The sequence below is a fragment of the Mya arenaria genome, chromosome 8, assembly GCF_026914265.1.
Source record: "Mya arenaria isolate MELC-2E11 chromosome 8, ASM2691426v1".
NCBI classification, from domain to species: domain Eukaryota; kingdom Metazoa; phylum Mollusca; class Bivalvia; order Myida; family Myidae; genus Mya; species Mya arenaria.
The window spans coordinates 48,801,643-49,090,000 of NC_069129.1; the positions used below are offsets into that span (position 1 = coordinate 48,801,643).

The window sequence follows — 288,358 nt, forward strand, 5'->3', positions numbered from 1 at the left end:
CTTAACTTATATTCACCGCCCGATAATACACCCGATGATACTTAACTTATAATCACCGCCCGATGATGCTTAACTTATAATCACCGCCCGATGATGCTTAACTTATAATCACCCTCCGATGATGCTTAACTTATATTCACCGCCCGATGATACACCCGATGATGCTTAAGTTATAATCGCCGCCCGATGATGCTTAACTTATATTCATCGCCCGATGATACACCCGATGATGCTTAACTTATAATCACCGCCCGGTGATGCTTAACTTATAATCACCGCCCGATGATACACTCGATAATGCTTAACTTATTATCGCCACCCGATGATGCTTAGCTTATATTCACCGCCCGATGATACATCTGATGATGCTTAACTAATAATCGCCGCCCGATGATGCTTAACTTACAATCACAGCCCGATCATGCTTAACTTATATTCACTGCCCGATGATACACCCGATGATGCTCAACTTATAATCGCCGCCCGCTGATGCTTAACTTATAATCACCGCCTGATAATGCTTAACTTACATTCACCACCCGATGATGCTTAACTAATAATCGCCGGCCGATGATGCTTCACTAATATTCACTGCCCGATGATACACCTGATGATGCTTAACTAATAATCACCGCCCGATGATGCTTAACTAATAATCGCCGGCCGATGATGCTTAACTAATAATCACCGCCCGATGATGTTTAACTAATATTCACCGTCCGATGATGCTTAACTAATAATCACCGCCCGATGATACACCCAATGATGCTTAACTTATAATCGCCGTCCGATGATGCTTAACTTATATTCACCGCCCGATGATGCTTAACTAATAATCACCGCCCGATGATACACTCGATGATTCTTAACTTTTAATCGCCGCCCGATGATGCTTAACTTATAATCACCGCCCGATGATACATCTGGTGATGCTTAACGTATAATCACCGTCCGAACTTATTATGACCGCCCGATAATGCTGAACTTATAATCAATTGCTCAAGGTCTGAAATGATTAATACAAGGCTGAATATTTATCAAGGGGTGGAAGTGAAAATTTTGTTTCTTTTTAACCTGTTTTTTGTTTAAATGTTAGACAACTGGACTTGTTGTTGTAGCTTTTCATATAAAAAATTATCTTTATTGCTCTTGAATTTTTACAGATATGTTTATGGTCTGCGGTATTTTTAATAAGATTTGAGTCAACATTTTCAGCTTGTTTCAAATAAAATAAAAGAAGCCATTTATACATACGTCATGTTAAAAAGTTAACATCGATGAACTTTAAATGTTGTTTTAAGAATTGAACATTATTTTTCTGCGTTTCATTGATGTAAAAATGGTGTTTATTTATGAATTAGGTTTATTTTTTTCCGACACTTCATACATCAAAGAAACGCAGAAAAATAATGAGTAATACTTATAATTACAACTATAAAAAAAATAAAAGATCATTTTTACTTGCTATTATCCAAGAACCGCAATTCATCACTATGTAATTCCAAATAGTTTGTAGCCTTCCCACGCGTGTGAATTCATCATCGTCTTGGAGACACGTGGAGCTAAATTTAGTAACAATGAGACCAGAAATTGGCTGCGGACTCCTCATTTTTTCACATTTGGAAGCGGATTAACAGCACTTTTCAGGTAAGATATTGTTACGACCTAGCCCCGTGGTCCGTCGACGCTATCAACTGTCCCTTTTAGGGTGACCAAGTATTTGAAGTGTTCCCCTCGTGACTGCCCCTCAGGTACTGGTAGCGAAACCTCTCAATGGCAGTTAAATTTATGTAGTCTAACCATTGCGTGTCAAAAACTAGTTCACCGGGAAGACAACTCAAATCGATGTTTACAAGTTTAATAAACGTTGGAAAACAGTACACCAGCGGAATAAATCATCATTTAAACATCAAAAGAAGAAAAGGTACAGAATGCAATCGCTGGGTAGACACAGGAAAACGCTATATCATCGTGTTGAATTTTATAAGTCCTTTAACCATTAATTTTCCGCGAATTTCCTATATAATTCTTTTTGGATTTTATCAAGGAGACAAATAATAAAAATCGTTTCATTTGTTATCGTTTTCTATTTCCAGTTAAATGTCAAAACCAAATGCCAAAATGGACGAAACGCCCGAGGGCGAATCGTACGGGATGTGCTTCAAGCTATGTCCAAGTTGCGTCTCCTCTCGATTCTGGAAAACCCCGCCTTATATACACACATGGTCAAATGACCGAAAATCATGGTCATATGACCCGACCAAAAATGACCCGACCGAAAACGACCCATATATTTGGGTCAAATGACCCAAAAATATTGGCTGACAGCCAATCCAAGATGGCGTCGTCATAGATCGTGAACTATTGAAAAAGTAAATAAACAATCTTCTCTACATGAACACGAGGATATTCACGTCTGATATTCTGTGTCTTTACCCAAGTTTATCAGGTTTGTGAGCAATGAAATCTAAATAAAATAAATGTATATAACTTTGTGTAGCATTTGTAATAACTTTTATCCCTGTGGAATGATTGCTCACTCGGCGGTGGCAAAATTCAAACAAGGCTGGCGCGCCTGGAATGTCGGGGCGTTGCTAGTTTCTTGTGTGATTTGCCATTGACCGATAACAACAATAATACATATTATACAAAGAATAAGGTACGTGCATATTTTTCTAACACAACCGTACATATGCTGGGGCATATCAATATTTACGTAAAGGCGACTTGTTTAAACCATGAACTGTATCTTCCATTAAACCTACTGCCCTGTTGTTTATATTCATGAAATGTTGGCATGTCATTATGTTTATTCAGCTGTAGACCTAAATCTTAATTTTAATTTTCACATTATTTTTATTTGTAACTTCAGGCAAATTATCAAATGAAATGCTCATCAGTCCTTCAATTTCTGGAGAAATATCAGTAGCAGCAGCAGTTTCCTCACTCAATTCCGGCACAGACAACTAAAAGCTAGCAAAAAGATCTTTAAACAAGTCGACATTTGACAGATCATCCGCCATGTTTACCCTGTGCTGCAGACGAACTTTCAACTTCCAGTTCTCCGCAATCAATTTATTGTCATTTATAATAAAAAATTTGAATGGGGGCCCTTCAGGGCCACGTTCATGGTAGGCACATCAGATCGTTACTACAAATGATTACACGGTGATTCGGTCGAAATAATGCGCTCATTGAATGCTTGAATACACATGACATCTTTAATCTTCAACAAATCTGAATTGATGTATAGTAATGTACACTTGAACTCGTACATTTTGCATTTCCCTGAAAATGCAGCTGAAAAAAAATCACAAAATGAAGACAACATATTTATACGCAACCGCTCGAAAACGGCGAAAAACTAAATGAATTGTTACAGGTGTGAGTCGGTATACGAAGTAGTTACCATAATTGATTAATCGATTCCAAACAATTCTAAAATTTCCTTAAAAATGAAATGATATGTAAACACTATTTAACTGATCCATAAACAAAGAAACGAAGTGAATGCTTTTTGGAAACCGTATATCGATAAAGTATATTATACAGATTACTCCGCCTATATTTAGCATGATCATTTCACTTTTCGATCGTCGCCATTTTGTAAGCGCCTTGCCTAAGAGTGTCTCATGGACTTGCTTCATTATTTGCACTGTATACATATTGTTCTTTGTGCAAAATCTGTGTTTTACCTGCGTTGTTTATGTGCGTAACCTACATTAATTGAGAGGCCTAAATCATGAACCTGCGTGTTTATTCTAGTATTTAATTCGTTTAGATTACGATGTGAATTTGTGTAGTTCATCTTGCTAATTTTGATGACGTATATTATGCTTTTCGTTTATTAATGCATTCGTGCCGTTCGTGGCTCACACAGCTTCGTGACCTTTGGTGACCTACTACTTAGTAACATACCATGAATGTACTCAGTAGCGATGCCAAGTAGATTGTAGTAATCTTCCCTTATGACTCTCATGAATATAAATTTTTCACGGAAGGCGACTCAATGTTTTAAGGCAAGTACAAAGGATTATTTGGTTTGTATTTAAGTATGGGAGAGGTCTCTCATAGTTTTTATCACTTTTGATACGAAAACAACTGGACTGTGAACGTTCTTAGACCATTTATAGACTTCGCCAAAATGTAAACAAAACTCCAAAATGGCTGCCGCGAAGTGAAACTACAGATTTCACTTAGTCAGATGTTTGATGATTAATACATGAAGCAGTTGCTGACAGCTTCAAAATGCAAGTACACCTTGTGTAAATAGGTGTAAACATTAAGAATGAATACATTTTATGTCTGTTCTTTAAATATTTGTTAAAAAACATGTTTTTTTTCACAAAGTTTGTGTTCGTCCCCAGTTTCGTACGGTTTCGTTCTCAAATATGTTTACAGTATGTAATAAAGACGTGTTTATTTAAAATAAAGCCCGAGAAAAATGACAGATTTAGGTTACATCAGTAGTTTTCTAACTGAAATGTGATATTGGGTTAATCTTCAAGTGTTGGCTTCATAGCACCTGTCATGAGCAGCTTTTGGTCGTGGTGGAACACTTAAAAGTTGAACCCATCAATTTAAACTGGTATGCCAGAGATGTGTTAATTGAGTATGTTGTGTAGGCTATAAGAGCGTCAATGATTGTATGTTGGGGTGTTGTTGATTTATTTATTTTCCTTTCTTATTATTTTAAACAGACCCGGGGGGAACTGTAAAGAACCAGCCAGACAGCCCGCCCGCCGAGCTGCCCCCCCCCCCCCCCCCCCGGCCGAGCTGTACTTTGTGTATGCCAACATGCCGACATGCTGTAATTTGTTAGTACTTCAAGATCATATAATGGAACATTGTATCCAAACTGAAGTATAAAGTTAGTAAGTTTGGGTCATATAAGCCCATTGATACTGTTTGTTCCATTCCTAAATGAATTCCTTTCATGTTGTTTGTCGATCATTTCTGGTGCGGCTTTGATAATAATTTTCTAATGAAACTGCTGAGTGGTATTAATATTTGGTCTATATTGTGCATCTATTCGCACATTTTGTTTGCTCTTTTAAGCAAACATTACATTAATTTAAAATTCTATAAGCAATTAAACAAAACTTACTGCACATAGGATGCAGAATGATGTTTTATTTAGTGTACATATGATTTTCAGCTTATGGACAAAACAACATCTACTTCAACAATCACAGCAACACAATGAGATCCCTATTTTAAAGAAATAATGCCACCTTTCATTAATTAATTCCATCAATCATTCATATATATTCATTTATTTATGCAGTTTATACATTGAAAAACTTGACATTTCTTAAGGCAAAAAAATAAAAAGTGAACCACTTCCATACAGATTAGAGCCTTTTCCCTTCATGCATTAAAAAACAACCTTAATACATTATAAATGTCTTAAAACCCTAATGTATTGTTTATTTCAATAGCCAGCCTGGTTGCTGTAGCCACAGGGGAATTAACATTTCTCAAGGCAAAAGAAATAAAATCTAAGCCACTTTCATAAATATTAAAGCCTTTCCCTTCATGCATTAAACAAACCAACCTAAATACATTATAAATGTATTAAAACCCTAATGTATTGTTTATTTCAATAGCTAGCCTGGTTGCTGTAGCCACAGGGGAATTTTCAAGGACAAGAACCAGTGCTGGTAAAACATGTAATCTCATGTGGTTTTCCATACCGGCATTCAGCAAGGATTTCAGAGAAAGGAATACTGTCTCCAAGTAAGAAGAAATTCTAAGCATGTCTGGTTTTAATGCTTTCAAAATGCATCTGGGTACTCAATAAGATGAGATAAACCTTTGAATTGTTAAAAACTGATAGCAAAATGTCCAAATGACTATATATTTCATAAAATTTGTCCTGAAAATCTTTCAATTCATGAGCTTTTCTGCATATTTATCACATTTATGACCACATAACAGGTTGTGTATGCCTCAATAAGTTTTTACATGCCTTATTCAAACTTTAACACTAAACAGTATTGGCAGATAGTTTTATAAGTGTAAAACATTGCTTTTGTGTCTTGCTTGCAGATCATGATGTGCCAATAAGCTCCAGTTAGCTGCGCATTTTCCCCCCACCGGAAGCCCTGCAATCTGAATCCAGGAGATGCAGCTCTGAATCCAATATTTCAGAAGAATGAATATGTAAGTCAACTCTGTAGTACTTGTTTGTGTGTAAATGATCAAAAGAGTGAGATTTATAGCAAATCAGGTGTAAATAAGCAACTTATAGACATTGGTGAAGTGCTGTACTCTGATTTTAATGCCAAATCTAGCCTTCAAAACAGATACTTAAAGTAACAAAAATATTAAAAATGGGCATATTAATGCTATCTCTGCATTTTCTACATCATGTAGCCACCTCATACATGAAAACACTAGCAGTTTTCATGAATCTTTCAGTATTGGTGTTTATTTTAACATTTCTTTTGTTGCGCCATTTGTCTCTTAAGCAAACAGTTTGGCATATAGTGGTGTTTAGAATGTCTATAAACACATCACCACTAAATTTCTTTTGTTAAACTGAACAGTTCTTTTACCTTTGTATATAAGTAGATAAGAAAAGCAAAATTTTGACAAGTTGAAGCATTTCAGTTTGGCTCTATGTATTTTTATTATGCGATAGTAATTTGTACGTAGTATGTGCGTCCGTGCGTCTGTAAACAATTCATGTTTACACGATACAGCCTTCAGTTTTGATTGTATCTTGATGAAACCTGTACAGTATTTACATATCCATTAGAGCTCGGTTTCTTTTGAAAACCAGCCAGAGGCGACCTTGCTTGCCTAGATTATGAGCATTGAAAGTATAAAAATCCTGGTAAACAATTGCTCGTTAACACGATACAGCCTTCAGTTTTGATTGTTTGTCGATGAAACTTGTACAGTATCTACATATCCTTAAGAGCTTGGTTCCTTTCGAAAACCAGCCAGATCCGCCCAGGCATGCCTAGATTATGGGCCTTGATATAATTAAATAGTCAGTTTGTCAGTAAACAATTGCTCGTTAACACGATACAGCCTTCAGTTTTGATTGTATGTCGATGAAACTTGTACAGTATCTACATATCCATAAGTGCTCAGTTCCTTTTGAAAACCAGTCAGATCCACTCAGCCAGTAGAGCATACGCCCTTTCGGGCCTCTTGTTTATATTAAACTCTTAAGCGCAAAAGAAGTGCAAAAACCTTATTATGCTTAGAAAAAAACTTATAAGAGTAGGCAGGTCATTTTTGTGGTGCTGTTCTGTAGACACTATTTAAAGCTACAAGGAAAACTTTACTTGGTCAAATTATTCCAATGCATAAGGAAATAATGGCTCTTCAAAGGTTTGCAGCTTACCATTTGAGGGAAATGGCTGTTTCTGCTTTTTATGAAAATACCACAGGTGCTAATATTTGTCTCAATTATTTATTGTTTAATATATCATTTCCAAATTAAATTTCATTGCATGATAGAGGGGGGAACAGGCTTCAAAACTCATATAGTTCATCTGCAGGCTATATGCAACACATACTGAAAGTTTGGAGCCATTATTTCCTTATGCATTGGAATAATTTGACCAAGTAAAGATTTCCTTGTAGCTTTAAATAGTGTCTACAGAACAGCACCACAAAAATGACCTGCCTACTCTTATAAGATTTTTTCTAAGCATAATAAGGTTTTTGCACTATTTAGGGTTGTCATTATGAACCGATTGCCGATCAAATCCATCGTTTAAAATCGTGAAAAAATCGGTTGCTTTTTCAGGAATTTTAAAATTGAGATCGGAAAAAAGGCCGAAAAAGTCGAAGAAAATCGCCGTACTAATTGCCGATGAACACTGTATAGCGACACCGTTCCTTGTAGTATAAACGCTTGAAAAAAATAACACCGCGTTTGATTGATTACTCCAGTTTTGAGCGACCAATGATGTGCCGCGATACAAATAACAAACAACACATGCACAATGGCGCAGCCGAAATCAAAAAAGTTTAAAAGTCTATTTGATTTTGGGTTCCAACAAAGAACCGGTGAGAACGAAAATGCAAATTGGAAACACATTGTTTGTTGTTCTTTTTAAGTTACGATCGATGCATGGCGCCTGCTTGAAATGTCCATTTTGTTGAATAAAATGTGTTTGTTTTCTGTTACGGAACAAATCTAGTCTAGGGGATCGCGATAAAATCAATGTGTCATTTCTGATATGTCTGGTGCTGATACCTTCAAACCCCCGCTAAGATTACTCGTTATGAAAAGCTAGCGAACTTTCTGAAACAAAATGTAAGATATTATGGTCGGCGATTTCAGCGGTCCGCTAAGCTAGATTCTTCCCACTTTTTATTTTTCTCGGCGATCTCCGGGTAGGAGGTGATTTCATTGCTTCAAGTTTATTCTGTTGTTAGCTGTTATCAAGGTAAGACAAACGATTTATTATTCAATCTATGTAGAATCTAAGTGTTAATGTAAATTAGTTCCATTCCATTAATGATTGAGTCTGGGCCCATAGTGTCGCCAAACTAAAATAGACCGACATCATCAGTCATCTAGCTCTGATTACTATTTAGAACAATTTGATTTGCAGGAGATAACAAGAGATTCTAGAGCCAGATGTGTAGCCAAATAATCCAAAATTGGATATTTCGGCCCATTTATATTGTTTTCAAAGTAGAATAGTCTGAATAAATGTTTTCTAAACAGTCAATTTTGCTTTCAGGGAAACAGGTTTTAGACCCTCAGCTAGGAATGTCTAAAGTTCGTTTTCGTCTCGGGGGGCTTCGCCCCCCTGAACCCCCGACCAGGGCGTTGCCCTGGACCTAACAAGGGGGCCTAGGCGGCCCCCTTGACCCCTGGCCAGATCTGTTAGATTTATAAAAAATCGGTTTGTGAAAAACATAATGACAACCCTATGAATATTAATGACTATGTATGTGGTACATGTACTTTCAGAAAACTGAAGCCTTCAGGAAGTCAATGCCACCATGGTATTGATTTACTCAGCTCTGATGTACTCAGCTGTGATGTAACATGCCTTAAAGCCACTATCCGAGGAACATTCAGACGTTCTAAATGGACCATTGCCCTGTTGCCATGGCAATCATTATGAGGAGGAGCACACAGACTGTCACTTGTTTTGAAAATGAGATGTACCACGAACTGACCATAAACTTTTCGGATGCTCTGTTTATTTCATCAGTCAATTTCGATGTAAATTTTACTGAATAATGACAAACAGCCTTACTCATAAGCATCTCTTACTCATTCGTATTCCACAACTAAATATTCTTGCAATTACACTGTGCCATCTATCATAATATAGCAATGCTGCAATGACCACATTTTCTTGTACCAGTTGTTGCTTTATACTGAAACTTTTATTGAAAATGGTGCATTAACAATGACAACACATAAATGTTTCATTCATAAATTTGTACATATTCTTTCAATGTATATGTTGATAACGTTAAGACATATTTCATGTGCATTTACACATGTGTTTATTGCCAACCTCATCAAAACATGCATAGTTTGCTCACATACATATTTCCAACACAGGCATTTACTGAATGATTGTATTACTACTTTACGTTGATTTTGATATGTAAATAAAACATTGTACTACTCGTTTGTACAAAACACTTTTCATTTGCTATGTTGTTTGTTTCCATGTTCTGTCTGCATACAGATGGTATTTTCATATCAAATTTTAGCTCGACTATTCGTAGAATATGGAGAGCTATACTACACACCCAAGTGTCGGCGTTGGCGTCACACCTTGGTTAAGGATTTGCGTGAAAGCACACTTTGATGTGCACAGGTTAATATCTCAGTTACTTCTTGAGGTATCGCATTGAGACTTGATACAATGGTACTCAACCATCCAACCTACTTAATTAACCAAGTTAGGTAACTCTACTTTGCATTTAATGCAAATTATAGGCTTTTATTATTTGAATTAAAAAGTCTGGTTAAGGTTTTGCGTGCAAGCACACATAGGTAAATATCTCATTAAGTACTTGAGGTATTACATTGAGACTTGATACAATGGTACTCAACCATCCAACCTACTTAATTAACAAAGTTAGATAACTGTAATATGCATTTAATCCAAATAATAGTACTTGATTATTCGACTTAGAGATTATGGTTAAGGTTTTGCGTGCAAGCACACATAGGTTAATATCTCAGCAGCTATTTGAGGTATTGCATTGAGACATGTTACAAGGTACTCAACCATCCAACCTAATTAATTAACTAAGTAAGATAACTTGACTTTGTATTTAATGCAAATGATAGGCCTTTATTATTTGACTTAGATATTCTGATTAAGGTTTTGTGTGCAAGCACACATTATATAAATATCAAAGCAACTACTTGATGTATTGCATTGAGACTTACAATTGTACTCAACCATCAAACTTCCCCATGTAAGATAGCTCTTGTTTGATTTAATGCAAATAGTTGCCCTTGATTATTCGACATAGAAAATCTGGTTAAGGTTTTGCGTGTAAGCACACATAAGTAAATTTCTCAGCAACTACTCGATGTATTGCATTGAGACTTTATAGAATGGTATTCAACCACTCAATGTCATTGAATAACCAAGATATATAACTGTATTTTGCAAATAATTGCCCTTTATTATTAGACTTAAACATTCTGGTTGAAATTTTCCATGTAACCGTTTCGCCAAAACTGTTCAATCCTTACACTGAACAGCGGCGGAAAAGTCGACCCCGCTATCTCTGTGACAGCTCTTGTTCCTTCCACCCCTTTCTCTTCAACACTCAATTCTTGATCAAAACTGTATGACACATCTTTACATATATTTCTATCAACTTCATCTAATCAAACAATTTATCATTAAACTCAACTCTTTCAACATCAGTTTCACCTCGTTTTACCACCAAATCACTACTATGCCCAGCAGATCTCCGTGCCTGTTTCCTTTTCAAATCTCCCTGATGTTCAAGCTTCTTTCCCTCTGTCTCCTCCAGCTCCAATTCTGTATCTGGAGGCCCCGTGTGAAGGTTGTGAAGTATATATTTGCATCTGGCGAGCTACGCTGATATCCCTCATGAACACGACCGGAGGCACACGTCCACACACCTCTTTAAATAAGCACTCTTACTCCCAAATAAGATTAACCAAATTGTTTATTCTTTTTTTAATATACCAAAAACGATATATACATGTCAAAAACAATGTTTCTTGTGAAAGATAACGAGTTTAATATGAAAGAAATGTTCAGTAAACACGGAATTCCTACCTAATGAGACGAAAGTAGATCACATTAAATCTAAGCACTGAACCAATGATATTTTTCGCGGTTTAAGTTATTAAATTCACAGTTACAATCAGTTATTTATATTTTTCATTAAAGGTTTATCAATCGAAATTTATGTCCGTTATTTGTGATACATGTGTATATATTGTTTTAAGACTTTAATGCTGTTTCTGTCAATAAATGTAGTGATGGGAATTGGCTTTAATTACATTAAAATTTATCGGCTGGAAGCATTTAATCTGTTATTGACTAATAAACAGTGATTTTCGGTCACTGTCATTAATGGATAATGTACAATAATCTTCCCAATCTTATATACTTTTACTGTTAATGATTATTTTAAACTTCCAAACTTTCAACAAGTTTTCTTCAAAATCTAGGAAGTTTTTGTACTTCCAAGGAGTCAATTTTGGAAGTTTTAGCCCGTTTCTAGGGAGTAATATACTTCCAAACTTCCTTTAATGGAAGCCCCCTATATTAGGCTAAGTTTTTCACAAGATGGTCTCAATATGTATGTATGAGGGGTGATTAAGATCACCATAAGATGTTTGTTTAATAGAGTCCTAGGCTAACTGTAGTGGGCAATGATCACCTGAGTTTGCCAGCCTGTGTTTCAAGGAGCTGTTAAGTTTGTCTTTTTCTTGCACTCCGCTCGCCTCCCACCAAACCTTCAGTGCAGAGTAGCTTGGAACAACTTCAACCTGCAAAATTGAACCAGGGTTGCCTTAATGAGAAGGGAGTGCAGTAATCGGACAACATAGAAGCCAATTAGGGCTAGTAGTCTCATCTCTAGTTCAAGCGCTAATGTAATATAATAGTGCAAAACAAACTAAACTTTTATATTAAGTTACATCCCTCTTGAGCTGAGCACTCTACTTTGTTTACCCTTAGTTTTCAGCTACATGTATCATGCCATCACATATTTAATCTCTTCACATTCTTGTTCACCAGAGTGAGGATGATTTATCATAATCAAACCTCTGGCACCAATTTCTCGAAACTTCTTTAGTCCCTTATAACAGGATTAAGCTAATCTCACTATTTTTGTTGTTCTATAAAAGTGTTATATTTACGTCTTCAAGATTTTTTTTAAATTATGTAGGAATAATCTGTATGATTATCAGAATAAATCATTTTTTCATTTATCAAAATCCATTTATAGAATGTATTTTGGCTAATTGAAATAAACGACTTATGCCTGTTAAGCTTAAGAAGATTCGAGAAATTGGGGCCAGATGAATGAGAATGTCTCTTCATAACATAGCTTAAATGATATGTACAATAAACATAATATCGGAACATTTTGTTCATATTCTTAATGCTGTAACCTTGGTTTAGTGAAGCCTATAATTGTTTTGACATGTACATTTCTCACAAGTAAATTGGTGAGTATAAACAGGATTTGAAGAAGTGAGTATTAAGTTGGGCATAACTTAAATGTGGTTGTTATACTTGATAAATGTAGGGTCTGTGGAAATCATATTGGGTCCTAATGGATTGCTTCCAATCACTGGAAGTTTTATTAAATAAATTTTGGGGGGTCCTAGCCATGCATGGTTAGTTTAAAATGGTCATCCCTAGCTTGCACATTGAGTCCAAAACATGTGCATACTGCAAAATGCGATGAAACTATACATGTGTAATAATAATCATGTGTCAATAACCATTTCACCTTGATTATGTTTACAAATACATCCATCTCCCCGTTGGCGAATATCTGCAGGATGGTATCTTCAAGCACATTGCCCACCCAGTTGGTTCGACGTATCACCCCGTCTGAGTATCGTACCTTGCTCTTAGCACCGGATTTGACAGTTGTTCCCTGGGCCTAAAAATAGAAACAAAAGATCAATACAAGATATACTATAGAAGCATATAAGCATTCATGTTTAACATGCAAAATCTTCACACATATATCAAACCGGCCAAAGAAAAGAAATCGCCCAAGACTACAGTATAGTAAAATTATTCTTAAATTCAAATCTCTCTTAAATGGAATACTAGTATTTGTTTTTGTCATCAAGCATAAACATTTTTTATAAGGGTGTTGAACTTGTACCATCCACACAACATCAAAACCTTCATAGCTATGCTCCTATACACTTTAATAAAGAGTTTTAAGAAATATATATAAAAAAAAATACCAGGGTAGTCGGTAATAAAACCTCTGTGAGCTTATATGTTTTAGGCCCTAATGTCAAATTTAATGAATCTTGTCTTACCTCAGGATTGAAAGGCACTGACCAGGCTACAGTCTTTTTCCTGGACTGTACAACAGCCATATATCAGTGTGTTTTAATACATTTTTAATGGTCGGCATCTAAGAACTATTTATTATTATGTATCACCCTATTTTGTACTTAAGAGGGCCATTTTCTCAGTAGCATGAAGTTCTGCCAGATAAGCAATTGTATTACTGGTTATGACCACTTGGTATGAAATACATTTATAAAGAAAATGGTTTCAAAAGTACTTTTTTATTTGCATAGTAAAACTGAGCAAAAAGGACAATTATATGAAAATAAAATAAAACATCAGACTGTCATAAATAGAGCAAAACAGAAGACTAACAATCAAATGTCTGTTGGTTTCTCAGAAATATATATATATATACATGTTAAAAACATTGTAATAATTCTATACATTAATTAATACACACCATGGTAATTTAGAACAGACTGTTTACCATTTTCTGTCAAGAAATTTTACACTACCAACCACGCATTTTTAGCTACAAACGTTTAGACACAGTGGGAGAGTTAGCATCATTGCGAAGAATCACAGAAAAATATTCCGCGGTAGCCAATGCCGTGGTGCGCGTCATCACAGCGTTCATCTGCTGCTACAGCATACGTCTTCCGAAAAACATGCATGTGGCGTGTCGCCTCGATGCTGCTTACCACTATGTAGGTATTTTAACAGATAAAGGTGGTACAAATAGAAATTTGTACATGTTAATTGAACCACGAATGCAGAATGAATCTCACTCAATTGCGTGGGTAACCTTACCCTGAAGCTACCTTAATTACTGTAAATTAACACTATGCAATGCAGCGTATCGCAGTGACTCAATGCGGTAGAACGTGGGGAAAATTATAGAAAAGAACGCGGTGGGCATTATACAGTAGAAACTCACTAAACTGGAACTCCACAAAACCAGAATCTTCGGGATACCGGACTTTTTTCAGAGTCCCGGTTTTCCCCTTCTATTTTCAATGTAAAAAAATCCCTACATAACCGGAACCCCGGAATTCCGGATACAGGACAAAAAATCGAGAAATTTTTTTAGTTGTCAACGTTATTTTACCTCACAAAACCAGACATATATTTGTTCCAACATGTCAAAATGATTTTGTGTATTAGGAATTCGCGAATCGCGTGTCCCTTTGTTTTGACAGCCAGTGCGTCGTTAATAAAGAACTAGAAACGGTTATTAAGTGATCATTTTGGAGGGTTGTTTTATCTAAAGACTTCTATGACTGAATCAAATTAAAGCAGTGCGTTAATTAAACTATCAAACATATTTAACAAGCATTAAATTACAGATAATTGCATAATTTGTTTGTTTGTTACGCAATTTAAGAACTTTGATTGGTGATGAAGTGGTCATTTTCACGAGGTGTTTTATTTTAAGACTTGGAAAAAATGTTGATTATAAAAACGCAGAAATGTTAAATTATGTTGATCACTTTTGCATGTGCTTTATTCATGTCTCAACCTCCGTCTAAACGTCGAAGAATTGAACTGTCCCTAGAAGACAAAATGAATCTCAACAAATCCTCACTAAACCGGAATCCTCCCTAAACCGGAAATTTTGCCCAGTCTGGACCTTGTCCGGTTTAGTGAGTTTCTACTGTACTTAGATTTAAAAGATAAAATTTGCAGTAGAAAAAATCAAGGGAGAAATGTGAAAAAACTGCATGGTTGGTAGTGCAGATAAACTGATCTTATATAGCTAAAGAGGGCTTTTTTTCAATGAAAGAAAAGTTAATTATTTGAACAAACCATTTTTGCAAATCTGAATTATTTATACAGGGGAGTAGAAAGTATGCAGTTGTTTTGTATCTTGCTACAGTTTGTATGCTCTCTTTTTAAATTAAAAAAAACAAATTTATATTGAAAACACATATTGCGATGATAATTATTAATTTAATTCAAATACAGATTCTCTGAAGTGTAAACTGCCGAAAACACATCAATAAGCTGCTACTAACTATTATTTGGCACTCACTAATAATTCAAGATAATGCAAGTGTCCTGGGAGTGTGATCATAGCTGACCTATTCCTCGCTCATGTTCACATAAGGAAATACAAGTGCCCCGGGGAAATTAATCTAAAAGCAATACAATTTTTAAGAGACACTAGTCCATATAAACAGCCACTTCAGAGTCTTTGACAATTTTTGTTTTGGCAACTCTCAGTTTCCATATTCCACTTGTTGTTTTCCAAGTCAAGAATGACAGATCCAAGGGCTAAGTATATTGAGCGGCAAGATAACACGCACCTACTGGATAGTTAAAAAATGGCAATGCTTTGTAGATAGAAGCCGATCTGAATAAGTGTTTCATAAAACACAAGTGTAATAAGATAATAGTATTGGCGAAAAATAATTCATGTATAACCTTTGTATTTTGATTTAACAATTAAGTAATAAATATTGTGGAGTTACAGTCGAAGAATATATTATACATTGGTATGAATCAGTCTACTTGTGACGTTGTGAGAGTAAAATAAACATCCAAATGTTTTATAAAAGTTCCCTTAACGCGCATTATTGTGGCTACAGTGATAGATTTTAAAAAACACACGCCCCAGTTAATGGGCGCGTATATGGCCTAGGAAAGGACCTTCAAGATTGAGAGTTTACGAAACAGACAGTTTAGGAAAAGACCATAATTCTTCTCAACTACACATGTATTCGGACAAAAAAACATTAGGATTGTAATTCCTCGTCATTTACCTATTTCCTTTGTTCATTATTTTCTTCATCATAGGAGACACTTCAATGCTCTTGTTTCTAATGAAGAATACCCCCTGACCACGATTAAGCAGTAAATAAACACTATTTTTAAAAGTGTTTCCAGTTTGTCGCAAGGGCGCCGCCATCTTGAATTGCAAAAATTATAGATGAAATATTATGCACGAAAAAGGTCAAACTACACTAATTGTTATGCCGAGTTAAACAACCAACTTCTTCATGTATACCGCTTTAATACAGTCTCGGACACTCGAATTCTTTCTTGTCTCAAAAGCAATGTAATGGTTGCTGGACAAAATGCGAAAGATTTGGCAAGGATGGAAGGATTAGTTGCCTTATTTATTTCCAAGCAATGCAATTGTTGCTGGGCAAATGCGAGGGATAGAGCCAGGACGGAGAGAATGGTCGCCTTGTGCGTTATCAATGTAATGTAATGCTTGCTGGGCAAATGCGAGGGATAGAGCCTGGGCGGAGGGGTGAACCGCCTTGTTTGTTTTCAAAGCAATGTACTGGTTGCTGGGGAAATGCGAGGGATATATGACAAGGACGGAGATGAGTCGCATTGCCTGCCAGTTTCCAAAGCAATGCACATAATGGTTGTTGGGCAAATCAGACGGATAGAGCCAGGACGGAAAGAATGGTCGCCTTGTGTGTTTCCAATGTAAGGTCATGTTTGCCAGGCAAATTAGAGGGATAGAGCCAGGGCGGAGAGATGCCGTGTTGCCACTTCTACAACAACAGCTACTACTATTCCTTCTACTAACTATCATATAACTACTACTGATGCTGCTAATCTCGCGTTAATCAACTATATGTTGCTGTGAATGAAGGAACTAAGCTTTTTGAATCAATGCGAAGACCCTTCATTTATCTATTTATAATGAGCGCAAAGTACAATGAACCCTTAAAGGGACTGTACACCAGATTCGCACCAAAAAATGTTTTGTTCTGTAATGAATCTCAGGACAATTATCTAATGGAATGTGTTACGCTATGATATCATAATTGTAAAAAAAAGTACCAAAATGTAAAAAAAAGATTGTGTCGGAGACCGGGTTCAAACCCGTGTCGCCAAAATTTCAGTCCAGCGTCGTATCCACTGAGCTACGACGGCTTACTCTGTTCATTACATAATTAAGCTATACACGTACCTCGGTAATATCACGTGATAACACCGACTAGCCAATCACGCATAAGAAATGAATTCTACCTGGTAGACATACCCAGTAATCTTTTTAAATGAAAAATACGAAATAACTGCTCAACTTAAATAAATTGTAAACTATTTGGTACTTCAGTTAGTAAGTTTCAATGCATTGTACACATCGATGCCAAGTTTATGTCAGTTTTCGACAGTTTTCTCTTTTTTTTCGATATTTTATCATACGGAGTACAGCCCCTTTAAGGAGATTTTCGACATCCACAGTTAAACGACTCCCCGGTATCACTTTATTAAATATACATGAGTCATAACATTTTGAGCCGGTAGTCGATAAGTTTGACTGGGGTTCGTGATTCTATTTGGGTCAAAATACATCCTCACACCGGCCAAATCCTAATAGCCTCTTATAGAACAATATCATAATCAAGTTGTTAAATTAAACGACTTGATTACAGTATTGTTCTACAAGAGGCTATTAGGATTTGGCCGGCGTGAGGAAAATAATTAGCTGTTGGGGAACTAAGAAATATACTTAGTACATTTGTGCTTGATGTTTTCAATCTTTAAACACAATTCAAGAGTGTGGTTTAGATAGTTAAATATTGTTATCAAGGAGATTGTTCATAAACAATATTAAAGATGTAATGCTTAGCTTAGTTAATTAATAATTATATTTTTTATAGTAAAGAAAATCATGTCAATACTTAATAATAAACTATTATTGAATTTTTTGTTTTATTTTTGACAAGTGTCGTAATAAACAAAATGAGATGAAGCGTTAAACCTAAGAAACATGCACTATAGAAAGATTTTTCCGAAAAATGACCAAAATCATTGCTCCCCTGAATTTCATGCTGGTCGTAATGGCCATTAAATGAAATGAATTAGCTGTTGATAAAAATTACATGAAAAACCAAGTCAGCCCTTTAAACCTTAGCACAAAACCACTGAATGGAACATAATGCATAATTATGCTGTTAAAATCCAGGTATATGCTGGCATACAGGGGTTTCCTTCTTAATCGAAAATTGGATAGGATTTCTTGGCATGAGTTGCTTTGTTTGTTACTAATGTAATGCAATGGATAGAGCCAGGACGGAGGGATGAGTCGCCTTGTTTGTTTCCAAAGCAATCAAATGGGTGCCAGGCAAATTAGATGGATAGAGCCAGGACGGATTGATTAGTCGCCTTGTTTCTTTTCAAAGCAATGTTATGATTGCCAGGCAAATCAGAGAGAAAGAGCAATTGATTTGACAATATTAAGTAATATTCAATACACAGTAATTAAATTTATGATTCACAGTTCCTCAATTTATGGTTCACAGTAACTCAATTTATGATTCATAAAAACTCATGGAAACTCATTTTTACAGAAAAAAAACAGCGACGTTTATGTTGGTAATAGTTATTTATTACCCGGTGTTTCAGTTTCCCCAAACGAGAGCAAAGCAGACGACCAGAACCACTTTGCAGATAATGCCCCAAACTTACTGATCCTTGTTTGTTAGATTATCAAGATATTCCCGCGCCTATCGGCTGAATTCTGGCTCAACCCCGTCGTGACGCCATCACGACTGGAAATGTTTCCCAAATCTCATAAGTGACATGAGATGGAAGTGACAGCAGTTCGCAGTCAATCCAGACATAAGAAGACTTGAAGAAACAATTTGAGGTACATGAGTTTCTTGTTTGAGCCTTAGCCAGTTGCGCAGAGACCCCTTCGAAACACGGGGTCATCTTCCCAGGGTTGAACCAGTACCCGTTTCCCAATTTCTCAATGCCGAGCGCTTGGCAAGGGGGTTTCTGATAACATGTTTTAACGTCTTCCTGTTTGACGCCGTACGGTGTGTGAACCCCCGAATTTCCGCACCCGAAGAGAATACTCCACCACTGAGCTATCGGGGCGGTGAAAATAATGTATGTATATGAGTCATTCTGCGACCCTTCTAGCTATTCTCGGAATATCCCATTGACACCTGACATAATGAAGCTCTTATGAAATTAACCACTGTGGATTTTTTACCACTTATCTGATAGATTTAAATGATGGCCCTAACATAAATGAATTCATATTTGCGACAGGCCATTGCCTTTCTTTATTGATTATTGCTTAATATAAATAATATACGTTTATTAAGATCAAATTATCGAAACATTAAGAACACAGAGTGATTCTTTAACAAAAATACAGAGCCCAATCAGCTAACATTTATTTACAGGATTTCTCAACCGACACTTCAAGATTTGTTTATAATTTTTTTTTATTTAAAATGTTTAAGTGAAATCTTTGGTTATTTTCAGGACATGATTAAATGAAGAAATATTACATACAATTTTAATAAAAAGGCAATACCACTTTTGCGTCTCAAGATACGTAAATACTCAAAATATGTAAATACATTTTATCAGATACCTTAAATTTGAAGGTATAAAATCTTTTTATCACTTTTACATTTCAAATGGAAGCTGGATTTACACTTGGAAATTTCCATTGAAAACATCCTTTATAGTTACTTGAAAAAATGTTATGATACTACTACAATATTTACACTAATTTGTTTTTCTCCTTCTTGCTAAACATAACTGCAAAATACACTTAATATTTATTCGATATATTGTACATGTCATTTAATATAAATGGTTATTCAGTTTGATAACACAAGGTTACAAAAAACAAACTAAAACCGCAAGCTGAAATTGTAAAATAAATGTTTTTACATTTACTTTTCAGTTGTTTAAAGGTTATTTAATGCATGGTAATTTCTTCCTAAAAATAACGATCACGACTAAGGAAGAAACACTGTCAGTTTGCATTAAATACCTTCAATGAGTCATTATCGCGCATCCCGACAACTACTGTGCGTGTGTGGGGACAAAAGGACACAGAGAAGGGACTGGCCAGTCCGTCATTAAATCCCATTATTTCCGTCATCTTGCCGTCCCTCTCCGTCAGCAGCATCACGTTGTGACTGTTCCACCCACACACGAGCAGCTGACCCGGACCTACCGCCACCACGGACGCGGGATATTCGAGCTTCTTGTCACTGTACTCTCGTAGGGCCTTCCCGTCTAGAGACAGCTGGAGGACGGTTTGTGTATCGCGGTCAGACACATACAGGGTCGGTGGTGAGGAAGCTGACACAGTCAGGTAGAATGGGCATTTGAAAGTTTGTCTTCCATCTACTGTTTGAAATTTACTGGTAATAAGCCCATCCAATGTCATCACTTCAATACGCGGGTTATATACGTAAGAAACGTATAGTCTATTGTTGTAGTATGCAATACCACAACACCCAGATGATACTTTAATTTCCTTTCCACGCGACAACTGCCCTTCTTTCGTAGACATCAGTTGTATCATGGACTTATCCGGGAGAGTGACAACGGCCTGGTAACCAGGAAGCGCACACACGTCACAGGGCTTGACTGGCAGTTCGAGTCGGGACGTGACGGCGCGGGTGGTGGCGTCCACCAGTTTGGCACAGCTGTTACCGTGGTCAGTCAGAAGGAAGAGACCGGGAGACAGCAGTGCGAGGCCGGAAATAAAGCAGGTTCCCTGGTCTTGTGGCGTTTTGACGTTGATGTCTGCTTCATTCTTCCATGTCACAGTAGAGAGGGCAGGAACTGGAACTGAACACAATAATGGACTAGATTTTTTTTTTTCACTTTCGTCTTATAAACTTAAATGCGACAATGGTTTAAACCTTTTTTAAAAAGGTGCAGCTTCAATTTTAAGTGTTTTTTTCGATGAGAAAATTTAGATTAAACAAACAAGACACGGCCACCCTGTAATAAATATAAATTATAAAGAGGTGTTTTTGGTTTTAGTGTAATATACAATAAAATTCACCGAGTGAGCACCAAAAGCTATATTTGACAAGTTGAGTTATAATCATTTTTTATGTTCCCGTCTTAAGTACGCCTGCAAACAAATTCACTGTACGATTTTCCCCGTATATCTTACGAACACATTATTAGCACGTCTTTTCTGTCAGTTTGATATTTTAGCCCAATTATTGTGACAAGATTTACCCCAGGGATAAATAAGCGCAAACATGCATTTGTTTTCTTTCGGAGGCAAATTTGCCTTATGTCCCAGCGTGTGTTTCTATTTTGGGGGTCTTAATTCGAATATTCGACATAAAACAATAAAAGTAACGCATTGATATATAAAAAAAAATCTGTTGAAATGTTTTGGCAAATTATTTTTTTCTCAATTGTCATATAAACTCGTCAAAAACATACCCCAAGGCCAAATGTGCATCCCGTTGATATGTTTTCCCGGGGTGCAAATGTTGGGCATATAAGACACAGCACTAAAAATGGGCATTACCATTACTTTGAGTCAGCTGATCACCTTTATAAAACCGTAAAAATAGTCATAAAGATAGTATTTCGAACAGAAAAATACATATAAATCAAAGTTCTTTTTGTTTTAGATGGAAAAGGTCGGAGTGTTGTGAAAACCTTGAAATATATTTAAATGACACTGTAAAAATGTTGCTACAAATACGCTTATGTACATAGTCCGGGTTCCAAGTCCTCGATGTAACCGATGTAACCAGTTGTAACCTATGTAACCGCCTAACCCGCTATTTCAGATAGAAAAAAACACTTTTTCAAACTTTTCAGAAACTTTGCTGTAACTCATTGTAACTAATGTAACTGCATAACTCTGATCATATGTCGACCTGAAAACTCGATTTTTGATGAAAATTTTCGATGTAACCGATGTAACCGGTTGTAACCAATGTAACCGCGTAACCCGCTATTTCAGATAGAAAAAAAACACTTTTTCAAACTTTTCAAAAACTTTGCTGTAACTCATTGTAACTAATGTAACTGCATAACTCTGATCATATGTCGACCTGAAAACTCGATTTTTGATGAAAATTTTCGATGTAACCGATGTAACCAGTTGTAAACAATGTAACCGCGTAACCCGCTATTTCAGATAGAAAAAAACACTTTTTCAAACTTTTCAGAAACTTTGCTGTAACTCATTGTAACTAATGTAACTGCATAACTCTGATCATATGTCCACCTGAAAACTCGATTTTTGATGTTGAACTTTGAAAATTTTCGATGTAACCGATGTAACCGGTTGTAACCAATGTAACGCGTAACCTGCTATTTCAGATAGAAAAAAACACTTTTTCAAACTTTTCAAAAACTTTGCTGTAACTCATTGTAACTAATGTAACTGCATAACTCTGATCATATGTCGACCTGAAAACTCGATTTTTGATGAAAATTTTCGATGTAACCGATGTAACCGGTTGTAACCAATGTAACCGCGTAACCCGCTATTTCAGATAGAAAAAAACACTTTTTCAAACTTTTCAGAAACTGTGCTGTAACTCATTGTTACTAATGTAACTGCATAACTCTGATCATATGTCGAACTGAAAACTCGATATTTTGTGGTTGAACTTTGACTTTGTTTTTATTGTATGTAATATGTTCTATTTATTTGGCTGTAACCCATGTTACCATCTTACTATAGCGTGAGAAGGGTTACAAAATTCGAAGCTCTCATTTTATGGGCCGATTTTGGGCGCTAATTGTTTTTGACAGCCGGTGCGTCGTTAAATATTGCACCTGTGACGGTCCCTAGACTTACCGAAATACGATTATTTAACGAAAGACGGATAAAACTACCGAAATACGCATGCAAGTTACCGAAAGACGCCTTCTAATGCATTTATTTTATTGTTTTTATATTAATATTATATAAATACATTACCAAACCAAATTTTAGAGAAAAATATTGAAATATAATAATGTAATACGCAGTTGAAATTTCAGTGTTCGAGATCGAATTCCGCGTGCCGACTCGCCAATCGAAAGATAGATAAAAGCTTCTAAAATAATCAATTATTCCAATTAATGATGATCTCATAATATTCATATAACTAAAACACACTCATAAAAATGAAAAAGTTCATGAAAATATTTACTTATTGTTCAATTGAATAAAGACAATATGTCAGTGAAATAGTTGTGATAATCGATAATGATGATTGCGCTGTGGATTGAAAGACTTCTATGACTGAATCAAATTAAAGCGGTGCGTTAATTAAACCATCAAACATATTTTACAAGCATTAAATTACAATTTTACAAGCATTCAATTACAAATAATCGCATAATTTGTTTGTTTGTTACGCAAATTAAGAATTTTGATTGGTGATGAAGTGGAAATTTTCACGAGGTGTTTTATTTTAAGACTTGCAGAAATGTTTAATTATGTTTATCACTTTTGCATGTGCTTTATTCATGTCTCAACCTCCGTCTAAACGTCGAAGAATTGAACTGTCCCTAGAGAACAAAATGAATCTCAACAAATCACAAATCCTCACTAAACCGGAAATTTTGCCCAGTCTGGACCTTGTCCGGTTTATTGAGTTTCTACTGTACTTAGATTTAAAAGATAAAATTTGCAGTAAGGAAAAATCACGGGAGAAATGTGAAAAAACTGCATGGTTGGTAGTGCAGATAAACTGATCTTATATAGCTAAAGAGGGCTATTTTTCAATGAAATAAAAGTAAAATATTTGAACAAACCATTTTTGCAAATCTGAAATATTTATACAGGGGAGTAGGAAGAATGCAGTTGTTTTGTATCTTGCTACAGTTTGTATGCTCTCTTTTTAAATTAAAAAAAGCAAATTTATATTGAAAACACATATTGTGATGATAATTATTAATTTAATTGAAATACAGATTCTCTGAAGTGTAAAATGCCCAAAACACATCAATAAGCTGTTACGTAATACTGTGAAATCATTAATGTTCGTGGTTTTCGTGGGTTGGGTGATCCACGAATTCAAGATCCCACGAAATATAAACCCTTTATTCACTTTTTTCAATTGCATTGTTACGTACATACTCTAGTATATTATTTACAGGGGTCGCAGTATACAGTGTTAAAACCTGTCTCACTGTATAACTTACGATCATTATTCTGTTAATATATTATAACTGCCTTTAACAAATAATGAACCAAATCAATTAAATGTGTTTTATGCAGCAAATGACAGTTGTAAGCACGTGTTTAAACGTGTGCTGTTAATGAATATCTCCAAGTTTACAAGATGTGCGTGATGAGTGTCTGTACTCATTTTTTTTTATTTAATGAAATAATTAATCGATTACTAGTACATTGAAGGTTACTAAGCACCGAACATGATGCACCTTTTCGGTGTTTTCACAGTTTGCAAAATTCTTAATTGGCATTCAATGGCTTCCCCTATCTGTATTTATGATCAGGGTACATCTTTTATTATCTTTATTCCCAATTAAATCGATAAGTGACATGGGTATATGCACTAATTGGCATGTCGTTCCACATTAGCGAGTGTCATAAACAGAGTGACGTAGAAGACAGAAATCACGGGCCAGCGCGTGGATATTATACAGACGATCTAGGACGATCGCATCTTCGATTTTTTTTTCAAAAATGAAAATCCACGAATTCAAGTACCCACGAAATTGTTTTTTTTTCTGCAAACCACGAAATTTCATGCCCACGAACATTAATGATTTCACAGTACCATTATTTGGCACTCACTAATAATTCAAGATAATGCAAGTGTCCTGGGAGTGTGATCATAGCTGACCTATTCCTCGCTCATGTTCACATAGGGAAATACAAGAGGCCCGGGGAGATCAATCTAAAAGCAATACAAGTTTTAAGAGACACTAGTCCATATAAACAGCCGCTTCAGAGTCTTTGACGATTCCACTTGTTGTTTTCCAAGTCAAGAATGACAGGTCCAAGGGCTAAGTATATTGAGCGGCAAGATAACACCCACCTACTTGAAAGTTAAAAAATGGCAATGCTTTGTAGATAGAAGCCGATCTGAATAAGTGTTTCATAAAACACAAGTGTAATAAGATAAAAGTATTGGCGAAAAATAATTCATGTATAACCTTTGTGTTTTGATTTAACAATAAAGTGATAAATATTGTGGAGTTACAGTCGAAGAATATATTATACATTGGTATGAATCAGTCGACTTGTGACGTTACGAGAGTAAAATAAACATCCAAATGTTTTATAAAAGTTCCCTTAACGCGCATTATTGTGGCTACAGTTATATAGATTTTAAAAAACACACGCCCCAATAAATGGGCGCTTATATGGCCTAGGGAAGGACCTTTCAAGATTGAGAGTTTACGAAACAGACAGTTTAGGAAAAACATAATTCTACTCAACTACACATGCATTCGGACAAAAAACGTTAGGATTGTAATTCCTCGTCAATAACCTATTTCCTTTGTTCATTATTTTCTTCATCATAGGAGACACTTCTATGCTCTTGTTTCTAATGAAGAATACCCCCTGACCACGATTAAGCAGTAAAAAAACACTATTTTTAAAAGTGTTTCCAGTTTGTCGCAAGGGCGCCGCCATCTTGAATTGCAAGAATTATAGATGAAATTTTATGCACGAAAAAGGTCAAACTACACTAATTGTTATGCCGAGTTAAACAACCAACTTCTTCATGTATACCGCTTTAATACAGTCTCGGACACTCGAATTCTTTGCTTGTGTCAAAAGCAATGCAATGGTTGCTGGACAAAATGCGAGAGATTTGGCAATGATGGAAGGATTAGTTGCCTTATTTATTTCCAAGCAATGCAATTGTTGCTGGGCAAATGTGAGGGATAGAGCCAGGACGGAGAGAATGGTCGCCTTGTGCGTTACCAATGTAATGTAATGCTTGCTGGGCAAATGCGAGGGATAGAGCCTGGGCGGAGGGGTGAGCCGCCTTGTTTGTTTTCAAAGCAATATACTGGTTGCTGGGGAAATGCGAGGGATATATGACAAGGGCGGAGATGAGTCGCATTGCCTGCCTGTTTCCAAAGCAATGCACATAATGGTTGTTGGGCAAATCAGACGGATAGAGCCAGGACGGAAAGAATGGTCGCCTTGTGCGTTTCCAATGTAAGGTCATGGTTGCCCGGCAAATTAGAGGGATAGTGCCAGGGCGGAGAGATTCCGTGTTGCCACTTCTACAACAACAGCTACTACGTATATTCCTTCTACTAACTATCATATAACTACTACTGATGCTGCTAATCTCGCGTTAATCAACTATATATTGCTGTGAATGAAGTAACCAAGCTTTTTGAATCAATGCGAAGACCCTTCATTTATCATTATAATGAGCGCAAAGTACAATGAACTCTTAAAGGGACTGTTCACCAGATTCGCACCAAAAAAAGTTTTTTTCTGTAACGAATCTCAGGACAATTATCTAATGGAATGTGTTACGCTGTGATATCATAATTGTAAAAAAAGTACCAAAATGTAAAAAAAAAATGTGTCGGAGACCGGGTTCAAACCCGTGTCGCCAAAATGTCAGTCCAGCGTCGTATCCACTGAGCTACAACGGCCTACTCTGTTAATTACATGATTAAGCTATACACGTACCTCGGTAATATCACGTGATAACACCGACTAGCCAATCACGCATAAGAAATGAATTCTACCTGGTAGACATACCCAGTAATATTTTTAATGGAAAAATACGAAATAACTGCTCAACTTAAATAAATTGTAAACTATGTGGTACTTCAGTTAGTAAGTTTCAATACATTGTACACATCGATGCCAAGTTTATGTCAGTTTTCGACAGTTTTCTCTTCTTTTTTTCGATATTTTATCATACAGAGTACAGCCCCTTTAAGCAGATTTTCGACATCCACAGTTAAACGACTCCCCGGTATCATTTTATTAAATATACATGAGTCATAACATTTTGAGCCGGTAGTCGATAAGTTTGACTGGGGTTCGTGGTTTTATTTGGGTCAAAATACATTCTCACGCCGGCCAAATCCTAATAGCCTCTTATAGAACAATACCATAATCAAGTTGTTAAATTTAACGACTTGATTACAGTATTGTTCTACAAGAGGCTATTAGGATTTGGCCGGCGTGAGGAAAATATTTAGCTGTTGGGGAACTAATAAATATAGTTAGTACATTTGTGCTTGATGTTTTCAATCCTTAAACATAATTCAAGAGTGTGGTTTAGATAGTTAAATATTGTTATCAAGGAGATTGTTCATAAACAATAATAAAGATGTAATGCTTAGCTTAGTTAATTAATAATTATACTTTTATAGTAAAGAAAATCATGTCAATACTTAATAATAAACTATTATTGAATTTTTTGTTTTATTTTTGACAAGTGTCGTAATAAACAAAATGAGATGAAGCGTTAAACCTAAGAAACATGCACTATAGAAAGATTTTTCCGAAAAATGACCAAAATCATTGCTCCCCTGAAGTTCATGCTGGTCGTAATGGCCATTAAATGAAATGAAGTAGCTGTTACAGAAGATAACTGATAAAAAAATACATGAAGAACCAAGTCAGCCCTTTAACCCTTAGCACAAAACCACTGAATGGAACATAATGCATATGCTGCTAAAATCCAGGTATATGCTGGCATACAGGGGTTTCCTTCTTAATCGAAAATTGGATAGGATTTCTTAGCATGAGCTGCTTTGTTTGTTACTAATGTAATGCAACGGTTACCAGGCAAATTAGAGGGATAGAGCCAGGGCGGAGGGATGGATCGTCTGGTGGGTTACCAATGTAATGAAATGGTTGCCAGGCAAATTAGAGGGATAGAGCCAGGGCGGAGGGATGGATCGCCTTGTGTGTTACCAATGTAATGGAATGGTTGCCACGCAAATTAGAGGGATAGAGCCAGGGTGGAGGGATGAGTCGCCTTGTTTGTTACCAATGTAAGGTCATGGCTGCCAGGCAAATTAGAGGGATAGAGCCAGGACAGAGGGATGAGTCGTCTTGTTTGTTTCCAAAGCAATCAAATGGTTGCCATGCAAATCAGTGGAATAGAGCCAGGGCGGAGGGATGAGCCACCTTGTTTGTTACCAAAGCAATCAAATGGTTGCCAGGCAAATTAGATGGATAGAGCCAGGACGGATTGATGAGTCGCCTTGTTTCTTTTCAAAGCAATGTTATGATTGCCAGACAAATCAGAGAGAAAGAGCCAGAACGAAGGGATGAGTAGCCTTGTTTGTTTCCAAAGCAATGTAATTGCTGCTGGAAAAATGAGAGGGATATAGTCAGGTCGGAGAGGTACGTTTAAGAGCCTGCACAACTCAAAATCCGCAATACAATCGATTCCGTTGGCTCGAAATCTAAGGGACCGGCGAAAATACTTCGAGCCTCAGAAAATTCGAGCCAAGCGGGAATCTTTTCCTGAGTATAAAGAAATGGGTCCTTAGCATCCAGATCGAGCAAACGAGTTATTCGAGCTAAACGAGTTCGAGCTAACGGGGTGCGACTGTAATTAAAAATATAATGGATTTGAAGATTTCACCTAGTGTTTTTTTTCATTGCACCATGCATTGTCGTTGGTATGCATTCCGTGTTTTTACAATTGATTTGACAATATTAAGTAATATTCAATACACAGTAATTAAATTTATGATTCACTGTTCCTCAATATATGGTTCACAGTAACTCAATTTATGATACATAAAAACTCATGGAAACTCATGTTTATAGAATAAAAAACAACGACGACGTTTATGTTGGTAATAGTTATTTATTACCCGGTGTTTCAGTTTCCCCAAACGAGAGCAAACAGACGATCAGAACCACTTTGCAGATAATGCCTCAAACTTACTGATCCTTGTTTGCTAGATTATCAAGATCTTCCCGCGCCTATTAGCTGAATTCTGGCTCAACCCCGTCGTGACGCCATCACGACTTGAAATGTTTCTCAAATGCCATAAGTGACATGAGATGGAAGTGACTGCAGTTTGCAGTCAATCCAGACATAAGAAGACTTGAAGAAACAATTTGAGGTACATGAGTTTCTTGTTTGAGCCTTAGCCAGTTGCGCAGAGACCCCTTCGAAACACGGGGTCATCTTCCCAGGGTTGAACCAGTACCCGTTTCCCAATACGTACTTACCGCTCAATGCCTAGCGCTTGGCAAGGGAGTTTCTAATAACATGTTTTAACGTCTTCCTGTTTGACGCCGTGCGGTGTGTGAACCCCCGAAATTCCGCACCCGAAGAGAATACTCCACCACTGAGCTATCGGGGCGGTGAAAATAATGTAAGCATATGAGTCATTCTGCGACCCTTCTAGCTATTCTCGGAATATCCCATTGACACATGCCATAATGAAGCTATTATGAAATTAACCACTGTGGAATTTTTACCACTAATCTGATAGATTTAAATGATGGCCCTAACATAAATGAATTAATATTTGCAACAGGCCATTGCCTTTCTTTATTGATTATTGCTTGATATGAATAATAGACGTTTATTAAGACCAAATCATCGAAACATTAAGAACACAGTGTGATTCTTTAACATAGATACAGAGCCCAATCAGCTATCATATATTTACAGGATTTCTTAACCCACACTTCAAGATTTGTTTATAATTTTTTTTATTTAAAATGTTTAAGTGAAATATTTGGTTATTTTCAGGACATGATTAAATGAAGAAACATTACATACAATTTTAATAAAAAGGCAATACCAATTTTGCGTCTCAAGATACGTAAATACTCAAAATATGTAAATACATTTTATTAGATACCTTAAATTTGAAGGTATAAAATCTTTTTATCACTTTTACATTTCAAATGGAAGCTGGATTTACACTTGGAAATTTCCATTGAAAACATCGTTTATAGTTACTTGAAAAAAGGTTATGATACTACTACAATATTTACACTAATTTGTTTTTCTCTTTCTTGCTAAACATAACTGCAAATTACACTTAATATTTATTCGATATATTGTACATGCCATTTAATATAAATGGTTATTCAGTTTGATAACACAAGGTTACAAAAAAACAAATCAAAACCGCAAGCTGAAATTGTAAAATAAATGTTTTTGCATTTACTTTTCATTGGTTTAAAGGTTATTTAATGCATGGTAATTTCTTCCTAAAAATAACGATCACGACTAAGGAAGAAACACTGTCAGTTTAAACATCCCAACAACTATGGCACGTTTGTCAGGACAGAATAACACAGAGTAAGGTTTGGTCAGTCCGTCCTTCTGTCCGAGTATTTCCGCCATCTTTCCGTCCCTCTCCGTTAGCAGCATCACGTTCTGACTGCGATTCCCACACACGAGCAGCTGACCAGGACCTACCTCCACGATGGAGAAGGGATATTTGAGCTTCTTGTCCCTGTGCTCTCGTAGCAACTTCCCGTCTAGAGACAGCTGGAGGACGGTGTGGGCAGTGCTGTCAGACACGTACATGGTCGGTGGTGTGGAAGCTGACACAGTCAGGTATATTGGGCATTGGAAAATTTGTCTTCCATCAACTGTTTGAAATGTACTGATAATATGACCATCCAATGTCATGACTTCAATACGTGGGTTAGATACGTAAGACACGTATAGTCTATTGTTGTTGTATGCAATACCATGACACCCAGGTGATATTTTAATTTCCTTTCCACGCGACAACTGCCCTTCTTTCGTAGACATCAGTTGTATCATGGACTCATACGGGAGAATGACAGCGGCCTGGTCACCAGGAAGCGCACACACGTCCCAGGGCTTGCCTGGTAGTTCGAGTCGGGACGTGACGGCGCGGGTGGTGGCGTCCACCAGTTTGGCACAGCTGTTACCGTGGTCAGTCAGAAGGAAGAGACCCGGAGACAGCAGGGTGAGGCCGGTAATAATGCAGGTTTCCTGGTCTTGTGGCGCTCTGACGTTGATGTCTGCTTCATTCTTCCATGTCACAGTAGAGAGGTCAGGAACTGGAACTAAACACAATAATAGACTAGATTAATTTTTTTCACTTTCGTCTGATAAACTTAAATGAGACAATGGTTTAAACATTTTTTAAAAAGGTGCAGCTTCAATTTTAAGTGTTTTTTCTTCAATGAGAAAATTTAGATTAAACAAACAAGACACGGACACCCGGTAATAAATATAAATGATAAAGAGGTGTTTTTGGTTTTAGTGTAATATACAATAAAATTCACCGAGTGAGCACCAAAAGCTATATTTGACAAGTTGAGTTATAATCATTTTTATGTTCCCGTCTTAAGTACGCCTGCAAACAAATTCACTGTACGATTTTCCCCGTATATCTTACGAACATATTATTAACACGTCTGTTCTGTCAGTTCGATATTTTAGCCCAATTATTGTGATAAGATTTACCCCAGGGATAAATAAGTGCACATAAGCGCAAACATGCATTTGTTTTCTTTCGGAGACAAATTTGCCTTATGTCCCAGCGTGTGTTTCTATTTTGGGGGTCTTTATTCGAATATTCGACATAAAACAATAACAGTAACGCATTGATATATAAAAAGAAATCTGTCGAAATGTTTTGGCAAATTATTTATAACTTTTGTTTTTTATTGATTTTTTTTTTTACTTTTCTCAATTATCATATAAACTCGTCAAAAACTTACACCAAGGCCAAATGTGCATCCCGTTGATATGTTTGCCCCGGGTGCAAATGTTGGGCATATAAGACACAGCACTAAAAATGGGCATTGCCATTACTTAGAATCACCTTTTTAAAAATAAAGATAGTATTTCGAACAGAAAAATACATATAAATCAAAGTTCTGTTTGTTTTAGATGGAAAAGGTCGGAGTGTTGTGAAAACCTTGAAATATATTTAAATGACACTGTAACAAAATATTGCTTCAAATACGCTTATGTACAGTAAGCCCAATAACTATGGATTTTATGATAAACTCCAAGTTATACCGAATGGGAAAAACAGGCTGCGTTAGCATTCGCTTCGAGGCCCATTTATATGTATTTACAGTGTACTTGCAGTGTACTTGCAACCAGGCGGGTTTACCAAATTGATTGCAGCAAAAACTTATTGATGATCAGTAATTTCGTATTAAAACGTTTTCATTAACTTAAAGTTAAACTTTTGTGTCATAATTTAAGTAATAGCTTTGGCCATTTTGAACAAGAACTCAATATAAGGACAAATTATTGAGATATTACTTAGAATTTTACTCAAATAATTACAACGCTATCCTTTTTAGGGTCAAGTGATACTTAAATAATTATGTAAAGTGATTTTTAAACGTACTATTCTTTCGAAACTCTCCCGCAACGTCAAGCGTGCCAAGGCCCATTTTCGATCCCATTAGCCGCTCCGTGTCCGCGTCCTTAGTAAACTGGTACTTCCGGGCCTTCATCCTATCAGCCATCTTCTCCATATTATTATAAATGCCCCCTAGCCTTTTCCAGACTCGCTTTGCCGCCACGTACCGCTGGTTCACCGAAACGTCACCGGAAGTCACTTCCGTCCTCATGGCCTCAAGTCCGGTTTTCATCAACTCACAATCGGTCTTAAGTGCCGTCAGCGCGTTCTCATCCTCCGTTTTGACCTTCGCGATGTTGTCGAGCAACTCCTTCTCGCGCCGGTCAAGGTATGTTTTTATTTCTGCACGGAACCTCCTCAGTTTATCTACCTCAACTGTAGACTGGTTTTTAACATCACCAAAAAGCTCCTTGACGTTACTAATGAGCCCGGATAAAAGATCTTCAGCTCGTTTAATTGATGGTTCAAGCTCTCTAAATTCATTTCCAATGACAAATTCTTTAGCCACATCAGCGATGTATTCAACTTTACAGCTGCGATGGTCGAGTACGACACAATCACCACAGCCAAGGTCTCCGTGGGTCGGGCAGTAAAATTTGATCATCTCCTTCGGATGGTTGTTACAATAATCCGTGTCGGCGATAGCTGATTTCTTCGTTGACGGGTAGAAGGAGGGCATCTTATCTTTGGACAGCAAAATATGGTTCCTGGACATCTTCAATCTCTTATGGTACTCGACACAGGGAGCGCACATGTACTCCTCGCAGGTCTGACAGAAGCCCTGGGCCACAGCGCGTTTACCGCCTTCTCCACACGGCTGGCAGTAGACAGTGGCGTCAGCGGAACCCTTGTCAAGGTCAGGGTCACGCCTCTTTCCGGGTACCTCCATCTATGTAAACAACCAAATAAATCTCTTTTATAAGCTAACTGTTTTATTCAACTGAAAACGTTAAGATTTAGTACGATCAAGTAAAAACAAACTGACCTTAGACAAACATAAAATGTTTTGTCCACAGGCATCTGAATCATTGTTTGTCACTAAAATATTGTTTAAAACCATTTTGGGTACATACAATGAGATAAACAACACATCTGAAGATATTTAGTGTCTTTGATATACAAAAAAGAAACAAGGTATGTAACTCAAACTTACCCGATTTCACGGTAGAGTCCAGTTTTATGGAAATTTCTCAACCAACATATAAACAATCCATTTTTAAATAAGTGACATGGAAAGAAGAGTCAATTACTTTTTAAATGGTGTGCGATATGTTGGTATAACTATATTGTCTTTAGACAAACAAGCATAATTCAATGTCAAATTCTCATGTTTTTCTTTGGTCGGAAAGAGTACAGCAAATTAAAATCTTCAATTTTCCCCGTGTAAACAGTACTAAACACAGACCTATTAAAGTTATTTTATGCTTCAGTGTACAGATAAATTAATTCCATAATATCACGAAAAGACTAACATCACAATGTTAGAAACAACTGTATCAGTCTTTAAACTAAATCCTCTTTAAATTTCTTAGGCACCCGGCCATTTTACCGACAAGCGCCCAGATGATGTCATTGACATGTACATTTAACATCTTTGTACCGGCTTGAATGTGAGCCACACAAGCTTGGATGAGTCAAATACTCTTCTTTGGAGGTTGATCAGAAACATCTGAGCGCTGTCAGGAAAATGTCCGCCTCAAACAAAATTTTAAGTGGATTTAATTTGAAGACTGATACAGTTGTTTCTTAAACTGTGGTCTTAGTCTTATTGTGATATTAAGGATTGGAATTAATTTATCTGTACACTGAAGCATAAAATAACTTTAATAGGTCTGTGTTTAGTACTGTTTACACGGGGAAAATTGAAGATTTTAATTTGCTGTACTCTTTCCGACTAAAGAAAAACATGAGAATTTGACATTGAATTATGCTTGTTTGTCTAAAGACAATATAGTTATACCAACATATCGCACACCATTTAAAAGGTAATTGACTCTTCTTTCCATGTCACTTATTTAAAAATGGATTGTTTATATGTTGGTTGAGAAATTTGCATACAACTGGACTCTACCGTGAAATCGGGTAAGTTTGAGTTACATACCTTGTTTCTTTTTTGTATATCAAAGACACTAAATATCTTCAGATGTGTTGTTTATCTCATTGCATGTACCCAAAATGGTTTTAAACAACGTTTTAGTGACAAACAATGATTCAAATGCCTGTGGTTTTGTCTATACGAATAATTTTCAAAACGAAAGTAGTGAACGATGTTCTAATTTAGAAAGGCATTAGAGATCGTTCCAATGTGCTATTTTAGTATTTTCCCACACAATCTTGCTTTTAATGTCGGTTATATCAAACAATTCTCAATAATAAATTCATTAAGTAATTTTTACCTTTATTTTGTTGACCTTCAAATCCAACAAGGAAGCAAATTCATTTCATCTACTGCGCATGTCCAAAGATATATATTCACGATATTTAAACGTTTGTAAACATGCGATTTAAAGTGACACTCTTATTCAAAATCAATACATACGCATGTATAACAAACATTAATTTTGACTGATAGACTTTTAACTACTACTTAATATTGCATGGACAATATTATCTGCTGATAACAAGCTTGTTATCTTGAATTAAATAGCGGAAAGCGCTAACATATTAAAACATTGGTGAATGCTAAAATATTTAAGGTAGAAATACCGTGTTTTATGCTCATTTCTTTCAAATTAAACTCGGTATCTTTCCTAATAACAATCTCCGACCTTTATTGACCGATCATTATGTTAATAGGCAGAACCAAACAATAATAATAATAATAATAATAAAAATAATAATAATAATAATAATAATAATAATAATAATAATAATAATAATCCCTTCCCCATCTTTCTCTCTTTCAAAAATCCATTCCTTTTCCCCATTTCCCCCCTTTCCCCCTCCAACTTCCTGTTTGCCCATCCCTCACCATTTACTCTTCTATCTCTTTGTCCCATCCCTCTTCCTTTTTGCAGCCATCTCCCTTTCCCTATCACTCTGTCTTTTCCAGTCCCTTTCCCTAACCATCCATATCCTTTTCCCCATTCCTCACCTTTTCACCATTCCTCTCAATTTCCACATCCATCGACCTTTCCCAATCCCTTTCATTTTTCTACCCCTCTCTTTTACCCCATAACTCGCTTAATCCATTTCTGTCCCTTTCCCCATTCCTCCCCTTTTTCCGATCACCTTCATTTCCCCCATTCCGCTTCTTTTCCGAATTCCACACCCTTTTCAAATCCCTCTCCATTTCCCAATACTCCCCATTTCCCCATCCTTTCCCCACCCTTACCCTTTTTCCATCCCTCTCCCTTTAACATCCCTCTCTCTTTCCTGATCCCTGTCTCTTTCCCCACGCAACCCTCCTTTACCATCCCTCTCCCTTTCGCAATCCAACCCCTTTCCCTGTCACTCACCCCTTCCCAATCCCTTGTCCTTTTACCCATCCTTCTCCCTATAATTCTCATCATCCCTTTTCCCATAAATCCTCTTTTCTCATCCCTTTCCCTTTCCCCATCCCTGTCACCATCTCCCTGTTTTCCCCAATTCCTCTCCCTTTCCCCATTCCCCCCTTAACCAATCAACTCCACATTAACCCACCCGTAACCTTTTCCCCTTCTCTCACCCTTTTTCCATCCTTCTCACCACTTCCCCTTTCCCCAGCCCTCTCCTTTCCCCTTCCCTCACCATTCCCCCATCTATTCTTTTTTACCGATCCATTTCCCTATCCATCCCCTTTTCCTATCCATCCCTTAGTCCATCCCACTCTATTTTCCTTCCCTCCTCTTTTCCTTATCCCTCTCCCTTTCCGCATCCCACTCTCTTTCCCCATCCCTCTCCCTTTCCCAAATCCCTCCCCTATGTCGATCCTTCTCCCTTTCCCAATCCATCCTCCCTTCCCCCATCCCTTCCCTTTCCCCCAGATAACCTTTCATATCTTTCTACTTCTTGCTAAACCAAAATCCCTGTCTAAATAGGATGCATTGAAATAGTATATTCTAACACATTTAAAACTTGTTGATACATTTTTTATCATCTAAAGTGTTCATTCTGCAGCTTATTTTTGTACGTATAACTATCCGGAGAGAAAAATTTTAAGCCGTGATTTCCTTTTAATCCGCTTTATTATATCATGTTTATAGTCGTATGACATTTAATATTTCAATGTCTGATATTAGTGTTGAATAAATTATACTTAAACTAACATCGGTAAAACGTCTACAGTTTCTGAGTTATTTTACTTCATTTTAATATAAAAAAACTGCCAGATATTCAATTGTAAAATGAATAGAATTCTGTAAATCAGAGGCTAAAATAATTCAATAGTCAATACCGCTTCTTACCGTAATTGACGTTAGAGCATAATATGTGACATTTTTCATATTGTGCTTTTAGCAAGTTTCAAAAATTATTGGCAATCGACACAATTTACCTTTGACCATTGACAATACTATTATCAAGGGAGTATGTAATATCAAGCGAGACATCAAAAACGTCTATAGACACACACACACGCAGCACACAAGCAGCGAATGCACTCACGCCACCAACGCCAAACACACGCACACACGCACGCACGCCACACATACACACGCCACACACACACACGCACACACACGCACACGCACACACACACGCATACGCGTTTATATATACTTGTGAGTTATATAGAGCTACACCGACGTACCGAGGTCTGCCCTTTCTGTTGAAGATAGAGCAACCATCTTTCAAATTAATATCGTAAATGGGGCATATATTGTAAATTGCTGTCGAGAATTGAAATAACATCAATAGTTTGTTCTTCAACTTTTCAACATCATTTAGAGGCATCTCCATATATGGTATGACATGTGTCTGTCATCTCCTCGTTTGCATATTACACACAACTGCCTCATAATGTTGATGATTAGTAAATACTTGTTTTAACTCATAACGTTGATGATCAGTGAATACGTGTTTACTCACCGAGGTAAAATATCGTTGTATTAAATCATACATTAATTCTCGAGTTTACTAGCACTCATCATGAAGTTTTAACCCCTAGGAGGATTTTACCTCAAGTGTTCTTCCTCCAGAGCAAACCCCAATCTATCCCACTTGGGCCTTTTGTTTCCTTCTTCTTCTTCTTATTATTATTATTTATTTAGCATTCGTAAGCTCCGCCCATTCCTTATCATACAGATTTTACTTCATGTCATCTAACCATAACATTTTGCGTTCGTGTACTTTGTGTGTGGCATTAACGACTTTGAACAAGTATTATGCTGCATTTGACACATTATTGTACACGGTTTTTTTCTTCCCGCTTCATTATTTTCAGAATTGTTTGATGACTCTAAAAATATTTGCACCTATCCGTGTTTTGCCCCGGAGGGTGGGTAGAGCGCACACCATGACATTTAAACAGACTGCGTTGTTTTGTTTCCTGTCACGGAAACTTGTCAAAATTCAATCATGGTGTATGATTTGTTCCAGTTACTGTCGTATGAGGCGGTGTAACCGCGCCAGTCAGAATCCGCTTTCTTTAGCTCTTAAAGGCCTAGTTTAAGGAATCTTTGGCATGATAATCCCATGCTGTGCATCTCCTGCTTATCACACTGGTTCCACAGTAGGGGCCAATATCATGTGCATTGGTTTATTGGCTCAGGGCCATTTAGGGTCAATTTTTTATAATAAAACAATGAAAACTGCGCAACAGGATACTCAGATTGGAGATCTGATAAGCCAATTAGGCATTACGATTAAGATCAATTAACAGAAGTTGGGTACTTGGGGGGGGGGGGGGGGCACTTATAGAAGGCTTAAACTAGGCCTTTAAGGTTGTTCGGTTAACGCACTCCCGGGTTTGGTTCCCAGCCTGGGCGCATGTTGGTTTAGTTTGTGGTCACCAAGCTGGACTAGTGGTATTTCTCTTGGCACTCAGGTTTCCCGCACAACACAACACCACACTATCGCGTAACAACTTGAGTGATTAATCGTAACAACTTTGTTTCACAATCGTTGCAAAAAAAATAAGTAAATAAACTAAACTAATACTTCAAACCTGGGAACAATGCCGTGATATCGTTGATTATTGCTCTTATATCAAACGCATTTTGAGACTTAAAAGGTGCATAGCAAACATTTCTACATTAATGTATCTTAATACTGACTTGAAAGTACAGATACAAGTTCAGTAGTCGAAAGTTAAAACATAATGACATAGGGTTAAAGCCAGAAACACAGAAAAACAACACAAACATGCACAAACGACACACAACATATATAATGTATAATACTAGGGAACTGTTTATCAAGGATTGTTGGGTTAAAACTTTGGAACGTCAGCAAAATGTAATTTTACTGGGGTTTAATTAGTTTGCGTACGCACAACCTCGTAACCAAATTGTAAAAACAAGCGGCACCATTAATGTCATTTGGAATGGTACATGATAGACGCCAGGAGTCTAAAATCGTTTTCTCTTTTGTATCGGCGGACTATCAGACTACTTTGACATCGATACTTCGATTTAACCAACTGTTCACCTGTCCGGAGACCGGATAGACATGTAACACGTGTTCCAGTGGTGTTTCTTTCATCAACTTAATCACAATTAACAAAAAAGACGAGCTTTGTACTTAACCCTTGATCGGCTTTTGCCTTATTCTAACCAAACCCAGCCGACGGAAATAAAATTAAAACTAAAAATGATACCTGCATAGTTTTGCCCAAGTTTATGTTTCTTCCTTTATTTATACCTATGTGTAACCATGGAGCTGATTTTCATCTTATTATTCACATTGCGTATAATTTGTTGGCTGTCAAATCTAAAAGCGATGATGCAAAAGAAATATGATATAATTGTCAAGGGAAATAACTGAGTAAGAGAATTTGACATATTTGTCATTCGGAAACTCGGACTTGTAGGTTGGCTGCTAATAAGCGGTGCTAGAGTAAAAATATACTTCATAAAAACGTCTAAATTTATTTTGGTTTTGAAATGTGTCCTCTTGTTAATGTAAATCTTCATTATTTCACACGTAACGTTTCAAACTGACCACAATATTAAACGGTTACCCGAACTGTGTTGGCCACTGGCTTATAGTATAACTTTTTGGCTACCATTTAGAGCACAAAGAGCCAATTCCCAGCAGCGGGTTCCCTGTCCCCCTTAAAGCCACTTCAGGGTTTCATCAAGATAATGACGTAGTATTTTGTTCCTCAAGTCCATTATATAGATCGCTCAATACATTGTATACATTCCATTCTGTAGGTGGAACTCCGTGAAGGAACTTTTTGTTCACCATCAGTGTAAAACAAAGCATCCTTTTAAGGCAAATTTATTTCACGTTTAAGTACATGTATTTTATACATTTCATTAAAAAATATAAGCAAAAGAATTGGGGGTCATAATTTTGCTTCAGAGCAAAAATAATCTAAAAACAAACAAACAAGAAGCGCCGTGGAGCGAGCCCTCACCCTTTTTCGAAGATTAAAACGAGTAAAATTAAATATTTTAATAATTAATAATGCCAGGGGATTGCCCCTTGATCTACACTTGAATATTGCAGAGACTGAGTCGAGTTGCCATGATTATGGAATTTGAAATAAATCATGGACATTTTATATACAAGTCATTTTTGGTTACATGCAGAGGGAAATAAAATTGTGAACGAGGTTAACAAGCACATATGTGAATACATTGTGCAATGAACAATGTTAATCTCTCACATTCATCACATACATTTGCCATCTTTACATGTTAAGAATATGTCACAAAATACAAGTGAGAAACTACAAAGTAACATGAACTGCAAACCAATGACTGACACCATGAAATTACACATTAACTGTGAATGTGTATAATTAAAATACACTTCTCCATAAAATTCAAATGAGAAATTACTGTTTGAATAAAACAATCGGCAACTCTAAAAATCTATTTGTGACAAAAATTATTATGACATAATGTCACCACTACTGAGAACATTGTATCAGTGTTGTACATGACATACCCATTTTGTTAAATTGTTGTTCGAGCGTATGTCAACACATATCTTCTATTTTTCATTTACAATGCAGTAGACCTTGGTACCAGTTTTAGTTGTGACAAAATATAAATTCATTGTGGTCATTGTGTCAAAACTGTTTGAAAATAAAGTTGATTTATTGAAATTATTATTGTATAGAAACAATCGACACATTCTTATCCTGGTAAACTTTCTGCAAATCAACTGAAATTACATTTATTAACCTAGATGATAAACAGTGCAAGCGAAAATAAAGTGCTTGGACAAGCCTTTTCAGCCATTTTGAAGTTTCCAAGGCCTTTTACTCTGACACGCAAAAATGAACTCTGAGCAACATTTGATAAAAAGGCTGGGTCATGTAACACTCGAAATGTGCTTATGATCCCATTGGCTGTTAAAAATATGCTCTTCAAAACCTCCGGAAATCTAAAAATGATTGAATCTAATTTTTTACAATGTAGAATAGTAACGATGACTTCATCATGATGCAATAATAGATACATACTAAGAATAAAGCCTTAAGCCAGAGAAAAAATATTTTAGATTCTCATCCCAGCCCGCGCGTCAAATAAAAAAATAAACATGCCATTCAGCCCCATTTTTCTTCTTCAAAATACGGATGAGTATCAAAACATATTTTCCTCTGGCCTTTTGCTGCAATCCACTGTAAGATATAAATTAACCTCATATGCAGTGAACCATTGGCTTACAGAGACATGCTTGGACACCTTGACACTATGTACAAGATGTACTAGCACTTTGAACACTTATTATTGTTTCAGTGTGCAATCTGTCGTTATCCAACTGTGTAATGTGTTTTTTATTTAATTCCACTTCAGAGAATTCAAACACTTGTGGCTTTTGATTGAATTAATACAGTCTATCATCTTCAGTTCCCGTCTCATAGTAATGTTGAACACTTCGACATTTTCTTAGGAGTTGGCCTTGCTCCTCTGTTAAACGCTGAAAGTTCCTGGCTGAAATGCAAGAGAGGATTTAAGCTGGACAAAAGATAAAGGTTAAATAACATGAATAAATCACCAAGCCAGGAATATCGTTACACTTTAAATCATATATATAACTACCAATGTTATGAGCAACAGAAGAGTTCGAAGATATGTGCAAACTGGTTTGAGGAAATTGGAACTAGAGCTTGAAACTCTAAATGATCATGTGAATGTTGGTCTCACCATTCCACAAGTGGATTAAAAAATCACAAAATCGGCAAAAATGTATAACATTTCATGATTGCAACATCATTTGTGAGATATAAAATATTTGCCTCATGTACACAACTTTAAGTTGTATACAAGCATTCAGAGGTAGAATTTTAACAAACAGCAACACACCAATTTTAGAAAGCTTTTTGCATACTTTAGGAGGTAAAAAAACTCATAGAGACTTGTCTTTAGAAAGCCTTTAAAACAAATATGATTGCATTTGAGCTGTGTTGTCTAAACATTGGTCAATCTCAGGATTAATACAATTATGGAAAACAAGTATCAAATTTGTCCAAGATTTTGTCAAGGAAAACATTATGACCAGATTTATCAAGACAGTGCCAAAATGGTCTCTTGAGTATAACAGGGCTTTTTTAAGTGACCTAACAAGTTAGTTTTTCGACAAAAGATGACACAGTGCACACTGAGGTGCTTCATTTCAACACCCACATTTCATCAGTAACTGGAAGCATACTTTGTCTATATAACAGACAGCAACATTGCTGCAAATCTATTGGATCATAAATAAAACTCTTATTTTTAAGCGAACACTTTTAATGAGAAACAAGATAAGTCTGCATCTGCAAGCAACATACAAACATGAATTTACCTTCAGGCAGCCCTTCAGCATGTTCAGAGATGACAGTGGATGGGGCAACTGTGCCATTGTTCCCTGTAGCATCTGAAACACACAGTTAAGTTGAATGTTAACTGCTACAATATTATGAAAGCTTACTGGTATTCAGGTACAAAATTAACACATGCAATTTTTAACTTACTGGATACATAAATTATAAATGTTACAAAAATTATTAGATCTAAATGTATTAATCAAGAAGTGTTGTCATTTTGGGCAACAATAAATCAAGGTGAACAAACATCTGCGGTTAAACTTCAACACACACAATTCATTACACACTTTTAGCATACATCATGAGGTACTAAAGTCAATGCATGTCTAGGTGCAACAGGAAAAAGTATGTACCTATTTACAGATAAAATGCTCAATTAAGCCTGCAGTTTACCAAGATAAGCATGGTCCACTTCTGATCTTCTGTTGATGCACCAAGAGCATCTTGAGATGGTTCTGAGATCTCTGTTGTTTCTGCAACTGTATAATCGTCTTAACAGTATCTGAAATACATTGAAAGTGTTTCAAACTGCAACATTCTCGGTTCAGTCTATATTATATACCTGTGTTATAGAGGGTTGGGTTGAAGTCATGGGCAAACAGAACTGTAATAGCATTAAATAGTCATTCTAAAAAACTGGCGCCAGTTTTCTAGTAATTTTGGAAATCTCTCTCTATATATAAATATTGTTGAATAATGAAAACCATATTTCCAAACAACATTATGATGCAGAATACCATAAAAAGTTAAATTACAAGTGCAGAGCTCCTGATAATTCTGTAGGGTTAATGGTACTGTTTGCTGACCATTTTGGACCAAGCATATTGTTCACTTGTGGTTGAAATTAGCACAAGCCTACAAGCGCCGCACTCGTAAAATACGTTCCGGGCTGGCTTAGATCCTGGGTTTTATACAGCAGGGCTTGTTTAAAATTGTATTGCCAAGCAGAAGTATAAGAATTCTGGTTTCCTCATTCAAAAGATAAGGTTTTAATGCAAAAAGTTATTTTACTCTACTGGTGTTTGGGTGTAAAAGATATTAAAATACAAGGAATAATAATGTGCATACTTTTTGTGTTGTTTGTTCTTTATTTTAACTTGTATTTAGGAGGGAAAATTCAAGAATGTATTTATGTCATTATACAATTAAAAAAAATCAGCTTTGTCAACTCCTGGTTGTGAAAGAAATGGGAAATATGAATTTTGTTGCTCCCGCTCCTTGCTTCAACTTTTCTTGGTCACAAGCGAACAAATAAACAAATATTTGGTGTGGCCTAAAGTTCATACATTACCCATAAAAGTACAGTTCATTTATTCCTGAAATTGTTTGAGCTCATAAATGCCTTACTTTTGCTTCTTCCTTCCTGCTTGAATGCAATATGTCTCTCGCAGAGAATATATCCTCCAAATATTTTCCGCAGATGCCTCTCACTCTGATCAACCATAATACTGTAGCTGCTCCTGGGTCAAATCTTGAACATTGCTGCAAAAAAACATGTACAAAAATAGAAAAACATGTCCTGCAAACAATTGCTTAAGATTACTAAGTATGCTTACGGTACATAACATTGTTTTATATACCGGATAGGTAAAGTTTAGCACAAGTCACCTATAGCTGATGTAGAAGTGTTTCACAACTCCATGGAAAGGTGTCTGTTGTAGCCCTTTCCATTGGCGAAGCAGTCACCAATGTTTTTATTGTTTATAGTAGTACATGAAAGAAACTAACATTATTCATAATATGTGCACTGAACACATCCTTAATCAATAAAATGAAATGACAAAACAAGATTCCTTGAGAGCAAGGTTAATTATCTAGTCTATGTGCAGGTATTTCACTCAAACAGTTGTGGGTTCATTCTGTATCAGGGATACATGTAATGATGTATGTCTTTCTGACAAGCTTTTAAAACAGACACATTCAGGTTTGATCGGTGAAGGAAACAAGACCTTTCCGGTTACCTTATACATTTAATCTCGATCTTGAATTCCATTATTTTTTCTCCATGGTCATTTCACTTTTACAGAATCAACTTCATCATTCTCTTCAGATATTGCCTGGTTTTCATTCCCTTTGTTCATTATGAAATGATTATCAATGTTTCAACCAAGAAAATATGCTAATATTTTAACAAGAGGGCCATGATTGCCCAAAGAGTGGTGACTTTATTTGAAGATTTTTCACTCCCCCGCTGACCAGGCACCATGGTGATATTTTCTTTGAAAAACAGACATGCTAAAACTGATAGGATTGTATGTACACCAACATATGTCAGATGTCCTAAAATCAATTTTAAGTTACATACAAACATTTTGAGGTACAAGTTGAACACACAACAAGTGAGCTATACAAAAATCTTGAGAAGCTTTTAGCATACTTTGTGAGGTAATCAAACCGCAGTATAACTGATGATATTTTAAAATTTATAACATTTTGTAAGGAACACACACACACACAAACAAACACACACATTCCGAGGTATATCTTAATAAGCATTGTGTCTACTTTATGAGGTACCTTTTGACAGAAAAAGTCTTTAAGTTATGAACATCAACAGACTGTGATCACCAGCGACAAATAATTACTCAAAGAAAGTTGGTTTCGTATTCAATTTACCTTGAGGCGGCCCTTCAGCATGTTCAGAGACAACTGTGGATGGTAAACTATCCCTCTGATTTCTACAGCATCTGAAACACAAATTTAAGTTGAATGTTAACTGTTACAAACTCATTAAAGCTTAAAACTTCACAAAAATATACTGGTATTCAGGTATAAACAAGAGCTGTCACAGTATGTGACGAATGCCCCCGAATGTGACATTGACCTACGAACAAGGTCAGTACATGAAAAGTTGATCTTGCCTTTAAGTGTCAAATACATATGGCAAGTTATTTTAAATTGCCTCTGAACATAAAAAATACCACCCATACTTGACAACCTACACTGTTATGTCCTTATATTCAGAATTCCCTTGTGAATAAACACTTGTGTATCTTTCACCTTAGAGGTAGGGACACGGGTCTTGCACACGACACGTCGTCTTCGTATGTGGAACACATGTAGCAAGTGATTTTAAAATCTGTCCATACAAGGGAAAGTAACAGCCCTGGCACGACAACCTATACTCTATGTCCTTATATGCAGCACTCCATTGTGAATAAACACTAAGTGTGACCTTGACCTTTGAGGTAGGGACACGGGTCTTGCACGCGACACGTCGTCTTGGTATGTGGAACACATGTGGCAAGTTATTTTAAAATCTGTCCATACAAGAGAAAGTTACAGCCCGAACACGACAACCTATACTCTATGTCCTTATATGCAGCACTCCATCGTGAATAAACACTAAGTGTGACCTTGACCTTTGAGGTAGGGACACGAGTCTTGCACGCCACACGTCGTCTTGGTATGTGGAACACATGTGGCAAGTTATTTTAAAATCTGTCCATACAAGGGAAAGTTACGGAGACGGACGGACGGACAGACAGACTGACGGTGCAATTTAATATGCCTGGGGGGGGATGAAAATAACACATGCTGTGGGGGGGGGGATGAAAATAACACATGCAATTATAAACTAACTAGATGCTTACATCAGTGTATGATCACTAAATAACAAACATACAATATTTGGATGTATAAATCAACAATTGTTTGTTGTTCTGAGAAATAATGTCCCTGAGGTGACACCAAATAAGTGAAAAAATAACCCAGACTCTATGAATCTAATAATTTAAGAACAAGAATAAGTTTTACTAAATAAAGCTTAAAAACATTCTGAGGTTTAACTTCAACACACACATTTCATTACAAACTTTTAGTATACATCATGAGGTACTTTAAAGACTGTGCTGGTCTAGGTGCAACAGAAAAAAGAATGTACCTGTTTCAGTCATAAGCTCAATTAATGTCAGGATGGCTCAGAGGTAGAGTGTCCTCCTCACAACCAAGAGGTGAGCACTAGGTTTGATTCCCGCTCAGAAAATGTTCTAGTTTCCACTCATATGTACACTGTCTTAGTACTGAATTTGACTAAGGAAACTGACTGGAGTGTGTTTAAAATAAGCTGTTAGCTTTACACAATCAGGCTTAAATAAAGTAGTATAAACTAATGAGCACTCAAGTTTACCATGATAAGCATGTTCCAAGACTTCTGCTGATTCACCGAGGGCATCTTCAGATGTTTCTGTGACCTCTGTAGTACCTGCAGCTGTATGACCATCTTTAACAGCATCTGAAATGTATCAAAATTCTATACCACGCGCACATCTGCCATGTCACAATGCTGTGAGATAGTAAAGTATTTGTCTTATGTTCACAAACATAGGTTTCAGGAGATGTAAGTTTAGTTTTAAGTTACCATACAAGCACTCAGAGCTACAATTTTGACAAACAGTAACACACCATTAGTTTAAAGCTGTTGGCATATTCTGTGAGGTAATAAAACATAGAAATATGTCTTTTGAAAACTTTCAAATGAAGTATGATTGAATTACATCTGTATGGTTTAAACATCTGCCAATCTGATGATCAATTCAATTATGTTAAACAAGTATAAGAGTTGTCCAAGAATTTGTACAGGGAAGCAATCTCACCATGTTTAAGAAAGGTAAAAAAAAATGGTTAAGACGGTATAAATAGGCTATTTCTTATGTGACCTAACAATTAAGTTTTCCGACACAAGATGACCCAATTCACACAGAGGTTCTTCATTTCAACACACACATTTCACCAATATTTTTACGCATACTTTGTCCAAATACATGTTAAAGAGTATAATAAGCCTGATTTTAATAGATGACAAGATATCTAACATTTGTAAACAACACACACACACACACACAAACACACACACACACACACACAAACACATATTCCATGTTCATCTTTACAAGCATTATGTCTACTTTATGAGGTACCTCATCACAGAAAAATAGTCTTAAGTAATTAACATCAACAGATTGTGGTCACCAGTGAGAAATAACTATGTAAAGAAACTTGGTTTTTGTATTCAATTTACCTTGAGGCGGCCCTTCAGCATGTTCAGAGACAACTGTGGATGGGGCAACTGTGGATGGGGCAACTGTCCCACTGTTCCCTACAGCATCTGAAACACACAGTTGAGTTGATTGTATTCTGTTACAAACTCATTAAAGCTAAAAGCTTCACACATATATACTGGTATTCAGGTACAAAAATAACACAAGCAATTATTAACTAACTAGATGCTTACATCGCCAAATTACGAACATACAAGATCTAGATGTATAAATCAACATGTGTTTGTCATTCCGAGAAACAATGTCCCCCAAGGTGACACCCAATGAGTGATTAAATAACCCAGACTGAATAAATCTGTTGATTGAGAACAAGCATAAGTTTTACTGAATTAAGCTTAACAAACTTTCTGAGGTTTGACTCCAACACACACACAATTCATTACAAACTTTTAGCATACATCATGAGGTACTTTAAAGTCGATGCTTGTCTAGATGCAACAGAAACATGTATGTACCTGTTTCAGATCATAAACACAATTAATGTAAGGATGGCTCAGAGTTATAGTGTCCGCCTCGCAGCCAAGAGGTGCTAGGTTTGATCCCCAGTGAGGAAAATGTTCTCGTTTCCTCTCATATTTACACTCAGTACTGGTGAGTTTGACCAAGAAAACCGACTGGAGTGTGTTTAAAATAAGCTGTTAGCTTTTACACAAACAGGCTTAAATCAATTAGTATGAACTAAATAGCACTCAAGTTTACCATGATAAGCATGTTCCAAGACTTCTGCTGATTCAACGAGGGCATCTTCAGATGTTTCTGTGACCTCTGTAGTATCTGCAGCTGTATGACCATCTTTAACAGCATCTGAAATGTATCAAAATTCTATACCATGCGCACATCTGCCATGTCACAATGCCATGAGAAGTATTTGTCTTATGTTCAAAGACAGGGTTTCAGGAGTTGCAAGGTCATTTTAAAATTTTAAAAAGTTATATACAGTCATTTATCACACAGCAACACACCATTATTTCAAAACTTTTGGCATACTTTGTGAGGTAATAAAACATAGACAAGTGTGACCTGGATCTTTTACAAAGGGAAACAGGTCTTAAAGGCTGTCTTTATGTGGTTTACAGATGTGCAAAGTTATTTTAAAATCTGTCCAAACATCAAAAGGTTACAGCCTGGATATGACCACCTATACTCAATGTACGGTATGTTATATTGAACAATCTATAATGATCAAACACAAAGTGTGACTTTGACCCTGGAGGTAAGAACACAAACCTTGCACGTAACACATGCCTAAAGTATACTAAACATGTGTGCCAAATAATTTCAAAATTTCCATACATGTGAAAGATACAGTTCGGACATGAACAGATATACTCTATGTCATTAAACGCAGCATTCCATAGAAATCAAACCATAAGTGTGACCTTTGAGGTAGGGACACGGGTCCTGCAAGTGGAATGTCATCTTTGTATGCAAAACAGCAAATTACTTTGAGAACTGTCTATACATGAAGAGGATACAGTCCGGGTTATATAGTGTAATTTTGACCTTGGAGGTAAGGACATTGGCCTTGCACATAACATGACGTCTTTGTATGCATAACACATTTGCAAAAGTATTTTAAAATCAGTCCATAGATGACTTCATAACAGTCCAGACACAACTGGGAGGGACAAAGGACACACGGATGATTTTAATTAGCCCAATTGGGATTCATAATCATTTATGAGATATCATAAAAGTATCTGTCTTCAGCACACAACCATGTATATCAAGCGCCATAAAATCATTTTACAATTTTAAATTATGACAAACCTTCTGAGGTACAATTCTAACACACTTAGGATAAATGAGCTGGAGGTAATTTTACATAATGATGAACTGCAGTATAGATGATTGTGTGGTCTTGACAAAGGCCAATCACATAATGAATTAATTATGGAAAAAACTAGGGATGCAAACGAATATTCGAATATTCGATCAAAAGAATGGTATTCGAATATTAAAATCGGTATTCGAATATTCGTTTATTTTTTACTTTTTTTCTAAATTTTGTTCCATCTTGAACATTTATTTAACATTTATATTTAAAGATTAAAACGCTCTAATTTACCCTCGTTTCGTCAATACACCCACGCATGTCACCAATTATCGAGGCGCGAGCATCTAGACAATACACAGTGGCGCGTCAAGTGTCAATTAAGGCCCATCATCATGGCGAAATAAACAAATAATTTTACGTGTGGCGTCCCCTGCCAATTAGCGGCAATGAAATAAACAAAGTTGAAAGGGGATTGGAACCTATTTTAAACGATGCCAATTAAGGGTTCGTCATGTCAGCAATAACACAAAATATTTCTTTTGTATGTCAATTAAACTGAGCAATGTAGCTAAAATCGCACTGAATATAATGCGCATAAAATTTGATGTCCATCATTCCTTGTGAATAAGCTCTCTCGAACTGTTCGGAAATAAATATAACAAATACATGTAAACAAAATAATCGACAAAATGCCTGCTTCATCTGAAGTTTGGAATTATTTCACACGGTCTGTAGACAAGAAAACAGTGTCGTGCAAGTTGTGCAGTGTTAGTCTTACGTACTTGGGAACTACCACAAATCTATGGAATCATGTGAAAGGAAAACATCCTAGTGCAAAAACAAGTAACAAACGAAAGACGGGTACAAAATAATAACAAGTTGACGGAAACCAGACCGTTTGCAACGGTGAAGATGCCATGACCTTGACTTTTGATATATCGACGTAGTTTTTGTAATGAAACAATATGACATACTAGTATAATTCTAGATAACATATGCAAAGTTATTTTGAAATTGCACAATAAAGCCACTACACGTATTACAGACGTCATACAATCCGACATCAATAAAATTATTCGGCAAATGTCATACCGGAGGTCATTATTTGGAACACAAATGATCGATGCAATATAGAAGTTTTTAGACAATCTTGCCTGTGATCGAATATTCGATCAAAAGAATTACCGAATATTCGAATATCAATTTTGCCATTCGTTTGCATCCCTAGAAAAAACTATTCATTTCAACAGTTTTAAGATTCCCACAAACGTTCTGATGAACAACTTTTAAACACAAAATTCTAACAAACAAAAAAACAAGACACAGACTGAAAAAGTAAAAAAACTATTGAGATTTTTTTGATTACTTTGTGGATTTTTACGGCAATAGTAGGACAGGGCTTTCCGTAATCTTGTTCAAATGGAGAACAAAATTATGAATATTCAAATGGTGGGGCGGAAAATTAAGTCATATAACTTTTAGATGAAGTTGGAAAATAAAATAATGTAAGGCAAATACAGTGTACATGAAATGAGTCAGAGAACATGACATTGCCAGGCTTTTATATATCATATGTCATGTGTAAATTCGAACTACGACAGAAAAAAATTGTCTCTCTGTATTTAATAATACAAAAAGAATTGTTTGCTTTAAATTTTTTAAGGCAATATGATTTTTTTTTTATTAAACATTAAATCCCATGTACACGCTTCTTAGAAACAGTAAGTACCAATTGTTTTAATAATCAATATTTTTGAACGCTAAAAGACTTTTCATGTACACTGAATATGTAGTTCTCACTTTTGCATATTCAAAAAAACCATGCAAATAACAAAAACAATTAACAAGGAACATCTCGATATTACTGAATTGTTCAAAAATCACAGGCTTGACATCATTTTTCTGCAAAATATGGTATACAAGTTTGTAAATGCAGAGACATTGATGTCAACATTATGATTCAACTTACTATCATAAAGTTGCCGATAGTTGTCCGGATTCAAGTTAAGTCCATTTGAATGAAATAGCTTTGATTGTGTGCACCTTGCTAATAAAACAATCTCATTTATAAGGAATTCAATTATTGATTAAGTCATGTCTGTATCTACACCATAGGCTATGTAATAAATTATAACATACATTTCAATCAAGACAAAATAGTAGTATATCCGTAAGTTTTTATAGGTTTTAAAGGGAATAATTCATAAAAACAAGCAATGAAAGAAATAATTCAACACTTAACGAAACTAGAGGTTGAGGTTGTATGATGGTCTATTATTAAAATTTGTGACGTCATAAAGCTCACACCAAATTGGGGTATCAATAGGGGAAATCAATAATAGTTATACAAATTTTACCCAAGGGAGAAGCAATACCCGTCAGACTTTATTTAACATCCAACAGTGTTTGAGTACAATGCATTCAGTATTTTGACTTCAATTAAAAAGAAGAGAAAATTAAAACATTTTATTTACCTTTCGCTTTCTCCAAGGTACATCAGCAACACCATAATCGTACCTCAATTCAGTGTCTTTGCTGATCATTTCAGTTGCATACAGACAGAGTCTTGGTTGATGTCTGTCATCAACAACTTTAACCATTTTGCAATTAGGCTTTGTGTATCGGTCCAAGTCGTTGACCATGCATGCCAGACACGTGTCTTTTGAGGCATCGATGCTATTAAAACAATTGAAACATAACATTACTACAAAGAAAGGAAATGTATTATGACAAATGTCCCTATGTGTTTAATGTTCCTATGTGTTTTTTTCACCACTTTGGGTGTCATTAGATTTTTTTTTATTTTGTGAACAACAATGCTTCAGATTAAAATATTGAAACCAAGAAAACAATTGACTTTGATAATGTTTTTTTGTTTGGAGAATGCACCCGACATTGCTTAATATTGTTTCTTAATATAAACCACACATATTTTCCAGTCATGGGGAAAATGTATGTTTTTTGCACTGGGAATAGCGCTGAATTTTAACCCAAAATTACCGCCCAGACACGACAAGATATTATGTCAATGCATAGTTTTACAAAACAAAACTTAACTGTAACCATGTAATCTGAGAGAGAGTTTTGGTACGACCACAAGGCCATCACACTATCCAGACTTTATCAATGGACAAAAAGACAAGCTAAAAAAGTAGTGTATAAAAGAAAATAAATAGCAATTTATTACTACAAAAATTATAGCTTACACAAAAACTATATATACATACCAGTATTCCTTGTTGTTATGTCTGAAATGGTATTTGAATATTTCATCACCATCAGACTGCTGTTTACATACTTCTCCTCTGTACTCGAGAATAAACTGCCCCTTCAAGAGCTCTTGCCTAGCAAACACTCCATTACCTGGAACCAGTAAATAGTGTTTTAGCCAGGAATTAAAAAGGGCAGGGTGGGCCCAAAACATGGTGCTTTCTTAAATGGGAAAACAATGCATTGTATTGATATCAAAGTACATGCATGTTCATGCACACATTGTAGTAATATCCCGACCGATTGCTCTTAATTCTTCTTTCTTGTTCATTTTCACTTCAGACACTTTCTTTACCATCTCGGGTTGTTATCACCAGGGCTCTCACAAGGCTGAATTTTTGGGGAGAAGTCACTTCTCCCACCAGTCAAATTAGGGAGAAGTGGGGGGACTTTAAGGAGAAGAGATACTTATCGTAAAACCTGAGATAAATATTGTGCCATGCCACCAAATTTTAAATTCACATTTACTTTGATTGCTTTTTCTAGATGGAATGTTAAAAAAGTGTTCTTTTTTGGCCTATCAAAAGTGTACTTGTCTAGAGTCTCCTTTTTGCAATGTATAGTTTACCTCCAAAAAAAGTTTTTAAGTTATACTCCAGACAAGGTTAATTGCAAAGGACCGACCGACAAACCGACCACAGGGTGACTCCAATATACCCCCTTCAAACTTCGTTTGTCGGGGGTATAAAAATGCGAGTGAAAACTCGTGAAAAAGAACAACTTTCAATTTGTTTACTTTCCATTTCTTGTAAACACACAAAATGATGACGTATACACAACTCACACGTTGTAGACTGTTATTTCGTGCTCAGATTCTAGACGGCAGTATTTGACTTATATCAATTTTGAGGCACAGTCCATCATCATGACAAGCAATAATATTTTTAAAGTTTTTTATGCATGGATATTTAATATCTACGAACGCCGATGGTGATGATCAAACTAATCCGACATAGCAGCCAAAATTAACAAACTGTCCAAAGAAACTGTTACTCAATGGGAGACGAAACTCCACCTAGAATTAGACTTCAATACAGAAAATGATGAGAACATCGGCAAGATATTTTGTGCAGACTGCATATCAGACCTACTCAAAACATTTTTTGTTTTTACAAACCTTATGCTTTGATTATGACACAGAAAGCATTGTTGTTGTTTTTAAGTACATACATTTTTCTAACAAACACAAAGGGGTGAGCAGTATTTTTTTCTAAATTCAATTCCCTGACTAAGTCCACAAATATGCTGCTAATGTATCACGACAAAATCATACCTATGTATTGATCGATATACTGCATATTGCACAAATTCAGCTCAATTTCAGCCGTGTTTGTCTGAAGGTAGTTTTGGTTGGCTTTTTTTCTGCAAGGGCGTTGATTCTGGCCAAAAACATCTGCAATTGCAATAAAATGAGGCTGGAACAATGACAACATATCAACAACAGTCTGATGTAAACAGCCACTATTCAATCCACTTACTTCTCGCGCCAGTTAATGACATGACCATCTGGGTTTACACAAATGACATGCTTAATCAATGCTGTGTATCAAAGTGTTTCATCTAGGCTTTTTAGCATAGCTCCCAATACTGCCCTGTGTGATTGGTGCTTTATGAGCAGACAATGTGTTTGCATAATTAGACCCAAGCTTATCTCATTATCAAATAAGTAAGTCATAATGAATCAATGTAGTCTAAATAATTTCGTGAATCTACTTTCCCCATAAACATATTAACTAGATGTTGTCAAAACAGCATGCATTTAAAAAAAAAACGGGCAAAAGTTACTAATGAAGGTTTTCTGAAATCAGTCTGTGAAATAGCATTTTTAACCAAAGGCCACTTGGACAAAATCCATATATCATAAGGCCTGAAAGTTCCAAAAGAAATGAGGAGTACATGGATGTGTACTGAGTCCTATTTCGATCTGCTATTACTGTGGCAGTCATTGAAATTAGACTTTCGGATGAACAAGCCCGAATTCTTATACTATTGCATGGAATCATGTTTCTGAACAAGCCCTGCTATATAAAATTCAGAATTTGAGCAAGCCTGGAAGACATTTTACCAGTGCAGGGCTTGCGGGCTTGTGCTAATTTCGACCACTGCTGTGGAAAATATGAAAAAGAAACACACTCTCATTCTTCCGATATTTCGACATCTTCTGAAATGGATGGGTCTTTTTACAATCAATAATAGGATCGTTTTTTTTGAAAATAAACAATTGTGTTACAGCCATTTGAATTTCAAAGATTAACAGAAAGACAAATTTGAAAACATGGTTTGGCAGCCTTTTAACATCTTACTTTTTCTTTCACATTACGATAAAGATCGGTGAAAGCTTATAGTTTCCATTTAACTGTACTAGTATTATGCAATAATATAATAATATACTTATATTCTATATTTCACACCTGAATTCATCCTTTTTAAAAGGAAAGGCAATAAATTTAATCAGATCAGTTATGCAATAGAACTTTAATAAATCGTACTCCAACAATGACTGTAAAAATGACTTCTGACTTAAACAACATGCACATGTTGCCGCACATTTAAGACCATGATTTAGGAAATAAATTGATATTAATTTTTGTTTTACTCAAATCTGGGGCATTTATTCTGTTGATGTTCGTGTTGTCAATGTATATATATACAAATCATACTGCATCGATTGTGGCTGCACATGCAGATTCTTGCCTAGTCTAAAATAATAGACATGTTATATGGGATTCTTCCGATCCATAACTTGTATACGGGTTTGTGCAAAAACAGGGGGGTTTTGAAAAATATTGAAATTGTATTTAGAGAAGCATTTTAGGTTTGAAATAGATAATAAAGGTTTATATTCATATTTTACTGTGCAAGTGCAAAGATATTTTGCACAAAACAAGCATTAGATGCATTAAAACAAAGGATTTACCTTTCCAACAAAACGAAACTTGACCGACACAGACAACAATTGTACCAAGCTTAAAACTTGACCATCTTCGGCAAGCTTCGAGAAAGACCTCTTATATACAATCGTTACAACTCGGCCATGGCTGAAGTGTTCCAATTGTTGTTAAACTGTGAACCGCAGCCTTGCAGGTGTCATTCATGTATTGTATATTGTTATGTTTTGACAGTATGAAATGAAGAAACATGCATCAAACTCATAATAATTTGTTGGATATTTGGTTTTTTTGTGTACGGAACTATTATTTAAGTAACATTATCTGGTAATATTTCTTGTTTTTAAGATATTTTATAGATGCAATCGGAATAACTACCCACATTCGATACAAAATAACTTGTGCGTGAATGATTTGCCATATCAAAAATCGTAAAATATATCTGTCAATGTATAATTATAGTGGTCAATATAAGCACAAGCCCTGAAGCCCTGCACTGGTAAAATGTCTTTCGGGCTTGCTCAAATTCTGAATTTTAAATAGCAGTGCTTGTTAAAAATTTTGATGCCAAGCAAAACTATAAAAATTCAAAAGTATAATTTTCAAGACTGCTAATTCTTGCATACTGGTAAACCACAAAATGTCAGTTCTTGAGTTCTAACTGCATGATCAGGCACCTCGCATCTGTTGCATGTTTTCGATATTGAGAGAGCCAGTTTTCACACACTAATTTCTCCTTTAACCACCACATAAGCACGTACTAAACACCGTTAAAAACCTTACTATAAAGTGTATATACTGGGCGAGTACCTAAATCGGAACAGTACCTAAATATGGAACACCCATTATAAAAGTGTTTTTCCGATCGGGATCAGGTTATTTACGATTTTAATCAATAAAGATGCTTGCTTCAGATACATGTTCCAAAGGACACATTTATCCGGTCAGTATTTCAAAAACTGCGATCATTTAAAGTTTTTCATGTTCAAATGTCAATACATGGCACGCGGGGGAAAGACTTCATGCTTGCCATAATCACAGCATACTGGTACAGCCTGTATTTTACTGAAATCATCAAATTTTACTGACAAAAATGACAAAAAAAGACAAGTAAATTATTAATTTACTTAAACAAAATAATGAGCAATAATTTTAAAAGAATAAATGAAAATGAATAACAAATTAAAACTGTTCCATATTTAGGTACTCCGAGGACGAAAATGGCAGTCCTTGATTGTGCGGTTAATAAAGTACTTTTCATGCAGATTGGTAGTATCTTGAAAAATGCCATTTATATCAACCAATTCAATTGGTCTTGAATCCTAGTATGCTGATGAAAGTTTTTATACTTGTACACGAACTTGTAGTGCAAGTCTAACTAAAAATATTTCACAAATATTGCCGAAAGTGTTCCGATTTAGGTACTCACCCAGTATATGATATATCATTATACAGTACAGGTATGTGCCATGTGTAGTCATTCTAAAATGACTAATGCCATGTGCTGTGGTACGAAACAGTCTTAAAAACAATGGTACAGAACGATGTTGAAGTGTTCTCCGACATCCATTACTTTCCATAAAAAGGTATTACAATAGAATTGATACGTACACACTTCAAAATCCAACCAATTTGCAAAAATCCTACAGCAGAAAAACTATCCGCCATCATTAGAATCGATAATACACAACTTGCCTCGGCAAGCCGCCATGTTGTTCCCACACCACGTGAGGTGTCGATGGTAGTGCGCATGCCCAATGCGCGAATTTAACAGGTGCCCGCGGGGGCGGACTAGGCATGCGCAGCGAAACGGAGAGCCAATGCGCATGCCCGACTTTAAACTTTGTCCACGCCCTGTTTTCGTATGTCAATGTGTGCAAGCACACTCAAACACACGACACACTATACAACGTTATTTAGAGGTAATCTTCATATTTAACCAGGAGAGTCTGGTGAACATTATAACGCTGTTCAGAGGTTTAAACTTCCGAGGTAACGGGACAATTAACCTCGGAAGTAAATTGTGCCTCGGAAGGTTGCTGTGTACTCATATGATTAACCTCCAAAGGATATAAGCGCAAACGCACACACACACACACACACACACACACACACACACACACACACACACACACATGGTCATGTCCAATATAAATATCCCTGAGTATTTGTTTGCCAGTATACTGAATCAAAGAATACAATATATATTGAAATCAATAGAATATCACTTCTAAAAATATTAACAACAGCACACTTACCTGGACTTTTGGTGATGCTTTTAAATCATCATTAAAACAAGTATTAATATCGTTTCACACGAATTGTTTTTCATACCCTTTTTATGAATGATATGGTTGCTATGCATTAAAATGTTACAAACAATCACGAAGATCATATTTAGAATCATTTCCAAACAGCAAATGAAAACATACTGAAAATAGTATGCAGTCGAAACCCGTTGGCTCCAAATACCAGGCGAATATCGAGCTAAGCGGTAATGCTAACACAATAATAATCAAAATCGGTCCTTTACATCAAGTTCGAGCCAACGAGAAAATCGAGCCAACCGATATCGAGCCAACGGATTTTGACTGCAATTATATACCAAACTAATGGACTGAACAAATTGTTAATCATTATGCATTTATAATCATGATATATTGTTTTAAAGTGCTTCAAATATAGTGTGAACAAAAAGTTTATGATATTTACATTGTAACACTATGTCGGTTAAAGTAAATATTTGAAAAATTGGTTGAACGTTATTAATATACATTACTATAAAAGAAACCTATATATCGATCAACTGATTAAAATAGACCAACAAGTCAGTGGGTTAAGTTAAAGTGACAGTCTTATTCAAAATAGAAACATGCACATGTATAACAAACATCAATTTTGGCTGATAAACCTTTAACTACTTACTAAATAATACATTTATGGAAAACAAATTACTGATAACAAGATTACAACGGTGTTTTTTAACAGCTGAAACCGCAAAAAATTATATTATAGGTGAATGCTAAAACATTTACTTTGGTCTTCTATAGTTTCATAATGTAGAAATATCATGTTTTCTGTCTTTTTCTTTTAAAATAAACTCGGTTTCCTTCATTGTTTTCGACATTTATTCATCATTTTTGGTATATCAAATCAAATGTATAAATTGTGGTAAATCTTAGTTGGGAGTAAGAGTGCATCTTTAAGTACATGTATGCTTTAAACAAATAATGGACATCAAAATACTTTTTGAGGATTCTGATGGCGTTCGTTTAAATATATTTTTACCGTTTCAAAATAGACGATTGGTCGCCTGTTCGATATATTTGTCGTTTGGTGTAGGAATATTGGTGGGAACACAAGGTGTTCGCGCAAGGATAATTAAGGTAGTCGGCGGCGTGATTTCGTCATTAGAGGCTTTTTTAGGTAGCGTGAAAACATTAGTGAAATATGTTTGGTTTCAGATGAATCATGCGACCCCGATTTTGTGTGGTGTGCTTCGTTTATGACTTAATCTGTCGTTTGAAAATAGTGTTTTGGGGAAACAGTGTTCTGAAGTTTTCACATTCGACAAAGCGGCACCCATGTGATTTGACTTCCATCTGTCACAGTTCAACTAGAGTACAACTTTTTCAATTGATCTGTATATATGCTGCCAATATAAATAACAAGCCATGTACCTAATACGTGTTGTTCTTTTGTAACGAGAAGTAGCATGTGATGTTTAGTCGTGTTTGTGGTGTCAAGTATTATTGTTGAAATTCAAAATTGTGAGGAAGTCTAGCTTATGTTGTCTTGGATATATTGTCTATTTTGATAGGGAAAACAAATGGGCAATATTTAAGATATCATGTTCGAAATAATAGCCGTTAAGCATAAACATATATACATGTATACTTATAATTCTATAATTGTACGATATATATAGATGTTCCTGCCAACAGAAAATACCATAAACAAATATATACAGAACGACATTCCCTCTGTTCGCAAAATAGTTTTTTATGTCGCGAGTTAAATGCGGAATGATAATGCCTTCTGCTTTGTCACGAGCTGTATGCGGAATTATCAGTCCTTCTTTCAGCATTAAAGCTTACCTTGTTATGAGCTGTATGCGGAATTACCATGCTTTCTGCTAGTATACTAGCTACCTTGTCACGAGCTATATGCGGAATTATCATGCCTTCTTTCAGCATTATAGCTTACCTTGTCACGAGCTATATGCGGAATTACCATGCCTTCTGTCAGTATTATAGCCACCTTGTCACGAGCTATATGCGGAATGATCATGCCTTCTTTCAGCATTATAGCACACTTTGTCACGAGCTATATGCGGAATTATCATGCTTTCATTCAGCATTGTAGCCCACCTTGTCACGAGCTATATGCAGAATTATTATGCCTTCTTTCAGTATTATAGCTACCTTGTCACGAGCTATATGCGGTATTATTATGCCTTCTTTTAGTATTATAGCTACCTTGTTACGAGCTATATGCGGAATAATCATGCCTTCTGTCAGTATTATAGCTACCTTGTCACGAGCTATATGCGGTATTATTATGCCTTCTTTTAGTATTATAGCTACCTTGTTACGAGCTATATGCGGAATAATCATGCCTTCTGTCAGTATTATAGCTACCTTGTCACGAGCTATATGCGGAATTATTATGCCTTCTTTCAGCATTATAGCTTACCTTGTCACGAGCTATATGCGGAATTATTATGCCTTCTTTCAGCATTATAGCTTACCTTGTCACGAGCTATATGCGGAATTATCATGCCTTCTTTCAGCATTATAGCACACTTTGTCACGAGCTATATGCGGAATTATCATGCTTTCATTCAGCATTGTAGCTCACCTTGTCATGAGCTATATGCAGAATTATTATGCCTTCTTTCAGTATTATAGCTACCTTGTCACGAGCTATATGCGGTATTATTATGCCTTCTTTTAGTATTATAGCTACCTTGTTACGAGCTATATGCGGAATAATCATGCCTTCTGTCAGTATAATAGCTACCTTGTCACGAGCTATATGCGGTATTATTATGCCTTCTTTTAGTATTATAGCTACCTTGTTACGAGCTATATGCGGAATAATCATGCCTTCTGTCAGTATTATAGCTACCTTGTCACGAGCTATATGTGGAATTATTATGCCTTCATTCAGCATTATAGCTTGCCTTGTCACGTGCTATATGCGGAATTATCATGTCTTCTGTCAGTATTATAGCTTGCCTTGTCACGTGCTATATGCGGAATTACCATGCCTTCTGTCAGTATTATAGCTACCTTGTCACGAGCTATATGCGGAATTATCATGCCTTCTTTCAGCATTATAGCACACCTTGTCACGAGCTATATGTGGAATTATCATGCTTTCTTTCAGCATTGTAGCTCACCTTGTCACGAGCTATGCGGAATAATCATGCCTTCTGTCAGTATTATAGCTACCTTGTCATGAGCTATATGCGGATTTATTATGCCTTCTTTCAGCATTATAGCTTACCTTGTTACGTGCTATATGCGGAATTATCATGTCTTCTGTCAGTATTATAGCTACCTTGTCATGAGCTATATGCGGAATTATTATGTTTTTTTCAAGCATTATAGCCTACCTTGTCACGAGCTATATGCAGAATTATCACGCCTTCTGTCAGCATTATAGCAACCTTGTCACGAGCTTTATGCTGAACTGTTATGCCTTCTTTCAGCATTATAGCTTACCTTGTCACGTGCTTTATGCGGAATTAACATGTCTTCTGTCAATATTATAGCTACCTTGTCAAGAGCTATATGCGGAATTATTATGCCTTCTTTCAGCATTATAGCTTACCTTGTCACATGCTATATGCGGAATTATCATGTATTCTGCCTTCTTGAACAAAGTAAACTCAAATATTGGTATGTAATTTAACATATCACGACATTTTAAGCGCTCCCGCTTGGCTCGAATTTTCCGAGACTCGAGGTATTTCCGCCGGTCTACGGGAGTTCAAGCCAAAGGGGGTCGACTGTTAATAAAAGAGAGGTACGCCAAAATGCATTGTGCTGAATCTTTTTTCATGTGAGTTCACGGTAAGAACTAAGAAGAGCTTATCCATAATCTTTTAAAGCTGCACTCTCATAGATTGAACGTTTTGACAACTTTTTTTTTTGTCTTGGAACGAGCCAATTTATGCTAAAGTGCATGGAAACCAGTCATACAAGACTGCTGTCAAAACATAAGATCGCAGATTGTTATATAAACTTTTTTTTATGTTTTATGCATTTTTCTTTAACCGTTAGTAACGCTTTTAGCCATAAAACAATAATTTTCGAACGAAAATATGAAAGTCTGCAATCTGATCTTTTGTCAGCAGTCTTTAATCACTGGTTTGCATATATTTACGCAAATATTTGCTCGTTCCAAGACAAACAATAAACAAAAAGTTGTAAAAACGGTAAATCTGTGGGAGTGCAGCTTTAAAATAAGCCGTGCATATTCCAGGAAAGCTTGGATTTTTCACAATTACTGCGAATACACAAGACTTGGTGTTGTTAAATGTAAACACGGTTATTGCTCAAAATATATGCTCGTTCAAATTACTTCCTCAAGACGTCATTGCCATATCTACACTAACTTGGTTGAACTCCATAAACGAATTTAGAGCCCATGTTTACGAATAATCTTACTAGAAAATGATGTTTTCAATGAGAAAAAAATCAACTGAATGACCTTATTTTTAAATAATCTGTGTATATGATAGTTACACGTTTAAGTTATAATACTTTCATCAAAATAATCCCTGCTTTAGATGAAGTTACAATACGATATTGAAACCTGAGTTTTGAATGAGTTTCCTTTTGTAAACGTCATTATAAATACAATGTATTTATACATATACATGCGCTTGTTTTAATGTCGCACTTAAAGCTGCACTCTCACAGATTGACATGTTTAAAACAAAATGTTTCAGAATCATAATGCATTAATCGAGTAATACCTTGATACCTCAAGCTATAAGTAATATTGTGTAATGCTTTAAGCCATAAAACATCACTTTTAGGACGTAAATATAAACACCTGCGATCTGATTTTTGTTAGCTTTCTTATTTCACTGGTTTCTAGACATTTATCCCCAAAAATAGCTCATTCAAAGACAACAAATAAAACAGTTGGCAAAACGATTAATCTGTGAGAGTGCAGCTTTAAAAGATACTGATGACTGGACAAGAAAGTTTCTATTTTAGACATGCTTTTCTATGCAAATGTAAAGAAAATGATGTTGTCTTTCAAGAAAGGTAGACAATTTTTTTTTTATATTTTATATTAAAACTATCACTGAAAAATATTAATGCTTTTTTTGTCACTCACAGACGAGATATTTTGTGGTAAAAACTAGTTTATTTCGAAAAAAATAATAGAACTTGTTTGTATGGTCATATTAAACAAACACATACATAGCTTCAGTGCAAATATGTTATAAAAAATACTCGTAATATTTTTTTTACACTTTCCATTTAATTTTAGCTTGGCGAACTTTAAAAATATGACTTCGTTACAGTTTTCTTAGTTTTTGTTTTCATTCAATTTAATCATGCAACATATTCCGTGTGATTGGCTGTTGTGTGTGTGTGCGTGTGCGTGTTTGTGTGTGTGCGTGCGTGCGTACTTGCGTGCGTGGTTTTTCTAATTAAAAGCTATTTTATCATGATAATCATGAAAATAATTTCCTTTTAAACTCCAAAAACTCTTAAGAATGTGAATATTACACAAATCATAATAAACAAAACAACAAAAACAGTGAGCTTAGCTTAATCAAGTTTTAAGGGACTTCATATCTTTCGAGAAATTGGGGCGTGTAAGCAAGTTTGGCGGATTTTTTTCCTGGACCTATTTGTTAGTACAGTAAGAAGCAGAAAAGTAAGCTGCTGAAATCGTGCACACCGTGCAGGAGATGCTTATAACTAACCGAATTATATCTTAAAGTTGTTGTTTTTTATTGGAGTTTACTTGTTAAATGAATTTTTAACTTAAAGTTTGACTGGCTCTAATAACTGTAACATACATATTCAGTTGTTAAAACCATTGCCTGAAATCATGGTCACAGTTTAATGGCAATAAAGAAGAAATCACATTGACAGAAACTGAATATACAATGAAAACTCACTATGTCGAACTCTGTTATCTCGATGCTCTGGTTATGTCGATTTTTTTATTGTTTTGATTTTTTTATACATTTGTTTGTTTTTCGGTTATCTCGAATGCTCGTTATCCCGAAGTCATTCTCGAGGTCCCAACGGCTTTGAAATAGCGAGTTTTGACTGTATTGTTAACTAAGCGATAGTGTGGACATTGAAGATAAGTATGAATTTGTAGTAATATAAAGTAATACGCAAACGTTATTTGCCAAAAAATATGATTAAAGACGAAATTCTAAGTTTGATGATACCAATAATGATAAACTCATTACATAATTGGTGTTTGTCATGAATTGTGCGCGTTAATATGTACTAATTGTCCAACCAAATAAAAGTTCATGTTGTTTATACATGATGTTATGTTTACAGTATTCAGCAGTTGATAAGTAGTCTATATGCATATATATTCTCTCCCATAAAACTCCATTACATAATGTTTTGTAGTATAAGATACATTGGGAACTTTGTTATAGTTAACAACGTTATTTACGTCATCGTTGTTAAATTTCAAGTCAATATTGCTCTGTAAGTTCCACAGATACACAGATGATTTGTAGTATTCCTAACAAGAGGTGAGACAACTGTTTCAGCTGTACTTGTTTTGATTAAATATTTGAGCACTTTATCAAATAGGTCACCTTTGAAAGTTAACAATGATAAAGTTAATCAGGTTGTTAATTTTAACGAAGCTCTGAACAATCGGGCCAATGTATGGTATTGTTTATTGAATATGATACACGTATGATATTTTTGAATCATGTCGATATGTATGACGTTACACGTGTGATGTATGATGTATTTGTGATGTAAATATGTATGACGTTACGCGTGTGATGTATGATGTATTTTTGATGTAAATATGTATGACGTTACGCGTGTGATGTATGATGTATTTTTGATGTAAATATGTATGACGTTACGCGTGTGATGTATGATGTATTTTTGATGTAAATATGTATGACGTTACGCGTGTGATGTATGATGTAGTTTTGATGTAAATATGTATGACGTTACACTTGTGATGTATGATGTATTTGTGATGTAAATATGTATGACGTTACACGTGTGATGTATGATGTATTTGTAATGTAAATATGTATGACGTTACACGTGTGGTTAATGATGTATTTGTGGTGTAAATATGTATGACGTTACACGTGTGATTAATGATGTATTTGTGATGTATATATGTATGACGTTACACGTGTGATGAATGATGTATTTGTGATGTAAATATGTATGACGTTACACGTGTGATGAATGATGTATTTGTGATGTATATATGTATGACGTTACACGTGTGATGAATGATGTATTTGTGATGTAAATATGTATGACGTTACACGTGTGGTTAATGATGTATTTGTGGTGTAAATATGTATGACGTTACACGTGTGATTAATGATGTATTTGTGATGTATATATGTATGACGTTACACGTGTGATGAATGAAGTATTTGTGATGTATATATGTATGACGTTACACGTGTGATGAATGATGTATTTGTGATGTAAATATGTATGACGTTACACGTGTGATGAATGATGTATTTGTGATGTATATAGGTATGACGTAACACGTGTGATGTATGATGTATTTGTGATGTACATATGTATGACGTTACACGTGTGATGTATGATGTATTTGTGATGTAAATATGTATGACGTTACACGTGTGATGTATGATGTGTTTGTGATGTATATATGTAGTATGCATATTTAATTTATGTATGAAGTAACACGTATGGGGTATGATGTATTTGTGATGTATATATGTAGTATGCATATTTCATTTATGTATGACGTAACACGTATGACGTATGATGGATTTGTGATGTATATATGTAGTATGCATATTTCATTTATGTATGACGTAACACGTATGACATATGATGTATTTGTGATGTATATATGTAGTATGCATATTTCATTTATGTATGACGTAACACGTATGACGTATTATGTATTTGTGATATATATATGTAGTATGCATATTTTATTTATGTGTTATGTATGATTTATGCTTGATGGATGATGCTTCTGAAAAAACTGTTACATATTTTTCTCGTTCTTTCATAGCATGAACCTACGATCCTTATGCAAATAACATTTTTGACTGAAATTTATTGAAGAGTATACATGTATAACTATGAATTTATAAGAAAAACTGATCGAAACGGACGTGTCCTTTTACTTTTCATCCATACTATTAAACCCAGATTTGTAAAAGAAACATTTTTAATGATTAAGAATGGGCGAAGTGAGCGTAGCAGTACAAACAGTGGGATATGAAATAGTAACGGCACAAAAACAACAACAAGTGATTGGGATTATACACGAGCGCACAATTATGCCCCCATCACACGTGTCCACATTCCCACAACGCCCTCAAAACTTGGTCAACGTAATAGGTACGCATTAGACACAGATAAGGAGGTGGTTCGATCTTAATGGACGTGAAGGACGTGAGCGGACTTTGAACATGTTAAAAAACGTAGAGCGGTTTTCCGGGTCTTCGTATAGTGTGAAAAGGGTATTAGGGCGAGTGTACAATTTTAATCCCGAGGGTTGCGGGTGCCGTAACTGTTTTGAACCACGTTTATTTTCAAGGCCAATGTTCAATAAATAGCGTGGGGTTTATGTGTATGGTGATTTAGTGTAACGCTTACAAGAAGCACAGTAAAAAATGATGATTTTAGTGACCCCCCATAAAAAAATAAAATAAAAATAATAAAAAATAAATAAATAAATAATTAAATAAAGAAATAAAATTAAAAAAACGTGTATTGTACACAAGCTCTGTGTATTGATCTGAATCTAATTGACTAATTGTCTTATCAGATCTCTGATCTGAATATTCTTCTGTGCAGTTTTGAAGGTTTTATTATAGAAATGGACCCTAAATGGCACCAGTGTTAAGCACTGTCACACGGGACGCCTATTGAACGTTCCTCCCGGGAGACGATAAGTATAAGTGTAGTAGTGCGGCGGGGAATCGAACCTGATACCCCTGGGTTGACAGTCAAGTGAGTACCATTGGACCCCGGATCCGCCACTTGTGGTTACCCTAAATGGTCCTGAGCCAATAAACTAATAAACAAGAAAATGGCTGTGCTAAATATAGCTAAAGTCATATTTCAAGTAACAAGAAAGTAAACACTGCTACATGTATTTGTTTACAATATGCTGTTCGTGACCCAACAAACTCCTCCCCGGGATATGCAGGTCTTTGACAGTTAACAGATATTTTTCTCACAAATTACTAAATGCATTTTCATGATGTTTCCTCTGCCATTTCATTTGAAATGTTGCAAAGAAGCATGATGCAAATACTATTAACACATGCCCGGCGCCATTTAGTGGCTTAAAAGGTCAGGTTGGTGGTTTAGCATGTATAGCCCTGTAACACGGAGCCCCAATTCAACCCCCCTCTCGGAAGACGATTTATAATAGTTATATTTGTGCAGCGGGGAATCGAACCTGCGACCGCCGGATTAACAGTCAAGTGTGTACCCACAATGCACGGATCCGCCACCCGAATGGTTAATTGTTTAACACTTGTATAAATAGTCCACATGCTATCTCTAGGCAAGATTGGACTGAACTGCTTTGATTGGTTAATATAATTATATAAATAAATATTGACCAACCTTTGAACATTTCTGAATGAGCAAATTTTTGCCGATAAACTCGAGCTCATTTTTCTTAAAGCGTAAGTGACGCTTTGAGCCATAAAAACATCAATTTTCGAACGTTACTAAATATGAAAAGCTGCGATCTGATGTTTGTTAGCAGTCTGATATCACTGGTTTCCAGACAAAAAAATGAAAAAAGTCATTAATAAAACCTACATGCCATCTTTATGATACCTTATCTTTTATCTTACTTATAATTATGAATGTTGAATGTTACCGCCAGAATGTTATAATATTACATTTGTAATGCGTGTTTGATATGTTATCCCCAAGCGATTATTATGTATTGAAGAATCGATTTATAAACGTTAATGCGATTACATTTGCTGCTGCTGTTGTTGTTGATGTTGGAGGCGATGGTGTTTATAGTGATGGTGGTAAGTTCAACCCTTAAAACGACCTCTAGTGTCTACTTGAGCAGTTTTATATTTCCAAGAAACACCAACCTTTTAATTCCAATAAGGTTAAATATAGCTAAAATATTTATTAATCATGCTTGCCAAAGGCATTCAATTTCCTAGAAAAACCTGCTTTTGAATTAATTAAGTTTGAATAAGAGTATAACTAAAAATGCCCGAAACAGCAATGTCACAAGGGTGACCAAAAGACATATCCATAGGTGCAAGAATCAGTCAGAGCTGGTGGATTTTTATTTTGGATTTAATCATGTATGTAAGAAGGGATGAAATATTATGTCTCGAAAAACTACTAAATGCATTTTAACAGGGTTTAGTGTATATTGATGGATCCAAGCTCCTCAACGCAAAGCACTTATTGCGTAATTTTAAGTGTATCTTGAACATTTCATGTGTATGGTCAAGGGTAAAAACCTGTCTTGGAGACCTTCCTTGCTTTATATTATTGTATTCAAAACAATTTTATCACCCTCGCTACTTGATACTGTCACCTTTCCCCATGCTTCGATCAATATTGAATATTACATTACATGCGAAGTATATATTTATAAAGCATATTTATTTACACGAGTTGATTTATTGGATTTTGCGCTGGAATGTAAACTTAAGTTTATCTTATTATTTAAAGTATATTTAATAATCATCATTATTATTATTTTTATTATTATTATTTTTATTATTATCATTATTATAATTATAATTATGATTACTATTATTATTATTATTATTATTATTATTATTATTATTATTATAATTATTATTTGTATTATTATTTTCATTGCAATTATTGTTATTATTACTATTATTATTATTATTATTATTCTTTTAATTATTATTATTATCATTTTCATTATTATTATTATCATTTTCATTGCATTTATTATTATTATTATTATTATTATTATTATTATTATTATTATTATTATTATTAATTATTATTATAATTATTATTTTTATTATTATTTTCATTGCAATTATTATTATTATTACTATTATTATTATTATTATTATCATTATTATTTTAATTATTATTATTATCATCATTTTCATTATTATTATTATCATTTTCATTGCAATTATTATTATTATTATTATTATTATTATTATTATTATTATTATTATTATTATTATTATTATTATACTTATTATTATTATTATCACTATTATTATCAATTATCATTATTATTATTATTGTTATTATTATTGTTATTATTATTATTCTTATTATTATTATTATTATTATTATTATTATTATTATTATTATTATTATTATTATTATTATTATTATTATGATTATTATTATTATTATTTGTATTATTATTTTCATTGCAATTTTTGTTATTATTTATTTATTTATTATTATTATTATTTTATTATTATTATTATAATTATTATTTTTATGATTATTTCTATTATTATTATTAGTAGTAGTAGAAGTAGTAGTAGTAGTAGTAGTAGTAGTAGTAGTAGTAGTAGTAGTAGTAGTAGTAGTAGTAGTAGTAGTAGTAGTAGTAGTAGTAGTAGTAGTAGTAATACAATTATTATTATTATCATCATTATTTTATTTATCATTATTATTATCAATATTATTATCATTACTATCATTATTTTAAGTATAATTGTTATTATAATTATAATTATTAACGTAGTTGCTAGACCAAACATTACTTAAGCTTTTCTTTTTTAATGTACGCGAACAGAGGACGAATACGTGGACACAGCGTACGTGGAATATATCGGCCTTATGGGCTCTATTTTAGTCGTACATATTTAATGAGGAAGAAATAAATTTTTTAATTAAAATAATCATTTAAGGAATGAATTGCGTGATTGATGTCGTTATCAGGGTATGAACGCAGTTGGGCTGGTTTTAGTGTGTTGATTCCGAATTTATTTCCCAAATTGTTAAAAAATACTTAATTTCATTTAAGAAAATATTTCAGTATTTTTTCTCTCCCATTCTGTAAATAGAACGACCTGACCGTAATCGGAAACTTTTTGATATAGTTCGTCTCAACAACGCAGAAAATCTCAACAACTTCATTTTTGATTTTTAACGTATAATGATTCCCAACACTGCAGTTATAAGAAATTATATGTTCATATTGGTTTTACAGCTGAGGTGGACGCTCTTCCCCATCAGACAATGCTGTTTTCCCCCCCAATAGCCTCTACCCAGAACATCGGGGCTCTCTCCCGCCTCTCTCCCCAGCCATCAACATCTAGACAGAGTAGAATCACCGACTTTGTACAGCAGGTGAGCAATCTTGTTTGATTAAGAAAATCCCTCAACTTACTAGAACCTGGCACTCCTATCAGTAAGTGCTGTTTTTGTGATAAAATTGCATGGTTAAATTTGTTTATTTTTAGCTTGTAACCTGAACACATATTGCTCACCTCAGTGCTCAGGATAAGCTTTTCCCATCGCCCACCTCCATCTCTGTTCGCCTGTCGTTTGTCTGTCAACAATTACTTCAAAAGACATCCCCTCCTAAACTGCCAGGCAAATTTAGATGAAACTTCATGGGATGTTCCTTGGATAGTGCCTTTTCAAAATTGTATAAATTCCATGAATTCCATTTAGAACTCTAATTGCCATGGCAACCAAAAGGAAAAAATCTTGACAAAGACCATGAGGCCTGTAGCTTAGATAGTTGGTGTGTTAATTGTCTAGTGGTCTTGTTCAAATTATGCCCCTGGAGTCAAAACTAGTCACATCCCTGAGTCAAAAGTTTCTTACATACTCATTTTGGGAAATCTTTTTGTTTAAAACAACAAAGGCCACACCCTTGATATATTGAATGTTGCATCATACAGCGGTCTTCCACCAAGAGGTATGTTATGTCTATGTTCAATTTTAGAAAATAATGTTTATTTTTAGATCATTATTAAGTGTTCAGTTCATGTTTAAATGTTTTGTTGCTTGCCTTTGAAAAGTAACCCTTCATTTTTACAGACAGAAGGCGAAAATACAAACATAACCTCCACTGCAGCTGAAATAACAGTAAAAAGGCTAGTACAACCTTTGATTTCAATATGTCCAGCTCCTATATCATACATATATCTTATAGTTTTTGAAAACCTAGGATACGTAAAACAGTCAGCACCAATTAGCATTTTCTTTATTTCATTATCTTATACTATGTTGTTGATGCTCTTCAATATAAATTGTATTGACGTCATATTTAATGTTATATAATTGATCTTACTCATTCATATTAAATGTCCTCATCATAGGTAACTATAAATTCATCGCTAGATTTTCATGCCTGCTCTTGTTTTCTCGGACTCTTAAATTTTATTGACTCCAATAAAAATGTTGATTAAAATGTGTTAATTCATACATATGGTGTATAACATTCACATGTAAAAAAGGAGAATTGTTACAGTTGTGTGCATGGTTTGTCTAGAAACACATGTATATGGTCCCTTAAGCAATAAGAAAGAGCTAGAACACATATTCAACAGTGAAAAATAAAAGTAATTTTATTTTTTTTAAAAAGTATCATATTACATTATTAATAAGGTTTTGCTAAAGAGTTATGGAGTGCTGCTGCACCCTGCCCTTTTTGGTAGCTCCCTTCTTCCCTAATGGAGACCAGCATGTGCACCCTTCTGCAATCGTAGAATTCAATAATGAAGACTGTCAAATATTTCTGTTGTTTTGATTAAATCTTATATGATTATAAATACTTACAAAATTAACATCTTTGGCAGTTGACACCAAATATTACCTCACTTTTACACCATTCCTTTCTTTTTGATTTAAAATGTCCAAATTCTTTACAGCCAGTCTAAATGCGCCCTTTTTTTCTACCATACTACCATGTCTTTTTTTAAAACCTGGCTAAAACCCTATCAATTAACTGAAACTGTTTGTGTGCGCATGGGCGTATTGCCTTAAGTATTTTTAATAAACTTTACACTTAAAGCTTCACTCTCACAGATTTACCATTTTTACATTTTTTTTTATTTTTAGTCTTGGAAAGGGCAAATTTTTGCGTAAATATCTGCAAACCAATAATAAAAGATTGCTCAGAGATCAGATCGCAGATTTTCATATTTCTGTTCCAAAAGGCATGTTTTATGGCTACTAAAGGTTTAAGAAAAATGCATGAAACATCAATTTTTGAACTTAAATATAAAAATCTGCAATCTAATTTTTTGTCAGCAGTCTTATATAACTGGTTTCCGTGCATATTCCGAAAAATTGGCTCGTACCAAGACAAAAAATATAAAAGTTGTCAAAACATTCAATTTGTGAGAGTGCAGCTTTAAAACATTATGATACAAATCAGCCAAGAAGTTTCTTAACTTAAAAAAATAGAAAAATATACCAAAACTAATCTCTTTAGATTATTTTATTCTGCCACTGTGGGTGAGTTGTATGTTTTAAATGGAAGATGTCAATTCTATGGTTTTCAAAATGGATTCATAAACTCATCAATCTAACCACTGTAAATATCTTGTAGCCCAAAGAAGAAGGTTGTGCGAAAACCTCGTCAGAAGTCTCGCTACCTGATACCAACGACAACAGTGAAGAAACATTTCAACCATTTTGCCGGCATGCGTGTGGCCAAGGACGCTATTGAGGAGGTCATGAAAGTGTATGTGATAGTTTATATCATATTTTCTGAGTTTGATTGTAAAGAGAGCTGTAACTGATTATGAATAAATCTTAAATCTATTTCTTGAATAGGCACCAGTATAATTTTTCTGAAGAACTAGAAAAAATTGATTATGGAGTCAATAGGTCATGCCAACCCTAACGAAGAACACAATCAGTTTTGTATCAGGTCAATTTCTTATGAAGGATTTAGTCTAGTCTTTCTTTTTGTTATCATAGAGTCTTTCAAAATTTGTATGCCTTTTGGTCATATCAGTATATAACCATTGATTTTGAGGTCAAGGTCATGGGGAGGTCAAGGTCATGGTGAGCTTGACTAGAAAAAATATGAGCTCTCTCAACAGGCATCACATCTGATTCACTGAATTCTAGTATATCACTTAAAAACATTACCATTATAAAGGCTTTGGACCGTTTTACATTGTGAAAAAAGTTGGAAATGAGGTCAACAACATCAACATGCTTTAAAATGATTGTAATATTCTTTTTCAAAAGATATTAGCGATAATTAAACTACAAAATATCTTATTGGCGATAGTTAAGCTACTTAATATTAATTAAGATGCATTTCATCTCAAAAGCATATACATGTGTATTTGTTATTGCATTGCTTGCGTTTCATTGTCAAGGTCTGAGACGTACTGGGATAACTTGTGTGCGGACTTGGAGGCATATGCCAGACATGCCGGCAGGAAACGCATACAGATGGCCGACTTTGAACTGCTCTTTAAGAGGTACACATGTTAATTTCATGCTGTCATAGACATTTACTACTGACAGTCTAGATAATTGAAATTGATTTAATTTTGAATAAAGCATACATGTACATGAAAATCATTTTTTGTTAGCTTAAAGTGACACTCTTATTCAAAATCAGTATAACAAAAAAATTGAGTGATAAACATTTAACTACTTTAATACTAAATAATGCATTTATGAAAAATATAAATTACTGATAACATGATTGTAATGGTGTATTTAATAGCTGAACAAGCAAAAATATTAAATGATTGGTGAGTGCTAAAAGGTTAACTGTGATCTACTATTGTCTCATAAGGTAGAAATAGCGTGTTTTCTGCATTTTTCTTTCAAATTAAATTTGGTATCCTTCATAAAAACCCTAGTTTTTGACGTAAATTCATACTTTTTGGTATAATAATACATTTGTATTAATTGTTATAAATCTTCTTAAGGAGTAAGAGTGCATCCTTCAGGTGAATGCATTTATATCAAGAATTATAATACCTAGAATACCTTTTTATGCAGGTATTGTCAAACATACTGCCTCTTTACTCTTTATTCCAATGATATTTACACATGTAATATTGAATTTCAGGCAAGGCTATGTAACAGAGAAGACCAGTCTTAACTCCTTGATTCGACGCTACCTCCCCTGGGAAGAAGCTGATAAACTATTACCAGTCATTGGCGCAGACAACAAGATATACCCAAAACTGTAGACTGCTACCACCGACCATGCGGTTCAATATTGGTGATTTAATACGTCATTGGGGCGGACAACAAGATATACCCAAAACTGTAGACTGCTACCACCGACCATGCGGTTCAATATTGGTGATTTAATACCAGTCATTGGGGCGGACAACAAGATATACCCAAAACTGTAGACTGCTACCACCGACCATGCGGTTCAAAATTGGTGATTTAATACCAGTCATTGGGGCGGACAACAAGATATACCCAAAAGTGTAGACTGCCACCACCGACCATGTGGTTCAATGTTAGTGATTTAATACCAGTCATTGGATTGGACAACAAAATATACACTGAAATAAACACAGCTATTTCCTTGTGGTTAATAATTGATGATTTAAGTCCAGGCATTGGGGCAGAGAACATTATATATCTTAAAATATGTGATTTTAGAGCGGTCATTAAGGCAGACAACAAGATATACATGTTCTACCAATAATATCAACACTGTCATCGCAGCAGACAACAAAATATACCTAAACTGTTGACCGCTGTCAAGTGTTCAAAACAGTCAACCATGTGATGTTTGTTGATATATATATATTTTTATATTGTAAAAGAAAAAGTTTTCTGTTTTCTTTTTAATAATAAATTAAAAGTGTCATGGAATCAGTGTAATTATGTAGCTTGACCATTATGGTAATGTAGCCATTCATTTTCATTTATTGAAAACGAATTTCAAGTCTGGATCGACAGTCATGTTACAAAATGTACATACAAGGCAAGGATATGATCATCAAGGATATCATTTGGTATTCAAATGTGTAGATGCATGTAGATATTGTTTTGAGATAATGTCTGTAAAGAAATATTTCCGCTGTACAACCATTTGTTGTTCATAAAATAATTTGATGACAATGACTATATATAGTTTATATGTTGTTGTATTTTCCAGGAAAAGTCAAGGTATTGTCAATTCAAATGAAACTTGGTACACGTGTTGCTAGATACGCATATGTAAATCAAAGTCCGTAACTCTGATCATAAGTATTATCAAGTTATGCCCATTTTTTACTAAAATACATACAAATTCTTTAACCTTGGCAATAAGAATCATTTATGTAAGTCATATAATGATTAAAATATTATACTAGTATTTTTATGTTCCTTGTGTTTTACATCAATAATTAATGTTGTTATATCAATATTAAATCATAGCATTAACTCTGGTTAAAGACCTAAGGCAGGGCTCTGTTAGTGGCGTAGATGCACTATGTTTCATTTAAAATGGTGAAGAAATAGAAAAGTTACCTTTGTTTAAATTCTTCATTTGAAGCAAAATATTGCTTTCCAACACAGTATTTGTGACCAATTTATCACCTGGTATATACACACTGTATACCATATGTAAAGAAAATGACCAAACAAGGTCTTAGTAGAGCATGGGGCCTTGTGGGCCTCTTGTTATAATATATTTGGATTTGTTATACTAGTTAATAACTACAGTACAGCAAATTCTTTCATTTAAGCACCATTGAGTTCCAATCCATATTAATATAAGGCCTAAAAAAAATTATGTCCATTTCGGATAACTCGTCCCTACCTATAACAATGCGCCGACCCTAACTATTTTTTTCCGTTTCTGAGCAAAAAATGTATTCGTTAGCGAATAGAGAGTTACGAAGGGCGGATAAATGCAGATTTTAATCAGAATTATTGTTAATATGATAAAACAAAGTCAGGCAATGACGGTAATGTAGGAAAGACTGCCATGTGCAAGAAAACACTCTGAACTTAGGACAGATTTTGAAAAAAATCAATAAAAAAAAATCCCTACCTACCCTACCTAGAAATTTTGGGACAGTTACCTTAAAAAACAATTTTTTTTGGCCTAATCAATATTAAATCAAGATATCCTCTTATAATTTCCTGGAGCAGACATGAAGAATACAGCTTCCTGACCTTTGACACAAAATTACGGCCTTGACCTTGGAGGGTCATGGTTGGAACATGCTATCAGCTTGTCGGCTTGACATGATTAATGATAGAACTGGATTACTCCATTGCTTTTTTAGCAAGCGCCATGAGGTTCAAACAATAAGAAATTCAATCAAACTTATGAGGCAAAGCTTACTTTAAAATAAGTTGGCGTACATGATTAAAATAATGCCTTCATATGGCCAATACTTGAATCTTTTACAGAAAAGTTAGTACAGGAATCATCTGATAGGATCCTGGATTTTTGTACATTCTGTTTTGAAATCTGTTGAGTAAAAGCAGACTCCAAACTGTGTTCCTGCTGTTTGGGTATGTGACTTAGAAAAATGATGAACCTAACTGGCCTATTGAACCATTAAATTTGAATCAATTGATACGGTTCGGTTGATTTGCATTTCTGTCTGCACATGCAGCATTGAAAATACTTTCAAGTATTTGAGTATTGCTTCAATAAGCGAATCCAGGGATGATGATATTTAGGATTATTGTGAAATCAGGATTGAGAGCTTTCCCTTTCAGTCTTATAGATGTGTTTGTTTAGATTGTTCTTCGATTGATATAAATTGCATTAAAACTAGTAAAAATCACCTTGAAATGTATATAAATGGCTTTGAGACCAATTTCAACAGTAGTCTTAGATGCTCTAAAATATTGCATTACTGAAATTTCTTATAATTATTAACAGATTGTTATTAAATAAACTATATCCATGAAACTTTATTGCTAAACACTTTCGCAAAGTACCACACATAAAAAAAGAACAAAAATTACATTTCTAATCATCATAATTATTGTATCCATAAGTCTGCCTTTCTAATCTTTCTAATATTCTTTTTGATACTTTAAAAGGCTTATAAGCCCTTTTCTTATCTTGCTTGAAAACCAATCTGTCCATATTGAATGTTTCTTTTTCCTCTACTGCAGCAAGGGGCCTTTTTGCCAGCTTGCTATCTAGCACTTTCTTCATAAGGGAATCATGCTGTAACCCATACAGATCTTGTCTAAACTTGAAGTCACTAGTTCTTACTCTTTTTGAATCATTTCCTTCCACCCCTTTCTCTTCAACACTCAATTCTTGATCAAAACTGTATGATACATCTTCACATATATTACTATCAACTTCATGACTATCTAACGATTTATCCTCAAACTCAATTCTTTCAACATCAGTTTCACCTGGTTTCACCACCAAATCACTACTATGCCCGTTAGATTTCCATGCTTGTTTCCTTTTCCAATCTACCTGAAGTTCAAGCTTGTCTTCCTCTAGCTCCAATTCTGTATCTGGAGGCCCTGTGTCAAGGTTGTGAAGTAGCTCCTCTATTTGCTTCTTGCGAGCTATGCTGATATCCCTCATGAATACGACCGGAGGCACACGCCCACACACCTGAGACTGAAGTAACAAGTGCCTGCAAGAAAAATACATCTTTAATACTGATTCATCTGTCAATAAAGGTAGTGATGGGAATTGGTTTCGATTTCATTAACAATTAAATTATCTGCTGGAAGCATTTAATTAAATTACGTCATAAATGCTATATCTGGAGGCAACCTTTTGCTTCGAATGAAGACTTTAAACAAAGATAACTCCACGATTTCTTCAAATTTTTAAATGAAACCCAACACAGTCTACGCCTCTTATGTAGCCCCTCTTTTGGTCATTTACCAGAGTTTGATTGAGAGTCTAGTTTCTAAAAACACTTAAAAAAAACCTTTCACAAAACAGCCGTCTGAAGGAGCACTGCCAAAACATTATTTTGTGAAACAGGTTTGTCGAAGTGTTTGATGAAAATAATCACCTTATCAAACTCCGGTAATAAAATGAAGGTGAGGCTCTTTAAGCAGCATAGACTGCCCTGTTTCTTTTTAAACGGTGAAGTAAAAGAAAAGTTATCTTTGTTTTAATTCTATATTTTAAGCCAAATATTGCCTTCTGACATAGCATGTATGACGTAATTTGTCATGTGGTATACATACACTGATAAAATACAGGTAATTTGAGGTAACTGTCATTGAAGAATAACATACATTTACATTTACCAATCATATATTATTTCAAGGTACTTCATATGATTGTGCGAGGGTTGATTTAGATGTTTAACAAAGTCCCGGGCTTGATGTTGGGGGCAATGCTCACCTGAGTTTGCCAGCCTGTGTTTCAAGGAGCTGTTGAGTTTGTTTGTCTTTTTCCTGCACTCCACTCGCCTCCCACCAAACCTTCAGTGCAGAGTAGCTTGGAACAACTTCAACCTGCAAAGCCAATATATATATAGAGAGAGAGTTCAATACTAGCTAATAAGCCAGTTTTTTGTTTATACTTCCATACTTTAAACAAAGTTGGTGAAACAAAATAATACAACATTATATTAATCACTCTTGTTGGCACTATGTAGTCTTAGAGGGCGGTCTTGTGTTGCAGGGGAAAACCAAAGTGCCTGGAGGAAACCCAATTGTCTGGCTTGATGACCACATACCAAACTCGCATGCCCCCACGCTGGGAATTGAACCAGGGTTGCCTTAATGAGAAGGGAGTGCATTAATCGGACAACATAGAAGCCAATTAGGGCAAGTAGTCTCATCTCTAGTTCAAGCGCTTATATAATATAATAGTGCAAAACAAACTAAACTTTTATATTAAGTTACATCCCTCTTGAGCTGAGCACTTTACTTTGTTTACCCTTAGTTTTCAGCTACATGTATCATGCCATCACATATTTAATCTCTTCACATTCTTGTTCAACAGAGTGAGGATGATTTATCATAATCAAACCTCTGGCACCAATTTCTCGAAACTTCTTTAGTCCCTTATAACAGGATTAAGCTAATCTCACTATTTTTGTTGTTCTATAAAAGTGTTATATTTACGTCTTCAAGATTTTTTTTAAATTATGTAGGAATAATCTGTATGATTATCAGAATAAACCATTTTTCATTTATCAAAATCCATTTATAGAATGCATTTTGGCTAATTGAAATAAACGACTTATGCCTGTTAAGCTTAAGAAGATTCGAGAAATTGGGGCCAGATGAATGAGAATGTCTCTTCATAACATAGCTTAAATGATAAGTACAATAAACATAATATCGGAACATTTTGTTCATATTCTTAATGTTGTTACCTTGGTTTAGTAGAGCCTATTATTGTTTTGAAATGTTCATTTTTCACAAGTAAATAGGTGAGTAAACAGAATTTGAAGAAGTGAGTACTAAGTTGGGCATAACTTAAATGTGGTTGTTATACTTGATAAATGTAGGGTTTGTGGAAATCATATTGGGTCCTAATGCATCGCTTCCAATCAATGGAAGTTTTATTAATTTTTGGGGGTCCTAGGGATGCATGGTTAGTTTAAAATGCGCATCCCTAGCTTGCACATTGAGTCCAAAACATGTGCATAGTTTGTGAGGGAAATCCCTGGGTGCTTTAATTATCTTGAAGAATGCGATGAAACTATACATGTGTCATAATAATCATGTCAATAACCATTTCACCTTGATTATGTTTACAAATACATCCATCTCCCCATTGGCGAATATCTGCAGGATGGTATCTTCAAGCACATTGCCAACCCAGTTGGTTCGACGTATCACCCCGTCCGAGTACCGTATCTTGCTCTTAGCACCGGTTTTGACAGTTGTTCCCTGGGCCTAAAAATAGAAACAAAAGATCAATACAAGATATACGGTACTATAGAAGCATTTAACATTCATATTTAACATGGAAAATCTGCATAATGGGTGCACACATATGTTAAACCTGCCACCAAGGTAAAAGAAAAAATCGCCCAAGATTACAGTCTAGTGCTTTTATCAAAATAATAAATAAATTTAAATCTCTTTTACATAATACAAGTATTTGTTTTTGTTTTCAAGCATTAGCTTTTCGTTATAAGACTGTTGCCTCTGTAACGTCCACACGACTTCAAACCTGGCTTAGCTATGCTCCTATACACTTTAATGAAGAGTTTCAAGACATATATATCAAAAACAATAGTCAGTAATAAAATCTCCGCAAGCTTATATGTTAAATTTATATTGTTTTTAGGCCCTTACGTCAAATATAAAGAAATCTTATCATACCTCTGGATTGAAAGGCACTGACCATGCTACAGTCTTTTTCCTGGAATGTACAATGACCATGTATATGTGTGTTTGAATACATTTTAAATGGTCTGCATAAAGAACTATTTATTATTAGGCTTAACACCCTTTTTCGTATTTAAGAGGGTCATTTTCTCAGTAGGATGAATTTCTGCCAGATAAGCAATCGTAACCGGTTGTGACCACTTGTTATGAGATATGAAGAAAATGATTTCAACAGTATTTATTTATCTGATTATTAACAAGAGCTGTCACAGAGACAGCGCTCTCGACTATTCCGCCGCTTTTCGGTGTATGGATTGAAAAGTTTTGGCAAAACATGCATGGTTCAGTTAGATTAGATTTCAATGCAATACATGATGTGCCGAGATATTACCATAAATTGAATTGGAAAATATTTGAGGTGGTACGCAAACTAACGTAAATTTTAAGTCGAAAAAGGGGCATGATTCTGTCAAAATGCTCATTACAGTGACCTCCTGTGTACAGGTTGGGGGCATGCTGGTGAACAAGCGTGCAAAGTTTCAAAGCCAGATGTCAATGGACTTTGAAAATATTTGAGGTGGTACGCAAACTTTAACATAAATTCTAAGTAGAAATAGGGGCATAATTTCGTCAAAATGCTTGATAGAGTTACCTCCTCCTGTGTACAGGTTTGGGGTATGATGGTGAACAAGTGTGCAAAGTTTCGAAGCCAGATGTCAATGGACTTTGAAAATATTGAGGTGGTACACAAACTCTTACAAAAACTTTAATTAAGTGGTTACGCCGACGCTCGGGTGACTGGGATAGGTCTCCTTATTCTTCAAATAGTCGAGCTAAAAACACACGCCCCAGAAAATGGGCGCTTAAATGGTCTAGGGAAGGACCTGTCAAGATTTAGAGTTTACGAAACAGACAGTTTAGGAAAAGACCATAATTCTTCTCAACTACACATGTACAGTATTCGGACAAAAACAATTAGGATTGTGATTCCTCATCAATTACCTATTTCCTTGTTCATTATTTTCTTCATCATAGGAGACACTTCAATGCTCTTGTTTCTTATGAGGAATACCCCATGAACACGATAAAGCAGTAAAAAAACACTATTTTTAAAAGTGTTTTTGGTTTGTCGCAAGGGCGCCGCCATCTTGAATTGCAAAACTTATACTAGATAAAATAATACGCACGAAAAAGGTCAAACTACACTAATTTTTATGCCGAGTTAAACAACCAACTTCTTTATATATACCGCTTTAATACAGTCTCGGACACTCGAATTCTTTGTTTGTCTCAAAAGCAATGTAATGGTTGCTGGACAAAATGCGAGAGATTTGGCAAGGATGGAAGGATTAGTTGCCTTATTCATTTCCAAAGCAATGCAATTGTTGCTGGGCAAATGCGAGGGATAGAGCCAGGACGGAGAGAATGGTCGCCTTGTGCGTTACCAATGTAATGTAATGCTTGCTGGGCAAATGCGAGGGATAGAGCCAGTGCGGAGAAATGAGCCGCCTTGTTTGTTTTAAAAGCAATGTACTGGTTGCTGGGGAAATGAGAGGGATATATGACAAGGACGGAGATGAGTCGCATTGCCTGCCAGTTTCCAAAGCAATGCACATATAATGGTTGTTGGGCAAATCAGACGGATAGAGCCAAGAGGGAAAGAATGGCCGCCTTGTGTGTTTCCAATGTAAGGTCATGGTTGCCAGGCAAATTAGAGGGATAGAGCCAGGGCGGAGGGATGAGTCGCATTGTTTGTTACCAATGTAATGTAATGGTTACCAGGCAAATTAGAGGGATAGAGCCTGGGCGGAGGGAGGGATGAGTCGCCTTGCTTGTTTCCGAAACAATCAAATGATTGCCAGGCAAATTAGAGGGATACAGCCAGGACGGAGGGATGAGTCGCCTTGTTTGCTTCCAAAGCAATCAAATGGTTGCCAGACAAATCAGTGGAATAGAGCCAGGACGGAGGGATGAGTCGCCTTGTTTGTTTCCAAAGCAATCAAATGGTTGCCAGGCAAATCAGTGGAATAGAGCCAGGGCGGAGGAATGAGTCGCCTTGTTTGTTTCCAAAGCAATCAAATGGTTGCTAGGCTAATTCGAGGGATAGAGCCAGGACGGATTGATAAGTCGCCTTGTTTGTTTTATCAAAGCAATGTTATGATTGCCAGGTAAATCAGAGAGATAGAGCCAGGACGGAGGGATGAGTAGCCTTGTTTGTTTCCAAAGCAATGCAATGGCTGCTGGGAAAATGAGAGGGATATAGTCAGGTCGGAGAGGTACGTTTAAGAGCCTGCACAACTCAAAATCCGCAATACAGTCGAACGCTGTTGGCTCGAATTCCAATGGACCGGCGAAAATACCTCGAGCCTCAGAAAATTCGAGCCAAGCGGGAATCTTAACCTAAGTATAAAGAAATGGGTCCTTAACATTAAGTTCGAGCCAACGAGTTATTCGAGCCAAACAAGTTCGAGCTAACGGGGTTCGACTGTAATTAAAATATAATGGATTTGAAGATTTCACCTAGTGTTTTTTTTTCCATTGCACCATGCATTGTCGTTGGTATGCATTCCGTTTTTTACTATTGATTTGACAATATTAAGTAATATTCAATACACAGTAATTAAATTTATGATTCACAGTTCCTCAATTTATGGTTCACAGTAACTCAATTTATGATTCATAAAAACTCATAGAAACTTATTTTTACAGAGTTTCCGCACCCGGAGAGAATACTCCACCACTGAGCTATCGGGGCGGTGAAAATAATGCAAGTATATGAGTCATTCTGCGACCCTTCCAGCTATTCTCGGAATGTCACATTTACACCTGCCATAATGAAGCTCTTTTAAAATAAACCGCTGAGGAAATTTAACCACTTATCAGATAGATTTAAATGATGGCCTTAGCAGAAATGAATTCATATTTGCGACAGGCCATTGCCTTTCTTTATTGATTATTGCTTAATATAAATAATAGACGTTTATTAAGACCAAATCACAAGTACATCGGAACATTAAGAACACAGAGTGATTCTTTAACATAAATACAGAGCCCAATCAGCTAACATATATTTACAGGATTTCTCAACCGACACTTCAAGATTTGTTTATAAACATTTTTTATTTAAAATGTTTAAGTGAAATCTTTGGTTATTTTCAGGACATGGTTAAATGAAGAAATATTACATACAATTTTAATAAAAAGGCAATATCACTTTTGCGTCTCAAAATTTACTTTTCAGTTGTTTAAAGATAATTTAATGCATGGTAATTTCTTTCTTATAAACAACAATCATGACTAAGGAAGAAACACTGTCAGTTTGCACTAAACACCTTCAATGAGTCATTACGCAACATCCCGACAACTAGTGTACGTGTGTAGGGACAGAAGGACACAGAGAAGGGACTGGCCAGTCCGTCCTTCCGTCCCATTATTTCCGTCATCTTGCCGTCCCTCTCCGTCAGCAGCATCACGTTGTGGCTGCCATACCCACACACGAGCAGCTGACCCGGACCTACCGCCACCACGGACCCAGGATATTCAAGCTTCTTGTCACTGTACTCTCGTAGGGCCTTCCCGTCTAGAGACAGCTGGAGGACGGTGTGGGCAGTGCTGTCAGACACGTACATGGTCGGTGGTGTGGAAGCTGACACAGTCAGGTAGAATGGGCGTTGGAAAGGTTGTCTTCCATCCACTGTTTGAAATGTACTGATAATAAGCCCATCCAATGTCATCACTTCAATACACGGGTTATATGGGTAAGAAACGTATAGTCTATTGTTGTTGTATGCAATACCACGACACCCAGATGATACTTTAATTTTCTTTCCACGCGACAACTGCCCTTCTTTCGTAGACATCAGTTGTATCATGGAGTTATGCGGGAGAGTGACTGCGGCCTGGTCATCAGGAAGCGCACACACGTCCCAGGGCATGCCTGGCAGTTCGAGTCGGGACGTGACGGTTCGGGTGGTGGCGTCCACCAGTTTGGCACACCTGTTACTGTAGTCAGTCAGAAGGAAGAGACCAGGAGACAGCAGGGTGAGGCCGGTAATAATGCAGGTTTCCTGGTCTTGTGGCGCTCTGACGTGGATGTCTGCTTCATTCTTCCATGTCACAGTAGAGAGGTCAGGAACTGGAATTGAACACAATAAACGACTAGATTATTTTTTTCACTTTCGTTTTAAAAACCTTATTAGAGACAATGGTTTAAACTTTTTTAAAAGGGTGCAGCTTCAATTTTAAGTGTTTTTTCTTCAATGAGAAAATTTAGATTAAACAAACAAGGCACGGACACCCGGTAATAAATATAAATTATAAAGAGGTGTTTTTTGTTTTAGTGTAATACACAATAAAATTCACCGGGTGAACACCAAAAGCTATATTTGACAAGTTGTGTTATAATCATTTTAATGTTCCCGTCTTAAGTACGCCTGCAAACAAATTCACTGTACAATTTTCCCCGTATATCTTACGAACACATTATTAACACGTCTTTTCTGTCAGTTTGATATTTTAGCCCAATTATTGTGACAAGATTTACCCCAGGGATAAATAAGTGCACATAAGCGCAAACATGCATTTGTTTTCTTTCGGAGACAAATTTGCCTTATGTCCCAGCGTGTGTTTCTATTTTTTCTTAATTCGAATATTCGACATAAACCAATACAAGTAACGCATTGATATATAAAAAGAAATCTGTCGAAATGTTTTGGCAAATTATTTATAACTTTTGTTTTTTTATTGAAAATATTTACTTTTCCCAATTGTCATATAAACTCGTCAAAAACATACCCCAAGGCCAAATGTGCATCCCGTTACACACAGCACTAAAAATAGGCATTGCCATTACTTAGAGTCATTTTAAAAATAAAGATAGTATTTCGAACAGAAAAATACATATAAATCAAAGTTCTTTTTATTTTAGATGGAAACGGTCGGAGTGTTGTGAAAACCTTGAAATATATTTAAATGGCACTGTAAAAAATGTTGCTACAAATACGCTTATGTACAGTAAGCCCAATAACTATGGATTTTATGATAAATTCCAATTAATACCGAATGGGAAAAACAGGCTGCGTTGGCATTCGTGTCGAGGCCGATTTCTGTTTGTTTACAGTGTACTTGCAACCAGGCGGGTTTACCGAATTGATTGCAGCAAAAACTTATTGATGATCAGTAATTTTGTATTAAAACGTTTTCATTTAGTTTAAGTTTAACTTCTGTGTCATAATTGAAGTAATTGCTTTCGCTATTATGAACAAGAACTCAATATAAGGACAATTATTGAGATATTACTTAGAATTTTACTCAAATAATTACAACGCTATCCTTTTTAGAGTCAAGTGATACTTAAAAATGTAAAGTGATTTTTAAACATACTATTCTTTCGAAACTCTCCCGCAACGTCAAGGGTTCCAAGACCCATTTTCGATCCCAGTAGCCGCTCCGTGTCCGCGTCCTTAGTAAACTGGTACTTCCGGGCGTTCATCCTATCAGTCATCTTCTCCATATTGTCATTAATTCCCCGTAGCTCCTTCATGCCTCGCCTTGCCGTAACATACCGCTGGTTCACCGAGACGTCACCGGAAGTCAGTTCCGTTTTTATGGCCTCAAGTCGGGTTTTCATCAACTCACAATCGGTCTTAAGTGCAGTCAACGCGTTCTCATCCTCGGTCTTGACCTTCTCGATGTTGTCGAGCAACTCCTTCTCGCGCCGGTCCAGGTATGTGTTTATTTCTGCACGGAACTTCCTCAGTTTATCTATCTCAACCTTAGACTGGTTTTCAACTTCACCTAAAATCTCCTTGACGTTACTAACAAGCCCTGATAAAAGATCTTCAGCTTGTTTAATTGATGGTTCCAGCTCTCTAAATTCATTTCCAATGACAAACTCTTTAGCCACATCAGCGATGTAGTCAACCTTACAGCTGCGATGGTCAAGTACGACACAGTCGCCACAGCCAAGGTCTCCGTGGGTCGGGCAATAAAACTTGATCATCTCCTTCGGGTGGTGGTTACAATAATCCGTGTCGGCGATAGCTGATTTCTTCGTTGACGGGTAGAAGGAGGGCATCTTATCTTTAGACAGCAAAATGTGGTTCCTGGACATCTTATATCTCTTATGGTATTCGACACAGGGAGCGCACATGTACTCCTCGCAGGTCTGACAGAAGCCCTGGGCCACAGCGCGTTTACCGCCTTCTTCACACGGCTGGCAGTAGACCGTGGCGTCAGCGGAACCCTTGTCAAGGTCAGGGTCACGCTTCTTTCCGGGTACCTCCATCTATGTAAACAAACTAATATATGAATCACTGTTATAAGCTAACTGTTTTATTCAAATAAAAACGTACAGATTCAGTACGAGCAAGTAAAAATTTGACCTTAGACAAACATAAAATGTCTTGTCTAGATACGAATCATTTTCAAAACGAAAGTAGTGATCTTTGTTCTAATTTAGAAAAGCATTAAAGATCGTTCAAATGTGCTATTTTATTATCCCCACCCCCACAAAAAACTGCTTTTAATGTCGGTAATATCAAGCAATTCTCAATAAAGAAATACAAGTTATATTTACCTTTATTTTGTTGATCTTCAAAACCAACAAGGAAGTAAATTCATTTCATCTACTGCGCATGTCCAAATATAACCTTTGTATATATTCACGATGTTTAAACGTTTGTTAACAGAACAGAACAGAACAGAACAGATATTTTATTAGACTTATACAATTGTACATCGTCTTAATACATATAGTTATACATAAGTTCATGTCATTTCTCTAAACAAACTAAGAGGATTTTTTAACAAATTTAAGGCATGTTGTCAAGCAAAACATGCTGTTAACATGCGATTTAAAGTGACACTCTTATTCAAAATCAATACATACGCATGTATAACAAACATTAATTTTGACTGATAAACTTTTAACTACTACTTAATATTGCATGGAAAATATTATCTGCTGATAACAAGCTTGTAACCTTGAATTAAATAGAGGAAAGCGCTAAAATATTAAATCATTGGTGAATGCTCAAATATATACTTTGGTCTACTTTAGTCTCATAAGGTAGAACTATCGTGTTTTATGCTCATTTCTTTCAAATTAAACTCGATATCATTCCCAATATAACAATCTCCGGACTTTATTGACCGATCATTATGTTAATAGGCAGAACCGAATAATAATAATAATAATAATAATAATAATAATAATAATACTAATACTACTACTACTACTACTACTACTAATAATAATAATAATAATAATAATAATAATAATAATAATAATAATAACAATAATAATAACAATAATAATCATGATATAATAATAAAAAAATAAATACTACTACTACTACTACTACTACTACTACTACTACTACTACTACTACTACTACTACTACTACTACTACTACTACTACTACTACTACTACTAATACTAATACTAATACTACTACTACTACTACCACTACTACTACTACTACTACTAATACTAATACTAATACTAATACTAATACTAATAATAATAATAACAATAATCCCTTCCCCATCTCTCTCTCTTTCCCCTTTTCTCCCCCTTTTCCCATCCAACTTCCCGTTTGACCATCTCTCACCATTTACTCTTTTATCTCCCTTTCTCATCCCTCTTCTTTTTCGCACCCATCTCCCTTTTCCTATCACTCTGTCGTTTCCAGTCCCTTTCCCTAACCATCCATATCCCTTTCCCCATTCCTCACCCTTTCACCATTCCTCTCCATTTCCACATCCATCGACCTTTCCCAATCCCTCTTATTTGTTTTGTCCCTCTCTTTCCTCTCATCACTCTCACTTTACCCATTTCTGTCCCATTCCCCACTCCCCTCCCTTTTCCCATCAACTTCATTTCCCCCATTCCGCTTTTTTTCCAAATTCCTCCCCCTTTTCGAATCCCGATCCATTTCTCAATTCCTCCCCATTTCCCCCATCCAACTCTCCCACACCCCATCCTCTTCCTTTCCCCATCCCTCTTCCTTTTCCATCCCTCTCTCTCTTTCCTGATCCCTGTTTCTTTCCCCACACAACCCTCCTTTACTGTCCCTCTCCCTTTCCACATCCACATCCCCTTTCCCTGTCACTATCCCCTTCCCAATCCCTTGTCCTTTTGCCCATCCTTCTCCTTATAATTCTCCTCACCCCTTGCCAATACCTACTCTTTTTCCATCCCTTTCTACATCCCTCTCACCATCTCCCTCTCTTTCCCAATACCTCTCACTTTCCCCAATTGACCCTTAACCAATCAACTCCACATGAGCGCACACTGCACCCTTTCCCCTTCCCTAACCCTTTCCCAATCCCTCTCCCTTCTCGCATTCCCCATCACTCTCCCTTTGCCCATCCCCCTCTCTCTCCCTCTCCCTCTCCCTTTGGCCATTCCTCCCCTTTCCCAAACCCCTCTCCTTTTCCCCAGCCCTATCTTTTTCCCCAACCCTATCCCTTTCCCCTTCCCACTCTCTTTCCCAATCCTTCTCCCTTTGCCCATCCTTCCCCTATCCCCATCCCTCTATCTTTCCCCATCCCTCTCCCTTTATCCAATCCCTCTCCCTTACCCCATCCTTCTCCCTAACCCCATCCTTCTCCCTTTCCCCATCCTTCTCCCTTTCCCCATCCCTCTCCCTTACCCCATCCTTCCCCTTTCCCCATCCCTCTATCTATCCCCATTCCTCTCCCTTACCCCATCCCTCTCCCGTTCCCCATCCTTCTCCCTTTGCCTATCCCTCTCCCTTACACCATCCTTCTCCCTTTCCCCATCATTCTCCCTTTGCCAATCTCTCTCCCTTACCCCATCCCTCTCCCTTACCCGGTCCCTCTCCCTTACCCGATCCTTCTCCCTTACCTCATCCTTCTCCCTTACCCCATTCTTCTCCCTTTTCCCATCCTTCTCCCTTTCCCCACCCTTCTCCCTTACCTCATCCTTCTCCCTTACCTCATCCTTCTCCCTTTCCTCATACCTCTCCCTAACCTCATCATTCTCCCTTATCCAATCCTTCTCGCTTTGCCCATCCTTCCCCTTTCCCCATCCCTCTTCCTTACCCCATCCCTCTACCTTACCCAATCCTTCTCACTTTCCCAATCCCTCTTCCTTCCCCATCCCTCTCCCTTACCCCATCCCTAACCCCATCACTCTTCCTTACCCAATCCCTCTCCCTTACCCGATCCTTCTCCCTTACTTCATCCTTCTCCCTTACCTCATCCTTCTCCCTTACTTCATCCTTCTCCCTTTCCTCATCCCTCTCCCTAACCTCATCCTTCTCCCTTACCCAATCCTTCTCCCTTTTCCCATCCTTCCCCTTTCCCCATCCCTCTATCTTTCCCCACCCCTCTTCCTTACCCATCCCTCACCCTTACCCCATCCTTCTCCCTTTCCCAATCCCTCTCCCTTCCCCATCCCTCTCCCTTACCCCATCCCTCTCCCTAACCTCAGCCCTCTCCCTTACCCGATCCTTCTCCCTTACTTCATCCTTCTCCCTTACCTCATCCTTCTCCCTAACCACATCATTTTCCCTTTCCCCATCCTTCTCCCTTTCCCAATCCCTCTATCTTTCCCCATCCTTCTCCCTTACCCCATCCCTCTCCCTTACCCCATATTTCTCCCTTACCCCATCCTTCTCCCTTTCCCCATCCTTCTCCCTTTGCCCATCCTTCCCCCTTCCCCATCCCTCTATCTTTACCCATCCCTCTCCCTTACCCCATCCCTCTCCCTTACCCAATCCTTCTCCCTTTCACCATCCTAGTCCCTTCCCCATCCCTTTATCTTTCCCTGGTCCCTCCCCTTTCCATATCCCCTCCGTTTCCCATCCCTTTTCTTTTCAACCAGAAACCTTTCATATTCCTCTACACCTTGCTTAACCAATCACCCTCACTAAATAGGATGCAAAGTATATTGTTACATATTAAAACCTTGTTCATACATTTATTATAATCTAAGGTGTTCATATTACCGAACTATCCGGAGAGAAACATTGTAAGGTCTGATTTCGTTTTAATCCGCTTCATTATATCCTCTTTATAGTAGTGTGGTATTTATCTTACAATGTTTGATATTTGTGCTGAATAAATTATATTTAAATAAACATTAGTAAAACGCCTACAGTATCTGAGTTATTTTACTTCATTTTATTAATAAAACCTGCCAGATAATCGATTGCGAACAGAATTCTGTAAATCAGGGCTAAACTCATTCAATTTTCGATACCGCTTCTTATGGTATTATTCTTATTGGCGATAGAGCATAATTTGCGATATTTTACAATATTGTGCTATTGACAAGTTTTAAAAGATATTGGCAATCGACATAATTTGCCTTCGGCCATTTACAAAAAGGATTATCAAGGGAGGATGAAGTATCAAGTGAATATAAAGACAACAAAACATATAAAGACACACACACGCACATGCAAGCACGCACGCACGAATGCACTCATGCCATTCAGGCCACATACACGCACACGCACGCCCGCGCGGGCACGCATATATACACACACACATACAGGAACGGACGCACGCATCCCCGCACACGTCCCCCTACCCCCCCCCCCCCCCACACACACACACATACACACACGCACACATACGCGTTTATATATACTTGTGAGTTATATAGAGCTACACCGACGTACCGAGGTCTGCCCTTTCTGTTGAAGATAGAGCAACCATCTTTCAAATTAATATCGTAAATGGGGCATATATTGTAAATTGCTGTCGAGAATTCAAATAACATCAATAGTTTGTTCTTCAACTTTTCAACATCATTTAGAGGCATCTCCATATATGGTATGACATGTGTCTGTCATCTCCTCGTTTGCATATTACACACAACTGCCTCATAATGTTGATGATTAGTGAATACTTGTTTTAACTCATAACGTTGATGATCAGTGAATACGTGTTTACTCACCGAGGTAAAATATCGTTGTGTTAAATCATACATTAATTCTCGAGTTTACTAGCACTCATCATGAAGTTTTGACCCCTAGGAGGATTTTACCTCAAGTGTTCATCCTCCAGAGCAAACCCCAATCTATCCCACTTGGGCCTTTTGTTTCCTTCTTCTTCTTATTATTATTATTTATTTAGCATTCGTAAGCTCCGCCCATTCCTTATCATACAGATTTTACTTCATGTCATCTAACCATAACATTTTGCGTTCGTGTACTTTGTGTGTGGCATTAACGACTTTGAACAAGTATTATGCTGCATTTGACACATTATTGTACACGGTTTTTTTCTTCCCGCTTCATTATTTTCAGAATTGTTTGATGACTCTAAAAATATCCGTGTTTTGCCCCGGAGGGTGGGTAGAGCGCACACCATGAAATTTAAACAGACTGCGTTGTTTTGTTTCCTGTCACGGAAACTTGTCAAAATTCAACCATGAGGCGGTGTAACCGCGCCAGTCAGAATCCGCTTTCTTTAGCTCTTAAAGGCCTAGTTTAAGGAATGTTTGGCATGATAATCCCCTGCTGTGCATCTCCTACTTATCACACTGGTTCCACAGTAGGGGCCAATATCATGTGCATTGGTTTATTGGCTCAGGGCCATTTAGGGTCAATTTTTATAATAAAACAATGAAAACTGCGCAACAGGATACTCAGATTGGAGATCTGATAAGCCAATTAGGCATTAAGATTAAGATCAACAGAGGTTGGGTACTTGGAGGGGGGGGGGGGGCACTTATAGAAGGCTTAAACTAGGCCTTTAAGGTTGTTCGGTTAACGCACTCCCGGGTTTGGTTCCCAGCCTGGGCGCATGTTGGTTTGGTTTGTGGTCACCAAGCTGGACTAGTGGTATTTCTCTTGGCACTCAGGTTTCCCGCACAACACAACACCACACTATCGCGTAACAACTTGAGTGATTAATCGTACCAACTTTGTTTCACAATCGTTGCAAACAAAAATAAGTAAATAAACTAAACTAATACTTCAAACCTGGGAACAATGCCGTGATATCGTTGATTATTGCTCTTATATCAAACGCATTTTGAGACTTAAAAGGTGCATAGCAAACATTTCTACATTAATGTATATTAATACTGACTTGAAAGTACAGATACAAGTTCAGTAGTCGAAAGTTTAAACATAATGACATAGGGTTAAAGCCAGAAACACAGAAAAACAACACAAACATGCACAAACGACACACAACATATATAATGTATAATAGTAGGGGACTGTTTATCAAGGATTGTTGGGTTAAAACTTTGGAACTTCAGCAAAATGTAATTTTACTGGGGTTTAATTAGTTTGCGTACGCACAACCTCGTAAACAAATTGTAAAAACAAGCGGCACCATTAATGTCATTTGGAATGGTAAATGATAGACGCCAGGAGTCTAAAATCGTTTTCTCTTTTGTATCGGCGGACTATCAGACTACTTTGACATCGAGACTTCGATTTAACCAACTGTTCATCTGTCCGGAGACCGGATAGACATGTAACACGTGTTCCAGTGGTGTTTCTTTCATCAACTTAATCACAATTAACAAAGACGAGCTTTGTACTTAACCCTTGATCGGCCTTTGCCTTATTCTAACCAAACACAGCCGACGGAAATAAAATTAAAACTAAAAATGATACCTGCATAGTTTTGCCTAAGTTTATGTTTCTTCCTTTATTTATACCTATGTGTACCCATGGAGCTTATTTTCATCTTATTATTCACATTGCGTATAATTTGTTGGCTGTCAAATCTAAAAGCGATGATGCAAAAGAAATCGGATATAATTGTCAAGGGAAATAACTGAGTAAGAGAATTTGACATATTTGTCATTCGGAAACTCGGACTTGTAGGTTGGCTGCTAATAAGCGGTGCTAGAGTAAAAATATACTTCATAAAAAACGTCTAAATTTATTTTGGTTTTTAAATGTGTCCTCTTGTTAATGTAAATCTTCATTATTTCACACGTAACGTTTCAAACTGACCACAATATTAAACGGTTACCCGAACTGTGTTGGCCACTGGCTTATAGTATAACTTTTTGGCTACCATTTAGAGCACAAAGAGCCAATTCCCAGCAGCGGATCCCCCTTAAAGCCACTTCAGGGTTTCATCAAGATAATGACGTAGTATTTTGTTCCTCAAGTCCATTATATAGATCGCTCAATACATTGTATACATTCCATTCTGTAGGTGGAACTCCGTGAAGGAACTTTTTGTTCACTATCAGTGTAAAACAAAGCATCCTTTTAAGGCAAATTTATTTCACGTTGAAGTACATGTATTTTATACATTTCATTAAAAAATATAAGCAAAGGAATTGGGGGTCATCATTTTGCTTCAGAGCAAAAATAATCTAAAAACAAACAAACAAGAAGCGCCGTGGAGCGAGCCCTCACCTTTTTTCGAAGATTAAAACGAGTAAAATTAAATATTTTAATAATTAATAATGCCAGGGGATTGCCCCTTGATCTACACTTGAATATTGCAGAGACTGAGTCGAGTTGCCATGATTATGGAATTTTAAATAAATCATGGACATTTTATATACAAGTCATTTTTGGTTACATGCAGAGGGAAATAAAATAGTGAACGAGGTTAACAAGCACATATGTGAATACATTGTGCAATGAACAATGTTAATCTCTCACATTCATCACATACATTTGCCATCTTTACATGTCAAGAATATGTCACAAAATACAAGTGAGAAACTACAAAGTAACATGAACTGCAAACCAATGACTGACACCATGAAATTACACATTAACTGTGAATGTGTATAAAATACACTTCTCCATAAAATTCAAATGAGAAATTACTGTTTGAATAAAACAATCGGCAACTCTAAAAATCTATTTGTGACAAAAATTATTATGACATAATGTCACCACTACTGAGAACATTGTATCAGTGTTGTACATGACATACCCATTTTGTTAAATTGTTGTTCGAGCGTATGTCAACACATATCTTCTTTTTTTCATTTACAATGCAGTAGACCTTGGAACCAGTTTTAGTTGTGACAAAATATAAATTCATTGTGGTCATTGTGTCAAAACTGTTTGAAAATAAAGTTAATTTATTGAAATTATTATTGTATAGAAACAATCGACAAATTCTTATCCTGGTAAACTTTCTGCAAATCAACTAAAAATTATATTTATTACCCTAGATGATAAACAGTGCAAGCGAAAATAAAGTGCTTGGACAAGCCTTTTCAGCCATTTTGAAGTTTCCAAGGCCTATTACTCTGACACACAAAAATGAACTCTGAGCAACTTTTGATAAAAAGGTTGGGTCATGTAACACTCGAAATGTGCTTATGTTCCCATTGGCTGTTAAAATATGCTCTTCAAAACCTCCGGAAAACTAAAAATGATTGAATCTAATTTTTAATAATGTAGAATAGTAACAATGACTTCATCATGATGACATAATACACTCATTCCAGCTAAAGTGCGACATTTGATGTCTTCAGGGTTTAAAACAGCACACACTAAAATATTGGCACCTAATTGAATTTTAACGGGCAAATTCAGGTTTAGTAAACTGACTAGAAAAAAACGATATGCAACATGAACAGGTATATATTGTTACTTGTTACATAAATATAGTCTGAAATTTGGATGTTAACAAAAATTGTGTGTCTTCGCCAAAATTTGTTTTCTTATACTGCGTTTATCTTTTTAAATGATATAAGGTTTTTAAGATTGCTTACCTTTTAAAAATCGTAAATGCATTGATATACTTTGAAAAGAAAACATTGTGAAGGTAGCGTACATCACTTCTTTAAAAATAGCTGATATCTGGATGTCTTCAAAATTGAAACCAGTTACGAGTCATGTTGTTTAGAATGCCTGTATGAATGCAAGATTGTTTTAATTGTTTGTTAGATACATTTAAAATAAACCTTTTATATCACAATAAAGTTATAACAACACTTTTCTGATAACACTTTGATTTTAAATTCAAGAATTGTTATCAAATTTTAAATTATTTGGCGTAATAATTCAAAAACCATTTACGAGACAATCATATAATTCAGAAACAAGTACACTTGCTAGTGTTGGACAAGAACGCATATCACTGATAGCACTTAATAGGGGTTGTTTTTAAATAAAAATACTACTTTTATCATCTTTAGGTTATATAATTTGCCACTAAAGCAATTAAATAACTTTGGATCCGCCATTTTCTGGAAGTGGATTTTCACAATAACAAAAAAGCGAAGGGTAAGTGTCTTTCTTTGTATCCTGTTTTTATTTTTTATTTTTAATTATGGAATTTATAAGACAATTTTCAAATTAAACTCTAAATATTTTTTACTAAGTAAAAAAAATTATGAACTGTATGAAATGAATGCTGGTTAAGTTGTGTCCCGTAAATGGTCGTTTCGTCCCGTAACTGGTCATATTTTAAATTCATGTTTCTACTGGGCATTGTTGGTTTAAAAAAGAGTTTTTGGTCGTTATCTTTTATTCCAAGGGGTAAAGAATAATAGTATAGCAATGATACACCATTATATTGTTACAAGCTTGTGCATTTATAACAAAAATGTTCACAAATGACAACTAAAAAAAAAATTTCTATTGTAGAATGGCGAAGTCAAAGGCCCAAAGAATGAAGGAATATCGAGCAAGAAAAAAGGCTGAATTGGGCAAAGAGTGGTTTAAGCGAGAAAACCAACGAGTAAAGGGATATTTTGTACCAATATCAGAGTTGAGCGAAGAGAAGCAGGCTCATAAAAGACAATTAAACAGGAAGCATTGTGAAACGTATAGAAAGAAACGTAAGATAATTGCCCACGAGGAAAACACACAGGAGGTTGGAGAAAGCAGTCAGAATATTGATTCACTTGAAGATGAAAATGGTGTTTCAAGCAGTACTGTCAGTACAGCAAATGAACAGTCTTTAACAGTCAAGATGAATTTTGGGACGCCAAAATAATCAAGTAGACAGTCACGCGGGCGAAAAAGAGTGTCTAGAGCGCTGGCCAAGCAGTATCGAAAAAATGAGACACTACAAGACGAAAATGAATCATTGAAGAGAAAGCTCAATACTGTGCGCAAACGGTTGAATAGATTAGAAAGCAAACAGAAAAAGGCGCCATTAACACCAAGAAGTAAATCCGACAAGCTTTTGAAAGATGCTGGATTAGAACCCAAACATGTTCCAGATATCCGAAAAAAGATATTATTTGCTGAGTGTTTGAGCGAAGAAATCAAGGAGGCAAAGAAAGCCAACAACCAAAATGTAGTGATGAGAGTCGTGTCAGGCGAGATTATCAAGAAATACAAAATGAAGAGAGCACTTGGAACAAGTACACTTCTTGATCGTAGAAGACTAAACAACATATCAAAATCTGTTGCACATATAAAAAAACGCACAAGAAACGCAATGATAAATAACACTGTAACAAGAGAAATACACGAATTCCTGTCAAGAGATGACAACTCTAGACTATTACCAGGCAAAGCTGATGCAATCAAAGTAGGGGCAGAAAAAGCACAGAAACGTGTATTAAACGATTATATGTATAATCTACACACAAAATTTCTTGCTGAATCAACATACAAAATATCACTTTCTGCATTCTACAATAAGAAACCTAGATCAATAGCACATGTGAATTTCTCATCTAGGAGCGTTTGTTTATGCCAAAAGCACCAAAACTTTGCGTTAAAGTTGAGGTGCTTGAAGAATTATAAAGTAACAACAATCACCAGTCCTGATAGATTTATGCAAATGCATAACAATGAAGAACTCGAAAAGACTCTGGACAAGATACAGGATACCACTGTGCGCTATCAAGAGTGGAAGCGAATAAAAATGAAAGATGGAAAACAAAAGATGAGAGTGATCGACTTGGAGCTTCCAATAGAAGAGTTTAAGGCAATGATGAAGAGGACATACATAGAGTTTTTAGGTCACATACACAAGGTAGTAGAGCAATACAAAGCTGTAAAAGTAATGAAAGATAAATTGCCAGCTAACCATATCCTAGTTCAAATGGATTTCAGTGAAAATTACTGCTGCCAGAATATGGAAGAGATACAAAGCGCATACTGGAATGCTACAGCAGTAACACTTCACCCAACAGTTATGTACAAAAAAAGAGTAAATGGAACCATTGAACACAAAAGCATTGTATACGTTTCAGAAGTCTTACAACACAACGCAAGTATGGTATTGGCCATCGTCGAGAAAGTGATTGCTGCCGGTAAAATGTATGTAGACAACTTGGAAGCGATACACTTTTGGACGGATTCACCGACTAGTCAATACCGAAATAAGACAATTTTCAACTTCATAAGTAATCTTGAAAAGTCACATGGCATAACTGGGTCCTGGCAGTATTTTGAGAGCGGACACGGAAAGGGGCCATGCGATGGCATTGGCGGCACTACGAAACGCAATGCAGATAACGCAGTAAAACAAGGGAAATTTATTATACAGGATGCTGGGGATTTTTTTAAATGGGCAAGTCAAACTGATAGTCAAATTGAGTATGATAAGATAGAGCAAACAGAGTTTGAACAGAGTCAAGAAAGAGTTGAGAAAGAAAATAAATGTATAAAACCTATCAAAGGTACAATGAAGATACACAGTGTTGTTTCAATTGTCCCAGGCATTGTTCGAACCAGAGAAACAACCTGCGTATGTGAAAACTGTTTTAATGAGAATGGATTTGTTGAAAACGACAAATGTCTATGGATTACCCAAAACCTAATTAAACCCACACCAGAAGATCAAAATAACCAGGATGCAGATGACGATGCAGAAAAAGTAATTGATTTGCCATCTCAAACACTTGCTGCTGATGATGATGTAGAGAACCCTGAAAACCAGATAATTAGAGAGAATCTGAAAGAAAAAGAGTATGTAGTGATTGTGTATAATGATTGTCGTTATATAGGTCAAGTTACAGAAATAGATGATGAGGATGACGAGGTAGAGGTCAACTGCATGGAGGAATGTGGTAAGGTCAGTGGTCGTTACAGATGGCCAAGAAACACAGATAAGATATGGCTTAAAAGAAACGATGTATTGAAAGTAATTGAGGCTCCTAGACCCACAGGGAAAACACAAAGAATCATTCGTGTTAATGAGAACACCCTTTAATTTATGTTGGCCAAGTAGAAACCCCAAGTTTCAATGACCAGTTACGGGACACATAGTTTGCATATACTGTTCACAATTGTTAATAACATAGTAACAAAGTTAGTGTTATTTTTCTTTGTAAAATTGTTTCCTGAACATGGACAGTTCTTTAATTCTGCTTAACTGTTAATATTACATACTTAGTATCGGGAATATGACCCCAGTGTTATTCATTGATAAAAACCATCAATATTGATGCCGGATAAAACAAATCAATAGCACAAATGATAATTATTTACATCTGTTTTAAACAAATATATCAATCATATTTAGAAAAAAATATCAGTGTAAACAGAAATATGTTTCTTTTGACTTAAATGCTAAATAGCAATTTACGAGACATTTTTTAACCATTTACGAGTCCAAAATTAATATCAAAATAATGTTTTATCAAGATATCTTACATTCCTATGTTTTGCATGGTTTATTGATCTTAATTTTGATAAACTTAAATGCATTTTTGTGTTTCCTATTGCTTTGTTCTCATGGTGTTTTTGTAAATTAAAGACAAGCTGTGTTGCCAACATGTTTTACTTTCAATAAAACAGTTGACAATTGATTGGCGTCGTACATTTATAGTTTTGTTAAAAACGGTTAAAATAAACAAATTCTTACACAGAAAGAAGTACTTCTTCAGAAAATAATAATAAACAATTTGTGACTATAGCGGTTTTGTTTGTGTTATTGCATCATGCCCATTAGTATTGTCTCGAAAATAGCATAATAAAATGCATTGGTGGTTTCATAAACACTCTCATTTTTAAAAAACTATAATAGTTGTACTCATAAAAATTTACATTTCAATGCCAAAAAGGTATTGCAATAATAAAATGAACCCAAATAACAGTTATTCAAAATGCATAACATTTTCTCTGTTTACATGCTGTTAATGTCGCACATAAACCGGAATGAGTGAATAGATACATACTAAGAATAAAGCCTTAAGCCAGAGAACAAATATTTTAGATTCTCATCCCAGCCCGCCCGTCAAATAAAAAATAAATAAAATATGCCATTCAGCCCCATTTTTTTCTTCAAAATACGGATGAGAATCAAAACATATTTTCCTCTGGCCTTTTGCTGCAATCCACTGTAAGATATAAATTAACCTCATATGCAGTGAACCATTGGCTTACAGAGACATGCTTGGACACCTTGACACTATGTACAAGATGTACTAGCACTTTGAACACTTATTATTGTTTCAGTGTGCAATCTGTCGTTATCCAACTGTGTAATGTGTTTTTTTATTTAATTCCACTTCAGAGAATTCAAACACTTGTGGCTTTTGATTGAATTAATACAGTCTATCATCTTCAGTTCCCGTCTCATAGTAATGTTGAACACTTCGACATTTTCTTAGGAGTTGGCCTTGCTCCTCTGTTAAACGCTGAAAGTTCCTGGCTGAAATGCAAGAGAGGATTTAAGCTGGACAAAAGATAAAGGTTAAATAACATGAATAAATCACCAAGCCAGGAATATCGTTACACTTTAAATCATATATATAACTACCAATGTTATGAGCAACAGAAGAGTTCGAAGATATGTGCAAACTGGTTTGAGGAAATTGGAGCTAGAGCTTGAAACTCTAAATGATCATGTGAATGTTGGTCTCGCCATTCCACAAGTGGATTAAAAAATCACAAAATCGGCAAAAATGTATAACATATCATGATTGCAACATCATTTGTGAGATATAAAATATTTGTCTCATGTACACAACTTTAAGTTGTATACAAGCATTCAGAGGTAGAATTTTAACAAACAGCAACACACCAATTTTAGAAAGCTTTTTGCATACTTTGGGAGGTAAAAAAACTTTAAAGACTTGTCTTTAGAAAGCCTTTAAAACAAAAATGATTGCATTTGAGCTGTGTTGTCTAAACAATGGTCAATCTCAGGATTAATACAATTATGGAAAACAAGTATCAAATTTGTCCAAGATTTTGTCAAGGAAAACATTATGACCAGATTTATCAAGACAGTGCCAAAATGGTCTCTTGAGTATAACAGGGCTTTTTTAAGTGACCTAACAAGTTAGTTTTTCGACAAAAGATGACCCAGTGCACACTGAGGTGCTTCATTTCAACACCCACATTTCATCAGTAACTGGAAGCATACTTTGTCTATATAACAGACAGCAACATTGCTGCAAAACTATTGGATCATAAATAAAACTCTTATTTTTAAGCGAACACTTTTAATGAGAAACAAGATAAGTCTACATCTGCAAGCAACATACAAACATGAATTTACCTTCAGGCAGCCCTTCAGCATGTTCAGAGATGACAGTGGATGGGGCAACTGTACCATTGTTCCCTGTAGCATCTGAAACACACAGTTAAGTTGAATGTCAACTGCTATAATATTATGAAAGCTTACTGGTATTCAGGTACAAAAATAACACATGCAATTATTAACTTACTGGATACATAAATTATAAATGTTACAAACATATTAGATCTAAATGTATTAATCAAGAAGTGTTGTCATTTTGGGTAACAATAAATCAAGGTGAACAAACATCTGCGGTTAAACTTCGACACACACAATTCATTACACACTTTTAGCATACATCATGAGGTACTAAAGTCAATGCATGTCTAGGTGCAACAGGAAAAAGTATGTACCTATTTACAGATAAAATGCTCAATTAAGCCTGCAGTTTACCAAGATAAGCATGGTCCACTTCTGATCTTCTGTTGATGCACCAAGAGCATCTTGAGATGGTTCCGAGATCTCTGTAGTTTCTGCAACTGTATAATCGTCTTAACAGCATCTGAAATGCATTGAAAGTGTTTTAAACTGCAACATTCTCGGTTCAGTCTATATTATATACCTGTATTATAGAGGGTTGGGTTGAAGTCATGGGCAAACAGAACTGTAATAGCATTAAATAGTCAATCTAAAAAACTGGCGCCATTTTTCTAGTAATTTTGGAAATCTCTCTCTATATATAAATATTGTTGAATAATGAACACCATATTTCCAAACAACATTATGATGCAGAATACCATAAAAAGTTAAATTACAAGTGCAGAGCTCCTGATAATTCTGTAGGGTTAATGGTACTGTTTGCTGACCATTTGGACCAAGCATATTGTTCACTTGTGGTTGAAATTAGCACAAGCCTACAAGCGCCGCACTCGTAAAATACGTTCCGGGCTGGCTTAGATCCTGGGTTTTATACAGCAGGTCTTGTTTAAAATTGTATTGCCAAGTATAAGAATTCTGGTTTCCTCATTCAAAAGATAAGGTTTTAATGCAAAAAATTATTTTACTCTACTGGTGTTTGGGTGTAAAAGATATTTTTAAGTAAAAGACTACATAATTTCCATAATTATTTCAAGAAAATTATGAGTACCACATCCAGTGGTTTGAAAATCAAAGGTTGCCTGTACCACTGCATTTGAAATTCAAAGGGCATTTGCCATAAAGTAAAGGGTTGATGACAAATAACCCTCTAATCTTGAGCTCTGTAAAAGTGGCTGACAAACCTTGTTATCCGGTTTACAGAAGATGTATTCAAGGACATGCATGACTGTGTCCACATGCTGGCCTGTGTAAGAACCAATACGCAAGTTCGAGTCCAGCTCTCCTGAAAAAAAAACATAAACAGGATACATTTTTACAATGCTGTTAACAGCAATTATGAATCTTTTTTTAAATATCAGTTCATACGAAACAATAAAGAATTAAAATACAAGGAATAATAATGTGCATACTTTTTGTGTTGTTTGTTCTTTATTTTAACTTGTATTTAGGAGGGAAAATTCAAGAATGTATTTATGGCATTATACAATTAAAAAAAATCAGCTTTGTCAACTCCTGGTTGTGAAAGAAATGGGAAATATGAATTTTGTTGCTCCCGCTCCTTGCTTCAACTTTTCTTGGTCACAATCGAATAAATAAACAAATATTTGTTGTGGCCTAAAGTTCATACATTAACCATAAAAGTACAGTGCATTTATTCCTGAAATTGTTCGAGCTCATAAATGCCTTACTTTTGCTTCTTCCTCCCTGCTAGAATGCAATATGTCTCTCGCAGCTCGCAGAGATATCCTCCAAATATTTTCCGCATATGCCTCTCACTCTAATCAACCATATACTGTAGCTGCTCATGGGTCAAATCTTGAACATTGCTGCAAAAAAACATGTACAAAAATAGAAAAACATGTCCTGCAAACAATTGCTTAAGATTACAAAGTATGCTTACGGTACATAACATTGTTTTATATACCGGATAGGTAAAGTTTAGCACAAGTCACCTATAGCTGATGTAGAAGTGTTTCACAACTCCATGGAAAGGTGTCTGTTGTAGACCTTTCCATTGGCGAAGCAGTAACCAATGTTTTTTTGTTTATAGTAGTACATGAAAGAAACTAACATTATTCATAATATGTGCACTGAACACATCCTTAATCAATAAAATGAAATGACAAAACAAGATTCCTTGAGAGCAAGGTTAATTATCTGGTCTATGTGCAGGTATCTCACTCAAACAGTTGTGGGTTCATTCTGCATCAGGGATACATGTAATGATGTATGTCTTTCTGACAAGCTTTTAAAACAGACACATTCAGGTTTGACCGGTGAAGGAAACAAGACCTTTTCGGTTACCTTATACATTTAATCTCGATCTTGAATTCCATTATTTTTTCTCCATGGTCATTTCACTTTTACAGAATCAACTTCATCACTCTCTTCAGATATTGCCTGGTTTTCATTCCCTTTGTTCATTATGAAATGATTATCAATGTTTCAACCAAGAAAATATGCTAATATTTTAACAAAAGGGCCATGATTGCCCAGAGTGGTGACTTTATTTGAAGATTTTTCACTCCCCCGCTGACCAGGCACCATGGTGATATTTTCTTTGATAAACAGACATGCTAAAACTGATAGGATTGTATGTACACCAACATATGTCAGATGTCCTAAAATCAATTTTAAGTTACATACAAACATTCTGAGGTACAAGTTGAACACACAACAAGTGAGCAATACACAAATCTTGAGAAGCTTTTAGTATACTTTGTGAGGTAATCAAACCGCAGTATAGCTGATAGTATTTTAAAATTTATAACATTTTGTAAGGAACACACACACACACAAACACACACATTCGGAGGTATATCTTAATAAGCATTGTGTCTACTTTATGAGGTACCTTTTGACAGAAATAGTCTTTAAAGTTATGAGCATCAACAGACTGTGATCACCAGCGACAAATAATTACTCAAAGAAAGTTGGTTTCGTATTCAATTTACCTTGAGGCGGCCCTTCAGCATGTTCAGAGACAACTGTGGATGGTAAACTATCCCTCTGATTTCTACAGCATCTAAAACACAAATTTAAGTTGAATGTAAACTGTTACAAACTCATTAAAGCTTAAAACTTCACAAAAATATACTGGTATTCAGGAATAAACAAGAGATGTCACAGTATGTGACGAATGCCCCCGAATGTGACATTGACCTACGAACAAGGTCAGTACATGAAAAGTTGATCTTGCCTTTACGTGTCAAATACATATGGCAAGTTATTTTAAATTGCCTCTGAACATAAAAAAATACCACCCATACTGACAACCTACACTGTTATGTCCTTATATTCAGAATTCCCTTGTGAATAAACACTAAGTGTGACCTTGACCTTTGAGGTAGGGACACGGGTCTTGCACGCAACAAGTCGTCTTGGTATGTGGAACACATTTGGCAACTTATTTTAAAATCTGTCCATACAAGGGAAAGTTACAGCCCGGACACGACAACCTATACTCTATGTCCTTATATGCAGCACTCCATTGTAAATAAACACTAAGTGTGACCTTGACCTTTGAGGTAGGGACACGGGTCTTGCAGGTGACACGTTGTCTTGGTATGTGGAACACATGTGGCAAGTTATTTTAAAATCTGTCTATACAAGAGAAAGTTACAGCCCGAACACGACAACCTATACTCTATGTCCTTATATGCAGCACTCCATTGTGAATAAACACTAAGTGTGACCTTGACCTTTGAGGTAGGGACACGAGTCTTGTACGCCACACGTCGTCTTGGTATGTGGAACACATGTGGCAAGTTATTTTAAAATCTGTCCATACAAGGGAAAGTTACGGAGCCAGACGGACGGACAGACGGTGCGATTTTAATATGCCCATCTTCGGGGGGGGGGGGGGCATAAAAATAACACATGCAATTATAAACTAACTAGATGCTTACATCACTAAATAACAAACATACAATATCTGGATGTATAAATCAACAATTGTTCTGAGAAATAATGTCCCTGAGGAGACACCAAATAAGTGACAAAATAACCCAGACTCTATGAATCTAATAATTTAAGAACAAGAATAAGTTTTACTAAATAAAGCTTAAAAAACATTCTGAGGTTTAACTTCAACACACACATTTCATTACAAACTTTTAGAATACATCATGAGGTACTTTAAAGACTGTGCTGGTCTAGGTGCAACAGAAAAAAGAATGTACCTGTTTCAGTCATAAGCTCAATTAATGTCAGGATGGCTCAGAGGTAGAGTATCCTCCTCACAACCAAGAGGTGAGCACTAGGTTTGATTCCCGCTCAGAAAAATGTTCTTGTTTCCACTCATATGTACACTGTCTTAGTACTGAATTTGACTAAGGAAACCGACTGGAGTGTGTTTAAAATAAGCTGTTAGCTTTACACAATCAGGCTTAAATAAAGTAGTATAAACTAATGAGCACTCAAGTTTACCATGATAAGCATGTTTCAAGACTTCTTCTGCTGATGCACTGAGGACATCTTTAGATGGTTCAGTGACCTCTGTAGTATATGCAGCTGCATGATCATCTTTTACAGCATCTGAAATGCATCGAAATCCTATACCATGTGCAGATCTGCCATGCCAAAATACCATTACGGTATATCAAAGTATATGTCATATGTTCACAAACACAGGTTTGCGGAGTTGTAAGATCATTCTACAATTCAAATTTTAAGTTACATACCGTGATTCCGAGGTACACTTTTAACACACAGCAACACACCATTATTTAAAAACGTTTGGCATACTTTGTGAGGTATTAAAAAATAGAAGTGTTACCTTGATCTTTGAGAAAGAGACACAGGTCTTAACACGTGTCTTTAAGTGCTTTACAGAATGTGCAAAGTTATTTAAAAATATGTCCAAACATTAAAAGGTTACAGCCCGGATATGACCACCTATACTCAATGTCTGTATATTAAAGCTGCACTCTCACAGATATACCAGTTTTACAACTTTTTTATTTTTTGTCTTGGAAATAGCAAATTTTGCGTTAATATTTGCAAACCAACGGTAAAATATTGCTGACAAAATATCAGATAGCAGATTTTCATATTTTCCGTTCGAAAATTAATGTTTTATGGCTTAAACCGTTACTTACGGTTTAAGAAAAATGCATAAAACAGCAATTTTTGAACATAAATATAAAAATCTGCGATATTTTTGTCAGCAGTCTTATTTAACTGAGTTCCGTGGATTTTCGCAAAAATTGGCTCGGCCCAAGACAAAAAATAAAAAAGTTGTCAAAACGTTCAATCTGTGAGGGTACAGCTTTAATCCATACTGATCAGACATAAAGTGTGACCTTGACCTTGGAGATAGAAACACAAATCGTGCATGTGTCTCCCATATGAAATTTTCAGCAAGAATCCGGCCAGAATTTTGCAGGAAAGTGGCAGGAATATCATATTTACGCCCGTGATCTGGCAGTAATTTATTTGTGGGAAGGAAAGTTATGTACCTGGACTGGAACTTCATTCATTTACATACGGAAAATCCACAATATATTACAAAATTACAATTGGAAACTGATTCTGGTAATAATTTTAAACTTAGAAAATTTCTGAAATACTTTTCACTGTTAAAACAGACTTAGTTTTACATGACACGCGTAAAGTTCATTTTTCTGGCTGTAAATAGGGACTTCCATTTTGTTCTTAATGACTTTTATTTTTAATGGTGCATCATCAGAATTTGTCTTTAACTTTATTATTATTATTATATTTTTTATTATTATCAAATTTTCATTTCATAAGTTTAAAAAAGCACAAAAAGATAAACATACATTTTAACATATTAATTAGAAATTAGAAGTCTTTTATCAGTGTGCTCTGTTAGTTTATTGACCAAGCTATTTCTCACGGTACACATTGCCTGGGCTTATCAGATTATCTAAGGTCAGGCAGAAAATTTCAGTGAGTATGCGGAGAATCAGGGCTCAGTAGCCAATAAGATCAGTGGATTTCAAATGTTCAGGCGGTTTTCTTGATGTAAACACAGCCATGGCGGTTATACTTTCTGCAGATTCCTATTGTTTGCTGGATATAATCAGGATCTGTCATAGTTTGAAGGTAAACACTTATTTCAAAATGTATCTTAAATTATATGTCATTCATTTCATCCTATTTGTTACATAATTATGAGTCTTTTGAGTTCATAAAACATTTTAATAATGATTTTCTGTATATGTATGTTACTCTGTGTTAAAATGCTGTTAGATGGCTTTAATATTAAATGGCAAGGAAAGTACACAAGATCTGAAAGTAACAGTTGGAGCACATAAAGCAGACCATACCCAAAGAAGGTTTGTGAAGGATTGTATTTATTCAGAAAGAAATATATCTATATGGAAATCATGTTGCTTTTATGGTCATAGTTTTAAAGCAGTATCGTTACTCATGTAAAAAAACAACAACACATTTGTGATAAGTAACATTTTTATGTAGCAGGTAATTAAAATGCAGGTTATGTTGATTGAATATTTGTATTTGTGTGTTTTATTGCATGTTTCTAGCCATTGCCGAGAGCCATAAAACAGGGTTTGACTTCTTGGCATATCCTTGTCAACATATCCACCAATCTGTATAAGTCCCGGTGGCCGTGTGGACTAGCCGGCTGTTTTCTAATATTTTCTTGACTTAACCAGCGTTGGTTCTAACTCCACTATAACAAAAATCCTTTCACTGTATTTTTTTTCTGCAATTTTGACATGATAGAGTAAAATAATGATAAATAAGTGTTTCCAGATGCATTACCGGGAAAACTTAGTTTTGGTCCAAAATCATGAGCGAGTCACTTTAAGCCGTGAGGATGATAAAGTGTGCTTGAGAATGTTAAAATGGATTAAAAATGATGCATTTTGATACTAGTAATAAAATAATTTTACATGATATTAAATTTTACTGCAGATTGTGTGACGTCCTAGTTGCTGGACAGAATACATTTGGATCTGACTGGAAAAAAGGCATTACCAATCAAGCAAGTTGAGTCTGTGTTAGAAAAGTGAAAATAACCATGGACAAAACTCGCAGAGGATTCCAAAAACACTATAACTTTAATTTTCAAATAAGTCTTTGTAGACTCATTGTCTCTTCATTTCATAATATTTATATTGCAGATTATAACACTATAATCAGTTTACTGATTTTAAAATCACAAAAAATAAAGTCATGCAACGATTACAACAAAAGTATATATTATAATAAATAATATCAATGAAAATCATTTTATTTAAACAAGTTAGAAAAGTTTAAGCAGGCACGTAGTGAAAAGCAATGAATTGAGTTTTAGAAATGTTGTAAATTCCAGTTACATTAAATATTAAGTTACATTTTATGGTCAGATTTTTGAAAAAAATCCTGTTCCAAAATTCCGGTTAATTTAAACATTACGTCCACTTTTACGGTCAGGTTCTGTCCGTTTGGCACACGTAAATCCATCTTAATATTACGTATGGAAATTTTTATGCACAAAATTTTATAAAAATTCCGGTGCATTTTAATATTACGTCCACTATTACAGTCAGATTCCGTCTGTTTAGCACACGTAAATCGTTCTTTATTTTCCTTAATTCTGGCCGTAATTATCATGATTCCGTACAAGTACGTAAAATTGAAAGTGTTATGTTTTACGGTTGGAAAATTTCGTACAGGAAGGACACACAGATAATTTTAATATGCAGGGTGTGGATAAGGTTGGGTGTGGATAATTCATGTTCATTTCTGAGATATTATTAAAGTATCTGTCTTCAGCACACAAACATGTATATCAGACTCATAAAATTATTTCACAATTTTAAATTACGTAGGTTGTCCGGCTAGCGCAGTTGTTAGCGCACTTACTTCTCACCTGGGCAACCCTGGTCCAATTCCCGGCCTAGGCGCATGTGAGTTTGGTTAATGGTCACTAAACCGGACAAGTGGGTTTTCTACGGGTACTCCGGTTTCCCCCACAACATCAGACCACACTCTTGCACAACATCGTGCCAACGAGAGGGACTTAGTTTAATAAGCTATCAAAGGTTTCTTCACAATCGTTGTAAAATATATAATGTTTAAACAAAATTACTTTCAAACATTCTGAGGTACAATTTTAACACACAAATAAGCACTGAGCATACTTCAGGAGGTATTTAACATAGGGCCAGAGTTTTTTCAATTTTTCGTTTTACGAAAGCGCAGTACCTAAATATTGCAAAACTCAAAAAAGAAAAAGATTCAAATTCCTAACTTTATTTTTATTTTGTCCGCCGCCTGTCTCTTCGATCTCAGATAGAAAATAAAATTTAGTGTTATTTAACCTTATTTCACAACAAAAAATTATCGCGCACAGTTTCCAAGATGGCGGAAGCCGGCGATTATTGCTTACAAAGTAAACTGAAATATGTTTCATTGTTTTGTGATATCACATGCATATTATATGCCATGACGAAAATAAACTTGCTTAATATCATCGTCTAAGAGCTTATAAGGAATATGGCTGCCTGTTTACGAAATTTTAAAGTGGATTTAGTTTGAAGACTGATAATGTTGTTCATAAAATCGTGGCGATTTTTGTGATATCGGAACGGAATTGTATTTTCTTTATATCGAAGCATAAAATAACTTAAATACTTCTGTGCGTAGACCTGTTTACACGGGGAAACACTGAAAATTGGAATTTGCTGTACAGTTTCTGACTACAGAAAAAGACGAGAATGTGACATTGGATTTGGCTTGTTTGTCTTAAAGACAATAAAGTTATACCAACATACTGCATACCATTTTTAAGGGCATTGACTCCTCTTTTCATGTCACCTATTTTAAAATGGATTGTTTGTATGTTGATTAAGAAACTTAAAAAAACTGGACTCGACCGTGAAATCTGGTAAGTTTGAGTTACATACCTTGTTTCTTTCTTGTATATCAGACATTTAATTTCCTCAGAAGTGTTGTTTATCTCATTATATATACCCAAAATGATATTATTAATCAACATTTTAGACACAAACAATGAGCCAGATGTCTTTGGTTTTGCCAGTGCAAGTTTCAGTGACTATTAAAAACACTTCAAAAGTGTAGAAGCACATATTAAAATCATGCACATATATATACAGAATTGATTTAATTATCATCATGTGAAAATGACAGCTTGTTTTGCCTTTATAATACAGACTATTGTTGCATCATTTAATCGATTACCAGTTATTTGCAAATATTTAGGTCCGGAGTGAGAATTGTTTATATTTATATGTTAAATCTGCGTTAGGAAGTCTGGATTTTTTTCACTAAACGTTTTTTGTCATGTATATCCAATATAGCTGCCGCTGTTTCTGCTACAGTGGGCTTGGCTATTTCTCGGCCACCGGCCAAATGTCCGATCGAAAGTTGGCGGTTTTCTGGCCGTTTCTTGGCCAAATATGGGCCGCTCTGTTTAGACACCTGCCAGAAAACGACCCGGCCAATTTTCAGCCAGTTTATGGCCAAATCCATGGAAATTGCTGGGAAATGGCATTCTTGTTTAGATTTTCATTGAGACAAGTTGCATTTTTAGTTTTCTATAATTATTTTAATAACTTTGGATTTTTGGCGAAATGTTTGATAACTTTACAAAGATTTAAAACGAAAAACATTTATGCTGCGGCTGTCATTTTATTTTCTACGAACTTGAAACATTTTGGCATTTATTATTGTTAAGAAATACATAACTTAGATAGTATTTAACTTGTCAGAGAAATTTTGGACTTTCTGAAAGTATGGACACTACAAATATATTTGAAGAAGTTTTTTAAACTGATGTCCTCTAACAGCTGTGGCGCAACACTATTATACAACAGGCAGTATGGAGTACAAAACAAGTGTGCACAACTGCAAAACATGCATTGTTCAAATTCAAAAAAAGAAAAAAATATGGAAAATCCATCTTATTTTTATTCTTTTTTCTCGACGCTCATTTTTCGACATCTTTTTCTTATTTTTATTCCTGGTGCTTATTTTTGTAAAAATTCTCGTAAAACGAAAAATAAAAAAACTGGCCTAATTGCCCTTCCCTAAATTTGCCACCAACTTCCATCAAATGCCATGGATTTGGGTGGCATTTGGTGGAAAATGGGTGGCACTTGGTGGAATATCAAGAACTTCACCAACTGCCATGAAATTTCCACCCAACTGGAGGTGGCATTTGGTGTAAAAAAAATGCATGTGGCACTTGGTGAAAAAATTTGACTTAGTTAATTTTTCATATGGCAGTTGGTGAAAAACTGAACTTAGTTAATTTTTTGGGTGGCATTTGGTGAAAAAGACTTAGAAAATCTCAAGAGTTCTGTAAGATGGAACTCATTCACCATTAATTATCATCATGGAATAAGAATAGCATTCAGTTGCTGTTGATGCTGCTGCATCATTGCATAATTATGCTACTATTTAAAACTAACTGGTAATACTACTTTTGGGGATTTCTCCCACTACTACTATAACTATAGTCCCACTACTCTTCACCATGTTGCTGGTTCTATTGATGATGATTATGATGTTGGTGGTTCTATTGATGATGATTATGATGTTCAGGTGGTTCTATTGATGATGATTAAGATGTTGGTGGTTCTATTGATGATGATTATGATAATGGTGGTGGTGGTGATTATGCTGATTGTGGAAGTGGTGATTATGATGGTGGTGGTGGTGATGATGATCATGATGATTGTGGTGGTGGTGGTAGTGATTATGATGATGGTGGTGGTGGCGGTGATTATGATGATGATGGTGGCGATTATGATGATGGTGGTGGCGGTGGTGGTGATTATGATGATGGTGGTGGCGGTGGTGGTGATTATGATGATGGTGATTATAATGATGATGGTGATTGTGAAGGGGTGATTATAATGGTGGTGGTGGTGGTGATGGTGATCATGATAATTGTGGTGGAGTTGGTTGTGATCATGATGATTGTGGTGGTTGTGGTGATCATGATGATTGTGGTGGTGCTGGTGTTGGTGGTGATTATGATGGTGGTGTTGGTGGTTCTTCATTTCAACACACATATTTCACCAATATTTTTACGCATACTTTGTCCAAATACATGTTAAAGAGTATAATAAGCCTGATTTTAATAGATGACAAGATATCTAACATTTGTAAGCAACACACACACACACATTCCATGTTCATCTTTACAAGCATTATGTCTACTTTATGAGGTACCTCATCTCAGAAAAATAGTCTTAAGTAATTAACATCAACAGATTGTGGTCACCAGCGAAAAATAACTATGTAAAGAAAGTTGGTTTTTGTATTCAATTTACCTTGAGGCGGCCCTTCAGCATGTACAGAGACAACTGTGGATGGGGCAACTGCCCCACTGTTCCCTACAGCATCTGAAACACACAGTTGAGTTGAATATATACTGTTACAAACTCATTAAAGCTAAAAGCTTCACACATATATACTGGTATTCAGGTACAAAAATAACACAAGCAATTATTAACTAACTAGATGCTTACATCGCCAAATTACGAACATACAAGATCTAGATGTATAAATCAACATGTGTTTGTCATTCCGAGAAACAATGTCCCCCAAGGTGACACCCAATAAGTGATTAAATAACCCAGACTGAATAAATCTGTTAATTGAGAACAACCATAAGTTTTACTGAATTAAGCTTAACAAACTTTCTGAGGTTTGACTCCAACACACACACACACACACACGCACACACGCACACACACACACACACACACACACACAATTCATTACAAACTTTTAGCATACATCATGAGGTGCTTTAAAGTCGATGCTTGTCTAGATGCAACAGAAACATGTATGTACCTGTTTCAGATCATAAACTCAATTAATGTAAGGATGGCTCAGAGTTGTAGTGTCCGCCTCGCAGCCAAGAGGTGCTAGGTTTGATCCCCAGTCAGGAAAATGTTCTAGTTTCCTCTCATATTTACACTCAGTACTGGTGAGTTTGACCAAGGAAACCGACTGGAGTGTGTTTAAAATAAGCTGTTAGCTTTTACACAATCAGGCTTAAATCAATTAGTATGAACTAATTAGCACTCAAGTTTACCATGATAAGCATGTTCCAAGACTTCTGCTGATTCACCGAGGGCATCTTCAGATGTTTCTGTGACCTCTGTAGTATCTGCAGCTGTATGACCATCTTTAACAGCATCTGAAATGTATCAAAATTCTATACCACGCGCAGATCTGCCATGTCACAATGCCATGAGAAGTATTTGTCTTATGTTCAAAGACAGGGTTTCAGGAGTTGTAAGGTCATTTTAAAATTTTAATTTTAAGTTATATACAGTCATTTATCACACAGCAACACACCATTATTTAAAAACTTTTGGCATACTTTGTGAGGTAATAAAACATAGACAAGTGTGACCTGGATCTTTTACAAAGGGAAACAGGTCTTAACGTGCTGTCTTTATGTGGTTTACAGATGTACAAAGTTATTTTAAAATCTGTCCAAACATCAAAAGGTTACAGCCTGGATATGATCACCTATACTCAATGTACGGTATGTATATTGAACAATCTATAATGATCAAACACAAAGTGTGACTTTGACCCTGGAGGTAAGAACACAAACCTTGCACGTAACACATGCCTAAAGTATACTAAACATGTGTGCCAAATAATTTCAAAATTTCCATACATGTGAAAGACACAGTTCGGACATGAACAGATATACTCTATGTCATTAAACGCAGCATTCCATAGAAATCAAACCATAAGTGTGACCTTTGAGGTAGGGACACGGGTCCTGCAAGTGGAATGTCATCTTTGTATGCAAAACAGCAAGTTACTTTGAGAACTGTCTATACATGAAGAGGATACAGTCCGGGTTATATAGTGTAATTTTGACCTTGGAGGTAAGGACATTGGCCTTGCACACGACATGACGTCTTTGTATGCATAACACATTTGCAAAAGAATTTTAAAATCAGTCCATAGATGACTTAATAACAGTCCAGACACAACTGGGAGGGACAAAGGACACACGGATGATTTTAATTAGCCCAATTGGGATTCATAATCATTTATGAGATATCATAAAAGTATCTGTCTTCAGCACACAAACATGTATATCAAGCGCCATAAAATCATTTTACAATTTTAAATTATGACAAACCTTCTGAGATACAATTCTAACACACTAAGGACAAATGAGCTGGAGGTAATTTTACATAATGATGAACTGCAGTATAGATGATTGTGTGGTCTTGACAAAAGCCAATCACATAATGAATTAATTATGGAAAAAACTATTCATTTCAACAGTTTTAAGGCCAAAAAAAAAAATAGGTCTGTTTCCGGTCGCCCGACCGACCCTCTTATTTCCGCGCCGACCCTATACTTTTTAATGGTGTAAAAGTTAACTGCGCGCATATTTAGTACTTTTCGGTACTTTCTTTCCGTTAATTCTTTGGTCTCATTTCGAATTCGGTAATTTGATAAGCAGTGTATTGAAATGACGGCACCCATGTCGAGTTCGTCAGTCAATAATCGTACAGTTATATATTAATCCTGCATAGCAATGTCCATGCTCTCCACGAGATCCTCGTGGGTATAACTGTAAGTTATTTGACGTCACACAGTGTGACTCTTTGATCTGAAGCCGATAGAATGTGTTTATTCAGTTCAATGCATGTATAAAATGGTGTTTTAATTAACTTGATGAAGGATTTTCACTACAGGCTTAATAAATAAGTTTATGACCATTGATTACTACGGATAAATTAATAAGTGGTAAAATGTAAACATGAAGAAAAAAGGCAGGTTAAACAAACATGTAAATAAAATTTAAAAATGGTAATTTTCTATGTTTTCGGACAGCGAAAAAAATAATTAATTTAAGGTGTCCGAACTCTTAGGTGAATTACGGTATCACTTTCAAATAGTTAGTGTCTTAAATTTAGTACAAAACATATTTTTGAGATTTAAATAAGAAATTATGTTTCATACTCTTAATTCAGTTGAGAATGGAAACGCTTTGTGAACACGGGTCAGGTGTACTTCGGAGATCATTGAAGTGACAAAAACAGCTTCTGACAATGTTTGGAATTTTAATATTCTATCAAATATAAGAATAGCATTATAGCACAAATGTGAAATTGGTAAATATGAAAAATTGACAAATCTGAGGCACTCTTTTTCGACATCTGTCATACAGACAAACATGTTCAACAATACATGCATTTATATTCTAGAAAATGTATATCTATACATTATAATTAATACACATTATACAGTTCTTAATAAATGAATGGACTTGTATTTACATTTTATGCTTTAGTACCTTTTAAAATTGTCTCATACGCAGTTAATATGGTTGTTTTTGAATAAAAGTCAGCCGCCTTCTATTCTAGATCACTTCCCCCCCAAAAAAAAAAATGCCTACCTACCTACCCTCTTTTTTTTGGGAAGGAGACCGGAAACGAACCTATTTTTTTTTGGCCTAAGATTCCCACAAACGTTCTGATGAACAACTTTTAAACACAAAATTCTAACAAACAAAAAAACAAGACACAGACTGAAAAAGTAAAAAAACTATTGAGATTTTTTTTTATTACTTTGTGGATTTTTACGGCAATAGTAGGACAGGGCTTTCCATAATCTTGTTCAAATGGAGAACAAAATTATGAATATTCAAATGGTGGGGCGGAAAATTAAGTCATATAACTTTTAGATGAAATTGGAAAATAAAATAATGTAAGGCAAATACCAGTGTACATGAAATGAGTCAGAGAACATGACATTGCCAGGCTTTTATATAACATATGTCATGTGTAAATTTGAACTACGACAGAAAAAAATTGTCTCTCTGTATTTAATAATACAAAAAGAACTGTTTGCTTTAAAAAAATTTAAGGCAATATGATTTTTTTATTAAACATTAAATCCCATGTACACGCTTCTTAGAAACAGTAAGTACCAAATGTTTTAATAATCAATATTTTTGAACGCTAAAAGACTTTTCATGTACACTGAATATGTAGTTCTCACTAATGCATATTCTGAAAAACCATACAAATAACAAAAACAATTAACAAGGAACATCTCGATATTACTGAATTGTTCAAAAACCACAGGCTTGACATCATTTTTCTGCAAAATATGGTATACAAGTTTGTAAATGCAGAGACATTGATGTCAACATTATGATTCAACTTACTATCATAAAGTTGCCGATAGTTGTCTGGATTCAAGTTAAGTCCATTTGAATGAAATAGCTTTGATTGTGTGCACCTTGCTAATAAAACAATCTCATTTACAAGGAATTCAATTATTGATTAAGTCATGTCTGTATCTACACCATAGGCTATGTAATAAATTATAACATACATTTCAATCAAGACAAAATTAGAGTAGTATCCGTAAGTTTTTATAGGTTTTAAAGGGAAAAATTCATAAAAACAAGCAATGAAAGAAATAATTCAACACTTAACGAAACTAGAGGTTGAGGTTGTATGATGGTCTATTATTAAAATTTGTGACGTCATAAAGCTCACACCAAATTGGGGTATCAATAGGGGAAATCAATAATACAAATTTTACCCAAGTGAGAAGCAATAACCGGCAGACTTTATTTAACATCCAACAGAGTTTGAGTACAATGCATTCAGTATTTTGACTTAAATTAAAAAGAAGAGAAAATTAAAACATTTTATTTCTTACCTTTCGCTTTCTCCAAGGTACATCACAGTGCTCCAGCCAGGATTTGAAAAGGGCAGGGTGGAGTTTTGAAAAGCAGTGCTCCAGCTAGCCCGTTTTTCAATGGCGCAGCGCCCGTGCCCCTTTTCTTTCCGCCCTGCCCCCTTTTTGAGTAGTGCCCTTTTCACAAATACTCTATTAGGGCCAATTATACCGTTAGTGCCCTTTTTACTATTGAAATCATTATGAAAGAGCAGCAGCCCTTAATCCGCTGTCATAATTTAGACAAATTACGTAAGACTTATGATAATAGTGTTCCCGCTAGGTGTCACCATGCCCCCATTGTCTGCTTAAAATATGCCGTACTGCCCTTTCATCTTCCCATGTGCCTTGTCCAAGTCATATGACAGCTAAGTGTGTATCTGTGTAGTGAGCAGACGACCTGTGTATTCATAATCGGCCATCTTCTAATTCAATAATTAGGAAGAGCCAAATACGGGAACATCGGCAGGAGGCGGGGCTATTTAATGTCAGCCAATCAGAATATACATTGAGAACTCGTTCATTCAGTCATGAAAGTTCGTAAAATGTGATAGAAAATGTGAAGGGATGGTGAAAAAAGTTGTCAAGCACAAATCTTTAAAAGTAATTGTTAACTGTATTGTACTGACAATACTCGCCATTTTAAGTAAAAATTGTTGATTGGAAGCAGACGGTCACTGCCGATTTGTAAACATAAGAAAAGTGGCGCTGACACAATCAAATACATCACCTTTTCAGTAAAAGTTTTGAAAGTTTATTTGTAAAATATTCATGATGAAAGTTTCTTTGTTACCCACAAAAATATGTTGATGTTTTATGTAGCATTTATCTACCATGTCCACGATCTTGTCAAAATTCGCCGAAACCGCCATTTTGTCAGAACATTTTTCGGAGTTATTTTTATCAATGCTCTATGTTTTATAAGTGATTTTTTAAACCAGGGAAGTGATTTTTATTGTCATTTTATTCTAAAACATCAGCATATTAAACATTATTTTACCAAAGACAATTAAATAACAGCCAGGCTGAATGTAACATTCGTACCCAATCGCTATCGTACCAAACTAATATTCGTCCCCAACATATTTTTTTTGTATCTATTTATTTGATTGCTTCAAATGTTTAACTGTGTTTGTTTTTTTCTTCATTTAACATAATTTTTAGGAGAAATGTGTGACATTGCACTAAAGAAGATGCCAAACAAGTACAATCATACTACCACAGACAAAAAGACAAATTTTAATTTCGATATTAAAACACACCCTTCTAATTTTAGAGAAAAAAACAACATTTTGTATAAGTCTTAAAATCATGAAAAATTATTTAAATTGAGTATGTAAACAAAACAAATTCTAGGCGGAGACCCCCCCCCCAACTAAAAAAAAACACCTTGTGACAGGGGTTGACCCCTCCCATGACGTGACCCCCAATCGCCCCTACACGACTCATGTAGCTTGCCCTTTTCAAAACTCCACCCTGCCCTTTTCAAATCCTGGCTGGAGCACTGAAAAGGGCAAGCTAGCTACATGAGTCGTATAGGGGCGATTGGGGGGGGGGGGGGTTCTCCCCCTAGAATTTGTTTTGTTTACATAAAACCGTAAATCACTTCTAAGACATGGTACATTGACAAAATAACTCCGAAATTCGTTCTGACAAAATGGCGGTTTCCGCGAATTTTGTCATGATCGTAGACATGATAGGTAAACGTAGCAATAAAGCATCAACATATTTTTGTGGGTTACAAAGACATTTTCATCAAGAATATTTTACAAATAAACTTTCAAAACATATACTGAAAAAGTGATGTATTTGGTTGTGTTAGTGCCACCTTTCTTGTGTTTACAAATCGGCAGTGACCGTCTGCTTCAAATCATTAATGTTTAAAATGGCGAGTCTTGTCTGAACAATACAATTAACAATTATTTTAAAAGATTGAATTGTGCTTGACACCATCTCTTCGCATTTTCTATCGCATTCTACAAACTTTCATCATTGAATGAACGAGTTCTCAAAGTATATTCTGATTGGCTGACATTCAATAGCTCCGCCTCCTGCCGATGTTTCCATATTTGGCTCTTTCTAATTATTGGATAAGAAGATCGCCGATTATGAATACACAGGTCGTCTGCTCACTACACAAATACACAATTAGCTGTCATATGACTTGGACAAGGTACAGTCATGGGAAGATGAAAGGGCAGTACGGCATATTTTAAGAAGTCAATGGGGGCATGGTGACACCTAGCGGGAACACTATTATCATAAGTGTTACGTAATTTGTCTCAATTATGACAGCGGATTAAGGGCTGCCGATCTTTCATAATGATTTAATTAGTAAAAAGGGCACTAGTTAACGGGATAATTGGCGCTAATAGAGCATTTGTGAAAAGGGCACTACTCAAAAAGGGGGCAGGGCTGTGAAAAGGGCACTACTCAAAAAGTGGGCAGGGCGGTAAGAAAAGGGGCACGGGCGCTGCGCCATTGAAAAACAGGCTAGCTGGAGCACTGCATCAGCAACACCATAATCGTACCTCAATTCAGTGTCTTTGCTGATCATTTCAGTTGCATACAGACAGAGTCTTGGTTGATGTCTGTCATCAACAACTTTAACCATTTTGCAATTAGGCTTTGTGTATCGGTCCAAGTCGTTGACCATGCGTGCCAGACACGTGTCTTTTGAGGCATCGATGCTATTAAAACAATTGAAACATAACATTACTACAAAGAAAGGAAATGTATTATGACAAATGTCCCTATGTGTTTAATGTCCCTATGTGTTTAATGTTCCTATGTGTTTTTTTCACCACTTTGGGTGTCATTAGATTTTTTTTTATTTTGTGAACAACAATGCTTCAGTTTAAAATATTGAAACCAAGAAAACTATTGACTTTAATAATGTTTTTTTGTTTGGAGAATGCACCCGACATTGCTTAATATTTTTTTCTTAATATAAACCACACATATTTTCCAGTCATGGGGAAATGTATGTTTTTTTTGCACTGGGAATAGCGCTGAATTTTAACCCAAAATTACCGCCCAGACACGACAAGATATTATGTCAATGCATAGTTTTACAAAATAAAATTTAACTGTAACCTTGTAATCTGAGAGAGAGTTTTGGTACGACCACAAGGCCATCACAATATCCAGACTTTATCAATGGAAAAAAGACAAGCTAAAAAAGTAGTGTATAAAAGAAAATAAATAGCAATTTATTACTACAAAAATTATAGCTTAGGCCTAAAAAAAAAATACATTTGGTTCGGGTTACCCGACCCTACCTACGGAATAGGCGCCGGCCCTACCGTTTTTATAGACAGTTTGAAAAAAAAATGAAAAACTGAAAAAAAAAAAAAAAAAAAAAAAAAAATCTTTTTTTTTTTAATTGCTTTTTAATATTAAGTTTAAACCTTAAATGCTTATACAGAAGATAGCTTTAACACCATTCTCCAATGATGAAAATGATATTCTTATATAAAACCTAATAAAAAAAATAAATAAAAAAAAATAAAAAGCCTACCAAAAGCCTAACCAAACATTTTTTTTTTTAGGCCTTACACAAAAACTATATACACATAGTTATAACAATGGTACAGAACGATGTTGGAAGTGTTCTCCGACATCCATTACTTTCCATAAAAAGGTATTACAATAGAATTGATACGTACACACTTCGAAATCCAACCAATTTGCAAAAATCCTACAGCAGAAAAACTGTCCGCCATCATTAGAACCGATATAAATACACAGCTTACCTCGGCAACGCCATGTTGTTCCCACACCACGTAAGGTGTCGATGGTAGTGCGCATGCCCAACGCGCGAATTTAACAGGTGCCCGCGGGGGCGGACTAGACATGCGCAGCGAAACGGAGAGCCAATGCGCATGCCCGACTTTAAACTTTTTCCGCGCCCTGTTTTCGTATGTCAATGTGTGCAAGCACACTCAAACACACGACACACTATATCCCCAACGTACAAAATACCGGTGGTTACCTAGTACCGGTGTAATCCGAAAAGTCCGAATATCTAGGTCATGAAGAGCACTTCCGGTATTCTTTGTTTACAATATTATCTCTTTGTATATCTCAAAATGAAACTTTCAATAAATATTTAGTTCCTAAGGGTGAAAAACACATTTATTATATCAAAATTCATCGGAAACATATTTTTTGAACTTTTTCTTTTCATATCTGTTACAATGAATGAATAAATTTTGAATAATTCTCAAACAAATTTTGACAGTTGGCATCCATCTTGTTGATTACGTCATCTCTGAGCCATAGGCATCTGAATCATTGTTTGTCATTAAAATATTGTTTAAAGCCATTTTGGGTACATACAATGAGATAAACAACACATCTGAAGATATTAAGTGTCTTTGATATACAAAAAAGAAACAAGGTATGTAACTCAAACTTACCCGATTTCACGGTAGAGTCCAGTTTTATGTAAATTTCTCAACCAACATATAAACAATCCATTTTTAAATAAGTGACATGGAAAGAAGAGTCAATTACCTTTAAAATGGTGTGCGATATGTTGGTATAACTATATTGTCTTTAGACAAACAAGCATAATTCAATGTCAAATTCTCATGTTTTTCTTTAGTCGGAAAGAGTACAGCAAATTAAAATCTTCAATTTTCCCCGTGTAAACAGCACTGAACACAGACCTATTAAAGTTATTTTATGCTTCAGTGTACAGATAAATTTATTCCTTGCCATAATATCACGAAAAGACTAACATCACAATGTTAGAAACAACTGTATCAGTCTTTAAACTAAATCCTCTTTAAATTTCGTAGGCACCCGGCCATTTTACCGACAAGCGCCCAGATGATGTCATTGACATGTACATTTAACATCTTTGTACCGGCTTGAATGTGAGCCACACAAGCTTGGATGGGTCAAATACTCTTCTTTGGAGGTTGATCAGAAACATCTGAGCGCTGTCAGGAAAATGTCCGCCTCAAACAAAATTGTAAAGTGGATTTAATTTAAAGACTGATACGGTACTTTCTTAAACTGTGGTGTTAGTCTTATTGTGATATAAAGGAATGGAATTAATTTATCTGTACACTGAAGTATAAAATAACTTTAATAGGTCTGTGTTTAGTACTGTTTACACGGGGAAAATTGAAGATTTTAATTTGCTGTACTCTTTCCGACTAAAGAAAAACATGAGAATTTGACATTGAATCATGCTTGTTTGACTAAAGACAATATAGTTATACCAACATATCGCACACCATTTTAAAGGTAATTGACTCTTCTTTTCATGTCACTTATTTAAAAATGGATTGTTTATATGTTGGTTGAGAAATTTACATAAAACTGGACTCTACCGTGAAATCGGGTAAGTTTGAGTTACATACCTTGTTTCTTTTTTGTATATCAAAGACACTAAATATCTTCAGATGTGTTGTTTATCTCATTGTATGTACCCAAAATGATTTTAAACAATATTTTAGTGACAAACAATGATTCAGATGCCTGTGCTCTGAGCATGTGCTTTTTGGGAGCACTGCTACTTGACTAAACTTCTGACTTTTTAATATTGAATAAAGATGCCAATATTGAACTCCAGAAATGGTGGTGGGATCCTTTGATAGGGCTAAAATAGCATTGTTTTGGTAAAAATGGGGAAAATATAAGCATAATTTATTTATTGTTAACTTTTTTTCCATACTTATTTATCTAACTTGTCTACATTCTCATGAATGGCACTGTATTGCTTTATTTAATAAATGTAAAGAGGTCTATGCTCCTCCAAAAAAAAAGTTTTTTTTTTTGGCAATATTTTGTTTAATATGCACTTTATTTCTGCAAGGTAAATTATAATTCTATACCCAGACCTGCCAACATTGCTGACATAATAATTTAAGCTTACTAACTGGAAGTTTAATGCAACGTTATTTAGAGGTAATCTTCATATTTAACCAGGAGAGTCTGGTGAACATTATAACGCTGTTTATAGGTTAATTTTTCGAGGTAACGGGACAATTAACCTCGGAAGTAAAATGCTTCGGAAGGTTGTTGTGTACTCATATGATTAACCTCCAAAGGATATAAGCGCAAACGCACACACACACACACACACACACACACACACACACACACACACACACACACACACACACACACACACACACACACACACACACACACACACACACACACACACACACGCATATGGTCATATACAGTGTAAAATACAATAATACTTCTATAAGTATTAACAACAACAGCACATTTATCTTACATTTGATGATGCTTCATCATTAAAACGAGAATTTCGTTAACATTTCACACGAATTGTTTTCGATGCAAATTTGAAAACATGTGAACAAGACATTTTAAATACTGTATAGTTTCTGACGAATTTGTTTAGTTTTCTGTGCATGAAATGTTTCAAACAAAGATCATATTACCTTTTAGAGTCATTTTAAAACAGCAAGAGAAAACATGCTGAAAATAGCATACAGTCGAAACCCGTTGCTTGGAAAAACTCCGAACCTTGCGAATATCGAGCTAAGCGGTATTGCTTACGAACAAATAATCATAATCGGTCCTTTACATCAAGTTCGAGCCAACGAGGAAATCGAGCCAAGCGATATCGAGCTAACGGGTTTCGACTGTAATTATATACCAGGCTAATTGACTAAACAAAATTGTTAATCATTATACATTTATAATCATGAAATATTGTTTCAAAGTGCTTCAAATATAATGTGAACAAATAGTTTACGATATTGACATATTAATACTGTACGCCTGTTAATGTAAATACTTCAAGAATGAGTTGAAAGATATTATTATGCATTTACCAAACATGTATCCATCAACTGACCAACCAAACAACCACGAACTAACCAACCCAATCATCCAACCAACCAACCAAACAACCAACCAACCAACCAACCAACCAACCAACCAACCAACCAACCAACCAACCAACCCAACCAACTAACCCAACCAACTAACCAACCCAACCAACCAACCAACAAGTCAGTGGGTAAAGGTAAGTATGGTATCAACAAACAATGCATACAAGAAATACATAAGGATCCTAATGGTGTAATTGTAATTTTTGCGAAAATCCATGGAAACCTGAGTTATACAAGACTGCTGACAAAATTTAAGATCTCATTTTTTTTAAAATATTTTTCTAACGGAAATGTGAAAACTACAATCTGATTTTTTTTGTCAGCAATCTTTTATTGGTTGGAAGATGTTTACGCAAAAGTTTGCTCTTTTCAAGACAAAAAATAAATTAAAAAAAGTTGTACAAATTGTATATCTGTGAGAGTGCAGCTTTAAAACACTGAGAGGAATTTCATAAATACATATACATATATATAACAAAGCTTGCCAATTTTCATAATGCCTATTACCATTTAAATCGCATTAACAATACATCAGGCAATGTCATTGTGAAATTTAAGTAGCAAACTGATTTAAATGATAATGAAGTCCATATTAACTAACACGAGGCCTCGAGTTAATGTAGGTTAACAATCTCTTTTATTATATATATGGTATGGACGGTTAATTTTTTTAATATTTATAAAACACAATAATAATTTATAAGTTGTATCCTTGTAAGAATTCGTATAATGTTTGTTTAATAACTCCCCACAGCCGTAACCTGAACGCGCACATTATATATGTGAATAACCTCATGTATTATTTTATTAATAATTCAGTGTCATTCGGAACCTCATTTATGATAACTCTATTTATTTTATGAAGACACTGGGCGGGTTTCTAAGAATCAATTATGTGACTAAATATTTTCTCCGATTCAACATCAGAGGTCGAGTAAAAGGGATAAGCGCGCAAAATGCTTATGATGAGTAATCATCATATCCGAATAAGGGAAATAACTGTTACATCCTTAGGCAGAATGAGGAGAGGAGTTATTCATCCTGATAGAAAGCAAACGCTGATTATTCTCTACATTTTGTTTCTCTCAAAAATAAAACGCAAGATGAACAGCGGTATATAGATCAAAAAGCTTTTGCAGCTGTTGTATTAATGACGCTCAATAACGCTCATATAAGGCGCATTTCTGAAGAAGTAAGAGATTACCGCGCAGGCGGTACCCCCCCCCCCCCCCGCCCCCTACATCTAGGATAACAAAGTAATAGAAAACGCCCAAAATGCACTTGCAATGGGTTGTAGCCCTTACTTATGTCCCCTTTCATTCAACTTTAATTCCTGAACACGCCGCAGATTCGTGTGTCTAATCTAAACTAATCTTATCAGCATTGAGCATGTCCTTAAAATTTGCTAAGGATCGCCAAGATCTAAAAATTAGAATCTTTATATGTAAGCCATTGATTTTGGTACATGGACTTACAATTATTTTACAAGATTAATTTGGTCTTTTATGAAGATATCTAAATCTGAACGGTAAATGCGCAAAATGAACCTTATCTTATAATGGTAAATATTCCTAAATCACCCAATATAAAAGTTGTTCATCGACCGAAATGTCACATTGTTAGAGTGGCAAATGATCCGAAATGACACATTGCTAGGATGGTAAAGGACAATATGTTGGAATGGTAAATGGTCGGAAATGACAACAAATTAGAATGACTAGTGGTCCAAAATAACCAAATGTTAGAATTGTAAATGGTCCTAAATTACACAATGTTACCATGATAAATGGTCCGAAATGACACAATATTTGAATGATAAACTGGCTGGAATGTCTCAATATGAGAGTGATGAAATTTTAGTAAGGAAATATAATGTCATATTCAAAATATAATTTGTTAGATAAGATAAAGTTACGCAAGCGATTCCATGATTGTGCATTTTGAATAGCAATATCGTAATTAAAACAATTAATCTTCTGCAAGTAATTCTATTTTAACGTCATTATAAAACGTACTGCATTCCGTTTGCATCCTATAGTGAAAACGCAAAAATATAGGTCATGTAAATGACGCAATGTTAGAACTGAACATCGACCGAAATTACCCAAAGTTTGAACTGACAGAATGTTAAAATGGACCAACATGACTTAATGTTTGATGTTTGTATTTGTTTACAAAAGGAATTTGCCAATGTCGATAAGCGCGTCTCTTCAGTATCTCTGTTCTGTCACCGAGTTTTGACTGCATTAATGTCAACGATGGTTCCACAGATAGTCTTTATTCATATAGTAAAAAGCTGAAAATACAAACACTGGAATTACCACTCAGGTAAAAGAAAATGGAAATGTGCTGCCGTTAGCCCCCACTGTGTTAGAATAAGTAATAACCGTCTAAATGTTATAAGTGAACAGATGAGATCCCATATTCTAGTATTAAATGAACACTAAACTGAGATCTATCCTGTTTACAACATAAATCCACAGCACACTGCAAAAGCATCATCTACTACTTTCTATTCAATATTAAATCCATTTACTGTTAATTGTAAATGAACATCATACTAAACAATAATCTAACACATTAAGGGCTAAGAACAACAGATCAAATAATCTTTACTCAAATTACAAGTAAATCCCATTACAAGATCTGTTTAAATACAAATAATAAAGCTAGATGGTTAATAACGATGCAAGGGAGGCAACTTCTGCAAGACCAAATCCCACGGACAGGGTTAAGCAAGTACTATCTCCCTTGAATATCAAGCTTCTCAAGAAATACACCGAATTAAAAGATTTACTAAACATCTCACGAGAGACACAGTTTAAATAGTGTTTCAACTTTTAAACATCAACATGTTGACCATTACTGAACAACAACCGGTAATATTTGACTACAAGTAAATTTACATGAAGAATTCTGCACAACAACAAGCATGGCCTCAAAGCTTGAGATTCAAGTTTACATTTTGAAGTAGATATAATGCATCATCATTGCACATTTATGTCTAGAAACAAAGATTAAACAGTATTCTTTACTAAGCTATGAAATATATTTAAGACTTACACCATGGGGCCACGAAGATGCCTAGGAAAGAAGTTGAAAGTAATTTTGCACTGCGCACATGCCAGTAGGTTACGAAAGATAACTCTTGTCAAAAACTACTGACTAAAACGCGGACAAGTAAATAACAGAAACGGACTTTGCGGTTACATTTCTCAAGCTGTGACATCACACTCCCTGCCTGATAAATTGTACAGATATATCACTATATAAACCTCTTATTTAAACTATTTATCAATTATCTCTGCAATAAACATCATAATTGTTCATCTCTAATAATCGCGCAAAGCCGACTGCGAGAAGCGAACTGTGTGAAGCGCAAACTGTGAAGTTCAGTCATGTTCACAGAAGCTTAACAATTTCAGTTACTGGTCTGATATAATTCACTGGTTTTCCATCAACCACAACGCGAATTTCTGTTTTACGAACTAAGCCATCGTCACTTGGGAATGTACGAATCACTACGCCCAGAGGCCATTCATTACGCGAAACAGTTTTATCTCTAAGTAGCACGACGTCGCCGCTGCAAATGTTAACTACACTGGATTTCCACTTCTGTCGCTCCTGGATCGTCTGTAGATACTCGCATCGCCACCGACTCCAAAAAATGTCAGAAAGGAACTGGACATGCTTCCATTGGGCACGGTAGGCATCTTTCACTCCTACATGTTTGAATGACTCTACAGCACTGTCAGTCTTCTGAGTGAGAAGTGTCGCAGGAGTAAGAATAAATGGTGCATCTGGGTCTGACGACACTGGTACCAGGGGACGAGCGTTGACTATCGCCATGACTTCAGCCATAAATGTCGAGAGTATTTCATGGGAAAGATTCCTGCCTTTATTGTCCATCAGAACGGAATCTAATACACGCCTTGTCACTCCAATCAAACGTTCCCACGAGCCCCCCATGTGTGACGAATGTGGGGTATTGAATCTCCATACAGTCCCAGAGTTGTACAAATGCTGATGCACTGGATCATTTTCGACACAGATGGCGTCGATTTTAAGTTCATCTGTCGAGCCCACAAAGTTGGTTCCGCGATCGGACCTGAACTCCTTTACCTTGCCTCTAATTGCGGAAAATCTTCTCAAAGCATTGATAAAGCAAGAACTACTCATTTCTTCGATGAGCTCCAAATGTATTGCTCTAGTTGTCTGACATATGAACAACACTGCCCACCGTTTGGATGTTGCAGCACCGCCTCTGGTTTGACGAGTAACTATATGCCATGGACCGAAGACATCGATGCCCACAAAACTGAAAGGAGGCGATGGGGTAACTCTATCTGCGGGTAAGTCTGACATCATCTGGTGTGACAACTGTCCGCGTAACCTTCTGCATTTTACACACTTGTGAATGGTGAAATTGATTAGTCTTTTGCCACCAATGATCCAATATCCCGCAGCCCTCACCGCACCTTCCGTAAAGTGTCGGCCTTGATGAAATACCGTTTGATGATAATGTCGCACAAGCAATGTTGCTAGGTGGCAATGTCCCGGTATAAGAACTGGTTTCTTCTCATGCTGAGGAAGGTCTGCATTCTTCAGTCTTCCACCGACTCTCAAGATGCCATCTTCGTCTAAGTAAGGAGACAATGTCGAGATGCTGCTATCCCGTGGTAGTGGTTTCCCGTCTCTCAAACACAGTATCTCTTTACTGTATGCTTCATGTTGAAACTGCTTTATGATAAAATTCTTGGCTTCATTGTGAGATTTTACTGTTTTATACCATTTACAAAGGTGCCAACCTTGGCAGGAACTTTCTGCAGTTTTAGATTTTAAGGCTTTTCCAACATGCATAAGGAGAGAAATGGCATTTACTAGCTTTTGCCAATCTGAGAACTTCTCAAAACGTTTGGTTCCAATCATTGTACTTCCTTCAATGACAGTTTTGCACACTTGAGCTTGGGGTCTCACTTCATTGTCGCTATCTGGATTCACTAATGAAAACTGTTCACTGGGTAGGTCATTAGTGCAGATATCTTTCACACTTTGTCCCGTGATCCAAGGACACCCTGGCAGCATGTTTGGAGTCTGAAACCTGGTTCCGTAATCAGCTGGATTCTTCTCGGTAGCAATGTAGTGCCATTGGTCCGATGTTGAAAACTGTAGAATTCGGCTGACTCTGTTCTCAACATATATGTAAAATCTTCGACTCTTGTTCTGCAAATAACCGAGCACAACCTTGCTGTCAGTATGGTACTTTATTTCCTGATTAGGCAACGCCAATTCTTCTGAGACTATTTCAGCTACTGTGACTCCCAGTACTGCTGCGCAAAGCTCTAGGCGTGGAATTGTGTGACCGTGCTTTGGGGCAACCTTAGATTTGCCGAGGACGAACCCGATATGTTTCTTGCCAGCTTCATCTGTCGTTTTCAAGAATGCGACTGCAGCTATGGCCTTTTCCGATGCATCGCAAAACACATGAAGTTCTCTTTCTGCTTGCCCCGACACTTCCGGTCGGAAATATGTTCTAGGAATTGAAACAGTTGTAAGCTCACTCAGCGATTGTACCCAAGTTTCCCATTTGGTCTTCAAGTTTTCTGGTAGAGGTTCATCCCAGCCATCGACTTCATCAGTTACTTTGCGAAGCAACAGCCTTCCTCCAAGCGTCACTGGTGCCAAGAATCCGAGAGGATCGTAGAGACTGTTGACTGTCGACAATACACCTCTCTTCGTCAGGGGTTTCTTCTGATCAGCGACTTGGAAAACAAAACAGTCATTTTCCAAGTCCCAACTAAGTCCAAGACTTCTCTGTGTAGGCAAGTTGTCTTCTGACAGGTCTAAAGTTTTTAAGTTTTTCTCCAGATCTTCTTCTGGAAAAGCATTCAGTACCCTCTTGTCGTTGGATGCTATCTTGTGGAGTCTAACTTTACCTCCTGTGGATAGAGCTTCCTGTGTTCTTTTCATTAAGCTGACTGCTTCTTCAGTAGACGGCAAGGAGGCTAAACCATCATCCACATAGAAATTGTTGTCTATGAAATCTTTGACATCTCTGCCATGAGATTGCTCTGTCATCTGGGCAATTTTTCTGAGGCCGTATGTAGCAGCAGCAGGAGATGGAGAATTGCCAAATACGTGGACACACATTCTGTACTCTATCAGCTCTTTGTCAATGTCATTATCTTTGTACCACAGAAATCTGAGGAAGTTTCTGTTGCTCTCATGCACATGGAATTGGTAAAACATTTGTTGGATGTCTCCTGTGATCGCTACTGCCTTCTCTCTGAACCGCATCAGAACACCAATTAGACTGTTTGCGAGGTCTGGACCGCTAAGAAGTACATTGTTTAACGACAAGCCTTCGAACTTTGCTGATGAATCGAACACGGCTCGGATCTGATCCTTTTTCTTTGGGTGATATACCCCAAATACCGGTAAGTACCATCTTTCTTCACTTTCTTCCAGTGGTCGAGCTACCTCTGCATGGCCATTCTGAAACAATTGATCCATGAACTCTTGAAAGTGTTGTCTCTTTTTAGGATCTCTCTTCAAGTTGCTGTCTAAAGCTAAAGCCCTCTTCAGCGCTTGTGGCTTGTTGTTTGGCAGTCTCGGGCGTGGCTCTCTGAATGGCAACGGGGCAGACCAATGACCATCTTCATTCTTCTTGAATTCGGAATCCATGATCTTCAGGAATTCTTTATCGTCTGTGGACAGGCCTGGCTTGTTGTCGTACTTCGTTGTTGCAAACACATTAGCGTCAACATCTATTGGGATTCTGTCATGATCTTTGACTTCGAACTTGTAATTACACTGGGGAAATATGGTCGGACGACCATCTTCGAGTACACGCGTTTTCATTACGTTCACTATGTCTGGTTTATGCGATTTTCCCACGCACACATCGCCAACGATGACCCATCCTAAGCTTAGCTTCTGGGCGAAGGGGGAACTTCTCGGACCTATTCTTTGGTCATGGATGTGATGTGCCTCTGGCAAATCGCGGCCGATCAGAAGAAGTATGTCTGCTTCTGGATCTAGATCTGGAATGGCTACATCTTTCAGATGGCGGTGATACCTTGAGATCTCAGGCGAAGGGATCTCAGAACGGGTATTCGGAATCTCGTCGCACTCTAATATGTCAGGCAATGGAAACACCACACTGTCGTCTATGGCTGAAACAGTCAATCCCTTCACATATCTTCCTTCTGTTTGGTATGTTCCAGCACAGGATACTAAGGTATATGGCTCAGCTTGTTCTGAAGAGACTTCCATAGCATCAAAAAAGGTAGGTCTGGCAAGTGTTCTATTACTTTGATCGTCCAAAATCGCATACATTTTTCTTGCTTTTTCCTTTTCTGACCCGGGATAAACCTTTACTGGTACAATTTTTGCACATGATCTTCCTCCGAACTCTTTGCCACAAATATTTGTGCAAAATGAGGCCACCGCCTTTTCCTGGAACCTGTTTTTACTATCAGTCTGTTCATTATGCGCCTCCCTGCCATGAGCTTTGTAGGGTGCCTGGTTTCTTTCGGCCTGGCGTTCATCCTGCGCCTCCCTGCCATGAGCTTTGTAGGGTGACTGGTTTCTTTCTGCCTGGCGTTCATCAGGATGAAGAGCAGCTGGATGGCGTTCACTGCCACAAATTTCACATTTAACTGAAGCTGTGCAGTTCTTAAAAATATGAGTGTCAGTCTCACAGCATTTATAACACATTCTATTTTCACGTAGGAATTTCTTTCTGTCTGCCATAGTCTTGTTTTTGAAAGTTCTACACTGGTTTAGCGAATGTCTCATGTTGTGTATTGGGCAGTTCACTGGAGATACAAATTTCTGCGTAGACTCGGATTCTTTAACATCGGTCTTCCTAACATTCACAGCGACTTGCCTGGAAACACTTGCCACAGCACTGCTAGCCTTGAAACCTTTTTTGTCTCCGGTGTCTCTTGTATCTGTAGAAATTGCGAGCCCTGGGTCATTCAACATAGAACTCATTTCTCGGACAAACTCACAGAATACGGAAAAAGGAGGAAATGTCACATCATGCCCCTTTTTATATCTCGTAGCTTGCGACATCCACTTGCTTTGGAGGTGGTACGGCAGCTTCGTCACAATAGGCAACACGCCAGATGAGGAGTTGAAGTAGCTGAGAAGCACACTATACCTTGGGTCATCCATGCACGACTCTATTTCTGAAAGAATGTCGGACAATTCAAATAATCTCTTATTGTCTCTGTTGCCTAACCTCGGAAACTTCTCTAATTTCTTCTTCAAAGCAAACTCCACCATCTCTGGTGAACCATATCTTTCATGCAACCTATACCAATGTCTTTCTATGCCTTTAGCGGGGTCATTAGTGTTTGCTGCGCGAAGACTCACGGCACTTTTTCTCGACTCTGGTCCTAGCCATTTCAGAAGAAGATCGAATTCTTCTGAGGGATTGAGACATAGTTCATCAACCACAGAACGGAAAGTAGATCTCCACACTGAAAAGTTTTCGGGACAATCATCAAACTTGCTTAGTCTTTGAACCATTAGATCTTTTTTCATCAGATATCTCGCCAAATCTTGCCCTGCAGGTACAAATGGAGGCGAATTAGGATTGAAAACTGTATGATTGTTTTTTATCACTTCATGTTTCACTGGTATCTTATCTGTGTCGATCGCATCGATCGCATTCGGCTTTAGATGATGGGTTTCGGCGCGTGAAAGTTCTTGAACATATTTCTCTGTCTGGTCAGTTTTGTCCATAACCGGAAACTTCACAAAAGTTGCATTATGTTCACTAGGGCCATTTTTTTCAATTTCAGTTCTATAAGTATCATACTCTACTTTGGACACAAAGGCGTCTTTCTCTTGATCTAACAGTTCTATATCTGCTTCAAGTTCTGTTTTCCTTCTTTCAGCAGCTGCCCTGGTTCTAATTTGTTCTTCCTCTAACACTGCTTTCTGTTTAATAATTTCTATTTGTCTTTTCTTAAATGCTAATGTTGCCTTTGCAGCTTCTGATTTTGCTTTTTGCTTAGCTAGTCTTGAACTCACATTAGATTTAACACTAGAAGTATGGCTATCTGAAGACCGTGCGGATTCTATCTCCCAACGTTGTTGTTGGATGGAGAATTTTATTTCTTCCATAACTTGTTCAACATTGTCTACCAAGTGTCCGCGAATCTTTATCTCAGCTTCTTTCTCCCTCAAACTGTCCTCTGTATTTGTGCTTATTAAAAACTGAATGTACTTATTTGATTCGGTCTCATATGCTGATCTGAATTCTGATAGCTGATATCTATATTGAAGTATTACAGTTCTCTCCGCGTCAGGTTTTTCAGCCAGTAATCTAATTATTTCTTTGATGTTTTCTTTGATTTGTGATAGTTTGTTTACATATTTATTTTTATTTGTTTCAAACAATTCTTCTCCTTTTTCAGTCAATTTTCTTAATCTTCTTTCAGATGTTTCTACTTCCTCTAGACCTTGTTCCTGGGTTAGACTGCCTTGGTCCTCTCCCTTGTCCTGCTCTAGACCTTGTTCCTGGGTTAGACTGCCTTGGTCCTCTCCCTTGTCCTGCTCGCTTCTGAACGACATCGCTGCTGTGGTTAGGTCGTGGTCTTTTTACTGTTCTGTCACCGAGTTTTGACTGCATTAATGTCAACGATGGTTCCACAGATAGTCTTTATTCATATAGTAAAAAGCTGAAAATACAAACACTGGAATTACCACTCAGGTAAAAGAAAATGGAAATGTGCTGCCGTTAGCCCCCACTGTGTTAGAATAAGTAATAACCGTCTAAATGTTATAAGTGAACAGATGAGATCCCATATTCTAGTATTAAATGAACACTAAACTGAGATCTATCCTGTTTACAACATAAATCCACAGCACACTGCAAAAGCATCATCTACTACTTTCTATTCAATATTAAATCCATTTACTGTTAATTGTAAATGAACATCATACTAAACAATAATCTAACACATTAAGGGCTAAGAACAACAGATCAAATAATCTTTACTCAAATTACAAGTAAATCCCATTACAAGATCTGTTTAAATACAAATAATAAAGCTAGATGGTTAATAACGATGCAAGGGAGGCAACTTCTGCAAGACCAAATCCCACGGACAGGGTTAAGCAAGTACTATCTCCCTTGAATATCAAGCTTCTCAAGAAATACACCGAATTAAAAGATTTACTAAACATCTCACGAGAGACACAGTTTAAATAGTGTTTCAACTTTTAAACATCAACATGTTGACCATTACTGAACAACAACCGGTAATATTTGACTACAAGTAAATTTACATGAAGAATTCTGCACAACAACAAGCATGGCCTCAAAGCTTGAGATTCAAGTTTACATTTTGAAGTAGATATAATGCATCATCATTGCACATTTATGTCTAGAAACAAAGATTAAACAGTATTCTTTACTAAGCTATGAAATATATTTAAGACTTACACCATGGGGCCACGAAGATGCCTAGGAAAGAAGTTGAAAGTAATTTTGCACTGCGCACATGCCAGTAGGTTACGAAAGATAACTCTTGTCAAAAACTACTGACTAAAACGCGGACAAGTAAATAACAGAAACGGACTTTGCGGTTACATTTCTCAAGCTGTGACATCACAATCTCAAACATATATAACAGTTCATTCTTTATATAGCGTATGTCCAATATGGAAAGGTTACAGTTTATTTTTTTATTTATGTTTTTACTATTTCATCGCAATGTTTTTGCTTGCTTTTTACTTCCTTCTCTTTTGTCTCGTTAACAATGCCTCACTATGCCTCACAAAAGTAAATATGCATAACTGAGATCTGACCATTTTACAACATTCTTATCTTACATGTTCGCAAAAACAGCTCATTCCAAGATGCATATGAATAAAAATTTGTTAAAACTACCAATTTGTGATTGTGCAGTTTTAAGGTAGGATTGAAAAACCCTATTTTCTAGAGATGCGTGTAAAGTTAGCCGGACAGCAGAGAGAGGTTTCCGACTGGAACATTTTCACCGGCTGCAGAATAAAGTTTTCCGGTCGGAAAATGCATGCTCCGACCAGAGAATATATTTTAAGTCCGAATTTTTTTTAAAACCATTTCTTCAATATAGGTTGCATACCCCTACCACCCTATATAGGTCACCATAGTCACATGGTCACGCGTAAATTCTTTTAAACAACTTGCATTGCAAAGTTGGCCAAAATCCCACAATAATCGACAAAAAAGTTTTCCGGCTTGGTCTGGTTCTCAAATCGCCTGGATATAGCATAATCACCTCTATTTATTTGTGGGCAAACTGAAACTCAGCCTCAGTACGTTAACCCGTGGCCTTTATATCAACAAATCGTATTCTTTATTGTATGACCTGTCCAGTGCGAAAATAAGCAACACTATGCTGCATGACATCGCACATATATATTTCGAAGCAAACATACTTCTCTGAATTCGAGGTCAGAATTTTGGTGCTTCAACTTAAAGCTGGAAGCCTAGTTTTGAAGACACATACGGATGTACATGTGTTTACAGGCTGCTTGACATGTGCTACATCAGTTTTTTCTTGAAAGAAGACACCCTTTAAGTTTTCATAACTTTGACTAGAACTTTATTTCACCATATAAACACGTTTAAATCTCGTATTAACTACTTTTTTTTCCCCAACGAATTCTTATCCCTTACCCTTTTAGCTATATTATCGATTTCGTTTAATTCCAGAACAAGTTACTCAAACATGGATAGGAACTTATATACGCGTTTAAAATGCTTGTCTTCCGATCCATTCAGAACCACTCTATGTAATAGTTTGATGACATAAAGTATTTATTTATGAATACAAATGGGCGGAGTGATCGAATCGAGCGAGTTTTATAATCATAAAGAAATAACTTCAGGCCGTCTTACTAACTTTAAATGTAACCTCATTGGCTGATGCATTGACAACGCAAAATATACGCAGGGTGTGTGTATTGAAAGAGTGACAGTAGGCGGACCTTTAAACATGCGCGAAAGGTGATTTTTTATGATTAATATAAAAATTAATGAATGCTTATCTACAATTTCAAAAATGTCATCAAGGTATATGTACTTTGCACGTATGATATCATGACAGACGTGATTTATATGATAATCGGCGAGGATACAAGTATATGGTTAAAGGGGAAGTTCCCAGCAAACGAATATTGAGCTTAACTGCAACATTCACATGTACACGTAGCTACACGTGCAAGTACATGTCATGCGTCGTAATGCTATGGTCGCTTAAGTTTTTTTTTGCATTTATCCCTGTTGCTTCGTAGCATATGCACAAAAAGCGGTAAACCAAAAGGGGAAAATTAGCCTCAAACACTTCTTGTTTAGCTGAAACAAACTCAGTTACAAAATGTTTAAACATAGACCCGGTTTAGTGGCACAGGGCAAATGCCAACGTAACAAACTTGAGTGTAGGATCCTGGCATATTAAATGCGGTCTAAAAACTCATGAGAAATTAATAATACAGTATATTTAAATTGTGTGAATGAAATCAAAACTGAGTGATAAGAAAAATGTACTACAACAAATGTGTACAAAGCAGACGATCGGATTATAAGCCGACTGCCTCATAATCGGCCCGCAGACCCTGAGATTTCAACCGGATAACATTTTTCAGAATTGAACCACTTTGCAGATAATGCACCAAACTTACTGATCCTTGTTTGTTAGATTATTAAGGTCTTCCCGCGCCTATTGGCTGAATTCTGGCTCAACCCCGTCGTGACTCCATCACGACTTGAATTGTTTCTCAAATGCCATAAGTGACATGAGATGGAAGTGACTGCAGTTCGCAGTCAATCCAGACATAAGAAGACTTGAGGAAACAATTGAGGTACATGAGTTCCGTGTTTGAGCCTTAGCTATTTGCGCAGAGACCTCTTCGAAACACTGGGTCATCTTCCCAGGGTTGAACCAGTACCCGTTTTCCAATACGTATACCGAGCGCTTGGCAAGGGAGTTTCTAATAACATATTTTAACGTCTTCCTGTTTGACGCAGCCGGTGTGTGAACTCCCGAATTACCGCACCCGGAGAGAATACTCCACCATTGAGCTATCGGGGCGGTGAAAATAATGCAAGTATATGAGTCATTCTGCGACCCTTCTAGCTATGCTCGGAATATCCCATTGACACCTGCCATAATGAAGCTCTTATGAAATTAACCACTGTGGAATTTTTACCACTAATCTGATAGATTTAAATGATGGACCTAACAGAAATGAATTCATATTTGCGACAGGCCATTACCTTTTTTTATTGATTATTGCTTAAAATAAATAATATATGTTTATTAAGACCAAATCACAAGTACATCTAAACATTAAGAACACAGAGTGTTTCTTTAACATAAATACAGAGCCCAATCAGCTAACATTTATTTACAGGATTTCTCAACCGACACTTCAAGACTTTTTATACACATTTTTTATTTAAAATGTTTAAGTGAAATCTTTGGTTATTTTCAGAACATGGTTAAATGAAGAAATATTACATACAATTTTGATAAAAAGGCAATATCACTTTTGCGTCTCAAGATACGTAAATACTCAAAAAACGAAAATTCATTTTATTAGATACCTTAAATTTGAAGGTATACAATCATTTTATCATTTTTTCTATTCAAATGGAAGCTGGATTTACACTTGGAAATTTCCATTGAAAACATCCTTTATAGTTACTTGAAACAATATTATGATAATACTGCAATATTTACACCAATTTGTTTTTCTATTTCTTGCTAAACATAACTGCAAAATACACTTAATATTTATTCGATACATTGTACATGTCATTTAATATAAATGGTTATTCAATTTGATAACACAAGGTTACAAAAAATATATCAAAACCGCAAAATGAAATTGTAAAATAAATGTTTTTGCATTTACTTTTCAGTCGTTTAACGATTATTTAATGCATGGTAATTTCTTCCTAAAAAATAGCAATCACGACTAAGGAAGAAACACTGTCAGTTTACATTAAACACCTTCAATGAGTCATTCTTGTACATCCCGACAACTAGTGTACGTGTGTGGGGACAGAAGGACGCAGAGTAGGGACTGGTCAGTCCGTCCTTCCGTCCCAGTATTCTCACCATCTTGCCGTCCCTTTTTGTCAGCAGCATCACGTTGTGGCTATTTCTTCCACACACGAGCAGCTGACCCGGACCTACTGCCACCACGGACGCGGGATGCTTGAGCTTCTTGTCACTGTACTCTCGTAGGACCTTCCCGTCTAGAGATAGCTGGAGGACGGTTTTTGCATCATCATCAGACACGTAAAGGATCGGTGGTGTGGATACTGACACAGTCAGGTAGTTTGGACATTCGAAAAGTTGTCTTCCATCACCTGATTGATATGTACTGATAATATGACCATCCAATGTCATCACTTCAATACGCGGTTTGGATACGTTAGAAACGTAAAGTCTATTGTTGAAGTAAGCAATACCACAACACACAAATGCTATTTTAATTTCCTTTCCACGCGAGAACTGCCCTTCTTTCGTAGACAGCAGTTGTATCATGGACTTATCCGGGAGAGTGACTGCGGCCTGGTCATCAGGGAGCACACACGCGTCCCAGGGCTGGCCTGGCAGCTGGAGGCGGGACCTGACGGTGCGGGTGGTGAAGACCACAAGTTTGGCACAGTTGTTATGAAAGTCAGCCAGGAGGAAGAGTCCAGGAGAGAGCAGAGCGAGGCTAGAAATATAGCAGGTGTTCTGGTCCTGTGGCACTGTGACGTTGATGTCTGCTTTATTCTTCCATGTGACAGTAGAGAGGCCAGGAACTGGAACTGAACACAATAATGGACTAGATTATTTTTCACTTTCGTCTTATAAACTTAAATGAGACAATGTTTCAAACCTTTTTTTTAAAGTGCAGCTTCAATTTACAGTGTTTTTTTCGATTAGAATATTTAGATTAATCAAACAAGACATGGACACCCTGTAATATATAGAAATTATAAAGAGGTGTTTTTTGCTTCTGTGTAATATACAATAAAATTCACCGAGTGAGCATCAAAATCTGTATTTCACATGTTGAGTTAAAATCGTTTCAAAGTTCACGTTTTATGTTTGCCTTCAATAATATTCACTGTACGATTTTCCCTGCATATCTTACGAACACACGTTTTTTGTGTCAGTTTTATATTTTATCCTAGTTTTTGTGACGACATCTACCACAAGAACAAATGTGTGCACATAAACGCAAAATTGATTTTTTTCTTTCACAGGCAAATTTGCCTTATGTCCCATCGTGTGTTTCTATTTTGGGGATTTTAGAACGAATATGTGACATAAAACAATAGAAGTAATGCAATTGATATTAAAAAAAATAATCGGTCGATTTTTGTGGCATAATATTTATAATTGTTGTTGTTTTTTATTGAAAATATTTACTTTTCTCTATTGTCATATAAACTCGTCAAAAACATACCCCAAGGCCAAATTTGCATTCCGTTGATATGTTTGTCCCCGGGTGCAAATGTTGGGCATATAAGACACAGCACTAAAATGGACATTAACATTACTTAGAGTCAGCTGATCACCTTTTTAAACAGTAAAAATAGTCATAAAAATAGCATTTCGAACAGACAAATAAATATGAATTAAAGTTATTTTTGTTTTAGATGGAAAAGGTCGGATTGTTGTGAAAGCCTTGAAATATATTTAAATGACACTGTAAAAAATGTTGCTACAAATACGCTTATAAATGTACAGTAAGCCCCATAACTATGGATTTTAGGATTAATTCCAAGTCATACCGAATGGGATCAAAGCACTGAAAGTGCTGAGGGACGGTACTGCATAAAGCTGGCAGCAGGAGTGTTAAAACAGGTAGTATAACTGTAATATGCATGTCAAGAGGTGAGTGAATCGCCCTAAAACTTGAACCAGAGGCTTAAGCTGACGGCAACACTGGGGCGAGTAGTATAGCCCTCCTTATTCTTCGAATAGTCGAGCTAAAAATTGGGCAACAACTAAAAGGATAAGACAACAAATATTTTGGCTTTGGTAAGATGCAAACCATAAAACATGAACACTGTAGTGCATACGGAAATAAATTTTATTGTGAGGTTGTAAATGTTTTAATGAATTTCAAAGGAAAAATGTTATTAAAAACATTTAAACAATTAAATGTTGAATATGACTTATAAATGTCAGCTAATATAATATTAAAGCTATTGTAGGTTCTTCATTAGGTGTAGCAGCAAAAAATGCTGACAGTGGTGTATTCATATGATGTTGTTATTATAGCTAGTTAAAATTATGCATCAACAGACAACCACACCTGTCATAGACCAATGCCTTAACACAAGAAGTTCAATTACAGGAAAGAAAAAAGAACAAGGTACATTTGTATATGAAAACGAAATGTTCTCTTTTGTGTGTTTTTATAACTGGTCTATGATTAAAAGTTATAGTCCAGTATCTTATTTCATAATCAGAATAGGTCTGAAATTGAGCACAATTAACATTTCAAACGAAGCGCCTCTTTATCTCTCGATAATTATCAATATTATACCAGGGTTTATAAGATCAATTGAGGATGAACCAAAAGTCCATCAACATCAGCCAATTCAATTTTTCCTCCAAAAAAATTATCAATTTGGGCTAGTATGAGGTCAAAAATGCAAACTTATAAATCAAAAAATAAATATTTGTATCCCTGTCTCAGCTGTGTGTATAAACTTAATAATAGCATGTGAGGATCCTGTGATGTTTACAGGAACACACTCAGAAGTAATTTGTTTTTAAATAACTGGGATTTACTCTGTCCAAAAACTCAGTTAAAATGTACACAATATATAAATTCCATTAAAGTTTTCGACAGTTTTTTTTTCCATCTTGCAATGGTATCATCTGGTGTCTAGTCCCTTGAAATGAATTTCAAGCATGCCTGAATGACAGTTAAGTTGTGCCATTTAAGTAATGTGTTGATTTTTGCCAAAACACAAATGAGTACAACGGAGTAGATAATAGCAATTGTCCAGATTAGAAAAGCACAAAACTGGAACTAAAAAATAGTTTACTAATAAAATAAACCAGTCTGTAGTGTTATATGTATCTATAAGGAACTACTTTGGCAAAATGATAATGTACAGGATATTGGGATTATTAATATAACCCCTGTTCTAATAGCAACAACATAAAACCATCACACATAATATTAAATCTGAGGCAAAGTGAAAGTAATGCAATTCATGGAAGATGATGAAGATTACAATTATCAAATAACATAAATGACAGGAAGAGTATATCCATTATCACACTCTTTTGAGCAGCATTTGTCATTATTTACAATTGAACAAGAAGAAATTTACATGAAATGAGATAATCACTGAATCATGAGTAAAGTAATAATGTGTAAACAATGAATCAAAATGATACACATGACATCACTATAACATTGTAGCAGAGAAAACATGCAACAAGTGAAAATGGTTACAATTATGTCAAAAATCTATGTCTCATACAAAGCAATGCATACAAGCACTAACATGTATGTTGAACTAATTTATAAGTATATTTACTAGGATTTGTACAGCAAGTTCCATAGGATTTGAAAAGTGATTATTTTTAGTTTGTAGATGTAATGTAATTTAATTAACTATCATTTATTTATAGGTAAAGCAGTGCATTTGGTTGGGGAAAAATCCCATATGTTTATTATTATATATTGTTTTAGGCTGTAAACTGCAAAAAAGGTTTGTCAAAAAAGAAATTCATAACAGTTGAGGAATGTTTAAAATATGTTTTCTGAAAGTAGACAAAACAATAGAGCATTAAATTATTATCATTTGATATTAATTATCAATGTGGAAGACATTCCTAGGCGGGCATGGAGAAGAGCCAGTTTTTTTTAACAGTGATCAGACTTCAAACATTGAAAGAAATCTTAATGAAAAATATATAGACAATTGAAAGCAGAAATGTCAACAGGTTTATTGCTGAGTAGTTGTAGGAAATAAGACATTGACTGCCTGCAATATAATGAAGAGTACTAACCAAGTGATATGAAAATGAGAATAAACAACAGTGGTTGAAATAAATAAAAACAAAATCAAATAGATTATCTGTTATTCAATCAACACTGGTATGGCAACAGAAGAAAAGTAAGTAAACATCATTACAGAGTGGAAAATAACATCTTAATGAAATCATTGTTGACATAAAGTACATTATTTATGCATAGAGCACTGATAAGACACAAGTAAGATATGTTATAAATTTGGCACTGTCTGTACATACTGGTGATATCAGGTTGCAGCAGAATTCATAACACAGGAGTTTATCATTCTTCAACAATGACTGAAGACAGCATGATTGCCTTTCAGACCTTTCTAGTAATGTTTGAATATGAGGAAATGGTAGTAGAAGTAGTATACTGTTTAAGCTGATGGTCCAGGTACACAGTTTGTGTTAATGAAGGAAGATGGTGTCATTTCAATCTGTTCATTTACATGTAATCTTTACAAAATTTGTTATTATGTATCTAGAATTACATAAATTTTAAGTTAAATGAAACAAAATTGAAATATTTTTTCGAACAGCATCGATACTTGTTGTTTTAAGAATGATCTGACAAAATTTCTAAGCTTTTGGACCAAAATGACTGGCACTAATCTTAAATTTTCCAGATCTCTGGTGGTGATGCTGAAATTCTATGCACCTGCATTATCAGTTTAATGTTTGTTGTGGTAGTTGTAGTGAATGGTTTGTAGGTGTTGGCAACAACATCAGTAAAGCAGGTCATCAATATGTCTCCCGGCCTCACATCTTTCAGCATAGCATTGAGCCTAATGGTCACAACCCCATTGCATATCTTAACAGTAAGACCTGGACTTCTTCCTGCATTCGAAGACAAGAAAAAAATGCTAAATAAACTCAGTGATTCACATTTACAGAGAAACACAAAAAAAATATATGTACAAACTCTATAAGAAAGCAAAGTTATATGCATGTTACTATTGGCTGTTTGAAAGGGATAAGAGCACACATAGTAATCTGATATTAACAAGTTGATAGAATTTAAATATTTTTCAGAAGTTTAATTTATATTTTGAAGGTAAAATGCATTTTGAAAAATGTATGATAAATGAAAGATTCCATTCCTGGATTATTTTGCTGAAAACCGACACATTTGTTTTTTGAAGTAACTGAAGAGCATCCTGAAGGAAGACCATGGCAGCCCCTGCAGGTTAACAAACCTGCACCGGATGCATTTGCTGTTCATGCACAACCTAAAACAGCTGTTACATAAAGTGGAATTTCTTGTCCCAAGTCTGCCGAAAAACTCTGGATGGAGCACTTTTGACCTGCTGAATTTGTTAGGATATGTTATTGCCATCATGGAATGCCATCTGAGCTCCTGTGGTATGCCACATTCCCACAGGCAAAGAATGGGGTATGGCCCGCTTTTTTTCTTTTTCCAAAGGCTTCATTGATGGAATTCATCTGCAAATACATATGTTTCATTTTAAAATGATGAGCAAAGAGAATATGAATACTGGCAGTGGTGTAAATATTTATACAGACTTCTTAATATGGTATTGTGAAAACATCTAGGTATTATATTAGTCAGACAGGCGCATTGTTGCCTGGGCACTTTTTCAGTCAAAGAAGCATAGTTCATAACAAAACTGTCAATCATAATATAGCTTTTAGCTAAAATTTAGTCAACTTTCAGGACAAGGTACAATGGTTTGTGATCAGAGTAGTATGATTCTAGAGTGCCGTAAGCTCTTAAACAAGTTGAATCCAAGTTTGTGTATATATGGTCTAAATATGAGCCATAATCAGTTGTAACTGTATCTATTAACTGGCGCAGATGGAAATTGGTATAAAATAAGTGTGCAATAGAAGCCCTTTCATTTTGATCGTAATTGAAATCTCCGAATAAAGCGATCTTGACCTGTCCAGGAATGGCTGTTTTGAGTTCTTGGAAAAAAACTGAATAATTTGTAGTTGTTGCTACCTTTGGAGGGCAATAAAAAAACAAATAAATAAATTGTTTCTGAGCTGTGTAATGGCACACTCGATACCTGCAAAGGTATTGACTGAAAAATGCCTGATGATATTCCTATGGTACACGGCAATACCATGAGATGACTGATCAACACTGGAACAATACATATCGAAACCTTCCATATCATATATGCAACTCAAAGGACTATGAAGCCTAGTTTCTACGAAACCTATTACATCTGCATGCAACAAATTATGTTCATATTTTATATCTCCAATGTGCTTCTGTAATGATCTGCAGTTTTGAAAGCAGACACAAATTTCTCCACCATACCATGAACCTAAATTAGGCACACATGTTTTAATATGTCTACTGCTTCTGAGCCTCTTCATTTCTGTAGCTACAGCTTGTGATGTGGAGATCTTTTCATCGTTTAATTTCATAATATGTACGTCAGACAGATTTGTAACTCTGCATAATCCAACATATTGTATGTGTTCAACTTTTGAAGACCCAAAATGAAGAACAGCACCTCTCTTTATGGTTGACCCTTGGGCTTTATGTATGGTTTTCCCAGCAGACATTTGTATTGGAAACTGTCGTCGCGTGACAAGGTATGTTTTGAAGTATTGAACAGAGAACTTCCTACAAGTTTCAAGAATGGGTGTCCATAATAAAGATATACCCTCTACATACAAATGCTTGTACCGTAATCGCCATTTCTTACCTATTGTTTCATCCTCAAACAAAACCCAAACAATGCTGCATCTGGATGAATTTTGCACCCTGAAATCAAATTTCTTAATAGTGCAGGCTGCGCCATTGGTTATGCCATCCTCAGTATCCACATTCAAACATATCTCCCCAGGAAGGTTGAGACCAAGGGTAAGCAGATTTGAAAGGCCCATAGTTTTGCTTGGGTCTGTTGAAATTTTGGAAAAAACAGTTTCACACAAAGATTTGTTCAAATCTCCAGAAATGGAATCAATAGCCTTGATCTGCTCTAAGTTTGATTGATCCATGCCTGACAGAAGGGTCTGATTATGGGAGAAGACCTCTTTTCTTGTGCAGAATAAGTGGGGCATATTTTTTATTTCTACATTTGTCACAGTTGGGATATCTATTTGCCTTGTCTGCAATAACTTTATATCTTCCTCAGTGTGTTGGATTCTCTTAATCTGTTCAAAAGGAGTGCAAATTCAAGATCATCTTTTTGGCGCATGACTGTCTTCAAAAAAGTCAAACAAATCAACCCAAATATATGTGGCCATACAATCAAGCACAGGCACCCGGTAAACTTGAGACAACAACCAAGAGTCAAAGACAGGTTTCAGTTGAAATAAATCCCCTACAGCAAGAACACTTACACCACCAAATAGACTAGTTGTTCCCATTACTTCCTGTAGTCTCAAATTAATGAAATTGAACATATTTCGACCAACCATGGAAATTTCATCAATGATCACTACTTTAAGGTCATGGTAACGAGATCGCATGGTATTCAACTGCTGCATATCTAAAGGTTTGAATTGAAAACCCTGGCTGACTGGTATACAAAAGGCAGTGTGTATTGTACTGCCACCAATGTTGTGGGCAGCTTTGCCTGTTTGAGCACATAACAACAACTTAATGCTGTCTGGGTCCTCGTTCCTCAAATGGCTTAAGTATTTCAGAAGAGCTTGATGAATACACTTTATCAGCACACTCTTACCAACACCAGCACCACCAGACAAAAAGGTATAAAATGGTACTTGCTTTGTTTTCACTTTGTGAAGAATGTGATAGAAGAAACATTTCTGTTCAATATTCAAAAGTCGTACTGAATGCAAGTATTTCTCATTTTCCATTTCCTTGTTTGGTAAGATATCATTTGTTACACAATGTCTGGCAACTCTAATATCTTCGCCTATGTCATACTGATGATAGGAAGGATTTTCACCCACTCCTGGATCAAAGCAACCATACAATTCTGACTGGCAAGTACCTTCATCAGTATCTAACATATCTTGATGACGAGCCTCAGGATGAATCAATGAGTTGTCATCATCGTCTGCATTTTCCATTTGACACGTTTCATACTCTACAGGATCCACTTTTTCATAATGAAATTTGTTTTTGACAATCTCTTGAAGTTTTGAATGATAGCTTTCTTCAAAAGATGTAAAACCACCTAACAAGTCATTCTCATCAAGACGCCAGTGTGTGTAAAGCATTATCTTCTCCCGAAAATGCTCTTTTTTATCATCATTAATTGAAGTGGTGTGACTGTAAATAACCTTTTGGTGTGAGCGTTTCCTTAATCTTGTACCACAGCGGAATTCAATAACTGTACCAGCTGCATTACTTTCAGTGTTTTGCACATCATCATCATTGCACTCCAAGTCATCATCTTGATTATACTCATATTCAGACTCGTCTATATCAGTATTTGTCTTTTGGTTAATCTTTGATCTTTTACATAAGTCATACAAAGCATCAAAATCTGCATAACACAGCTGTTCTAAACACTTTGGTCTTCTTTTATACCTCTTCAAGACATTGTCAGACTACATTTTTGGATGTCTTTGGAAGCTGTTCTAGATCAGAAAAGGATTTAAGGAGGGATGTTCGCCCTTCCGGTTTTGTAGTATCAACAAATACTACTTCCCTGGTACATCTTCTCAGAGGCATTTGTAAAACTAAATATACAGCTTCTTGAGCACCTTTCTCAACACTTGACAGAAACTGATTGCCAATTCTTCTGACCTGTTGTCGAATGTCATTGTCCAATTCTCTCGCTTCTGTACAAGCAACCTGGAGTAGGTTTGAGAGGCCACGCTGACCTTTAGAAATGTAGGAAACTATATAAGAAACACAGGCATATGGATCTAATATGTATTGAATATCCATGTTAGCCTTCAAGCATTGAATCAGTACTTTATTGTAGCTGTTTATTCGAATTTCAGAAATCGCTCTATTCAAGAAAACTTTTGGTCTACTAATAGTTGACCTGACAGCCAGCATGTACTGTTCTAATGTCACATCTAGTTTTCGAAGGAATTCTTCAAATGACATATGCAAGACACCATTATCTTTTTGCATGTCATCCAAATCTGATATAATCTGTTGATACATTTTTGAATACAAGTTTTTATCAGCCTCTTCCAAGAGATGTAACACGACTGTTTCAGGCATAGGAGGTAAAGGAAAATTGAATCTACATACTGCCTGTCTTCGTTTTGGCATGTCTATGTGTCTGGTAATTAATTAAAATTGGCATTGTTTCATCTTTACAGCAAGTGATGTATTTGTCAACAAATTTTGATATGTCTAAATCAGAGGATTTCTAATCCATATGAGCATATGAATGTGTGGAGACCCACGCTGCTGAAATTCTACACGGTAGAAATAGTCAATGATTTGACCAACTGGCCAACTGGTTCAAATTTGTTTTTCAACACATGCTTGATGAAAGTTTGAACCCTATAGTCAAAGTACCGTGCACAAGTGACTGGGTCTGACTTAATGAGATTGCACATGTCTTGCCAGGATACTTTGTTTATTTCCTCTAATGTCAAATCTTCACCATTCACAAGTTTTGACAGCGAACGCAATAATGCATCCCACTTTGTTTCTGCCCCAGAAGAGGAACAAAACCAAGTTGGTATGCCTAGTTGTCGAATCATTGCAAATACATCACGTTTAGCCTTTTCCCAGTATGGTGGTGAACCACGTAGAGTGCGAAGTACCTTGTAGCCATCGTTTTGCATAGTTAATTTGTCAACAAAACCAGGTGTCAAAATATTACCAGCTGTGAACTTTGCTCCCTTTATTTTACGTTTACGGACAGCAAGAGTGACTTTGTCTCTTATCTGTTTGATTTGCAGTCTTTTGAGTTTGAAAAATACATTCGGAATGCATACTGCAACTCTTCTGTCAACATTTCTGAGTTCCCACTTGCATATAGAGCTGTAGTGAAGGGGCACAACACGTTCACTGTTGTCTACACGTTTTTGTCCACAGAATATTGAAGGAAAAGAAAGGAATTCAGAATGAAAGTCCTGAAAAAGGCCAACAGGGGTATTGCACTCACCAGGGGCAACACACAGTATTTGATTAAACTTTCTAAAATCAGCAGACTGTAGGAAAGTGTCCAAATTGCCAGTAGGTCGATCAGAAAAGTTACAGTCTTCAGTCCATCCATCACTTGTATCATTTGCACCAGTGTCAGAAGTTGTTGATAGTTGTTTACTAGATTCTGAGACATCATGAGTTTGTTGAAGCCAGTTTTCATTGATTGTAATTCCTTCATTCCTGAACAAAGAACTATTGCCAACCAACCACTGTGCTGCAGCAAAAACTTTGTTTGGCCTTATGTTTTCAAACGCTACATGGTATTTGTAAGACAGTCTGCGTTTTAATTTCAACATAATCGTCTCATTTTCATTCATCATCCGAGGCAGAGATTTGATGGTACTATTTACATCTGAAGGCACATTTACAATGTTGCCTTTCAAATTTATTTGGCCTCCTCGTGACAATTCTCGCAATTGCATGAAAGGCAATCTTGGTGATACCAACCGTTCTTCCAGGTTTGATAAGTTCAGTTCTACTGGTTTGACAGGGAATCTAAGGCCATTGTGTAACCAAAACTAGGGGGGGGGGGTTCTCCCAGACTTTATTGCTGTCCAACAACTTTGACAAATCCATTCTTTGGAATCAACACTTCTGTAATGATTAAGATATTTGTTATTTTCATTCTTCACTTTTGCACGCAGTTTTGCAACATTCTGTACGGAATGCTTAAAAAATGTCTGAGTACAACATGAGCATACATGGTCGGGCCCAAAACAAACAAGGCTTTCAAAGAACATACACATATGTTGTATCTCCAAACAGTTGTGTGTTGTACATGCATTAGAACTTGTTGTATTGGAGACATGCATATCATCAACAAGACGGTTATAAGTTTTCCCTTTCATCAGGTCCCGAACTTCTTGTTGTTTTGCAGGAATTTCACAATCGAAAAGCATGTTTGCAGGTGTCATTTCGCTACAGTCATTGCCTGAATAACCCTGTGAATCACATGTATTTACAGACTCTGTATTTGTGCTATTCATAGTGGTAGCTATTTTACTATGGTCATTGTATGAATAACCCTGTGGGACACTTGGATTAAAAGACTCTGCTCTTGTAATATGCAGCAAGTTGCCAGGTGCCATTTCGCTATTGTTACTGACTGTATTACCCTGTGAGATGCTTGTATGTATGGGATCTGTATTTGAAACATGCATGTCTTCTACAAACACTTGGAACCCTTTATCAGATCCTGAATTTTTGTCTCTTGTTATATACTTCTTCCTCAGATCCCACTATTTTCTTCATTACAGTTTTTGGCTTTGTTGGCTTAATTTCATATCCCCTTCTATTGTCAAGAATATGGATAGTCCGGTCAAACTCATTAAACTTTCTTCTCCTTTTAAGGAAAGAAAATGAATGCAAATCAAACTGCATTGCAGCTTACTGGGTTCCTCCAACAGAAAGTGACAAAGAACGCAAAAAATCGCACAAATGTTGAAGTGACAGAACTCTACCAAATATGCATGTCTCTGTTGGGCATCGCATTCCACCTTTATTTCGTGAATGGCTGTCGAAAACATAAAAGCAAGAATCTTCAAAATGCAATCCAACCGATATTCCACTAAAGACAATAATGAGGTCTTGTCACAGAGTACATGCAGTATTAAAAGCATCCTCCAGTCGGAAAAAAATTTGGCCATCAACTTGACACTGTCTCAAAAGAAACCAGAAAACACGGCATTGTGTTTAACATATACAGTTTTACCTTTGTAGTATATTTTTTCAGAAACATTTGCAGGATCAACTAATCCAGAACTGTTATCAGTCACATCATGTGAACAATAAAGATGATTGCCCGCAAACAATATGGCATGTAAATCTTCCTTTTTATATCTTTAATGGCTGTAATGTACTTCAAAGTGATCAAAACATCAAACAGTTTGGAACACACTGTCTTCCTCTTGCATTTTCTGGAAGGCATTCATCAGCCTTATTAAAATCAGCAGCAATAATGAAAGAAAAATCCATTGGCAATGTTCAATAATCAGCACTGTTACTGTATTACATAAATATGTTTTACTGACCGTTCCAAAGCGGTACCTAACAATTCTTGATAAACATACCTATTTTATATATATATATATACTCCACAAAAAGCACAGTGCATACATACTATATATATATATATATATATATATATATATATATATATATATATATATATATATATATATATATATATATATATATATATATATATATATATATATATATATATATATATATATATATATATATATATATATATATATATATATATATATATATAGTATGTATGCACTGTGCTTTTTGTGGAGTTTTGTGCTGTTCTTCTATGTTTCTTGTTTGTGATTTTGTGTACTATTTCTTTAGATTTGCCCAGTGCCACTAAACCGGGTTTATGTTTAAACGTTTTGCTATCGACCTTGTTTCTGTACCCTTTTGCATAAATATTCAAACCAAAAGGTTATTTGTTCAAAGTTCAATTAGTATACACGTCAACAAGTTCATCTCAAAATTGATCGTTCAATGTCTAATTAGTATACATGTCAACCAGTTCAACTCCAGGTTTGTTTGTTCAATGTTCAATTAGTGTTCATGTCAACTAGTTCAACTCCAATTGTATGTTCAACTCCAGATTGTTTATTCATTTTCAGATTGTTCGTTCAACACCAAGATTATTTGTTCAACTCCAGATTCTTTATTCAACTCCAGATTGTTTGTTCGAATCCAAGTTTATTTGTTCATCTCCCAATATAATTTGTTTAATGACAGATTGTTTGTTCAACTCTAGATTGTTTGTTCAATTTCAGATTGTTTGTTTAACTCCAAGATTTTTTGTCCAACTCTAAATTGTTTGATCAACTCCAAGATTATTTGTTCAATGTTCAGTGAGTATGTCAACAGGTTGAACTCCAAGTGTTTAACTCCAGATTGTTTATTCAACTCCAGATTGTTTGTTCAACTCTAGATTGTTTGTTTAACTCCAAGATTGTTTGTTCAACTCCACGATTATTTGTTCAATGTTCAGTGAGTATGTCAACAAGTTCAACTCCAAGTGTTCAACAGATAGTTTATTCAACTCCAAGATTGTTTGTTCAACTCCAGATTATTTGTTCAATGTTCAGTAAGTTTGTCAACAAAATCAACAGCAGATGATTTGTTCAACTCCAGATTGTTTGTTTGATGTTCAGTGAATATATCAATTACTTTGACTACAAATTGTTTGTTCATTACCAGACTGTTTGTTTGATGTTTAAAGTTCCGTGACAATGCAGACAAGTTCAACTCCTGTATTTTGTTCAATGTTAAGTGAATTATGTCCACAAATTTGATCCAGAATATAAATATATTACATATATATATATATTTAAATTGAAAACAAAAACAAAACATAAACTCCTCAATTTTTGATTGATGTATAACTGCTGTTCGTTATCAAGGTACTCAATTTAAACAACTGTCAACAAAACAAAAGGAAAATTCAAATAGTTTTTGCATGTGATCAATTAAAAAATTGGACATTAACATAAAGCGATTAAATCAACAGTTTGCCACAATCAAACAAGTACGCCAGTATGATATGTGAAAACGTGGACTGTGGCCTTCTTTTTATTTTTGCTTTCTTATTAAATTGACAGTTTTCTTCTAGACACAGCTTTTTTCCTAATTATTAGTTACAAAGTTAGCAATTTAACAGTATCCTGTTCCAATCACCAGACCTATTATGCTGCCTGTGTTATCACCAAATTGTACAAATGTATATGGGTCATTGGATGAACTTAAATGTCCATGTAATTTAACTTCAAAATTGGACTGTTCTTAACCCGATATTTTATCATAAACGAAAAAGAACTGTTAGTTTTAAGAATAACAACAACACAACACCATGAATGGTTAGCATTTGCAATAAAAACAGTAAACACACAAATCCAACCTAAACAAACTGTAGTTATTATGCAGCCAATTGAGTAACCCTACTTAACCTACTTTCTACGTCTATTTTTAGACTTGGAAGTTAGAGGATATACAAACAACGTCTATATTGCACAGTCTTGATGCAGTGCAGTTAAATACTGTGGTGAAACTAATAGTATAACCTAGTCGATCATCTTTGGGTGTTGTTTACTTAACGATCTTTGCGCATGCGTGGCACGGATTCTCTCGTTCCGGAACCTTGGAGCCAAGCGGACACACAACTAGGACCAGAAGACGTTTAGACGATTGAACCCTTCTGCGAAGCCTGTAGCTGTCTACTATTATTCGTGAGTTGAGTTTATACAATAATGGCGACGAGGTCTTCAAAAAGAATTTACGCAGGGGAAGAGAATAGGTGAAAAATTGATGAATTTGGCGGGATGGCTTGCAGCCACGAGGGCCTCTAATATTTAGTTTTCACGTTATTTAGACCCCCTAGAACCATAAACTCGACTTCTCAGCGGTTATTATAAACAACATTGTGTATTGCAATAAGCTTGGCATGAAGGAAAATCTTTACAAGAGTCTTCAGTTGATAAAATGCGAGGCGTTTTGGAAAATTGACCGGAAAGCGTTACACGCATGCGTCAAATCCAAAATGGCCGCGCCCATGGTTGAAATGTAAACAATGAGTGTTTGCTTATTTGGAAAAATATAGTGATTGTTTAACCATAGGAATGATTGTTGTTGGTGACTGTAACATGTGTTAATATACTTTCAGTATTTATTACATACATCAGTCGACGTTTGCTGTTTGATATTGTGCCAAAGCCGACAAGGTCTTGCATACCGGTGGTTGGTAAGCAGATAGATAAGCAAAAGGGTATTTGGAAATGGACATTGTTTACATTTATAATTATATTGGATTATAATTATTCGGAAGGGAGCAAACAATAATCAGGCAGAGCCTTTTATAAAGGATAGGATAGCTCTCCAGAAGAAAAATCATTGCATGTTTGTCAATACTCGCTAAAGATTGGAATATTTGGTGTGAGCCGGAGGAGTTTAAGTTCGCAGCAACTGAGTTTGTACCTTTTTTCGTCAGGAATCCAGACTTGTTACACAAGTGCCGGCCCGGTCGTATTTCGGGATCCAGGAGTGTGGTGTTGGTGTGTCGTTCGGGTTATCGTGTCTCCAGGTGTGAGTCGGCATACCGTTACACGGGCAGACAAAATCACTGGACGTAAGCAGTAGTCATTAAGCATCATAAGTGAAATATCTTATTCAAACCAGTCTAGAAATTACAGCACTGTACCACAAGGTCTGGTTGAAATTAAAAATAAATCTAAATATTATAATATTTTATTTTAAATTAAGTACCTATAAAAATATTTGCTGTGGTGGTTTGTTTCAACAGTAATATTAACTGGGGAGACAAAGCATTGCAGGATATATTTGTTTTATATTTGTCATTATAACTGATTTTCTTAAACTCTGATTTATGTAGGAACTCTGTTTTGACATTTTAAGTAGTTATCTTATTTAATTTTAAATTGTTACGTAAATATTGACCTTGAATAACTGGTTGAATTGTGAGAATGGCGGAATACATTAGCCCTGGTGATCTTGCTCATTACATGACAGACTGAAACAAAACCTAATGCAATTTACGTCAATTTCGATGACCTTGAAAGCTTACAGCGTGTCAAGGGTATTGGCAAAAATGCGCACTTGCAGTGCTGAGGTATCGGGAAGAAAACAAGAGAAATCTAACGATAGCATAATTCCAGAAGATTCTGTCACGCCTCAGGTTGCCATGGACACGGAGTATGAACAAACACTTAGATTTCACAGCTAATTTGAAATTGGGAACAGTGGAGGTGGAGCATATAGAGCCGGCAAACCCAACTTTGATAAAGGATGCCGACTTTCCATACCCACTCTGTGATTTAAGTATGTCCCATGGGTCATTGGAGGAATTTGAAAATGACTCTGAAGGTTTTCTTACGATAGACCAAATTACATCTAAAGATGATGCTAACATGATCAGAGAAGAAGTCGGGAACATGGCTAGAGAACTAGAGGTCTTGCGAACTATGCTACTTTCTACTTTGGAAGAGTTTAAAAAGTATAAAAGACAGAACCCTCCAAAAGTAGCTGAGAACGTGACCAAAGCGGACAAGCCTACTTATGCTTCAACTCCGCACAAAACTGACCAAAACGCTGCTTGGAGCCTGAGTAGGTTTCCAGCATGTCCAACCGGGGTCGCAGGAAAGGATCAGCATGTGTCCCGGTCCCGAACACAATCAAGGCGCATGAAGAAGGAGGGTAAGGATCTTGCAAGATCAAGTTCTTCTTCAAGTTCTTCTTCGACAAGCCCCGATTTGGCAGATAGATTAGAGGCCTTGACAGTTCGTAAAAAGCTTCGTGAAAAGCCAGCAAATATGGTGAAAAAGGATAGCCAGGCATTGAACTCAAAAGATCTGAGATATGATGGCAAGACAAGCTGATTGGCCTTCCGGAAGAAATTTGAAATGTGTGCTGACTACTATAAATGGACTGAAACTGAGCGCTTACAGCGTCTCGTCTGGAGCTTAACAGGAAAAGCTAGTGAGTTTTATGCCATTTATTCTGAAGTGGTAACCTTCACTTATGCTACTCTGAAAACCCGCCTTGGTGAGCGTTTTGGAACAAGGGAGGTTATTGAAACATCCAAAGTAAAGTTTCGTCAAGCCTTGCAGGCATCAGGTGAAACTCTCGAGGACTGGGCGGATCGACTACTTGAGCTCGCCACCCATGCCTTCTTTAACCTACCCGAGTGGCATTTGACAGAAGAAGTAGTGCACCAATTCTGCCAGGGGTGTATTGACAAAGACGCGAGCAAACACACCCTAACACAAAGGCCAAAGTCATTGACTGTTGCGATGGACACAATGAAGTATTACCAGCATATTTTCCAGGCCATTGATGGTAAGAAGGGGAGGAAACCGAGAGAAGAAGTTTCGGTTAATGCTGTACAGGAAAGTGCGGCGGGTACAAGTATGCTGGAGAGGATGGATGCTTTGACGAAGGCAGTGGAAGATTTACAACGCCGTCAAAGACCAGCTCCTAGGGAATTTAGGAGGCCCAGACAGCGAATGGGCAACCTCTGCTTCAATTTTGGCAGGAAGGACATTTTAAAGCCGATTGTCCTAAGCCATTAAAAAAACCGGCTGGAACCTTTAACAACGGGAAAAAGGGAAATGGGAACAAAGTTTCTTCAAACCAGAAAGGACCTGGTGTGCAAGCCCTACCACCAAGTCCCAAGTAGATGCAGTAGGGCGCCCCCAGCAAGACTCCAAAGGGAAAGGTACACTGGATGCAAGTGAGTTTACAACTCCAAGCATTAAAGGGACACCACTAGTTTCCACGGGTACCCACAAAACAATGGTAAATTCTGAAGAATGCATAAATAGGGATACTCCAGCTAAAGTATGCCATTTGTCTTCTGTTTCACTGTTTAGCGTAACTTTACAAGTAGCTGTTCAAAAAGTAACAGCCATAATAGACAGAGCTGCAGAAGTGACTATTATTTCTGACCGAATTTACCAGACCATGAAAAATAAACCAAAGAAAATTAAAGATATTAAGCTGCTTACAGCAGGCCGAGACATGTCTTTGAATGGGTTTATTGTGGGTCCAGTTAAAATCAAAATTGGGAAACAAGTGTTGACTGAACAGGTGTATGTGGCCCCCATAGGACAAGATATGTTGTTAGGCTATGATTTATTGTATGGTAGGGGAATGGATTTGAGTTAGAACAGGGAAACATTAACATTGAATAACGAAGAAATTCCAATTAATGTCCAATCAAGCTCTACACAGCCTACCGCTGCACGGGTGTCTATAGCCAAAAAAGTAGTAATCCCCCCTAACTCCGTAAGACAAGTAAAGGGTACATTAAATCATGACATGCCTACATATGTGATTGAATCAGATCTGAAAAAGGGTTTAATTTGTCCTAGGGTATTGAGAAAAACGATCCCGTTGTTATGTGTTATGAATCTTACAGATCATTTCAAAGCAATAGGGTGTGAATTGATACAGGTACAGGAGGGTGAGGAAAAGGTAATCTCATATGGTAGTTTTACTCTAACAAAAGAACAACGAAAGTACTGTACCACCAAAAAGGAATCATTGAGTGTTGTGCGTTTCACGCGACAATACAGACACTACTTGCTAGGCCGACCATTCATTGTTAGAACAGATCATTCAAGTTTAACATGGTTGCTCCGTTTTAAAAATCCTCAGGGGCAAATTGCAAGGTGGCTTGAAGAACTGTCACAGTACCACATGATTGTGAAACACCGCAAAGGTTCACTTCATGTCAATGCGGTCGCGCTGTCAAGAATACCGTCGACAGACGGCTGCCTAGCTTACAGCTACAACATAAAGTTGGAAGATTTGCCTTGTAAGGGTTGTAAAACGTGTACGCGTGCAGATGCAAATTGGGCTACCTTCATGGAAGATGTAGATGAAGCAGTGCCGTTATCTTTTGGTGTTACAACAAAGATGAGGGGACTTAGGAGCTGCCTTCAGCGCCTTTTAGCGATCGACAAAGGATGAGCTGCCTCCAGCCATTACGAGCGGGGAGTTGGATCTCGAGCGGGGAGTGGGAATCCAAGTGAAATCTGTAACATCAAATCTCTGCAAAGCAAGTGTGTCGCACATAACAAAGGCCTGGGACGTGGTTGAACAACCAGCAGAGGAGACAACTATTTGCATTGACATTAATGAAAGAGAAGTATACACTACATGCTTTTATGTCCAGGAGGTAATAGTTGATACTGACAATGATAGCACCTGCTGGGGATTCTCCTTTAAGCAGTTAAGAGAAGAACAAAATAAAGATTCAAATCTTCAGATAATCCTTAACTGGCTGGAAAATAAGGTTACACCTACAGAAGGAGAATTGTTTTTAGCCGGTCCCGGGGGGAAATACTTCTGGGTAAATAAAGAATTGTTCGTGGTTTTTAACGAGGCTCTTTTTAGGGTTCGCAAAGACTCTGAAGACATGGATCTAGTAATCTCGAGATCCCTGAAAGAGAGCGCTTTACAAACCTGCCACAATTTACCATCTGCAGGACATCAAGGTATTGCTAGAACAAAAGCAAAGCTGAAAGAAAAGTTTTTTCTGGTACAATATGAGCCAGGATGTGGACCGGTTAGTACTTGAATGTGGGGTATGTAACCGAAATCCACTGCCTAAGACTGCGAACAACTCAGAATATGTCCTCATGATGGTAGATCAGTTCACTAAATGGGTTGAATGCATACCTCTACCTTCACAGACAGCAGAAATAACTGCAAGAGCAGTGGTAAACGAATTATTTGCAAGATTCGGGTATCCATTTCAGATATTCTCAGATCAAGGGAGAAATTTTGAGAGTAAGTTGTTTACAGCCATGTGCGAGATGTTACACATCCACAAAGCACGGACTACGCCATACAGACCATCCTCCAACGGACAAGTGGAACGAATGAACAGAAGTCTGATGGACGCCGTACGCTGTTTCATAGGTAAACACCAGAACCAATGGGATGTTTACTTGCCTCAATTTGCAGGAGCCCTAAGGTCGTCTGTGAACAGAAGAACAGGTTTTACACCCAATAAAATGATGCTAGGTAGAGAAGTAAACGTGCCGGCCCATTTAATGTTCCCTAGTGTTGCCGTGAAAATGGAATCGTCAAATGAGTATGTGTCCAAGTTGACTACAGAAATTCAGAAAGCGCATGAACAAGCTAGAGTTACACTCAAAAGTGAAATGAAGCGCATGAAAAGAAACTATGATCTCCGCCTGCTTGAAAGATCATATGAGGAGGGAGATATAGTGTACATCTTGGATACAGCAAGTGCTAAAGGCAAGTGCAAGAAATTATCACCTTCTTGGAAAGGTCCCGGTATAATTATCAAGAAGCTTTCAGCTTATCTGTACCGTATAAAACACCGAAGTGCAGTGTTTGTGACCAATCATGATCGAATGATGCCCTGCCGAGACAACAAATTTCCAGCATGGATTGAAACCTGGAAAAAGAATCCCGTGTCAATTCCGGACAACAGCAATTCGGATAAAACGCCTTAATGTTCATGCAGGAAACCATGGCAGGGACGATTCATGATACAGTGTGATTATTGTGATGAATGGTATCATGGGTCGTGTGTTAACATCACTGCAACTGAAGCACTACAGATACTGAAGTATAAGTGCCCAAAGTGTAAAACGACAAAGGGGTAACTTAAAATTGTCTTTAACACTTCATATAATGTTTCAGGTATCTTATCCATTTCAGAAGATGGCTTCCGGAGACTACCTTGACACGGAAGATGACGCCCTGAGAAAAAGCATCCTTACAAACCCCTTAGATCTACTCATGGGTCTACTTAAGTGTAAGAGGTGCCAAGGGGAGAAGGCCAACAGGGAAAAGATCCTGGATAGACTACTGGGTATGGTTGAATTAGCACGCAAGAAACGCAACAAGAGGTAAATTAAACAAGCCACTAAAGCAGCGATTACAGCTGATATAGCAAGTGAACAGTGGATTGAGCACAACCTCGGTCCCATTCCTCGACACCTTAAGAAGAGGAAAGCTCCACCATGCTCTGCGTCTCCACCCAAGCCCACCAGGGACATCCGCATAATGACCCAACCAGGCATAGAGCGTCACACCTTTAACGCCGCCAATGGTACCTGCACAAGCGAGACGGACCTGGATTATGATGACGTAGACATGGTGTCGGACATTGACAAAGGTGTTCTAATCTCGTCAGCCGAGGTTGAGTTTCTAGAAGTGTTGAGCCAAGTTGGCGAATTTGATGAAGCGCCCATCGCTGAACCGGAAGTTGTCAACCCCATGTGTTCAACACCTAGCCGGACTAGTGAGGACCACGACCGATCTAAACCGGCTGCTACACAGCCCTCTATCTCTTTTTCTTTACCTGAACCCGCTGTTGCACAGCCCTGTACACCAAAACAACATTTACCACCGACAACTTCCGGGGAAAAGCCCGTGTCATCTGGCTCCACGTCTAATCGAAAACGTGCAGCGACAGCAACATTTTCGAGTCAACCGTTCACGTCCAAGCCACGTCTGGATAACTTGAAAGTAAACTGTAACGCCCAAGGCCGCCAGGTGACCGGTAAACCAATTTCGCCCATTAAATACACAAATTCGTCGCGGCCAGTCGTTCATTGTGGTATTCCAGAGTGTCATGAGGTGACCTCCTACGAAAAGGCCCATGCCTTTCAGGCACATATCCCAACCTGCTTCGGTGAGAACGTCAGGAATACTAGCAGAAATAACAAACGACGACAATCAGCACTTCTACAAGCAACATATTGGCTCCTAGATCGTCCAGCAACCTTACAGGATCTCTTGAAATTCGTGGATGCGCACCGCCTTTTGCCAAATCCCGGAGCATCAATGATTAAGGATAATCTAGAGCAAGCTATGAGGGATTTCGGAGCGTTTCATGGAATACCTTTACAAGGTTCGATTAACCTCCGCTATTCTAACAATCCAGCTGTGCTACTTCACTGGAGGATAATCATGGCTGTGATATCTCGCCTGACCCCTACCCAAGCTCACTTCTGGCGCCAAACTTATTCAGTTGATGGAGATGTGGACTTTCCACTTGCTTATGACTCCCATTTCCACCTGGACCGCTGCTGTGAGAGGGATATTACAGTCTTGAATCTGTCCTAAGAGCCGATAGAGAGCGTTATCATGTTGAAGTGGATGTGGAGGGAGCTGTAGCGAACTTTTGCGATCCGAACTCATTTCCCTTAATGAAAGAAATAGACCGTTTGGATCAGCAAATCAAAATCGCAATAGGAATACACCCCAAAGCCGCCCCAAACCTCAAAGAAGAGGACTTCAATAGATTCCGCACTATTGTCCAGCATGAGAAAGTGATAGCCGTGGGTGAAGTAGGCCTTGATTTCAGCGTTGCACGCAAATACTGGCACTTACAGATGTATCTACTTGAGCGGGCTCTGAAGGTAAGATCACACCACGTCGTCGTGATCCACTGTCGACCCATGGCACATACAATATCTCATGGAATGGAGGCACACTCCATACTTATACCCATTTTGAAGGGGGTCCTTCCAAAAACACAGATATTACATGTCCACTGTTACACAGGCTCTCCGGACATCGTACAACTTTGGATGGATCATTTCACTCAGGTGTACTTCGGCTTTACTCTGAAAGTGAACTTCTTTGACAGAGTACAGAAAGAAGCGGTGAAGTGTTCTCCAGGTAACAGGCTAATACTCGAGTCTGATGTATCACACTTCCCCTTCGCCGGAAGACATCGGTCATCTCCAGCAGTAATCGGATGTGTGGCAGAGTCGATAGCTAAAATCAGGAAGTCCTCTGTCAACGAAATCCTCGCAGCTACGCTGGAAAACGCCAAGACCCTATATCAAAGTACCAACTAAAAGAAAGAAGAGCTAATTCAACCATGCGGGAGCTTTACAAGCAATGAAAAGGTCAACATACCCAGTAGTCAAATCAAAACAACACTAGGGAATCAACAGAGAATTCCTGGATTGGTAATAAAGTGAAAATATGTGTATCGTGAATATTGACACTGTGTCTTAAGATATGACTTAAGTGCTGATTGACGCTTTATCTTAAGATATGACTTTAGTGCTATTCCATACTACTTAGTGAAACTAATAACATATTTCCTTACAGGAAAAGTGATAGCATTAGTTTAAGTGCTTCATTAACTAATATAATGAAGGGGGGGGGAGAAAGGAATACAAAAGTTTAAAATAAATAACATGCATTGATGGAGAACTGAAAAACTATCCCTGTAGAACAAAGTTATGCTTGCATCATATGTACGAAACCGGAAGGACTAAATTGTGAGACCTTGCAGGTCACGATTGTAATTGTATACTAATCATTACCTTGGCCATTTCAGGTATACTTGGTATACATAGGTCAGTACTAGTGCAAAAAGTTTACACTTATTTAAAAAAAAAATAATAAAACTTAGTGTGAACTATTATTGTAGGGTATCATCTCTTTTGGCTTACTAGTACTGATGGAGCTTAAGTTAGTTCAGAACGTCAAATTTCTTTAGTCAAGATCGGCTCATTTTTTAGTGAAAAGTCCACGCATGCAACCTACTTCCATTTTATAACAGCAATATTTTCTAAATTATTCTTTTCCCCAGTTTGGACTCTTTTTTATAGAGTGGGGAGGAGTGTGGTGAAACTAATAGTAAAACCTAGTCGATCATCTTTGGGTGTAGTTTTCTTAACGATCTTTGCGCATGCGTGGCACGGATTCTCTCTCTCGTTCCGGAACCTTGGAGCCAAGCGGACACACAACTAGGACCAGATGACGTTTAGACGATTGAACCCTTCTGTGAAGCCTGTAGCTGTCTACTATTATTCGTGAGTTGAGTTTATACAACAATACAGACCGACGGGCTATTCAAAGCTGATTCACAATAATTTCATGTTTAGATGGCAATAACAATACTCACTATACACAGAGACGTTGAAGTCAGTCGCTTGTTCAGTCCTTGTTTTGTTCTGTAAAGGTCCGTGAAAACAGCGTGTGTATGACTCATATCAATAGGAAGAATTTTAACTGAACGAAAATAAAAACAGCAACAAAAATTTCAGTTTCCTACAAAATTATATTTTTTAGAGCTTGATAACTGACCGAAATAATTTCTTAACCGTATATGCTTCTACATGTCATTTTCAAAATATCCGAACAAAATACCAAAATCAGCGTAATAAAAAGTTAAAGAACAAACTAAATTCGTTCGAAAATTGGATTGTAAGTAGTGACTCACCGAAACTTGCCGGCCGATGATTGGAAGATGCATTGAACTATGTGTATTCGTACACCATATAAAACATCAATGAAATCCTTCGAAGTAAAGAACTTTTGCGAATTATGTATGAAAGTATCCCACTTGTTGTTTTCCTAGCCAAGATTGACAGATCCCAGCGCTTAGTATCTCTCCGTTCACTTGCAATTCCATATTATCGAATGGCAGGTGAACGGAGAGATACTAAAATGCTGATCAAAGGGCTGAACAAATAGATCTATATAGAGGAAAGACTGATTAGGCCGGAAAAGGCTGAATAAAAAAATGGTATGAAAATATTTTGATAGTTTTATGGGTTGCCGAGTTTTAAGATATGTTTCTCGTGAGTGATGTGGCCTAGATGTAGATGGATACTTCTATATCTACAAATGATATAAAAGTCATCCATCTTCAACTAAAAAATCTTACAAATTATACCAAAAAATATAATAAATCATTTATAATACATAAAACAATTCAAGGAAATTACAAAACACAGACTTATTTAAAAAGGAAAAATTGAATTTTAATTTTTCTGGTCAGCCTTTTCCTTCTACATTTGTATGGTCAGCTCTCTGGTCAGCCTTTTAGAGCAAGACAACGAGCACCTGCTAAGATAGTTCCAAAATGGCAATGTTTTGTTGACAGAAGCCGATCTCAATAAGCTTTTCAATAAAACACTAGCGTAATAAGACAAAGGTCTTACATACAAACAATTTATGTGTAAACATTGTGTTTTTATTTAACAATGCACTGTTAAATATTGTGGAGTTACATTCGAAGAATATATTTAATATTATGGAATCAGCCGACTTTGGGCGCTACTTGACTCGCGTACAAGTTTATGAAAAGCGGACAAAAGTTCTATTTTATTTGGCCGTGCACTTCCGTTTAAAACTGGTTCCTGGACGTTTCTGTTTGAGGTATGAAGCCGGGGACCAAATGATGCATGCCTGTCGAAAAGTAGCATGATACCTATGAACGGCACTGCTTCGCAGTACCGTCCAAAAAACAGGCTGCATTTGGATTCGTTTCGAGGCCCATTTATATTCATGTACAATATACTTGCAGTGTACTTGCAACCAGGCGGGTTTACCAAATTGATTGCAGAAAAAACGTATTAATGATCAGTAATTTTGTATTAAAACGTTTTCATTTAGTTTAAGTTAAACTTTTGTGTCATAATTCAAGTAGTAGCTTTGGCCATTATGAACAAGAACTCAATATAAGGACAAATTATTGAGATATTACTTAGAATTTTACTCAAATAATTACAACGCTATCCTGTTTAGAGTCAAGTGATACTTAAACATGTAAAGGGATTTTTAAACATACTATTCTTTCGAAACTCTCCCGCAACGTCAAGTGTTCCAAGGCCCATGTTCGATCCTAGTAGCCGCTCCGTATCCGCGTCCTTAGTAAACTGGTACTTCCGGGCGTTCATCCTATCAACCATCTTCTTAATACTGTTATACATTCCCCGTTGCTCCTTACGGCATCGCCTTGCCGTAACGTACAGCTGGTTCACCGAAACGTCACCGGAAGTCAGTTCCGTCCTCATGGCCTCAAGTCCGGTTTTCATCAACTCACAATCGGTCTTAAGTGCAGTCAGCACGTTCTCATCTTCGGTCTTCACTTTCTCGATGTTGTCGAGCAACTCCTTCTCACGCCTGTCCAGGTAAGTGTTTATTTCTGCACGGAACTTCCTTAGTTTATCTATCTCAACCTTAGACTGGATTTTAACATCACCAAAAAGCTCCTTGACGTTACTAATGAACCCGGATAAAAGATCTTCAGCTCGTTTAATCGATGGCTCCAGCTCTCTGAATTCTTTTCCAGTGACGAAATCTGTAGCCACATCAGGGATATATTCAACTTTACAGCTGCGATGGTCGAGTACGACACAATCACCACAGCCAAGGGCTCTGTGGGTCGGGCAATAAAACTTGATCATCTCCTTCGGGTGGTGGTTACAATAATCCGTGTCGGCGATAGCTGATTTCTTCGTTGACGGGTAGAAGGAGGGCATCTTATTTTTGGACAGCAACCTATGGTTCCTGGACATCTTCAATCTCTTATGATATTCGACACAAGGAGCGCACATGTACTCCTCGCAGGTCTGACAGAAGCCCTGAGCCACAACGCGTTTACCGCCTTCTCCACACGGCTGGCAGTAGACCGTGGCGTCAGCGGAACCCTTGTCATGGTCAGGGTCACGCTTCTTTCCGGGTACCTCCATCTATGTAATAAAACTTTATGAATCACTTCTATAAGCTCACTGTTCCATTAAAATGAAAACGTTCAGATTTAGTATGGTCAAGTAAAAACAAACTGACCTTAGACAAACATAAAATGTCTTGTCTAAAGGAATCACTTTTCAAAACGAACGTACTGATCGATGTTCTAATTTAGAATAGCATAATAGGAGATCTTTCAAATGTGATATTTTATTAGTTCCCCCCACACACAATCTTGCTTTTACTGTCGGTTATATCAAACAGTTCTTAATAAAGAAGTACAAGTTATATTTACCTTTATCTTGTTGATCTTGAAAACCAACAAGGAAGTCAATTCATTTCATCTACTGCGCATGTACATATATAACCTTTGATCGATTCACGAAGTTTAAACGGTTTAAACATGCGATTTAAAGTGACACTCTTATTCAAGTTCAATACTTACACATGTATTATAACAAACTAAAACTTTGACTGATACACTTCAACTACTTCTTAATAATGCATACATGGAAATTATAATCTGCTGATAACAAGATTGTAACCTTGAATTTAGCGGAAAGGGCTTAAATAGTAAATGATTGGTGAATGCTAAAATATTTTCGTTGGTCTACTATTATAATAGTGTCATATGGTAGAAATACCGTGGTTTATGCTCATTTCTTTCAAATTAAACCCGGTATCCTTCATAATAACCTTTTTTATCTGACATTTATTCATGATTTTTGGAATTTTACAACAATATTAATAATTGTGGTAAATCTTATTTGGTAGTAAGAGTGCTTTAGATATACTACAGACTAAAAATAAATAAATTATAATAGTAATAATAATAATACCACCACCATCATCACACCATCACTAACAACAACATCAACTACAACAACAATACTACTACTACTACTACTACTACTACTACTACTACTACTACTACTACTACTACTACTACTACTACTACTACTACTACTACCACTACCACTACCACTACCACAACCACTACTACTACTACTACTACTACTACTACTACTACTACTACTACTACTACTACTACTACTACTACTACTACTACTACAGCACTACTACTACTACTACTAATAATTATAATAATAATAATAATGATGATGATAATGATGATGATGATGATGATGATGATGATGATGATGATGATGATGATGATGATGACGATGATGATGATGATGATGATGATGATGATGATGATGATGATGATGATGATGATGACGAGAAGAAGAAGAAGAAGAAGAAGGAGGAGAAGAAGAAGAAGAAGAAGAAGAAGAAGAAGAAGAAGAAGAAGAAGAAGAAGAAGAAGAAGAAGAAGACGACGACGACGTAATTTCATTGTTTTGTTTTGAAATGTGGAATCAAAACCCAGTATATTTTAGTTAGTTTATGATGGTTTTGCTATTTATCATGTTAGGTTGTCAAAAATTGCAAAGAGGGTAGTCAATGAGATATACGCAATTGTCATATCGTCATCGACACATCGCAATTTGTTTCCTACAATACCCATCCCTTTGATAAAATACTAGGATACATGTGCATACACAAAACGAGATATATCATGACATATGTTTTGACAGGTAATTTTGAACGTAACGTTGATAGTAACGTAAGTGAGGTAAAGTTTGAATGCATTGTTCTAGGTAATTTATAATGCCCATGCTTGAGATTTATTCGTTTGTCTACACATTGACCAACCCGCATTGGACTATACATGGCAATTCTACTACTGTTCTCATAAGTCAAGAAATATCAATGAGCATCACCTGCTGTTAAAGTAACTATATTCTTGGACGTTAATTTCAAATTTCATTCTCGCCTTGTATTTGCAAGTTTTGCATTTGAATGCATTTGAATGCAGTGCTCACAATTATATGACGTCAACTTCCTGACGGCATCAATGCCGCATTTTTATGCACAATTATAAACTTTAGAATATACATGCAAACTCATATCCTGAAACAACTATTGAAATATAACTGAAGCTTATTTGAAGTAATCGGCATGCATTGCAAAAATGACGTCGTTAAAACTTTTAAACGGGCGAGAACACTTCACGACAGAAAATAAAATGACCCTCTCTAATCCCCACGTACAATCCACACATTCTTTATTCATTTCCCCTATGACCATCCGTACCCCTCTCCATTTTTTCATTTCCCTTTTCCTATTATTCTCATCCCCATTTGCCAATCCCTTGTCCAATCCAAAAATTGAAATCCCCCTTTCTCTCTCCTATCCCAACGTATAAAATACACTTTCTTTATCCATTGCCCCTATTACTACCCCTCCCCTCCCATCCCCCATATCTCATTTCCCATCACTTATCCTTATTATCACCCGTTTCCCCATACCTTTCCCTTTACCCGTCCCTTTACCAAACCCTCTTCCATTTTTCATCCCTCTTCCTTTCGTAATCTCCCTCCCAAATCCACCCACCAACCCTCTATCTCCTTCTCTGTCTCCACCGATACCTCCCCCTTTCCCGATTCTTCCCCCCTTCCCGATTCCCACTAACTTTTTACGATCCCTCCCCCTTTCCCAATTCCTCCCCATTTCGCAATGCCTCCCCTTTCCCGATTCATCCTTTTTCCCTAACCGACTCCCCATTTACCGATCCCCTCGCCCTTTCCTTATCCCTCACCCTTTTCCCATCCCTTTTCCCCAAGACAACTTTTCATATGGTCCGAAATGTCCCAATATTAGAATTGTAAATCGACCGAAATGACACTCTGTTGAAATGGTAAATGGTATGAAATATTCCAATGTTAGAATTGTAAATCGACCGAAATGACAAAATGTTTGAATGGTAAATTTTTGAAATGACCATATGTTACAATTGTCCGGAATGAACACATGTTGGAATTGTCAATCAACCGATTGTTTGAATGGTAAATTGTCCGAAATGACTCGATGTTGAAATGGTAAATTGACTGACCCATTGTAAGAGAGATAAAAAAATGAATTTTAATATTAAAAACCCCCCACATGTATTGGACACTGAGAATATTTCTTATTTCTTTTATACTCATTTCAAATTCAAACTTATAATTTGTTCAATAAGATACATAAATTAATAAAGCGCTCATAATTGGGCATTTCAAATACCAACATCATACTTTAAAATAGCATCTTCTTTATAATACGTACTACATCTCGCTTACATCCCTTAGTGAACACTCGAAAATGTAACTAATCAATAAGATGGAAGCTGAAGTAAATGCTGTTGGTTGACCAAATACGAATAGAAAACTAAATTGTTTAATATCGTTTTATCCTGAAATCTATTAAAAATATTGTTGATAAACATCTGAATTTTATTTTAGAAATATCATTTATTCCTAACGTTATGATTTATACATATAGTATTATATGTTATATCATATAATTGTTGTGTATATTAAACCTACCTTATATATAGGGCCTTCTAAATAAAATGTTGGTTACGGATTTCCGGTTCCGGTATAAACACCTGTATTTTTTTCACCTGAGAGAAAATTATTATGTAAATCGAGTTAAAAGTGTATTCCCGGCGGCATGAACATACAGTATTGGTCGAATGAATGGTAATATATCATAAAGAATCATTATATGGACATTTATTTGTCATAGTTTAATACTAATGAAGAAAAATACACGATCCAAATCCAAGAAGCGTATGGTGACCACCCCTGATCAGGTGAAAGTCGATAAAAAGTACAAACACATTCAAAGCAAGGAGGCTGATAGTAGTGACTCTGAGAGTATCAATAGTATTAACAGTGTACATAGTAACAGAAGTGACTGGTTAGAGCTTCCAGGTATGTCAGATCAGGACACAATCGCCGTTGACAAGTCGGTGTCTGAGTTGCACGACGCTAGCCTCAATATAACAGTGGAGGCTGGGCTACACACATCATTATCAACCCAGTATCTGCAACAGGCCCCACACCAATCTCATATATCACTATTCATTATTATCGTAATCAAGTCAATTGTGAAACATGTAAATCTTGTCTAGTTTGTATCTAAAAATAATACTCAATATGTAATTAATAAAGTTCACTTACTATAAAATAAATCCATGTTACATGCTTGTCTCCAATTAAACTATAAAATCTACCTATTTAATGACTTTTGTCGATATTTTACTATTGTTTACAAACATCACTATGAAATTTCATTGACTGTAGCTGTCACAAATGATAGGATTAACTTTATAACTCGTCGTGCGAAAAGGGCGTCATGTACAATATTCTTAATATAACTACAAACATTATACCGAGTATCATTATTGTGTAAACTTTAGGTATGTGTCTAAAATGATAGAAAATATTATTTTCTTTCTTTTTCTTTTTAAGATTCCTCTATAATACGTTGATAATATTTTACCAAAATGAATTTTAACAAATTTTAATCAGAAGCTAATAAGTTGGATGTTTCCATTACCACGACGCGGCTCAAAGACCCCCAATCCAAGATGTCATTCATTCTAATTTTGGTTTTGCATACCTACATGTTTATGATTGATGAAATTACTATTGTAAATACACTATTGTATTCTTGTTTGTATTGTTCATTTGATTTGATTTTAAATGATGTTGCTTCTGTCTGTCTATTTCCTGTATACTTGTACATGTGCTCTTCTATTTATTTTATTATTTATTTGATCAGTCTTCTTGTTGCAATGCATATTTAAATACACATTTATATATCGGCAAGCTGTAGTAAATTTAAGATGAAATTCAAATGTAAAAATGCTCAATTGAAAACGTTGCTCTATCGATGCTAAAAATGTATTTAAAAAATGTTTAAGATTTTTTACTGTAAATTACTCAGACAGCACAAGTAATTAGTCTAGTATATTAACACCCAAAATTGTATTGTCGAATACGTTTCAATTGTTTGTTTATATGCCTTGTACATCTACAGTATTTGTTTACTTTGTATTTGTCTGCTAAAATTCTTAATATTTTCACATATACATATCCTTAGAAGTGATCTATGCTATGACTCCGCATATATATGCGAAACGAATTTCAATATCTTTACAATCTAAACATTGTGCCTATCTATATCATTTTTTTGTAAGACAAACAAAAGTAACTATTGTATCACTTACCCTCATTACATCCGGTCAATCATCAGCTGACTAAATATTTTTTGTGCAGCACTCCACTGATTCATGACCTGCAATTTACGATTAATACCACGTGCGATTAAAAACCAATAAACATTGACTGGATCACGATTCACGCTAAATACTCCAAGCTGACTGGTTACATCATCTGTATACGTTAACTTAATTGAAAATGATCTATTATCGTAAATTTACAAAATGGTATTAAATGTTCATTCTCCTCGAACTAGTAAAGAAAAGTAATAGAATTATGTTCATTTTTTTCGATATTTGAATATAAGAACAAGTGCCAATCTAGAATGCACATTACCTTATTTATGTCTTCTGCTGGAATGTCTGTGTCCGCCGGGAATCACCACCCGCACTATTCATGTTATTTTCACCAGTCCTTTCTATTCTTCTTGCACTTTTTGCTCTTTATTCGCTCTCTTTTCTTCACCCTTTGTCTTTATGTGGTCGCCCCAGTTCCGACAGAGTCAGCTTACCCGAGGTTAACGATGATTATGGCATAACCTAATGGTAGTTGATATTTGAGTTTATCGGGTAAGAGTAGGCCTTTTCGGACCACGGCAGCTGTTAGTAAAAGGCTTACGTTGCTTAAACAGCTTCGATATTGTTGTTTGGTTGTCAATTATCCTCCTTGCTTGTGGAGACTTACATCCTAGTCCGGGTCCAATAGCCTCACCTGTCAATTCCTCGAACTCAGAGAATGTGATGAACAGCTTTAGATCGAACCTATCAATAGTTCATTATAACGTCCAAAGTATTATCCATAAGCGAGATGTTCTTTATGCTGAGCTCTCTGAATTTGATATTTTGTGCTTCACGGAAACATTGCTAGATGATACTGACGACCCTGAGCTCCTACAATTCGACTCTTACAATTCGTTTAGAAGAGATAGACAGGGGGAGAGACACGGAGGCATCTTAGTATGTGTACGCGACAATATACCTGCGATTAGAAGGCCTGACTTAGAATTGAACGGCATCGAATGTCTTTGGCTTGAAATTCGCCTTAAGAACCGTAAACTGTTGCTTGGTACTTTTTACCGTCCCCCTAATTCATCCCCTCTTGTCCTATCTTCCATCGAAAACTCAATCGATCTTGCATTCAATCTCAACATACAAGATGTAATTATCACAGGGGACTTCATCTATGATATGAAAAAAACATCCCTCTAGCTTAAAAGTAGAAAGCATAGCACAGCGATACGGGATGACTCAAATGATATCGGATTTCACTAACTTCACTGAACATTCCAGTTCTGTAATTGATATTTTCCTTGTCTCTAATCCATTACTCGTTACTATGTCTGGCGTTGGTGAACCCTTTTTAGATCAAAATATGCGCTATCATTGTCCTATATACTGTTGTTTCAAATCCTCTAAACCTAGCCATTCGACTTTTTAAAGGAGAATATGGCAATACGGTCAAGGCAACTTCGACATGTTAAGAGGAAATGTTTCTGAATTCAACTGGGACTCTTGTTTTGATACCTGTATTGATACCTATGTTGACAACTTTACAACTAACCTTCTAGAACTATGTAACGTTACTATACCTAATAAAATAATAACCGTTCGGAAATCTGATCCCGAATGGATGCACAACTCTATTAGGCTCAACATACGCAAAAGGAAAAGAGCTTACGACAAAGCGAAACGGACTTATCTACATCAAGACTGGGCTAGCTATAATCGAATACGTAACGAAACAATTTCACTTAATAGAAAAGCACGATCTAATCACATTGAGAAACTAGCAGAGCGGCTTCGAACTGATAACTTGTCATCATCAAATTTCTTGAAAATTATTAAGCAATTTACGAGGTCTAACGCATTCAACCAGAACATTCCTGTTCTTAAACACAACGATCAATTTTATACTGAGCATTCTGACAAGGCCAATATTCTTAATACTTTTTTTTCCAGTCGCAAACAATACTTGATGACTCTAACAAAGAACTTCCAGAATATCGTCCCAATAACTACCAACACAACTTAAGCTCTATTTTGATAACTGAATTAGAGGTTTTTTTCTATACTTAAATCTCTATCAACTGGGAAGGCGTCAGGTCCGGACCAATTAAATAATCGTGTCTTGAAAGAATTGGCAACTGAACTAGCAAAGCCTCTATGCACCCTTTTCAATTACTCCCTTCGAGTTTGCAAAGTTCCTAAAAAGTGGAAATTAGCTCATGTATGTTCTGTTCACAAGAAAATTGACCCACAGTTAGTTGAGAACTATCGCCCTCTCATTGTTAAGTTGTATAAGTAAAGTACTTGAGAAGGTCATTCACAAACACATGTTCGTTGCCAACAATTGCATTTCTTCCTTGCAATCTGGTTTTGTTCCGAATGAGTCAACCGTTAATCAGCTTTCGTACATATATCATACTTTCTGTCAAGCTATGGATGAAGGTAAAGAAATCCGTGCTGTGTTTTGCGATATTTCAAAGGCATTTTATAGAGTCTGGCACAAAGGTCTTCTACACAAATTATCACAAAAAGGTATATCAGGATCTCTTCTCGATTCGTTATCTGATTATTTACATGGTCGACAGCAATGCGTAGTTCTGAATGGACACTACTCAGACACTCTTCCAATTCAAGCCGGTGTTCCCCATGGTTCAATCTTTGGTCCGCTTCTTTTTGTAATATTCATAAATGACATTGTTGAAGATATACAATCTAACATCCGTCTCTTTGCAGACGACACCAGTCTATACGTACTAGTCGACGACCCTGTATCCGCTGCGACTCAGTTGAACAGCGACCTTTCTAAAATTTCAAAATGGGCTTATCAGTGGTTGGTTTCATTCAATCCTAGCAAAACAGAATCGCTTGTCATTTCTCGAAAGTATACTAAAGCACAACATCCACCCTTGACAATGCTCGATACAACTATCTCTGAAGTTGACACACATACACATCTTGGAGTCGTTTTATCTAGCAATGGTCGTTGGCATGCACACCTCGATAAGATCAAAGAGAAGGCATGGAAACGTATCAATGTACTTCGTTCACTAAAATTCACACTTGATAGGCGTTCTCTTGAAATAATGTACACGACCTTTGTTCGTCCAATTCTCGAATACGCTGATGTCGTCTGGTATAACCTAACACAAGCTGAAGAACACGATTTGAAACAAATCCAACAAGAGGCACTGCGAATTTTCTCGGGTAACACACGTATGGTCTCTCTAACAAAACTCTACGCAGAAACAGGATTTCCTCGCTTAGCTCACGAAGACTCATGCATAAATTAACTCTTTTCTACAAAATGAAACACAACTTAACTCCTGCATACATAGCATCTTTAATACCAGAAGTAGAAGCGGCACGCTATCACACAAGAAACCCATTGGATATTCGTGTTCCACGATGCCGTACACAGTTTTATTCAAAGTCTTTTCTGCCCTCTACTATTGCGTCCTGGAACGACCTCCCTACTGAGATTCGCGACTCAGAAAGCGTATCAGTATTTCAATCAAAAGTCAGCGTTCTCTTTGGTAAAACTTCAATTCCACCCCATTTCTACAGTGGTGATCGCTTTTTCAATATTCAGCATGCCAGGTTAAGGACTAACTATAGCAACTTGAAAGAGCATCTCTTCTCAAAAAACATAATCGATGACCCACTCTGCACATGTGGCGAAATTGAGACAACTGCACATTTCCTTATGTATTGTCCTAACTACGCTGAACAAAGATCTGAAATGGTTGAAAACCTTCAAGCTTTTATTCCTATTTCTACTGACCGTCTCATGTACGGTGACTCCAGTCTTAACGAGCAGTCAAACGTGGCTATTTGCAACGAAGTGCATCGTTTTATTAAAGCAACTGATCGTTTTACCTCATATGTTACTTAATTACTACTGCGACTTGAAATTCCATCAAGGCCTACACCGATTCTTTGGGCTGGGCGACATTACTTTCTATATTCTTCTCACTTTCCCTTTTTACCTATTGTCTCAATATTTGACTACAATAACAAACAGAGCCCCTTCATGTTACTGCAACTCGAAATACTTCAGCAGTTCACTACAGTACATTTGCAACGCGATCATATACATTTTGTATAATAAAAATGTAATTTTGTAACATGATAATCTGACTTCAATTGCACCAGTAAGCTTCTATATCCGCAACTATCTTTGTCAATGGATTAGCTTCTTAAATGTCACTTATTATCTCTCCAACCAGATTTATACTGACATATATAGTTTCTCATATGTTAAACATATTTAATAATTCATTATTTCATTTTCTCTAACTATCGATATACCAATTTACACAGTATATACGTGTTTTGCTGGAATTAATTCATTTATTTATAGTATTGTTTACAGAAAATAGAAAAGAGGTTTCATACAAGCCTATGGCTATCTCCTCAATTCTATATATTATATGTGTATGTTGTAATTGTTTATTTGTTATAAAAAATAAATACTGTTTAAACCAAATAATATGTTCTTATTTTTTGTTTGCATGGTGGCATATATACGCCACCATTAAAATAAATTTGGAGAACGTCACATTATTTATCAGGAGACAAGAAACGGCATTCTTATATTATCTGAGTATATTTAAGAAATATAACACACCACTGAGGGCCATATGACATTAAAAGGACCGGCCAGTCAGCCAACGAAGGGTGTATATGGAACAAGGCGTTAGCCGAGGTCCATTCATCTTCGGGGGCTGACTGGCCGGTCCTTAAAATGCCATATAGCCCGAAGTCTTGTGTTATAATCCTTATATTATAACGAACATTTAATATTACCATTTGATATTTTGAAAGCGCTTTTGAACTGTTTTATTGAACAAAGCAATTCACGTTTACTTGAGACATTTGTTCGCCGTTGTAAAAATTGCAAGTTGTACTCACGTCAGCGGTCCGTATTATTTTTGGCGAGGTCCGGACCGGCCAGAAATATGATATGGACCACTGACGTCATAACACTGGACTTTTTATCAAAATACACTTATAAACGGACTAATCGATTTTTTATGTACATATAAGGGACACATTTATGTAAGGTATAATATACATTTATATAAACACACAACTCTTGCGAATATATTTTAAATATGGAAGGCAACATGGACATACCTAAGCAAAATGTCTCACTTCAGTTACAGTGTCACAAAAGTTTATGACAAGGAAGGATCTGCAGGCTCCATGTTAAAAAAATAATTTTACTGACATTTTCATTCAATATAAACGTAAACAACTCAATTTCGCAAGATATTCTAGTTTGTTATAAATTTAAATCGTCATCATTATTTTGGCTTCCTTTTATGCATATATTTTATGTTTGAAAGCGAAAATATTTTAAAAGCATCCGACCATTTGAAGTCCGCAAACTAAATATCTTCATTTTAGTTTTTTTTAATAAAGGATACTGTTTCTGTCTTTGATTTATTTTACATGCGCCTTGTCAGGTACTTTGACAAGGTATGTTTCTAGTATATGGCAAGTAGTATGCAAACCACAATATGGTATAATTCAACAAACGCCCACTCCGTGTAAATAACTTTATTAACAATTCAAACAGCGTCACGCTTCCATCCTGCTAAAAGCCCCTGTTCAAAGGCTCCCCTGTCCAAAGGCTCTCCCTGACTAGCAGTCTAACCGACCCTTATATACCACACCGCACTAGACAGGTTATGCAAGTACCAGACGGGTTATGCAATCTTAGTAATTTGTAATTTTGGGAGAGTTTGTAATTTTTTACATTTACATTCACCGCATTTGTGTTGAAAAGAGTAATCATCCTTGTTAAAATGATCTCAAAGAAGAATATACCGAAAACAAAATTGACATTTACTCGACTTTTACCAGAACAAAAAAAGAGAATTTACCGAAAAGAATTGACATTTACTCGAACTTTAACACAAAATAAAAAAAAAACGTAGTTGCCTGAAGAAACATAAGCGACATCGATTTTGGACAACCACTATCGATTGTCGCCAACATAGCATTGTCAGCGACTATTTACCGATTGTACTCTATAATCGTTTCATCACTCTATTACACAACAACTTTTAAGATATTACCATGAAACTTGGTTTATTATTGTGATATAGTCAAAGTCTTCAAGGTTGTACATGTGTTCCTAAAGGCTACACCATTTTTCTTTATGGTTAAAGGTTAAAAAGGTGAACATAGTTATAGTGTTATTTCAATGATCAATTATAATTGAAAATTGATTGATATAAATAACCTCACCAATTTTGTTATAAACTGTAAATGTATCCTTAAGAGCAGTTGTTGAACTATTAACCAAGGCTCACACAAAATTAATACTAATTTAAATATTTCATGAGCGCTAGATAACTGGAAACAGTTACAGTATAACAGACATTAGAGAGGTATTACATAAGTACTAATTTAAATATTTCATGAGCGCTAGATAACTGGAAACAGTTACAGTATAACAGACATTAGAGAGGTATTACATAAGTCAAAACATGCATATAAGAAATATGTGGTAATAAAATAGTGAACCCAATATGCGGATTGTTGATCATTGTTCAGTTTCAATAGTTGTGAGTAGAAATTGTATGTATATATATTGGCTTTACAGCTGAGGTGGATGCTCTTCCCCATCAGGCAATGCTGTTTTCACCCCAAACAGCCTCTACCCAGAACATCGGGGTTTTCGCCCGCCTCTCCCCCCCCCCACCCATCAACATCTAGACAGAGTAGAATCACTGACTTTGTACAGCAGGTGAGCAATCTTGTTTGATTAAAATGACAATCTCTCAAACTACTAGCCCCCCCCCCCGGTACTCAATCAGTAAGTGCTGTTTTTAGGATAAAATCAAACCGTCAAATTTGTTCAATTTTAGCTTACCTGAGCACATACTGATTAGGGTGGGATTTTCCCATCTCCCACTGTCAGTCTGTCATCTTTCCGTCAACAATTACTTCAAAGGACATCTCCTCTTGAACCTCAAGGTCAATTTTGATGAAATTTCACAGGATGTTCATTGGATGGTGCTTTTTTAAAATTTTGTTTAAAGAAATGAAATTACATGCAACCGTAAAGAAAAAAACATTTTCACAAAAACCATGAGGCCTAGAGCTTAGATATTTGTTATGTTACATTGTCTAGTGGTCATCTACCAAGGTTGTTCAAATTCTGTCCCTAGGCTAAAAACTAGCCCCATCCGAGGGGTCAAAAGTTTCTAACATACTCATACAGGGAAATCTTATTGTCTAAAACCGCTAGGCCCAGACCCTTGATATTATGTATGTACCACCATACAATGGTCCTCCACCAAGTTTGTTCAAATTATGCTCCTGGGGACAAAACTTGCCACATCCTGCTGTACACAGCCATGCCTTTAAACAGTATTATAGCATGTATTATTTGAAATATTTCTTAAAGTTCATTTTTAGAAAAATAATGTTCATTTTAAGATTATAATACATTGTTAAAATTCTTGTTTAAATATTTGTTGCTTGCCTCTGAATAGTAACCCTTTAATTTTACAGACAGAAGGCGAAAATACAAATAGTACCTCAACTGCAGCAGAAACAACAGTACAAAGGCTAGTACTACCTTTGAATTCAATATATCCTTTATCATTCATGCATCTTGAAATCATTTAAAACCAAGAATGGGTAGTAAAGTTGGCACCATTTAGCATTCTGTCCCTTCTTTATTTCATAATTTAGCTTATGTTTTTGAATGGGGCTCTTCCATTTACATTATATTATTATATTTGACGCTATATAAATGATTACATTAAATGTTACTCATTCATATTAAATGTTCTCATCTTACGTGACTATAAATGAATCACTAGATTTTCATCTCCAGCTGCCCCCTCTTTTCGTCGCCTCCCCTTAAATGTCATTGTCAAATACAAATGTTGAGCTTGGGTCTGAATTTGCGTATCGGTCAGGTACTGTTTGGCAACATTATTTATTCATAGTGTTGTTGTATATAATTTATATGCAAAAAGGAGAATGGCTACAATCGTGGTTCGTATAGAAATACATGTATATGGTACCGTAGGTAATAAGAAAGGGCATGTATATTCAAAGGTGAAACAGTCATCTAAGAAAAAAACCACCAGGCCCCAATTATAAAAAATGGATGAAAAACTAGCATTTTATTTATACAGGCTTTATTCTAAAAAATGCAATTTAATGTACGTTCATGATGTTTTAAGAATTACATCAATTCATATCTGTACTATAGTTTCTCTTGCCCACGTGTTGTTTGATGCATAGTATTGTATCATTAATTTGAATTTGTTAAAGAGTTATGGAAGGGTGCTGTACCCTGTCCTGTTTTGGTAACACCTGGCCTCATAGAGACTTACATGGGTACCCTTTTGAAATCATTGAATTCAATACTGAAGACTGTCAAGTATTTCTGTAAAACTAATATGATTATAAATACTTACAAAATTAACAGATTTGGCAGTGGACACCAAATATGTCTTTATTTTTACACAATTCCTTTTTTTATTCCATATGTCCCGGTTCTTAACAGCCCGCCTCAATGTGTCCTGTGTACGCATGGGCATATTGCCTAAAGTATTTGAACATCTACACATAAACTATTATGAAAAAACTCACCAAAGTCAGGCACTTTCAATTTGGACTATCCCCAATTAGAAGATTCTCAACTCAAAAGGCAAGAAAAATATACTGTAACAAGTCCCATTAGATTTTTGTATTCTGGTTCTCATAATCTACCCATAAACCAGACTACTATTAATATTTTGTAGCCCAAAGAAGAAGGTTGTGCGAAAACCTCGTCAGAAGTCTCGCTACCTGATACCAACGAGAACAGTGAAGAAACATTTCAACCATTTTGCCAGCATGCGTGTGCCAAAGGATGCTATTGAGGAGGTCATGAAAGTGTATGTGATTTTGGAGTCAATGGGTCATGTCAATCCTAAACATAAACAAACAAAAAACACAATCACTTGTTAGATTAGTGTCGAGTCTTTCAAAATTTGTATGGCTTTTTGTTGTTATTGAAAAACGCATGGATTGAAAGGCATATGTCAATGGACTTTAACGCAAGTTAAAAGTAAAAAAGGGGCATAATTCTGTCAAAAGGATTGATAGAGTTACCTCCTCCTGTGTACAGGTTGGGGGCATGATGGTTAACAAGTGTGCAAAATGTCAAGATGACAATTGAATTGGAAAATATTGAGGTGGTACGCAAACTTTTACTTAAATTCTAATTTGAAAAAGGGGCATAATTCTGTCAAAATCTTCATACAGTGACCTCCTCTTGTGTACAGGTTGGGGGCATGATGGTGAACAAGCTTGCAAAGTTTCAAAGACAGATGTCAATGGCATTTGAAAATATTTGAGGTGGTACGCAAACTTTTACGTAAATTCTTAGTAGAAAAAGGGGCATTATTTTGTCAAAGCGCTTGATAGAGTTACCTCCTCCTGGGTACAGGTTGGGGGCATAATGGTGAACAAGTGTGCAAAGTTTCAAGGCCATATGTCAATGGACTTTGAAAATATTTGAGGTGGTACGCAAACTTAAGTGTAAGTGGTTACGCCGACGCCGACGCTCGGGTGATTAGGATAGCTCTCCTTATTCTTCAAATAGTCGAGCTTAAAATACCTTAAGATCACAGTGAAAAGGGTAACATAATAAATTTACAAAACTTAAACAGTAAAACTAAGAGACATTCAATGACTTGTAAACTATTTACATTCATCAGGCTTGAATTGTTGTTTTCATAATCCAAATAAACATTATTTATGCTTCACTGGCCATATGCCAAAAAGGCTGATGTGATGGCGTGTAGTCCGTCGTTCGTGTGTCAGTGAACCATTGCTTGTAAACGAGATCATGATGAAGTCTTCAGTGTTGATTGGATATCTCAATCAAACATGTACAAAAGTTAGATAGGGCTTCGGTTTTATTCGAAAAACAGCCGGATCCGCGCATATATGACTGTAAATTGGCAACATTTCTCTATTCAATAGAGTCTCCATATTCACTTTGCACCTTTATGTTACAAGACTGTAATGGGGGTGTCTTTTAACTCACACAATATGTTCCAAGTGAGCTATCAGATTGTTGCCTATTACCCATATATACCAGTGTGTGTATACCACTTAATAAATGTAACATCATAAGGCAACATTTTGCATAGGATCAAGACTTAAATCAAAGATAACTTTTGTACATCATTTTTAATGAAACAAAGGGCAGTCTATGCCGCTTAAAGAACCACGCCTTCGTTTTATTAATGGAATTTGATTAGGTGATTAGTTTTATCAAACAATTCGACACAACCTGTTTCCGAAATAATGTTTTGACCGTGCTCCTTCAGATGATCGTATTGTAAAAAGTTTTTTCGAAGTGCTTAAAGAAACTACACTCTCAAACTCTGGTTAAAGACCTAAGGCATGGCTCTGTTAGGGGTGAAGACTGCACTATGTGTTTCATTTAAAATGATGAAGAAATCGAAAAGTTATCTTTGTTTATAGTCTTCATTTGAAGCAAAATATTGCCTTCCAACACAGTATTTGTGACGCAATTCATCACATGGGGTATACACACTGTATACCATATGTATATAAAATGAACAAACAAGGTCATAGTACAGCATAGGCCTCATGTTGAAATATATTTGGATTTGTTATACTTGTAATCAACTACAGAACAGCACATTCTTTCAGCTTTTTCAGGAAATAAATATTTAATCAAGATGGCCTCTTATCATTTCATGTAGCAGACATTAACAATACAGCTATCGGTCCTTTGCCACCTAATTACAGCCTTGCACTTGGAGGTTTATGGTTGGATCATGTGACCAGCATGTCAGCTCGACATGTTTAACAATAGAACTGGATAACTCATTTTTTAAGCAAGAGCCATGAGCTTCAAACAATGAGGAATTCGAAAAAAATTATATGGTCAAATACTGGAATTTTTTACAGAATAGTTTGAACTGAGAGCGTCTTCATCCTTGAAAAATATATTTTGTATATTTTGTTTTGAAATCTGTCGAGTAAAAAGCAGACTCCAAATTATGTTTGTGCTGTTGAGGGTGTGTGACTTAAAAAAGGTGCTGAACCTTACCGGCCTATTGAACCATTAAATTTGAATAAATTTATCAAGTTAGTTGATACTGCACTTTTGTTTGCAGATGCAACATTGAAAATACATTCAAGTATTTGAGTATTGCTTCTTATCGCTTGTACTGTGTATAATAATTATTTTGGCGTTAATATGTTAAATAATCACATCCCATAAGGTATACTTGTCAGTACTGTACTATTACTTTCGTTAATTATTTGCTCTCTTCGATTGAAAAACCCGGAAGTACAACTTTAAGAAAGAGCGGTTAGCGCATATTATTTGAACCATTTCCTTAAGATATTTTAGTTTACACACTCAAATATGTTTTAATATACAAATCTACCAGTATACTAACCAGTATACAAATGGCATTCGTCATTATAAAAAGGTAGACCTACTGCCAATTACAATATAGCCTTTGTTTATTATTGATATGATCTATTAAGTTTTTCATTACAGGCAATCTTTAAAAAAAAAACTCAGTCATCTGAGATGCAGTGTTGCAACACTGAAAAGCAATGGGTAACCGTATGACTGTATATCTCAGCATATGAGTAAACCAAATATTGCATAAACTATGCAAACAGTAATCGGGGGAAGAAATATTTTATTTTTATTGGACCCAGTCTTTCATTAACACATGCAATTGCCATTCAAACATAGTATGAAATAAGAAAATACTTTCTACTGCTTCTTGCAAACAAACCGATTTTTTACCAATATATGTAATCATAATTATTACAAAATATCACTGTCAGTGCAGGCATTTCATTTGAATTTGAGGAATGGCTTTTACAAAACAAATTAGTACTGGAGTGTTTTATCTCTTAAGATAAATGCGTACTTTTACAAGAAATATTATCAAGAATTGTATTTGAAAAAAATGGTAGACCATTTCTTTTTTTATTTTACAAACAACTTTCACGTTTTATGGATAATAGTAAAGATTTATGTATCTTCTATTTTACAGGTTTCTCAGGATACATCAACTGACCTTTGAACTTTGTTTTCCAACTTGGAATTCAAACACATGCCCTCTTGGGTAGGAGAAAGTCAGACAAACACCTGTGGCTATATATATCACTACATTTCTCTCAGTCTAGCTCTATGAGTTATCATGATGTGAAATAAAACAAAATGAAGTCATCTCTTTGGCATATTAAATAATTTATGAACAAATAAAATATTTCAAACATTTAATTCATTCTTTATTTTGACAAACAGTATGAATAAACATACATGTATACCAATAGACAAACAAATAATTGGCAAAGAATGGGCACAAAAATATGATAATATAAAAGTTTGAGATTTATTGTTAATATAGATTTTAATGTGACAGAAAATGCCCTAATTTGCCAAAACATTGAATATCAAATAACAAGGCTTGGATTTACAAAATTCTGCCCAAATGAGTATAGATCTGTGAGTTGCTGTTTGGTATTTGTTTATAAAAGTCATGATATATAAATCAAAGTTTTAATTTTTTTAAGTTTAAACAATTTACAATGTTGAAATAATCAGGGTTCGAATTTAGACTCGCATACTCGCAAAATGCGAGCGACATTTGCAAATTGCGAGTGACTTTTATTCAAGCTCGCAAAATTATGCGAGTGGCTTTATCTAGACCACAAAATGTTAAAAGGAAAGTATAATAAACATGAACTTAACTCCGCTACGTAGTCGAGTGTAAACAGCCTGAAAGTGGCATGTTTACACTACCAGTATAAAGAAGACAGTAAGGAGTCACGCTCTAGTAAGTTTTCAAAAATAGAACAATAGGAAAAAGACCGAGTATTATCTCGAATGTTTCCGGCATGCTCCGAGGCGTGCATAATACAAAGTGAATACAAGTGACGTAATCCCTAGCCAATCATTGGCTAAATTAGAGCTTTCGCGCACTGTATGTAAACCCCATCAACCTTTGAATATATTTCTGCCCAAGAGTCAAAGTGAATAGACTTCGTCGATCGATATATTTCATGGTCCATGGCATCCACGCTACATTTACTGTTGGTTTTATTTATTTTAAATTTATAATGTTATTGTTTTTTTTATACTCATAGACTTAATGAATACTGTAGTGTGCTTGCCGAATGGGTATTAGCCGATGGCAAGGGTCAATATATATTTAAAGGGAACAATGTCAAACTATTGGACATCTTTGTTATCAAAAGGCGGCCAGCATCTGATGAGTCTTTCCGTACACCCCCCAAAAAGGAATAAGCCATCAACAAGTTCTAGTAGTCGAGTCACTCAAGATTGATACTTTTTAATATTCATAATAGATCTATGTCTTAGGTGTAACTTTCTACTTAAATTAGACAATATTATAAGGGAATAAAGCAAATGATAAAATTGCAAGTTGATTCTTCATTTTGCGAGTTGCATCAAAAAGCACTCGCAAAAATTTTGTGCTCCTCAAAGTTAAATTCGAACATGGTAAAGAAATGATGTAAATATTTGCTCAGATCACAGCAAGAGTAAACTGAATGAATCCATTGACGGTGTTGAAACAGTTTCTGTTTGAAGACTGTTCAACTCAAGCACAATCCTTTGATTTAAAATGGTGGCATAAACTGTTTTGTGAATTCTGTCCTTGAAAAGTCTTTGGTTGTCTCAAGTATCACCTTTGAAAAACAGTTAATTTGAACTTTGTAGAGCTTGGAAAGTCTACTGCTCTTTCAGTAACTTTTATTCTAGGTTCTGAAGTATTTGTGACACGGCGATGAGTCTCTGAAAAGAAAAACAAAAAATATTTTTTAAGAGTAAAAAAACAATGATAAAATAAAAAAAATGAGTAGATATACAAGATATTTCAAACTTACACCTTTTAACAGTCACAGAATATTTCACAGAGCCACTTGTAAAATATGTATAATGAAACATCTGTTGTTTTCTCAGTTAGATAAAGGGCACAAGTCAAAATCTCTTAAACCGGTTTTATAGACCTATACATCATATACAAATATAATACAATATCATTAGTGTATTTTCTCGGCTATAATGATACCTTGCATTTGATTTTTCGACAACAGACTTAACTGCTTAAAATCATTCAAAACCCTTTTTATTTTTATTGTTTTCTTTGAGGCTGCACAGATTAACAGTTTTGATAATATTTTATCTTTTGTCCTTGAATGAGCCAATTTAGTGTAAACATCGGAAAACCAGCGATACAAGAATGCTGACAAAATATTTTATCGCATTTTTCATATTTCTGTCGCAAATTAATGTTTTTGCAAAATTCATAAAACATCAATTTTTGAAAATAAATATGAAAACTTGCAATGAGATTTTTTCAGCAGTCTTATATAACTTGTTGCTATGCATTTTCACAAAAGTTTGCTTGTACCATGACAAAAAATAGAAAAAAATTGTTGAAATGTTCAATCTGTGAGAGTGCAGCTTTAAAGCCAAGCAAACAGTATAAGCATAGTTACATATATCCAGTTATGTGGATAATTCCATATATATGTTACACATCTTTAATATAATAATTATAGAATGTGCAACAAACTATATACATGATAAATTTTAAAGTTTTGTATTAAATTGAGATTTGGTAGAAACAAAGTGCTACAAACTGACTGTAAATACATACGTAATGCACGATTTCCACTTGATTTGCACTTGTGGTGTTTTTACTTTTATCTTGCTTATAAATAACACTTGTAAGTAAACCGAAAATATGGACATTTAGTTACCCGTCCAGAAACCCGCAATTCTGTGAAACAATCAGTTCCGCCTAGTAACCAGCATCTTGGATCCACGTCAAGATCTGTAATAAAAAATGAATAATTTATTTATTTATAAACAAGCTGTTTTCTCTCTGAAGCTTAAAATATGAGTGACATATTTCTTTAAATGCAAGGTGTTTTCTGTTTTAATAAACCCATTGCTTGAGCTCAAGTATTTCATCAGTCGTGGGCTTCAAGATCCGATTCTGTCTCACTTTTACACCAAGGTTTACCGTACTAATATTATACCGTTCATGAGTGTGTCCCGTACTAACCCACACAGGTCAGATTGTTTGAAAATTAAGTTATCAGGAACAGTTTGAAGAGCTGGTCGAACAATTCAAATGCAATCTTTAAGTTTGAGTTCTAAGGGCCTGTGAGCCAAATTGATAGAGCACGAACTTGCAAACAGGGAGTCCCCAGTCCAAAACCCATTACTAGCTGCAGTCTTTTCAGAACCGCAAGAAAATTGAAAAAAAGTAGTTTGGGACAAACAAGTTTCCAAACTTTGACCATCACAGCTAATGCTTACCTTTTGGCTGCTCTTTATATTTTGAATAATACTTTTTGACCCATCCCCATTTTCACAATGTCAGCAAAGTACCACACATAAAAATACAACAAAAATACATTTCTAATCATATTTATTGTATCCATAATGCTGCCTTTCTAATCTTTCTAATTTTCTTTTGGATACTTTAAAAGGCGTATAAGCCCTTTTCTTATCTTCCTTGAAAACCAGTTTGTCCATATTGAATGTTTCTTTTTCCTGTACTGCAGCACGGGGCATTCTAGCCAGCTTGCTATCGAGCACTTTCTTCATGAGGGAATCATGCTGTAACCCATACAGATCTTGTCGAAACTTGAAGTCACTTGTTCTTACTCTTTTTGAATCATTTCCTTCCACCCCTTTCTCTTCAACACTCAATTCTTGATCAAAACTGTATGATACATCTTCACATATATTTCTATCAACTTCATCACTATCAAACAATTTATCCTCAAACTCAACTCTTTTAACGTCAGTTTCACCACCAAATCACTGCTATGCCCAGCATAATTACGTTTGCTTGTTTCCTTTTCCAATCTCCCTGCTGTTCCAGCTTGTCTTCCTCTGTCTCCTCAAGCTCTGTTTCCGTATCTGCGGGCCCCTTGTCAAGGTTATGAAGAAGCTCCTCTATTTCCTTCTGGCGAGCGAGACAGCCCTCATGAATACGACTGGAGGCACACGCCCACACACCTGAGACTGAAGTAACAAGTGCCGGCAAGAAAAATACAACTTAAATGCTGTTTTTGCACCACATCTGTCAATAAAGGTAGTGATTGGTTTCGATTATATTAACAATTATCGGCTGGAAGCATTGAATTGCTTATTTACTGATAATCAGTGATTTGCGGTGACTCATTAAAGGATAACGTACAATAATCTTCCCAATCATATATGCTTTGACTGTTATTCAGCCCTCTATTAGTCTGATTTATTCACAAGATTGTCTTCACATGTATGTATGAGGGTTGATCAAGATCAAGATATTTGTTTAATAAAGTCCTGGGTTAAGGGTAGGGGGCAATGCTCACCTGAGTCTGCCTGCCTGTGTTTCAAGGACCTGTTGAGTTTGTTTGTCTTTTTCCTGCACTCCGCTTGCTTCCCACCAAACCTTCAGTGCAGAGTAGCCTAGAACAACTACAACCTGCAAAGCCAATATATACATATAGAGAGAGAGTTAAATACTAGCTAAGAATCCAGTTTTTTGTTTATACTTCCATACTTATTTATTTTAACAAAATTGGTGAAACAAGTTAATACAACATTATATTAATCACTCTTGTCGGCACATTGTAGTCTTAGAGTGTGGTTTTGTGTTGTGGGGGAAACCGAAGTGCCTGGAGGAAACCAGATTCATTTGTCTGGCTGGGTGACCACATACCAAACTCACATGCCCCAACGCTGGGGATTAAACCAGGGCTGTCTAAATGAAAACGAAGTGCAGTAATCGGACCAACAAGAAGGAGAGATTAATCTAAAAGCAATACAAATTTTAAGAGACACTAGTCCATATAAACAGCCGCTTCGGAGTCTTTGACGATTTTTGTTTTGGAGAAAAATAATTCATGTGTAACCTTTGTGTTTTGATTTAACTATTCAGTGATAAATATTGTGGAGTTACAGTCGAAGAATATATTATACATTGGTATGAATCAGTCTACTTGTGACGTTGTGAGAGTAAAATAAACATCCAAATGTTTTATAAAAGTTCCCTAAACGCGCATTATTGTGGCTACAGTGATAGATTTAAAAAAAACACACGCCCCAGTTAATGGGCGCTTATATGGCCTAGGAAAGGACCTTCAAGATTGAAAGTTTACGAAACAGACAGTTTAGGAAAAGACCATAATTCTTCTCAACTACACATTAGCTACAATAATGAGCGATCAGGGATACTTCTTTTATTATTTTGACATTTCATGTGTATCACTGTAACGCTACAACTCTCTCCCATTAAAAACTGGGCGAAAGAAAATATAGTAATATTATGCATCGATGTTGAATAATAATGATATAATTGTTACAAATGTACCTGACAGTGATCTTATCTGGATTAAATTTGTCGTTAGAGTCGTTATATTAACATAAATATACATGAAATGATCGTTGCAGCCCACCATTTTGTATACATGTTGATTTTTATCGAATAAATTTGTACCCATCCGTCAATGATAGATAACCCTCAAACGCGCAGTCACAGTTATCCTCGCTTTTCTATGTATTGAGCAGAGCAACACAACCTGTGTTCAAAATAAGGGTGATACCTAATTTGTCTGTTGTATAATGTCAAATAGAAAATTACATTAATTTCAGAGGATAAACAATCAATATTAGTCTCACAGTAAAGCCATCATCATTCTCATAATCATCATCATGTAATCATCATCATCACCGTCATAATCATCATCATGTTATCATCATCCCAGCTGTAATCATCATCATCATCATCATCATCATCATCATCATCATCATCATCATCATCATCATCATCATCATCATCATCATCATCATGCAGCAGCAGCTGCAGTAGCATCGACAATATAACGATGTACAAGAAAACTTCGCATGCTATCTGAACTCTTTCTTTTTAAGGAGTCCATATACTAGTATACTCCAACTATAAGAATAACTTGACAGATGTTTTATATAGTTATAAGATAACTCTCAATTAGAACGTACATACAAAAAATGCATATCACATATATCATGTGACAGAAAAACTGATTGAAGCGGTTCGGATGTGGATGGAGTCAAAATATCAAAAACATCTTCAATGTCATCACAAGATCGTTTCTTCGTCACCAATAGTGTTCTTTTGTACCCTTTGGCTCTTGGAGAAATTATCTTCGAACACTGCATTTTTTAAATATTATCCATTCAATATATTTCTTGCATTATTCCGATTCTAAGAAATCTTAAAGGAACATGAAAAAATAAATAATGTTCAATGTGATCACCAAGATGAAAACAATCGGTGCAGGTATCAGCATCAAACAATTTTGGCATACATGTGAAGCGATACTCTCCAGTGTTCATTATTTAGCGGCTGCTTCTTTAATCACTCGGTACCACTCGGCCATTTATAGTGGCCAATCTGTTTGTATGATAAGCCCGCGATTGGATTCAAGATCATGTGCGTATGAGTATGAATGTAATAAAGCTATATTAAACCATTCCGTTTTGGGTCTGTTAAATACATTACACTGACCACATTACACCATTTGCCATGGAAACCGTTCGCGGCTCCCGCTTTGATCATCCCGGGCCCTTTCGTGGATAACTTATGTTATTTCATTATCATTGCGATTGCTGATACTGTTAAAATATTGTACTATTTCGTTAGGTAAAAGTTTAACTTTGAACTTAAGAACGAACAAGTAAATAATATTACGGCATTGTTGGAAAACAGAATTGCGACTGCTTTGCTGCCAACTGCATGGATATGGAAAATCCATGTGCTACATTATCCCGCCATTCAGCTCAAAGACCAGCAGGTTATCATTACAAATAGATATGTACATTATTATTAGTAGTAGCAGTAGTGGTAGTAGAAGTAGTAGTATCAATAAATTAATTAATTACAAATTGACAAAAACTTTTCACCATGTTAAAAGGAACATGCGTATTCTCTTTAAAGTCATTAGTTTTTCCTGCGTATTTGCACATAATCATATTGATAATCCGATATGTTTCACATAACGTGTCATCCATTTCTTATATTAAGATTGAATATATTGTATAATACTAGACATAGTAAAGTAGTAACCTATGCTGCTGCTTCTGCTGTTCTGCTGCTAATGGTGATGTTGTCAATGACGGAAATGCACAATCCTCTCTTGTAGTCAAGTCATTATATCTATACAGTTTTAAGTTTTGTACTGTCTCTATGTATCATTCAAGGAATGACTGTGTTGTTGTTGTTTTATGTGCACAGTTATATGTATTATCTTGTACCTATATAAGTCATACCGGTACATAAATTTATAAACAATGCGCGTATGTGTGAAATATTTCACTAGCTTGTAGAAGTAAACACATAGACACACAAAATCACTGTCTAGACTCCCGGCAAGTCACCGCCAGATTTATCCATATATCGTTAAAAAAACTACCTTAAAATTAAAGAAAAGTTATTTTTAAATAATTTCTACATATGTATTGACTTGATACGTAGTATGTAGAAAACAATGTTGAAGCCCTAAATGCGCAGTATCACGGTGGAACGTGAACAATGTGCTTACTCACTGAATTGTGACTACTTCCCCCTTTATAACCTTTATTGATACATTCAAATACATATTTCATAAAACATGTAATGCATCTAGGCGAATAAGCTATGTTCTCCCAACTCGATACATCAAACACGTTAGCGTTCAGCGCATTGAAATGGTTGCATTTAAAATAGTGTTATTTAACCGAACCTATTAACGACCAAAACTTTAGAATTCCTTTACCCCGTTTCCTACATGTACACAGCCTGTCAGATTTGTCCTAGATTTACAGATAAATGGATACAATCGATGCATGTAGGTGCATAATGGTATCTGAACATGTGTTTTCGGCATAAATAAATGTGTGTTTAATAGTAGGCAATGATATTTTCGTAGAAATTTGAATTTATAACGAAGATAATTTAAAAATTGTGGCCACGAGGATCCTCTGCGTAAGACCCCTTCGCTACTTTTTGCTGGGATGGTGGACGTCACGAGTCTGCCATAGTCTAAAAATCGTCAAAAGACTCATTGACGGCCATTTAGGTGGACTAAACTACACATGTATTCGGACAATAAACATTAGGATTGTAATTCCTCGTCAATTACCTATTTCCTTTGTTCATTATTTTCTTCATCATAGGAGACACTTCAATGCTCTTGTTTCTAATGAATAATACCCCCTGACCACGATTAAGCAGTAAAAAAACACTATTTTTAAAAGTGTTTCGAGTTTGTCGCAAGGGCGCCGCCATCTTGAATTGCAAAAATTATAGATGAAATTTTATGCACGAAAAAGGTCTAACTACACTAATTGTTATGCCGAGTTAAACAACCAACTTCTTCATGTATACCGCTTTAATACAGTCTCGGACACTCGAATTCTTTGTTTGTCTCAAAAGCAATGTAATGGTTGCTGGACAAAGTGCGAAAGATTTGGCAAGGATGGAAGGATTAGTTGCCTTATTTATTTCTAAGCAATGTAATTGTTGCTGAGCAAATGTGAGGGATAGAGCCAGGACGGAGAGAATGGTCGCCTTGTGCGTTACCAATGTAATGTAATGCTTGCTGGACAAATACGAGGGATAGAGCCTGGGCGGAGAGGTAAGCCGCCTTGTTTGTTTTCAAAGCAATGTACTGGTTGCTGGAAATGCGAGGGATATATGACAAGGACGGAGATGAGTCGCATTGTATGCCAGTTTATGGTTGTTGGGAAAATCAGACAGATAGAGCCAGGAGGGAAAGAATGGTCGCCTTGTGTGTGTCCAATGTAAGGTCATGTTTGCCAGGCAAATACGAGGGATAGAGCCAGGGCGGAGAGATGCCGTGTTGCCACTTCTACAACAACAGCTACTACTATTCCTTCTACTCACTATCATATAACTACTACTGATGCTGCTAATCTCGCGTTAATCAACTATATGTTGCTGTGAATGAAGGAACTAAGCTTTTTGAATCAATGCAAAGACCCTTCATTTATCTATTTATAATGAGCGCAAAGTACAATGAACCCTTAAAGTGACTGTACACCAGATTCGCACCAAAAAAAGTTTTTGTTCTGTAACGAATCTCAGGACAATTATCTAATGGAATATGTTACGCTGTGATATCATAATTGTAAAAAAAAGTACCAAAATGTAAAAAAAAATTGTGTCGGAGACCGGGTTCAAACCCGTGTCGCCAAAATTTCAGTCCAGCGTCGTATCCACTGAGCAACGACGTCTAACTCTGTTAATTACATAATTAAGCTATACACGTACCTCGGTAATATCACGTGATAACACCGACTAGCCAATCACGCATAAGAAATGAATTCTACCTGGTAGACATACCCAGTAATCTTTTTAAATGAAAAATACGAAATAACTGCTCAACTTAAATAAATTGTAAACTATGTGGTACTTCAGTCAGTAAGTTTCAATGCATTGTACACATCGATGCCATGTTTATGTCAGTTTTCGACAGTTTTCTTTTCTTTTTTTTCGATATTTTATCATACGGAGTACAGTCCCTTTAAGGAGATTTTCGACATCCACAGTTAAACGACCCCCCGGTATCATTTTATTAAATATACATGAGTCATAACATTTTGAGCCGGTAGTCGATAAGTTTGACTGGGGTTCGTGATTCTATTTGGGTCAAAATACATCCTCACACCGGCCAAATCCTAATAGCCTCTTATAGAACAATACCATAATCAAGTTGTTAAATTAAACGACTTGATTACAGTATTTTTCTACAAGAGGCTATTAGGATTTGGCCGGCGTGAGGAAAATATTTAGGTGTTGGGGAACTAAGAAATATAGTTAGTGCATTTGTGCTTGATGTTTTCAATCTTTAAACACAATTTAAGAGTGTGGTTTAGATAGTTAAATATTGTTATCAAGGAGATTGATCATAAACAATATTAAAGATGTAATGCTTAACTTAGTTAATTAATAATTATATTTTTTATAGTAAAGAAAATCATGTCAATACTTAATAAACTATTATTGATTTTTTTGTTTTATTTTTGACAAGTGTCGTAATAAACAAAATGAGATGAAGCATTTAACCTAAGAAACATGCACTATAGAAAGATTTTTCCGAAAAATGACCAACATCATTGCTCCCCTGAATTTCATGCTGGTCGTAATGGCCATTAAATGAAATGAATTAGCTGTTGATAAAAACTACATGAAGAACCAAGTCAGCCCTTTAACACTTAGCACACAACCACTGAATGGAACATAATGCATATGCTGCTAAAATACAGGTATATGCTGGAATACAGGGGTTTCCTTCTTAATCGAAAATTGGATAGGATTTCTTTGCATGAGTTGCTTTGTTTGTTACTAATGTAATGCAATGGTTACCAGGCAAATTAGAGGTATATAGCCAGGACAGAGGGATGAGTCGCCTTGTTTGTTACCAATGTAAGGTCATGGTTGCCAGGCAAATTAGAGGGATAGAGCCAGGACAGAGGGATGAGTCGCATTGTTTGTTTCCAATGGTATGCAATGGTTGCCAGGCAAATTAGAGGGATAGAGCCGGGGCGGAGGGATGAGTCGCCTTGTTTGTTTCCAATGGTATGCAATGGTTGCCAGGCAAATTAGAGGGATAGAGCCGGGGCGGAGGGATGAGTCGCCTTGTTTGTTTCCAATGTTATGCAATGGTTGCCAGGCAAATTAGATGGATAGAGCCAGGACGGAGGGATGAGTCGCCTTGTTTGTTACCAATGTAAGGTCATGGTTGCCAGGCAAATTAGAGGGATAGAGCCGGGGCGGAGGGATGAGTCGCCTTGTTTGTTACCAATGTAAGGTCATGGTTGCCAGGCAAATTAGAGGGATAGAGCCGGGGCGGAGGGATGAGTCGCCTTGTTTGTTTCCAATGTTATGCAATGGTTGCCAGGCAAATTAGATGGATAGAGCCAGGACGGAGGGATGAGTCGCCTTGTTTGTTTCCAATGTTATGCAATGGTTGCCAGGCAAATTAGATGGATAGAGCCAGGACTGAGGGATGAGTCGCCTTGCTTGTTACCAATGTAAGGTCATGGTTGCCAGGCAAATTAGAGGGATAGATTCAGGGCGGAGGGATGAGTCGCCTTGTTTGTTTCCAATGTTATGCAATGGTTGCCAGGCAAATTAGATGGATAGACCCAGGACGGAGGGATAAGTCGCCTTGCTTGTTACCAATGTAAGGTCATGGTTGCCAGGCAACTTAGAGGGATATAGTCAGGGCGGAGAGATGAGTCGCCTTGCTTGTTACCAATGTAAGGTCATGGTTGCCAGTCAAATTAGAGGGATAGAGCCAGGACGGAGAGATGAGTCGCCTTGCTTGGTACCAATGTAAGGTCATGGTTGCCAGGCAAATTAGAGGGATAGAGCCAGGACGGATTGATGAGACGCCTTGTTTGTTTCCAATGTTATGCAATGGTTGCCAGGCAAATTAGATGGATAGAGCCAGGACAGAGGGATGAGTCGCCTTGTTTGTTTCCAAAGCAATCAAATGGTTGCCAGGCAAATTAGAGGGATAGAGCCAGGACGGATTGATGAGTCGCCTTGTTTGTTTTCAAAGCAATGTTATGATTGCCAGGCAAATCAGAGAGAAAGAGCCAGGACGGAGGGATGAGTAGCCTTGTTTGTTTCCAAAGCAATGTAATTGCTGCTGGAAAAATGAGAGGGATATAGTTAGGTCGGAGAGGTACGTTTAAGAGCCTGCACAACTCAAAATCCGCAATACAATCGATTCCGTTGGCTCGAACTCCAAGGGACCGGCGAAAATACATCGAGCCTCAGAAAATTCGAGCCAAGCGGGAATCTTTTCCTGAGTATAAAGAAATGGGTCCTAAGCATCCAGATCGAGCCAACGAGTTATTCGAGCTAAATGAGTTCGAGCTAACGGGGTTCGACTGTAATTAAAATATAATGGATTTGAAGATTTCACCTAGTGTTTTTGTTTTACATTGCACCATGCATTGTCGTTGGTATGCATTCCGTGTTTTTACAATTTATTTGACAATATTAAGTAATATTCAATACGCAGTAATTAAATTTATGATTCACAGTTCCTCAATTTATGGTTCACAGTAACTCAATTTATGATTCATAAAAACTCATGGAAACTCATTTTTACAGAATACTAACAAGGACGTTTATGTTGGTAATAGTTATTTATTACCCGGTGTTTCAGTTCCCCCAAACGAGAGCAAAGCAGACGATCAGAACCACTTTGCAGATAATGCCTCAAACTTACTGATCCTTGTTTGTTAGATTATCAAGATCTTCCCGCGCCTATTGGCTGAATTCTGGCTCAACCCCGTCGTGACGCCATCACGACTTGAAATGTTTCTCAAATGCCATAAGTGACATGAGATGGAAGTGACTGCAGTTTGCAGTCAATCCAGACATAAGAAGACTTGAAGAAACAATTTGAGGTACATGAATTTCTTGTTTGAGCCTTAGCCAGTTGCGCGCAGAGACCCCTTCGAAACACGGGGTCATGTTCCCAGGGTTGAACCAGTACCCGTTTCCAAATTTCTCAATGCCGAGCGCTTGGCAAGGGAGTTTCTGATAACATGTTTTAACGTCTTCCTGTTTGACGCCGTACGGTGTGTGAACCCCCGAATTACCGCACCCAAAGAGAATACTCCACCACTTAGCTATCGGGGCGGTGAAAATAATGAGTCATTCTGCGACCCTTCTAGCTATTCTCGGAATATCCCATTGATACCTGCCACAATGAAGCTCTTATGAAATTAACCGCTGTGGAATATTTACCACTAATCTGATAGATTTAAATGATGGCCCTAACATAAATGAATTAATATTTGCGACAGGCCATTGCATTTCTTTATTGATTATTGCTTAATATGAATAATATACGTTTATTAAGATCAAATCATCGAAACACTAAGAACACAGTGTGATTATTTAACAAAAATACAGACCCCAATCAGCTATCATATATTTGCAGGATTTCTCAACCGACACTTCAAGATTTGTTTATAAACATTTTTTTATTTAAAATGTTTAAGTGAAATCTTTGGTTATTTTCAGGACATGGACAATGAAGAAATATTAAATACAATTTTAATAAAAAGGCAATATCACTTTTGCGTCTCAAGATACGTAAATACTCAAAAAATGTAAATACATTTTCTTAGATACCTTACATTTGTAGGTATAAAATCATTTTTTCACTTTTACATTTCAAATGGAAGCTGGATTTACACTTGGAAATTTCCATTGAAAACATCCTTTATAGTTACTTGAAAAAAGGTTATGATACTACTACAATATTTACACTAATTTGTTTTTCTCTTTCTTGCTAAACATAACTGCAAAATACACTTAATATTTATTCGATATATTGTACATGTCATTTAATATAAATGGTTATTCAGTTTGATAACACAAGGTTACAAAAAAAAAACAAATCAAAACCGCAAGCTGAAATTGTAAAATAAATGTTTTTACATTTACTTTTCAGTTGTTTAAAGGTTATTTAATGCATGGTAATTTCTTCCTAAAAATAACGATCACGACTAAGGAAGAAACACTGTCAGTTTGCATTAAATACCTTCAATGAGTCATTACGCGACATTCCGACAACTACTGTGTTTGTGTGGGGACAGAAGGACACAGAGTAGGAATATGTCAGTCCGTCCTTCCGTCCCAGTATTTCCTCCATCTTGCCGTCCCTCTCCGTCAGCAGCATCACGTTGTGACCGTCATATCCACACACGAGCAGCTGACCCGGACCTACCGTCACCACCGACGCGGGATGTTTGAGCTTCTTGTCACTGTACTCTCGTAGGACCTTCCCGTCTAGAGACAGCTGGAGGACGGTGTGTGCAGTGTAGTCAGACACGTACAGGGTCGGTGGTGTGGAAGCTGACACAGTCGGGTATATTGGGCGTTGGAAAGTTTGTCTTCCATCCACTGTTTGAAATGTACATAAGATATGACCATCCAATTTCATCACTTCAATACGCGGGGTAAATACGTAAGAAACGTATAGTCTATTGTTGTAGTATGCAATGCCACGACACCAAGATGATACTTTAATTTCCTTTCCACGCGACAACTGCCCTTCTTTCGTAGACAGCAGTTGTATCATGGACTTATCCGGGAGAGTGACAGCGGCCTGGTCACCAGGAAGCGCACACACGTCATAGGGCTGGACTGGCAGTTCGAGTCGGGACGTGACGGCGCGGGTGATGGCGTCCACCAGTTTGGCACAGCTGTTACCGTGGTCAGTCAGAAGGAAGAGACCGTGAGACAGCAGAGCGATGCCGGAAATAAAGCAGGTATCCTGGTCCTGTGGCGCTCTGACGTGGATGTCTGCTCCATTCTTCCATGTGACAGTAGAGAGGTCAGGAACTGGAACTGAACACAATAATGGACTAGATTATTTTTTTTCACTTTCGTCTTATAAACTTTAATGAGACAATGGTTTAAACTTTTTTTAAAAAGGTGCAGCTTCAATATTAAGTGTTTTTTTGTCAATGAGAAAATTAAGATTTAACAAACAAGACACGGACACACGGTAATAAATATAGATGATAAAGAGGTGTTTTTGGATTTAGTGTAATATACAATAAAATTCACCTAGTGAACACCAAAAGCTATATTTGACAAGTTGAGTTATAATCATTTTTATGTTCCCGTCATAAGTACGCCTGCAAACAAATTCACTGTACAATTTTTCCGTATATCTTACGAACACATTATTAACACGTCTTTTCTGTCAGTTTGATATTTTAGCCCAATTATTGTGACAAGATTTACCCCAGGGATAAATAAGCGCAAACATGCATTTGTTTTCTTTCGGAGGCGAATTTGCCTTATGTCCCAGCGTGTGTTTCTATTTTGGGGGTCTTAATTCGAATATTCGACATAAAACAATAAAAGTAACTCATTGATATATAAAAAGAAATCTGTCGAAATGTTTTGGCAAATTATTTATAACTTTTGTTTTTTTATTGAAAATATTTACTTTTCCCAATTGTCATATAAACTCGTCAAAAACATACCCTAGGCCAAATGTGCATCCCGTTGATATGTTTGCCCCGGGTGCAAATGTTGGGCATATAAGACACAGCACTAAAAATGGGCATTAACATTACTTTGAGTCAGCTGATCACCTTTTTTAGAACAGTAAAAGTAGTCATAAAGATAGTATTTCGAACAGAAAAAAAACCCATATTGATCATCAGTAATTCTGTATTAAAACGTTTTCATTTAGTTAAAGATAAACTCCTGTGTCATAATTTAAGTAATAGCTTTGGCCATTAAGATCTCAATATAAATTATTGAGATATTACTTAGAGAATTACTCAAATAATTACAACGCTATCCTTTTGAGGGTTAAGTGATACTTAAACATGTAACGTGATACTTAAACATGTAACGTGATACTTAAACATGTAAAGTGATTTTTAAACATACTATTCTTTCGAAACTCTCCCGCCACGTCAAGTGTTCCAAGGCCCATTTTCGATCCCAGTAGCCGCTCCGTGTCCGCGTCCTTAATAAACTGGTACCTCCGGGCGTTTACTCTACCAGGCATCTTCTCCATATTGTCATAAATTTCCCGTAGCTCCTTCCGGCCTCGCCTTGCCGTCACGTACCGCTGGTTCACCGAGACGTCACCGGAAGTCACTTCCGTCCTCATGGCCTCAAGTCTGGTTTTTATCAACTCGCAATCGCTCTTTAGTGCAGTCAGCGCGTTCTCATCCTCGGCCATCACCTTCTTGATGTTGTCGAGCAACTCCTTCTCGCGCCGGTCAAGGTATGTGTTTATTTCTGAACGGAACTTCGTCAGTTTATCTATCTCAATCTTAGACTGGTTTTTGACATCAACAAAAAGCTCCGTGACGTTACTAATGAGCCCGGATAAAATATATCCAGCTCGATTAATAGAAGGTTCCAGCTCTCTAAATTCATTTCCAATGACAAATTCTTTAGCCACATCAGCGATGTAGTCAACTTTACAGCTGCGATGGTCGAGAACGACACAATCACCACAGCAAAGGTATCCGTGGGTCGGGCAATAAAATTTGATCATCTCCTTCGGATGGTCTTTACAATACTCCGTGTCTGCGATAGCTGACTGCTTGGTGGACGGGTATAAAGAGGGCAGCTTATCATTAGACAGCAGAATGTGGTTCCTGGACATCTTCAATTGCTTATGGTATTCGATACAGGGAGCACAGATGTACTCTTGGCACGTCTGACAGAAGCCCTGGGCTACAGCGCGTTTACTGCCCTCCCCACACGGCTGGCAGTAGACAGTGGTGTCAGCGGAACCCTTGTCAAGGCCAGGGTCACGCTTCTTTCCGGGTACCTCCATCTATGGAAACTAATTTTATAAAACACTTGAATAAGCAACGTGTTTAATTTAACATTTAACTACGATGAAGACAAATTACCGACCCTACACAAACAATACGCTATGTCCATATGAATCTTTTTCAAACTAAACTATTCATCGAGGTTCTAATTTAGCGTTGCATTAGACTGTTTTCAGATGTGTAACTTTTATATTTTTTATCGTTGATCAAATTTTGCGTTTAAATTCGGTTATTTTCAAACAATAGAAAATAAAGATATATACGGAAAATTTACCTTACTTTAGTTGATCTTCAAAGCCAAAGAAAAATAACTTTTGTACCGCTTCAGACAGTTTTAATATTTAAGATAATATATAATGATAACGACGGGGGACTTGTAATACTGATTATAGTAATGATAAACCCGTAACCCTATGAATTTATGAAGATAACACAAGTGAAATACATTTTGTATTATCTTAGTTCTAACTCAAATTTCACATCTCCTTCACCATAAAATAATCAATGTACATGTATTTTAAAATGTGGAACAAATACTCAATTTCCACAGCTATATATAGACATAAATATGAAGTGATTTATACGCAAGAGTATTTCGTGCGCATATGAATGTAAGGGCATTCAGTTTTGGGGAGCCGATACGTTCACAATCAATTCAATTGATTGTTAAATTTGAGGCGGGCAGTAGGCAGAAGTCCTTGTTTTTTGAAGTGACCGGACAAATAAAAAATGGCTTGTTCCAAGACAAAAAAAGTTGTCAAAACGTTCAATCTGTGAGAGTGCAGCTTTAATTCAGTTAAATACATAACCTTTAGCCAGTGAGAACATGTTTCTTTTGTTTAAAAAGGCAATAAATGTTTGTTAGAGGAATTTATTTTCGCCACTTTATTATTAAGTGCCTCTAGTTTTACTTAGAAAGTGAATGTTTCGTTGACATACTATTAAAGATTAGAACACGCTTACTCTTATCCAACAAATGGGCATACGCTATTTCATTGCTCCATTTCTCATATACCGGTTGTACCCACTGGCACCGGATTTTCAAACTCAATCTTTTTTTTTTAAATCAAAAAAATCTTATCAATCTAATCTAAAAATATAATACCGAAAATGTGAAAAAAATACTGATTTTTTTTTTTTTATAAATATGCACTTTGTACTGTATATTTTACTAGTATACAAGTGGTTGTACCATCAGAAGTTTGTATACAACTCCTAAAACACGATATCATTGAGGCAAAATGGATCACATTTGATGAACAGTTAAGCATGAAACTGTATTCATAGGCCAAGAAAAATAATCTGTAATTTATCAGGCACCCACTTTAAAAATTACTTTCATGATCAATGAATATACTTTAAAAGCAAACTGGAAACACTATTCCATACTGGAGAAAAAACTAAAATGGGATATCAAGAATCGAATTCAGTGGAACCAGAGTAGCTGAACATTATTTTAGTTGGTCTTTCCACTATTTAAGTCGCTAAAAATAAGTTGTTACCTCTTAGGGTTTAGTAACATATTCAGAAAAGGTTCAGTGCTATATACTATTATCATGATTTATTATAGTTCATACAGGTCATATTCCTCAATTGGATTGATTTAGTTATATGCTGATAATGAAAACTTTAGACAACTATCAAATTTAATGGTTTGACCGTTCATCAGTAGGTATCTGTTTCGTCTCAATGAAACCTTAATACAGTAAACAGCGGGTATATAAGATAAAGAAAATTGAAACACGATCCAGCGCCATTTGCAAATTGATTATATTGATCGTGGTGAATTCCGTATATGAAGTGTAATATGACAAGTAATATGTCACAAGTATAGTTATCAAAACCCTTACTCGAGCCGTTCACGACAAAAATATTATTTAAGAGTTCGTAATGCACCTAAAAATGTTTTGCTCCACCAGGTTAGGGTCGGGGCATGGTGTGTTTGGCTGGAACTCGTATGATATTTGGCCTGAGACCACAGTTAATTTTACTATATGTATCATATGGACACTAACCTGGCTTTTCACTTTGAAACAGTCCCAATTGAAAAACAAGCAATTTGCTGCTGCAGAACAATCCATGGAACAAAATTTAATCACAAGAAAACATAGGTTTGACACATGCGTTGTCTCACAAAATTGAGTAGTAATACATGACCCTGAGGTCAAGACGGAATAAGGCTACAAACAACCAATTTACATAGTTCCACAGGCAATGATTTTTCCATTTTTTACACTGAAAACTATCAGTTTTTGAAAAACAGTGTGGAATTATGTTAAGATCTATGCAAAAAGGCCACCTGTTTTTCTCTTTCATTTAACTTTAATAAAAAAATGATACTTAAACAGAAACACTCTTTTTTCTGTATTTACATCCGGATCCTTGAGCCATTTAGACAACCTCATAATTGCGTAAAACATCTAGGCATACAGAAAGTCCAAGGACTGTGGTCTATCGTCCGATGTATAAATACCAAGTCAACGTTATCCCCAAAAGACCCTCTCCCACTGCAACAACCACTGTGCCATATTTAACAGAAACATTGACTTGTGCATGATGCTGTTCTCATTTTAGATATTTTTGACTTATCTCTATTAGCAGACACTAGCGTTGATAACTAGCTCAATGGCGAATATTATACATACAAACATCAGTTAATACTACTGAAAAAACATTACATTTTCACAACAAGTTACAAATAATACGTAAAGTGCATTTATTTGTAAGGCCATACCAAATCACTTTTTCGGTAAGCTTTATTCTAACATCTGAAGATCTTTGAAACGATGAGTCTTTAAATTGAATAACAAGAACCAAACCTCAGCTTTAGTTCACATGGTCTAATCCGGATAGACACCTCGTGGACGTATCTACGACAAAAATACCTTCGCTACGCTCGGGTATATATATCATAGATACGTCCACTTGTTGTCTATCTTATACATATTTAGGTGACATTTTTTATATTTCTGTTTTGCGAGAAACACGTAGGTGAACGATGCAAAACAATTAGGTCGAAGCTACACGGATTTCCTGGTCATGTTGTATCACCCCATACATGGCAGTTGTTCTTCGTTGTCGTCACTTTCTGTTCAAGTGCCGCGCTTCCGATGGTGTTCCCCCGCCTTGTGGTTTTCGGTTATAACATCACCAGTCAGCGTCAGCCGTAGTTGTGGCCCACATATAAAAATAAATATTATAAATGACATTCAGTCGTCTCTGAATTGAATGAGAAAGATTTGATACAATATGAATAATTCTGGATTTTTTGGTTTAAAAGATTTAAAATTCAGAATGTTGGCATTATTATTAGTATTTTTTAAGACTACTTATTCAATTTATCATAAGTTGAGTTGTTAATAAACTGAGTGATAAGTAAAACTTATTATGTCAGAGTCAGTGTTTTGTCCTGTATTTGCGTATAAATACGGATACTGTTTGTATAAGTGCAAAAGTACATTTGGCTGCCATTATAATTGCTAGACAGATGAGCTTCCTGGTTTGCTTTACAAGCCATTAGGATATGTTTTCCTTAGAAAATAAAATAGGATTTGAGGATTGTGTTTAGTTCTTAAACAATTTGAATGCATCTGATCATTGCTCATGATATTGTCATTCAGTGGCTGTGAATGTAATTAAGTGGTTTGATTTGCCAACAGTGAAAATGTATTACACACCTTGCGAAAATAATTCCGGATTTTCTGTTCAGAATCATATTTTTGGAATTAAAATTAGTATTTTTAAAAGAATACTAATTTAATTATATCACATAAGTTGAGATGCTAATACACTAAGAGATTATTTTATGTTAGATTCAGTAATTTGAAACAGCTTTAGTCAATATCAAAATATACTTTATAAAAAACAAATGGCATCTGCTGAATAACTACATCAATGCATAATTACCTCCTTTCTATCCGCTCTATCCTTCTCCCTTATTATCTTCTTACTCTCTTTTCTTTAAACACTTAGATATTAAAATATTAAATAACTGCTACCTGCTTTGGCAGTCACCTATATAGACATTTTTGTACAATATGTTTTTGCAGTTGATATCACTCATACACCAATACTTAAAAAATAAATATTATGTAATACAAATAACAAGTACACTATATAAATGTCTCAATGATATGTAAATGTATGTTTGCAATGTGCTGTGTTGTATACTACTGGAGTGTATACTAGTAAAAATGCAACTCTTGGTATAAAGTTATAAAAATTGGCATTGATGATTCATAACGGAATCGCCAGAGATGAATCATATTGTACACTGTACAAGGTGGAATCACCAGTACTAGTTTATATGTGAATATTGTCATGAAGTTATAAAAGAACGGCATTGCTGATTCAAGGCGGAATCGCCAGAGATGAATCGTTATAGTCATCACAAGTACAAGTTTATATGTAAAATAGTTGTTTTATTAATTTATACGAATGTCATAATTCTAAGTCATAAGCCATGAGAGTTAACCGAATTGATTTAATATATGAATAAGGTATAATTTATGGTTTTGTAGAAACATTGCAGACGCACAAGGATGACACTTTACCAAACGGTTTGGCGGACAAAGTGGATCCTCTTCGGACCTTCTACAGAAGTGGATGGCAACAAGTTTTTTCTTCAACGTATATGTATGAAGAATTTATTCCGACACATGCTCCTTATGTTGACGATATTTAGAAATATAGTGAATCTGCTGGTAAAACGTCTGTTGTCAGCAATGGACTTAAGGACAGAATGTCAAAAACCAAACAAGGAAAACATTAATTATAGTTTAAGTGAATATTGTAAAAATAGGTCCCTCTGCCTTAACCCATCCTCCTCCCTTTCCACACCTAACTGCCTTTCCCCATCCCACTCACTTTCCCAATCCATACCCGTTTCCCAATCCCTCTCCCTTTCGCCGTTTACACACCCTTTCCCCATCTATCTGCCTTCCCCAATCCCTCTCCGCTCTCCACCCTTTTGCGATCCAAAGACCTTTCCCCATTATTTCCCATCTCCCTTTCTCAGCCCTTTTCCCCGATCCACACTTTTTTCTCCATTTCAATCCCTTCCCATCTCTATCCCTTTCCTCATCCACCTCCTTTCCCCATCCCCATTGCTTTTCACAATCCTCACCCTTTCCCCAAATCGCTCCCTTTCCCCGTCTCCCTACCTTCCACCACACCCATCTTCTTTACCGCATCTTTGACCCTTTTCCCATTCCTCTTTCTTCTCAGTCCCTCGACTGTCCCCTCTATCTTCCTTTCCCCATTCATTATCCTTTCCCCATCCCTTCCCCTTCCCCATTTATTTCCAAGAATCTCCATTTCCCCCTCAATTTTCCTTTCCCCACCCCTTCCTTTCCCATTCCCTTCCTTTACCAATACATCCCCCTCGCCATATTTCTCTTCTTTTTACAATCTCTTTTCTGTTTCACACATCTTTCCCTTCCCCTATTACTCATCCTTCACCATCCCTCATCCTTACCCATTTCCTGTCCCTTCATCGTCACTCCCCTTCCCCTTAATCTCCTTACCAACATTCCTTTTCCTTTCTCCATCCCACTCCCTTACCCCATCCCTCTCCCTTTTCCCCATCGGTTCCAATTTCCCATTCCTTTCCCAATATATCATCCTTTCCCCATGTCTCTTTCTTTCCCCAACCCTTCCCATTACCCAATCCCTTTTCCAATATCTCATCATTTCCCCATTCCTCACCCTGTCCCATTAATCTAAGAATTCGCATATCTCTCGCTCTCCTAACCCCTTTTTCCTTTCCGAACCCCTTTCCCTATCCAATCTTCCGATATTTCAAAAATTGAAAATATTAAGTTTAGATTTAATCATAAAATATGGTTACCATATACTCTGAATAAGAGAGTATTGCTTGAAGGTAATTTCTTGCACATTTATCTCGAGCAGGGGAGAGTCCCATTATTTCAAATGGAAAATAATCCTCAATATGTTTTTGGTTTGTTTTCACAGTGTCCGCTTATTGTCTTTAGCAAAAGTACTCCAATCTTGATCACAACAAGTTTACTGTAACAACTTTTAAACTGTTCTATTGTGGCAATTCTTTCAATACCAAAAGCAACAGCCATATATTCTTCTGAAATGAAATAACATTTTTGTTTTAAATAAAAGCCTTAAATCGTTCAGTTTTCAATACCGTTACAAATGCTTACTATCGAAATAGAGCATAATTGGTCGCATGTTTCAAAAAAGAATAAACAGAACTTTAATGTAAACTTTTGATAATTTTGAACATTGCACACGAATTGTTTTCGATACCCATTTTATAAAATGTACACATACCTCTTTAAATACTGTATAGTCTCTGAAGAATTTGATTGGGTTGCTATCCATGAAATATAACATTCAGTCACAAAGATCATATCACGTATAGAATTTCAAAACAGAATTTGATAACAGGCTAAAAATAGGATATGTACATATCAAGCTAAGGGGGTTAACAACATTACTGATCATTAAGCATTTAAAAGCATGATATATTGTTCAAAATTGCTTCTAAAACAGTGTGAACAAAAAGCATATGATACTTATACTTTATAAAACTATGCATGTAAATACTTAAAGTAATTGTTTAAAGTTATCAAAAATATTTACCTAACAAGAGACTTTGAACGATCAACTAAATAAAATAACCAACAATTCAGTGGGTAAATGTAAGTATGGTATTAACAAACAATGCATATAAGAAATACATTTTGAGGATCCCATTGGTGCTCCTTCAAAACACTTTTTATATGCAATGTATATATAATAGGTTTATTAGTACTGCGTTTTGATCCGGGAGGTTGTATTCGACTCGAGTGGATTTTTGCAGATTCGGATTTCTCGAGGCGCTAGCAAAAATCCACGAGAATCGAATATGACATTCCGGATCAAAACGCAGTACTAATAACCCTTTTATTATATACATTGCTGGTAAAATCACTTAAAAGCCACATGTTTTCATAATGATTATCATTTCAACGATGCACTATTTTGTTTAATGACGTCATTTTAACATCGCGCAACGATACATGCTATGACGGGACGTCACAAGATTGGAATACAGCCGAATTGCACTGGAGTGGAATACGGGCTATCGTATTTTGCGATATGTATTGCGTGTTGATTTACGATGGGTATATATTATATATTTGTTAAAGGGACTCGCTCATGTTTTGTAAAATGCACTTTCTACGACGAAATAAAGTGTGACACACATGAAGATTGTAAAAACTAAGATATTGACGAATGGAACCCTTGAACAAATGTTGATATTTGCTTAAGTATTGTTTGTATTGGTACGTGTACGGCAACTTTTGGGTAACTACGTCATCAAAGTATGTGTACAGCGCACGTATGATATAATGATCAACGTGATTTCTATGAACATCAGCGAGGCTACAGGTAAATGTTTAAAGTGGAAATTGGCAGCTAACGAATTTTGAGCTCAACTGCACATGCATTACAAGCGGGGAACCAAAGCGCAAAAGTAAGCCTCAAACCCTTTATTAACTGAAACATATGATGGCATATAACTACCGTTATATAACCTGTAACCTGTCGCAAATTGTTTCGTGTTAACCATTTCATTTTCGCGATAATTATCTTACTATCTAGTTCATACTCGCGTTACCGTTTTGATAAGATAAAACTCATAAGACTAAAAATAGGCTTGAGAGTGTCCAGAACGTGCCTAGATAAGATTCGTGTTACCACCTACTAAGTGAAATTCGCAAATCATAAACAGTTGAATAAATATTTCTATAGATAAGTGATAACATCAACCTTATTATGTTAACCCCGCCGTGACGCCATCACGACCTGAATTGTTTCTCGAATGCCAGTAGTGACATGAGATCGAAGTGACTGCAGTTCTCAGTCAAATCCAGACGTGAAGAAACAATGAGAGGTACAGGTGATCAAGGTTTGAGCCATAGCTATTTACGAAGAGACCTCTCCCTTCCAAGGGTTGAACCAGTAACCTTTTCCAAATACGTACTAATCGTTTAATGCCAAGAGCTTGACAATGGAGCTTCAGACATAATATTTTAACGTCCTTTTGTTTGACGCGGCCGGGTTTTGAGCTCCCGAATTTTCGCATCCGGAGCAAACACTCCACCACTGATCTATCGGGGTGGTAAAATCTGAACATAAGCGTGTTATACTTACAAATTGAGCTCAAATTACAGTTGCTCATTCAGAAAGCCTTTCTTAATTCCTATAAATCATGTAGAACTTTAAACCTCACATAATGATAATGTAAATATGTTAATGGCTATCGCAACATATAAGGGCTTGTCAATCAAAATGTTCAGTGACGTATAATATTTGCTATTGATACCCCGTTTGACAGACTTTAAGTACACAAGGCTTCTTCTGGATAGTAGTTAATTCAGGCATATGCTGTTTATCTGGGTCGAGCCTGTTGAAGTGCGATAATATCATGTACATTATGAATTCACAGAAAGGGCTGGACCAACATGCAATGAAACTAACTAGCTGATGTACCACATAGTTTACAATTAATTTATTTTTTCGCAGTTATCTCGTATTTTTCCATTAAAAAAGATTACTTGGTAGTAGAATTCATTCTTATGCGTGATTGGCTAGTCAATGTTTTCGCGTGATAATACCGAGTTAGGTATATAGCTTAAATATTGCAAAAGGTTTGGGGCTTATCCTTCGTAGCACAGTGGACACAAACTAGACTGCAATTTTTGCGACACCGGTTCATACCCAGTGCCCGACACAATTCTTTTTTTACATTTTGGTATTCTTTTTTAAAATTATGATATCAAAGAGTAAAACATTTTATTAAATACTTTTCGTAGACAGGAACTGAATTATGTTTTTTTTCTTAAGAGTGACGGCGGCCTGGTCATCAGGAAGCGCACAAACGTCCCAAGGCCCGCATGGCAGTTCGAGGAGGGACGTGACGTTGCTGGTGTTGATGTCAACCAGTTTTGCATAGTTGTTTTGAAAGTCAGTCAGAAAGCAGAGGCCATGAGAGAGCAGGGCGAGGCCGGTTATAAACAGGTTTTCTGGTCCGGTGGCGCTTTAGTCTGGATGTCTGCTTCATTCTGCCATGTGACAGTAGAGAGGTCCGGAACTTGAACTGAACACAATTAAGGACTAGATTATTTTTCACTTTCATTTTATAATTTAAATGAGATAACGGCTCATGTTTCGTTTAACGAGCACAGCTTCATTTTTAGTTTATTCTTAATGAGAAAATTAAGATAAAACAGACAAGACAAGGACACCTAGTATTAAATAGGAACTATGAAAAGGATATATTTTTTTTGTTTTGGTGTAATTTGCAATGTATTTCAATGTGTGAGCACCAAAAGCTGTATTTTAGTAGTTGCTTTGCAAATCGTTTCAATGTTCCCGTCATAGTGTGCCTTCAAAAATATTCACTGTAGCGTTTTTGCTTTCACTTTATATCTTACGGAAACATTATTAACACGCTTTGTTTCTGCCATTTTGATATTTAAGCCAAATGTTTGTGACGAGATTTACCCAATGGGGCAAATTTGTGCACATTAACACAAACAAAGATTTGTTTTTTCTTTCGGGGGTAACAACATGTCACAGCGGTTGCTTCTACTTTGTTTTTTTAGAGTGAATATTGGACATAAAACGATTAAAGTAACACAATTGGTATATAACATAATAACGACTGTAGAAATTCGTCGGCAAAATTATTTATATCTTTTTATTGGAAATATTTACTTTTCTCAATTGCAATATAAAAGCGTTTAAAACATAACCTTTGGACAATATGCATCTCGTTGATATATATCTAAAATTGACATTGCCACTACTTAGTGTCAGCTGATCACCCTAGGCTTTTAAAACAAGAAAAATAGTCATATTGTTTTTTTTATTCCCAACGGCAAAATAAACGCTATTTAAAGTTCTTTGTTTTCGATTGAATAAGTCGGGTTGTTGTGATAGGCATGGTTTATGTACAGAAAGCCCAGTAACTATTTAGTTTTCTATGAATGATTAATGCCGAGTTATACCGAAGTTAAAACAGAATAGCCGAGCGTGGTGTTCGCTCCGACGATCTCCTATGTTCATTAACAGTATATTTGCAATCAGACTGGTTTACCAAATTTACTGTATCATAATATATTATTAATCATAAACCTTGAATTAAACGTTTCACTTGTCATACTTTGTATTAGTAAGAGCTAAATAAAAGACACTAAGGACAAATTCACGGGATATTACTAAGAATTTAGATCCAGTATTTACAATAAAATCTTTAAAAAGGTAGAGTGATACTTAAACATACTATTCTTTCGAAACTCTTCCGTGAAGTCCAGTGTTCCAAGGCATATGTTCGATCCCAGCAGTCGCTCCGTGTCCTCGTCCCTAGTAAACCGGTACTTCCGGGCATGAATCCTACCAGGCATTGTCCCCCCCGTAGCTCCTTCCGGCCTCGCCTTGCCGTCAAGTACCGCTGGCTCAGCAATATGTCACCGGATGTCAGTTCCGTCTTCATGACCTTTAGTCGAGTTTTTGTCAACTCACAATCGGTCTTTAAGGTATGCAACACTTTTTCATCCTCGTTCCTCACTTTCTGAAGGTTGCTTAGTAACTCCTTCCCGTGGCGGCCCAGGTAGGTGTTGATTTCTGCCCGGAACTCCCTTAGTTTCTCTATTTCAACCTTAGACTGGTTTTCAACCTCAACAAAGAGCTCTTTGACTACTCGCGTAGAATATCTTCAGATCGTTTAATCGATGGCTCAAGCTCTCTGAATTCATATCCAGTGACAAAATCTTTAGCCACATCAGCGATGTAGTCAACTTTACAGCTGCGATGGTCGAGTACGACACGGGCACCACAGCCAAGGTCTTCATGGGTCGGGCAGTAAAACTTTATAATCTCCTTCGGTTGGTCTTTACAATATTCCGTGTCTGCGATAGCTGACTGCTTAGTTGACGGGTAAAAGGAGGGCATCTTATCTTTAGACAGTATAATGTGGTTCCTAGACATCTTCAATATCCTATGGTACTCGATACAGGGAGCACACATGTACTCCTCGCATGTCTGACAGAAGTCCTGGGCCACAGCGCGTTTACCGCCCTCTCCACACGGCTGGCAGTAGACCGTGGCGTCAGTGGAACCCTTGTCAAGGTCAGGGTCACGCTTCCTTCCGGGTACCTCCATCTAAACATACTACATTAATCACTTTTGTACACGAATTGTTTTAAAAAATGAAAACGTACCCCTTCTGTACAATCAAGTCAAATAACTGACCTTACACAATCGCATTAATACGTTTTGTTTATATTTATCTTAAAAAAACGAAAGTTGTGATCGACGGTCTTATTTAGAATTGCATTACAGATCGTTCAAATGTGCTATATTGTTTTAGTACCACAAGATCTTGCTCTTCATGATCTATCAAACAATTCTCAATAAAGAAATACGAGTAATATTTACCTTTATTTAGTTGATCTTCAAAACGACCTAGGAAGTAAATTTACTTTTCGTCCACTGCGCATGTTCATAGATAACCTGAAATCGATTCACAAAGATATTACATTTACATCGGAATTAAGGTACTATCGACTCAATATATAGAGTCCAGTGGCGTAGCTACATATAATTGAGTGTGTGTAATGTGCATATAAAAGACCTAAAAAAATCTCAAAAAAATAAAAAAAAATTATAATAATAATAATAATAATAATAATAATAGCATCAATAATTATTATAAAAGTACTACTACTACTACTACTACTACTACTACTACTACTACTACTACTACTACTACTACTACTTCTACTACTACTACCACTACTACTACTACTACTACTACTACTACTACTACTACTACTACTACTACTACTACTACTACTACTACTACTACTACTACTACTACTACTACTACTACTACTACTACTACTACTACTACTATTGCTACTACTACTACTACTACTACTACTACTACTACTACTACTACTACTACTACTACTACTACTACTACTACTACTACTACTACTACTATACTACTACTACTACTACTACTACTACTACTACTACTACTACTACTACTACTACTACTACTACTAATAATAATAATAATAATAATAATAATTAGAATAATAATAATCGTAATAATGGATATACAACTGCGAAATATCGATTTTTTTCATGTGTGTTTAAATGTGGAACAATTAATCATTTTCAAGTTTCATATTTTAGATTGTGTATGATGATACTTCTATTCAGATTGTTTGGTTGTCAAGATTACGAAAAGTAAGTCACAGAGATATAACCATCATTTCAGTCATTGTTATCCGTTTTCAAACATGGCGATTGATTAATAAAATACTACACAAAACGAGATGTTAAATGATACTTTTGACAGGTAATTTTGAACGAATGGGGGATGATCGAAACGTACGTGAAGTGATCCTATAAAGTTTGGATGCATTGATCTAGGTATTTTTATTGCCCATGCTTGAGATGTATTCTTTTGTCTACACATTGACCAACACGCGTTGGAATATACAAAGTAATTCTACTGATTTATTGCACATATTCTTAACGTTAATTTCAAATTTCATTCTCGCCTTGTATTTGCAAATTTCGCCTTTAAATGCAAACACTCACAAATGACGTCATCAATCCACTATTTTTCATGAACAATTATAAACCTTAGAATAAACGTGTTAAATGACCTCTTGATACAACCGATGCAATATATCTACAGCTTATTTGAAGGAAATGACATTCATTGCACAAATGACGTCGTTAAAACTATAAAACGGGCGAGAAAACTTGACGACCGACAGTAAATTAACCATCTCCAATCCACATCCCTCTTCCTTTTCGCAGCCATCTCCCGTTACCCATCACTCTCCCTTTTTCAATCCCTATCCCTAACCAATCACTCCGCCACTCCCTTTCCCCATTCTCATCCATTCCCCATCCCTCTTCATGTTTCTATCACTTGACCTTTCCCATCCACCACCCTTATTCTATCCCTTGCCGCTTTCCCTTTCCCCACGCACCCACCTTTTTCCACATCCCACTCCCTTTCCCCATCCAATACCACCTTTCCCCATCCTTTGTCCTTTTCCCCATAAATCGTCCGATAATTCGCATACTTCCTCTTTGTGATTTTTTTTATATATTTTTATTAAACCCATACTATTATATCCTACCTACCCCCAACTCTACTAAACCGTCAGAGGTTAATCAGCTCTACTGCAAACGTCGTCGAATGAGTAGATCTTGCGTTTTTTGTTTACCACAAGTATTCTACATCAAATTTCGATATCAATGTCATTTTGCTTGATAAACTTCTCCAAAACATCGAATACGTTTCTCTTTGTCTCTCAGTGGCGTCCACATCGAAGCATCGTTTGTCCTGATGAGGGTTACAGCGGTATTTGTGACGGAAAGCTGCTTTGGAACTTTGCGTCCTGACGGTCATGTGCTTGTACAGCAAAAAAAAGCACAACAATCAACTGCACATTAGCCCACCCTTTACCCTTTCCTCTGCTATCACCCTTTCCTCAGATCTCTGCTTTTTACCTATACCTTTCCCCATCCCTTTCCCTTTGCCAACCATCTCCCTTTCCCAATCCCTCTGTCTTTGTCCACCCCTCTCCCTTTCCCAATCCTTCTGTCTTTGCCCACTTCTCTAAGTTTCCCAATCCCTCTGTCTTTGCCCACCCCTCTATGTTTTCCAATCCCTCTGTCATTGCCAACCCCTCTCCCTTTCCCCATCCCACTGTCTTTGCCCAACCCCTCTCCCTTTCCCAATCCCTCTGTATTTGCCCACCCTTCTTTGTTTCCCAATACCCCTGTTTTTGCCCACCCCTCTATGTTTCCCAATCCCTCTGTCTTTGACCACCCCTCTCCCTTTCCCAATCCCACTGTCTTTGCCCACCCCTCTCCCTTTCCCAATCCCTCTGTCTTTGCCCACCCCTCTCCCTATCCCAATCCCTCTGTCTTTACCAACCCCTCTATGTTTCCCAATCCCTCTACCTTTTCCAGAACCTTTCCTTTTCCCACTCCTTTTACTTTTCCACCAGATATCGTTTCATATTTTTCTACACTTCGCTATAACAATATCCCTGTCTAAATAGGATGCATTGAAAAAGTATATTTTAACATAGTAAAAACTTTTTCATACATTGATTATCATGTAAGGTTTTCATATAACTGCTTATTTTTGTGCTTATAACTATCCGGGGAGAAACATTATTCGTTTTAATCCGCTTCCTTATAATCATTATCATGTTTTAGTAGTATGATATTTATCTTACGATGTTTGATATTTGTGTTTAATAAATTATATTTAAACTAACATTAGTAAAACGCCTGCAGTTTCCGAGTAATGTTACTTCATTTTAATAATAAAACCTGCCAATAGTCAAATGCGAACAGAATTCGATAATCAAAGACTTAACTCATTTCAATTTTCAATACCGCTTCTTACGGTAGTTGGCGAAAGAGCATAATTTGCAACTTTTTGCAATACTGTTGCTTGACTTCGGCTATTTACAAAATGCTTTTCAAAGAAGGATGTAGTAACAAGTGATTATAAAGACAGCAAAACATATATAGACACAAACACGCACGCACGAATGTACTCACGCCACTCAAGCCACGCAGACGCACACACGCACACACGCACACACACGCGCACACACACACACACACACACACACACAACACACACTTTTTATGATGCTTTATCATTTAAACAAGCCTTTCGTTAACATTTCACGCGAATCGTTTTTGATACCCATTTTGTAGTGAACAAGCCTCATTAAATACTGCGAAGTGTCCGACAATTCTGTTTGGGTTTCTATGCATGGCATATTGCAAACAATCACATAGAACATACCACTTTTAGAATCAAAACAGCAAGTGAAAACATTCAGAAAATACCATATATTCGAAGCCCGTTTGCTCGAAATACTTCACACATCGCGAATATCGAGTCAACCGGCCATACTTACGAAGGGTCATTCGTGATCGGTCCTTTACATCAAGTTCGAGCCAACGAGGAAATCAATCCAAGCGATATCGAGCAGCCATATATTAAAAACAAACGTCCGGACCGGATTTAAGCGGAAGTACAAGTGAGAAAGGCCCCAAATAAAGAAGGGCAGACAACTGAACCTACAACAATGAGAAATAATTCCCACTCCTTAAAACACTTGACAAACAGACAGACAGATATATAGAAAGATAGATTTATTCGTGCACATATATATATGTCTAAGTAACAAATATCACATAAAGTTATAACACAGACTGTTTAACAAAGAATAAGGGATGATATCTGTACTTAATCACAACATCATTACAATGCTTTGGATACATACGTGTGTTAATGGAGACTTAATTCAGTGTGACAAATATATAACACAGGACAACCCATTAAAGTTATTCAACTTATTTCCAATAGGGTCTTTGTGACAAATATATTCAAATGCCAAGATCTGAGATGTTAGCTGTTTAAGTTGGGTTTTCTTATACAAAAAAATAACATACTTTGACTAGATAAAGAATTATTAAATGTTTGAGATTGAAATTCTTTTACAGTTATAATTCGACCGACTGTAAAAAACAGATGACACTTTAACATAATATGACAAAAATCTTAGAACTGGTATGCAAGCTTAAAATCTAAATGAATAACAAGTAAAAAAATATGAAATCTTCCAATTCTGCACACTTCATACCAACAATGAGATGTGATTTCACTTCTTTTTTAAAATAATTCTTATTTTTTCATTCTTTTAAGTTTATTGGAAGACTGTTCCAGCCCTGGATTGCTTGATAAAAGAAAGTATTCAATATAAAACTGTCAGCCTGCGGCACTTTAATATTTCCAGCACTATGTCTACTGTTGTAAGAATGTGTGGATGAGACTAGAGTGAAATTTTCATGTAAGTATGATGGGTATTTACTATTAAAGATTGTATGTACATGGTTTAGTCCTTGCTGCTTTATCCTAAATCCTGGCAACTTTTAAATACAATAAATTATCTAACTTTACTCATGCTTCAGAAGCATATAAATATTCAGGAACATGGTTCTCATTTTCTTCAAAAAAAATGAAGATAAGCATGAAGCAGAGAACACGGAAAACAATTCCAATCTTTCTAGACAGCTACTTCGAAGTTCATAAATTGTTGCATTATCCATGTTTATTATAATAAATATAAGCAGCTCGCCAATACAAAGAAGAAGGCGAATTCGCGTCATCGATAGAAATAGCGACTGACTCACAAACTTCCATCAATTCTGCAAATTATGACCGTCAAAAATCCAACGAATTTTTACTTTGTTAAAAATGGCAGCGTTACGTCTACAGGAAATGACGATTAGTGTATTCTCGTAAAATAAGTACCATTTTTTGTTGCTGTTAATTAGTGCTGTGACATTTAATAGTTGTTCTCGTATAAGCAATATGTTAATTTTGCTAAAACACATACTATTTTGTTATTATTTTGCTCAATAAAGTGAATTCTGTAACTTCTGACTTCGTTTCGCTGTAGTAGCCCTTGACCTCATTACACAAAACTATGTAACACATTCGAATTCATACGCGCATTTGACAGATGGCGGTAAATTTAAATCAAATTGAAATCGGAAAATAAAAAGGAATACTTAAATAGGCAGCTATTAAATTAATGGAATATTACGATAAAACGCTTTTCTAGTGACCTGAATCACGTCTCGTTCGGTAAGTAAACCTGCGGTCTCGACGGATACGTGTTTACACACCAAACTCGACGTGATACAGGTCACCAGAAACGCGTCCTATCATAATATCTCCTATATATTTAAAGAAATGGTTGGACGTTATTAAGATACTATTACCATACAACAGCCTTATATCGATCAAATGATTAAAATGACCAACAAGTCAGTGGGTTAAGGTACGTATGGAATTACCAAAAAAAATGAATATAATAAATGCATAAGGATTCCAATTTTGTATCTTTAAAACACTTTTTATACCCACTAAATATGTCTGTAAAAGGGACTCCCTTATATTATGTAAAATGCATTTTTTTCATGACGAAATAACGAGTAGTAAATCATTAAGATAATTAAAACTAAGATACTGACGGATGGAATCCTTCAACAAATAATAATAAAAAGTCGTATATTACCGTTGAAGTGTACGATTTTGAAAAGCGTTTGAATAAAATATTTACAAGTCAAATTATTTATCAGTTTATGTAAGAATTCTTGTGGGCAAGAGGTTTGTTGTTAGTAATATTTCTACTTCATTGTAATGGGATGGGTTTGTTCCCCAACTAAAACCAGTTTTTTATACGTAAATTGTATTTATTTCTGAATTTCGGTATCGGAAACAAAGTAATTATAACATAAGTGTTGCCAGAAGCATAACCTGAATAAGAACATTTGGTCCAAAGACATGAACGCAAAACCTTTAAGGCAATGGAAGTGAGATGCATCAAGTACTAAGTATATGACCTTTTAAATGCTTTACCTTATTTGCAACGTCTTACTGTTTAATGTGGTAAATACCTAATATATCCTGTTCAAAACAACAGCCGTTAATCAGAGACTCGCGTATTGCGTGTTGTACGACATAGTTAAATGTTCTTGCCAAAAGAACATACCATAACTAGGTATATGCGGAACGACCATGCCGTCTGTCCGCATTAGAGGTTTCCAATTCATAAGTAAAATATTAAAGCTTACCTTGTCACGAGCTTGATGCAGAATGATCATGCCTTCTGTCAGCATTAAAGCTTACCTCGTCATAAGCTGAATGCGGATTGGCCATTCCAATCAGCATTCTATCTAACCTTGTCTAGAGTTGCATGCGGAATAACCATGCCCTCGGTCAGCATTATAACTTACATTGGCACGAACTATATGTGATATGAGCATGCCTTCTGTCAACATTATTGAATACCTTGGCACGAGCAATATGCAGAACTATTATGCCTAAGTTCAGTATTATAGCATAGTTTGTTACGAGCTATATGCGGAACAATAAAGACTTCTTTCAATTGTAGATGTTGTAATATCCCTTATTTCTCGTGTTTCTTTTTCGTAGGGCTGTGTCATTCTGAAATGATTATTTTTTTTAAATGCCTTCAAAGATTCATTTTTTTAAACGCCTTCAAACGCCTTCAAATCAGTGAGTGTATACCACGTGATAAATTACGTCATATATGCTACGTCAGAAGGCAACATTTTGCTTAAAAAAAAACTTTACTGAAAGATAACTTTTCTTTTACTACAACATCTTAAATGAAACAAAGGGCAGTCTAAGCCGCTGAAAAAGCCACGCCTTCGTTTTACTACCAGAGTTTGATAAGGTGATTAGTTTCATCAAACACTTCGACAAACCTATTTCCGAAATAATGGTTGACAGTGCTCCGCCAGACGGCCGTGTTGTGAAAAGGTTTGTCGAAGTGTTTAAAGAAACTACACTCTCAATCAAACTCTGATAAAAGACCGAATGCAGGGCTCCGTAAGCGACGTAGTCTGCGCTATGTTTAATTTAAAATGGTGACGAAATAGGAAAGTTATTTTTGTTTAAAGTCTTCATTCGAAGCCTTACGACGTAGTATTTATGACGCAATTTATCACGTGATATACACACACTGCAAATAAACTTTGATCGATACTTTTTACTCAAGAATACAGCTATATCAAATATGATGTATTTTGATATGTCTACATTTAATAGACACTGTGTGTGATACTAAAATAGTATCATTAAGTCAAATGAAATGACTTTTAATACTGTAGTTTAACAATGTTAAATAAATTATCGATGATCGTCATTATATCCGAAGATGAATTTAAATGTTTATAGGTCTTTGGAAACATAGTATGTAATACAGCGATGGCAATTAAAATCTTTAACACAGAGTAAATACATCTTTCCCAATATTAGCTCCCTTTATGGACATATTTCCTCATTTAAGTGGAACGTGCGAACATTGCACTTTTACATGCTTATACAAAACTTAATAATGACATTGTTTTCTTGCAAACTGTTAAATATAAAGCATAAACGAAATAGACAGGCAACAAAAAAGACATCAGTTGACTTTGAATCTCGTTGAATAGGATATATATAGATGTCTTGGACGCAGGTTGCGGAACAGGCAACTACTCCGTTGCTCTTCTTGAACGGGGTCTTGGTCACTTGACTGTGATTGACGCCTCCAGTTGGATGCAACAGCAGGAAAGAGATAAATTTGGGAATTCCATGGCGGATGGACGCGTCAAGCAGATGCTCGAGTTAAAACTTCAGGATAATACATTTGACGCCGCTATGTTTAATATGGTAATAACAGTTGTTTTATATGCAGTTAGTTTTAATCGTATTGTAAATAATATACACGCGTGATATAAATAAAATCGATAAACAACATAATTACACAATTGGGCTTGGCAACAAGCTATGGCATCATTAGAAAAAGGCCTCCCCGACAGTTATATGCAATTTCAATCACCGGATAGAACTATAGTTTAGTTTGACTCACTGTCCGTCATTGCGTACGTCCGTCCGAATGAGAAAAGACGTTGCAATAAATCAAGTATATATGTATGCGAGGCTTATGGAACTCAGTATGTGTAATTTTGTTCTAACAATTTGCTTGGTTACTATTGCAAGCATATAGGCTGAAAATTTATTTTGACTGGATAATGTATTAACTCAAGAGTATACAAGTGAGGTCAATAAAACTAAGTACGTTAAAAAAGAGTCATAAGGAGCTTATGCACGTCCTTTTAGTTTTTTATCGGACAGCAATTGTGTTTGCTAGTGCAACGTAAACAGGAAAAATGTCAATTTTGACTTCTTATTCACAAAACTAAAACTAGGGTCATTAGGATAGTACGCATGACATTTTATGTTTTGTCCGAATAATTAATTGGTTGCTACATGTATGAAAACAAAAATAGTGCGAATGTTTTTCTGTCCATGCAAAAAAATGGATCCTTCGATAATCAAGAAGAATGCCAGTAAGCAAAAGTTTATGAAACTTTGTGTAAAACTTGGTCTGGGCCAGTATGCAAATTATGAAAATCTTTTAAAACAAAGTGTTAAAATAGCAATTAAACCAGTAGGGAACTTTTGCATTGCTCTCCTTTCTGAGTAACAAGTTATACCATTAAACAATAGGTTGTTGTTCGGTCGGTCGGTCCATGGGTTTGTCGGTCGGTCAGTCCATTGAATTTTTCAACACGAAAACTAGGTCGACGGAATTCAAAATACTTTGTACACAATTTTAACACCGAATATGATATTTAGTAATGATATTTACTTTGTTTGTAGGTACTCCACCATTAAGAACCTCATGACTAAAAAAACGTTGGTTATACCTTCATTTCCAAGGCAATTACCGAAGCAAAACGAGAAAAACTGCGTACTCATTGTAATCTCTCAACTACCAAATATCGTCAAAAACGACCCTTGGTTTACTCAGATCAACGAGGAAATCGAAAATCGACTTGAATTACTATGAAAGTTCTTTCTCCCCTGTGAATCTTGAGCTGGTTGAAAGTATTAACATTCCTTTCCAGTAATACATGAGAGAAAATGAGTTCCAAGAAGACTCCTTGTATGACTGGTGGAGAGATACGGAGTTTTGGGGTTTTGCCACGGAGGTAGAATTAAGAAAAAAGTGAAGGAGAAGATATCCAACGAAATCTTATTCCTTCCTTTATTGGCTATATAAGCGAGTTTCGTTTAATTCCATAACGAATCCAACACGGGTAGGAACTTGTATACGCGTTTGAAATGATTGTATTCCGATCCATTCAAAATCATTCTATGTAATAGTTAGATGGCATGAAGTAAATTATTAATGAATAAGAATGGATGGAGCCCTTCCTAATCATTAAGAAATTATTTCAGTTTATATAACTGACTTAGAATACAACCTCATTGGCTGATCCATTGACAATGCAAAATCTGACGCAGGCAGTGTGTATCGGATAACTGGCAGTAGGCGGATATGAAAGATGAAAACAACGCAAAACACCTCTTTTAAGCTGAAACCCAACCCAGTGATGATCTTATTGCTCTTATATCAGAGTCGCAAATGTGTATAGTTTCATTATAATTCAATTCAAAACCATATCATAAGTATTATCGGTATATATATATATATATATATATATATATATATATATATATATATATATATATATATATATATATATATATGTATATATATATATATATATATATATATATATATATATATATATATATATATATATATATATATATATATATATATATATATATATGGGAATTTTCTCTACAGGGACCTAAGTTAAAATCTTGGATGAGAAGGCAGTAAGTTACTTGAACAATATCACACCACAGTGCAGTTTAGATATCATTAAATTGGATCTTATACTGTTGAATGATACAGCTGAACACAGTTTTTAATGATACTGTTTAAAAACGTTCTGGACAGTGAATCCAATACAGGTTTTGAATATCTGTTTGAATATCTTTTTTAATTAATATTCAAAATGTTAAAGGTCAACCGATTTTTCTTTTTGATGTTCTAGCATTTTCTTTCATGTTGAGTCTATGGAAGAAAGAATAGGGATTTTGCTGTTCCAGGGCCATCCCAATTCGTAGCTGAAGATTATTCTTCGCATCCTCTGTTGTAACACAAGAAGCTGAAATTATAATATCAAACAGAATCATTAACTTAATATGACCTTATTGAATGAGTGAGACATTAAAACATTGTGGTATGTAATATGACATCAGGAAGAAGTGAAATACCACAATAATATCGGTGCTCACTGAGCTTAAAGGAAATTTGCACTGTGTTGTTTATGGAGTTTTGTGCTGTACTTCCATGTTTCTTGTTAAGGATACTAACGAATATTCGAATATCCGCTCAAATGTTTGGTATTCGAATGTTAAAATAGGTGTTCGAATATTCGTTTTTGTTGTTGAATAAATAGAATAATACTAATTTTGACCACAAGTCTGTTGTTGTATTTACACTGATGACAATACACTAAAACACAAGTCATCTGACATCTAGGGACAAAACCGTCGGGTACTATAAAAAACCCATTGGATTTTTTTCCAATATTTGGCTAAGAGACAAGTGACATCAAAGATTTCAATCATTTTTGCTAAATTGATATCCCTTTGCTTATCAAGAATTTAAGGAATCGGCCTTCACACCAATGTGTTGTCTTTTGTGCAAAATTGCTTAAATCGCGAACGAATGGCTTTTTCATAGTTATATTTAGCAGAGGTCTATTCCAGAACGTGGCTGCTCGACCTACGGAAAGACCTTCGCTGGCGCATAACGCCATTTGTCCACCAATCCATCAAATTGCACATTTTTACAAAAATGAACGCAGTGAAATTGAAATAATTTGATTTTGTTAGTTTGTTCATAATCTTTTGCCTTTTTTCTAAAGTTGGGAATTTTAGAGGCTCATTTATGGAAAATCGGGGTCCGCTGCGCGTACTAGCTACGACAAAGAAGTGTTAAAATTCCCCGGCTATTTCTTTAGCGAATAATAATAATAATAATAATATTTTGCTACAACTTCTAAAAGATGTATTTTGTTATTCAAATATTCGAATATTTGTTTTGTCATTCGTTTGCATCCCTAATATTTTGTTTTTATGTTCTATGTCCTTGGCGTTTACCCAGTGCCATTAAACCGGGTTTATGTTTAAACTGTTTGCTACTGAGCTTGTTTTTGTAGTTTGTCGCATAAATATTGGTTATGACACGATTTACAAAATTAATCTTTGGAGGGGTTTAAACAAAGAAAACAAAACACAAAAACGGTAAGTTTTACTTTAGGATCTTATTTGACATGTTACTTTCTTAAAATCTCTATTTCTTAAAAGTAAAATTGCCTTGGCTTGGCGAGTGGAAACTTTGTAAGAACTAAATGCTGGGAAACAAACATTGACGCGGCTAGTGAAAACAAAGTAGATCTACAAAAAATAAATCAATACAGTACTTTAAAGCTCCACCCTCACAGATTGAATATGAGATAGCAGTCATCATTAGGGTCCAAAATGAATCTTTTATGTCTAAAAGCGTTACTCAAGCTTTAAGAAAAATGGGTATTGGCAATTGTTTTAACATGATATGAATACTATTTTTGTTAATTATACAATATATGTTTATTTAATTTATTGCAATAAAATCATTATTATAGATGCACTCTTACTCCACAATTAATACAATTGTTTAAATATCCCAAAATGGATGAATAAATGTCAATTACTATGGTTCTTATGAATTTATTGATTTTGAGTGTCACTTTAAACTGATTGGGTTCCTACATTAAATTAAGTTTAATATAACAGCATTCCATTTACTCTCAAATATGGCTGAATTACACCGTCTCCGTGGCCTAGTGGTTAAGGCATCCGCCTACGGAGCGGGAGATCGAAGGTTCGAGTCTCACACGGGGCTTGTTCTGACATGGCCGGTTGCCGACCCAGCAGCTAGTTTAATCGAGGGGTTCCGATTGCCTTCCTTTCAGGCGCCTGACATTTGGGATAGGAATCGGGGTAAAGATGTTCACGAATGTAGGTGTCTCATAAGCCCAACGGGCTGGCCCTTAACTAAGAGGGGTCACACTATAATAAGCAAACACTTTACTTTACACTTTACTTACACTAAAACAATGTCATAAATCAAACATAGAGTTTAAGGTTTAAAGAATTATATTTTATACTTTACTCAACAACAGCAGTTTCTGATATGAATGTAATGCTTTAGTACAATGGTAACTGTTCTACTGAGCACTTCTTTTTTCCGTTCAATCATTGAGGTTACCCCAAATTTGCTCTTTCCAAGACAAACAATAAAAACAAGTTGGTATATCTGTGAGAGTGCAGCTTTAATTGGCTGCGAACGTAGCAGCATACAAGAAAATACATCATTGAGATGATTCTCAACTCTGTTAGATATGGAAGTGAGAGCGGGATAAATATTGAAGCAAAGAAAATATCAAACAGTAATTTCTCAGTTTTTTAAACAAAACAAAAAATAGATTTTTTATATCGCTGATAAATCTGTACAAATCATTAGAAAACATAAGGTAAGCATTAATTCGCTTTAGCAATACACTTTCAATAAATTTGAAATGAATCTATATATTTTAAGAGCAAGCACTATTGAATCGGATCGATTAAATTGTTAACAGGTTATGTTTGTATGTGACTGATGAGCATTATTACCATTTCTTCCCACGCATCAAGGTTGATAGTCTTAAAGCTGTTTCCAGTCTGCCTCATTTCTGTTTTTTTCTCCAGCTGGGTCTTCCTTTCAACATTGCTCTGTATTTTTACAATTGATCATTTATGTGATATTATGAAAAACAAAACAGAAATATTTCTATTCACGTAAACTACATAGATTCTTATGACATATACATACATTTAAACAAATCAAATTATAAGACATAAGGTAATAGCACATAGGATGGATCTTATAAGGAATATAATAGTTTCAGTATGTAACGGATATAAATTATGGCGAAGTAAACAAAACACATAATATATCATATCAAATCAATATGAAGTAACTTATGAGGATATTCTACAGAGCAAAATTAATTCGATGTTACATTATCTGAAAATTTTAAAGATATCAAGAATGCATTTATACACAATTGTACGAGTTGACTTGTTAATAGATGATTCATTTTCACTTCATTGTTACTTTTGATAATTATTTTTGTGAAAAAAAGTATTTTTTGTTTATTTTTGGGAGATTGTTGAACTTCCGTCCAATTTCCAGTTGTAGTTCCAGTTTCCTTTAGCTCCATAAGTGTCGATTTAAATCAGTTGCTAAACTAAAAGTCAGCATTACTGGCGTAGAAATGTTGAAGTCCCATAACAGTCTGTTTTGTTTTGTAGTTTTGCTGTTTTCGTCAGCTGAATAACGCTATAGGGTTTTCTGTACAATGGGCTCTTCTCAAGGCGTAAATAACAGTTCCAACACACCGAAATTATACGCCGATTTACGTAAAATATTACCTTTTTCTTACACACAGCAATGTTCGAGACCTAGTTCTTGAAACATTTAAGTAAAACTTAGCTGTTAGCTGACAAAGGACTATTGGAAAACCAGTCTTGAGTAATGAGTAGGCAGGATATCATAAAAAATCAACTTCAACTTCTGAGTTACTATCGTTTATATTGTCCAATCTTTTGTAGTAACGTTTTCAGTTTCTTCTATGCATTATTTTTACCGGAAGGTTTATCCAACAATGTGGGCAGACATCTTTGTACTTTAAGAAACACCGATGACAGGCAGAATGTACAGAAGTCCATTCACTATTTCCATACATTGGTGGCAAATGACAATGGGAAAGGAAATGTGTATCAACCACAACTGTACATTTAACAACCTCCCTATGCAAAGTTTGCTCTTTCCGATGTAAAAAAGAGACCCGCAGAACAGATTTTAGTGATCTTATTGTTTGTAATTAAAAAAACAACATCTCAAAAACTTTGAAATAAGTATTCCTATACAACTCATCGTTAAAACCAATAAGTTTTTTTATATATACGTTGGGTCCTTATAATTTCCACGCGCGGTTTGAAAATGAAATCGAACGTAACACATCGTCTTAAATAATGCAAAAAATTCAAAATCATGCCTCTCCACGAGTCCATCTTCAACACTGTCGTTGTAGAACAAAATTAGTGGGCGATAAGGGCTTGTGTACATTTGGTTTCTGTCTGTTATCATTTCTTTTATGTCGACAAATTGAAATCTGTTAAGAAGTTCTTGCCAGTTTATATCCATGTATTTCCGGATTTCACATCGCCATTCAATATACGCCGTTCATTCATATACTGCAACGCAGAACCAATCTATCTTTCCAGTTTTAAGTTTGTCCACAAGTGAAAATATAAGCATATGTGCATATTTGTACACATCCAACGGGTAACGAAGCATCTCAATTTGAAGTTTAACACCTGTTCTAAAAACCATATCTGAGTCCAAAAGTGACACATGTTTAAACAAAATGAAGCCAACTTATCTTATTCGAGCGAAGTAGCACATGCTACTTTTATTTTCTTATGAACCAGACTCACACTCACGCTGCCGAAAGCTCCTTTACCTCAAACCCTAGCTGCTGTTTGAAGTAAATACATCACCAATGGAAAAAAAACACTTGAAATAAATAAAAAAAATCTGTTACGAGGTTGTATTTTCTACGGAGGAAGTAGCAAACTAATAAACGGCGTCAAGAAAAATGACCATTTTTGCAATACCAACAAAAATTATTCAACACTTACTATCTCACATCTATGTAAAAGCATAATAAATAACAGCGAGACTCCTAACTTTTAAACTGAAGCCTTGCTCTTTTTAAAATTCATATGATTAATATCACGGAATACTTCCCTGCCACAGTTCGTAAGCCATGATACCAACGGACCACACTGGCCATATACGAGGTAAATTCATGTTGAATTCTTTACGGAGCATCGAATTCATGAGTCCCCATTGAATTATTGTCCAAATGGTTTGCTCTGTCTCAGTTGAAGTGAAAATTTCAAATCGCATAGTTCTAGGGCCGGTTGCTCAAAACCTCAGTTAAATTTAATGGCTGCTTATAGTTGCAAAGGTCTGTTTTATTTTAACTAAAAGTGGTTGCTCAAAGGAGAGTTAGAATCTAACGGCAGGTTTAACGGTTGAACAAGTCGTTAAATTTAACGGAAAAACAGACATTCATTTAAACAATTAGCGGAAGGGTTTCCAAGATGGCGGCTCTTTTTGTAAATGTTAGGATAGTGAAAGAATTTCGGCACACTCCACACAAACAGGATTTGGAAGACAATTAGATGTATGCAAGGTATAGATTTACAAATTGTGGAATAAGATTTCTAGAGTCTTTGCTGATGAAATCGTTGAAAAGGACTACAAGAAGAAACAGTGAACTAACCGCGAGACAGATGAGCATGATCACGTTGCGTTTCTTCGCTACGGGAGCATTTTTCAACGTCATTGGTGTTAGCATCGGCTACCCCAAATGCACTGTGTCACGTGTTGTAGCCCAAGTGACAGAAGCAATTAGTGGGCATGTACATCGATTTGTGGTGTGGCCTGATGCCAATGCTCGAGCATGGAATATGACCGAATTATTTAAGAAAGCTGGATTCCCAAATGTTGTTGGATGTGTGGACATAACACGTATCCGAATCCAGGATCCACGCGAAGACGAACCAGTCTTCGTTAATAGGATAGGCTTTCATAGCATCAACATATAGGCTGTGTGTGACATCAAAGGTTTGACATTTTGAGTTTTCTGATTTTGTTTTCAGTATTTCCATCTTTTCTTTCGGACGCTTAACACAATAATTATTTGGTCAAATCAGCCAAAACACGCACGGTTAAATGGTTACACGACAATAAATTTATTCACCATGAAATCTATGATATTGATGCCTCTATACGGCTTAAAAGTAGGTAGCGCTCGATGGATACGTTTATCTTAAATCATTAATCCGACGACGGTACCTTTTTTATAAATATATGGTATGCAGAATCTATGCATATGTTAATAGGTCAAAACTTTCTCATTTATCATGTAGGTGCATTTTCTACATCAATGTATACATTGCAAATGGAAATATGTCACAGGATGATGCGTTATTCTGTACAAAAAAAAACAAATGCTTAATCAGACATACCATTTACAATATGTTTTAATACATCATCAACAAATATTGGTGATATTATACATAAATATTGGAACATTTTGAATTTTTCTGATAAATAAATCTCTACATGAAATGGCTTCTAGACGCCCTTAAAATACGCAGGATTGTCTCAAAAATAGTACTCTCGATACTAAACCGTGTTCCTCCAATAAATGTTTAAGACGTTAATGTACACATTGTAACACTATCAATGTTAGTTTACAATTTCATAGTAGCCTCACAGGTTTAACATATAATTTATATTTGAATTTAATTGTTTTTCTAGCGATCTAATATATCTTGTAACATGTAAAAATGTTATATTCAATATGTTCTAAACTAATCTATTTGTGTCTCGCAGAATGAATTCACATAGGTTTGATATCAAAATTTGTTTAATCAACCTTCCATCAATTGTCGCTATCCATTTTGGATCACACGACAACGACTGCTTATTGTCAGATGTTTCTTTTCTTCCCATAGATGTTGTTCATAATAAATAAGACCGCCTATGTAAGAAAACATTCTGGATCCATAAACTTAAAGTTGAACTCATTCTCCTAGATAAGATTTACCACAATTAATAATGTTGTTTCAATATTTCAAAAAGGATGAATAAATGTCGAAACAAATGATTCTTCTGATAGATACCAAGTTAAATTTAAAAGAAATGAGACAGCAAATCTTTTAGTAATCACCAATCATTTGATATGGTTGCGCTTTCTTCTATTAAATACACGGATGACGATCTTGTTATCAGTGAATAATATTTTCGATAAATGTTTTACTTAGTGAGAAGTTACAGGTTTATCAGTAAATATTAATGTGTGTTATACATGTGTATATATTGATTTTGAATAAGAGTGTCACTTTAAAACGATGTTTCTCAAATGTCTAATAATTTTTTATAAAAACATAAATTTAACTGACCGTTAAGGTGTGTTATGGATTTAACGGATGACTAAGGTAACGTACTATTAAATTTAACTGAGGTTTTGAGCAACTGGCCGTTAATGGAAAAAACATGTCCATGTATGTGAATAGATCCGTTGGCATTCGTTTGAACCCAGCATAGTTCTTCGCCGACTCTTCATGGTTGTTTTCGATCAATTTAAAAGTCAACTATGCGCGGAATACCTCGTACTCGTTTTGATAAAATGTAACGAGAATCCATCGACATAAGTGGAAAATGAAATCGCTTACTCCACCATCACCCTTGTTTCACTACTAGCCTTTTGCCACCAGTTTTACTCTGTGCCTCAAAGAGTTTTTGTAATAACGCAGCTGTCAAGAAACATGCCCTTGACATTCCGTTCGAACAAAAAAGGCATCTTTTCTCGGTAACGATATAATGAATGATGGAATAATCGCAAACAGATATTTGTACTTTCAGAGACACATTAGCCATTTATGTACTAACTCGGACAAAAAAAAATGCATAATCAAATGGAAATTATTTTTCAAGTTTTATTCCGAAATAAAAACTCACAATAAAATGTCAAATAAGTCAACACCAATTTCGTTAGGCATATGCTCAATAAAACCAACGTTTGCTTAGTATGCAATACCTACAGGACGAGCCATTCACATAACATTCAACACCATCGCCAGTCAATACTCCCGTTAAGGTCAGGGATTTGGTTTCGCCGGGCCAGTGTACTCGGGAATTGGTCTGTTTCTTTTGGTTGCGTTTTATTTTACATCGTTTTCATTGTCAAAATGTTCATTTCATTTTCATATGTATTGCAGGTGTGGGCGATTCACTTCGTTGCTACCACTGAGGTGGCGGGCTAAATAACTTTGAAATTGTGACGATCCAATGTATGACCATGCAGATTGTAACTGACATGCCAGCGTATGATCATTTGTAAAGGCAAAACGTACGTTGACAAAAACGAAATGGGTAAACAACAAGCAATGTCGTTACAGAAATACCAGGAAAAGACAAGCTTTGTTATTTTGGTATTTTGTGACTCTACTTTGAAATCTATAGTAAAACACCATTTCTAACTTAGATGAACATGAATCATCTCGCCAGAAAGCGGCGATGAGAGCAGCGCAGTTTGGTAACCATATGGGTTGGAAACGCATTTCAGCTAATATACACAGACGGAGAGGAAATGTCAAATCGCTCAATTTCGCGCGAGTGAACTGTAATCCATTTTGATGGAGATGAAAAAAATAAGTATGGCGATGAATCATAGCGTGAATGAAAAAACGCAACGAAAATGTTAATGAGCTTCAGACATTCCAAGAATAAATAAAAATATCTAAAGACGAAATTGCAAGATTTGTCTTGAACGCGTTGCGGATGTAATTTACCTTCCTGTGGAAATATTATTATATGCACTCATGACAGCATCTGCAAATAACAATTGTCCAGTATGCCGAACAGGCATAGTTAAATGTCAATATGCTGAGTATTCAGAAACAAATGACGAGGACAACTGGCCGTTAAACAATGGGCACTTCGCGAGTGTGTAAGTTCCACACATTACCATACTAAGAATAAAATGTCATAATCTTTAAATATATTCTTGTCACCTTAATGAAATTAAATGAGATTAGATTAAGAACAGTTTTGGCAAACTATTTTAGAGAACAATAAATATATAGTCACAACACAGACACAAAGTTATTGTTGAAATGAATAGATATTTTTAATACATATAAATATACTTTAGCAACCGTATATACTAAAAAATGGAATTATAACTAACAGATTAGTTTAACTATATTCTTAAAGCTCAAAAGTATGAAGTCTATATAAAAATTAACTAGTATGTCTCTCACACATGTATGTTAATCAATAAGTATTCGTAATTCACTAAAAATACAATATAAAAAACGTAACATGATAAAAATAAATCGACTTATCATACTATGTGTCAACTAGCTAAAACTATATTGTGAACGTATAAACTGAGATCCTCTTTATCAGATGTAACTTATTTAATACACCTTTGCATATTTTATCTACGCCTTTAAAAAATAGGGGTATATATTAACGTCTATTTGCAGAATAAAGACTTCAGACTAGAACAAAATGATATTCTTCTTCTAAGACTTGACAAATATTACATTCCTCTGATCAAAAGATACAGGATCTTATATCGTTCTATTTTTTTAATATTGCATAAGGTTTAAGTCAAGCACTATTATTATAAAACAATGCTTTTGTTGTTTTTCATTCAAGTTTTGAATAAAATTATCATTTAGTCTCAGCTTAACATAAGCTAGAAATACTTGATAATTGTCACATCTTGAAACTGGTTTGGGAAACTGTCACAGTCAAAAAAGTAAGATAGATTTATCATAACTTAACTAAAACGTTACAATAAAATAGTACATATATGTCTGGTTATTTACACGTCAAAGCTTTATGTATATGAAGATCTTAAACAGGAAGGTTTCAAGCTAATCCAAAGAGGCAAGGCAGGTGACACTAAAAGGCGTTTTGGGCACATTTTGACCGCTGTGTTGCAAACTTATCTCTTTTACCATGAATAACGAAGAGTAGTTTACGTACTGTGAGCAACTTTAAATATTAGTAATTCAATAGAAAACCACTGAAAATGCATGCAGGTTCTTCAGCATGTGTGATTATTTTTTTCAGAAATTGTCAAGCAAAAGGCCCAGTTATTTATCCTTTAATGATATATCCTAGTGCATCCAGGTCACATACATTGGCGCATACTTTAATATGTTTTATCATACATTTCTTGCTGTACAATATCTTCTTTTTGCACTTCCGACACGTAAGTTTAACCTTATTAATTTCTCCAGATCTTTCTTGCTTTATTTTTTTACCGATTGTTGCTCCAACTTGTTCAACATGGCTCGTACTTTTTCTTTTCATGTTTACATTTGTTGCTGCTACGGGTCTACTCGGTGTTGTGATTGTAGTGCTATAATCACCATATTCATTTCTTACTGTCTCAGCAGTTTTGGATTCGTCATGCACATGCACAAACTGCATAGTATCTTCCGACCCCTCTATTATACCATGCTCTGTCTGAAGTCGAAATTTCTTGTTTGGCTCTTTAAACTTAGGTGAGATAAATGTTCTGTTTCCCATGTTACAGTTTTTCTCTTGCTTGTTCACTGTTTGTTCGCTCTCAGTGCGGAAAGGTTTATCTTGTGTTCCCTTGTACTCTTTCTGTGTTGGCTTCTTGATATGTGTTGGGTAAACGTCTTTAGTTACAGGTTGTTGTTTGCCTGTTTCTGTTTTTTGACTGACATTGCGCTTTACGCTCCCAGTGCAAAGAGACTTATCTTGCATTTCTTTGTCTTCATTCTTTGTTAGCTTCTTGCCTTTTGGAGGGATAACGTCTTCAGTTACGGTTTTGATTTCTTTAATTGTTTGACCGACACTGCGTTTTACGCTCCCAGTTGTGACAGGCTTATCACCTACACTGTGATTAAGAGTGATATAATACTCGGTTGTTCTATGCGATATGTAGATAATACCAAACACTTTCAACTGATTTGTATAACTGATTAACCTTTTAGCGAACATCCAAATTTTCGTCGACAGTTCAGTAGTATCCGCACTAACTCTGAAAATGCAAATACCATTATGTAACCAAGGCAAAGTTATATCTTATTTAATCTAAAGTGATAACAATATTTATATTTAAATTCTGAATTGAATCATTATAACTAGAGGTTTTAAGTGACAACATACGAAAGGATCATTCGCAACGAAAAGAGTTAAAAGGAACAAGAGGGCCATATTGGCCCTAAATCGCTCACCTGAGTATTAGAGTTTAACCTTTGTAATAAAAAAGCTTGGTATTTGTTGTATTGAAAAACATACTGATCAAACATGTTTCCAGGATAATCAATGACAGGACTTGTCACAGTTGCCATCACACTGAAAGGATTTCATTCAGTTGCCTGCACACTAACAGGACTTGATAACTGACTGCACACTGACAGCACTTGGCACAGATACCTGCACACTGATAAGATTTTTTCCAGTTGCCTGCACACTGACAGGACTTTATTTAATTGCCTGCACACAAATAGGACTTCATTCAATTGCCTGCACACTGACAGAACTATGTTTAATTGCTTGCACACTGAAAGAACTTCTAGTATAGTTACACAAACAACAAACAGTGCACCATCCAATAAAATAAAAAAAAAACTGCCTTAAGCTCTTATAATCAAATATCGGAACACATTCAGCACCTTCCACTAATATCACTGCTTCTTCCATCTATGTCAACATTTCTTTCCTTCACATGTTCGAAATAAAAAAAAATCTTTAATTGGATTAAGGCTTATTCACTATCAACACAGAAGATAAGATCGCAGCATAGAATAATCTACATGAAGTTCAATGGAAAAGCCTGAATATTAAATTTATTATTAGGTTAAAATGAAATTTCTTCTAAATAATAAAGTGTATAATAATTATTTTAATCTATAAACTTAAAAATGAATAATAATTACCTTTAAGTGACTATGTTAAAGACTTAATAACATTTAAAATCTATTCCCTTATTACTTAAAATAAAAGAAGTGGAATCTCCAACTAAAAGGGAGACGATATAGCAAGACTTAATGCCCTTGTTTCAAGAGCTAACCTTACATAACTATCAGATTTTAACATTTTGGCCATTTTGTTGTTGTTTTTGTTGTTGCTGTTGTTGTTGTTGATCAATCTTGACCGTTGGTGTATTTTGTAGAGGGTCACCCAATGAATCTTTCTGTAAAGTTTAATTGAATTTGGACTGATAGTTTTAGAGGAAATGTTTTTTTAAAGCAAAATAGGAAGTTGGCCATTTTGTTGTCGTTGTTGTTGTTGTTGATCAATCGTGACCCCTTGTTGTATTTTTGTAGAGGGTCACCCAAGGAAACCTCCTGTAAAGTTTCATTGAATTTGGACAGGTAGTTTCAGAGAAGATATTTTTAAAAGCAAAACAAGGAAGTCAGCCATTTTGTTCAACGTTGTTACTGATGTTTCATTTAATTTGGCCAGGTAGTTTCAGAGGAGAAGTTTTTTAAGCAATTGTTGACGGACGGACTGACTGACGGACGGACGCCGGACAAAGACCGATCACAATAGCTCACCTTGAGCACTTTGTGCTCTGGTGAGCTAAAAAAAGACGAAATAAGCCTAAACCAAACCATATAATTAAATAAATCACATACTCGTACATCAACGAAACTTTACGAAGCAGACATGGTTAATTGACGGCTTAGCTTTAAAAAAGACCTTTGCAAATGAAATGAGTGAAATGAATAAATGAGTGTCATATCCCCACAAAAAAATCTGAGTCGACAGGGGGCAGAGGACGATGTTCGGGCGATCACGCATGAAAGGGTTGACGTATTGTTTAGTACACATGTTTCGCACATTAAAATACAGATTTAGTTTGACGTTATAAATTGCAAACTCTTAATAAGTTATGTCCTCTTTTCAGCTAAGAAAGTTTAAAGTTGCACTCTCACAATTGAAGGTTTTGACAACTTTTTTTTATTTTTGTCTTGGAACGAGCAAATTTTTGCAAACATCCATGGAAACCAGTCATATAAGACTGCTGACAAAAATTTAGATCGCAGATTTTTATATTTAAGTTGAAAAATGGATGTTTTATGCATTTTTCCTAAACCGTTAGTAACGGGTTAAGCCATGAAACATTTCGAACTGAAATATGAAAATCTACGATCTGAATTTTGTCAGCAGTTTTATATCAATGGCTTGCAGATATTTACGCAAAAATTTGCTCTTCCCAAGACAAAAAATGAAACAGTTGTAAAAATGGTATATCTGTGAGAGTGCAGATTTAAAGCAAAACTCGGTGTATGGGCGATAACTTATGAGAGGTATAGTGGATTTAGATAATTATGCTTTCACACGATAAAATACTTTGGTTCCAATCTACCAAGCGTTGGTGGAGATACGGCTACTTTTCAAATTTCGCATTATCTTATTTTTTTATCATTGGTTTCCCTTGTATATACATTGTGTTGGGGTGCTGACAGGTCTGCTTGCAGGTAAATTGGGTTTTAGTTTTTTTTTCTTTTATCAAATAAGTCGCATACCTGTGATTTTTTTCGACACTCTGCTGAGATTGACCTGCGCCGACCTCTTCGTTGTTATTTATGTTGATGTCAATTTTCAGCGTCTGTTCTTTTTCCTTGTCCTTTTCCAAACAAACAACACCAAACACCTTTAGCTGTTTCATAGGAAGAACATTACTGCACGCTCTCCTAATGGCTGTTTTGAACGCTGTGTTGTTTGAATCAGACATGACCTGAAGAAAATCGTTATCATTAATCAAAAATTCAAATTCCACAATGTTAACATCTGCAGCACACCAAAAGTAAAATAACAAAGGGTTGAAAAAAAGAGAAGAAATACGAACAAAGGAAATTTTATCCTACTAAAAGTAACAATGACGGCAATTTAAGTTAAGACACAGTTCAACTAACGATGGCGACGGAGGTTAGGAAGTAGTAAGAATTTTGTTCTTCTTTTATCCGACATTTGTAGGAATTTCCATTCCTGAAATGACGTCATAAACAAATCACATTTTTGTATAGTCCTGTTTTGTATAAGAGTTTAGCTGACCGTGCCAAGGCGGTACCTAACAATCCTTAGTAAGCATAACTAGTTCTTATATATATAGTATTTATGCAATGTGCTGATTGTGGAGTTTTATGTTGTTCTTCCATGTTTCTTGTTTGTGATATTTTGCTTTTATGTTCTATGTCTTTGGCGTTTACTCAGTGTCATCAACCCTGGTTTAAACATTTTGCTACTGAGCTTGTTTCTGTAGTTTTTCGTATAAATATTCATACAACTTGTACGAACATGTTATTTGTGCATATTTTAGATGTTTGTATATTACCTAGTTTCAAAAATGAAATTGCTGTACTATGTGCTGATGCCTTCCGAACAAAAAAGGATGTTCGTTCATTTCCTGAAATACTTGAAACGTGAAATAGTTTCTTATTCATCCGTTTATCTGAAATGCCTTTCGTTTAGCCAAAACGAGTCAAATTTAAATCAAATTACTTAATTGGTAATTTCCCTTTGATTGAAAATAGACCAACCATAGACACCTTAAAATAATAGCATCAGTGAATGTCAGCTCAATATATCTTTCATCCTTTACGTTTAACATTTTGAGAAGCCATTTTATTGCATTGCTTGGAGCGCGAATCTCTAAAGATCTCAAAAGTAAGGTTATTTCAATAAGATCGAGATACCAATTAAAGGGTAAAACAATTGCCAAACAATCTCATATAGTTAAAAGGATGTTTAACTTAAATCTGACTGTACTTTAATAAGTTTTATTTGCAAAAAATGCTTTACTTGTGTGTTTTTTTTATATTTAAATTATTTCATGCCCTATGCGATTTTAGGTTTTGGGAGTTATCATTTTAAAAATGATCTTAACAATGGCACCAGAAAACATCCTTTTTTAATTTTAGAAAAATATTCGACGGCCATTTAGAAAATATGTTAGAATGTTTCCGAAAAAAAACAATTGACAGTAAAAGTCATTTAAATTTAGATAAAATGCTATGTATAAAAGGTAGACCTTAACACACGGTACTTTGATCAGAAAACGGCGTTAGCATGATTTGTTTTTCATAGAATATGGGAATTATATTAATAGGGATATAATAAAAGGACTCGTTGCGCTCGTCTAGCCCATCTTAATCATAATGAGCTTACATAATAAGTTACATACCATACCATAAATAACAATCTCATTAAGTTCAGATTCTCAATTAACGCTACGTGACATCACGCTGTGGGAATATGAGGACATTCCGTTCGGGTTCATCTGAGATTGGCCGTTGATAAGCCAATCAAATAACTCGTTACAAGTTACGAAACGTCAGAATTTGGTCATGGCATTAAAACTCTTTATTCACAGACTTTTTCAAATACACAACATTATTCAATATATTGATCGTTTAATAATGATATCACAAGGTTAAACGGTTAAATCGAATTGCTACATTTCTTTGGAATAATTACTTGATCTGTAGTTGAAATAAATTTTGGTGTGATGCCGATGGTAGCAGTTCAAACCGTCCCAGGATGAAACGTTATATGGTGAAAACGTCAAGAATTTAGTCAAACGTCCCCAAACAAGAGTCAAACCCCAGCTTTTTTATTATATGTATTTATGATTGAAATACAACATTTTTGGCATTTCTCCTAATGTGTTATTGCAATAAGAATGTTTGTTCTAAAACGCAACTTATTAAGATATTTGGCATAAAGAGATATGTTTTTTTATATAATAAACATTTTCTTTTATTTTTTGGGGGGTATTTCATTTCATTTATTAAGAAAGTATCATTAGTTCAAAGAGCCAACGTAATTGATGAACCTTTATTGCTGAATACAGATTTAATCTAAAACAGAAGTAGTATATTGTAAATAAGTATTGTTTTTTGGTGAAAATTATATTGCTGAATGTGTAAACTTGTGCGCGACAATGTCGAATTTCCCGTGCATTGCATAAGGAAAAACGTGCGTCGTGCTCAGCATGGGTCAGATACCAGAGCTGTGAAGAATGGCAGCACGTGCAATTCAGGTTATGGGAGCATATTTAATTTGTCATATACACAGGATATACCGTCGATCCCATACAACACGTTTCAAAAATGTTATAAATTTCTATAATTAATGGTAAAAATGCCAAAACATGTCCAGTTTCCGATCACTCTGATTCGTAAAAGTCATTCCAGATAATGTTTTTAAGCCTTCTTATTAATAATTTGAAGAGCGTTTCCTTTCCATAAACCGAATGTCACTGATTTTTGCAAAACACATTGCTTTAAACATTTTTTTGAAAGTTTGCTCTTAAATCATGTATTTGTAATTTTTATATCATACCTTGCCTACCTGACCACTTTTGTAACGAGGTAAATGAATGTTAATGGTTTAGTAGAAATATCACAATAAAATAAATACAAGTTTAACTGATTATTTGCAAATACGTCTAGCATTTTGGATTATGTTTGTATCAACATCACTACCTACTACATTTTTTTTGAAAGTTTGCTCTTAAATCATGTATTTGTAATTTTTATATCATACCTTGCCTACCTGACCACTTTTGTAACGAGGTAAATGAATGTTAATGGTTTAGTAGAAATATCACAATAAAATAAATACAAGTTTAACTGATTATTTGCAAATACGTCTAGCATTTTGGATTATGTTTGTATCAACATCACTACCGTTAAATCATGGAACAGGCGCTGTTATTGAGCTTATGCCATTGTTTTTCAAGGCCACTTATGTGGAGTGTCACTTAGGACACCCGTTTTGACAAACGGACATGTTGCCTTTGGTAGCTATTCTTTTATATTTTTTTTTTTATTTCATCCATGTTATACGAAATACTAAATGTACATAAGGATAAAAACGATTAACTTCTGAACTGAAAATATTAATTTCTTGCTTATCTCCTCAGACGCGGAGTTCCGCCGCAGGGTCATACAATCGGACGAATCCAGACCCTACCATTTATATCAAACTCCGCAGTTAACGAGCATCCCGGCAAAACCTGGCGGGTTTTCAGCGAGGAAAACAGTTTTATCCTCGGAGAAAACCCGCGTCCGTCGACTTTCTATCCGCGGAGTGAACGAGGAAAGTGGGTCTAACTCGTTAAGTGTACTATAACACTCCAACAAAGTAAAGTATGAACCAAAGCCGCCCCACTTCCCTGGCACACACTACTGTATACATGCTTATGAACATTTAAGTGTGTATGAAGAGTAACATTTAGGACCCGTCTATATCACCATCATACGGCTTCCGCACCTTTATTTATTCACTTCCATACTGTTACTTTGTTATTTTTTGTACAGGCCGGGAGATGATGACTGGACACCTAGCCAAAATTTAATTCCTCACTTCACCTTACCCCACCTCACTCACTCAGTTATTCTTTTTCAATCATTAACTTAGTGTTTTACATTAAAATTTATCAAGGCAAATGTGATAAAAATGCGACAGGTAAATACTAAAATTTACCTGTAGCATATTTTACCCTCTCACAATGTTTTAAACAGTTTTCAGACACATCAATTTTCAGCCGCTTATTTAAGTCATTTCCCTTTATGGTATATTTAGATATGCGTGGTTGAATGTGTCCTATTATAAACAGCATCCGGTATAAGTTTGCAAATCCGGTTTACTTGCAAACTTAGTTTTTTTATTATCTTAGGTATCAACTTCAAAAGCGACACATAGAAAGTTTGTCCATTAAATTAGAAATATTTTAAGTAAAATTAAAATTTTTTTTTAAGAAATATGAAAATTTTAATTCCAAAATTGATTTCTCCCGTTGGCCACCGATTGGATTTTAGGTCCCCCGCGGGGTTTTGGCAAGGGTGCAGGACGAAGTGAACCATTTCACAAGTGAACCAGTTCCTGAGTGTACCATTTCAGGACCAAGTGAACCACATATGTATTACATAGTGGCTATTGTGTGATGGCACACTGTCTGAAAGGTGATAATAACTAGTAATTATCGCCAATTGAATGCAAGACTCAAGAGTAATTACCAATTAATAAGGCCAATTAAAATTAAAGTACAATTATCCATTAATTACACCCACACTTATTTGTTTTTGGGACATGATTGAGGTGTAAATAACAAACATAGATAATTTTTTGAACATATATGAAATAAAATTCAACAAAGTATGATGTATTGATAATATATTCATTATAAGGATTAAATAAAAAGGTATTTTGTTTTTCATTTTTCTTTTCCTTTTTTCAAAACATTGTTATATCAAAATACATAATTCTAATAAATAAACACTTTGATATGATTAACAATTTATTCATATTATCTATTAAATCATTTATACTCAGGAAAATAAACTCTGAAACATAATATTACATTAAGAGAATATTCCCTATATAACATATAGATGGTTCACTTCGTCTCACCGAGTGGTTCACTTGGGAAGTGGTTCACTTCGTCCTACATTCTTTTGGCAAACTCCAATTGGAGAATTTTCCATATGAGCCGAAAGGGGGGAAAAAATCAGCAATTTTACTGACACACTATTTTTTTTTATTATCAAGGCCCATAATCTTGGCATGCATGGGCGGATCTGGCTGGTTTTCGAAAGGAACCGAGCTCATATGGATATGTAGATACTGTACAAGTTTCATTGAGATACAATCAAAAAGGCTGTATCATGTTAACGAGCAATTGCCTACTGACACACTGATTTTTGTTTACTAACAAGGCCCATAAACTAGGCATACATGGGCGGATCTGGCTGGTTTTCGAAAGGAACTGTAGGCTGTATCATGTAAACGAGGATTGTTTACAGACGCACATACTACGTGTACACATTACCATCGCATAAGCTCTTCTGGCCTTTGGCCAGTAGAGCTAAAAATGAAAACAGTTGTCAAAACATCCAAAGTGTGAGAGTGCATCTTTAACATTTGAAAGTAACTCTGTTTGCCTCATGCCCCTAAACAAGGTTTAATCATATTATATGAGCAGTGGGCTTGTCCCTGTATTTTTTATTGTATGATTGCAGTAATGGATACTGGTCTCATTACAAATTTAATCTATTTCATTACGTTGAGAAATAGTCCCTAAAAATATTAATTGTGGAAACATATCTTATCTAAATACATACAGGAAATGGTGACATCATTTACCAATTTAGTATGAAAAATGCAGTTTCCTGATATTTGAATAGTGGTTCTTTATTTAAGCATCTCAATTCATTCAACATACACATAGTATGTATCAAGTTTCAAAGGAAACCAAATCATTGTAACAATTGTTTTCAAAGCAAATATTCACACTCTTGACAAACTTCTCTTCCTAGTTTCAACCTTGAGACTTTTTGATGAGTCTGCACCTTCCCTCCTCTTATACAGTGGCTTCAAGCAATAAAGCTAAAAGCTCAAGTTTAGCAGCTGGTGAACAAGACTGCTGTGTTGATAGTTAGTTGACAAACTGCACACTTGATGCCATAAATCATGTCCATCAACCTCTAGAATAAAGAAATGACGCAGCACAGAATTGATTTCAATTGGACCTCTCTGTACTTTCATCCCCTTAGGCCTTGTTGTAGTCAAAGACTATGTCTTAGTGTGCAGTGCGTGATCTTGAGAAGCCTAAATCTGCTCGTCTGAGGAAGTAAGTCTGGCAGAGTGTGAAACTCCTGTCTACTCATATGCTATACGCCTGTGATCTATGTCTTCTTGTTTGTGCCCAACCATCACCTGAAGAGAATTTAGAGGAAGTTAGTGCTTGATTACAAGTTAATGTGACAAAACAAGGTCTTTTATTTATGCCACCAAGATCTAGTATTCCAAGTGTCATATCTTGTATGTTAACTCAAAGCAATTGAGCATAAACTGTTTGGTAATTTATTTTAAGTCACTGCTTCCACTTATACTATCAGTAATATTGAACATGAACCGACTGACCCAAATATTATTCTAAATATTTTTATGTGCAGAAACCATAATCCTATTAACCCAAAAGTAATCCAATTGTATGTCTTCACAAAACATTAAATACAACAATATTTGTCAATTTAACTCAAATATTGATTATTGTTTTTTTGTCAGACAAACACAGAGATGGCCCTATATATATTGCTCACCTGATTTGAGAAAGGATTCTAAATTAGTTATTGTTTGAACACTTACTGGACACTTTCGGTCTGACTTTATAATGCAGCTGGTGAAAATATTAAATGTCCCTTTATAATGGGCTTACAAAAACATAAAAAAAATGTATTTGTTTAAAAATTACAAAGGGCCATAATTCTTACAAAATAAGTTTGTATTGAGCAGAATAAAAAGGCTAAAATGCCTAAAATACAACCTCAGAACTATATTTACAAGTAAAACAAAAAAATCTACGACTTGAAATATGTTTGCTATATCTGGTTTTGAGAGAGAATGATCAGAAGAAAACATCACACATTCACAATCATATTAAAAAATAATTTAGTTTCTTTTTTTAATAAATTCTATTTCAAAAACACTGCAAAAGACAAGACACTTACATTCAATTTCTTGATTTAATACATTGATGATTATCAATTCTCATGAAGCGAGATGGGTCTTACACTCTAACCAGTGCAACTTGCATGTTCTTAGTTGCTCAGTAATAACCTTTTTTAAATTTCTCCTCTTGATCTGAGCCACGCCAAAACTATGGGAGATGCTTTTGTTGTCTTTTCCATCAGAAAGTATAGCACCTCTGTGTTTCTGTTTATCTCCTGAAACAGTAATAGTTTATTAATAATAATAACAATAATAATAATTAGTGACTTTTATTGGAATTATTTTCACCGCTTGTGCCTTGCACATTGGGGAACAAAATTGACTCTCGGAAAAATACAAATTGGACAGGCCAACATCGATAATATATTGGTAAAATATACATATTTTATTTATAACAGTATGCAGTTGTTGTTTTTTCAAATCCTACATAATTATATTATCAATGATATTTCATAATACAATATAATTTATATAAAAATTGAAATAACACGGCATAGTTGTTGACAGAACATGAACAAATAAATGTGTAAGACTACTACTTTATGGGGTGTAAATAACTCTGGGCTATATTTCACTTTAGGGACATTTGAACACTTTTGGTGAAGATCCACTACCACACCCACTAATCCCCCCCTTCTGATACCATATTTTTTATGGATCAACATATGGTAAAGGAATTTGACAGATGGTAACCTTAGGAACATTTCTGTGACATTATTTTGAAAACAGGCCAGCAGGATCTGAGGAGAAGATTTTTCCATTTAGACATATAGCGAAAAGTAGCTCCGCACCCTACAACAAGTTTTTTTATGAATCAATATCCGGTGAAGAAAATTCATACAGGGTATTGAAACATTTTTTTTGCTTCATATGAAGATAACTTAACTAGCTCTTCATCATATTAAATAAAAATTAGCACAGTCTATGCCGCACACACAGAGCCCCGCATTTGATCTTTTACCAAAGTTTGATTGAGAGGTTAGTTTCTTGGCACACTATGACAAGTCTTTACAGGTATATTAAAGCTGCACTCTCACAGATTGATCGTTTTGAAAAAGTTTTTTTTTTATCTTGGAATGAGCCACTTTATGCGAAAATGAATGGAAACCAGTGATATAAGAGTGCTGACAAAAAATCAGATCACCGATTTTAATTTAAAAAATGGATACTTGTGCATTTTTCTTAAACTGTTAGTAATGCTTTATGCCATTAAAATTAGTTTAGTCAGATCTTATGTCAGCAGTCTTATATCACTTATAGCAGATATTTTGGCAAAAATTGGCTCATTCAAAGACAAAAAATAAAAGATTTGTCAAAATGGTAAATCCGTGAGAGTGCAGCTTTAAAGTGTTTGAGAAAAGTAATCATCTTATCAACACCGGTAAGAAAACAAATACAGGGCTCTTTGCAGCTGTATAGTCTGTCCTTTAGTTAATTCAAAATGGTGAAGAAAAATAAAAGTTGTCTTCTGTTTTAACTTTTAAGTCATTCAAAGGAATATTGCCTACTGTTGCAGCATTTGTGACTGCACATATCATGTGATATACACACACTGATATATAACAAAACCAAGTTCATTTGTCTCAGTATTTGCCAAATTTGGGCTTTCACTTCTTGAACATGTTTTGAGTTTTAGTGATCTGAATAGGCTAATGTTTTTTTATGACAATGATGCAGGTGATCTAAAACATATTTTTTTCATCAAAAGATCCAGGAATGAACAAATATTTTTTGTGTGAAAAAACAACAGTTCAATTCATTTTTTTTATGTAATTTAGTTAAAAACAAAACTTATTTAAAGTAACTATATATATCTCTATATAATTCTATTATTTATTCCACAGAATATATTCCAACAGCAAATTTTAATGATATGCTTTTTTCAACCATTCCAATTTATTTTGTCAATAAGATCATTTAAACTATTAGCAGGCAAATTGACTATATTTAATAAATATCAGTAGGAAAATGACCAACTAAGATCTTAATTATACACAGTAAAGACAGTTACCATGACAATACTTGGTGCTTTTAGATGAAGGCAAAGATAACAGTCAGAGAGTTGCTACTGAAAAATTTCTTATCAAAATTTGATCAGGGTCAGTAGCCTTCAATGATATATTGTCATGGACCTATAAACTATGGTTTATAGGTCTGTGATTTATGTATATTGAATTAAAAATAAATAAAAATGTACATTAATTTTACTATATTCTTCTTTATATCTTAAATTCTGAACAATACAATTTTATTGTTTTATATGTCACTGAATGCATGACTTGTGTTCTTTTTTAGTTGCTAAACTTTTAATACTAACATGCCACACATATATATTAATGTTTTATGCAGTTTTCTTAAATCGTTAGTAAGGCTTAAGCCATTAATTATTAATTTCTGACCGAAATATGCCAATCTTTGATGTTAGCTTTTGTCAGCAATCTTCAATCATTGATTTGCAGATCTATATTTACCAAAAATTTGCTTTTTCCAAGACAAAAATAAAAAAACAGTTGTAATATTGGTAAATCTGTGAGAGTGCAGCTTTAATTTATTATAATTTGGCGATTAATTCACGTTTACATATCATATATGTGTTTCAAGAAATGGAACTTGATTGGATATTTTAAATATCAAAATATATATTTGATAATCCTATTTGAGTGTCAACAATTATTAAAGTGTGTCAACGTTAATATACCATCCTCCACAGCTCCAACCCTGAAGAACACCCGCACAATATTGTCCCCCACCGCCACTAAGGAAAGTCCCAATAAAATTTAAAACATATTGACCTTAAAACTACTTGTGAATAATAATTTATAATTAATATACTGTCATTTAAACCTTAAAGTTGTTGAAATGATAATAACTGCATTTTCCACATACTGATAAGTCATTTAAATAGCATAATTCTAGGCACCACCATACTTGTAAGTTTTCTTTTTCTAAGTCTAAATTTAAGTTACTATGAAATGGCCTTATTTATTGCTTTTCCTATGTATTGAATGACTTCGTTCTTTAAAAAAAGGCCTTTTAATTGTTTTTATGATCCTTGTGGGAAACAGTGACACCATTCTGTGTATATCATAAACTTGTCAGACACTTTTAAATGTCCCCACAGTAGGACTGCAGAAAAAACCTTGACACTACCTAGTACAGAAAAGATGCTACACTAAATATTAAAAGTTGTAAATTTCTGGTTCTCAAGCTCTTCAAATTTGTTTAAATTATTACATATAGCTCGATATTTTTAGAATCATTCAATTTTTAAATTATTATCAAAGTGAAGAGTTTGATAAAGATTTAATTTAATACTTTCAATCAATAGCCTTTTTGATACTATAAAATCTATTACTTTAATTATTTTTCCTCCAGAAACCATTCCCTTATATTATAAGAAATTGTTCAATGAGGGTATGATTAAGTAAAATCTCCTATTATAAAGAGTACCATATATATTCATAAAAGAAACACAACTTTCACTGCACTACAATTAACTAGACAAAGCATTTGCAAAGCAAAGTAGAACATTAGGTCTCTGACTCACTGATACATTCACTTAATCATATGACTGAAAATTTTCTTTCTAAAATTTCTTTTTCTCAAGTTCTTCAACTTTCTTTAAAAATTCTAAAATGGAAAATATGACATATATATATATCTGTACTTCAAGAATAAAAAAAAAAAAATAAAATCTTTTTCAGGTAAAGAGTATGATTTAGATTTGAATTATAACAACTTTTTTTATGTAAAATGTATTATTTTTCATTGCCTTCATTCTTAAAGCAAACCCCTTAAATTTCCATTTCCAAAATCTCCAATTATAAAGAATTCCATATTCATTACAGAAACACTGTCTGTTCACTATTAACTAGTCTAATAAATAAGCAAGCAATTATTTAAACATAAAATGATATGATGATGTAATAAGAAATGCTAACAGCAATACGGGATTTTATTTACATTTAGAAATGGGATCAAAGATGACACTTGACATTCTAAATGAACGAGAATGCTTAGAAAATATACAGAAATATGGAAGAGTTTTGTTTCTTAATGACACAAATTCAAAGTAATGTTCCTTTCTTGATTGGGTGGGACTAATTTAGTTCCGCCTAAAAATTGTTTTGTCATCAGATTAGGTATAACACACAATGTGATTGGATCAAAATCCTGATATAAAATAAACTCTGAATGGAGGCATCCAATCAAAATCTAGTAATATTTCCATTTGTTTCCAACTGATTGCACCATCAGTGATTTACACAGTCAGTGATTTATGGCCTTTTAACTTGTAATGGTCAAGTGGCAAGTGCATATATGACTTATGTTAAATCATGTTTTAAGAGCTAATTAGAATTTTAAAGTCTAAGCTATGTGACAGAAAATTAATACCAAAATCTTTTTTTTGAATTGTAGTAACTGATTCTTTTGTATTTGATGAGGTCAGACATTTTAAGATATATATAATATTCAGTGGATATGTGTTGATCAAGCATTTAATAACATGCCACAAAGCAGAATATTTATGAGGTCATTTTTTTTTTACTTCAGACCCTGGGGCAAGTTTGGAGAGTTGCACAGAATGCTTAAAGAACTAAAGTGTTGGGAATCAGTTCCTGTTTGCAGTGTGTGTAAACCACGTGATAAATTGCGTCATAAATGCTACGTCAGATGGCAATATTTTGATTTAAAACAAGAGGGCCAAATGGCCCTGAATTGCTCACCTGTCATATATTGCACAGAATTTTTAAGTTTTCACTATAACACATATAGAGAAAACCCATCAGCCCCAGGGTGTAGCCAATTTTGACCCCAGGGCCATCATTTGAACAAACTTTGTAGAGGTCCACTAGACGATGAATCATGACAAATATCTAAGCTCTAAGCCACGTAAGTTCAGAGGAGATGATTTTTGAAGTTTTCACTATAAACATATAGAGAAAACCCATGACCCCCCAGGGGGCGGGGCCAATTTTGATCTCAGGGCCATAATTTGAACAATCTTTGTAGAGGTCCACTAGACGATGAATCATTCCAAATATCTAAGCTCTAGTCCAAGTAAGTTCAGAGGAAAAGATTTTTGAAGTTTAAACTATAAACATATAGAGAATACCCTAACCCCCCGGGGCGGGGCCAATTTTGACCCCAAGGCCATAATTTGAACAATCTTTGTTGAGGTCCACTAGACGATGAATCATGCCAAATATCTAAGCTCTAAGCAACGTAAGTTCAGAGGAGATTTTTGATTTTTTTTACTATAACCATATAGAGAAAACCCATGACCCCCAGGGGGCGAGGCCAATTTTGATCTCAGGGCCATAATTTGAACAATCTTTGTAGAGGTCCACTAGACGATGAATCATGCCAAATATCTAAGCTCTAGTCCAAGTAAGTTAAGAGGAGAAGATTTTTGAAGTTTTAACTATAAACATATCGAGTATACCCATGACCCCCCGGGGCGGGGCCAATTTTGACCCCAAGGCCATAATTTGAACAGTCTTTGTATAGGTCTACTAGACGATGAATCATGCCAAATATCTAAGCTCTAGTCCAAGTAAGTTCAAAGGAGAAGATTTTTGAAGTTTTCACTATAAACATATAGAGAAAACCCATGACCCCCTGGGGCGTGGCCAATTTTGACCACAAGGCCATAATTTGAACAATTTTTGTAAAGGTCCACTAGACGATGAATCATGCCAAATATCTAAGGTCTAGTCCAAGTAAGTCCAAGTAAGTTCAGAGGAGAAGATTTTTGAAGTTTTAACTATAAACATATAGCAAATACCCATGACCCCCCGGGGTGGGGCCAATTTTGACCCCAGGGCCATAATTTGAACAAACTTTGTAGAGGTCCACTAGACGATGAATCATGCCAAATATCTAAGCTCTAAGCAACGTAAGTTCAGAGGAGATTTTTGATTTTTTTTACTATAAACATATAGAGAAAACCCATGACCCCCCGGGGGCGGGGCCAATTTTGACCCCAAGGCCATAATTTGAACAGTCATTGTAGAGGTCCACTAGACGATGAATCATGCCAAATATCTAAGCTCTAAGCCAAGTAAGTTCAAAAGAGAAGATTTTTGAAGTTTTCACTATAAACATATAGAAAATACCCATGACCCCCCGGGGTGGGGCCAATTTTGACCCCAGGGCCATAATTTGAACAAACTTTGTAGAGGTCCACTAGACGATGAATCATGCCAAATATCTAATCTCTAGACCAAATAAGTTCAGAGGAGAAGATTTCTTAAGTTTTCACTATAAACATATAGAGAAAACCCATGACCCCCCAGGGCGTGGCCAATTTTGACCCAAGGGCCATAATTTGAACAATCTTGGTAGAGGACTATTTGGTGATCCTAACTACCAAATATCAACGGCCTAAGCTTTGTGGTTTGGGAGAAGAAGATTTTTAAAGTTTTTCCTTTTGGTTGCCATGGCAACCAGAGTTCTGCATGGAATTGAATTCTTTGAACAACTTTGATAGAAGACCACCCAAGGGACATCCCTATGAAGTTTTATTAATATTGGCCAAGCGGTTAAGGAGGAGATGTCTTTTAAGTAAATTGTTGACGGACGACGCACGATGCATGCCGGACAAAAGGCGATCACTAAAGCTCACCTTGTCACAAAGTGACAGGTGAGCTAAAAAGACTTTAAACAAAGATAACTTTTACTATTTCTTCACCATTTTAAATGAAAGAAAGCGCAGTCTACGCCACCTACGGAGCCTTGCTTTCGGCCATTTACCAGAGTTTGATTGCGAGTTTAATTGCTTTAAACACTTCGACAAACCTTTTCACAATAGGGCGTCGGACGGAGCACTGTCAAAACATGATTTTGAAAACGGGCGAAGCGTTTGATGAAACTAATGACTTTATCAAATGTCGGTAATAAAACAAATGCGGGGCTCTTTAAGCGGCATAGACTGCCCTTTGTTTCATTTATAATGGTGGTGTAAAAGAAAAGGTATCTTTAATTTAAGTGTTCATTTTAAGCAAAATGTTGCCTTCCGACGTAGCATATGACGTATTTTATCACGTGGTATACACACACTGGTTTGACTATTGGTAATCAGTTCCACTCACGTTGCTGTTTATTAATAGAAGAAATATTTTTTGACAATACCTGGTACCGTACTTGTAATTTTATTCTTGTACAAAAACTCATCATCCTTTACTCTACTTATGTTAGGTAAAGGATTGAAAATATCTAGTTAGTGTATTTTATGGAATTATTTTTACCACCTGTACAATACAATTTGGGAAAAAAAGTTGACATTGGGAAAAATACAAAATCAGGCTTAAATATCTAATTTAGATTTTAATGGCAAAATATATCATCGAAATTGGAGTTCGGGATGAACAAGCCTGAATTATTACTCTATTGCTTGGCATATTTTTTTTTTCAAGCCCTGCTATATTAAATTCAGAATTAGAACAAGCCCCGATGACATAATTTTCACCAGTGCATGATTGTGGGCTTGTGCTAAAATATTCTATATACTACATGTTTTAAAGATTTTTATGCATATATTATTTTGTTAATTTATAGTAAGTCTTTTCAAGATTTTTTATTCATTAATGTTATGAAATCTCCACTTATCAAATTTGGAAAACATAAAATATGGTGAAAAATGGACAAGTTTTCACTAGGGAAGAAGGCAGTAAGGCAGTAAATTTCACCAAAAAACCCCACTATTAATGTTGTTGTTGCTTTAGCCATATTGTTAATGATTACAACTGAACAAAATTGACAAGATGAAAGAAGAAAAACTGATTTCAGGAACATACCAGTTATTTTTTCATTATAATTGATCATCAGAACATCACTAATTAGTATAGTCTATCTATATCATTATTATAAAAAAGAACATGGAAATTATATTGATATAGTATATGAAAAATATTACTTGAAACTTAATGAAATCTCAAAACGCTGAAGTATAAGCAATAGTGTTGTGCCGAAGATCAGTTATAATCGACAATTGATCGGAAAGGCCTTCTTCATCAGCGACAATCGATAGTGAAATTTGAACAATCGATTATAGAAACAAGAGACGTAACCACTACCGACTACCAGTTAAAAGATTGTCTTGAAAATATATTTTGTTTCTGGTCAATACATGTTAATGTTGAAATGTTCATGTGGTACTATATTGTGTTATCTAGTCATATTATCATGTCAGTAGCTCAGTACAGTACCTTATTACAAATTTTCTTTGTAATTTAACTGCAAAAGGATTGGTTCTCAACATCACACTTTTGTGGTTTTAAAATGTTACTGGTATTGTTTACTTCTTAAATCATGTAATAATTTAGTTTTCTCAGTTTTCTGAAAGAAAGTGTTCTTGTAAAACACAGAATATTCAATTATATTCAATATATTTGTTTTACTTGTTACTGACTGATTATCAAAACGAAATTGATATTTTTCTTTGTGTTTACTTTACACATGTATTCAATACCGTACACAAAATTTAGAGCCTGCAGTCTCATGATCTGTAATAGTAACTTGTAAACACTAAAGTATAGGTGCGTTCTGAATAAATAATGTAATTTATACAAATAAATGTACAAATAATATTGTAAGGGAACATTTTTTCTTAAACTGGTTCATGTAGTTTATCTATATGCCTTATATATGATGACCTAAGATAGTTAAATAATGATTAAAACGATTAATAATCGATCATTGATTGTTTTCATAAACCGATTATCTATAGTAATATTTCAGTCCGATTCCCAACACTAATAAGCAAGCAATAAAAACAGTCAATTGTATATATATATAATATATATCAACATCTACAGATACTTAGCCATAAGTTTTTAATTTTGGATAAAATTAACAAAATTAGAATTGCATACCTTCTTGTGTACATCTGTTTAATAAAATGAATAATTTTCCTTTATCATTAAGTAAAACAGTTTTTAAAATAACAATTGAAGGATTAAAATTTTGAGCTACTAATTGCATTACCATAGATCTACTCAAATTTTGACACTTTTTAAAGAATAACCAATAATAATTTCCAAATCTTCAAATGTAAAAGATCTACAGCATTCTTCCAAAATGGAAATATTTCATACTTGACTGAGTTCTTATTGAAAAATTGTCCTGAGGTAAAATGGTATTATTAAAACATGTGCTAACAATATTCCCAAATAATTTGGTACAGTATGACAAACAAATAAGCACATGATTGTGAAGAATCACTGTTTCTATGTACAATTGACTGGTGCAATAGTTAGCAATAGACTTGGCGTCAATTGAATTTAGTTTGAAGGATAAACAATAACACTTTTTTAACACTTTTTTTTTTCAAAAAAATGATTGCAGTCAATTGTAACCATGAACTCCCCAGGTCCGGGGAATAGTGGGATTTTCGGTTCAGCCAACCCCGGCTTTATAAAGCTACAATAATTAGCAATCAGGGATACTTTTTTATTATATTGACATTTGTTATTAAAGTTAACCTGGGAGGAAAAGTGCGCCCGGTGTGGGGCTCGAACCCACGACCGCCGGAACACTAGCATGGCGCTCTAACCAACTGGGCTACCCGGGTGGGCGGCTGGTTCTAACCGACACTAACTACATTATGTATCCCTGTCTCTAATCTGCCATAGTCTAAAAATCTTCAAAAGACTGAAGGCCATTTAGGTGGACTAACCCCCGCTTAAATTCCTTCCCTGCAGGAATGAACTGATGGTAAAATGTCCTCGCACCAAAGGGAACCTAGGTTACGCCCATTCCCGAGGAAATTTTGCGGGGAAAAAGCAGACAATGCTTTGCGGAGTAATGTCACTATGTGTGGGGGGGGGGGGGGGGGGCATACCTGTGCGTGATCAAAAATAACAAACAATTCTTATCATTTAAACCATCATGAAAACAAACGGCATTTAGACTTACCATACAGTTGTCTTCAATAAGTCCATAGCCCAAAAGTTTATGATTGTCCATTTCAATCCATTTTTTACACGAATGTTCGTCTGAGGTCACCGGAGTAGGTCCTACTTGATTTGATGCTAAACCGGTTTAAGAAAATGTTCGTCTCCGACGCAGTAACCTCCCCTATTGTACAGTAGCAAATCGATACACTCAGTTTAAAATGCCGAAGCTGAAAAAAGTAAGATTTTCAGGAGAAGGAAAAAAACGTTTCTCTGAAAAATTAAAAACACTATACACATCTAACATGGACCTAAGTAAACACATTTTTAGCATTTTTTAGGAAATAATATATGTGAATATTGAAATGCTTGTATTCAATCAGAATTGTAATTTCGGTATTTTCTGATTTAGGAAAATGCATATTCGGTTATTACCAATGCAGCTTCGGCAATTTGAATTTGAATCGTGCAGCTTCGGCATTTTATTGTATGAGCCTTAACAAAATTAATTCAGCACTGTTGCTTAGATAGTGTGTTCTTATAATTGTTCCTTATCCGGGTATCCTCATATGTTTAATTAGGGCATTATACTTTGAAAAGACGGTATCTGCGTAACTTTAATCGATATTTAATTCGCATGAAAGTCTTGACAAAGTAATACAGTTTCTATGAACAATGAAATAACGGCTATAACTATAACAAGAAAAACAGTTCTAACAATAGCAGCAAAGAAACTTATAAAAAAACTGATAGGTCAAGCATTCACCCATATTTGCATATATACCTGAAGTCCATTTACATAGTTCTTGTACAAATATTATCAGACAAGACAGCCGTTTAGCATTAAACTTATTCTTAGTCATCGGTTTCAGCTACCATCAAATACTCAACTACGCAAGTCCAGATACATTAAATATGACCTGTTAAGAACGGAGTTGGTCAAGACCAATTAATGCAGTTAAATTTTGACATACTTGTGACTTGTCAGTGGAAATAGCGCGCTGAGGCGACAACAAAAATACCTTCAAGGCGTGTAATCAGTGTCTGCACTGCTTGCATCATAGTGGACAACATTCTGGTGTTTATGACAAGTTTCAAACAGTGGAGATCCTAATAGAACATATCGTTATAAAGTGCAGTCTAGTAGGATCTGCACTGTTTTCAATGTATAAATACCCTAGTTCCGGCGACGCACTGGTGCATTTTAAGGCATCTGTAGAATTGAGCATCAGCAAAGAGTTATCATAAACAACAGTTCATGTAAACCATCAAACGAATTGACAGGATTTTGCGTTTTGAGTACACCACATTTACAATGAAACTTATAAAACACATTCATTGATCATACCTGTGTGCCCACAGCTGAACCAAGTTAATGATCGAACACATGCATAGGGCTTACACAGGCCTGCACATACCATACTAATGCAACCCATCAAATGTATGATTGTGCAATTCGTGTAAATCAGCCAACACACATCTGATCCATGTAAATCATTTAACAAATTCATGGTATCATAAAAAATCATACACAAAATGTATCCAATCAATACATCAAATCCATCTGAGTGCAGTCGTACGAAAACAAACCGTAGGACATTACAAACAGTGATGGCCCATATCAACCGCCGCATTGAAAAGGCATCTAATGAAGGTCAATACTGTTTGTAATGATAGTGCAAGGCAGAGTAGGTGCTGATTGCTGGCAAGCAGTGTCATCCCTGAGCAGATGCCGCATTTTCATTGTGGTGGCTGGTTTGGGTCTACGCATCTGTACTGGTATACAAAATGTTGGCCAATTTGACTCTGTGTTACCTCGAAATAGAGAACTACTTTCAAAACTTCAGAACAGACAAGTAAAGGACGATTTTGCCCCAGGATGAGAGTTGTTTTCTTTTGTACGTGTTCTGCAACCCCGTTGAGCACTATCAAAACATTCACTGCCAATAGGTCTCAGCTATCAGCATGTGGTAACTGATCATAATACGCATGGTAGTCTTTTGGAATCACCTCTTTTATCTGCTGGAGGTGCTGATACTTGGACTTTTTCAGGACCAGTGGCTTTACATACGCTGCTGGAACGTATTCTGTAAATGAATGTGATGCGTTTCTTGGCTTCCTTAATTCAAAGAACTCACTGTCTGAGTAGTTAAGCTTATATAGTATGTTTCCATCTACATTATATTTAAGCACTCGTATATCCGTGACAACTGGTGTTCCTACACCATGCCCAGGCCTTAAACTTGTGTAATACAGCAATTTGGAGTAATCCTTGAAGAAATGATGATCAACATACTCCACCTTGTATGGTTCATCTCCACTTTCTCTTGATTCTTCAATCAATTCTACATATTTCTGAGGAATATAAACATCCTTTTTCTTTATTTTTCTACCTATAGTTGCATGGACACTGTCACATTCCATGTAGGTGTGTCCTCTTTCAAGAAATTTCTGTTCAATCTCTATCTTATGAGAAACTGCAAACCTCAGTAATGCACATGACAATGTGATGTTTCGATTTTGGTAGGTGCAACCATCACTGTATAGTATCACCTTTTCTATACCATTCAGATCTAACGTTTCCATGTAGTCAATAATGCATGTTGCAAAAGTACTAGAGCTTAGATCTGCAGCAGTTTCGTTCCAGAAGTAGTTCATTACTGCTTTAGTTGAAAGGTCAAATAATGTAAAGTTGTGACAACATAGTTTTGTTTTGTAAAATAAACAGCTGGCTTCTAATTTTGGACATAACAGAAGACTTTGGAGGTCCATTGTGATCACCTTTTGTTTGCCTTCGTTGATTGCCTTTTCTTTGTCAATCCTTTTAGAATCTGCCGCCTCCGTTTTCTAACGTATGTGATCATTGTACTTTTGTTCATCAACAGTATTCACTTTGAATCCTGTACACAGATAACATTGGTCTTTCTTGGGTTTGTAAAACGCAAGATTCATTTCATGAAATAGCTTTGTAAATTGTGTTATACCATACACTGGTTCATTCCTCGACTCAATTGTTAGTTTGTAATGTTTGTATAACTCTCTCATACTGGCAAGCTCTGTTTCCAGGTACAATTTAGACGTTCGCGCCCTACAATAGTGTGATGGCATTATTGGTATTTTTTGAAGAAATTTTGTTGCTGAATCTTTTGCTTCTGTTTTCGTGTTTTTGCCTGGAGTTTCTTTGTGTGAATTTCCTGGAATTCCGTGTTCGGACTCATTTTCATTTATCCAATTATACACAGTATCTTCTTTTAATGCTAGTGTTGCTAAAAACAGTGACTTGCATACTGCGTATCTCTGATCATCTACTCTCAAGTAGTATGAATACGAAAACTTTCGTCTACTGTTTTCACCTGTCGTGCGTCTAGCTACATCATTTTTTGATACCAGGCTTAAAACATATACCTTCTTTTCTCTCCAATTCATGTTTTTCCAGAACATATTAAAGATTTCACCCCTTGCGTGTTCATCTATCTTTGAACATTGCCTCCCTCCCCAGCCTTTATCACATATTTTTGTACAGTTCTTCGGATGCATACTTTTCTCTGGACGTTCAACACAGTATTTTGATTTTCCGTCTCCACCTTTTTTAAAACCAAAATACTTCTTCCCCTGCATTCGTAGTAACTTATTTTTCTTAAAACCATATTTAACTAATTCTGGGTCATTTTCATTTACAGTTGTCTCAACTTCCTCTACCCGCTCTATTATGTCAGGAAAAGAAGCCTCTCTTACGTTCTCTTCACTTTCCACACCGATATTACCTTCAATGTTGCTCTCAATGCATAGGGTTTGGTAAGTCTGTGCATTCAACTCTCGAGTCTCAGTATGACTTCCTGCACTATCAGATTCACTGTCAGAACATGCACTGTTATCTTCTCTTTTCCTCTTTAATGTCCAATCTGGATCGTTAACATCATCATCCAAATCATAAAAGTCATCATCGTTATAAGAATCATCAGTATCTATATTGTTATTAGTATCGAATGTGCTTGATTTCATTAGATTCAATGTAGATCTACTTGCATCTGGTTCTGCATGAAGTGAATTTGTCACTTCCATCTCGGACTCAATACTTTTAACGGCTTCTTTGGTCTCATTTCCATCATGATGAAAGTCTTGATGAAAGTCTTGCTCTAACCGATTTAGTGCCATCGCTACTAACATTTTCCCGCGAAATCCCGCCATTTCAGTAATTGACTATTGGTATTCCTGGTTCGCACTTCGGACAGTGTATACCATTTTCTCTTAAGTCATCAAGATGAGAGTTATTCAGAGCTTCATCAGGAAACGTTTCATGTATACACTTCAAGTGATAGTAACGTTCACAGTCATTAAATTGACACCTTACATACAGTTGTTCATCTGGCAAAGTTATGAGGTATGGCCCGAAATCGACAATTTGTTCCAGAATATAGATGAGAGTCCTGAAATCCGGTTTAAAATTGCACATGTGGCATTTATATGTTTGCAGGTTTGTTTCATAGTCACTTTCTGTGTCGCTTTCACCGGAGTAACTCATGCTGCAAATAAAATGGAAAACGTATATACAAAAACTTATTATTTTGAATGATCTTTAATGTTGGTGCCTAATTCCATTGGCGGCCAGCATATGTCCTGACAGTCTGCATATAACTGTCTGATCAGAGCACATTCTGTTCACTTGTGATTCGCAATATAATAACTTAGGTGCGCAATGTTTTGAAAAAAACATTTTTGTATTTTTGTCGTAGGTAAAAGATAGGAAAAAAGTAAAATTGGGCGATTTAGGGGGGCGTATATTGCTTGTTTGATTACTGGCGGATCCATGATTTGTAAAACCCTTAGCCTGGATCCGCCAGTAATTAAATAAGCAATATATTTGAGAGAGATAGAGAGATGCATACTTAATATATTCTACTTTCGTTTTCTCCTTCCTTTTCCAAAAAAGAAAATCATTGTAGTAATTCGGTGTTATTATCCATAGGCTTAGAAAACATTTGGAAAAGATAGCTATAACACTTTTTTGTGAAAATCTATACTAAAGAGCAATTCATAATTATTTCAAACATTTCAAATTTCAAGCAGAGTCTTTAATCAAACAGATAAATGACTTGTCACAGCTTCACTTGCATTAAATGACGTCAGCAGCATGACGTCATGTTTGATGATGTCATTTATATAATACCTAATATAAGTCACCAATTTTGACTGAAACATCGTAAACCTTTATTTATGGTGATTTATGTTAGTACAGTTTAGCGACACATCACTTTTAAAAATCAGGTATTGCGTACAAATAACCTTTTAAACTTGTAGGACGAAAATATAAAATGCCGAAGTTACATGAAACTACAATGCAAGCACCTAGTCAAAAACTTTGAAAAAGCCGAAGCTACAACATTCAAAAAATGAGTTTGTAATCAATTTATTTTTTATAGCAGACATACACATATGCAAGATTATTCAAAAATGAATTTACTATGGTTTACCATGCAGACTGTACATGAATGTGGTTTCCTTTTTGCATTATCTCCACTTTGCGGCTAAAGAAATTGCTCTCTCATGCTTTAGCAGTTATTAAATGTTACTAAAACAGTCATGGAAACAATTTAGACAAATGGTATCTGTGAATGTATATAACACAAACAATGAAAGTAAGGAAATGTAATCTTACCTCATAAAATCGAGCACAGTGTCTACGTCCGGCTTTTTATGTTTGTTAGACTGTGTGTGTGTGCAAAAACCTAAGCTGCAGCCTCCGTAACTCCGGCCTTTTAGACAGTTGTTGAATTAGCCAATGGAAGTCCGGTATTTTGTCACATGTGTATATCTTATGGTTCTGATTGGATGATTTGAATGGGTATCGGGCAAAAAGAAGCGGGAACACATGTAAGTTCGGAAAAACGAAAAACCTTAATTTGAGCAAAAGTGTAGGTCCGGCATTTTAAACTGAGTGTATCGAAATATAAAATCCATCACAAAATCTTCGCCTAACTCTCATAAATGTGATTTAAAAATATGTTAATATTTAATCAACGTGTTTAACGATATTCATCTTTGAAACATTATTACAGTATCTTTATCCTCCATTCACAAACACGTGGACATGATATTGATAAGCAAAGTACATGCGTATATTTGATAAACGAACAAAAACATGCAAACAGGTAGCAGGATGAAACAATATGAACAATATCATTCCTAATGCTTAGAACGTATACTTGATCAAAGATAATGTCATTCAAGACATGAGTTTTTTAAACTATCATGAATTGCGTGAAGGGCTATACACTTATGCAAAAAAAATACCCCTTGCAATAGTATTTGGATATATTTACTTCTTATTTATCAATGTAAAGCTATCATTCAGTTATGGCAGGTGTTCAATGTAACTGAGCACAATTTAAGAGTGTAAACGAATTTCGTCACTGCTTTTAGCTACAGCTCCTAAACCCTGACAATAAGTGAACCGAGATAATGGCTCCTTTTCAAAGAATCATTTGAAATGGATGAATTCTGAAACAAAGAATGATTGTTGAGCTTATTTTTTTACGAAGTATTAAGTCAATACACAATGTTATAGAACATTTATAAATAATATCACTGACTTATAAATAAATGTTTAACCTATACTGGTAATAGATTCGTGATAGTGCTATCATACATATATGTACCCATTTCATATGACAAGAAAAATAACATACCGTGAGTGATGGAAACGAAATAATAAAAAGAAGCCACTTTTGCATAGGATAAAAGATACACATCGAAAGGTTTTTTTTCTTTAAATTGGAGTGATCAAATTAAGTTTGTCACTAAGTCAACATAGTTTAATGTACCTACTGACAATATAAGATGGTGTTCTCTAACCTATTCGATTAACTGAAAGACACAAATTGAGCCCACCAGGAAATGAAATTTAGTAAGTTATTCTTTTTAAAAGTATTTAATATTTTCGAGCATCTAGGACCAGAAGGCTTCAGAAAAGGATAAATAATTCGCAAATCTGACGCAGTTGTATTTAAGATCACTGTTTTAGATTGCACACAACGTCACAAGTGAAAACACCGATGTAATACTCGAAATCAGGTAACATCTTGCAATGTTATTTTCTTGAATAATCTACAATATTAAATTAATGAGCAATAATATCATGACATGTATATATCACAACTTTATTTCTCCCTAGCAGATGTTATGCGGTGAAAGTCTCCAACTGGTGATTCCTCCAACTTCTGTGATCACCAACTTCTGTGAACTCCAATTGGTGGCTTTTATCTATAGAAATTGACTGTGGAATTCTCCAATTGGAATTTTCCCCAATTGGAGAGCCGTTTTTACAAAATCATAATTTTTGATTATTTATTAGATTTTAATTATGTTTATGAATCTAGTACTACAGACATACATAGAAATGTAATTTTCTGTTCCAAATTGTAATATTTGATTTTTTTCAAATTGCTGATTTTTTCCCCCGTTTCAGCTCATATGGAAAATTCTCCAATTGGAGTTTGCCAAAACCCCGCGGGGGACCTAAAATCCAATTGGTGGCCAACGGGAGAAATCAATTTTGGAATTAAAATTTTCATATTTCTTAAAACTTTTTTTTAAATTTTACTTAAAATATTTCTTATTTAATGGGCAAACTTTCTATGTGTCGCTTTTGAAGTTGATATCTAAGATAATAAAAAAACTAAGTTTGCAAGTAAACCGGATTTGCAAACTTATACCGGATGCTGTTTATAATAAATTCTAGAAAAAGGACCAAAACTCAATATTTCGATTTTGTCTTTCATCATCACCTACCACCCCACACCATCCCCTTGCCTCCAAAAAACTCATATCATTGTTCCTCCTCCGGTTCGTCCAACCCTAGAGCAGCTAGATCTTACTCTTAATTAACCTTGTATTTAAACAAACTGCAAACGACGAATTAAGTTTGTATCACACCTGTCTTTAAGAAAAGATGATAAAGAATAAGTTGTTAACACAAACGTGCAGTAAATAGATATATAAAGAAACGATAGGGCACCACCACTGGTTCCATGAGCCTGATAAGTACCGCAAGTCACCCGAATAACAGTACATATACATATGAATAAATTCGACCCAAACAAAATGAGAAACTTCCCCTTTTTTCTGAAGCTTGAACTTATTTAGTTATTCATTCAAGTTATAAAAATAAATAGTGGTAATTTGTTTTCAATTTAAATCCAACTATACATTTTAATAATCAATTTACTTCATTTGCTTAAAATAAAGTGTATTTACCTGAATTTAAATCCAAATATAAATTTTAATAATTAATTTACTTCATATGCTTAAAATAAACTGTATTTAGCTGAATATACAAGTACAAGTGGGTTACTCAAATTTTCACAAAATTCAAGACGAGTGTTTATCAGCGTTTCAAAGTTAACCTTTTTTACCCTGTGTAATAATTCACTGTTATTATCTTCCGCATTGAGTTTCAGTATAAACATGCATTGTATTATTCACAATTTGATAGCGAAATAGCAAAATGGCCGCATGAGTACGTTCAAGAAATACATTGAAAATAGTGTTTAATGTGTTTCCGCACGGAGTTTTAGTAAGTACATGCATTTTGATCTTACAATTTCATGGCGTATAGCAAAACGGCCACATGAGTTTGTGCGTTTAAAGCATGAAATACAGAATTTACTGTGTTAAAAAGGAATATATTTATAAACTTACTTAAAGTTACATTGTGCGTCATTACAAACTACGTAATTGAGTTTTTTGAATTACGTATCCACCGCTTTGACATGTTCAAGCATGTTTTCATTTATGATGCTGTTATCAGGATTCCATGTCTTTTTATGGGAACACTTTTAAATACATGCATATCATTGCGATATCATTTACTTTTTCAGCGCATTTTCCTTAAGGAAAGGAATTATTTTTCTTAAGAGGAAAGCAGACTTTTGGTCAGAGGTCGAAACATTTGAGCACAGAAGTTTTCAAAGTAATAAAGTAAGGCACAGAGAGGAAGATGAAAAAGAGTGTGTATATTGACAGTCTTCAACTTACGACAATGCCTAAAGTTGAGTTTGAAAAGCTCTTGGACAAACGGAATCCGGAAATAGGATATGCTTCAAATTTGGCACGATTATACGATGAGGGCGACGATATTGAAGAACACACGACAACTTTGAAACATAAACATAACGAAACTGGTGAACCGTCTAAAAGAAAACTTTTTAAGGAAAAGGATAAACGCTACCGGGAAAAAGTACCATTTACTTTTAAAAGATCGGTTAAGGCACTCGTCCTACATGTGAAAAATATTCTTCAACAGCTTTCTGAAAAGAGGGGACCCGTTGAAAAGTTTGTAATTGGTAAAACACACGCCAGAAAACTGAAAAAGGTTCCGTTTGATCCGTTCAAATTTAACACATGGCGACTTGCTGATGGCGTCAACGGACGATGGAAGACTTCCTACGAAAAGGAAGGATACGACGGTTTGATCGTTCTTTGTGCGATAACAAAGGACCTCCTCCCAAAGGCTGATCCCATTAACAAGCCTCAGTTGCGTCTCGCTTTGTCTGCATCTGCGTCCCTCCAGGAAACAGACGACAGCGATGATGAAGTTGAATGCGAGCTCTACCACCAGCAGCACTATATTCTCGCCCTTGAACAGCAGCTCATCCACTATTTCGCCTATGTGGAGCAGGATCCACGCCTGGGAAACCTGTCCGTGTCCACCGGAAATATGGAGCGACAAAACGCTGTCGCTGGTGTCCTTTATGTCGCATTTAAACTTAAAGGTTTGCAAGAAGAATAAAAACAAGGAGGGTTGAACGAACCTTTTTATCATCATTGAATTGTTTTGGAAATCTAAAATCAGTTTCTTTGAAATGTTTCTTACGGCTTTAGAATGTTTGGGCATAAACTCTGTATTCACTTTGTCGACATTTGGATTGAGTGTTTTTACTTTGTCCACGTTTGGATTGGATATGGTCATCATTAAACCCGCTTAAATGGAGCACAGACGAGAACATCACACGTGTCTATGACTTTTTTCAGAGAATAGAAACAGAAAAGAACAATAACTCAAACGTTTCATATTCAAAGTTCTTTAATCTCATATTTTGGTTTTCATGTCATGTACAAACTGATAGATGTATTGTTGTATGTATCATACGATATATCATTACTTTCACTGACAAAGCATGGGAAACTGTCCGTGGCTATGATATGTTTATATAAATTTCAAATTGTAGTGAAGTTCATGATTTAAAAACAAATAGAAAACAATAATGTGTTTATTATTTGACCAAATTGTAGCCAGCATACGACTTGTACTCTGAAATAAATTTAATCTGAACTATATTTTTTTCTTATTTCTAGGCCATATAAACCCTGAATAGTAGTAGGAGCCAAAGAGGGCGTACGAATAAATAGAGCCAATATAATTCGATGCTGAAGTCGATTCAGGGTGTGTTCTTGGTGCATGGATAGGTTCCCTATATATTGTTTATAAATCCAACATCTTTGGTTCCTGAAAGGTTTGATTCTTCTGTACCTTTAAAATACCACATAAGCTACAATAGGATATTTATATCAAAACCAAGATTGCTCTGTCGCATAAGCTGTCAAATAAAGATCAGGAAGTATTTCATACTCGAGGACACCTGCGAATTCATCTCTCTTGCGGTCTGTGAATAAACGTCTTATAAAATGATCCTGGTCTGTCTCTTTATTTTGATGTTAAATTTATTTTCCTGTATTCATTATATTTATAAATGGTAACATACACCCCGTACCTGAACGATATGAATATTGAGTGGGCGAAGTATCAATTATGGCTTTATGCCGGCTTTATAAAACTTCTAGGTTTACGAGACATAACTTGTTTACTCGCGAAAGCTATACAGGTTATGCGAATATTCAGTGAAGCATATCCAAACGTTTCGTTAACACAACTAAACTACAGGTAAGTGAAGGTGTCTCCTTTCGGCAAGAGTTATATGGGAAACAAAATCGAGTATATAGAGGAGTTTATTTTGGAAAACCATAAATCGTTCTAATTACCGTAAATTGTTCTCGTATTATGTATGGCGGGTGTTTTGAATGGTTAAATTGAAAACAAACATCAACTTGATGTTAATTCTCATGATTGAGACTATTGTTTAAAAGAAAGCACATGGTTTAGGTTATGGTTGATAAACAATCCCCCCACCAAATCAAATAAAATATATAAAATAAAACAAAAAATGAGGGTAATGTGCGTTTCTTTTCTTTTTCATCAAATATACGTTCCTGGTAGAATGGGATCAATTTGAGCATTCTTAACTCAATAAAGACATATTTCTGAATTCGTTTGTTATTTGGGATCCAGTGTTTATAAGCTATCATTCTAAATATGTAGGTATATGGGATTTAGTTTTGAGCGTTCTTTACTCATCACACATATTTCTAAATACGTTGTTTGTTATTTTCCAGTTTTCATGAGCAACCATATAATAGGCATATTTTTCAATATGTAGGTTATGTGGGATTCAGTCTTCATGAGCATTCATATACTAAGCATATTTTTTAATATGTTGGTTAAATGGGATTCAGTTTTGAGCATTCTTTACTCATCACACATATTTCAAAATATGTAGGTTATATGGGATTCAGTTTTGAGCATTCTTTACTTATCACACATATTTCGAAGTATGTAGGTTATATGGGATTCAGTTTTGAGCATTCTTTACTCATCACACATATTTCGAAATATGTTGGTTATATGGGATTCAGTTTTGAGCATTCTTTACTCATCAGACATATTTCGAAATATGTTGGTTATATGAGATTCAGTTTTAAGCATTCTTTACTCATCTGACATATTTCGAAATATGTTGGTTATATGAGATTCAGTGTTGAGCATTCTTTACTCATCACACATATTTCAAAATATGTTGGTTATATGGGATTCAGTTTTAAGCATTCTTTACTCATCTGACATATTTCGAAGTATGTTGGTTTTATGGGATTCAGATTTGAGCATTCTTTACTCATCACACATATTTCAAAATATGCAGGTTTTATGGGATTCAGTTTTGAGCATTCTTTACTCATCACACATATTTCAAAATATGTAGGTTTTATGGGATTCAGTTTTGAGCATTCTTTACTCATCAAACATATTTCGAAGTATGTTGGTTATATGGGATTCAGTTTTAAGCATTCTTTACTCATCACACATATTTCGAAGTATGTTGGTTATATGGGATTCAGTTTTAAGCATTCTTTACTCATCACACATATTTCGAAGTATGTTGGTTACATAGGATTCAGTTTTAAGCATTCTTTACTCATCACACATATTTCGAAGTATGTTGGTTACATGGGATTCAGTTTTAAGCATTCTTTACTCATCACACATATTTCGAAATATGTTGGTTATATGAGATTCAGTGTTGAGCATTTTTTACTCAACACACATAGTTCGAAGTATGTTGGTTATATGGGATTCAGTGTTGAGCATTCTTTACTCATCACACATATTTCGAAATATGTAGGTTATATGAGATTCAGTTTTGAGCATTCTTTACTCATCACACATATTTCGAAATATGTAGGTTATATGAGATTCAGTGTTGAGCATTCTTTACTCATCACACATATTTCGAAATATGTTGGTTATATGAGATTCAGTGTTGAGCATTCTTTACTCATCAGACACATTTCGAAATATGTAGGTTATATGAGATTCAGTTTTGAACATTCTTTACTCATCACACATATTTCGAAATATGTTGGTTATATGAGATTCAGTGTTGAGCATTCTTTACTCATCAGACATATTTCGAAATATGTAGGTTATATGAGATTCAGTGTTGAGCATTCTTTACTCATCACACATATTTCGAAATATGTTGGTTATATGAGATTCAGTGTTGAGCGTTCTTTACTCATCACACATATTTCGAAATATGTAGGTTATATGAGATTCAGTGTTGAGCATTCATTACTCATCAGACATATTTCGAAATATGTTGGTTATATGAGATTCAGTGTTGAGCATTCTTTACTCATCAGACATATTTCGAAATATGTAGGTTATATGAGATTCAGTGTTGAGCATTCTTTACTCATCAGACATATTTCGAAATATGTAGGTTATATGAGATTCAGTTTTGAGCATTCTTTACTCATCACACATATTTCGAAATATGTTGGTTATATGAGATTCAGTGTTGAGCATTCTTTACTCATCACACATATTTCGAAATATGTTGGTTATATGAGATTCAGTTTTGAGCATTCTTTACTCATCACACATATTTCGAAATATGTTGGTTATATGAGATTCAGTTTTGAGCATTCTTTACTCAACACACATAGTTCGAAGTATGTTGGTTATATGGGATTCAGTGTTGAGCATTCTTTACTCATCACACATATTTCGAAATATGTAGGTTATATGAGATTCAGTTTTGAGCATTTTTTACTCAACACACATAGTTCGAAGTATGTTGGTTATATGGGATTCAGTGTTGAGCATTCTTTACTCATCAGACATATTTCGAAATATGTAGGTTATATGAGATTCAGTGTTGAGCATTCTTTACTCAACACACATAGTTCGAAGTATGTTGGTTATATGGGATTCAGTTTTGAACATTCTTTACTCATCACACATATTTCGAAATATGTTGGTTATATGAGATTCAGTGTTGAGCATTCTTTACTCATCACACATATTTCGAAATATGTAGGTTATATGAGATTCAGTTTTGAGCATTCTTTACTCATCACACATATTTCAAAATATGTAGGTTTTATGAGACTCAGTTTTGAACATTCTTTACTCATATGACATATTTCGAAATATGTAGGTTATATGAGATTCAGTGTTGAGCATTCTTTACTCATCAGACACATTTCGAAATATGTAGGTTATATGGGATTCAGTTTTGAGCATTCTTTATTCATCACACATATTTCGTAATATGTAGGTTTAATGGGATTCAGTTTTGAGCATTCTTTACTCATCACACATATTTCGAAATATGTAGGTTATATGGGATTCAGTTTTGAGCATTCTTTACTCATCACACATATTTCGAAATATGTAGGTTATATGGGATTCAGTTTTGAGCATTCTTTACTCATCACACATATTTCGAAATATGTTGGTTATATGGGATTCAGTGTCGAGCATTCTTTACTCATCAGACATATTTCAAAATATGAAGGCTATATGGGATTCAGTTTCGAGCATTCTGTACTCATCAGACATATTTCTAAATACTTTGGTTATTTAGGATCCAGTTTTCATTAGTAATCAAATAAATGGCATATACTTTTAAAATATGTTGGTTTTATGGGATCCAGTTATGATAAGCAATCATATAACATACTGAAAACAGAGAGACAGTGAGAACTGTACGTTTATGTGTTTGTCAAATATATGTTTCTGATAAATTAAATGTACTAAACAGTGTAAGATTCAGTTTTGAGCAAACTGTACTCGTCAACCAACATTGCTGGAGAAGTTTGTAATATGGGATCAGTTTTGTTAAGAAATCTTAAAACATTGAAAACAGGAGGCAATGTACGTTTGACGTTTTGGTCAAATACATACTCCTGTTGATGTTCCAATCAATTGTACCCCTACCCCCGTGGGTATTCCGGGATGGGCAGTGTTTTCAATTTCTAGGTGGCCCGACAATGATGAGTTAATGCTAGGGTTTTGTTTCCGCGCCAAATATAGCGGGAAATATGGGTTTCCTAGGATGTCCACGCGTGTGCATTTAGTAGGCATTTTCAAATAAGAGCAATTTAATGTGTGTGTGTGGGGGGGTGCACATGGGATTGGCTGGACCGAAACTCAAAGTACCCGGTATTCCTCACCATGGATGACTGTTGTTTCAATTAACTAATGCATTAAATGTTCTTAGCGATATCAGGTTTTGAACATTCTTTTATCATCAAACATATTTCTGTTTTGTACTCACTGCCACTAGGGCCATCGCCCTTGACTGTATTGTTCAGAAAACCTGGATAGTACCTATGCAAAAAGAAATCACGAAACTTCGATGACAAAAACTTATCGGTAAGATGATGAAAAGGCGACAGTACGACAATTAAAAACGCATCATAACACGACAGTACGAGGATGAAAAGGCGATTTACTTTCGTGTTTTCAAAATCGTTATGGCACGTTTTAACCATCATTATATATCGTGTTTTTGTTATCGTAGTATCGTACTGTAGCGTTATTATTATCGTACCGTCGCGTAATCATCATCGTACTATCGTGTTTTATCACCGGGCTTTCGCTTTTTCATCATTGAACTGTCGATTTTTCATAATCGAACTGTCACGTGATTATCATCGACCTGTCGCATGTTTATCATGAACTGTCGCGTGTTTATCATCGCGCTGTTGTGTAATCAATATCATATTATCGGGTGTGCATCATCGTACCTTCGTAATATCATCATCGTACTGCCGTGATATCACTCGTCCTGTCGTGTTACCATCATCGTACAGTCGTCTTACCATCATCGTACTGTCGTGTTATCAACATCCAATTGTCGCGTTATCATCATTTTACTGTCATGATATCATCCTCATACTGTCGCGTGATCATCATCGCGCTGTCGTGTTATCATCATCTTACTGTCGTTTTATCATCATCGTACTGTCGTTTTATCATCATCGAATGTCGTTTTATCATCATCGTACTGTCGTTTTATCATCATCGTACTGTCGTTTTATCATCATCTTACTGTCGCGTTATTATAATTTTACTGTCATGATATTATCCTTATACTGTTGCGTGTTCATCATCTTATTGTATTGTTATAATCATCGTATTGTCATGTCATCATCATCGTACTGACATGTCATCATTATCGTACTGTCATGTCATCATTATCCTACAGTCATGTTATCATCATTGTACTGTCATGTTATCATCATCGAACTGTATTGTTAGCATAATCTAACTGTATTGTTATCATCATCTCGCTGTCGTGTTATCATCATCGTACTGTCATGTCATCATCATCTTACTGTATTGTTGTTATCATCGTACTGTCGTGTTATCAACATCGTACTGTCGTTTTATCATCATATATATAAATATATATATATATATATATAGCTGGACGTTCCTTTTGATGGTTTCAAGACAGTCACCCAGTATGTTGGCACTGACATCGTTTCGCTTAGCACTGACATGCGTTTGCATGGCACTAACATTTTGCCATTCATTATCGTGGCAGTGTTTCTTAATGGCAGGGTGTCTTGATTTGGTTTAATTCGGAGGAGAGGGACTATGCAAATTTTACCAGAATTATATTAATAATTGTTTGAACGGTTGGAATTGGAAGAAGAATATAAAATGAAATAATTATAATATGAAATTCATGTACGGTCTCCAAACAATAAAAACTAGAACTGTTCAAGGAATTACTGCACATTTCACCCCCAAATTCTTTAGAGTATAATGTCGGGTACAACATACTATGGGTTAATACAGATGGCCTGGAAACGCCGCCGACTGGTTGGCATCGTGGTATCGGCATGCCCCCCAACAATATCAAGCAACATACGGCACAATGGTTGTGTGTAACCTTCTTTATAGGTTCTGAAGCTGAATGGTTTGTGATTTCAAAAACAGGCAGAACGCGCTTGATCTATTTTTTATTGGTGTACATTTTCACCGCATTGTTTGTCCTAGTACACCGGTTTTTTTTTCAAGTTACGTACCGAATACGTAGTGGTTACGTTGAACCAATATTTTTTTTTTTAGGAGAAACGTAACTTATTTTCAAACGTTTAATGTTTAATCTTGTACGCAAATTAGTCTATTGAGCATAGACTATATATCGTAAATTTATTTAGTAGTATGTGACCTAACTCGAGTTTTTTTCGATTGTTTATCGTCCGTTACGTCATATCCGCCCTGTCAAATCGCTCAAAGACGCACGCGACGTCATTTTGTTTCCCGCGTTTTTGTCATAACTATTTTTTGGTCTTGGTTTTAAGTACATTTAAACATATTATATTAAGCACATGTTATGCAACATATCAATATAAATATATACTGTTCGATGTCATTTTAGGCACTTATAAAGCACAAATATGCACATGGCAATTTCTTCGTAAAAATAATAATAACAATTGTAATAATAATAATAATAATAATAATAATAATAATAATAATATAATAATAATAGTAATAATAATAATAACAAAAATAATAATAATAATAATAATAATAATAATAATAATAATAATAATAATAATAATAATAATAATAATAATAATAATTATAATAATAATAATGATAATAATAATAATTATAATAATAATAGTAATAATAATAATAACAATAATAATAATAATAATAATAATAATAATAATAATAATAATAAGAATAAGAATAATAATAATAATAATAATAATAACAATAACAATAATAATAATAATAATAATAATAATAATAATAATAGTTCAAGTAAACCATGTAATTAATTAATGATAAATTTAATTAATTAGTCATTCAACTATTCTCGCGCTCTCGTGCTTAGAACATACGTCAGCACTATCCATACGTCATTGCACGTGTAAAGGAATACTTTCCAACATGGCTGAACACTGGTTCCGTTGTTTTTCCTCCGGAGAATGTTGAACAATTATCTTTCATGAAGAAACAGGACCTGGTCATTTAACTTGGGAAGAAGAGACACCTATTGATATTTGCAGTATTCTCTTTACAGCAGATTTGATTCGAGAAGTAACACTCCAGACGAATAATTAACAGTGTGTGTATACCACGTTATAAATTACGTCATAAATGCTACGTCGGAAGGCAATATTTTGATTAAAATGAAGATTTAAATCAAAGAGAACTTTTCTTTTACTACACCATTTTAAATGAAACAAAGGGCAGTCTATGCCGCTTAAAGAGCTCTTCCTTCGTTTTATTACCGAAGTTTAATAAAGTGTTTAGTTTCATCAAACACTTCGACAAACCTGTTTCCAAAATCATGTTTTAACAGTATTCCGTCACACGGCGGTATTGTGAAAAGGTTTGCCGAAGTGTCTTAAGACACTAAACTCCCAATCAAACCCTGGTAAAAGATCGAAGGCAGGTCCCGTAAGCGGCGTAGACTGCGCAATGTTTCATTTAAAATGGTGAAGAAATAGGAAAGTTATCTTTGTGCAAAGTATTCATTCAAAGCAAAATATTGCCTCCCGACGTGGCATTTATGACGCAATTTATCACGTGGTATATACACACTGAGTAAGTGATCACATACAACAATACCCTTTGATCAGGTAAACCTAAACAGAACCAGGGCAATGTAAACAACATTAATCTAAATAAATTAATATAATTAAATGATGAGACATCCAATCAATACAGAAGCTTTATTAATAATTTATGTTGATTGAGATGTTATGAGTGCCGATGTTGTCATTGCAAATGCTGCTGCTGTTGATGTTCATGATGATTTGAATTTTAGGTACGCTAGGGTAGTAATAAGGGCGGCAGTGGTAAGACGCATCTCGCGTGTTCGGTCCTAGGTCCCTGCTACATGTACTAAGATGAAGGCGCTTCTCGCGTGTTCGGTCCTAGGTCCCTGCTACATGTACTGAGATGAAAGCGCTTCTCGCGTGTTCGGTCCTGGGTCCCTGCTACATGTACTGAGATGAAAGCGCTTCTCGCGTGTTCGGTCCTAGGTCCCTGCTACATGTACTGAGATGAAGGCGCTTCTCGCGTGTTCAGTCCTTGTTTCTTGCTACATGTACTGAGATGAAGGCGCTTCTCGCGTGTTCGGTACTAGGTCCCTGCTACATGTACTGAGATGAAGGCGCTTCTCGCGTGTTCGGTCCTGGGTCCCTGCTACATGTACTGAGATGAAGGCGCTTCTCGCGTGTTCGGTCCTGGGTCCCTGCTACATGTACTGAGATGAAGGCGCTTCTCGCGTGTTCGGTCCTAGGTTCTTGCTACATGTACTGAGATGAAGGCGCTTCTCGCGTGTTCGAACCTAGGTCCCTGCTACATGTACTGAGATGAAGGCGCATCTCGCGTGTTCGGTCCTAGGTCCCTGCTACATGTACTGGGATGAAGGCGCATCTCGCGTGTTCGCTCCTAGGTTTCTGCTACATGTACTGAGATGATGGCATTTCTTGCGATCGTCCTAGGTTCCTGCTACATGTAACTGAGATGAAGGCGCATCTCGCGTGTTCCGTCCTAGGTTCCTGCTACATGTACTGAGATGAAGGCGCATCTCGCGTGTTCCGTCCTAGGTTCCTGCTACATGTACTGAGATGAAGGCGCATCTCGCGTGTTCGGTCCTAGGTTCCTGCTACATGTACTGAGATGAAGGCGCATCTCGCGTGTTCGGTCCTAGGTTTCTGCTACATGTACTGAGATGAAGGCATTTATTTCGATCGTCCTAGGTTCCTGCTACATGTAACTGAGATGAAGGCGCTTCTCGCGTGTTCAATCTTAGGTTCCTGCTACATGTACTGAGATAAAGGCGCATCTCGCGTGTTCGGTCCTAGGTTCCTGCTACATGTACTGAGATGAAGGCATTTCTTGCGATCGTCCTAGGTTCCTGCTACATGTAACTGAGATGAAGGCGCATCTCGCCTGTTCGGTCCTAGGTTCCTGCTACATGTACTGAGATGAAGGCATTTCTTGCGATCGCCCTAGGTTCCTGCTACATGTAACTGAGATGAAGGCGCATCTCGCGTGTTCGTTCCTAGGTTCCTGCTACATGTACTGAGATGAAGGCATTTCTTGCGATCGTCCTAGGTTTCTGCTACATGTACTGAGATGAAGGCATTTCTTGCGATCGTCCTAGGTTCCTGCTTAATGTACTGAGATAAATGCCTTTCTTGCGATCGTCCTAGGTTCCTGCTACATGTACTGAGATGAAGGCATTTCTTGCGATCGTCCTAGGTTCCTGCTACATGTACTGAGATGAAGGCATTTCTTGCGATCGTCCTAGGTTCCTGCTACATGTACTGAGATGAAGGCATTTCTTGCGATCGTCCTAGGTTCCTGCTACATGTACTGAGATGAAGGCATTTCTTGCGATCGTCCTAGGTTCCTGCTACATGTACTGAGATGAAGGCATTTCTTGCGATCGTCCTAGGTTCCTGCTACATGTACTGAGATGAAGGCATTTCTTGCGATCGTCCTAGGTTCCTGCTACATGTACTGAGATGAAGGCATTTCTTGCGATCGTCCTAGGTTCCTGCTACATGTACTGAGATGAAGGCATTTCTTGCGATCGTGCTAAACATGGGCCTGATAAGGCAATCGAGCATTGCTATCAACGTGTCACAGAGGCACTCATAGCCGACACCATTGTTTGCAACTGTTATGTCAAGAAAAAAGATTTCAAAACATTTTGGGATTTTTCCACGTGGAAGACAATGATAGGATTCCGACCAGAGATAACCCTTATTATAGGTAATGTTGAAATAATCATGAAATTGGAAACACTTTTAATTGCTATCTAAAACATGAATAGCAGGGATACTAAATTCATTATTGTACAGTCAGTTATAACAATATTTGATCACGATTACAAAGAAAAACAAAGTTACCCATGTTGGCACTATGTGTGATCGCGACAGCATAGTTTGATTTTTTTTGCAAAATCGGTGTTAGAAGCCATTAGTTTTACTTAATATTTAATGATGTGTGTGAAGTTGGCTCACCCATCGGCAATCGACAATCGACATTCGATATTATATAGCAAATCTTCAGTGTCGAGCTGGGATGTCGAGCTGGACGGAATTATATTTCGACATTCGATATTATATAGCAAATCTTAAATGTCGAGCTGGAATGTCGAGCTGAATGGAATTCTAGGTCGACATTCGATATTATATAGAAAATATTCAATGTCAAGCTTCAATTTCGAGCTTCAATGTCGCGCTGCAATGTCGAATTGGACGGATTTCTAGCGCTACATTCGATATTACATAGTAAATATTAAATGTCGAGATTCAATGTCGAGCTGGACGGATTTCTAGCGCTACATTCGATATTATATAGTAAATATTCAATGTCGAGATGGAATGTCGAGCTGGACGGAATTCTAGCTCGACATTCGATATTATATAGGAAATATTCAATGTCGTGCTGGAATGTCGAGCTGGACGGAATTCTAGCTCGACATTCGATATTATATAGCAAATATTCAATGTCGAGCTTCAATGTCGAGCTGGACGGAATTCTAGCTCGACATTCGATAGTATGTAGGAAATATTCAATTTCGTGCTGGAATGTCGAGCTGGACGGATTTCTATGGTTATATTTGATATCATATAGGAAATATTCAATGTCGTGCTGAATTGTCGAACTGGGCGGAATTCTAGCTCGACATTCGATATTATATAGCAAATATCCAATGTCGAGATGGAATGTCGAGCTGGACGGAATTCTAGCTCGACATTCGATATTATATAGCAAATATTCAATGTCGAGCTGGAATGTCGAGCTGGACGGAATTCTAGCTCGACATTTGATATATATAGCAAATATTCAATGTTGAGCTGCAATGTCGAGCTGGACTAAATTCTAGCTCGAAATAAGTTATTATATAGCAAATCTTCATTGTTTAGCTGCAATGTCGAGCTGGACGGAAACTTGCATGCCGTGGCTTAATTTCGGCCTGGAAGGAATCAAACTTTGGCATTCGATAAAACAGAGTGAATTTTCAATGCAGAACGGCATCCTTTGTCGACAACCGATGACTAGGAGTGTGTGTTTTTTTAAGTGTTGAGCTGTAACGTCGAGCTCCACTGAATTTTAGATCGACATTCGGTGTTATACAGTAACAATGCAATGTTCCGCTGTACGCATTCATAGCTCAACAATCAGTATTATGGTGAACTTTTAATGTCGAGTTTGTACGTTAAGAACGACACAGTCGTAGTAGAAATAGATCAAATATACTTTTGATTTTTTTGTGCAGATTCTACTCATTCAGCAGACAAATATTTTTCTTAATCTGAATTGCTCTGTATGCACCTTTTCCGTAGTTACTAAAGTTACTGTATAATGTACATCAAGTTTGTCTTTAAAATAATTATTTGATCCGTTCCATGACTCAAAAAAGTCCATGTTATTCAGTTGACCAGGCAGTTATTCATTTATCGTGTATTTCCGGTAACTTTATGATCGTAAGAAGTATGTTAAAGCTGCACTTTCACAGATTGGCCGTGTTGACATTTTAGTTCAAATTTTGTCTTAGATTCAACGAATGCTTTCAATTCAATTGTACAAATTCACTTCCATTAAACACATTTGAATTGTTTAAATATGATGTAAAATGTATGTTTTGGTAGAAACAAGCATTGTATGTCCAATTCAAGGCAATCATTTTGTTGAGTGTTCTGCATGCGTCCTGAAACACAACCCTCTCTCGAACAAAGTTTGAGCCCTGTTGAAAACACAAAGTTGCAATGAAATATGGTATTTCGGCAAGTTGATATTAACAATGGCAGAGGGGTGGGTCTTTAACTTTTTTACGTTTTTGATGTAATGATGAGTCATAATGTTTTAAGCGACTGCTGAACAAACTACCGACTCTTCTAACCTCAAATTTGTTTGTTAATTTGCCGTGACAAGCCGAATGTTATTCATTCACGAACAAGTTGTAACGTCATTTAGAACACAGGTACAATTTAGGTAAAATAGCATTTTTCAGTCCAAACTTCTCGAATCCTTCAATTTAATGCCGTGATCACGTTAAGCTCTTTTTTGTCAGGAAGCGAGTAGAACAAATTGATTTTAATGGTTTAACTATAACCTCAAAGTAGTACATTAAGCTGCACCGTTTATATTGCTTTCAAATGTGTAGAATGCTGTTAAACGACTTATTTTAGAGAATGCTCCATTCATATTAATCATTTTTTTTTTCTTTTTGAGGTCTCGAGGACCCCTTTTATTTGCCCCGTAATAGGGACCATGGGGTCGGGGCCATCCCCATGGGCCCTTACAACTTTCAAAAACAGTAATATTCAAAGTGCACGCAGTTATCAAGTTACAGTTTAAACAAAAATGTTTAGATATTTAAAATAGCAGTACTATATATTGCATATGTTTAATAAATCTGAGTTTGAAATGTTTTTACCTTCGAAAGCAAAAGTGGTAAAAGCATAGCAGCAGATACAATGCACTTCAAAAGTGCCTTTTTAATAATTGAGATCAATATAAAAATGTACATTGTACTCGTATGATTTTGTTTTTCTTATCCGAAATAAGATATTATTTTACTCTCGAAAGCAAAATGAGTAAAATAAGGCAACGGATGTTTATCAACAAAGTACAAATAAGTAACAGCTAAAGCTTAATAGTAAAGCTGGTAAACACTTATACAAGTTTACACATGACAACAGTCCTTAATGTGTCTGAAGTGTCATACATTCTGAAAAAAAGAGCCAAAATGCGACATCAAATAATAAAGTACTCTTTAACTAATTCTACTGACCGGTTATTGTCAGACCATTTTAATTGGTCTATAGTAGATAGTTTAATGTCCAGTAACATCAGCTTAATATCTGTGTATTTCTGTTCATAGTTTATGCAGTTTCTACTTTTCCACATACGCCACTTTGTTTCTAACAGTATAGTGTTTATTATTTTGCATTTTGTTGGAAAAATAAAGAGTCCAAGCAAGGCTGTTGATAGTTGGTTTGTTATTTCTATTTGTAATGTGTTTAAGGCTATATTTTCGACAATCGGAATTATTTCCTGCCAAAAGTTTTGGGCGTGCTTACATTTCCAGAACAGATGAGTTAAATTTTCTTGTTCACTGTTGCAAATTTTACATAGTCCGTCTGAATAATTCATTTTGCTAAGTTTTTGCTGCGTGAATATCGTTTGGTGTAATATTTTGAATTGCAACTGTTTTGCTTTTAATGACGCTTTTGATTTGTATAGACAACTCCAAATTTTGGTCCACGGAAGGGAAATATTTAAAATATTATCCCATTTTCGTTCACTTCCTAACTTTGAAGTTTTACTATTAAACAGTTGGTGGATGTCTTTTAATTTTAAATCGTAGTAGTCTATATCTTTGCCTGTTTTTCGGCGTAGTTGGATGTTGTCAGCTATTTTTATTTGTATGTTTGTAGTATGTTTAGCTTTATCGGCTTGTAAACATTTTGTAACTGCCGTTTTAATTGTGGTCCATTCTGATATCCAGTTTCGTTTGTATTTTAATTGCGTATATAAGTCTTTATCATCTAGAAATTTTTCCTGTTCAGTACTCCAGATATGTTCGAGATTTATTAATTTACTCTTTGTGAAGGATGAGAAAAATAACGGATTATTGCGAAAGGTTATTAAATGATTTCCGAACAGCCGTGTATTCATATTTGAGTCATTATTTGTCAATAGGTGGACAAAATCACACCAGTCACTAATAGCCTTTATATAGAAGGGATTATTTCCGAGTGACAATCTCTTGTTTTTAATGACGAGCATTTACATAAAAAATAGTTTTCTTCGTATCTGTCATCTTCTGATTGCAGATAAAATTTGCCTATTGTGTTCCAGTTTTGTGGTTCAGATTGAATTAATCTGTAAATAGATTTAACATTTAATGCCTTGCAAATTACGGTTATACTTGGCATGTTCAAGCCGCCTTGATCGCGTTGTAATTGACAAGTAGTTTTGTTTATTAACGGTTGTTTATTTTCCCATATAAAATCCGAAATAATTTTATCGATCATTTGCGAGTACTTGTCCGGTATACCGTTTATTTCGATTTCATAAAGAAGCTGAGATATAACAAACGTTTTTACTATCAATACTTTCCCTTGCAGCGTTAAGTTGCGTGATTTCCAAATGTTAATACAAGATTTTATTTTAGCGATGAAAGAATCATAAATAAGATCGTGGTTAATGTTATATCCATGGTGAATTCCAAGGGTTTTAACGTTGTTTTTTGTCCACGATATGTCCTTAAACTTCGGTGGGTTTTTTTTAATCTACCTATAAGCAGACCGGTTGTTTTCGATTTATTTAGTTTAGATCCGGATGCCTTTTCATAGTCCGATAAATTGTGAAATATTTGCGGAAGAGATTTTTCATTTCTGCAAAAAAGTTGAGTATCATCTACAAATTGGCTGATTCGCGCTTCCCTGTTATCAGTATTGCGGGAGGGAAGTTTAATACCCTCAATATTGTTATCCTGGCGGATCGCAGTTGCCATGGCTTCCGCTTGGAGGATATAGATCAGGGGGGTGATCGGGCCACCCTGCTTAATAGAACGAGACAGACTGAAAAACTCGGAAATGAAACCGTTGCTTTTTATTGCAGCTTTGGAGCCGTATAGCATCATTCTGATGTATAACCTAAAATTTTCGCCAAAATTGATTTTTTCCAGGCATTTTTCCACCCATAACCACTCAACCCGGTCAAAGGCTTTGGTTTGATCGAGAAAGATTATAATGCCTTCTTCATTAGATTCATCGACGTATTTTATTACATCTTGTATAAATCTGTTCGCCTCACTAATATACCTGCCTTTTACATAACCTTTCTGATCGGTGTGAATAAGTTTTGGAAGCATCGGCTTAAGGCGCTCTGAAAGACATTTTGAAATTATTTTATAGTCAACGTTAAGCAATGTTATCGGCCGCCAATTTTTAAGCAAGTCTCTATCGCCGTTTTTATAAATTAATGATATAATACCTTTATATTGAGAGTCAGTAAGTTTTTTATTATCACATATTTCATTAACTACCATCAGGAAATCTTCTCTTATAATATCCCAGAAAAATTGGTACCATTCGGCAGTGGTTCCATCCTCCCCGGGGGATTTCCCACGTTTAAAAGTTTTAATAACGTTGTCAAGCTCAGTTATGTTTAAATTTGATTCTAGTTTATCTGTATCTGATTCAGAAAGTTTTGTTGGTAATTTGTTTATAAGTCTGCCCATTGAGACGGAATCAGTGCCTTCAGAATTTAATAGCTTTTTATAGTATTTTGTTTGTTCTTCTAATATCGATACTATACCATATTTAATCGCCCCCGAGTCTGTTTTAATATGATGCTATAGTTTATTTTTGCCGCGTTGTTTCTCTAAACTAAAAAAGAAGTCTGACGACTTTTCGTTGTGCTGAATTAAATTAGCCTTCGAGCGTAATTTATGGGCTTCTAACTTTGAATCATAATAGTCCGCTATGAGCTGCTTAATGTTTGATATTTTCTCAAATATTTCGGGAGTGAGGTCTTCAGATAGTAATTCCGAGAGTTTTTGTTCTAGTTTTTTAATATTTGTTTTGGAGCGGCTTTTTGACTGGGAATATTCTAAAGTGATAGCTCTAATTTTAATTTTTGACATTTCCCACCATTCACTGCAACTAGCATATGACGTTTTATTATGTGTCCATGATGACCAAAATGTTTTGATTAGAGAAGCATATTCTGTGTCGTTTAATAACCTTGTATTGAACATCCATAGTCCCGGTCCGCGAGCTACATTTTCGGTATTTATTTTAATTTCAATTGTATTGTGGTCTGTAAAAATACAAGGTACAATTTTGCATTGTTCAATTTCGTCATCAATACTTTTTGAACTGAGAAAGAAGTCTATACGGGACTTTGCGTTATTTCTTATAAATGTGAAGCACTTGGTGCCCTGATTTCTTCGACGCCAAACGTCTTCTAAGTTAAGTTTATTGCACAGGGCTTTTAATTCTTGACACCCTTCATCTGCTTTTACATCGACAGTTGCAGCCCCTTTCCGATCGAGGCTATTATCGAAAGTACAGTTAAAATCACCTCCAATAATATGGTTACAATTGTTTCCTAACGAGTGCTTTAATTTATTGAAAAAACATTTCCGATCATTGCCAGCATTTGGCGTATATACATTAGTAAGTTGATCACGAGCCTTCCGAGAGAGTGGCTCTTAACGATATTATTCTACCGTGCTCGTCATTATAGATACTATTTTCAACTATATGTAGGTCAATATTTTTTTAATTAAAATTGCGACACCTCTTGATTGGCTACTGCCATTATTCCAAATAATCATTCTTTTTGTTATCTAACACTATTGTTATAAAGTCATAACTCATGGAAATTCAGCAAATAACATTTGAAAACACATTTATTAATAACAGTCAAGTCCAATGAAGACAATTTTGCACGGTTGAGATTATAAGCATCTATCATGTGTTTCCGGTAAGGATAGAAAAATCCGACCCGAGGGCACGTGCGTAAGCCGGTAACGAGGCTTGCCGAGTTACCGGTCACGCAGCGTGCCCGAGGGTCGGATTTTTCGATCCGGAACGGAAAATCATGATTGATATATTTTCTTGCATACCAAAAATTATGAATTTGTGGAAAAATGACGTAGAAAAATGACGTTTGTACAATTACACCAAAAAGCGCGTGCGACGTTGTTTACTGACGTCATAGAGCGCAGTAATTTTAAATAACTAAAAATAGCGTTTTTTATGATGATTTTTTTTTATTTTAATTAATTTTCTTGCAAACATATATATTTGATTGCGCTTTATCGAAATGGCATACTATATCTTTCATAAACCATACTTAAATAAATGAAATAAGAACTGGCGCGTTGTTGCGCGTGACTCATCTTACACGGGGTATGTAAGATGGGGTTTTCCAGCACTGGTCACATGACCGGAAACACACGTCCGGTATGCAAGAAATAAGTCATACAAGTTAAATAAAATAGAAACACAAAACATGAATTCACCAAACAGCCACATCGTCCAAAATTTTGTTGGGACATTTCCTTGACCCAAAATTTTATAATCATTTTAAACGTTTTGTACTTTAAAACATCAGTTATTGTACACACAATTTTGTTCAGCATATACAAAACAGTCATGCTAGTAATTCTTGTTAGAAGCGTTTCTTGGGGCTCAGTATTTGTAACTTTCGATTCTACACTCAACAAATGCACACCAGAAAATAAATAAACACACATATTTTTCGTATCTAAATTTGTCGTAAATGAAAGTGCCGAATGTCATTGTTTGAGAAAACCAGACTGTCGGTGTAGGTGACCGGGAAAAGCTAAATGAAAACTTCGGTTGAGAGTTTGTCCCGACAAAGAACGCATGCATGTGTTACAACAACCAGAAACAATCGCTGGACATACAGATTAAAGGCATATACACATGTAAATATGAATCAATACATACCGATATATAACAAGCGCGCAACGAAAATTGCTACGAATACAAAACAGTTTGAACCACATACACATTATCAATCAGACCTGCTCTTTTATTTACAAAGTTTTCAAGCCTTCACAAATTATTCGTATAAAGCTCTAACAGACCACATACTATTTTACTATCGTTACTAAAAATATGTGTTGACCGTTCGGTCCTCAATATGTATATTAATGTAGTCTTACTTTGGAAAACACTCTCGTTATATATGCATGTTAAGGGGCAGGTTTTTAAATTGGCCTTCGTATGTAAATTAGTTTGTCTATCGACATTTTGTAGTTCATGTAATGTTAACAGTCATATATCTAAGCCGTTTGAAGGTTGAAGGTTGTGTTAACATCATAAAAATGTTTTGAAGAACATTCTTACGACTCCTTACTTTAAAACCAAAACCAAAAATATTGGATCAATCATGTTTAGGTTGCCTTCGCTTAAGATAAGGCCATAAGTAATGCCAATATAAAGGTTAACCGCCAACACACGGAATTGATGAAAATAGTTCCTATGATTTTAATTCTCAGTGGACGAAATAATGGGTAAACATTACATGACATTACTGTTTCTTTGCAGGTGCTTTGAAATGCGTGAGCATTTGCTAGCATGACTGGTACCGGTAATAAGTAATAGGTTAGTTTTCTTCATATGTATGAGTGTGTGAACATGAGTGTATGCAGAGGTTATGTTTTGATGTAAACAATATTTGATCCTTATTGTCTTTGAACGTTAAAGAGTTCAACACTCATGTTCACACACTCATACATGTGAAGACTCAGGGTCCGTATTCACTTACGCGTCTTAGACTCAAATGTAGACTTAGGACTCAAGACTCAGACTTTGATCTGTAAAACGGTATTCACTAATGTTTCGGAGATTAAAATTTGAGTCCAAAGTCTGAGCCTGAGTCTCAAACGTTGAGTCTATAAATTAGAAGCTTTGCAACCATCAAAGATGGCGGCTGGACATAGAGCTATCGTTAGAGTTCGCATGTATCTGAGTGCCACGTCCTCGTGTTTTTCGCGATAGGAGTAACCCTCTGAAGGACCTAAGGGAAGAGGAGATATTTGCTCGCTATCGTTTCCGGCCGGATACGATCTACTTCATTGTTGATTTTATGCCAGGCAGCTGCCCGGGAAACAGGCAATACCTTTGGTGTTGTGCGTTTTAAGCTACCTACGGTTTTTGGCAACAAGAGCTTTCCAGTTGACTGTCGGTGACACTGTCAACCTGAACCAGCCCACAGTAAGCAGAGTTTGCCGCCAGGTTGGACAGGTGCTTTCTGCTCTTGCAGACCGGTATATCTGCTTCCCCTCCGGTGATCGTGTCCGCCAAGTGAAGCAGCAGTTCGTTGCCATGGCTGGTATGTACTATCCACTAATAAGGAGGTTTGAAGATTGCATGAACTTGTATATGACTTAATCAATGGATACATAAGTACTGTTAAATGAAACTATATGCTTTCTATCGAGTTATGGCATGCATTCATACGGATATAAATATAGGCGTAATAGATAAAGCAGTTAAAAATACCGGGACAATCTGGCTATTTTTTAATTGATCTGTTGTGTAGTTGTAATGAAATGACACATTTTACGCACAGGTGATATGCAAGGTTTTTTACTTGCTGACAGTGGTTATGCCTGTACAAGGTTTATATTAACCCCCTACATGAATCCTGTGGGAGAGGCACAGGCACGTTACAAGGGGCACTGTGTCGCACAATGGTCACTGTTGAGCAAACCTGTGGAATTTTGAAGCAGCGATTTCAGGTAGAATAACATTAACACTTTTTAAAATTTCCCTCTGCTTAAGAAACATTATACAGATGTATGACAATGTATTAATTATATAAAATATAGTAATATAAAGTAATTTGTTCATGCAATGTTTTTTTTTCCCCAAAACAATGCATTTTCTTGTTGTCAGGTACTTCGGAGAAAGTTGAATTGTTCTCCAGAGAGGGCATGTATGCCTATTAGAAACTGCATCACATTGCACAATCTGGGGATTGATCGCAGGGATATTGTTGCTATGGACCCAATCGACCCCAATAATAACACCCATTATCATGGAGTTGATGTTGGGGACAACATGGATGGGAGGGCCGCCAGGGAGTACGTGACCAGAATGTACACTGAGCGATAGGTAAAATCACTTGTAATACAACATGCATTATATCAATACATATCAAAAGCACAACACATTTAACAATACATGTGCAGTGTATGTATTACTGCACATGTATTGTTAAATGTGTTGTGCTTTTCTTGCAGAATATCATAGATGGCAATCGTAACCTCTTTTTTTCATTTCAGGTGCTGAGATCCTGGCGTCTATGTACCCATTAGCTTTTAATCATCCTCTGATGCATGCTAACCTGCTTGTAACATAGCACCAAGATGGACGGTGAATGTGTTGTACACCGTTTAAGCTATTAGCAAGGCAACCTTAGCACAAAAGGACCTTGGGGTTCGGGTTAGGAACGCATGGTTTTCCTGTTTTGTTTCTAGTTTTCATTTGAAGTAAGGATATAAATACAACAAAGACATCATTTGATAGGTTTCATGTTTTAATTACCTTACCACTATGAACAAGTAACAATGTGGAATGCTTTATATCACAAGTGTTTTCAATAATGAACAGGCCCCAAAATCTCAAGTCTTTTATAACAGGATTAAGTTTAGATCACTGTTTTTGTTTTCCAATAATTCGCATTAATTTTACTTCTTTAAGATCTTTTATACTTTAGATAGGTATATGCTGTATGTTAATAACATTTAACTATTTGTCTTCAATCCAGTTCAAATTTAAAGAAGTTTTGAGAAATTGTGACCAGAGCATAAACTCTTAGAATGTTAACAATGGTGACGTTAACAATGCTGTTTACTTAAAACATAGCTATAAACATTCGGCCCCTTGTGTAACAGTTCAAAATTTTAAAAGGACTAAACTGCTTACAAATGTATAGGATTGTACATGACCTACCATCAATACAAATGCAAATATATCTTTATAAACTAAACAGAACATGATACAGTTTGTAAGTTTATCAGGCTTTAATGGTACCTGGTTAACTACATGCATCGTTTACTTATTGATTTTCATTCTGAGAGCACATGTCTGAAAAGCTGTGTTATTGAATACTTGTATAAATATCAAATTGACACTTCTTTTCAATACACCATTATGTTATAAACAAGAGCTGTCACAGAGACAGCGCGCTCGACTATTTCGCCGCGATTCATTATAAGGATTGAAAATATCTGAGGTAGTACTCAAGCTTTAACATAAATTCTAAGTCGAAAAAGGGGCTTAATTATGTCAAAAAGCTGGATAGAGTTACCTTCTCCTGTGTACATGCTGCGGGCATTATAGTGAACAAACGTGTAAAGTTTCAAAGCCATATGTTAATGGACTTTGAAAATATTTGAGGTGGTAAGAAAACTTTAATGTTTATTCAAAGTATAAAAAGGGGCATAATTTTGTCAAAATGCTTGATAGAGTTACCTTTTCCTGTGTACAGGTTGGAGGCATGATGGTGAACAAGTGTGCAAAGTTTCAAAGCCAGATGTCAATGGACTTTGAAAATATTTGAGGTGGTACGAAAACTTTAATGTATGTTCTAAGTATAAAAAGGGGCATAATTTTGTCAAAATGCTTGATAGAGATACCTCTTCCTGTGTACAGGTTGGAGGCATACTGGTGAACAAGTGTGCAAAGTTTCAAAGCCAGATGTCAATGGACTTTGAAAATATTTGAGGTGGTACGAAAACTTTAATGTAAATTATTAGTAGAAAAAGGGGCATAATTTTGTCAAAATGCTTGATAGAGTTACCTCCTCCTCTGAACACATATTTGAGATGGTACACAAACTCTTCCAAAAACTTTAACATAAGTGGTTACGCCGACGCTCAGGTGACTAGGATAACTCTTCTTATTCTTCGAATAGTGAGCTAAACATGATGAGGAATAACACTCATATATACACCACAGTTTTAACAAAGTATGTAATTCAAATAAACCATACCGCTTAGTGTGACAAATTATAAATTATAATATCTATTGTTCAATGTCAAGTAAATTTCGACAAGAACATAAGTCAGTACCTTACTGCTTATTAATTCACCATGCCATTGTTGACAAAAAGAACAAAATCACTTATTGACTGTCCAAATAGTGGATAAAATTACCATAAATTCGGATGACATGTGTTTGTAGATTCAGTAACATTTTAGACTATGCATAAAATGACAAACTATCAAAAACAGTTCCAATTAAAAAGAAACAGCTGTTTTCCACATTACTGAGATGTACTGATCATAACGTATTAATAATATGAGTTGAATTTGATAAATATCAATTAAAAAAAAACTACATTAAGTCAGTGTTGTTTATATGAAGTCATGCAGACAAAACACCGGGAAAGCTATCAATAATATACACATTTGTATCAATAAAATAATCATAATGAAAATAATCATTAGTATAAATTAACAATGTCAATCATAAAGAGGAGACTTTCTCAAACTCCAGATGAACCTTGTGAATTCTAAACAAATGTGAACTGTTACGAATGTTATGGAAACTTGAAGAAACAGTGCACCAGATGATCAGTTTAGGACCACATCTCTGACACAATTAATTTTATTTTTTTGTACTTTTTACAATTATGATATCAAAGAGTAACACATTATATTAAACAATTGTCATGAGGTTCTTTACATAAAAATACTTTGTTTGGTGCCAATCTGGTGTACAGTCCCTTGAAAGCATCAATACATACAGGAGTGTTAAGAATTTTCTAATAGTTCAACAAGTATTCATGAACACTAGATTCTTCACAAGGAAATATCGGTAAAATAAAAACACTGGCTTATAAATACAGTCTATGTATGAAACACCTTACATGTTATTGCTCAAAATAATATCAGATAAGAACTTTGCGAATGTGAGTTAATTTAAGAGCTACCACAGCAGATGGTACAAGGGCAGGAAGTGTATGCATGAAAAGATCTGTCCTTAACTACGACACACGAAAATCTCGTTTAATCTTTAATGAAATTACCTTTCCCGGTCTTTGGCCTGCACACCTTTATTGGACCTGAAAGATATGAAAAAGTTAATTTGTTAAGTCGACCATATTAAAGCTGCACTCTCACTCATATAGTTTTTTTAAAACTTGTTTATTTATTGACTCAGAAAGAGCAAAATTTTGCGTAAAATATCTGCAAACAAGTAATAAAATTGCTGACAAAATATTATCTTGCAGATTTTCATATTTCTGATCGAAAAATAATGGCTAAATCCGTTACTAACAGTTTAGGAAAAAATACAATCAGTCTGAATCCTCAAGTATAATAGTAAAAACAAGAGCTGTTACAGGGACAGCGTGCTCGACTATTCTGCCGCTTTTCAGTGCAAGGATTGACAAATTTTAGTAATGGATCAATGTCAGATTAGATTTTATTTGGGTACATGGAAAATGTTAACACTTATGTTGGGTGGTTGTATACAATTGTATTAAGTCTCAATGTAATACATCACGTAGTTGCTGAGATATTATCCTATGTGTGCTTACATGCAAGACCTTAACCGGAATTTGTAAGATAGAGTTATCGTACTTGATTAAAGAAGAAGGTTAAATGTTTGGGAACCTGTGTGTAAAGTTTCAATGCAATATAAGATGTATTCTCTTAGGAATTGACTTAAAAGTGGTTACATGCAAAACCTTTACCAGTTACTTATTGCCGGTACCAGTTATGCTAGAAAATGCTCACGCATTTCAAAGCACGTGCAAAGAACCCAGTCAGCATGCACATATCGGGCCCATGTGGGTAACTGATCGGCATATCGGCATATCGGCGCGCTGTCGGACCCCTATCGGACCATTATTGTCAAAAAAATGTTCTGAATGAAAATTATTGTGGAGAACATATACAACCGTTTATTCTATAAACATTAAAAACAAATTAATTTCTAGTTTCTATGTAAAAGGACATTAAATTTAATATCTTTTCCCGATGATGGACCGTCATCGGGGTGATATCGTAGTGAAATACGCAGTGAATAGAAAATCATACATTTTGCGTTTATTTTTTTTATTCTGGTACATTAATAAACTTATGCTATATTTAATTTGAATATGTAAAATAAAATTTAAAAATCTAAAAAAAAAAAACCACTATTATTTTATTTTTAATTTACTGCGGTCGTTTTTTCCATTTCCACAAATTGCGCCAAGTCAAACCAAAGTGAAATCAAAACTGAGTTAAAACTTAAACAATGGTAAGACCTGGTAATGTTTGTGAAACATATAATATTTAAATATAGTTTATAATTTTATTTGACCTTTTACGTATATTTGGCACCTTGCAAGCACTCGATACAGCGTTTTTTTGCAAATGTAATCTATTTTCGCGACCCATATTTTTTTTAATTGACGAAGCGTTTTGTGATTTGCATAAAAAGATGAGTTCATACTGGTCTAAACGCAGAAAAGTTGTATCAAATGTCCAAGAACATGTTGATGCTATTAGTAATGCTATCTCATTGACTGATGATTTTGAATTGTCTCAAAGTCCTGAAAGCAGTCCACATTTTTAAGATGATATTTCAATTTGCTCTTCAATGTCAACTGTCAGTTCTGATACCTTGTCTCAAACTCTTGATTTCTTAGATAATCAATCTCAGGAACCAGAAGCTGCAGGTTCAATTTCCTTTGATGAGTTTGTTGAGGGTAGGTCTGAATATGAAATGTCTGACTCTGATGATTTTGATGATGATTCTGATGATGCCGATGTAAATTTATCAACTCTATGGGTTTCCTGGGTAACAACATTCAATATCACTCATGCTTCACTGAATGCATTACTTTTTATTTTGCGTAAACATCACACATACCTACCGAAAGATGCAAGGACTTTGCTCAAGACAGCAAAGAACTATAATATTGTGAATATTGCTGGTGGTTGCTATTATCATTTTGGCATTGAAAAATGGGTAAAAACAATGATTTTTACTGAAAATGTTGAAGAAGTTTCTATTCTGGTCAATATTGATGGATTGCCATTGTTTAAAAGTTCTGGTGCCCAGTTTGGGCCGATCTTAGGTAAGCTTGTCAAACCACAAATTTCTAAGCCATTCGTCATTGGTCTTTTTTCTGGAGAGAGTAAGCCATCAAACTTGTTTGAATACCTTGAACTTTTTGTCACTGTATTGGATAACTTATTTCGAAATGGTATTTTAATATCAGAGATGGCAGATGACAGAGTGGATTTTTCACTTTCTTGTGTTATTTGTGACGCTCCAGCAAAAGCTTATATTAAACAAATCAAAGGCCACAGTGGTTATAGTGGATGCGATCAGTGTTCGCAAAATGGATATTGGAATAAAATAAAATACATTTCCGGAAACTAACGCTGCTTTTAGAACTGATGTATCCTTTGCTGAAAGGCAAGATGAAGAGCATCACATAGGTCGAACCCCATTTAGTGATTTGCCAGTTGGCATGGTATCACAGTTTCCTCCTGATCCTATGCATCTTGTCTATCTTGGAGTTGTAAAACGCATAATTGGAGTTTGGATGAAAGGGCCTGTTGCTAATGAATCCCGCATTGGGAGTAATGCTGTAAAGGGCATATCTGACAATTTGGTTCAGCTGAGAGGATATTTGCCACGGGAATTCAATCGAAAGGCTCGTACTCTTCATCATGTTGAAAGATGGAAGGCCACAAAATATACCGGTCCTGTTGTTTAAAAAAAAAAACATCTGTCACCTGCAAAATACAGGCATTTTATGCTTTTGTTTGTCAGTATATTTTGCTTGTCTTGCGATTTCTTTTGTGAAAGTTACAGAGATTATGTACATGAACTGCTCTGCAAATTTGTTCAGAAGTTTGGGGAGCATTATGGCACAAATATGCTTGTTTTTAATGTTCATGGTCTGGTTCACTTAGCAAAAGCTACCGAGAAATTTGGCACACTTGATAACTTCTCTGCGTTTGCCTTTGAAAGCTTTCTAGGGAATCTCAAACGATTGGTGCGAAAGCCTTCATTGCCTTTACAACAAGTAATACGAAAAATTTCTGAAAGCAAGGGAAACCTTTTTGACCCGACAGTGCAAATAGTTGCACGTAAGGATGGCAAACTGAAGAAAAATCATATGAATGGTCCAGTTCCAAGAACTACTATTCCATTGGTTGTTTCACAGTATAAGGCAATCCAGTTTCCTAACCTTTATTGGTCTACATCAAAGGGGAACAATTGTTGTCTTGTGAATGATGATGTTGTGATTATCAGAAATATAATTACATTAAATGAAAACCAAGAAACGCATTTTGTATTTGAAAATTTTAGTCGTGCCTCTGATTTTTTCAATTTACCACTACCGTCCTCGGACCTTAGAATTAAACGAGTGTCACATTTGAGTGGTACATTGCATGTTGTTGGTGTTTCAGAAATTTGTTGCAAATGTGTTTTACTACCAATGGATGATAATTTTGTTTGTATACCCCTTGTCCATAGCTTTGGCAAGACTCATTGATGCATTTCTAGATATAGCAAATGTTTTTAAAAACTATACACCCTTGGCCTATCGATGTGATGGAACTTCTAGTGGTGTACAGTGATTAATTTTTTTATATATGTTCTTCTATCTGGTAAAAATAGGTTGTGTTCATTATAACGACTTATGAAATGGCATATATATCCTACATCTATGTCAACTTACGCATTAAAAGTCATTTTATTATAGTTTAATAATTGTTTGTGTGTCATACTTCCATATAAATTATTATTATGCAATATGTTATTCAGTGCAAATTCTTTTAATATTTGAGTCTGATATTATAAATATTTATTTATTATTATAAAGTAACACACACTATGATCATGTTACTGGGTGCCATCCTGTTAACACTGACATCTCTGGACTACTGATACTAATTTCATAGTAGCAGAATAAAACTATGCTGAGGTTGCATGTTGAAATTCAGCCGTCTGTAGTGTATAATATACACTTGTATTATATACACTTCATCCTTTGCACTTTAAAGGTTACATTGGTTAAATTTACAGTAAGTGCAGCATCTGTTCATTAATGTTGATCACTGTCATTATTTTTTAATTTTATATCTTGTCCAAGACATTTATTTTAAGGATGCAGTGGCCCTATTGTGAAGTGGTTTAACACTTGCAATCCAATAATTTAAGATACTTTAGGCGAGGTCATCATTTATAAATTTGTGCTTGCAAGATGCTATGTATTAAAAAAAGATTTGCTAATAGTTTTGATTTTACTATGTAAGGCAATGTATTTGGTGGTGGAATTTAAAAACACTGATGAGGTGGCCATGGTCTCGGAATAATGGTTAAAAAAGACAACACAGAGGTTGTGGCCAAACTACAAGTCTGGCCAGAAATTTGAAATGGCCTTGAAACAGCACAAACATCCAGAAGCTGCCTGAACCAAATGGGGTGTAAAAAGGATTCTTTACAAAACAAGTAAGGATTTGCTAGTTTAAATGGTAGGGCTTTCAATCATACAAATTAACAATTTAAAAATATCAATAGGAAGTACTGTTTTCTAATAAATTCGTAAATCACGTCGTTTTGCCTGTCAATATGCATTTTTCCTGGCATTACACAGCCCCACAATTTACTTTTGCCTTGTAAAACTGAAATTCTTACATGTATGTTTATATCCCCACTCCCCATTTACAAAGTGTATAGGGGCTACATTTGATAGAATTCATGGTTTTTGGTTCGTCTTGCTGTAGACATTTCTCAGCAACCCTTTGTCGGAATTTCATGAAACTACACAACAATGCCGGATACCAATATATATATATAGTGCCACTTAATTAGATCAGTAGTGGGAGAATGAACAATGATACCAAATGTTCTATATCTATCCCCATAGAGAATGGGACGAGAAATGGATTCAAAGACGCGTCCAAAAATATTGTGTCATCTGTGTAGCATGGTAGGCCCTTAGGGATTACTTTTTTTGTCCGGCGTCTGTCTGTCCGTCACACTTTTTCATCACGTTTCAAATAACTTTTTTTCTGCTCAAAGGATTGGATTGAACCTTCTGACAAATGTTTATATCAATGTGTATGATTGGTTCACAGAAGGGGGGTAATGAAAATATTTTTATATCAGTTATTGCCCCTTCAAAAAATAAAATTTTCTGACAAGGCGCTGGCAGGTGACACACATGCTCCGGGAAGCACTCCATTCTAGTTAAAAAGAAATGTTACTAGGTAATACTGATAGGGGTTTTCAAGATTGGGCATTTGTGTATTACTGTTTTTACTGTTTTAATACTTCTTTTTTTCTTTCAAGACACTCGCCGGTTAAATTATAGGATTGAAAATGTTTTTGCAAAACTATCAATACAAATTTGAATTATAATAATTGTATTATTTTCAGACTAAATCCACGATTTGTTGCATCTGATTCAGAATCTAGTGGTGGTGAATCTGAAGATGATTCTTGTCCAGCGCCACCCTCAAAAATACTGCTACCAACAATCTCAACACCTTCCAGCCGTGTCTTATCTACCTCTTCAAGCTGTGTTCCGTCTGCTTCACCTACCTCGTCAAGCCGTGTTCAGTCTGCCTCACCTACCACGTCAAGCCGTGTTCCGTCAGCCTCACCTACCCCGTCAAGCCGTGTTCAGTCAGCCTCACCTACCCTGTCAAGCCGTGTTCCGTCAGCCTCACCTACCCCGTCAAGCCGTGTTCCGTCAGCCTCACCTACCCCGTCAAGCCGTGTTCCGTCAGCCTCACCTACCCTGTCAAGCCGTGTTCCGTCAGCCTCACTACCCCGTCAAGCCGTGTTCCATCAGCCTCACCTACCCCGTCAAGCCGTGTTCCGTCAGCATCACCTACCCTGTCAAGCCGTGTACCATCCGCATCACCTACCCTGTCAAGCCGTGTTCAGTCAGCATCACCTATTCCGTCAAGCCGTGTTCCGTCAGCCTCACCTACCCCGTCAAGCCGTGTTCAGTCTGCCTCACCTACCCCGTCAAGCCGTGTTCCGTCAACCTCCCCTACCCCGACAAGCCGTGTTCCGTCAGCCTCACCTACCCCTTCAAGCCGTGTTCAGTCTCCCCCACCTACCCCACTAAGCAGTGCTCGGGGCATACATGGAATTTCAGGTAAGAAAAATATATTTTTTATCTATTTTCCAAGATACGTGAAGATAAAGGTTAAAATTTAAGTAATGCTTATGATGGCTTCGTAGCCTCTCTATTAAGACAATATAACTTAGACATTTTTCCTTAAGTTCGAAAATAAGAAGTACCTTAATAAATGCAATTGGCTGTTTTGAATGAAAATGACGAATAATTATGTATAACAAATCTTCTTGTAAAGGATGCCGTTTTTAATTTGTAAGAAACGTGCAGAAACAGCGTGTTTCAATATAACAAAATATACTACTTTCAATTCGCCTGCCATCTTTCGATTGTGTTCGTAAATATGTTAATAGCTCATTTGCATAATTTATGCAAACCGGAAATCCGGTAGACGAAACAAATAGCACTATGTACAGTACAGCGCCGATAGTATTTCCTTTAAAAATTATCTTGTGGTGTCTTGTAAACTTTTTTTTAATCTGCATTTTAATATCCACAATTTTCAACTGATTGTTACTTAATGTGTACATGTTTATGCTTGGTATCGAAAATGTCTAGACGCAAGCCCAAATTTGGGGTATAATAGGGTCAAGCCTTTAGCCTATTTAACAACCAAAAAATGTCTTTTTGGACTGTGTCGACAGTTGAATGATCTCTTTTTATCAAGCCCTGTCAAGGATTCTTAGGTGCGAGATTTAGGCCCATTTGTTATAATATAATTATTATTCTCAGAGAGAGACATCAGGATCATCCGGGGCA

At 35.8% G+C, this 288,358-nt stretch overlaps 11 protein-coding genes and 2 long non-coding RNA genes across 21 annotated transcripts; 2 read left to right on the forward strand and 11 right to left on the reverse strand.

The window, feature by feature from the left end:
• Positions 1–10,842: 10,842 nt before the first annotated feature.
• LOC128244316 (uncharacterized) lies at positions 10,843–16,392 on the reverse strand. The gene is made up of 5 exons (XM_052962331.1): positions 16,247–16,392; positions 13,508–13,547; positions 12,958–13,113; positions 11,878–11,986; positions 10,843–11,009 (listed from the first exon to the last, which is right to left on the reverse strand). The coding sequence occupies exons 1-5, from the start codon at positions 16,390–16,392 to the stop codon at positions 10,843–10,845; spliced, it is 618 nt and encodes a 205-aa protein (XP_052818291.1).
• Positions 16,393–30,074: 13,682 nt separating this feature from the next.
• On the reverse strand, positions 30,075–35,051 carry LOC128242405 (uncharacterized). 2 transcript variants are annotated; one of them, XM_052959545.1, is made up of 3 exons: positions 34,934–35,051; positions 32,523–33,426; positions 30,075–31,212 (listed from the first exon to the last, which is right to left on the reverse strand). In XM_052959545.1, the coding sequence occupies exons 2-3, from the start codon at positions 33,424–33,426 to the stop codon at positions 30,404–30,406; spliced, it is 1,713 nt and encodes a 570-aa protein (XP_052815505.1). In that variant the 5' UTR covers positions 34,934–35,051; the 3' UTR covers positions 30,075–30,403. The 2 variants fall into 2 exon arrangements, with proteins under 2 accessions (XP_052815505.1, XP_052815504.1); XM_052959544.1 differs by having other exon boundaries at positions 30,075–31,218.
• A 7,928-nt stretch (positions 35,052–42,979) lies between these two features.
• LOC128242406 (uncharacterized) lies at positions 42,980–55,715 on the reverse strand. Of its 2 annotated transcripts, XR_008262606.1 has the most exons (10): positions 55,466–55,715; positions 53,822–53,941; positions 52,506–52,641; positions 51,753–51,954; positions 48,201–48,305; positions 47,462–47,548; positions 46,571–46,675; positions 45,058–45,128; positions 43,789–43,923; positions 42,980–43,003 (listed from the first exon to the last, which is right to left on the reverse strand). It is a non-coding gene; the product is annotated as an uncharacterized LOC128242406 (long non-coding RNA). The 2 variants fall into 2 exon arrangements; XR_008262607.1 differs by lacking the exons at positions 53,822–53,941; positions 55,466–55,715 and adding an exon at positions 53,333–53,417.
• Positions 55,716–69,856: 14,141 nt separating this feature from the next.
• Positions 69,857–74,378, forward strand: LOC128245052 (centromere protein T-like). The gene is made up of 5 exons (XM_052963261.1): positions 69,857–69,991; positions 70,691–70,746; positions 72,207–72,341; positions 72,991–73,095; positions 73,698–74,378. The coding sequence occupies exons 1-5, from the start codon at positions 69,881–69,883 to the stop codon at positions 73,819–73,821; spliced, it is 531 nt and encodes a 176-aa protein (XP_052819221.1). The 5' UTR covers positions 69,857–69,880; the 3' UTR covers positions 73,822–74,378.
• Positions 74,379–76,568: 2,190 nt separating this feature from the next.
• Positions 76,569–188,394, reverse strand: LOC128244318 (uncharacterized). Its single transcript, XM_052962332.1, has 5 exons — positions 188,366–188,394; positions 79,871–79,910; positions 79,283–79,438; positions 77,931–78,043; positions 76,569–77,202 (listed from the first exon to the last, which is right to left on the reverse strand). Exons 1-5 carry the CDS (start codon positions 188,392–188,394, stop codon positions 76,569–76,571), a joined length of 972 nt encoding a protein of 323 aa, XP_052818292.1.
• On the reverse strand, positions 82,843–86,556 carry LOC128243725 (E3 ubiquitin-protein ligase TRIM71-like). Its single transcript, XM_052961644.1, has 3 exons — positions 86,454–86,556; positions 85,259–86,162; positions 82,843–84,011 (listed from the first exon to the last, which is right to left on the reverse strand). The coding sequence occupies exons 2-3, from the start codon at positions 86,160–86,162 to the stop codon at positions 83,191–83,193; spliced, it is 1,725 nt and encodes a 574-aa protein (XP_052817604.1). The 5' UTR covers positions 86,454–86,556; the 3' UTR covers positions 82,843–83,190.
• LOC128243730 (uncharacterized) lies at positions 98,985–102,080 on the reverse strand. Its single transcript, XM_052961653.1, has 5 exons — positions 102,016–102,080; positions 101,509–101,609; positions 100,682–100,790; positions 100,268–100,339; positions 98,985–99,415 (listed from the first exon to the last, which is right to left on the reverse strand). The coding sequence occupies exons 2-5, from the start codon at positions 101,548–101,550 to the stop codon at positions 99,309–99,311; spliced, it is 330 nt and encodes a 109-aa protein (XP_052817613.1). The 5' UTR covers positions 101,551–101,609; positions 102,016–102,080; the 3' UTR covers positions 98,985–99,308.
• Positions 102,133–112,481, reverse strand: LOC128243731 (uncharacterized). Its single transcript, XR_008262881.1, has 3 exons — positions 112,374–112,481; positions 103,282–103,352; positions 102,133–102,153 (listed from the first exon to the last, which is right to left on the reverse strand). It is a non-coding gene; the product is annotated as an uncharacterized LOC128243731 (long non-coding RNA).
• On the reverse strand, positions 125,161–133,523 carry LOC128243724 (uncharacterized). 3 transcript variants are annotated; one of them, XR_008262880.1, is made up of 2 exons: positions 125,962–133,523; positions 125,161–125,194 (listed from the first exon to the last, which is right to left on the reverse strand). XR_008262880.1 is itself a non-coding variant. In XM_052961642.1 (2 exons), exon 2 carries the CDS (start codon positions 132,484–132,486, stop codon positions 126,301–126,303), a length of 6,186 nt encoding a protein of 2,061 aa, XP_052817602.1. In that variant the 5' UTR covers positions 132,487–132,593; positions 133,361–133,523; the 3' UTR covers positions 125,161–126,300. The 3 variants fall into 3 exon arrangements, 2 of the variants coding, with proteins under 2 accessions (XP_052817602.1, XP_052817603.1); XM_052961642.1 differs by having other exon boundaries at positions 125,161–132,593; positions 133,361–133,523; XM_052961643.1 differs by having other exon boundaries at positions 125,161–132,374; positions 132,426–133,523.
• LOC128243726 (uncharacterized) lies at positions 136,399–163,471 on the reverse strand. Its single transcript, XM_052961645.1, has 3 exons — positions 163,334–163,471; positions 162,137–163,040; positions 136,399–137,728 (listed from the first exon to the last, which is right to left on the reverse strand). Exons 2-3 carry the CDS (start codon positions 163,038–163,040, stop codon positions 136,902–136,904), a joined length of 1,731 nt encoding a protein of 576 aa, XP_052817605.1. The 5' UTR covers positions 163,334–163,471; the 3' UTR covers positions 136,399–136,901.
• A 5,251-nt stretch (positions 188,395–193,645) lies between the features above and the next one.
• On the reverse strand, positions 193,646–196,591 carry LOC128244319 (uncharacterized). Its single transcript, XM_052962333.1, has 2 exons — positions 195,688–196,591; positions 193,646–194,625 (listed from the first exon to the last, which is right to left on the reverse strand). Exons 1-2 carry the CDS (start codon positions 196,589–196,591, stop codon positions 193,799–193,801), a joined length of 1,731 nt encoding a protein of 576 aa, XP_052818293.1. The 3' UTR covers positions 193,646–193,798.
• A 30,510-nt stretch (positions 196,592–227,101) lies between these two features.
• On the reverse strand, positions 227,102–256,665 carry LOC128243727 (uncharacterized). The gene is made up of 3 exons (XM_052961646.1): positions 256,513–256,665; positions 231,373–231,584; positions 227,102–228,875 (listed from the first exon to the last, which is right to left on the reverse strand). Exons 2-3 carry the CDS (start codon positions 231,579–231,581, stop codon positions 227,960–227,962), a joined length of 1,125 nt encoding a protein of 374 aa, XP_052817606.1. The 5' UTR covers positions 231,582–231,584; positions 256,513–256,665; the 3' UTR covers positions 227,102–227,959.
• Positions 256,666–256,700: 35 nt separating this feature from the next.
• Positions 256,701–258,589, forward strand: LOC128243729 (uncharacterized). Of its 5 annotated transcripts, none has more exons than XM_052961647.1 (2): positions 256,701–256,831; positions 257,136–258,589. In XM_052961647.1, the coding sequence occupies exon 2, from the start codon at positions 257,255–257,257 to the stop codon at positions 258,044–258,046; it is 792 nt and encodes a 263-aa protein (XP_052817607.1). In that variant the 5' UTR covers positions 256,701–256,831; positions 257,136–257,254; the 3' UTR covers positions 258,047–258,589. The 5 variants fall into 5 exon arrangements, with proteins under 5 accessions (XP_052817607.1, XP_052817612.1, XP_052817608.1 ...); XM_052961652.1 differs by having other exon boundaries at positions 256,759–256,774; XM_052961648.1 differs by lacking the exon at positions 256,701–256,831 and adding an exon at positions 256,842–256,988.
• The last annotated feature ends 29,769 nt before the right edge of the window (positions 258,590–288,358 follow it).

What these genes read in the sequence shown, in the direction of transcription:
- LOC128243727 (XM_052961646.1), bottom strand. Translation starts at nt 231,581, where the DNA reads ATGTCTGATTCAAACAACACAGCGTTCAAAACAGCCATTAGGAGAGCG. An exon ending in AGTGTCGAAAAAAATCACAG is followed by an intron (nt 228,876 to 231,372) that starts GTATGCGACTTA and finishes TTGCATTTTCAG; the next exon opens with AGTTAGTGCGGATACTACTG.
- LOC128243726 (XM_052961645.1), bottom strand. Translation starts at nt 163,040, where the DNA reads ATGGAGGTACCCGGAAAGAAGCGTGACCCTGACCATGACAAGGGTTCC. An exon ending in GGGAGAGTTTCGAAAGAATA is followed by an intron (nt 137,729 to 162,136) that starts GTATGTTTAAAA and finishes TATTGTGTTCAG; the next exon opens with TTCCAGTTCCTGGCCTCTCT.
- LOC128243730 (XM_052961653.1), bottom strand. Translation starts at nt 101,550, where the DNA reads ATGCATGTCCTTGAATACATCTTCTGTAAACCGGATAACAAG. An exon ending in TCTGTAAACCGGATAACAAG is followed by an intron (nt 100,791 to 101,508) that starts GTTTGTCAGCCA and finishes AATGCATTTCAG; the next exon opens with ATGCTGTTAAGACGATTATA. An exon ending in AGTGGACCATGCTTATCTTG is followed by an intron (nt 100,340 to 100,681) that starts GTAAACTGCAGG and finishes TGTGTGTTTCAG; the next exon opens with ATGCTACAGGGAACAATGGT.
- LOC128242405 (XM_052959544.1), bottom strand. Translation starts at nt 33,426, where the DNA reads ATGGAGGTACCCGGAAAGAGGCGTGACCCTGACCTTGACAAGGGTTCC. An exon ending in GGGAGAGTTTCGAAAGAATA is followed by an intron (nt 31,219 to 32,522) that starts GTACGTTTAAAA and finishes TATTGTGTTTAG; the next exon opens with TTCCAGTTCCTGACCTCTCT.
- LOC128244318 (XM_052962332.1), bottom strand. Translation starts at nt 188,394, where the DNA reads ATGAAGAAAATAATGAACAAAGGAAATAG. An exon ending in ATAATGAACAAAGGAAATAG is followed by an intron (nt 79,911 to 188,365) that starts GTAATTGACGAG and finishes TGTACATTCCAG; the next exon opens with GAAAAAGACTGTAGCATGGT. An exon ending in ACACAGGCTGGCAAACTCAG is followed by an intron (nt 77,203 to 77,930) that starts GTGAGCATTGCC and finishes TTTTTCTTGCAG; the next exon opens with GCACTTGTTACTTCAGTCTC.
- LOC128243724 (XM_052961642.1), bottom strand. Translation starts at nt 132,486, where the DNA reads ATGTCGTTCAGAAGCGAGCAGGACAAGGGAGAGGACCAAGGCAGTCTA.
- LOC128243725 (XM_052961644.1), bottom strand. Translation starts at nt 86,162, where the DNA reads ATGGAGGTACCCGGAAAGAAGCGTGACCCTGACCTTGACAAGGGTTCC. An exon ending in GGGAGAGTTTCGAAAGAATA is followed by an intron (nt 84,012 to 85,258) that starts GTATGTTTAAAA and finishes GTTCAATTCCAG; the next exon opens with TTCCTGACCTCTCTACTGTG.
- LOC128245052 (XM_052963261.1), top strand. Translation starts at nt 69,881, where the DNA reads ATGCTGTTTTCCCCCCCAATAGCCTCTACCCAGAACATCGGGGCTCTC. An exon ending in GCTGAAATAACAGTAAAAAG is followed by an intron (nt 70,747 to 72,206) that starts GCTAGTACAACC and finishes AATATCTTGTAG; the next exon opens with CCCAAAGAAGAAGGTTGTGC. An exon ending in TTTGAACTGCTCTTTAAGAG is followed by an intron (nt 73,096 to 73,697) that starts GTACACATGTTA and finishes ATTGAATTTCAG; the next exon opens with GCAAGGCTATGTAACAGAGA.
- LOC128243729 (XM_052961647.1), top strand. Translation starts at nt 257,255, where the DNA reads ATGAAAAAGAGTGTGTATATTGACAGTCTTCAACTTACGACAATGCCT.
- LOC128244319 (XM_052962333.1), bottom strand. Translation starts at nt 196,591, where the DNA reads ATGGAGGTACCCGGAAAGAAGCGTGACCCTGGCCTTGACAAGGGTTCC. An exon ending in GGGAGAGTTTCGAAAGAATA is followed by an intron (nt 194,626 to 195,687) that starts GTATGTTTAAAA and finishes TATTGTGTTCAG; the next exon opens with TTCCAGTTCCTGACCTCTCT.
- LOC128244316 (XM_052962331.1), bottom strand. Translation starts at nt 16,392, where the DNA reads ATGGCGGCGCCCTTGCGACAAACTGGAAACACTTTTAAAAATAGTGTT. An exon ending in TATTTGTAAACATAATCAAG is followed by an intron (nt 11,987 to 12,957) that starts GTGAAATGGTTA and finishes TCAATTTTGCAG; the next exon opens with GTTGAAGTTGTTCCAAGCTA. An exon ending in ACACAGGCTGGCAAACTCAG is followed by an intron (nt 11,010 to 11,877) that starts GTGATCATTGCC and finishes CGGGGCCTCCAG; the next exon opens with ATACAGAATTGGAGCTGGAG.